General features: G+C 43.3%; 7 protein-coding genes and 1 gene segment (V, D, J or C); 2 read left to right on the forward strand and 6 right to left on the reverse strand.

The window, feature by feature from the left end:
- Positions 1-958: 958 nt before the first annotated feature.
- Positions 959-15,970, reverse strand: CLEC5A (C-type lectin domain containing 5A). Its single transcript, XM_081038041.1, has 6 exons — positions 15,817-15,970; positions 15,222-15,320; positions 12,425-12,484; positions 11,974-12,110; positions 8,603-8,709; positions 959-7,425 (listed from the first exon to the last, which is right to left on the reverse strand). The coding sequence occupies exons 2-6, from the start codon at positions 15,298-15,300 to the stop codon at positions 7,311-7,313; spliced, it is 498 nt and encodes a 165-aa protein (XP_080894167.1). The 5' UTR covers positions 15,301-15,320; positions 15,817-15,970; the 3' UTR covers positions 959-7,310.
- LOC308492962 (maltase-glucoamylase-like) lies at positions 12,442-184,676 on the forward strand. Its single transcript, XM_081038512.1, has 95 exons — positions 12,442-12,508; positions 32,213-32,345; positions 48,229-48,355; positions 50,614-50,702; positions 55,240-55,360; positions 56,384-56,493; positions 57,049-57,200; positions 57,713-57,884; positions 59,580-59,679; positions 61,870-61,982; positions 62,289-62,414; positions 63,584-63,715; positions 63,859-63,975; positions 64,826-64,939; positions 66,755-66,839; positions 68,252-68,369; positions 69,498-69,669; positions 70,960-71,076; positions 71,647-71,801; positions 72,763-72,847; positions 73,615-73,671; positions 74,225-74,349; positions 75,572-75,660; positions 76,349-76,398; positions 76,842-77,009; positions 79,625-79,777; positions 80,218-80,418; positions 82,660-82,811; positions 83,913-84,081; positions 84,348-84,444; positions 85,293-85,405; positions 86,194-86,319; positions 87,479-87,607; positions 87,864-87,974; positions 88,335-88,397; positions 91,579-91,713; positions 92,172-92,259; positions 93,051-93,189; positions 93,995-94,128; positions 94,260-94,294; positions 94,383-94,499; positions 95,372-95,520; positions 95,964-96,048; positions 96,891-96,947; positions 101,987-102,111; positions 103,269-103,357; positions 104,627-104,676; positions 105,258-105,428; positions 107,498-107,564; positions 117,431-117,510; positions 120,608-120,731; positions 120,856-120,965; positions 121,269-121,423; positions 122,249-122,420; positions 124,147-124,246; positions 124,986-125,098; positions 126,795-126,920; positions 129,111-129,242; positions 129,335-129,427; positions 131,725-131,844; positions 132,746-132,830; positions 135,053-135,170; positions 140,153-140,324; positions 140,864-140,980; positions 143,483-143,637; positions 143,782-143,866; positions 144,783-144,839; positions 145,313-145,437; positions 146,268-146,356; positions 147,141-147,190; positions 148,827-148,994; positions 150,188-150,343; positions 151,518-151,781; positions 153,355-153,509; positions 154,520-154,688; positions 155,308-155,404; positions 156,027-156,139; positions 156,612-156,737; positions 158,537-158,665; positions 159,983-160,090; positions 161,974-162,036; positions 162,837-162,971; positions 164,571-164,655; positions 165,851-165,989; positions 170,112-170,245; positions 170,509-170,543; positions 170,644-170,760; positions 171,322-171,470; positions 171,576-171,660; positions 172,034-172,090; positions 172,507-172,631; positions 174,089-174,177; positions 175,646-175,695; positions 177,207-177,374; positions 178,681-184,676. Exons 2-95 carry the CDS (start codon positions 32,271-32,273, stop codon positions 181,942-181,944), a joined length of 14,082 nt encoding a protein of 4,693 aa, XP_080894638.1. The 5' UTR covers positions 12,442-12,508; positions 32,213-32,270; the 3' UTR covers positions 181,945-184,676.
- TAS2R38 (taste 2 receptor member 38) lies at positions 27,234-28,232 on the reverse strand (the record flags this gene model as incomplete). Its single annotated transcript, XM_081038451.1, has 1 exon — positions 27,234-28,232. The coding sequence occupies one exon, from the start codon at positions 28,230-28,232 to the stop codon at positions 27,234-27,236; it is 999 nt and encodes a 332-aa protein (XP_080894577.1).
- Positions 184,677-186,436: 1,760 nt separating the features above from the next.
- On the reverse strand, positions 186,437-193,645 carry LOC308493060 (putative DBH-like monooxygenase protein 2; the record flags this gene model as incomplete). Its single annotated transcript, XM_081038722.1, has 13 exons — positions 186,437-186,679; positions 186,986-187,100; positions 187,662-187,792; positions 188,878-188,937; positions 189,077-189,173; positions 189,462-189,553; positions 189,886-190,052; positions 190,188-190,290; positions 190,431-190,598; positions 191,335-191,418; positions 191,649-191,810; positions 192,291-192,437; positions 193,337-193,645. 13 exons carry the CDS (start codon positions 193,643-193,645, stop codon positions 186,437-186,439), a joined length of 1,878 nt encoding a protein of 625 aa, XP_080894848.1.
- Positions 193,646-198,033: 4,388 nt separating this feature from the next.
- LOC308492963 (T-cell receptor beta chain V region E1-like) lies at positions 198,034-198,790 on the forward strand. The segment is given in 3 exons: positions 198,034-198,052; positions 198,331-198,624; positions 198,759-198,790.
- A 6,034-nt stretch (positions 198,791-204,824) lies between these two features.
- Positions 204,825-208,405, reverse strand: PRSS58 (serine protease 58; the record flags this gene model as incomplete). Its single annotated transcript, XM_081038115.1, has 5 exons — positions 204,825-204,974; positions 205,062-205,201; positions 206,057-206,313; positions 206,535-206,673; positions 208,366-208,405. 5 exons carry the CDS (start codon positions 208,403-208,405, stop codon positions 204,825-204,827), a joined length of 726 nt encoding a protein of 241 aa, XP_080894241.1.
- Positions 208,406-212,188: 3,783 nt separating this feature from the next.
- Positions 212,189-217,948, reverse strand: LOC308492806 (putative inactive serine protease 58; the record flags this gene model as incomplete). Its single annotated transcript, XM_081038255.1, has 5 exons — positions 212,189-212,338; positions 212,747-212,883; positions 215,336-215,586; positions 217,101-217,257; positions 217,909-217,948. 5 exons carry the CDS (start codon positions 217,946-217,948, stop codon positions 212,189-212,191), a joined length of 735 nt encoding a protein of 244 aa, XP_080894381.1.
- Positions 217,949-223,457: 5,509 nt separating this feature from the next.
- LOC308492822 (trypsin) lies at positions 223,458-227,485 on the reverse strand (the record flags this gene model as incomplete). The annotated part of the gene is made up of 5 exons (XM_081038293.1): positions 223,458-223,699; positions 224,248-224,384; positions 224,916-225,169; positions 225,876-226,035; positions 227,446-227,485. The coding sequence occupies 5 exons, from the start codon at positions 227,483-227,485 to the stop codon at positions 223,550-223,552; spliced, it is 741 nt and encodes a 246-aa protein (XP_080894419.1). The 3' UTR covers positions 223,458-223,549.
- Positions 227,486-288,358: the final 60,873 nt, after the last annotated feature.

The raw sequence follows: 288,358 nt of genomic DNA on the forward strand, positions 1-288,358 counted from the left end.
TGGGAAGATCTTCTTAACAACCTACCTACCTCCACGTCTGTCCTCGTACTTATAGATCTGTCTCCATTATACTGCAGTTGTTCTAGATGGCGTCAGGTGTAATTGCTGGGTTACCTGTTCTTCATTGATTGGGCATTTTTACTTCATATCTTCTGGACGTGAGTTTTCCTGTATGAATTCCCTTCTTTCCATTTCATCTGACTCCGCAATACAAAAAGCAAAGGGTGAATCAATCAATCTCAATCAATCAATCTCTCTCTCTCTCTCTCTCTCTCTCTCTCTCTCTCTCTCTCTCTCTCTCTCTCTCTCTCTCTCTCAAGACTGAGCCATTTATCACACTACTGATTTTTGGAGAGTGTGACTATTTTTCTAATTATCCTGTTCATTTCCCCTAAACTCTGATCCTGTAGATAATTAATTCCAAAGCCTTTTGTTTCCTAGCCCCCATCTTAATTCAGTGTACCAAGAACTTCAGGGAGCCTGTGCTCTGTTTCCTCTCACCATTGCATCCACCTTCATCCGTCTCCTGACAGGCCCGCCAAGCACGGTTTTGGTTCCTTCTTCTCTTGGGGCTAATGGGCTGGGGCTAATGTTCCATGCCCTTCCTTTTCTTTAACCTAAGTCCATTGCACTGAAATGGATCCCTGGTGCCAACCAACAGATTTCAATATGGTAAGTGGAGAACACAACAATCATGGGGACAGGAAGGCTTGCCCTGTTTGGTCAGGTGGATGTTTATCCTGTGCACTCTGGTTCTCATCGTGTCTCCAGCCTTCTGATTCAATCATGTTCTGACCTTCGGCTCAGGAAGAGAGAGATCACCTTTCCTGGATCTATAACTTAATTTATAGATTACTTCAAAGATCCCTTCTACACTCACATGTATCTGTTACATATTTGGCTTCTGTTGATCCCTAATTTTTTCTGTGTTTATTTATTTGTCTCAGACCCACTCCAGCTTCCAGGAGAGATCGTTCAGAAATCTGAGTATGTATCTTCATTTCTGTTGGTTCCCTGGGTAAATTGTTCTCATCTCACCATATTTTTTACACATGCTTGCCTATTATTTACATCCTTCTGACGTTACATCTTCTCTTCCCCAGCTCACTTCTTCTTTGGAAATATGAAGAGGATTGATATTCAGTGGACTGTGGTTCAATTCTTAGCCTAGAACTGACAAATGATATAAATTTGGAAAATCATTGAGTGTTGGGCTTTAAATATGTCTTATGTATGCACCAAAAGAGTTAGACCTGGTGCTCTCCATCGTGGACACTGTGATTGCCTTCCCAGCATCCATTCTACCCTTCCTCTGTTATGTCACAATCATCCTCTATGGGTGTGGCCTGCTTGACCTAAGCTTATTGGTGAAATCCCTGGTTCAGGGGTGGATATGCAACACAATTTGGCTTATTACACAGCCATCACTCTATTTGTGTTCCTTGTTGAGATGACACTGTAATGGGCTTTGAGACATTGTTCTGGGCAACGTGGCATGTGAATGGGATGTGAATGGGACGGCAGGACTGCTGCTATCATTTTGCCACCATCAGGGATGTGGTCTAAGGATGAAGTGCACCCATAAAAGGGGTCAAAACAAGAGGATGGCCCACAAAGGTAGCTGAAGTCATGATAAAGCCGTGCCAGAATTTAGGTCTTCTCTCTGGGTATTTTCAGTTATCATCTGCTAAGTTCCTTTCAGTGTGTGAGGCAGTTTGAGATGGGCTTTCTGTTTTTCTACAATTAAAAACATCTGAAATGATAGTTTCCAAAATCCCTTCTATCTCTGCCATCCCTCTAGACCAACGTGTGTTAGTTGCTTTGCATGTTCATTCATATTACTTTTCACGGAGTCTCTGTTATTTATATTTCAAACCTCCTGCTTCTCCTCAGATCTTCTCCGCTGCCTCTTTCTTTCCAAAGGCATTGCCTACCTCCTGGATCCAGCTGTACAGCTGCCCCCTTTCGTGGGCTCCGCACGCTGGCTGGAGGCCGAGTGGAAGCTCCGAGCCTGAGTAGCTCTCATGTCCATAAGCTGAACCTATCCATGCCACGTTGCCACACTACTTCAAACCTTGTACAACAAGGCAAGTTAGGCCTTCATCGGGGCTTCCTGGGTAACTGTCAAGGGGAAGATGGCACCATCGAGAATCCGGAGTAGTTACCTCCTTGACAAATGAGTAGTGAAACGGGGAGCCATACAGATAAACTCCCACTGTTGTCTCCCTGCCGTGGGCTGTTCTGAGGGGTGTTTTTGTCTTTTCCATCTTCCTGTAGCTTTGCTTCGAGTCTCTCCTTGCCTCGCTTCTTCACCCTTCCCTGTGTTTGTAACTCTTAAATAGCGTCAACTTTTTAATCCTTGCCTCTGCTTTCTGAAGGACCATCTGCATCCTAATAAGGCAACCAAAGTTCAGGGATTAGCTGTTTAAAATCCATCTATGGTAGCTCTTGGATTTGCATCTGGATCTCATGTCAAGCCAGATGGCCATAAATGTTTTTAAATAGTTACTTGTTGGTTTGAAATCTTCTCACAGAACCGTAGCCAACGGTTCAAGGACCAACGCTGGTCCACAAACGACACTTTATATCGTCCTGATAATAATAGTGCTACACAAAAGCCTCAGAGTCTCCAGTTATGTTCTTTTTGCCATCTCCACCCTCCACTTCCTTCCCACAGCACTCGTGGCTGGTGGACTTGAGTGGTTGGGAAGACGTCAAAGAGACTTCCATAATCCACCCATTCCTGCATCAAATAATTCACACTTCATCGCATTCCTTCTTTATTTGGAGATGGAATGAATGGTTTATGACCCTGGAACACCTGCCAAGACTTTGATATGGCATTGTATTTGATGGTGGAAAACCAAAATTTGTTTCTTAGGCATTTAGATTACTTATAGATAGCTATCATATCTATAGCTATCTGTAATGGATATAGATATTTCAGATTATCATTTCACCTAAGCTACATCTTGTCTTCCGGCATTGAGGCCCAAAGCTCTGCCACTCAAAATACTTTTAAGTTTATTAGACAGGAGAAGAGCTTCATTTGTAATGGGGGTAGTAGTTGTTAGGGGCTGATATGAAGGTATAGAATTAGATCTAGTTTCAAAATCCAGCCTCACTATTAATTAGCTGTGTGTCTGGGGGAAATTTAAACCCTCTGAACCTCAGTTGTTTCATCCCTAAAAAGGGATAATAAGAACTAGTGACTGACCTGGAAGTACACACTATTCCCTAATAAAGTCCTGTTCTCCTTCCCCAATAAAATCTTAAAAAAAACAACAACAACAACAAAAAGAACTAGTGACTGAAAGACCAGTCAGGAGCTGGCATTTCCATCCGGACTTTATTACTTACAACTTAAAACTTATGAGGACCCAAGGTATGTTTCCTAACCTCTGTTTCATTTTCCTTATCTATTAAAGGAGAGCTAATGCTCCTACTAACAGAATAATTGTGGATTGTAGCTTACCTAATATGTACCTAGTTCTTAGAAGACGGCATAGTACGTAGTAAGATCTCAATAGGTGTTAGCTACTACCTTCGTGATAGGCCTGTAGTGGTGGTTGAATGACATAACCTCAAGTTTTAAAGCATCTGACACATGCTAGGTACCCAATACCTTGAAACCACTCCTCTGTCCCAAGAAGGTGAAAATACAACCTACAGAATAAGATAAAATATTTGTAAATCATATATCTGATAAGGGTTTACTATCCAGAATACAGAAAGAATTCCTACAATTCAACAACAAAAAGACATACTCATAATTATTTCTATACATTTATCTTTTAAATTACATAGAAAATAAAGTGAAATTACAAAACCCCCAAAATGCAATAAAACTGGCTTTTATATTAACCCATGTACATTTAGCGGTGATTTTTACATCTTCATGTGGCTTTAAGTTACTATCTAGTGTTGTTTCATTTCAATCTGAAGGACTCCCTTTGGCATTTCATTTAGGACTAGCTACTAGTAACAAACTCCCTCAGCTTTTGTTTATCTAGGATTGTTTTAATTTCTCCCTCATTTTTGAGGGACAACATTGCTGGATCCAGAATTTTTGGTTAACAGTTTTTTTCTTTCAACACTTTCAATATGCTACCTCACTGCCCTCTGTCCTACATAATTTTTGATGAAAAATTGGCTGTTAACTTTATGAGGATTCTTTGTAAATGACAAAGTGCTTCTCTCTTGCTGAGTTCAGGATTCCCTCCTCATGGATGCTGGGGAAAGAGTATGGTACATTGTGATCAGAGTTCATTGGCCAAAGCAAGGGTCAAGGTCAAGCCAGTCCCCAGGATAGGAAAGGATTCTCCTCCTGCTGAGAGGGGCAGTGAATTAGGGAACAATAATACAATCTACCACAATGCCTAACTTCAATCCAGAAGTATAAGATTAAGTATGTCTCAAAAAATGTAACATTACATGTTGTGATTTGCTTTGATTGTTAGAGTCTGTTGCCTCCATAACCTAGATACATACTTATAATTAAAGAAGGAAAAAAATTAGATAGAACATTGTTTTCAACCCTAAGTGTTTAAAAACCCAGCACCTGGAGAAACTGGATAGCCACATGTGAAAGAATGAATTTGGGTCTTTATTTTACACCGTATACAAAAATTAACTCAAAATGGATTAAAGATCTAGACATAAGAACTAAAACTATAAAATTCTTAGAAGGATACATGGAGGAAAAGCTTCATGACATTGGATTTGGCAATGATTTAATGGATATGATACCACAAGCACAGATAACAAAAAGAAAAATAAATTTGACTTTATCAAAATGAAAATCTTGTGTGCCTCACAGGACATCATTGAGAGAGTGAAAAGGCAAATTGAAGGGCTACTTCTTAGATAAAGGTCAGGCTTTCGAATCTTCCACAAAGTACTTCCCCTACTGTTTACTACCATAGAGATGCGTAGTGAGGACCTTGTTCAATATATACAAGAATCTTCTCAGCAGGGATATTACTGCCCCATTTTATGAGAAAGGAATTAAGGCATAGAAAAGGCACAGAAAGGCAAATAAATCTGTACAGCTTCACATAGCATGTTGGAAGCAAAGTCACTACTCTAATCCAATCATTCATTAGATTTTCATTGCTTTTTAAAAAAACACACCGCTGCTTCCCGTTAAGGTCATATTTACCTACCCTTCTATGGACCCAGCAGCCCTCCTTCTCCTGTTTAAACGAAAGTCTGTATATTTCCTATGTACTCCCATTCCTACGTTCACTGGGCATCTTTTAGAACTTGCACAGAAGGACCTCTTTCTCTTGGAACATTTGAGCTGGCTGTCTACTAGGGAAATAACTAGATGTCTACATTTCCTGAGTACAGAAGTCTAATTTATTCTGTCATAAATGAGGAAGTGTGGCAACCACAGCTCTCCCTTCTCAACAGGAGGGTTGTGGTTTCCTTTTGTTGCCTGAATTCCGGGGCTTACCTTTGGTTAGAATTCTGTTTATTCTTTTCTTTGGAGGGAAGACCAGCCTCTTCCCTCCACAACTGCAGCACTTGCGTTTTGCTAACCCCCTCGGAGAACTTGTATCTCCACAGACAACTAATATAATTCTGACATCCACTCCATCCCAAACATGGATAATTTCTGGCACTATCCTTCAGGCAAGTTCTAATACCTAATGTATTGTCTCATTTTTAATCATTGTAACTAAGTGGCATGCTAATTACCCAACAAGTATGAAGCCTAGGAATATAGGGACAGAGCATAACGGTGTAATTTTTAAAAACTTGGCAATTTAGTTTGACATCCATCTAATGATATACAATTATTTGGCCTGTTGTAATTAGACATGTAATGTAAGCCGTTTACTTAGCTGACTATAATTTCCATTAGTTTTGTAGTTTCTCCTATGGTTTAATTCTTGTTACTGAAAACACATGGCATCTCTTTTTTCTGCGCACTGAGGAGAGTCTGTAGCTGATGTCGTCTTGTGAGTATGGAGAACAGACCGGATACCTCACAACTTGGCACAGAGACAGGCCTCTTTCTTGCCTTTCTGCCTTTTTCTTGCCTTTCTTCCAGTCTGGCCAAATGAACTGTTTCCTCCCACGTGATTTCCACTTGTCCCCGGTGCCCCCTTTCTACGACATGCCCACTCCTTGCCTCCAGGCCCACGTGTCCTTGAGCGTCCTTCCCTGTGTTCTACTTCTTGGTCTGCTGGGCTAGGCTGGGGTCGGTGTGATGCCAGCCAGTGCAAGGCGGTGGCGTCTTTGGGTCAGTACGCTATATACCTGGTAGCAGGATCTCTCTGGAACTAAAGACAGGAATTTGTTGTGACCACTGGGGCCCAAGAGGCTATCCCAGTTTTGAAACATACTCAGTAAACATGATCAGGTAATCAGAATCTGTTAAAATGTTGATTGAGGCCAAGACCAAGAACATTTTTAGCTTGAGACTCTCTTTAGGGATTTGCTGAAGAACCGAAATTCACTTTGCTTGATCATCTTGGTTATCGGGTGGTCTTCAAAGGGGTTTCCTAGCAGATTCCTGGCCTGCCCAGACTCCTCTTTAGTCTCATGAACAACGCTCTTTCTGCTCCAGGTTCAGCTCTAGAGCCCTTCCCCAAGCCTGACCTCTCTTCAGACTGAGGAGGGCCTGGGCTGTCCCACCCGGGCAGGCAGGGGCTGAGGGCATGTGGACAGGGGCCTCCTGGGAAAAGAGGGAAGTCACAGAAACTGAGTTTATCCCTTTTCTAGTCTTGCTTGCTCTAAATAGTGTTTACAACTGCTCAGTCTGCAGTTTCTCCCTGGTAGTTCGGTCATGTGCTCTGAGGATAAAACAGACCCTCGCAACAGGCTAAACCTTGTCATCAGTCAGAAATGCTCGGTTCTATAGAAACAGACATGACTCTACTCCAACTGAGTTCTCTACATAAAACTGCACCGGTCTCTGGAGATGGCTAGTCTCCAGTCCCCCAAAGCAGATTACAGAAGCTTATTTCCCCAAACAGGCAAGGACCTCTCCTAGTAGACAGATGGATGAAAGGATCATTCACTAGGTGACCTGTGCAGATCCAAAAAGAATCACAGGTGTGGCTCAAAGCAGGAGTTTGTTTCAGTTGTACATGCAAGTTGTACAATACACTTGCACATGCAAGTGTGTTTGTGGGAGGGGGGCTTGTGCATTAGCCCAAGGATGCTTAGGGAGCTCTGCTAGTAACCTGCGGAAGGCTGGCACAGTAGTTTGGTATTTGCTACGCTATTTCTTGAATTGGTCCCAATTGTCAATGTCCTCTTTTGCTGACATGTCCGTTGTTCTTGTCAGAGAGCCATGATCACTTGGCACGCTTTTCACAGATCCAGCGGTACTCGGTGTCACATAACGCAGCATCAAATGTCATTGTTAGGCCTATGGTCACACAGTTGAAATTCTGATGGTGGTTGGTAACACTAAATGGGAAAAGATGGCATGGTTAAGGCCCATCATTTCAGCCCTGCCTTTTTCTGATTCCAGACCCCCTCTCCAGCCCCAAATCCAGCTCTAAATTGGTCCTTTCCTGTCAACAGTCCTGTGAGCTTGTGTGGACTGACAGTCTTGGGCTAACTCAGTCTGTATCTGGTCAGAAACATCTCTTGGGTCATCTGCCCCATTTTCTCCTAGAAATAACGTTTTAGTACGGAGGATACTATGTTAACAGCAGGACGACCGAGAGCAGGATGGAAGAAACTTCTCTTCCTTTCCTAGGCACCAGCTGGCTTCAGGAAAAACTTTGTTAGCCTTCTCCCACCTTTTTCTATTATTCAGTCCCTTTTGGTTTACCTGGAAGGAGTGGTTTTATGGAACGGTCATGTTTTGGAGTTGAGTGGATGTGGGATCAAATTGTGGCTCTATCACTTCCGGTCATGGTGACATTTGACACATTTCTAAGTCTGAAATCCTGGATTCAACTATCTGTTAAATGAGAATCAATAAAAGCTTTTTCTGTAGCATCACGGTGAACACTGCAGGCAATGACACCTGAGTGCTTAGCAGACGCCTGGCATTTAGGAGACATTGAATATGAATTTCTTCTCCTCTGGGAAGCACGGTTCCAGGCTGGGGAGCCGACTTGCTTTCTGTCTGACTCAACCTCTTCATACACTGGCAATGCCATGTTCTTCACCACTGCTGTGTCCATAGAATTATACATAGGAGATAGCTCTTGGGAGTTAAAATTCAAAGCTTTAAGTTACAGATATGTTGCCTATCATAACCTTTCTTTAGATAAAGAAGCCACATCTGGGGAACTTGTAAGAACGTGGTTATAAAATGTGATCTATGGATTAAAAAGGACTTAATGAGATATAGCAAATGAATGATATGCATATGGATTTGTTTGGATCCTCATCTGAATAAATTAATTTGTTTTATACTCTTCTCTCTACTTAGAAATGTTTGGTATGTTCCATAATACAAGATTAACCAAAAATGTGTCTCTGGGAATAGATGGGTTGGAAGAAAGGAGAGGAATAGGAGGACAAAGAGCCAGGTTTCAGCCTTTGTGCTATTCCAGAACAAATCCACTGAGTCTCAGGTCTCATTCTCGGGGCAAACAGTTCCCTAGAAAAATGTGGGATGTTCACATACTTGCCATTGAAAATGGAGTTGTTGATCCAATACCACCTTTTCTGTGCATTCTGGTACATTAAGCCAATAAAATACTTCTCAGCAGCAGTTATGTCCTGGAGAAACTTCTAGAAATTAAAAAAAAATAAACAACTCAATAGAAACATAAGCACAGACAACAGTTTAGTGGTTAGCAGAGGGTAAGGAGGTTTTGAGCGGAGGCAGAGGAGGGCAAAGAAGGTCAAATATATGGTGACAGAAGGAGATGTGACTCTGGGCAGTGAACACACAAAGCAAAGTATAGGTGATATATTATAGACTTGTACTCTTGAAACCTATATAATTTTATTAACCATGTTACTCCCCCCAAATTTAATAAATAAATGAAACAGTTCAATAGAAAGTTCTGTGCCAGTGGGCCCATGATTATATCTGATTCCGGGAACAAGGAAGGCAGATGGGGGACTCGGGCTGGCTATCGCGGGCACCCACCGTAACCCCCAGAGAGGTCATTCTCAGTCTACACAGAGCATCAGAATCACCTGGAGATCTTGTTGAAATGCAGACTGTTGGGCCTATGGTTCAGTATTTCTGCTGGAGGGGAACAAGAATTTACATTCCCAACAAATCCCCAGGTGACGCTGACGCTGCTCTTCAGGGACCACACTTTGAAGGAGGGGAAGGATACCATGCTGTCTAACAGAGGGTAATTGCAATACATCTTTTTACTTTTATTCCCTCTGATAGGAGTGTTTCCCTTGCCAGAAATGTTACGTTCCAAATGGGGTTTGGTCAAGTGAATTCCTTGAGTACTTGGTGAGAGAAAACAGGGAGATTTAAAAGTGGATTGCTAAAGCAAATGATCCCGCAAGAATAATCAGTGTGTATTGAGTATTTGCTAACTTGACACTAATTCAAGACATCTCCGTGAACCACAAATCACTCCATCCAGAAGTCTGGGGGTTCTTGGGCTCTTCTGGGCTTTTCACCCACCTCCCATAATCAGTCGGTATCTGAGTCCACTTGGATATTTTCTCTATCCCCATGGTTTTTGCCTTTACTCCTCCTTTTCCAATGTTCTCCTTCCCTAAAATATCTAATTTGATTATTTTTAAAAATTAATTACCAAATGTAGTCATTTAACAAACATTTGAATGTGTCTTACAGGCCAGGCATTATGGAAGGCTGGGGATATGGAAAGAAATCATTTCTCCTAAATAAATTATTATGTAAAACAGGGATTGGCAAGCTACAACCAGAGGGCCAAACCCAGAGAGTAGCCCTTTTTTGTACATAAGGAGGTCTCTGAAGCTGTTAGAATTTTGTTCAAAATATTGTGCTTATGTAATGCTTCTGGGGAGAGGTGCATAGATTTCACCTCCATTTCTAAAACATCGGTCATCCCAACACGTTCAAGTTCCATAGGTCTAGTAAGAGGAGATAGACGAGTTGACCAGCATAGTGAGATGTTCCAGGTATAGTGTAAGGAAGTATGTGCTAAATCTGGCACAGGCAGAAAGAAGAAAGTGATCAATTCTACACGGATTTGAGATTTTCCAGAGAGACTATAGATGAGGCGATACTTGAGATGAATTTTGGGAAATAGCTGTTTGTCAGGCAAATGCTAGGCAAGGGTGTGGGTCAGGTTTGGACTTCTTGGAAGAGGGAGCATCAGCTCTCAGGCAGATTGCAGAGTAGTCTAGAGGATTGTACGAACTGCAAGATGTTCCATATGTTGGTTGCAGAAGTAGAAGGGAGGTGGGTTGGGAGACAAAACTTAAGAAGCTGAACTATAGGTCATGTTCGGGAAACTGGCCTTGAACCGACTTTAATTTAGAAAATGGCGTGGACAGTTTAGAGCCTTAGAGATTATCATAATCAGTTTTATGGAGGATATGTAAGAGGGGGCAAAGCTAGAGAGAAAGAGAAGAGTTAGAAGAATTCTGAAGAAATCCACGTGAAAGCCGAACTATTTGCTGTGTGAATAGATAGGAAAAGATTTGGTTAGTAACTACTTTAGGAGAGAAGAGAAAAGGTAAAGTTCCAGAAACCTGTCAGCACTTGATCGTGGGTGACATAATTACTCACCAGTATTTGGAACACAAGTGGAGCAGTTGCGGTAAAGTATATAATGGACTTAGTTTGAATATGTTGAGTTTGTGATGCTCTTGAAACATCAAAGGGGAATTTGATATACTGTCTGGTCTAGAGAAGCCTAGCTGGAGAGGCTGAGCTGGGGATACAGATCTGAGAATCATCAGCAAACCACTGGTGTGATGAGCTTTTTCTGGGGTTAACCTGGAGTATGAGACGTGGAGAACGCCGAGGATAGCACTTGAGATGCACCAGAACTTAAAAGGAAAAAGGCTATCAACTTCCTGTCCCATTCCCCTCTTCTTCTTTTTTCTTTTCTCCCCATTGTCTTGCTCCTGGTTTCCTACCTTAAAGTATTTTTCCTTCCCACTGGGCTTTAGAGGATCTGTAGCACCCCAATCCCTGCGTTTTGTTGGACATTTATTACCAAGATTCACAGAAGATCCTCTTACAAATTCTTCTCAATCACGGGAGGACTTTTTAGAAGAGGGGTGAAGGGGTAGAGGGGAGAGAAACAAGTTGACTGTATGTAGCATAATGTCTAGCACTCCGCAAATGCTTAGGATTTGAAGAAAAAGCAACTATTAACCCAAATAAATTATTGTCTAAAATTGATTAGCGTGTAGCTTTTGGAGTTAGAGAGATCTCAGTTCAAGTCCATGTGCTGTCACTTAGTAGGCATATGACTTTGGTCAGAGTACTTTACTGTGCCCTTGTTTCCTTGCACATAAAAAAATATGGATAATAACCTCCTCAGAATTGTTATGAGTGTAATAGGAGGTAATAAAATAAAGCTATTTGCATAGTGTTAACAATTTTTATTCTCATAACTGTACACTGCAATCCTAATTCTATGACTGGATCCTTCATTTTTTACATTCCTTATTTTGTTAATTTGCATCTTCCTTATTTACAAGGCAGACTAGGATGATGCTTTACTAGCTCACATCTATGTGAGAAGTTCTTACACACTTTTAAACATCAGCTTATTTGGTCATTCCCTGCACTTTAAATGTCCTGGCCCATACCTAGGCTGCTGGTCTACCACTGTGCCTCATGGGAGACACCAGAGTGTGGCTGTCACTGACTCATATGGACCTGAGGAACATACCCACTGCTAGGGAGAAGAGTCTCCCGTTTTCAAATTCAGAACAAAGAGCTTGGGCTCTCAGCCAGCCACCTCTCCACCCCTTACCCCCACCTCGCCCCTGCTTCACTAATCCAGCTGCCCCACCGTCTCCACCCACTGAGGCTGAGGTAGGATGGACTGCTTCACTATACCCTTCTAATGCTCTCACCAATTTCTCGGGCGTGTCGACAATGGCCAAAGTAGATTCTTCTGTTTTACAATAGTCCTTGCTTTTGTTCCAAGACATTTCAAAGGTGGACAAGAAAAAACATCTTCCTTGATGAAAATCCCACCTTCTGGGGCAGACTAAGGAAATCAAAAAAAAGAGTGTAAGATTGGTGGTTGTGAATGTGAACCCTGGAACTGAGACATAAGATAATGGGTCATGGGTTTCTTTATAACAGTTGTAGCGATACAAATCATCCTCAATCCGGAAAGAAATTTCACCCTAATTGTAGTCTCAGTTTCCCATCTGTAACATGAAGGGAATGAATTCGAAGGTCTATATGGTTCCTTTCAGCAAAGAAGTTTCATAAGAAAGGGGACAATGGGAAAAGCCTTTAAGAAATCGGTATATAAGAACCTGGGATTGGAGAAGAGGTTATAACCATGCACCTTACCTGTTCCAGAGCTCTCTGTGGGACTGAAGCTGGGATTATCGCTCCCGAAAATCTGTGGGACTGAAATGAAAAGAAAACCGGAAGGTAAGCATGTGGTGAATATAACACACAAACATCAGAGAAGCTGTAAAGTCCCTACGACTATGTGTCTCTGAACAGTGGTGGTGACAAAGGCCGCTTTTGGCCGCTCTGTGCTAGAATTTTTCAGATATTTTCTTTCTTTGAGACTCCCATCTAACTACTACCATTATTGGTCATGCCCCACAGCCCAAGCTCTAGTTCTAGTTTTATGGTTTTGTATCCCTCGGTGTGGCAGTAGGAGTGAAATGTTGAGAAAAAGAACAGGAGAAAGGAAGAGGAATGGATGATTTAGTACCTGAAGGGAAACCTCACTCTTTTCCCATAAACACCTCTGACAGTATTGTCCCCAAAGAGCTGTGGAGGGCACTTCCCCTCCAAGCTCCACACAGCATCTTTGCTGCCCTCCCAGTTCCAGCGTCTCAGACCCCATATGAGAACTCATGATCCTGGCAGGCTTTTCTTACCAGCACCTTTCAACTCTAAGGATTGTGACTAACTGCAACGAGTGTCAGGAACAGGGGCTATTGGCAGACAAAGAGGCGAATGAACCTTCCAGAGATTTCTTATGGGCGGAAGAGAGTCAAATATTTCTTTATAAATAGGGGAATTGATAGGCCTCCGAGAGACCTCACTTTCCCTGGGAGCGCTGACTGTCTGAGCAGCCAGCTGCACTGGTGTCAGAAGCAGTCAGACTTATCCTCAATGGCTCAATTATTTGGGCACCGTGGTTAAAGACCATTTTAGTGTACCCAGATACCAAATTAGCTGCTTCCAGTGACATTCATAAGACACACAAGTTAGCATTCACTTTTCATTTCAGTTTGCAGTTCAAAGGTTCTTTGTGATATGCAATAACCTGGTTTTTATCAAAAACTGTTTTGGGATTATAACTGAACTGAACTCCATAAATATTTCATGAGCATTTTCTCCATAGAGCTCGGTGTACCGGGTACCTCAGTTGATATAAAGATGAATAAGAAATTATCCTTCTCCTGAAGATGTACATAGTAATAGGTGTCTTAAGAGGAAGTGAAAGGGAGATCCTTGGAAAAGCTTGAAAAGGAGGTGGTTTTAGTAGGGAGATCCATGCCTCGCTCTTCTCTGTACCCCCATAGCTCTGGCATCATGCCTTGTGCTTTCTGGATTATAGTTGACTAACATTTCCTGTTTTCTTCTTGTACGGTTGGTCTGGCATAGTATTTGACACACAGAAAGGTGTTGCAGAAAGGTGGACAGTCTTTGTTTTTTGGGGGGAATGGACTTCTTTATAACAATTCCTTTAGGTGTACAGCATGTCAGAGTTTATAACAGACTTTCACATCACGTGACACTGATTCCGTACAAATCATCCTCCTACCCACGAGGAAGACGAAGGATCAGAAATTTTACTCAGTCTAGTCTTGGTTTCCTGTCTATAAGAGAAAGGGAACTAATTAGAAGATTTCTCTCTTTTTCTGGCTGTGCTACATTTACTTTATTTTTTCCAGCTTTATTGAGATATAATTGATGTATAACAATGTATAAGTTTACGGTGTACAATGTGATGATTTGGTATATATATATTGCAAGATTTACTACCACAATAAATGAATTAACACCTCCATCACCTCACATAATTACCACTGTTTTTGTGGTGTGAGAACATTTAAGATCTACTCTCTTAGCAACTTTCAAGTATATAATCTGTATTGTTAACTCTATAGTAACCGTGCTGTACATCAGATCCCCAGAACTTATATATCTTATAAATTAGCAGGTTCTAATTCATGGATCCTTCCAGCCAAAAAATGTCTTGGGAAAGAAGCCCTTCAGAAAGGGCTTTCAGAATTCAGCACATAAGAACCTGGAGGGTGGAGAACACATTATTGTCACACACGTTACCTGTTCCGTAGCTCCCTGTGGGACTGAAGCTGTCATTGCTTGGGCCAAAAATCTGTGGGACTGCAAAGAAAGTCAGCTGTTCGCTCATCTCTAACTGCAGGATGAATAGAACTCACATGCCCACAGTGGCTGCTAGGTCACCATGATTACTAATGGGAAATATTGAACTCTCTGACTCAGGTCGGCGAAGAGTAGATGTTTTGTGTGCATATATTCACGTATTTATATTTTCTTCCTGCTCTTTTATGTGATAGGAATTGCACCTTTGGATTGGGTCACAAGGAAGATACATACCTCTTACCCAACCGCTGCCTCCTACTCACATTTCCTTCCTCATTTATTTTCCCTACTGGCTTCTGGGGCTGGAGAAGATTCTACCTGCTGCAATTGCAGTAAACTTCTTTGATAGGAGACCTTTTTTACTTTCTAAGCATTTGGATGAATACGTTTCTATGTTCACAGAGGGAAATCTCTCCCTCTGTAAAATCCTATCATCTTATAATGCAGCTCTTACTACAGCTTATCATTAGGATGAACTGGAGCTGTCTTTTCAAATTTTAGCACCAATAACAAGCACTGCTGAGTATTTCAGCTCAGATAACCCAGCTAATCTTCTAGGGCAAAAGCTTTGTGTGGGGTTCTAAGCACACACTCCAAGGTAGACCAAGGGACCTGGCCTATTTTGTGTGTGTTGGGGAGAAAGAGGGGCATTGTCAATTGCCCTTGGGTGGAAAGACTTGGGCACTTAACCTGTACATTTAACCTCCCATTCTGAGAAAAGGGTTCAAGAACAAGACGATATGGGGTTGGGGCAAGAGGTTGCTCAAATACTCACAATAAAGCAGAAACAAGGTCGTTCCGACGATTTTCAGCACCACTACGATAAGCCCGGAGATTATCATGTGCCAGTTCATGATGAAGGAGATGGGGAGGCCTGTGGGGATGAGAGCATGGCACCGCCATCAGTGTCCGGGGCCAGACTTCTTCCCACGGGGGTACATGCCCACTTCCTTCTCCGAGCACCCGTGGGGGAAGGTAAGCATGCCATTGGCAGGTACAAGGAGAGGACTTGGCGCTGGCCCAGAGGATGGGTAGGATCTTGTGCTGGTTGGGAGCCTTTGAACTAGACATGCTGCCTCTTCTCCACCCATCCCTTAGCTCTGGGCCTCAGTCCTGGCCCCATTTGTGGCCTCCAAACCCCGTCTATTGAAATAAATGCTCTCCCTCACATTGAGAACTCTTAGCCTTGGAATGATTCTTGCTGCCTAGGTCCTTACTTTGTAGTCTGGGCCATACTGCCATGAACTCACAGCAGCCTCAGTCTTTCAAAGACTAGGTCAGGAAGTCTGACACACAGGACAGGTGTCCTAAGGTCTTCGCATTGGTGAAGAGCCAGTAATCTGTGCCGAGAGGACAGACACATGACTTACCTGCTCTCTCCCTGGGCGGCTGGGCTGGTTTGCAGGTGGCAATCTTCCCAGGGGTCTGATGCTTGTGAGCGGGGCAGAGACCCTTTCTCCTGAGAATATGCTCCTGCTAAGGTGACATCCTGCCTTCTTCACACAGTCTCTGTGTCTTGGTCGCGTCTGCCAGCGAACACTTCTTCCTGTTGAGTGTTCTTGGCAACGGGAGTGGGTGCGGTAAGGAGGGGAAGGGAGTCTACAGCCTTTGCAAGAGGAAGTTTCCTGTCAGAAGGGTTTCAGTACGGGGCAACATTATTAGGAGAATTTGGAAAACCAAACTCCGCTTTTCTCTGTGTCGGAATCTTCTTGAAATACAGTGGAAAGAAAATGTAGTAAAATCTTAGCATATAGGGACTCTGGATGAAGGGTGCCTGGAAATGATTTGTACTTTCCTTGCAACATTTCTGCAAATCTAAAATTATGTAAAAATAAATATTTTAAGTAAAGAAATCCATCTGAAGCCACTTATATTATTAGTCAGCAGGTGCTTAAGTGTCCCATTCGCTCCACTCACGGTCACACAGCTCTGCTCAGTTCCTTTGCATGGACTTCTTTCTGGCCCCAGCTACCCACCTTCCAGACCATGTGCCGTACGCGGATGGTGACTATTCAGTATTTTTTGAGCGTAGTTCTCTGCTGGATACAGGAGATGGAGTGAGGCTCAGCAATCTGCAAATCTTATTATCAAGGACTTTTTATTGCATATTAAATGTGAAGTTTTCCTTTTATTATATATATTTTTCTACTATAAAAGCTACATGTGTTCATTAGAAAATATTGGTAAGGAAAATTGAAAAATTACAAAAAATCCATGTAAGTTCAAACATTTAACTATAGTCGTTATTGACATTTCTGGGTAGGGTACGTATTCTTTCTAGATGAGTAGATAGGTAGAAAAGATAGATATTGATTCATTTAGAAAAATGGAATCATATTGTATAAATTGTTTTGTAGTCTATGCATTGTAGATTAAACTAACTATATCACAGGTATCTTTCTATGTCAAAATATAGGTTTTAATAGTGTATTATTTAATATATATGTATCATATTCAGGTGTAAAAGCATATGATTTTTTTTAAACAATTGCACAACAGTGATTCATTTTGTAGAGTGCAGTGGATCACAACAAAAGTTTTCAGGTAGTCCCGGGTTTGATTCCTGGCTCTGCCATTTATAGCTGGATGGATGTCCTTGACTAAATTAATCTCTTTAAGTTTCCTTTTCTTCATCTATAAATAAGAGCCATTATAGTAAATACCGCATTGTGAGAATTAGCAAGATAATGCTTTTAATTTTATTAGCACGCCACCTGGCACCCTGACCACAAATTCTGACTATTCTAGCTATTTTCTAACACACCTATTGTGCAGTGAACATCCCGGCACACGCATCTTTGTACACACCCTACATAATTTCCTTAGGTTGATTTCCTAAGGAAAACTTGATTTCCTAAGGAAAACTTGATTTCCTCTGGTCACAGCTTCACTGCTCGCGGACCCCTGGTTGCTGTCCAGGACTCCACGTACCTCTTGGGCTCACTATGGGCTCACCAGTTATGCTCACTATGTCACTATGTTAGGAACTATGGGGTTCAGAGCCTTGGTTAGGAGGTTTTGAGTAACAGAGGAGAGAAAATGGCAGCAATAGTTCCAACTCCGTGGACTGAGCAGACTTTGTGACAGGGGGAACTGTGCCTGACCTGTTTGGATGGATAAGTGATCGTGGGTGTCCTTGGAGAGGATCTGAGAAAGGAAACCTAGAAGAAGAAGGGGCATCTTATGATTTATTGATTAGAGTTTCAGGGTGGTATCAATATGAATATTTACAAAAATGACTTTATTTTGTACCTCAATTATACCAAGACTAATACCGTCTTTTGAGTCTTATTGCACACACGTGCACACATACACACACATTTAAGTGTATATATTTACTTAAATATATGTTATAGGATAATTCAGACCAGATGATTCAGACTCATCCTTCGGGTCTCAGCTTAAATGTCACTTCTTTCAAGAAAATTTTCCATCCTTGCCCTGAGGTGCCCCTCGTCTATTGTCTCGTTATGTCATGTCCTTTTTCCTTGAGGGCACTTACTGTGTGGTAATGCACTTGTTTGCTTCCCCTGCCAGCAGATGAAGTCCTGAGGGCAGGCAGAGTGTATTGTCACCACGCTGTAACCCCAGCACCTCTCTGGGTCTCTGGGCTCCGTCACTGCAGCCTGGAAGTAGGCTTCTAGGCTTGTGGGTTTTATCATTTATTTTTGAGAGGGTAGTAGGACCTACAAAATATTTCTAATCAATTAAAAGATTGATATTCTTTATATTAATTAACAAATTCATTGTCATCATTTTCTTTTTTCTCCTATTTACTTTTTTATTAATTAAAGTTTATTGGGGTGACAATTGTTAATCAAGTTACATAGGTTTCAGGTGTACAATACTATAATACATCATCTATATATCACATTGTGTGTTCACCACCCAGAGTCAGTTCTCCTTCCATCACCATATATTTGATCCCTTTTATGCTGTCATAGTTTTCAACAAGGATAATTTAAATGCTAGACTATCTATCTCTGAAGGTATTTATTCCTCATTAGAAAACTTCACATCTTACAGTAACCACAGTGGAGAATAGATTGTGATTATAGAACTTCAATGACAACTAACCACCCCTTAGTTTGTATTCATACACGTTACTATTACTGTGTTATTTTAAGGTAAATTGCCATTCAAACCATGTGACAGCCCAGAATTCATAAGAGTACACAGAATCAGCCTGCTTTGGGAGTCACTAAAGGACGCGCTAGTACAATTCTATGACCATAACCTAACCTGAAGAGTCAGGGTCTGAAGGTGAGAGGCAGCTGCAGCCTGGGGGGATGATTTATTTAGAGTGAGCCTGTGGGCGACTTTAGGTTCTGGGGCCTCCCAGGAGCAGAGACCACACGGAAACACTCACACTTGTCTTTCCCTTTGTTCAGCAACTTAGTGAAGCATTAGACATCATGCTTTACAGGACAGTCTATTCAACTAAATAATGAGAACATTACTCCATTTCCATCAAGGTGCCACAGCATCAGGCAAAAGAAACACTGTGCTTAGCAGTCAGACTTCTTGCTCAGATTGTCTCTAGCCTGGCAAAACTGAACCAGAGGGAAAAAACTTCTCCCATCATCCTTCATCAAGTCCTATAGGACTTGACCCTTCCAGTATCTATTCGGTCTCATCACAATGTTAAATTATTAAAATAGTACCCATGATATTTGCAACATCAAGAAATGACTTATGTCTGTGTGCTAAGGAAAATTTTGATATTTCACTGTAGGAAAGTCAAATTCATAAGCCTGACTGAATTCTGTGATCATATATGTTAAAATCAGACTTGTTACTAAACTCAAAACCACTGTGGCAACATTTCACAATGGCAAGGGACTGAAGTCTGTGTATTGCAACATTCATCAGGAAACACTCTGTGCGAAAATATCCATAGATGTGGCAATTAAAACTGTATAACAGACATGTTTGGAAGTCTGGAAACAAAGACAAGCCGGGGCTTTGCATGATGAATTGCATTTACAATGCCATAGTTTGTTGTACTCCATGCATTAGACATGAACAAAAGGAACGCATGTACAGCATCAGCCGTAAGTGTTCCAGCTTGAGACTGGTTATTGAAATGATTTAGCCTCCCTGAGTGAGGGAGTGCCTATAAGAGTGCCTATAAGGCTTGTGCACAGCTAAGGGAAGTGGTCATATCTTCTCTTGGGTTTTCTCACGGACGTACTGGTCCCATTTATGGATTTTGTACCACCCATTATATCATAGATGTTTTGGTTGCAAGTGTAAGGACTTCAGTTCAAACAAATATAGGCAAAAGTGGTATGAATTGGCTTATGGATTATGAGAGGGGTTTTACAATAAAACTAAAGCTGGACAAAAATGTAGCTGGACTTCTGAAACATCAGAAGCCAAAGACAACTAGGTTTTGGTGTAGATACACCACTTGGCTCTGCTCATTTCTGTGTGTAAGAGGAAATAGGACAGGAAACATAGTCACAAGAAACTTCTAGATTTTATATCATACACATTTTTTTTGGATTAACTTAGAAAAATCCCAAGGTAGATTTTGATGGGTTTGGAATGGACTCATCAAATATGGTCAAGGGCAATGTCATGGTAAACATTTCAGTTGGAACACAAAGAGAAGCAGTTACCTCTAGGAGGAATTGGTTGTTCTCAGAAGAAAGATGGTACTAGCAGGAAAAAGAAAATCTCGTCCGTTCTAGCCATCCTTACTACTTCCCTAGTTGCTCCTTCCAGAACTATGGCCTCCAGCCTTGTCAACATTTCCCTTTTACCTTTATAACCCAGTTCCACATTCACATTTTTTATTCTAGCTTCTCTTTTGATGATTCCAAGTCTATTTCTAGTTCTATCTTCTAATGTGAATTTTAGTTCTTCATTTTCAAGGATCGGTTGGTGTTTTCCAATTACATGATATGATGTCTACCCAGTTGCGTTAATTTCCAAACCACATTTACCATCTTCCCCAAACTCAATCCAACTTCCTTTCTCAACTTCTTTGTTTTTGTAGTGATTGGATCATATTACAGCACATTCACCCATTGAAAACCTCCTTGATTCTTCCATCTCTGTCAACCACCATATCAACACACTACTTGCTGTTTTTCAAAAGTTCACTTATACCTTCCCCATTCCCACTATCCCATCATAGTCCAATTCTTTCATTGTAGTTGGAGGGCAAATGGCTCAAACCCTTTGCCTCCTTCCTCCTCTTCAAATCAATATTAGACAACACCTCAGACAAATCTTTATAAAATCACTGCTATGATCATGTCACTTCCCTATTTAAGGTTCTGTTATAACCATTAATATGAACAAGTCTCAACTCGAGTTTGGGAGAAAATATTTATAAACTATGTATCTGATAAGGGGTTAATATCTAAAATGTATAAGTAACTCATACAACTCCACAGCAAAAACACAAACAACCTGATGAAAAAAATGGCAGAGGACTTGAATAAACTGGAGTTTTTTTTTCCCAAACAAGACATACAAATGGCCAAGAAATGCATGAAAAAGTTCTTAACAATTATCGAGACAATGCAAATCTAAACCACACTGAAACATCATCTGTTAGAATGTCTGTTATCAAAAAGACAAGAGATAACAAATGCTGGTGAAGATGTGGAACCTTTGTGCACTATTGGTAGGAATGTAAGTTGGTATAGATACTATGGAAAACAGTATGGAAGATTTTCAAAAAGTGAAAAATAGAACTACCATATGATCCAGCATCCCCTCTTCTAGGTACATATCTGAAGAAGATGAAACCATTATCTCGAGCTATCTGCTCTCTCTCTATGTTCATTGCTGCATTATTTACAATAGCCAAGACATGGAAAGTATGCATTGACAGATAAATGGGTAAAGAAAATGTGATATATATTATTTAGCCATAAAAAAAGGGAAACTTTGCCATTTGTGACAGTAGGGATGGACCTTGAGGGCATTATGCTAAGTGAAGTAAGAGAAAAAAAGACAAATACTGTATGATCTTACTTATATTTGAAATCTAAAATCATTGGACTCAGAAACAGAGAGTAGAATGGTGGTTGCCAGGGGTTGGGGGGCGGGTAGGAGGTGGGGGAAATGGGGAAATGCTGGTCAAAGGGTACAAGCTCTCAGTTATAATATGAATGAGTTCCGGGGATCTAATGTACAGCATGGTGACTGTAGTTAGCAATACTATATTGTACTTGAAAGTTGCCATCGAGTAGAGATTTAATATTCTCACCGTAACCACCACTACCAACAAAATGGTAATGATGGGAGGCAAAGGATGTGCTAACTGACCTACTGTGGTAAACATTTCACAATAGATATGTGTATCAAATCATACATTGCATACCTTAGTCTTACAAATATCATATGCCAATTATATCTCAAAAAAGGTGGGTAGGTGAGGAAATGCAGTATATTGATATCTGTGGGATATGGCAAAAACATGGTTAACAGGAAACATAAAGCTTAAAATGTTTACATTAGAACAGAAAGAAAGGATTTAAAATTAATGATCTAATTCTCTGCCTTAAGAAGCTAAATCAGGAAGAGAAATGAAGCCTAGGAAAGTAGAACGAAGGAAATAATAAACCAGAGAAAGTAAGTAGAAGAAAATAAAAGAAATTTGGAAATATCAATAAATTGATAAATCTCTAGCTAGAGAGATGAATTAAAAAGAGACAGCAAAAGTTATCAAAATTGGGAATTGAAGGGGCTAGCAAAACAAATATTACAAACATTAAAATGATAATAAAGGGGTATTATGTCCAATTTTATGGCAATAAATTTAAAAACTTAGATCAAATAGACAATTTCTTGAAAAATACAGCTTACTAAAATAGACACAAGAAGAAATAGAAAATCTTAATACTATGTCTATTAAACAAATTGTAATTATAATAATAAAAACCTTCCTAAATAGGAAATTTCAGGCCCAAATAATTTTTCTGATTAATGCTATCAAATGTTTGAGGGAATAATACCAATTTTACACAAAGTCTTAAAGATAATTAAGGAGATGGAACCATTTCCCAACTTGTGTTATGAGGCCAGAATAACCCTGATACCAAACTTAGCAGATATATTTAAAAAAATAGATGTTGATAGTCCTTATGAACATAGATGCAAAAATTTTTAACAATACATTAACAAGTCAAATAGAGCAACACATAAAAATAATAATACATTATGACTAAGTGGGGGCTTATCCCATGAATGCAAGATTGATTTAAGTTAAAAAAAATTATTTAATGTAAATCATTATGTAATGAAATAGAAGAGAGAAGACATACAATCATCTCAATAAATACAGAAAAAGGTTTTAATAAAATTCAACCCCCATTAATGATAAAACTTCTCAGCACATTAGGAATTAGAAAAAGTCTTAATTTGACAAAGGAGATCTACGTACAAGACACCTAATGTTATATTATATATATAATATATAAACATAGCTAACATTATACTTAATGATTAAATACTGAATTTTTTCCCCCTAAGATCAAGACCGAGGCAAGAATGTACACTCATATTACCTCTAATCAATATTGGACTGAAGATTACAGCCAATAAAATAAGTTAAATAAAGGGTATTAAAGTTTGGGAAGGAAGAAGTAAAATTTTCTTTATTTTCTGATGACATGATTGTTTAAGTAAAAAAAATTCAAAGAACCTACAAACAATTATTAGAACTAATAATTTAATAATTATTGACAACTGTCACAAGATACGTGGTTAATGTACTAAAATTAATTATATTTGTATATAATGGCAGCAAATAATTGAAAAATTAAAATTGAAAAAATTTCATATACAATAACATTATAAACTATTAAATATTTAGGACAATTTTATCAAGAGACATGTAAGACTGTTATACTAAAAGTTATAAAACATTGCTGAGAGAAATGAAAGATGTAAATAAATAAGTGAAGAGATATCATATTAGTAGGTTGTCAGACTGAATATTTTTAAGAAGTCCATTTTCCCAAAGTTGATGTCTACTTTCAATTAGCATTTTAACAGGCTTTAAAAAAAACCAAAACAGATTGTTCCAAAATGTGTGAATTCAAATAAGCCGAAAACAATTTTGGAAAAGAAAAGTAAATTTGGAAGACTCAAATATTTACCATTGATCTATAGTAATCAAAAAAGTGAGATTTTGGTGACAGGATAGACAAATTTATCAATGCGACACGATATGGAGACCAGAAAGAGATGCATGAACACAATTATCGTGTGATTATTGACAAACGTGTTAAGTCAATTCAATGAGGAAGGGAAATCCTCACAAAATGGTACTGGAATAACTGGATAGACATGGAAAAACTGAAGTTCAAACTTACTTAACGTTAGATATGAAGTAAAGGTAAAGGTGAAAAAATATTAAAATGCTAGAGGAAATCATAGAATATTATTTTTACATTTTAGAGGCAGGCAAATATTTTGAAGAGATGACACAAAAAGCACTAAGCATTAAAGGAAAAATATGTGAAAAGTTGGATTTTAAAAAAACTAAGATTTCTGCTCATCAAAAGACACCATTAAGAAAATGAAAAGGCAAACTGGATTGAAATATTCACGTTACGTGCATTAGAAAAGGGACTGGTATCCAAGATACATGAATTATGTATGTATGCGTTTGTGTGTGTATACACACACATACACACACACAAATTGTACAAGTAAAACTCCTACAAATAAATAATAAAAAGACAGTATGACAAGGGCAAATAAATCAAATGGTTACTTTAAAATAGAAGATATGCAAGTGACCAAGAAGCACGTGAAAAGTTGCTCCATATCATTAGTTATCAAGGAAACACGTATTAAAACCACAGTGGGAGGGTGAAGGGGATCCAATATACGGTGATGGAAAGAGAACTGACTCTGGGTGGTGAACACACAATGTGATCTATAGATGACATATTACAGAATTGTACCTGGAAAGCTGTAACTTTACTAACCATTGTCAACCCAATAAATTTTAATTTAAAAAAAATACTGACTATACCAAATGTTGACGAGAATGTGGAACAACTCCCCCATATTGTTAACAGAGACATAAAATGCTGGAATCGCTTTGGAAAACTCTTTAGCAGTTATTTGTAAAGGTAAATATGCATCAACTTTATGACCCAGTAATTCCACTCCTAGGTTATTTATGTAAGAGTAATCAAAACTATGGCCACAAAAAGATGGATTCGAGACTGTTTATAAAACCTTTGTTCATATCGTGTTTCCCTGAAAATAAGACCTAGCCAGACAATCAGCTCTAATGCTTATTTTGGAGCAAAAATTTATATAAGACCTCGTCTTATATTATGTTAATTTATGTTATGTTATGTTATATTACATAAGACCCGGTCTTATGGTAAAATAAGGCCGGGTCTTATATTAATTTTTTGCTCCAAAAGACGCATTACAGCTGATTGTCTGGCTAGGTCTTATTTTCGGGATAATAGCCCCAAACTGTAAACAATGCAAATGTTCATCATTAGTGAGTAGATAAACCAGTGGTGACCCCCACACTAGGAAGGATGAATCTCAGTAACATTATGTTGAGTGAAAGTAGCAACAATAAGCGTTTACTATATGATTCCATATGAGAATAGGCCAAACTCATCTATGGGAAGAAATTAGTACAGTGGTTTCCCATAGTGAGTGGGTGGTGATTGACTGGAGGGAGGAGAGTCCTGGAACTTTCTGTGCTGATGGAAATTTTGTGTATCTTAATAGGGGTATTGGTTACATGCATGAATATATTATCAAACCTCGCCAAGTTATACATTTCACATCTGTGCATTTTGCTCTATGTGAAGTTTACCTAAAAAGTGAAAAAATATTGAATTGTAGTTAGTCATTTTGCTTTTGGCATTATTATGGGATAGCAATTCTGAAACCACGTTTTCTGTTATAAGCAAATGAGTAAATATATTGAGCATAAATGGAAGAAGCTATTTCTCATGGTTAGAGCAGGAATTACGAATATGTAAAAAGGGAAGACTAAAGCAAACTGAATATATTAGGTCGGTACAAAAGCAATTGTGGTTTAAAAGATTAAAAATAATTTGCAAAAACCGCAGTTCCTTTTGCACCAATCTAGTAATTGGGTTGGAACTGGAGGTGTCAGTATGGGGTGGGGGTGGGGGTGGGGGGACAGAAAGAAGGGAGAAATGGAGCAAAATGTCACTAATGTGCACATGTGGGTAAAAGGTACACAGGAATTCTTGCAACTTTTCTATAAATTTGAAATTGTGTCAAACTAGAATTTTAAAAATAAAACCGTGGAGAGCAGTAAAAGGTAATGGAGACCTGTCCAGAAAGAACATACACAGAATGAGGGAAAACAAAATAAGAAGGATGTCCTCTAATTGTTTTCCTTTAGGATCATGTTCCCTCAACATGATGAAAACTCGAGGAGAAACTGGAATTAAAAGGTCACAATACAGTTCGGTAGGAGCGTCATATCATCCAGGTCAAGAAAAAGGGCATCGAGAACAGTGGTTTTCAAAATTGGCTGCACCCTGGAATCACCCCGGGAGCTTTCAGAAAATGATGCCTGGGTTTTCCCTCCAGAGATTCGATTTAAGTGACCTAGTATATCACCTGGGCATTGAGATTAAGTTTCCCTGGAGATTTTAATGTGCAGCCAAGGATGGGAACCACTGCCTTTGGGACTTAAGACAACTTTGGTGTCCACCAAGGAAAGGAAACCAGATGAAGGTATAACTTGTAGCCATTGGGAGTGATGAAAAGGTCCATTTGGGAAAACCGGGGGGAGGAATTAGATCTGTGTCGGCCAGGTGCCTGAGAGAAGGGAGCATTTTCTCAGTCGTTCACAGCTACAGAACTAGGAGCGTGTGTCAGTGACCTGCTGTGTCTTTGAAGTCTGTCAAGATCTATGTCTGGTACATAGAAAAGGTTCTCTGCCGAGCCTGTGAGGATCTGATGTGGGGAAAGCCTTCCTGGTCAGGTCCCCGTGCAGGCAGACAGAGAATGCTCACCTGCTACAAACATACCTTTTAGCTAGTCTGTTGGCAGGTTCCCCCACTAGCCTGACCAATGCTTAGCACCAGGCAAAGCTCTGTCCTCAAGGGCAAGTGCAGCAGAGCCAGAGGCACTTGTGGCGCTGGTGTCCAGGGTGCCTGCCCACTGAGCAAACGTCTATTTCTCTTTACCTCCACTCTGCAGCCGATTGAATGCACATTTCTGAGTTAGTGTCTTTTCAGACAAAATGATGCCTATCTGTTTCCTGTAGAAGCTTTAAATAACTACCTCTTACAGCTGCAGTGGTGACATAATTGTTCTTCCAAGTTTGTCTTTTTATATCTTGTTTCCATGAAAATGGTGGAGTCTGAGGAGGGTCCTGTAATTGCCACAGTGGTGAATATTTTCAAACGTTAGGCTAGCACCTGTTTTGAGAAATAGGCTTCACAGTCATGTGCCAAGCCACCCATGTTATCTTGGGATTTAGATATTATTTGGGAAGACCTGATTTCTCATGGATTGGCCCATAGCAAGCACTACTAAGCTATAGCACGCAAAGCATTTACACCGAGTACCTCGCCTCTTTATTTTGTTCATTTTTATCAACACAAACCTAGGGAAGCAATGGCATGCTAGTTGTCCTAGACTATGTGTGGAAATTTGTTATTTTATTCTTCTGTGAGCGAGTCCACTGATGTAGAGCAGAGAGACTCTGAGTGATGGTTTGCAGAAGAAATGGGAATCGGTGTCCGAAGGCGTTCTGAACAATCGGAGATGTACTCGTGAGAGCCCATTGCATGCATGCTCAGCATAGCTCTGATGTCCTGGCAGCTGCCTTGCGGTCTGCTCTGACCTTGAGGCTGCTTTGAGCCCAGCGCAGAATGGCGTTCACAGCTCTCCTCAGCTTGGCATTGCCTGAGATCAGGATGGCCGCGTGCCCCGAGGGACTAGCTGCCATTATCACCACACAGATCATGACCCCCAGCTTATTGTGCCACAGCATCAGCAAGGGCACCGAGAGGAGGGCAGCGCAGAGGGACACCATGTAGAGGCAGAGAAAGGAGACCAGAGACTTGAGCGCTCTGATGTGGGCCTCCAGGCTGGGGTCGCAAGTTTGGGCCCTCATTGTCCTCAGGTGCTGCCACAAGGAGACAATCAACACCCCAGAAGACACCAGAAAACACAAGAAAGGCGGGATGGACCCCACGCTGCAGAGGAGGAAGGAATGAATGAAATTGAGTTTTTCCATTCGCCAGTTGTGTTCTGTGTTGTTATTCATGAGTAGCTTAGGAGCGACTGTGAACCGAGACCTAGTGAAAACTTCCCAAGAGCAGAAGGCAGTGCAGATAGAGGTGAAAAACACGGTACTCAGGAGTATCCATGAGATCTTCCTGGAGACGCAGCTCGCCAGGCGGAGCAGGAAGGGGTGGGAAAAACGGACAATCTTGAAGCAGTAGAGGAGACTGAGACAGGTGGCGAGCCAGAGGCCAACTTGGTTTGTAATCATCCAGAGCATGATGATGGTTTTGTAACTGCTGTTCAGCGAGTCTTTCATCCGCTGGAAGTAGGTGAGCTGGATGGCATCCAGAAACAGCAGCCCGTGCAGGAAAAGCCGGCTGAGGCTGAGACTCAGCAGGACAACGTCACAGTTGCTCAGGGGCTGCCTCCTCACCACGTCCCGAAAATTCACCAAGAAAATGAAAGCATTGGCCAGAATCCCCACTGTGAACTCCAGGACCGAAAGGAACAGAAATGCCTTCTTGACTCCGTAGGGCACAGTGACGAAGGGAGTCAGAGTCCACATGATGGCGCTTTTCAGTGGACTAACTAACCTAAGACTCACAGGCCACCCGCTGGAGAAGAGGACTGAACATTCGGAGCCAGGACCTTCCCCTCGGCTCTGGCCCTAGATCTACGCGGCAGTGAGTGCAGAGAAAGTTCTGGCAGGAAACTCAGAAGGATGCTGTTACTTTAGATACACACAAAGGTTTGTCGTAAGAGTAGAGGAATGGCGGTTCTCTCTCTTGAGTGGTGCAGGAGCTTGTAAGAAACCCAGGGGTTTCTGCGCAGCTGCCTCCCCAGAGCACAGCCTCGCGGATGCAAACTAGACAGGGTCTCACTTACCCAAGCCCAGTTTTGCATGCCCATCTGGGCCTTCCTGGCTGAGAAGAGAGTGGGATTTGCGTATGGGTTCCCAGAGAATTGGCAGCAGTCAAGGCATACATTCTTGACGAACTCAATTTTGAAATGGTGCCTCTTTCCATTTGCATGCCATCTGTCGCCTCTGAGGCATGACTCTTACTATACACTTGGTTTTTGACATGGATGAGGGCATGGTTCCTTCCCAGGCGTCGGTCTGTGACTAGGATGACTGCCATCGCCAAAAATGTCCTTCGATTGTCATCATTATGCCAGGCACTGTGCACGGCGAGCCGAGTAATGCCATGGACAAAACAGGCACCTTTCCATGAAGGGGGAGGGCTCAGATGATTACAGGAGCCTTTTACTGCTCACTCTGCCTTCCAGTCCACTCCCCACCCCCACTTCCCACAGAGCAACAGTCGTGACCCTAAGTCACGTTGCTGTGTCCCAGCCTTTCAGGGCCTCCCGTCTCCCTCACCATAAAACCTGTAGGTCCCACACCCATCAGCAGGACCTCTGTCCCTTCTCAGGTCATCTGTGGTTTTGTTTCCTCCTCCTGTCTACCCCAGTCACATGGGCTGCTCTCTTCTTCTGTGAAATCACCAGGCACCCACCCACCTCCGACCATTGCACTCACCCTGCCCACTGTCTCAGTGCTTTTCCTCTATACACTCCAATGTCTCACTTTCTTCTCAAAATCCCTCCTCAAAAGTCCCCTTATCTGAGAGACCGTCCCTGGACGTCCGATGAGTGGTATTCCTTACCCGCATGTGGGGAGCTTCCTGTCACACTTAACCTGCGGTATTTTTCTGCTGGAGATACTCAATTATTTATAACCTGTACCCAGCCCCCACTAAAAATGTAAGCTTCGTGAAAGCGCAGAGCAGGTGCTCTAAGCACTTTTTAAGTGAATGAGTTTTCACAAATGAAGCATTTAGTATTCGATAACACCCTTATGGATTACAGCTAGGACTTTTTGAACGTTCTTAGGGATTGTGTTCTAACATCTGTGGCTGTACTTTCTGGTCTAGCTTTCTCCCCCTCTTTCCCGATACTTGGTAAGCTCTGGCTTTCCAGCATCTGTAATTCTCCTAGTTCTCTAAGGGAATCGGGACCTATTCCATGTTTATGTCTGTGAGTTCTGGGAAAAAAATCTGGTTAGTTATTCCACAGACGTTGGAGGACTGACCATTTAGAGACTGGATGTTGTTTTGTACCATCCCCGCTGGTCTGTGCTCCTTCTTCACTTTGACAAATGCCTTAACTTTTCCAGTCCTTTTATTATTGTCCTTCATTCACTCATGTATTCCGTGGAATGATGAGAGGAAAGGGGACGTTGAACGGCTGGTTTGCCATCTGTGGTGTGGTCACATGTTCTCTACGGGCCGGGGCCTTTCTCGGGGCTGTCCTTCGGCTTGCTTAGCCTCCTGCTTCTCCGGGCCTTTTAGCAGTCTTGCTCTGGGCAGTCTGCTCTCAGGTCCATGAAGTGCCCTAGTGGAGGGGTGCTCTGCTGTTGAGTGTGGGGTCTGGAACCAGGCTCTCATGGGTGAAGGCCTGGCTCTGTGTTTCCTCTCTGTGTGACCTTGGCAAATGACCGAACCCTCTTCATTCACCTCACGTGAAATGGAGGTGACACACCTCAGGGGTTGGGAGGGTCAGCTGAATTGACATACGTAACGTGCTTGGAATGGTGCTTGGCCCACGTTGTCCGATCCATAAATGTTATTTATAGCACTGCTATATGAACCAGCAAGCTCTCTTCTGGGTATATACCCAAAGGAAAGGAAGTCAGAACCTCAAAGATTTATCTGTGCTCCCTCGTTCATTGCAGCAATATTCACAATAGCCAAGATATGGAAAGAACCTACGTGTCCGTGAATGGATGAATGAATAAAGACATTGTGGTATATACATACAATGGAATATTATTCAGCCTCAGAAGAGGAGATCTTGCCATTTGCAATCACATGACTAAAACTGGAGGACAGTATGTTAGATGAAACAAGGCAGACACAGCCAGAAAAATACTGTGTGATCTCACTTATGCATGGAATCGAAAAAAGTCGAATTCATAGAAGCAGAAAGTGAAACAGTGGTTCCCAGGGGTAGGGAGGTGGGGGAAATGGAGAGATGCTTGTCAAAGTAAAACGTTGTAGTTATGTGAGACGAATAAGTTGTAGAGATCTAAAGGACTATAGTTAATGATGACTGTAGTTAATCCTGTATTAAATACTGGAAATTTGTAAAGAACAGGTCTCACTGGCTCTCACTACATGTGCGAAGCAAAGAGAACTGTGAGGAAATGGACATGTTGACTAGCGTGACCGTAGTAATCATTTCACTGTGCGTTTCAAAGCATCACGTACGTGTTAAATATGTGCAGTTTTGGTTACGGAAAACAAAAGAACCCAAAGTTACAGTCTATAATAAAACAAAACACATGTGACACTGAGGAATAAATCTAACAGAAAATCTATAAGAAATTACCGAGAAAATGATACAGTGTATTAATGGATATTGAAGAATACCTAAATAAATATAATTAGTGGGTGAAAAAACAATAAATGTTATTATTAGCATTGTTACCATGTTGGACTGTGACGCTCTTCACCCTGTCCTCTTTCTTGAGTATCCCTCTAAGATTTTCCTTAATCTGAGAGTTATTGGTGTTGCCCCACATGTTTCCATAGATACTCTGCCTTTTTCACGTTTTTTTTAAATTAAAGCTCCTTACTTGTATTTATAAGTAATATGACCTAAATCAGTGATTACTAAAAATGTTTGCTCCTGTTTTATTTTAAACTGTTTATATACAGATATTTAGATATTTCTTAATTGTCCATAATCACATAGCATTGATTTAATGTTCTATTTAATTCATTATATTTGTGACCACCTCATTTGGGTCATTCATTCTTTTAGAATTCCAAATACTGAGACAGAGTTCTGCACTTTCAACTGAAGCTAATTTTCCTTTTGTCTTCACTACACCAGGTGGCAGTATTGTGCTAAAGGTGCTTGGGAAAGGTGTTTGCTTTTCTAGAGTTTGGATGGAAAACTTGTTCCATTGCAGAAGCAGAGATATATAAATACAGACTTACAAGCACTTACAACAAGATTGTTATATTTTATATCAAGAAACAATAGAATAATTGATCTGTGTTGATTTTGGGGGGAGTATCAAATTCCACCGTAATCTTTCAATAATCACGAGCTCATTCAGAGACAAGTAGGAAAAACTCTTCTGGGTACCCTTCCCCACCCCATTCAACTTATGTAAACACAGTGTTTGGGATTATATAAGCAATCTCTTAAATGAATGAGTGCATACTCTTTAGCAACTGGCTGTTTTTGAAAACTGGTCCATTCAGGAAGCTCAGAACACCCAAATTAATTGCGGTACTAAGAGCAGTGGTGGGGTTAAAAACCTCATCACATGCAATAAAAAATTGTAGACTTGAATTTTGCAAATAAATAGATGTTAAAAATTATATAAAATATGTAAATGTGTCTTTGGACTTTTGCTGCCATTTACTTTTTCGGATATTGGAATTGAAATCTTTGTACTGATTTTTAAAATTGCTGCTGGTTAGCTTGACACAAAACCACGATTAGTAGTAATATCAAACCTTGTTCTTTTAGGATGCCTTGCTTAAATGTTTCCAACAGTTTGCTGAAATATATCCAATGGAGATAGTAAATGACACGTCTGAAGAGCAAAATATATTTCAGAGGTTGTGATGAGCATTGGAGACCCACTGATAAACAAAAGAGTGTAAGTGGAACTGAAAGGGCAGAAGTGCAGTGCATACCTCAGGTGGGGAAGAAAGGGAGCTGTCCAGAGACATCTCCTCACCCCCGAGAGAATGGCTGTTGTCAAAAAGACAAAAGAAAACAAGTGTTAGTGAGGATGTGGAGAAAAGGAACCCTGTGCGCTGTTGGTGGGATTGTAAATTGGTGCAGCCATTATGGAAAACAGTGTGGAGGTTCGTCAAAGAATTAAAACTAGAACTACCATATGAGCCAGCAGTTCTACTTCTGGGTATTTATCCAAAGGAAACGAAATCAGGATATAGAACAGAGATCTGCACTCCTATGTTCGCTGCAGCATTATTGACAATAGCCACGATATGGAAACAATCTCAGTGTCCATCAGTGGATGAATGGATAAAGAAGTGCCAGAGGGGAAACAAAAGGAAACTTGTCTCTGCTTCCTACATTTTTAAAGCATATTTTGTCCATTCGTAATCGTCAAAATGAGGGGGGCAGAGTGGTAGCGGTTGGGGCGATGAGGTTGAAGATTGTCTCACACAGTTCTTATTTCTGCTTCTCTATCTTTAGATGTGCTGTTGCTACTAATTGATCCTGCTAATTCATCAATTACTAATTGATCTCTTGTGTCTTACGTTCAGAAACAGCATGGGTCCCAGTTCTCATCCAGCAAGCTGCTTTGTAAGATGCAGGCCAGTTTAAGGGCTGGCTGTCTTTGGGTTAGGGGCCCATCTCCGGTCCAGTCAGCTTTGGTACCAACAGGAAATCTCACCATTAGGGACATACATAAGCTCACTTTCCTCATTAGAGACCGGTGGGTAGGGATTCCTTTAGAGGGAGCTCTCGGCCCCTTCTTAAGCTTCATTTTGTCCACTAAAAAGAGGTAAGGAAGAGCTGTAAGACATTGGATAATAACTAGTCCTGTTCTGTTGCTCTCTAACATAAAAAAAGAAGAGGACATTTTGCAGTACTGGCCCCTCGAGGGTGTACTGGCAGAGACAGGGGACATAGTGCAGACGTGATGATTCCCAGCGAGAGAACAGAGAGGGAGGGACGTAGGGAGAGAGGCTGAGGCAGAGCAGAGGGTAATGATGGTACACAGAGCGTGGCTGTCAGACATCACCAGTGCCTTTAACATATTTCCTATGGCATTGTTTTTACAGTTATTCCACTGGCATGGGAGTCTGGGGGGAAGTGTACTTACCAGGGGCTCATCACAGGGGAAAATGTCTGTACATTTTAGTTTCATGTTGAAAGAAAATCATGTAAGTTTACATGCTATGACATTATATTGCCACATTTCTCATAATTCAAAATGTTAATCTAAATTACTTATTCTTCTACAAGGATCTTGGATTAAAATTGAACATCCAAGATGTGTTCTGTAACTCCCAGCATGTCACCACGTATCCTTAGGTTACATGTGCCCTGACCTAAAAAGTATAATTCTAAGGGGATACCAAACAATTCGGTGAGACTTTAGGGGATTTGAAGGTCCCACAATTGCAAGTGATGGTAAAAGGCAGCAAAACAGATCACAGGAAGATGCTGCTTGCAGGTGCTGCTGGAGGGGTGAGAGATTTTTAGTGAAGATGCTTCCATTGGACAAAGGGAGACAGTGAGAGCCTATAAGAACAGGGCTAGCAGGGACTATGTGGTTGCCAGGCAGAGAAACTCACAGGAACCAGCTGATAGAAAGGATAATGGTGGTGGTGGTGGTGGTGGTGGTGGTGGTGGTGGTTAGTAGTTGTGGTCAGGGTCATAGTAATAGCAGAGGTAGTATTTTGGTCAAGAAGCGGGAGAATCACACAAAATTCAGTTGTACGTGAAGGTGGCCTTCACAGAAATAGGAAAAATACTGGCAGCTAGTCTCTCTGCTTTTCCTTCTTTGAGTTTGAACAATCTCTTATTTCTACATGCTGCTTTCTACATGTCTATTCCATTCTCTTTTGAGAAAACAACTATTTTCAGTAAAACTTGAATTTCTGCCTCTTGGTACCATGTCATGGTCCCACGGACTTAGTGCCCAATGCAACATGATTCAGATTCTGTGTCTCAAACCCTAATCTGGGAGGAAGAATCCACCTGGATCAGATTGGGTCAGCTGTCCAGTGCTGGTCCAGTCCGCTGTGGCCAGTAGGTAGGGTTGTGCTGGGCTCCCTTATGGGATGGGCAGGTGCTCTCTGAGCGTAGGGGAGGGGAACAACGGAGGAAATGATGGAAATCTCTGGCACAGATTTGGATTTAAGAGAAGTAGCCATCTATGAAGTGAAGATGGTAGAATTTGATAAATGATAGGATCTGGGAGTTTCCACTTTGGGAGACATGGTGGAGAGTGAACTGTGAATTGCTTTAGTGAATGAACAAGTGTTAAATCTGACTTCAGATTTCATGAAGTCACATTAGTAGATTGAAGTTAAATTAGTGTAAGTTCGACTCTGCCATTATTTGAGTGACCTTTAGCAAAGTCATGTTTTTAATTGGTTTTCTCATTTATATATGGGGGTTCAACGCACCTGCCCTGTTGCATAGGGTTGTTGTGATTAAAGAGGTAAAGGTGCACTATAGGTGTAATGTTTTATTGCTAACACGAGCATACTAGGTAATGACTCATCCCTCATTACCCTTTCCTTGGACTCACGCTTGTGGGTCCATGTGTTCCTTCTTGACTGTGGGGTAAGATAGGAAAGGACGGAGGGCTGCGTTTAACTGCTGACTACTAGGTATTTCACAAGAGGAGGAAATGCGGTAATGATCGGTATAAGCAGCTTCTGCTCTCACCTTCCTCTGGTCATTGCTGGGCTGAGAAATTTCTCCACCCCCAAACATCTCCAGTTCTCCCTTTGCAGGCAGCCTGTGAGGTGAAGGGTTTACATTTGGAACAAGAGAAGGAAAACCAACTCAGCCGCAATAAAGAGGTACAATGTAAAGTTTGTAGGCTCTGTGGAGACAATTAGAGATGAGTTGTGACAGGAAGGGGTGTAGATGACATGTGCTGTGATGTAGTGTGTGTGGGGGGAGGGGAGAAAGGAAGACGGAGAGAGGGAGAGGGCGTGAACAAGCCACATGGAACAAAGTCACGGGCTAGGTCTGGCTTTCCTCCATTGGCCTGTGGAATCAGTTCACTGTAGGGGACACTGATGCTTTCTGCTTATCTAGTAGTGGCCCATGGATGGAAGAGACCGCCTCCTCCACCCTGACTAGTGCGGCTGTTTATGGCGGTTGATGAACTTGAGGGAGAATGCTTACCAGAACTTACGCTAATGACACTGCCTGCTGGGTTTTGTTTGGCTTTACTTTGAAAAAAGACAAGTTGGGGAGGGACTGGAAAACTGACACTGGATGCCGGGTACTTATTATCTCAGGTTAGGCTCAAAATCACTCAAGGACCTGCATTATCATTCCTAATTTACAGAGAAGGCAACTAAGCTTCAGAAAATTGAAATGACTCCCTAAGGTCTGTAGCAGGTAACTAGAGACATTGATATCCAAGCCCAGGCTAGTTTGATTCCAAACCCCATGCTCTTTCTATGGCAGCACATGGGGGACTAGTAAACCACCATCTGGAGATTTAACAGGGAAACACTCTCCAAGAAATGATTTGTCTTGATTTCAATGTTACATCCAACAATTTCAGATTAATATACTTTTAGGGATACTTTCGGCGTCATCTCACCCCCACACTGTCTATTTCTGGTAAAATCCAGACAGATGAGTACCTTCTTTTTCTATAAGGTTGTTATTCCAAGAAGGGAGAATCTGCCACCTCACGCTCAGTGCTAGGAGGATGAGAACACACACTGGGCTCGGCTGTCCCTTCCTGGCTCACTAGTCAGAATAGGCTCCTCCAGTGGGTCTGGTTTTGGGGGACTCAGCTAGCAGGGACTTGATGAGCAGCTAGCACTCCTCTGAGCACTTTGGAGTATGTTCACAAAATAGGACAATATATTCTGGAATATCACTTCAGTAATTCGGAAAAGGGGAAACATCGGCACGAATTGAGTGTTTGGAGAAATTCCGTGACAAAATGAGTTTTAAACTTGGCTTAGCAATACAAAAGGGGTTTGCACAGGAAGACAGAGGACATGGCCATTTCTGGTGGGGGACTGCTGCATTTATGCAAATCTGCAGAAGCAGCTGTGAATCCAGTTACTGGCAAATAGTGAAAAAATATTGGAATAGTAAAGTCAAGAATGATGAAGGGGGCCATAAAGGGAGAAACCGGAGTTTGAAGTTTATCCTGAAGAACAGACAGACCATGGTTATTTTAGGTTGTAGGGCAGAAGCCGCAACAAAGTGTTGTGGGAAGGTTGGCACAGGGAGAGACAGGCAGGTGTTCTTGCTCGTTCACTGGATCTTCTGTCTTCAGGGAATGTCCATGGAGTGTCTCAGGGTAGCAGAGTCCCATACTTTTGTGTCACTCCCATGGATGCGCAGTTTGTCCAGCTTCCAGCATTCCCTACTGATACACACTGTTTGGAGGTGTGGGGGCAAGCAATACCCTGACTGAAGACTCAAAGACACATAAGCCAGCATTGAGTCCTCAACAGAGAGCTCATAAATCCATTTCGTGCTGATTGCAGCTCTTGGCGCTGTCTCATGTGTGATGGGTCCCTGTTGCTATGGATGGATATCTTCTTGCTAACGGGTAGACTCTCCACAAAGCCACTCCGCCCTACTGTTCCACCCTGACTTGCCCACAACTGTCTTCCCTGTCTGTATATTTTTGCTACAGGTACTAAAACAGGTCCTGTTCTTCTTTACCTCTGGGCTTTGCTTATGCTGATCCCCTGGCCCACAGTGTCTTTCCCTCCCTCCTTCCCTTTTCACTGCCATCTATCTGTGCCTTGGATTTCTTTCCCATCCCTTCTGTTTGTGTGTGTTCTTTCTGTCAGTGTGGGCTTCCCGTTGCATCACAGCCATTTGACTTCTTATGTTCTCTTGGCTGTGAGGTTATCCAGGTACCACTCACATTTGTGTTCACGTTTAGGCGTGACCAGACTATCTGGGTTCACCTCCTGGTTTCACCTCTGATTAATTACATAACCTCGGGCAAGTTACTTGGTGCACCTCAGACTTCCCAGTGTAAAACTGGGACAGTAACAATCACAGCGTCACACGGTGATTATGAGGAGGACATGAAATCACGCATGTGAATCATTTAACATACTGCATGGGCCATGGCAAGCATTTCAGAAATGTTGCTGTTACTGCTATGCTGATAGTGCCGTGTGTATAGTACACACATGACAACTATATGTCGAATCAACTTGTGTTTAGGAAATGGTTATGGTTGTGTTTTCAGGGGCTGGCAGCAGGGAGGCAGCCCAGGAGCTGAGGCATGGTCCAGACATGGGGTCACGAAGGGGAAGCGTAGTATCTGGGGAATGGTCTGGGCATCACATGACTCGTTCTCCCATTTGCCCGGCCTCTGTGGCTCCCGAGCAGACATGTCTTCCTGACAGCCTCAGGCCCAGGTAAGGCCGCGACACCAGGACAGCGCACTGCTCCAGGCATCACAATTCTTGCTCCTTGGTCTGGCCTGACTCTTCTCTTTTTTCAGACTTTAAAACTGCTACAATCAGGCAGTGTCCTAGAGGTCAGCATGCACTACATACAGGGTCTTGCACAGAGTAGGTGCTGGATAGGTTTTTAAAAAACCATTAATGAGTACCTACTACATGCAGAACCCTGAATTAGGAGAGGAGGAGATATTGGTGTTGTTGTTGAAGAGCTGGAAGTCCAGGCTCTGGGTTCCAGGCACGGCTGTGGCAGGTACATAATAATAATAATTAGTATAAGTGACACTTATTAAGTAGTTATGTGACACTAAGTCTTTTATGTACTTGCATTATTTTGTTTAATCTTTACAATTTGACTGGATAGGTTCCATTTTTATCTTCATTTAAGTTATCTCATTCATAGATTAACTGAGGCTTACTTGGCTCGGTTTCCCCAGCTGGTAAGCAGAACTGGCCTTTGAATGCAGGTCTGCCCAACTCCCGATTGGGACATTTTAGTCACCACACTCATGCAAACCTCAAAAAGTTCCTGGGTCCCAGCTTCCCCATCTGGAAAATGAGGGGCTAAACTCGGTGATCCTTTGGGGTAATACCAAGTGGTACAACCCACGTGGGCTGTGACGCAGAGTGGATGAGTGTTTGGATGGCAGTTCAGACCCGTGCTGCTCTAAGGCTATTACGTAAGTGCGATAACGTAGGCAAAACACTTCCTACCCAACAGGTCTCCATGCATGTTAGTTTTCCTTTCCTTCTTCTTTTAGCTCTAAATTCTTTGACTTCAAGATGTCAAAGAAATGCAGCAGATCAGTGGTTCCCAATATCTAGTATGTGGGCTTTGCTGCTTCCAGAGACATTTCTCTGGTGGTCAGTGATGAGGAAAATAAGGACAAGGAAGTGAACTTTCCAGAAAGCTAAATTGATTCCATGTCACTAGTCTATGTCCCGTCTGAAAGGACAATGACAAGATGGTGACTTCTGTTTATTTTTTCCATGTGGTATCCATAGATTATAAATTTAAGTCCCCTGGCCCAAGTTTTTCCTGAATTTTCCCTGGTCCATTAAAGCAAATGTCTGGGAATAGTAATAGTTGAACAGGTTTTTTAAACTGTCTGTGGTAAAGAGCAGGTTGTTGTTGTTGTTTAGTTTCCAATATATCACAGCCTAAGACTTTTAAATTTTAAAATAAAAAATAGTAGAAAAATAAAATAAGATATTTACAAATACAAAGTCCATTTTTAAATGATCTAGGATCACTGGACATAGAATTGGTCTGTTGAGTTGCAATGAAAGCTTCTACACAGTTATTTCCTTGGGGACTGGCAACTATAGGTTCATGATCACGTGGGTCACTCCGAGAGGCAGACAGCTGAGGATGCTGCCTGACTGGGAGAAGGGTCTGCCTAGCAATAGAGCAGAGCTCTCAACCTGAGATTCATGGATGTAATTAAAAGAACAGGTAGACTTATAAAAGGAAAATATTGATGTATTTTTCTTCTTTACTAAAATCTAAATGAAATCTAGCATGTCTCTTAACTAGTAAGTTAGGCCACAAACCATAGTGTTAGCAGTTGCCGAAGACTTGGGTTCCAAGGAGGTCACTGTTACTCTTATGTCATATGTGGAAGCTACTTTTGAGGTACTGTTTATACTGCGTTGAAATTGCAGTAGCTATTACACCTGCTGACTTGTTAAATACAACATTAAGGAAGCACATGCATTACTATATTGCAATTAAAAAATATTCTAGTAACTGTAATTCTATTAAATGTCAACAGGTTCCTGGGAGATTAGTGGTCACTGAGAGAGGGCTATTCTGGGACCCGGGGGTCATTTATTTTTTGCTCTTTGTCATCAATCTACACATTGAGTCAGTCCGTGTTCTTTTGCCAGAAACACTGAGTGTCCTCACTGCTAAATGTACACTCAGTGCCCAGAGGAGTTTGAGGGTGTCACGGTGGCCTCAGCTTGCTCCAAGCTCTTACAGATGTTCTCCTCAGGGGAAGATCATGGTTACTAATTAACTAGCAAATCTGATCCTGAGAATGAAAGCGGGGCGGTCATTTGCATGTGAGAGCCATTGACGTGAACACAGTGGCCAGTGGCCACAGCTGAGGTTGCTTTCTGTGGACTGTGCCCCATTGCCTTGATTGCCGGGTCATCCTTCCGAGAGAGCAGGCGCTGCAGTGGGAGGATGAGGTACGTGTGCAAATTCGTGCTCACCATGGCGGTAGATGTGTGTTTGCAAGTGTGTGTGGACTCGGGTTGATCTCTTTTAGTCAAAATGCCCTTGTTAATTTGTTGAACAGGAACAAAGATCAAGAACAAATCACAAAATTACACAAACACAAACACAACAAAATTCAACTCAATTTTTTTCGTGGTCTATGTGTGTGTGTGTGTGTGTGTTCTCTGGACCAAGGCTGGATTTAGAAGTCCTATTGCAGTTAAACCTCTGTGCTTGTGTGTGTCTCTGTGTGTGGTGTGATGAATGATTTAATATTCAGGATGAGGGAGCTGGCAGAAATGCTTTCTGACTCAGGAGACAAGGAATGGGAAGTGAGAGAAAGGAGTTTAAATGTGGGAGTTAGGTTAGAGCATTTGGGGACGTTCCTTCTACAAGAAGGAGTGCTAATTAGAGAATCTTTCATAGTCAGGAAATTGAGAAATCTGTTACTATCCCTGTGAGTTTTGTGCCTTTATTGATCAAATAAAGAATTCCTATAGGGAGTGTGAGTGAAGTATTGGGATGTGTGCATGTGTTGGCAGTGGGTGTGAGAGATTTCTTGTGGAGTCTGGAAGGAGGGTGTGAAGTGAAAGAGACAGTATCTGGACCGGCAGTCATGTGTGAAATAGAATGGCAGTGCCAAGGGGAAGAGGGCAAGGTGATGGATTGTTGCTGACCCCTCTCTGGTAAAACTTAATAAAAAAGGGTTGAGTCCTCACTAGTCTTTAGAGCTTTGCTAGACACATGGGGGCACTTCTGACAGGCCAATGAGATGGGAAGGAAGAGTTACTACTGGGGAAATAGAGGGAGGTTAAGATCAATGCCATGGGTCTCACTAGAATAGGCCTACCGGTGAGCTCCCGATACAGGGTCTGAACTAAAGGGACCTCTTGATGTCCGAACTGTCTATTGCTTTGGTGTCATGTGTCAGTGGGTGTATGTTTGGTGGGCAGAAGGGAGTGAGAGGGAGGGGGTCTTTGGTTTGTTGTGCTGGGTCGGGCCAAAGCGCTATCCAGGACTGAATGAAGTGGAAGGACATAATATCCCACACTCCACTTTTAAGATAGCTCATCATTATTCCACTCACACTTACACAAGAAGCCAACGATGTTTTATTGCTGTTCTCTCACACGTGAGTTTCGATGAGCTAATAAAGTTCCTTTATATACTGTTCCATAAGCACGGAATATTAATGAGCATATGGGCTTGGAAGAATAGAATTTTCATGTAAAATTGGTTCAGCAGGTAGCTGCTGCATGTGATGATGAAGATAAGCCTTTGCACGCCCCGGTGCTGGGGTCACGGTAGGTCATAACTGTCTTCTAGAGATGATTCTCTTTGTGGTTCAGATGGAGAAACTGAGACCCAGAGTGCTTAAGCAGTTTTTCCAAGGTCACACAGCTGAATAAGATCAGAGCTGGCTTTTAGATCTCTGCACTTGGGATGTGACCAGACTTGCAAAGAAGAGGCCATTCGCTTCTTTTTTCTCTTCCTATTCTCTAAGTAGCTAGGAGACAATGGGCCAACCCAATAAATTTTGTCCAGGATTTCTGAAGAATGTCCAGGACTTGCTGGGGTCTTCTTTGCAAGTTATTGTCAGTCTCTGTAAAACTGGCCCTCTTTTTTTCTACTAGATCTCTTGCCTTGTATTATCAAAGGATTTTTAAAAGAAAGGCTTAGCTCGCCATATGCAAATCAGACAGTGGCCGTAATTCAGAAAAGATGAGAGATGATTATCCAGTTTTACCAAATGAATTTAGATTTTCAAGAATTTGGGCTCCCATGTGGTTTATCTATCTACTACTTGCCTAAATAATTATACCAGTACCAGGAAAACTAGTCTTGGCAATGATTTATGTAAATATTTTAATTCAAGAGGGAAAAAAATCACTATTGGAGTCTACACAATTTATGTACAATAATAATTTGCACCTTTTTGGTGAGATTTTTTTTCTGACCAGCCTAATTGAAATTGCAACCCTCATCCACATATTCCTCACCCCACTCCCACTTTATTTTTCTCTGTAGCCCTTATCACAGTCTAATTTATTGTATATTTATTTTGTTTCTTGTCTCTTTTTTTCTACACACAAGAACATAAGTCCCACGAGGGCAAGAATTTTTATCTTTTTTGTTTGCTGTATAACTAGTTCCTGGAAGGATACTTGGCACATTGTAAGAGCTTAATAAATAATTGATGAGTGAACAAATAAACTGTCATCAGATCTCCCATTCATTCAAAGATATAATGTTAACTTGATGAATGAACGTGAGAAATGTGTAGTATCAGCACCTCATTCTCCTTGGTCTCACAGAGAATGTAAAACAGTGCTGGGGGCCATAAGCTTAAAGTGAATTGACTACTTATAGATGCTTGAGAATCTACTTTTAAATCCCCCACATACAGCAGATATTGAAATATTGCAGATTTTTTGTTTTCTTTCCACACTCCTTGTAACTCAACGATTGTCTTTGGAAGGACACAGGCACCTCCCTGTATGTTAATTAAACTTAATTATTCATGACTATATAAGTTTTCTGTCTCTGCATCATAGTGTGGAGGTTGGCTTTGGATTCATATTGCCTTGGCTGAAGCTGCCTTGGCTGAAGCCCGGCGCTGAGGTCTGGACGTTATCAATCTAGCCTCTCTCCTGCTCAATTAGCTTGTTTGTAAAGGGAGAGGAATAACAGTCCCCACCTATAAGCTGGTTGTGAGCACTAAAGGAAATAATGCATGTGAGTGCTTAGTCGCAGGCCAGGCTCAAAACTACATCTCACAAAAAGCCTAAATTGGTGTCCAGTTTGGGGCAGTATGGCATAGAACAAAGAGTAATGGTTGAAAGTTCTGGCTGGGAGTGTAAGGGCAGGTGTGCAAATTGTGACTTCATTCCTTGTCAGCTGGGTGACATTAGACAGGTTATTTGGCCTTGCTGAAGGTTAATTTCCTCATCTGAAAGCGGGGCTAGTAGCAGGAACTAACTTGGGGTTATTATGAGGGTTGCATGTGACCAGTTATATAACTTCTTAACACATCCACTCAATCATCACTAGCTATTTTTATCATTATCATTAAAACTGCACAATTTGTGTTTGTCCTATGAACTAGAATATTCAAAGATGGATTACAGATTGCCAAGTAGCAGTTTTTTAGAACATTTTTTTTCTTTTAAAACCAATTAAAGCTATTGTGGGGACAGAGCCAAGAATGCAGTTTCCAGGCTCTCGGCCTCACATGGAAAGGTGCTGGCTCAGGTAGTAAATAGCCATCAACTGTGATTGGATTGCCATCAGCTGTGGCTAGTTGGCCATCAGCTGTAACCAGTGAGCCATTGGCCACTGATATAACTGTCGTAGTTAAGCTAGCAAGTGTGGATTGTAGAGAGGTGTGGATTGCAGTTAGCAAGTGAGGTTGGTTGGCAGAGAAGCAGACGGAGGGTTACGTATCGTGTGGCTCCTGCTTCCTGTGTCTCCAACCCAGCCGCCAGCGAGACTATAGTGGTATGGCTCCCCTATCTATGGCTCTATGGGTGTTTCTTTTTGGCCTCACCATATTCTGTGTTCTTATGTGGGGAGCAAGACCAGAGACCCCACATGACACCCTGCATGACAGATATTTAAATTACTTCTGATTCTATTTGTCTTTTGCCACTTTTCTTGATCTTAATTTTGCCTAAATTGCATTCCTAATTGAGATTGTAGCTTTCACCGTGAAGATCCCTGTAATTCAGGAAGGTAGGTCAATCAGAAGATGCTGATGAGGGCTTTTTTTATTTCCTTAAGGCTTAAGGAAATGTTTCTCTTCCATAGCTAGAAAATAATTATTATTGTTCCTTAGAACAGGTAACCATATTTGAGTATATGATGAAAATGGACTTTTGATAAGAGGCAAACAGATACTTTTAAAATGCAAATGATATATTATTCAACAGTCATATTTACCCATGTGTATTAATTATCTGTTGCTGCATAACAAATTAACCCCAAAATTTAATACCTTGAAGCAATAAACATTTATTATCTCACAGTTTCTGTGGTTTAGGAACATGGGAGCAGCTCAACTGGGTGATTCTGTTTCAGGGTCTCTCATGAGGTTGCAGTCAAGAGGTTGCCCGGGCTGCTGTCATGTGAAGGCTTGACCGGGGCTGGCAGATCGCATCTGAGACACGTCACTCACATGGCTGTTGGTTAACGGCCTCAGTTTCTTGCTGTCTGTTGGACCTTTCTATAGGCCTGCTTGAGTGTCATTATGACAGGGCAGCTGGCTTCTCTAAGAAGTGACCCAAGAAAAGGAGCAAGGAAGTGATCCAAGAGAAAGAGGAAGGAAGAAGCTGTAATGCCTTTTATAACCTAGTCTTGGCAATCACACACCACCCCCTCTGCCATGTTCTGTTTGTTAGATGTAACTCCCTAAGTCTAGCCCACTCTCCAGGAGTGAGGGATGGCAAGAGTTAAAGGTAATGTGATTTACAAGGCATCCTGGCAGAGGATGAGTGGAGGGGTTGGTGCAGGAAGACCTTGAATCAGCAAGACTGCTGCTCATGGCTCCTCCTGTTTCTTCCTGGCTTTCTGCACCTGTATCTCAGATAACACATGAGTCACCTGCCACGTGGAGTCATAAAGCACGTAGCAGATAAGAGTACTGGAACAGGTTTATAAGTGCTATACTTGTGTCCACAGATAATGCATTCTCCCACAAAACATGAAAGATGTGCCCCTACCGAGGAGGCTGTGAGGTCATAAGGAGAATCCCTAAGGTAGAAGTCAGGACCACTGATTGTCCCAGTGACTTGTCCTGAGTTCTGGGCAGTGTCATTAGGGCCCATAGTACCTCGGTCCGCTCCTCTATACCATGGAAACATTAGCCTGGCTATTCTTCTATCTCAGTCTTGTTGAGAATATAGAATGCAATTAGTGTCGGGTATCACTAGCCTCTGTAAACAGGGAGTTTCCAGGGTTCTTAGATCATTGCTAAGCCAATGGCACAAGATGTCAAGTTATCCCTTGCAAAGGTAGTAAACGTTATCTTTAAAAAATGCTGTTGGAATTTGGCACAAGTGACCAAAGGATATGTCTTAGTTAATGTTTGAGAGAGCATACAGGACGTTGACTTGTAAAGGACAGTAGTGGAGTCAGAGGAAAGAGGGGCTAAAGGCAGTGATGTCTGGGGAAACCATGGGAAGGGCAAGATGTGAGTAATGGTACTTGCTACCGATGGAGGGTCGTGCCACCACTCAGTCCAGAATCAGAATTGTCCCTAACAAAAGACGAAGTCCTGAAATAAAGGCACTGAGGGAGTCTGGAAAGGACTGCATGTGAGGCACAGTCCTCACTTCAGTTTGTGCGTGGTGCTTAATGCAGTGTCAGGAACAAACCTTCAGTGTGGTCTGTGCTTTCCTGGCCAACGACTAAGGGAGTTGTACAGAGGCCTGCGTGACTGACAATCCCCATGGTCCCTGCGTTAATAGCTGTCAGTTCTTTCTCTCTTAGAGCCCGGTTTCTGTGTCTACCACAGGAGTCAGGAATACTTAAGAATGGGGCACTTTATTTCTTGACTTGGACCGTTGCTACATTTTTATGCTCCATATGGACACAAGTGGCATGAAAGTCCATCGCCCCGAGCAGTCTAGTCGACCTCAGCTTTCCCTGTGACTTCCATGCCATGGAGAGGTTGAGTGAGCTTGCATGACTTTGCCTAATCTTTCCTCACTGATGAGAAGACACTTTAGAGCCCAACTTATGGTGGATCTTTGAATATAATGTTTTGAGGTTTTGAACTTCATGAATCTTTCTTTAAGACCCACTCTTTGACTCAAAATGCTGTCTAAATTTAAATCCCAACCAGACGAGCTTCGTGTGTTCAATTTCCGTGTTCTGTGCTTCAAGAGCAGACAGGATTCCCAATGCAGTGCAGAGATTCTATAGTGTGTTTGGCAGGGAGCACAGGAGTGGGAATCCCAAGGTGTCCCATCAGGTTCTCTGGAGGGAGGACCCTACCTGGGTGGGAAGCGCTGTGGTAGGAGGTCCTGAAGGTTCGATGGACCCAGGAGGCACACATCCAATCCCAAGGCAGCTATGGGAGTCAGCTGGGATGTTCCAAGTCCTTCCTCATCAGGAACGCAGTACCTTGAATCAACTCTGATGGAGGAGGGAAGGAAAGAAACAACTTGTTAGAAGAATGAGAGCAGGTTGGAAGAAGGTGGCAGAAATAGGTTGAGGCAAGTTGTCGAAGACTGAAGCTGGGGTAGGCTCCAGAGCATTCCATGTATGTGGTGCCCACCCAGATCTCTAGTGCCGGGATAGATGTAGCAGCCAAAGAAAACCACATTCACCTGGATGGACAATTTGGTTGCTAGTCCCTGACTACGGCTAGACTTTGAGCAAGGCACCTCACCTATAAAATGAAGAGGCTAGGCTAACCACTGGTTCCACTTTTATTTTTTAACTTCATGGACACGACATCTTAATATTTTTGCTTAATAACACATGTTCATTATAACTTATAAGCCTATGATAGGTTTACCATTTCTGAGACATGGTTACATATCCGAATCATCCATGGAGCTTTAGAAAGAGATCAGATATCCAGGCCTCAACCGTAGAGATTTTGACTAAGTAGGTTGGGGAAAGGGGTACGTGCTGAACATCTAATTTAAACTTCTGACAGAATGTTATCATCCTTAGCCAGGATTCATGACAAGTCTAACAGAGGTGCATGTGTCATCTCTGTATGTCTGTGAAAGTGAAAATACTCAAGGACTCCTTGGGGACTCCAAAGGTAACCACTGGTCAATATAATCCATAAGGTCTCTTCAGTTCTAGAATTCTAGGTTAAATGTCACTGGCTCTCCTTCAAATTATGGTTTCTAAATACTCTTCCCACTAAAAGAACATCATCAGATGTGTGTGGCTGGTGACTGGGGCCAGGAAATATACATGGTGAGCCTCGGTTACTGTGTTATACCAGAAAGCAAGGAAACTGTCAAAGGCTACTGGGAACCAATTTAGAGAGACTCCCACGGGGTAGAGAAGAGACAACATGAGCATTAATAGTAAATAATTAATAATAATTATTATTATTATATCAAAGGATTAATGCAGATAACATGTTGAAATCTGTGTGTTTGTAAAGATCTTAGGCAAAAAACTATCTCAGTGGTCCCCCTTTGGAGCATGCTAAGGAAGAAGTCCTGATTTTGCAAACCAGTAAATAAAGAGAAACATTTATCCTGCCTTTCCTACATAAACTGTACCGTTGTGAACCAAATGCTAGATGAGGGCAATTTCTCTCTACAGGAATATTGTATCCAATAAATGAAGAATTATAGAATTACTGCATCGCTATGTCACAACTCCTAATGAAATAATGGATCTAAGAAATGCTTACCAATGGTTGCTGACATGAAAAGGGGAGAATCTGCTAGATTTCATGTCTCCTACTGGAAGATGCTAGATTCTATGCCATTTATGCACCATTCTTGAAAACAAACAAACAAACAAAAAAAAAACTGTACCTTGTCAAAACTCTAGATCTAATAATTTATAGGAAACACAAAGATAGAGAAACATGTTAGCATGCAGGGGATACAATGGATAAAATACAAATTGTGGGGAAATCTACAGACCAAACCGCACTGACTAAAAAAGACTTAGTGATATGCCAAATATAACATCTAAATCTTACTTGCATCCTTATGAGAGTTGAACAAATAAACTCTAAAACTATCAGACAATGATGGAAATTTCAACCTTGACTAGCGATATTTGATGAGTAAGGAATTGTTCTTAAAATATTTTAGGTGGGATGATATTATTTTGCTTGTCTTCTGTGAATTTTTTTTTTATTTTTCAATGAAATATACTTCAACATTTTCAGATTAAAAGATCTGAAATATGAGATTTGCTTCAAAATAATGCAAGATCAGGGAGAAAAGTGAGTAGGAATAACAACAAGAGGAGATTGGCCAGGAGTTGATAATTTTTATTCTAGATGACGGATATGTGGAATTTGCCATGTTATTTATTCTACTTGGTATACATTTGAGCTTTTCCATTAAAAAAATATACTAACTATATATTAAATACATGTAGAAGACTTAAAATCATTTTCAAATCTACAATTAATTGTTTCCTTTTTTTTATAGATGGCAAGAAGGAAGCTGAAAGATTTCACTAGTTTGGAGCTTATGCTCAGTGCTCTTCTGCTGGGTGTATTTATCATCACTATTCCTCTCTTTGTGCTTTCAGCCAAAGAGTCTTTGGAATCAAAAGGTAACAAGGACCTCTGGTATTCTCCCTCCATAGATTGCTCTTATCAGAGCAAAAACCTCATCATCCATGGCAGGGAGGTGATGCTTCCTATTCTTTGCTGTGCGTGTGTGTGCGTGTGTGTGTGTAGGTTTTATGTGTGTTGGATGCACCTAACTAAAACTGGCAGCTTGGTAGGTATTCATGGTAGGCCTAAATTCTGACACTTTGCATTTCCCAACTAGCGCAGTGCAGGGTTCCCCGATTTGCACACTATGGATTGGCCAAATTTTATCGTCTACTCCTAGTTTTGTTAACAATAATAATTTTGTTAACAATAATAATAATCCTTATACGAAAGGCAATCACATAAACATGTAATCAATTAAAGTATTTTAGGCCAAGGTTTGGCTCTTTAAAAACATAACAACTACCAGAGTTTTATTAAAAGTTCATCGAACTGTTTTATTCTAAAAGAGGGGCTGGATCGTGCTGAGGTATCCATGATTTCTTATCTGCTTTACCTCGAAACAGCTTCCTAGATGAACCAGACAATGAAGGTTCCTCTAGAGGAAACCTTCTTTGTCCTCATTCCCAGTTCCAGCAATTCTACTGTTGTGGGAAGTTAGATTAAATAACGTCCAAGTTTGTGCAAGTCTTATAATTCTATAATTCTGAAGATGGAACTGAAATCCTTGTGCAGAAACTGCTGCAAGTAGGGAGTTCTTTTAATCCACCACTTTTGAATTAGAAACTCTAAAAGCCTCACTGTTTTGTCTGAATGTTATTAATTTATTGCTGAGTACCTTAAAGAAATCTCACTTCCTTATATTAGGATGCAATAAACGTACCTTGTCAATTTTACTGATTTTTAAATCTGAATCAATGTCCTTGGGCACATTCTAGCTGCCAATTTCTAAGCTGGTGGTATTAATCTAAAAAAAAAAAAAAAAGGACCTTTCTAAGTGAGATTCCAAAAGTGTTTATTTCATGTCAATTAGAATAGCTATTCTGGAATCACTGATTCAAGTAGAAGTCCAATCATGTTTTGATTAGGAGACAAAGGCAATGGGTTTTTATGAGAAAGGGAAGGGGACCAATTACATTTATAGAAGGAAGGCATTTTTACTGATGCAGGTACCATAGCAATGTTAATTTTAAACAATGTTTTCCATTTTCAGTCATCAGTCCAGTAGTCATAATAACTGTTCTCTGTTACCTTTGGAAACATTCTCGGGGGACACGATGTTTCTTTAGACCCAGCCCAAAGGTTATTTTGTCCTGTTTTAACATTCCAAAGATCTGAGGCAGAAGGCGTGCAAGGCAGGTCCTCTGGCACGTCTGCTCGGGCTCCATTTTGTTATTATTGTTATTGACAGTGGGTCCCCTTTACATTTGTTTGTGATATGAGGCTTTCTATTTACAGAAGAATGTCGCCACTCAGAAGTGTTCCTTGTTGAGGGACTGCCGCTTGCCTGAGCAAGTGGAATTGAGGTTCCTATGATTAGCGGGGTGACATTCTAGACAACAGACTGTGCACACGTTCTGTGTGTAAACCTGTCATGAACCAGTTGCTGGGGTGGAAGGAAAGGCCCAGAGTGGAGTCTGCAGACTTTGCTGGAAAGGGGCAGACTCTTGATACTTCAGATTTTGTGGGTCATACGGTCTCCGTCATAAATTCCACCAGTGGAGCGCAAAAGCAGCTGTAGACAATACATGAAAAACTGGGTGAGGCTCTGTCCCACCAATACCGTATTTCTCCGAAAATAAGACCAGGTCTTCTATTAACATTTGCTCCAAAAGACACATTAGGGCTTAGGTTCAGGGAATGTCCTCCTGAAAGATCATGCTAGGGCATATTTTCCAGTTAGGTCTTATTTTCGGGGAAACACGGTACTTGATTTAAAAATCAGGCTGTGACCTGATTTGGTCCACAGGCCACAGTTTGCTGACCCCTAGACTAGAGAAGGTCGCCTCGGTTTCTGCCTTGGTGAGCTTCCATCTAATGGTGGGGTCACACTCCTTGTCTGCACTGTCTCAGAGGGCAGGGCCTTGGTGGCAGAAGGAGACGATGCAGGATATGTAGAGGTAAAGAAATACAGTCAGCGAGAACGACGTGAGGTTGATAAAGTGAGTGCATAGATTTCAGAGACATCAGAATGAAGCCTGGTCGGTCGTGGAGTTCATATGATCACAGGTGTGGAGACTATGGAGATTATTAAATGCCCGTGACGTGAAAAGTGTCTGATGGTCATTTTATGTTTGCTTTTGGGACAATCCAGATCTGGGGACCATTCCTGATTCCACTGAGTGCCCAGTGCTAAATGAATCGGAGCGGATAAACTGCATCCCTGACCAGCTGCCTACAAAGGTCGGAGTTATGGATCTTGCTTTTCATTGAAGAGTTTACGCTCTTGGATGGTGGTTCGTTTTTAGTTCTGTTTGAAACTCCTAGAGAGCTGTCATGGCAGCTATTGGAGGCTCTGGCAAAGTAATTCTGTACCCATGCTTGTATGACGGTACAGCTTTGCGAGAGAAAGGGCTGGAACATGCTTTCGCGTTGACAGATTTGGCAAATAAAAGCATGGGCTGCCCAGGTAAATCTGAGTTTCAGTTTTTAGTGTAAGTATGTCCCATGCAAGACTTGGGACTTAGACAAAAAATGGATTTGTCGTCTATCTGGCAACACGACTTGGTTACTAGTTCTCTGACTCTGTTATTACCTCTGTTTCTTGCCCTCTCTTCTGTCTCTCTCTGTCCTTTTACAATTCCAAAAGGTTATCTGGGATCGCAAATACATGCGTAAAACATTATTTAACATAAGGACAAAGTTTCAAGAGCCCTGCTTGGAAAGAAGAAGGTAATAAATATCAGATTAAAGATAGTGTAGGCATCTGGTATTTACTTTAGGGCACTGTTTCTTGCTCCTCAGCTGAAGTCCAGCTGAATGTTATGATTATAAAATACATTGCACTGACTGTATCAGTCACTTTCCACACTGAGAATGAATGAAAACAAAATGCCGCAGCCTGCTGAGTGAAGTGCACTGACAGGAATGGGAGATGTGAGTCTGACACACAAAGTATGCTTGCTGCAGCTGACACATGCGCACGTGACACTCTCACACTTCCTCTGTAGTCATCCTATCGTTACTAGGCTGGACTCACCTGTGATGTGCTTAAGCGTCGCTGTTTGGGTTTGTCTAAAGATCCTAATACCAAAAGACGTTTTCTTTTCTATTTTTTTCTCTCACACTTCTAGAGGCAAGAAGTCCGAAATCAAGGCATTGGAAGGGTTGGTTGTTTTTGAGGGCTCTGAGGAAGAATCTGTTCCAGGCCCCTCTCCTCGCTTCTGGGGACGGCTGTCAGTCCTCGATGTTCTTTGGCTTATGGTTGCAGCTCTCTAATCTCTGCCTCCATCTTCACGTGGCGTGCGCTCTCTCTCTCTCTCTCTCTCTCTCTCTCTCTCTCTCTCTCTCTCTCTCTCTCTCTCTCTCTCACTTCCCCATTTTTAAAGGATACCAGTCTTGTTGGATTAAGGGCCCATCCTGCTCCAGTATGATCTTAACTAATTACATTTGCAAGAATCCTGTTTCCAAATAAGCGATTTCAAGACAGAAGAGATAATGCAGACTAAATGACAGAAGAGGACCTTGTGGGGCACATACATGACATCGAATGGTCCCCAATGGCCAAGATCTAGGGTGGGTGCCAGAGAGAAGAAGGTAATGTGTAGGCCTGTAACGTAGATTGGAGCCTGATGATAGACAGCCATTAATATGCTGCTTTGTCAATCAATAGGAATGGGAAGTTGTGGTCTAACTATGTCGTACCCAAACAGGATGCTTGGCACACTGGGTTTGCAGCAAGCTGATCCCCACCCATTTACTGCCCCTGTCGTAGTGTGCTAGGAAACCAGTTGCTCAGAAGCCCACCTGGAGGACTAATGCATCCGAATCTGTTTCTTCTCTCTTTTATGTTAAGAAGCAGTGGGTTTGGAGGAGAATAGGACTTGGGTCGAGTGAGCTTTATTAGGTCTTAAACAATGTTCAGGATCTGGTTTCCATCTCTGAGTTCAGTCCAGTCCTTCTCTTTCTGTTGATGCCTGTATGTATCTATGATGTAGAAAGTAAAATATCTTTATTTCTTGTCTACTTTTTCTATCAATTACCAAGGGAGCGCTCTTTAAATATATGCCGTTAGGTCTGCCATCTTTTTCAATTTTACCTTTTGATTCTTTAAACATTTCTGTAACTATTGTGAGTCTTTATTATTAGTTGCATGTCAAGTTTGAGATGTCATATCTTCCTTATGAATTGAACCTTTTAGCATCATGTAGTGACTCGATGTCTCCTTAATAATGAATTTTTACTTAAGGTCTATTTATCTGATATTACTATAGATAGTTACACTACCCTTTGGTTAGCATTCTTCTCACATGTCTGTTTTACCCCCTTCTACTCTCAGTGCTTTTGTGAGCTTACATTTCAGGTGTGCCTCCAATAAGTAACTTTAGCTGAATTTATTTCTTTAAATGCCATCTATCTTTATCTTTTAAATTAGTAAGTAGAACATGGGCTGATTGACATGGAAGATTTTTTTCTACAGTCTCATTTTGTGTTTTCTGTTTGTTCTGTTTTTTTTATGTACTGCTTCCTACCCCCACCCTCATATATATGTTCTTTCGTAAGTTTTAAATTTTCTCTTAAATTTTAATTCTGATGTTCAACAAACAGGCATTTTTGTGTCTCGGGTTTACTTCTTTTTGTGTGCCTTCAATTTAGGTCATCATCATGTTTTATAGCTTTTTTCTACAGGTGTTTTCCTCGGCTTTACATACTGTTTCCGCTCTTGTTTACGTGTGCTGTGCTCTGCTCCTCTTCCCACTTCTCTTCATAACTGCTTAGCTACACGATGGGAACTGGTATATTCGAGTTGGTCAACACAGACTATTCTCTTTTCTCGCTGCTTTGGATACTCTTTGGTCTTTGCCCTTTCTAGTTCAGTGAAGAAGTTGCTAAGCTCTAATTATTTTGTTTAACACCCTTTTCATCACTTTTCTCTTTTCCTGTTACACTGAAGTTTTCATCTGAGTGGGTTTTGAAAGGAAACAACAAAAACTACTGATTGAAGTTGAGTTCACAGTAACACCTGATCCCACAGCAATAAAAACCACAGAGGGACATACTCGTAGTTTTTCCATCCTTAATATTGGCTGTTAACATAAAAATTACTATTTGAATAAATTTAATTGTTCCTATATCCAAGCCATAACCTCCTGAAAACGTGCTCAGCAGGTACTCAACCCAGACTCTAGAAAAAAGGCAATGGATAGCAAGAGAAGGACATTTGGGTCGCAGCCTTCTCGATAGCTAACTACGTAACCTCTGTGAACCTTTCCTCTGGGAGCCTCAGGTTCTTTACCTGTTAAATAATGTAGCGGGATATTCGTTATCTATTGTTATGTGACAAATTATCCCAAGACTCAATGGCTTACAACGCACATTATTTTCTCAGTGTTATGTTGGTCAGAAGTCTGGTCTTTGTTTAGCGGGGTGCTTTTGGCTCAGAGTCTTTCAAAAGACTGCAGTCATGGTGTCTGCTGGGATTGTGGGCTCATCCTGTTCAAGCTCATCCATGTGACTGTAGCCAGGATCTGGCTCCTCAGGCTTGTTGGAGTGAGCACCTCAGTTCCTTGCTTGCTGTTGGCCAGGGATGTCCCTCAATTCCTTTCCATGTGGGTCCACCCACAATGCGGCATCTCGCTTCTCCCACAGTGAGGCTGCCACAGAACCAGTGAAGGAGCCAGTGAGACCAAGACACCATGGTTCTGTGATCTAACACAATCCATTATTTTTGCCACAGTCTATTACTAGGTTGGTGCAAAAGTCATTGCGGTTTAAAAGGTTAAAAATAATTGCAAAGACCGCAATGATATTTGCACCAACCTAATAGTTACATATCAGCAGGTCCAGCCACCCTCAGGAGAGCTGGCTTTATACTTTTTTGTATTTAACCTGGTTGGTTCTCCCAAGTCAGTTAAGGTGAGAAAGGGATTGTGTTCATTTTAGTCTACACTTGCTTCTGTCAGTAATTGTGGTGTAAAGCAGGCACCTTCCTTAAATAACAATTAGAATCTATGTGGGTTTCAAGGAAGAATTTCTGCCTTGGGAGGAGTTGGGAGACATATATATATACAGAGGATGACAAAAAATGTATACACATTTTAAGAAAGGAAAACTATTAAAATTGTAATGCTCAATATATACCAATAACAAAAGATGAATAAAGTCACGTCTGACTTCTGCAATGACAAGAGGTGCTCAAAGTGGTTCCCATCAGCGTCCAGACACTTCTGATGACGGCCAACTGCTGCTTGAGCAACGCTGACCAAAGTGTCCACTTGTATGCATTTTTTTGGCACCCCCGGTATATGTCACATATACATAACACACACATGGGTAATATACACATTTAAAAGTCAAGGTAAAATTGATTTTGATGCCAAAGTTTCTGAATAAAGTTGATGGCAAAGTATCTTCTTTTCTTTTAAAGCCCAAACCAATATAAATGAAGCTCCATTTGTAATTTGGGGTTACCTGTGATATAACTATATTATAGTTTAGAATACTTAAATACATGTATCAGTTTTTCTGTGCTGACAGATGTGGACCTTATTGTGAGCCCTGTATTGTTATATAGTAACAACAACAGGGGAGGACATTGGCCACAACAATTAGTTTGGAGCAGAAATTCTGCATTGACTGGGACCTAGCACAGCTTCTCTAGGTGTCAGTGCACTTGTTTGTAAAATGTGGTGAAGAAGAGATACCACGGCCTCAACTTCTATTTATAAATGACAGTGTTCTACCATGAAATGGAGTTACCTTGGTGAATCTCTTACTTCAGGCCACATGTGATCAGCGTGGCTGCTGCTGGAAACCTCAGGGGACCATAAGCGTGCCCTGGTGCTACTATTCCAAGAGTCATGGCTATCAAGTGGAGACCGACCTCGTAAACACCAGGGCAGGTAAGCCAGACCGTGAGGCACGAGCTCCGGACCCGCTGTGGGTTGGCTCTGTTTGCTCTAGAGGCCAGTCTTCGTGGCATGCCGAGTTTGCTCTGCACGGCCATGCTCCTGCATGTGGTAGAGGGTGGCACCGCTCTTAACCATGGACTAGAATCTATTTTGCCATCAAGGGAAAAAAATGACTCTGTCCTGGGAGTTCAGAGACATGGTCTATTCCTGTCTCTACCTTTCTGTATCTTTGTAACATTGTGCAGACATCATGAGTTCTTTGGTCCCTAAGTTCTTAGCTTTTAAAGGGAGGGATTTGAATTCGGTAACCTCTGAGACTACTTACAACTCTAATATAATGTGATTTTAATGATATGGAAACAATTCCAATTTTTAAACATTTTGTGAAAGTTAGCGCGTCAATGTCAGTATGCATGGACTGAACATCCGTTCTGCTTCCCCCATCTTCCTTTCTCCCTAAAACGTAAAGCATAAAAATGAACACCCAGGGGGATAGCAGCAGAAAGTGGCTGTTCTGGGGAGGCTCTTAGCATAAAGGAAGACGCATGATCTCTGGAGGCTTTGGGCCTGATGGGCTTTTCTAAGGTCTCGACTCTCACCTGCCTTACCAACTAGGCAGAGGGCATGGGTGTATATGGTCACCTGTAATGTAACAAGAAAATAACCAGGAAGGAATAATGTACATATACAAACTGAGGGCCGAGAGTGTAAACGGTATGTAATTAGCACAGAATGACTGATGGGCCAGAGGAATGAGAGGCCTTTTGGAGGAAGTTTCCACTCAGATTTTGTAGAAGAAGGCATGGTTTTTGGATAAGATCAGGACGATGCCCGGCTTCAGATTCTGGCCCAAGATAATATGCATGCATGATGGGTATGTGTCTTACCTAGTCCCTTCTTTGGGGAAATAAAGGCTTTTCACCAGCTCCTTTAACCTAACGCGTAATTTTTATGTGGCTATTATTTGCAAATGCACACAGCTAGATATGTAAACTTTTCCCCTCTCTATGTTAGGATTCACAGCCCAGTTGAAAAGGTTGCCATCTCCATCCCTGTTTGGAAATGATGTGGAGAACGTCCTTCTCACAGCAGAATACCAGACATCTAATCGTTTCCACTTTAAGGTTGCAGTTCGTTTCTTCTTTTTTTAAAATCATTCTTAAGAGGTTCTTGTTCCCTACCTGATAACTGTGGTTACTACGAAATAGAACATTTTGCTAATGGAGGTATTAATATTTTTCTCGACTGCCATTATTCTCAGTTAGCACATGTATGTTGAAGGTACCTATAGCCTTCCTTCAGTGTGATAACTTCCTAAATAGATGTTATAGAGTTGACTGATGAGTTTTGACTTTCATTTGTAGGTCCTTAGCACCATGTGAAATGTAGTAGAGAGGGGGAACAAAGAATTATTACAGCTTTGAAAATTCTAGAGATAATCCATCACTGCAGACTTGGAGTGTATATTTCTACCTACAGTCTAACTTATGCCCAAGTGTTCAACCTCTGAATTTGGTAATCTAATGTGTACATACATGTACCTTAGACATAATGGATCAGCACACGAATTCCAGTACCACGAGCCACTGGGAAACACTGGTGGTGGTGGGAATGCTTCTATTGTGGAAAAACAGAGACACTGTCATGTCAGCTTTCTTTCCTTTCATCTCTCTGGACAGTTAACTGACCCAAACAAAGACAGGTACGAAGTGCCCCATGAGCATGTCCAATCCTTCAAAGGAAATGCTGCTTCTCCCTTGACCTATGAAGTCGAGGTTTCCCCACAGCCATTTAGCATCAAAGTGAAGAGAAGAAGCAACAATCGTGTCCTGTAAGTTTGAAAACCACTATCTGGGGATGAGAGGAGGAAGGGGAGGGAGGTTTGCAAGCGTGACAAAGGGTGTGTTTCAGCAATATTCCTGATGGTTGGTGACCAGACTCTCCACTTCCAAATGTATGCTTTTTTCCTGCCTTTCTGCCTTATTATTCCTCTTTTTTTTTCATTATTACTAATCATTTATTATAGACCAGACACTGGCTGTGGCTTTTTTCTCTTTTTCTCTTCTGTTTGATCATTTTCTCCGCTTTATTTTCCCCCTTCCTTCCTCCATTCATCTAACCACCGACCCACCAGTAACTATTTATGGAACATCTCCTATTAATGTACCCATCCTCAAGAACTCTTGATCCGTTGGTGTCCATGGAGAAATGTCCCAGGAGGGCAAACGGGGCCAATTAAATAGGGAATATCGAGTCCTAGACATTGAAAGGCCACTTTTCCATGCAGTTGTGTTCTACCACCCCCCTTGCCCACTTGTCCTTGTGTCTTCCACCTGTGTCTAGGTTGGATACAAGCATCGGACCCCTCCTGTTTGCTGATCAGTTCCTGCAGCTCTCCATCCGACTGCCGAGTGCTAACGTGTACGGTCTGGGAGAACACGTGCACCGCCAGTACCGCCATGATATGAACTGGAAGACCTGGCCCATATTTGCCAGGGACACAACCCCCAATGGGGTAAGTTTTCAGAAGGGCCCCTCTCCGCTGACTGTCATAGCCTCATTCTTGAAGGTCACTCTTGGCAGTACAGTATTATGGTTAAGAGTAAGATTCTGGGGCGGGGGTGTCTGCGCCTGATTTCTAGCACTGCTACTCATCAGTTACTGGGTTCTGGGCAGGGCACTTCTCTCTGTGTCTTCAGTTCCCCCTCTATACAGTGGGGGCAGAATACTCGCTTCATAGAGTCATGATGGGAATGAAATGAATCGATAATATATAGAGTCTCTAGAAGAATGTGTGACACATAGAAAGTGCTCAGTAAATGTCAATTACTTTTCATCATATCTTCCTTTTGAACTAGCTGGTTCTGGAGAAACCATTACTAATATTGACTCTACACAATATTTGTTATAATCTCCATCTTTTAGGTTGACCTGTATAAGTCACCAACTTATCAGATTTGTTAGCAACATAGGATAAAATATCAACTAAATTACTGTATTAATCATTCTTTGTGTGAAGAATTTGGGGACAGTGAAAGAATAGAGTTTTGTTGTTATTGTTTTCTTTCTTTGTTTTCTTTTGACCGCTAAAAGCCAAAGCAGAGGTATTTTCTAGGTTCAGCAATACATGTCTGGGTCAGCAACTTTTCCTGTCTATGCAGAGGTAGTAGCTGGATGAAAAAAGGTCATAGGAGTAATTTCTTGACGATTTTTGTACATTATCTCTATTTGCCAAAAGAACTCTGAAAAAAAATAAGGATAATTTATCCCACTTAACAGATGAGCAAACTGAGGCTCAGAAAAGCAAAACAAATCCCCAATTGGGGGGGGGAAGTTTGTAAGTAACAGAGATAAGATATAATCCCTGGCCTATCTAGAAAAACAGAAAAGACATTGAGTCAGCAGCTCATCTGGGAGTTTCTGGTGATGGTTGTTTAATAAGGAATCCCAGTTCCTTGATACTTGAATTGTGCGGTGTGGACACCACTGTGTAAGAAATGTGGTATCTTGGCTCTCTCTCCCATCACTAAATTTGAATCCACATTTAACTAAGATTCCCAGGTAATATATATGCAGACCAAATTTTGTGAAATGCTGTTCTAGAGCAGAGATTCTCAAACATGACTACATGTTGGAATCCCTTGGGCAAATTTAACAAACCATCAGTGCTTGCTTCCATCCCCAGGATGGGCTAGGATGCAGCCTGGGTTAAGAACTACTGTCTTGTTCTAAAGTCTGGAAGACCAGCTCAAGTTCGAAAGTCTACTATTGGGAAGATGAGAAGACCAGATATCTCAAGTAGAGCTCCATCTAGTTGCACATTAGGAAGATGCCTGACTCACAGGAAGGCTTGACAGAGCTTTTGCGAATGGGGTTAGGTCAGGTTAAGACAATCCACTCTGAGAGGAGAGCTTTTCTAAACTGTAATTTCAAAATTCATGTCTTCCCGCATCCCAACAGACGTCATAAGCTCTCACATTTCTAGATAAGTGGCCATAGCTGTCTCATTCAACAAGGGAACACTAATTCACTTGGTTAACATCAGCCAAATATAGACCCTATATTTTTAAAATGTATTTGTGTGTTCTTAACCTATGTGTTCCCTGTCAATCACTCACAACATCAATACTGATTTCCTAAGTCCTTTCTGCCCAAGCAGAGTGTAGATGATTCGAATGTAAATGTGTGATTCTTAACTGTCTTTCTGCAGGATGGAACTAACTTGTACGGCACACAGACATTCTTCCTGTGCCTTGAAGATGCTAGTGGATTGTCCTTTGGAGTGTTCCTGATGAACAGCAATGCCATGGGTAAAGGACTAAAGGAATATTCATGAAAAAACGCATCAGAGCAATTTTGAGTCCCTTTTGTACAGCACGATGATAAAAGGAATGGAGCCCTTTAGGAATGGCGGTTCCATAGCTTTCGGCCTCATGTGTTCTCTGACTGTTCCATCTCTCCTTTGTTACCTGTTGACCCATGGTAGCCATGAGTAGGGGTTTCTCTCCTAGCGTATGATTTTCCTGAATCTGATTGCCTCTATTGGGATATTTGCTATGATAGAGTGAAAACAGCTAACCCTTTTCTGTAATCTACTGAGGCGGTTTCTACCCATTTGTTTTTTTCCTTCCTTAGACTTTCATCCAGAAAAGGGGTAGGAAACAGCCAACTGCCCTGGGCCCAATGATGACAGTAGCTGGGCCTAACCAGGGAGCTATAACTGAGCAGTGAATGTTCCATTCAGACACTCCAAGCGTAGCGAGGTCAAGTGGGGTGGCAAGGGTCACGCAGAGTAAGAGCCAATTGGTTGAGACCCAGCAGTGTATCCTCATAGGATTCTATAAAGGAGCTAGCCTCCCCATCTTTGAAGGTTTTAGACTAGATCAATGATTCTCAACTGTTGTCTCCTTGCACCAGTCACCACAGATCCCAGGGGCAATGAATCAGTCACCACAGGGGAAGAGGAGATGTATCAGAATCTCCCAGGGTTGATGGTGGGCATAGGTACTGATCCCCACCCTCTTCTCAACTGAGAATCAAGAGGGTAGATCCATGCTACTCGGAGCACGGACCGTGGTTGGTTCATGAACTGTTGCAGGTCCAGAGTAAGAGAAGTATATAAATTGAGAGTAAGCATTACCATAGCATTCAAGTACGTGCAAGAACCCTTTTCTAGTAATTCATTTTCGTGTTGTTTTATAACAGTATCCGTTTGCAAAGAATTGGACATTTAAAAACTAAGCTGTGATCCTTCACCACAGATTGTTTGAGAATCACTCTAGGTGACCTAAGATGGCTCTTCGATACCTAGTAGAATCTTAAGCGTCTAAGAACAGACTGAGATAATACAAGGGTGGTACAGTTTCAGGAACCAGAAAAGAAGTCGAGTCAGGCTCGAAGGGCAAGGTCACGGGGTCCTAGATCCTCTGTGTGACCTGCACCTGTGACCAGAGACTGGTCACAGATTTCCATGTCAGGTAATCCCAAGGCCTTTTACCCCTAATTACAAACCAAGGCCCTAGGGAGGCTTCACCTCTGAGAACTGGGATTGGGGCGTAGAGGGATTTTGAATGTATAATCTAATCTTGGACATTTTTTAAGTGAGACTAGTACCGCAGTATGTCCAGTTGGGTTATATTTCTGTAATGATGGTGGGACGTAGGGTGGGAACATAGTCATGAATATCAAAGAAGAAAAATTCTTCCTCTACCCTCTGAGGTTCAGTGTTTGGGGGCCTGTGAATCAAACTGACCACGGACAGGTCAGCAGGAGGAAAGACAAAATGTATTTACACATGAGACATGCATACACACGAGGGCTCAGTGACGAGGAACTCAAAGGAATGGTTAGAATTTGGGGTTTATATGCCATCCTAATAGATAAATGGGAGGAGGAGAAAGGCACTTGTGATGAAACAAATTATTTCTTCGAGGAGGAAGGAGGGATTAAAGGCACATAGGGGAAAGCAAATGACTTTTTGGAAAGGTAAATGAGCTCTTAGGAGAATAGCTATGATATTCTTGGTACAATGTCTGTTCAGATGTGAGGCTAATGTATTGTCTCAGAGAAGATTAAAATGGGTCCAAGGAGGTGGTTTATGGTAACTGAGTTCCTTTGGGAGGCTCTGCTTTTAGGCTGATAAGGGATTTCAGAAACTCAAATATCCTCAGCTTAAAATAATTTCTATGCCACCTTGTCTGCTTCTGGAACCCCCTCATGAAACTGGTTGCTTTTTCTTGAGAGCCTGGGTCCTGACACAGGAATTAAGACACTCCAGTCACCAAGTATCAAAATCCGTCCCAGAACCAATGCTTTGACTCTCGTGGGCTGTGAGGGTGGACTTGGAGCTTCAGAGTTTGTCCCTTTGTATGAAAACTCTGAGGCGTTGGGATCACTTCAGTCATGTCCAGATGGCTATCATGCTCTGCTCTAAACCTTTGTGATTGTTCCTCTAGAATCGGTTCTCATTTTTCTTTCTTCATTTTTTTAAACCTTTCAAGACGTCGTCCTCCAGCCCACACCAGCTATCACTTACCGCACCACCGGGGGCATTCTTGACTTCTACGTGTTCTTGGGAAACACTCCAGAACAAGTGGTTCAAGAGTATCTAGAGGTAAACTTATGATTCATGACTTACAACTGCAGAAATCCTAAATAGCACTCAGAAAAGCAAGTTTAACATGCAGGTAGGACTCCTGAAAATCTGCTGTTAGAAGGAGCTGTTATAAATCTACAACTACTAATTGACCCAAACTTCAGGGATGTATAAAGAGCCTGGGAAAATAGATGAGCATTCTAACATTAGTAAAATATAGTGTGTTGGAGAATGGAGTATGTTTTGTGGCCCCAAACCCGTGCTTAGAAAAAGTTTATTAAAAATCAAGTATTTCTAACTTTTCCTCCATATTATTTCTTTCAGCTCATTGGACGGCCTGCTATGCCCGCATATTGGGCACTTGGATTTCATCTCAGTCGTTATGACTATGAATCCCTAGAAAAAATGAAACAGGTCGTGGAGAGAAACCGGGCCGCACAGCTCCCTTATGTAAGGAATTAAAAAAAAAAAATCTTCCAAAAACAAGATTTCCATTGGGAATAAGAATTACCATTTATACTTTCTCCCCACTGAGTTTTTTTTTTTCTAATATACAATAAGAAGATGTTTATATATTCAGAGCACTAGACTTTTTTGTTGGGACAGCCATTCCTTTAAGGAACTGTCTCTCTTTAGTAGGAAATCATACCTAGAGACCACAATGATGGGGTTAGGAGGCAATCTGTTTTTGTCTTTATTTTTTTCTTATCACGTATTTTATTAGTAAAATTTTATCATGCTCACTGCATTAACTAAATTTTACATTATGCATTTTTATTTGACTTCTCAAGGCTTTTCTTTCCCTACTTTAAGTGAGCAAAAGGATATGGTACATACCCGTAATAAAGTATTTTTTTATATTTTCATTGGCTAATTTTTTTTTTTAGAGGGCTAGTCAGGTCCATCATATGCACACTGACAGAAATGATAAAGAAAATTAACTGTTTGCTTACTTAGATCATTCTATCCTTAGTCTAAATTTGAATATGTATGTTGTATAATGGGGAGTGAGGTTTTCTAAGACATGCAAAGTGGAAAAAGCTCAACAGTCTCAGGAATTACCCTCTTCTCTCCCATCCCATTCTGTTGGAGGCAGATAACTAGGTCTTAGAGCAAGAGTCGTTTCCTTCTGGGCTCCATTATTTTCGTACAGGTAAAATTAGGAAAGATTGATCATCAAAGAAGACGTTAAGTAGAAGGGCAGCTACAAAACAAAATGTGGGGTAGTGAAATGAGGAGAAGTGGGGAAGACAGCCCCTTCCCCCTTTATCTTGTGGCAGGGGTAGGATTTAGGGGATGGACATATTTTAGACAGCCTTAATAGGTTGTTGGAATTGCTATGGTTCATTTATTAGACCGGTTTTTAGTGCCAGGGGACAGGCAGCAGGTAGGGTGCTGCCGTCCACCTGATTCCAGGGGTGGGGTCAGGCCTTAGGGAAACAGTGGGTCATTTGCTTTGAAATTACCCTTGGCAAAGAAGCCCTCTAACGCCAGGGACCATTAAGAACCCTGTTCAGAGCCCAGCACAGAGGCAGTGTGTATCGTGAGTAATAACGACTGCCTCATCTTACCAGGTAAATTCCTAGGTGCTGAATTGTGGACTTCGTGTATTCTTTTAGGACGTTCAGCATGCTGATATTGACTACATGGATAAGAGGAAGGACTTCACTTATGATCCAGTAAATTTTAAAGGCTTTCCTGAGTTTGCTGAGGAGTTACACAATAACGGACAGAAACTGGTCATCATTGTGGTATGTGCTTTCCCCCCAAAGTCAGGTACTTGCTCTGCCTTGTCATTATACCCCTCTCCCCATTTTTCGTCCCCCAGTTTCCAGTCTCCTTTCAGAGCCTGTAGCTGAAAGTGACGTCCTTCATTGTATTTTTCCCTTCTTAGGATCCAGCTATCTCCAACGTGTCTTCCCCAAGTGATCCCTATGGCCCGTATGACAGGGGTTCAGACATGAAGATATGGGTGAATGCTTCAGATGGAGTGACTCCACTCATTGGGCAGGTAAATTAATGGGGCGGGGGGTGGCGGAGGGGCTGTGGCAGCTTGGGTGTAATTGTTTTGTTTCACATTTTCAGATGCCTTATACAAGTATGTGCTGGGGATAAACTTGACCTGTTCTTTCATCCTCAAGTACTTAACCAGCCATCCTCGCTCTTACATTCCTTTCATAGTCAAGTCCCTTTAATCAGTAGCCTCCACACTGAATAAACACTTCCTTACCTCCCATCAGCTGACTGCAGTCTACTTTCCTCTCCCATCACTTCACTGACACTGCTCTGGTAAATGGTATTAGTCACTTCCTATGGAACTATTTCCAGTGGAACCGTTTCCTTCCTCTTCTCACTCAGTTTCTGTGTAGTAACTGACAAGTTCTCAAGCCTTTATCTGCCCTTGGTTTCCATGAAGGTGTTATCTGCTGGTTCACTTCTCATACCTCTGCTGATCTGAGCACGTAGTCTCTGGTGGGAAGTGAATAGGAAAGGAATAAAGAAGAGGAATTGGCCATCAGAACCCACAGCTTGCAATGGACCAGTTGAAATTTATACAGTACTCTCCATCATTTATCATTCCTCGAATTGGGAGTAGAGAAAGTGAGAGGGAAGGGAGAACCAGAACTGCTGATGAAAAGGACTTAACGAATTTTGTAAAATTAGCTTTTCCTCCAGTGATGTTTGACTCCTCCTGACACTAATTCTGAGTATTTGGAGTTCTGTACGCCCCTGACTGGAAAGGACCTGTGCCTGGCATCTCGGTGGCCATGATCATATTAGGCATTTCTTTGCAAAGTACTCTGTTTCACTCTGTATTCATTCAACTTACTGCAATCAGTGTTTTTCTTTTTCTCCTGCAGGTCTGGCCTGGAAACACTGTGTTTCCTGATTACACCAACCCCAGGTGTGCTGTTTGGTGGGCAGATGAATTTAAGCTTTTTCACAATCAAGTGAAGTTCGATGGAATCTGGATTGTGAGTTCTTAACATTTTGATTATTAGGTGACTCATACTTAGACTGTGTGTATCTATGTCATTGAATCATGGAGCACTGGGTGAAGAGGAGAAGAAGAAAGCTAGTATGGCGATAATGCTAAATATTCCCTGCGTTGTGTGTGTGTGTTCCATGTCGCTGAGTTGGCTCTGAGTCCCAGTGACCCTACGAATGAGGGACTTCCACAGTGTTCTGTCCTCACAGCCCTGCTCAGCTCCTGCAGACTCAGACCTGTGGCTTCTGTATGTGTCAGTCTATCTCATGTTCGGTCTTCCTCTTTCCTGCCGCCTTCTGTTTACCCAGCATCACTGTCGTTCCCTGAGCACCCTGCTTTCTCATGAGGTGCCCGAGGTACGACAGCTTCAGTTTGCTCAGTTTTACCTCCAGAAATGGTTCAGGCTTAATTTGCTCTAAGACCCACTCGTTTGTCTTCCTGGTGGTCCAAGGTCTCCGTGGAGCTCTCCTCCCACACCATACTTCAAATGAATCCATCATTTCCTATCAGCCTTCTTTACTGTCCGACTTTCTCATCCGTACATAGTAATTGGGAATAGGAGGGTGTGGATAATCTTACCCTTGGTCTCTAATGATACATCTGTGCTCTTAATGACCTTTCCTGATTCTTCCATTGTTGGCCTTTCCAAGAATCAGCTTTCTCTTGATTTCTTGGCTGCAGTCTCCATTTGAATTGATGACTGAGTCAAAGTAAGCAAAATCTTTAACAATTTGATTGTCTCCATTGCCTATGTTAAAGTTGTGTATTTCTTCCATAGTCATGATTTTTTTGTCTTCTTGATATTCAAATTCCCTATCTTACTATTCAGATACTCTTACCCAAACAAGTAGCGTAGAATTGTACTGTGGTTTCTCTTCAGATCGTATAAATCTTTCGCCTTTTACAAGTAGCATAGAATCAAAACCAGATCATTATAGTTGGAAGTAATCTGTTTTTTTTCCCCCAGTCCAGCACTCCTTTTACAAATGAGTAAGCTGAAGTAGAAATAGGTCATATACTCCTTACATTGTCACAAGGTACATGAATCGTCCAATTGCCAGTTTTGGCTCTTTCATGTGGACATGTCAGACACACTGATCAGAGCCAAAGTACCCAGGTGCTTTGGGAGCAAAACTATCACTGCAATAAGGACAAATGTCTCTGTATTGTCAAATGAAAACAAATGCAATGTAACAAATGTTTAGCAAAATTTAGGGGGCTCTAGAGTTGAACTGTTTTCTATTTATAAGAGAAATGTAGAAAATTCTAACAATACAGAGAGCTAAAACTAGGAAAGTAAAACCCTCTTAAATGATATCAACTAAAAACATCTATCATCAATACTTTTTTGCTAGGACGCCCCATTTAAAAGCTGTTGGCACATGCTTACTCTCTCCCTCTCTCTGCTTATATGTATGTTTTTATATGTATAAATATTTATGAGTGTGTATTCATGACTATATTTGGATATACAGAGAATGTATAAGTTGATATATATGGAATCAATATAAATTGGAAATGTTTTTTCATCTAATGTGTTTGGAAAATTTTCATTTTCAGTGATTACAGACATATACGATTTTGAAGGGATTTTAAGAATCTTCTTCATGAACGATTCTCAGTGCATAGAGGAGACAGGAACATCTATTTTCTGTCCTTGTACATAAGAACCTCTCTAAAAAAGAAGTATCTGGAATCATTTTTCTGACTCCTCAAAAAGGATAAGAAAAAAAGATACCACTAGTACAATGTAAGGGGACATGTTATGTTTTCTTAATAGTTTTTGCTGTTTATCTTGTAGGATATGAATGAAGTCTCCAACTTCGTTGATGGTTCACTTTCAGGATGTTCCACAAGCAGTCTAAATTATCCCCCATTCACTCCCAGTAAGTCATGCTGGTTCGTCTGATTAAAGTGGCATTGCATATTTGGTATTTTAAGTTCATAAGGATAGATATGAACACCCTGGCAAGGGAGTTTGTACCTACGTGTGCATAGGGAAAGGAGAATGTGGGTAATACATAAAGACAACCAGGAAAGAAAATCAAGACACTCCGTGCTTCCCTAAATGAGGCATAAATTCAAAAGGGGGCAATCTGGTTCTTTGACCTACAATATGAGCTGTTTCTAAGGGAAGGTCCTAGAAAGAGAAGATATGGTGCAGAAGCCAGAAGGTAGTAGTTAGTCTGTTTTGCTCTAGAGTGTACCCCCGAAGGTCAGAGTGGCCAGAGAAAGACCAGATTACCAGGCTTGGTCTTCAGATGAGCATCAAGTCTGACGATATCAAGATATGAAGAACAGACCTGAACCATAGGTTGGAAAGGAGCCAGAACCCATGGCTTGGGAGTTCAAAGTCAAAGTCAGTGAATGTGATACAAGTGAGCTCAGACTGAAATTTGACAAGAACTATTTCTCAGAGTGTGGCCCCGAAATCCCAGCGTTTGTTGTAGTCTGAAGAAAGTTATGGGCTCACAGACAAATTGTATTTTGATTAAGAAAGGAATGAGCTGCTGGAATTACAGCATCTTATGAAGATTTCCAATCTGGTGAGAAAACAGGAAATTGGGGCAGATGGGTCAAAATCAAATGTTGAGAGACGTGGATGGGAGGCCAAACAGTTCACACTTTACTCTTTTGGTGAGAGAAGCTATTTACGTTTATATCACTGTATAGATTGGAGGAAATCTTCATAAGATGTAAGAGGGAAATACGGTAGTCAGATGGTTTGGGAAATATTAATCTGGCATTAATGCACAGTATGAATTAGAAAATCAATAGATCAGGAGTTAATTAGTCATTAAGAAACTTTTGCAATAGTTAAAATCCAAAGATAATTAGGATCTGAGCTGGAGTGGTGCAGTGGAAGCAGAAAAGAGTCAATGAATGAAAGTGAGATTGGGCAATCATCCTTTATAGTACCAGGTCAATGGAGAGAAGGGGTGAGGAATTAATGTACACTTTCATCTACTATTTCTATTTTGAACCACTTAACCTAGCTCAGTTTGAAGAATTCAGATTGAATGTCAAGTCTAACTGGATCCTCTTGCTTCCAAATGTCTTCCTCTGGTCACCTGAGTGCCCAGGTGGGAGAAGGTGCATGAGTCCCACCATTTCTTTACATAGTGGAGAAACTACCCCAAGTGTATAGCCCTCTGATAGTGAGCAAGCTGTACGATCATTTACAGGAGGGCCACAATAAATGCTTGCCCAGGGAGCCACTGCTTCAGGTTCTCTGGTAGTCCAGGAGAGGGGAACGTGCCTCTTACGTGCACACTGCCTGATCCCTCTTTTGTCCCAGGAGTCCTGGATGGGTACCTGTTCTGCAAGACTCTCTGCATGGATGCCGTGCATCACTGGGGCAAGCAGTATGATGTCCACAATCTCTACGGCTACTCCATGGCTATTGCCACCGCAGAGTAAGGCCACAATTGCTAGGGCCTTAATATGTGTCAAATTATTGATCTTGCCAGATGCTAGGTGCCTGAACCCTGCAAGTTAAGTATGATGATTGTTGAATGAATGAACACACTACCTAGCACGTAGGGAAGAAGGAATCCAATAAATATTTGTGGCATGCACGAAATGGAAGAATGAATGAATAAATGGCTAAATGGAAGGTTGGAAGAAAGAAAGAAGTCACATGACCAAGGTCAAACAGCTAATGAATTGTAAAAGCAATATTTAAGCCCATTTATTCACGAGTCCTAGATGCATATATTTTTTTTTTCTCGGCCACACTGTATAGATTGGAGGAGGGAGGGTTAAGTGACTCAGGCCTCATGTGCTTTGGGGTTTTAGATGCTGGCTCAGCATCTTCCAACTGTGCTGTCCATGCCTTTGTGTATGGAAAAGGTTTAGTGAGGAAAAGCTATTGACCATGTACTCCGCTCACTGCACCTGTGACAGCAAGAAGCCAGACCCAAACCACAGTCTTTCATTAGCAAAGTCATGGTGTAATTTTTACCTTCTCGACAATTGTTGAAAAAATTATAGAGCAAACATTTTTGAGTAAATGAGAGACTTCTAATTTAAAAACATATAGGTGATGTATGTTTATGTTTACTTAAAAAGTACACGCATACATATATAATTTTAAAATGTCTCTTCTTATTACAAAATTGTGACCAAAGAGTTTCTCCTTTAAAAAAGAATTTAAGTTCCAAGAGGGGGTTCATAAGTTCATTTTTTGTGTACGTCTGAAATCCCATGATGTGAAAGATCGGTATATACAGACAGCTACGAGTATGTAAACTTCACCTTTGTTCCATAAAAATTGTATGCCTCTAGTTACTAAACTTGTCAAGGCTGCTTTGGAAATTCTTGGAAATTATGGGGCTCTTGATGTACATAAAACACCTTAAAACAAAACAAAACAAAACAAAACATAAATGTACTTAACGGTGCAGTCTGCTCCCGACAGCAATTCTAACCCTTCAAACTCTTTGGGAAGAGAGGAGAGAAGAACAGGGTAGTAACTTTTGAGGTCCCTGGCATGTGGCACATGAAGGTCACACATGGGCTCCTAAGTCTCTCTCTTTTTCTAGGGCCGTCAAGACCGTGTTCCCAGATAAGAGAAGCTTCATTATAACCCGTTCTACCTTCGCGGGATCGGGCAAGTTTGCAGCCCATTGGTTAGGAGACAATGCAGCCACCTGGGACGACCTTCGGTGGTCCATCCCCGGCATGCTTGAGTTCAACCTTTTTGGTATCCCAATGGTGAGTCCACATTCCACGCTCTCTGATGAATCGCAGCTCCCGGAAAGCCTCATGCTAGAAAGCTGGCAGTCCTAAAGCTTCCCTCTCCCACTCTCCATGGCCCAGGGATTTCATGTTTTCAGAACAAGTGCTTCATCTACATCAGCTCGGCTCTGGTCCCACAACGCTCTTTCCTGTACTGCCTTATAAAGACAGCAAGTGCAGCCTCGAAGTGATGTCTCTGGAAAATTGTTTTCCTAATAAAGTAAAACATACATGCAAAAAAGTACACATATCCTTAAGTAGACATACGTTGATGAGTTTCACAAACTGCACACATCCATGTATCTAGCACCTCGATGAGGAAAGATAAAGTTGCCAGCACCCAAGAGAGAGCTTAGTTAAATTCAACATATATATTTATTGAGCTTTTACTGTGTGCAAGGTACCGAGCTAGCTATGCATGGTGAGGGTGGAGAAAAGCATAAATATAGGAACAGAAACACCTCTCTCCCCAAAGAGTTTATAATTTAGTAAGAGGAGATATATATGAGTAAATAGTTATGACAAGCTGGGGTAAAAGTGCTAACAGGGACATACACATTCAGTGTTCAGGGAGAGCCTGAGAAAGGGACATATCAACGCTGACAAGATTACAAGGAACAAAAAATGTGAGGGGAGGGAATTAAAGAAACTTCATGGAGAAGACGGCTCCCGAGTTTAACCATGAAAGTGGGTATGTTTTAGCAGGCTAATGGGGAGAGGTCATTTTAAACTTAAGAAATACATTTGAGCACAAGCATACAAGCATACATTTGAGACTTTGCTGTGTCTATAAGGACTGGAATGGGAAGTGATGCTGGAAAGGTGGTGAGAACCAGGTTTTAAGGAACTCATAGGGTAAGCTGCAAGGAGACCCTGGAGGTTTTTGAATAAGTGAATGACAGTATCAAATTTAAGCTTTGGAAAAGTAATTCTGATAGTAGTGTGGTTAAAATAACATCCACTGTATTTCTAGTTAGTATTCATCAAAAAGCTGTTGTGTGTCAGGTGTTTAATTTACATTATCCTATTTATGAAAACCCTATTAGCTCATTAGTGCCCACTTTAACAAAATGAGGAAACTGAGGCACAGAAGGTCTAAGTAACTTACTCAAAGTCACCTGGCAGGAACGAACAGACACAGGGTATAATCCAATTGAGTTGCACTATGTTCATTAGCTTTCTCAGTAAGAGGTTAGCACAGTTCGCTGGGGAGGTCCCTGGTAGACAGCAAAGTGGGGGACACTCACGAGCGGCCTGTCCCTCCAGGTGGGTCCTGACATATGTGGCTACGCACTGGATGTCCCTGAGGAGCTCTGCAGACGGTGGATGCAGCTGGGAGCCTTCTATCCGTTTTCCAGGAATCACAATGGTCAAGGTTACAAGGTGAGTCTCCCAGCAGACAGGATCAAAATACATTTGGCGCACAGTAGGACTCCGTCTGTTTGCGTCCTCGCCAAGCAATCTGTTGAGCCAGCCTCCTCCCTGGTGCTTCCCTTGGGCAACGTTGTACCACCGTTCGCCATCAACAGGGACCTGTGATGTGCCATTTAAATGCCCTGTGCCATCGCCTCTGCTACTTCGAGTGCTGCAGTCAAGGGAAAGGCGACTCTGTTAAGGAATCCAACCTCTACGTGCTTTCTCTACGTTGCTCATTTTGTAATGAGAACCAATGAGGAAATACTGCAAAATTATTTAACTGGCCGTCTCCTGATTGAACACTCGTAAAGAGTGAATGAGGGAAGCTGAGGGGAAGAAGCAAGGGGAAGAGTAGCCACTTCCTTGGTGAAGTGATCTCCTTTGGCCCAACTGTACTGATGGGAGGCAAAGTTTCCACCTCGGCCTCAGGTCTTTCTGGAAGGAAACTCTTGGTTGTGATGAATGGGGTCTGGAATTCTCCAGGTGCTTCTGTTGTTTGTAGCCGGATCACAATTGCAACCTCTTGTCTCCTTCCAGGCCCAGGATCCTGCCTCCTTTGGAGCTGACTCTCTGCTGCTGAATTCCTCCAGGCACTACCTGACCATCCGCTATACTCTATTGCCCTATCTTTACACCCTCTTCTATCGCGCTCACAGATGGGGGGAGACAGTGGCCAGGCCTCTTCTGCATGAGTAAGTTCATTTCGCCCAAAGAACTTTGGGTAATGGATCTGGGTGTCATTGACTATACCATCAAATATAAGAGTGAAAATGGAAACAATGCATACAGTTACTCAGATACATATATTTGTGTATATGTATACATATATGTACATATGTATACGTGTGTGTGTAGTAAATTGGAATACCCAGTTAGTATTTACAAGGCTATTGCTATCTAAACACTATTCTAAGGGTATGTTTAAGTACTATGGACTGTTCCCTTTTGGGGAGAGAGCTAAACTAGATGTCATGGGACTTGAGATCTTTTCTTTGTTCTGCCATCAACTAACTCTTTATCTTGACAAATCATTTTAGTTCTTCTATCCTTTCTTTAGTCTTAAAGGATTAGATAGCTTGAACTTGATGGTCTCTTTTCTAATACACTACATTCAGGCTGTAGGACTTAAGAGGCCTGCCTTGTCAAAATACAGTTCATTTCCTTATGTGTCTGAACTTTTAGGCCCTCACGCACATATCTGCTCTATTATTATCTACCCATTTATTTTGGGTAAGGTTTTGCCACCTCCTGGAATCCCCTGTTAAAAAGCAGATATCCTAAAAGAGAAAAGAGTAAAATTTTATATTCTCTGCTATTTTTCGTGATCAAATCCAGTTCCTTCTTGATAGTCAGCTGCAGATTTAAAATGTATTGCTTACCTTACTTATTGTTTTCAAGGGGAGTTATGGCACATTGAATTACAGCCTGGAACCTGCCTAGCATAGACACTGGAATAGGTTGTCCAGCCTGGGGGAAGAACCAGAGGTTTACATGGGCTGGGGGGAAGTTAATTCCTCTTCAGGAGTGGAGAGGTGAGGGTTGAATAGGTGTCACGGAATAATTTTGGGGGTTACCCCAGGCAGGGAGGCTGTGTGGGCACAGCTTCCAGGAAGCCTTGGCCCAGATCTCAGTGACTGTCTCTCTGATCTCCAGATTTTATGGGGACAGCAGCACTTGGGACGTGCACCAGCAGTTTCTTTGGGGGCCCGGTCTCCTCATCACTCCAGTTCTGAATGAGGCAAGTATTCCCGCAGAGACGTCCCAGTGGTCTCTGCTTCTGTTCCCGCTACCCTGCAAGGGTAGCTTCTCTGCTCTTTGTTCCAGAACCATGGCCAACCCCTGTGGCTGACTCAGCCGTGAAGACAGTGGGCAGGGTTTGGGGGAGTTCTATATCTAATTTTTTCTCTCTACAAGTCTTTTGTCTTGACCAAGTTTCCCACCAGTATAGAAGCTTTTCCTGGTGAATCTGGGTTTAAGAATGGTCCTGTTTGTTGTCAGATTTTCATAGCGGGTCATTGCTTGATCTGTGATGTAGAGGCAGAATGGGGCAGTGACCCCGCACTCACTCTAAGGTCAGGCTGAGCAGGGTGTGATTGCTGCCTCTGCCATTTGGTCCTGGTGTGATTTGGTACAAGTTATTGGGCTCATTCCTCAGCTGTAAAGGTGAGATAATAATGGTGCCTATCAGTGGGGACTGTGGGAAGATTGAATGAGGTAATCAATATAAAGCTGGAATTTTTTCTACAGCACATTTTAAAATAATAATAATAATAATAATAATATTGTTATTGATGTGGTTCCACTGGATATTTTTCTTAAAATTCCAAGTTGTTGCCTGTATTATTCCTATTAGAAGAAAGGCACGATTTCCTAACAGAGAAAAGAAAGGCCATTTATGCACTCTCTGCATAGGATTGAGAAGGCCCCTATGGGAGTGCTAGGAAATTTGTTTTATCCCTTTCAGAGGCTGGGCCCATGAAGAACAATATTTTGTTTTAATTTCAGGGTGCAGAGAAAGTGATGGCATATATGCCTGATGCTGTCTGGTACAATTATGAGACTGTAAGTAGCTTTGACTTTTCTTAAACTCTTTGAGACCACAGCTGCAGCTGTGTAGACAAGATACCTCCTGGAGAGAGAAACTCCTGTGCATGCACTGAATGTTTCCGTAGTATTTTCTGTAATTTCATAGTAGAGTTGATGAAATGAGCCGACGTCACTTATCATCAGTGATGATGAAATCTGAAAAACATACTTCCGTATTTCAATCATCAGTAGGATAGAGATTCCAGTGGAATGTCTCATGGGCAAATGTTGGAGGGGGCCAATGGACAATTAGAACTTGGTCATGAGTTAGATTACTTGTTTAGAACTATAAGTTTGTATAATACATGTCAAATAGCCTCGGCATGGCATAAAAGTGCTCCCAAATCCCCAACTGATGGCAAAACCTGTTGTTCTGAATTTTTTTCCCCTTCTCTTGTTTCATTGCCTAAGTAGATAGTAATTGAGTGAGGTGGGAAATGGAGCGAGCCATAGAAAAGCCAGCTCGTGGGTGAGAGGTGGAGGTGCATGAGCTGTCATGCCAGTGTGCTGATTTGTCTGCATTCATCAGGGGGGCCGAGTGACATGGAGAAAGCAAAAAGTGGAGATGGAACTTCCTGGAGACAAAATTGGCCTTCACCTTCGAGGAGGCTACATCATCCCTATCCAACAGCCAGCCACAACCACTGTGGCCAGGTACAGTATGGCTGGTATTTCCTTTAAGGGAGAGGCTGACTAAGCCGGTCATTTCTGTACCCCAGGAGGGTCCAAATATGGGTCTCATTCCTCCAGAGATGATTTGCCTTCTCTTGGGTTACAAGCCAGGACTGCTGTCAACTTGGGATCACATTAGCTCCCTTCAAGCATCGTTTCAACTCATCTAGGATCACGTAGTATTTTAGTGGGTAGATCCTTCAGAATATCTAGTCCACCACACTCCTAGAAGTGTTATTCTGGACTCCTTTAAGTATTTTAACTTTTGTGTCACTCTTTGCTTTCTTCCTTGATTATTTGGCGAATATAGTTAATCTTTCTTACAAAATTTAAGGTCATCAATGGGATGTGCTCTATTTGTCTTAGACTTCTTAGCAAATGAAAGTTACTCGATACATGCATGTTAGATAAAAAGCAGGTGGTTTTGATGGTAACAGAACGTGACTCACATAGCGCAGAGTGGAAGCCTGACCTGTGAAAGAATGCAACGGGGACTGTGAGGTCAGTGAGGGATTCCGCAGGGGCAGAAAATTGGGAGGTAGTGCAGAGGAGTGGTGAGATAAAGAAAGATTCCGCATGTAACTGCTCTTTTTTTTCCTCTCTCTATGTTCACCTAGTTCACCTTCTTTTTGCATAGTGTTTTGTGGTTGTTACTCTAAATTGTAAAGCAGATAATTAGAATGTTTTATTTTTCTCTCAAAACAAACTAATAATAAAATTAGGAAAATTGCCGTTATAGAGAGATGGACCTTCTTGTATTGCTTTCTGAGTCAAAACTGTTCCTAGGCAGAGGGAAAATTTTATCACCCCAACCACCGTTAATATTTCTCCTGCACATCTCATCTCTAAAATGATTAGGCTGAACCAATCACTGTCTAGGATTTCTTTCTCTTCTGATAGTCTGTATTCTATATAATAGTTGCACCAGCAACTTTTGTTGTAGCTACTGCAGAGACTCTGGTGCTTAAATTCTTGCCTCCCACATAGATGTTTATTGCTAATGTTTGGGATATATTTTTTTTAATCTCCTATGACATTACTGATTCTAGAGAAAGATGTGCTTTGGTTTTGCCTCTGTGCCTGAAGAAAAGCAGAGCCATCTGCCGCTAGTAGATTCCCATTTGAAATTTGGCAGAATCATTCTCAGCTCCTCTGAAAAAATTCTTTAAGTCTTTGTATCTTACATAAATCTTGTCTCCCGCAGTCGACGGAACCCTCTTGGTCTTATCATTGCCCTAGATGACAACAAAGAAGCAAAAGGCGAACTTTTCTGGGATGACGGGGAAACGAAAGGTGAGCACTGTTGTGACCATCTTGCCATTTTTGAACCTGTACCTTTGAGTTATTCCTGCTGCTTATTCAGCTGTGGGAGCGATCCCACCAGGCACAGTAGCATTACTGGCTCTAGAGAAGAATCTTGGGTTTAGTTGCACTGCTCATAGGTACTGGCGGATGGACCATAGGTACTGATGGATGGAAAGCACATTCTACTTCTTAGAATTCTCCCACTGGCCAGCAATATTCATAGGCTCTCATTTGGTTGTCAATGGGAACCTGAAAGAGATGTTTTTAAGACTGTTCCTGCTATTCAATGTAGACATCGTCTCCCAAAATGTTAATGAACAGATGTCGATGATACAAAAAAAAAAAACACACACATGCCAGTGAGGCAGTGAGAGTACACTTTTCCAGTGAGTCTACATTGAGCTTCTTAGCACAGCTTTCTGTCTCCAACTTATTAACAACACTTGTGGCTCAAACTTAGGAAATAGATTCATTTAGACATACGCCCCGGAAGCACTTGGAAGGGAACTTTTTCAAGGGTAAGGTAGGAAGCAAAAGGGAAAACAGTGGCTTTGCTTGGAAGACTCCGTCTATAATCTGTCATTCTCAAGATATAGCTTCCAAGACAGCCAGAGTAAAACCTGTTCTGTGGTGGGCAGACCAGAGTCTGACTCGTGCGTCTTTCTTTCTCTTTCAGATACTGTGGCCAATAAAGTTTATCTCCTATGTGAGTTTTCCGTCACCCAAGTGAGTAGTAGACTTTTATGAATCTTAGATGTGAGCTTTTGTCTGACCATGAGCTCATGTGTGTTTGTGTCTGTGTGTAGTTATATTTGTAACTCCATATGCATTTATGACTAAGGGAGCACAGAGCATTTATGACTGTAAGGGAGTTACGAATTAACTCCCTATAATTGAATCATTCATGTTAGTAAAGAAGAGGTAATGATATGGATAAATCAAAGTAGTCAATTTTAAAAAAAATTCTGTGTGTGTGTTTTTCTATCCTCTACTGCCCACACTCACCTCTCTCTCTCTGTCTCACCTTGGGGGTCAAAATAAGTTTGTGCTGCTTAAGCATACATTAGTAGAGACAGCTAAGGGGCATTCAGAGCAGTTTGGGGTAGGATGGAATATTTGAGTGACTTGAGAATCTGTGTTGTAAGTAGACTTTTGTGCTTGTTTTGTAGAACCGCTTGGAGGTGAAGATTTTGCACTCAACCTACAAAGATCCCAATAATTTAGTATTTAAAGAGATTAAGATCCTCGGTACCCAGGAACCGAAGAACGTTGTAGTGAAACAGAACAATATCCCAAGTCAAGTTTCTCCTAATGTCACTTATGACACTAAACTACAGGTAAAACTCCATTTTGTTGAGATGGTGCGTCATGAATTCTTCATACCTGTGGGGTCTCTTCTTGCCAAGGCTGCATTAGTTCTGAAGGACCAGAGCCCATTCTGAGGCCTGGGGTGGCAAGTGAGACGGTTAGGAAAGAAAAAAATGAGAATTAGACCAGAGCTAGAATGAATGAAGGAGCCGTGAGAAACTGGGGAAAGGTAAAATGGTCTTTTCATCCTCATTCCCCTATTCGCACCTCGGTCTTCTGTTCTGTGTGACTGGGAGCAGAGTTAGGAGTATGGGAAACAGGATTAGAGGAAAGGTAGATCTGAAAGCTGCTAGAAAGGTAGAGGTGGGAGGTGGGATTCCCATTCATGAAACTTTTGGGATGCGTTTTTTGTTTGTTTGTTTTTACTGTATTGAGTTGTATAGATTCTCCAACACAAACATTTTCAGGAAATAGTTTAAGTCAAAGAATTTGGCAAGCCTAGCTAATGGCTACTTACTTGGTTAGGTGATAAGAATAAAATAACTTTTCATCAGTTGTAATGGGACCTGGCGTTCTTGAATGGGTTGTAATCAGTTTCTCTGACATCTTAGCATTAGGAGGAATTGTTTTCTCGAATACTCCTTACTAAAGGTACTCCAGATGATCCCTGATTGAAAGGAGCTGGGTCAGCATGGTTGGTGAGGGACCTCCCAAATTTGGAGAAAATAAGTAAATTTGGTCTTCTACTATAATGATATCGGTTATATTTGACATTTTGTCCTGACAACATACGTTGAGGATTCATACAGTAGAAAGTTAGAAATAAAGTGTTATATATTGGGTTATGCATGCAGTAAAGTGCAAGCCATTGGACAATGAAAACACACTCAGGCAATATATGTTAAATAAATAAATTCATATAAGACCAAAGGAACTCTTATAGTTTGAATTCAGGTGGTGGGGAGATACAATTTATACACATGAAACTGTTAGGAAGGGGACTGGCAACCCAGACCAACACATAGGAAGTGTTATTTATACAATTCCTAATTCATTGTTCAAAGCTTAATGAGGTATTGAACAAAGCCTGTGGATAAGGCGGGGCTAGAACTGGGTTTTGAAAGACAGTACATCAGGTAGAGATTTGTTGGGCTGCAAGTGACAGGAAACTCAGCAAAATTTTTTCTTTTGTGCAATAAGAAGTTTTACAGAGATCAGTTGACGGAATTGGTTCAGTCAGTGTCTCAAGGTTGTCAGGGTTGACTGGAGTTGGCTGCTTAATTCCAGTCACTGTGGCCTTGTTATAGGAAAAAAAAAAAAAAAGGAGCAGGAAGGAAGCAAGCAGGCTCTTACATCAAGAAAGAAACACTTGTCAAACAATTTCCAGTGGACTTATACTTAATGGTCACAGCTGTGTTACATGGGTTCACATTTCAGTTCTTCCTTGGGAACTTAAGTATCCTAACCTGAAATAGTAAGAAGAGAACTTTTATGTAGGGCAGGCAACTTGAAGTGTATTTCACAGACAGGCACCGTTTTCCTAGATAAAACATTCAAGGCTGAGATGTCAGAATGCGCCATTCTAAGGACCGACAAGAACCTTACATTATTGGTCTGTGAATACGTATAACTAGAATAGGTAGGGTTCACTTTTGGAAGGAGATCAGTTTGGACAGATAACTATGGTCAGATTTTGGAGGGTCTTAGTGCCAAAATGAGAAGGATCTGATCTAATTTTCAAAGGGTCTCGTTGATCCTTGAATCAAGGTTGTGCCATTGTGAGAATATTGTTTTACGATTGGGGGGTGGGTGTTGGAGAGGGATTTGTAGTACAAAGAAATGCAAAATGAATTTAGACTGGGAGGAGACTGGAAGAAGGATGATAATCCTTAGAATGTGATTTTATAACTCTAAACAAATGAGAACTTTCACTATGGAAATTTCTAATTAAAGAAGAAACAAACTTAAGAAAAATACTAAATATTTGAATTAATGAGTGAGATTCAAAGAATGTTTCAAGTTTTGAGGCTTTGGACTTGGAGAAATGAATGTTAGAAATAGAAGGAAATGTAATGATTTTGCCATGTCACCAATTTTACAATTGCTGAAATTGGGACCCAAAGAATTGAAATACTTTGTCTAAGTTTCCACAGCCGAATGGAGATGAGAACCCAGGATATTTGATTGTTATTTCTATGTTCTTGCCACCCATCCATACCAATGGGGGACACTGGTTTGGGGAATAGAAGGCAAGAAGAGAGCCTGGATTTGGGGTGACACTGTGTGTGTGTGTTTGTGTGTGTGTGTGTGTGTGATGTTATAAGGGAAAGTACAGAAGAGAGCCTTCCTGACAAAATAGGGAAGAGGAAGAGGAGTCGGGGAAGGAAGGCAAGGGGTGATTACAGCAAGTTATATTTCCAATTCTTTTCCAAATGTTGTCGACATGACTCACGGAGAGTTGTGACACTTGCCCTGTTGCCTTACCTCCCCGCCCCATATTGCTCACTTCATGTAAGCTGCAGTGCTATGTTTCTTGGATTGTTGGGTCTGGTCTGATTTCGATTTCCTTTCCTAAAAGAAATTTCAGATCTTGCAGGGCCTTCGTCCAGGGGTCCATTTCCTTGTCACTTCCCCATTCCTACAGGTTGCCGTTATCACAGGGCTGGACCTTGTCCTGGGAACAGCATACACAGTGGAGTGGGACGTGGCGACAAGGGACGCGGACAAAATAGACTGTTATCCTGATGAGCATGGTGCTTCTGCAGAAAACTGTGCTGCCCGGGGCTGTGCCTGGGAGGTAACCACGCTGACTGTGTTAACTTGTGTTAAAATTCTCTATACTTCACCTGCAATTTCATGAGCATAACAGCAGACCCATGTCACGACTTAAAATCTACAGAAAGAAAGGGCATCCAAAGGAACCCGAGTTTTTATCTATTAGGTTGGTGCAAACGTAATTGCGGTTTAACAGGTTAAAAATAATTGCAAAAACTGCAGTGACTTTTGCACCAACCTAATAGATATGAAGGGTAGGTTGGGAGAGGAGTGACACGGGGTGTTTTTTTTTTTCTTACAAATATTTTACATGGAGACCAGGAGTTTTAACTTTTGTCACTGCCAAATAGTATATAGGGAAATCACTGAGGGCTCTATTTCCCTAGAAGTTGCCTTTTCCAGCTTCTTTATATTGATAATCCTGCGATCACCTGCTGAGCTGACTTTGGTTTGACTTTTCAGGAATCCAGTTCTCCAGGAGTCCCTTTCTGCTACTTCATCAATGACCTATACTCTGTCAGTGACATTCAGTACCACTCACACGGGGCCACGGCGGTCATCTCCTTGAAGTCCTCTCTTTATGCCAACTCTTTTCCCTCAACACCCGTGAACACCCTCCATCTGAAGGTGACCTACCACACGGATAACATGCTGCAGTTTAAGGTCTGTGTTTACAGTCTGTGTTTCAACTACTGACTAGACACTTTGCAGTTCCATCATGTTTTGCTAGTCAAGGTGATAGAACCCTAAAATAGGTTTGCCTTTCTAAGTTAACCAGGCTCCCTTATACTCGATCATTAACCTGAGAGCAATAAGAAATCATTGAGGGAACAGGGAGGCCTATTCTAATTTGCATTTTGAAAATATTACTGTGTCTACTGTAAAGAAAATGCTTGAGAGGACAAGAGCGAAAAAGGAGACACAAGTTAGGAGGTTACCAGTTAGGTAATCCAGATGAGGGCTCACGGTTAGACTCAGTACAGAAAAGAGATGGAGAGCAGTGGACATCTTCGAGAGACTGAGAAGGTAGGATTGCAGGATCTGGTGATGGCAAGTAGGTGATGAGGGAGAGGAAGCATCGAGAATGGTTACCATGTTTCTGGCTTGTATCTCTGTATGGATGGTGGTGACATTTACCCCATGGGAACATTGAAAAGATTTGACCTTGGGCAAAATAAGATGATGAGGTCAGTTTTGAACACTGAATTTGGGATATGTGTGAAATAGCCATAAAAATGTAGTGAACTCTTTCTTTTCTATGATCTAATTACATCTAAGGCCTAGTGATGAAGGGCTGTTTTAATGTCTGTTTCTTTACCAAATTGTAAGTTTCTCAAAGACAGGAATTTGTTTTTTTATCTTCTTACATAGAGCCTTGTAGATAGTTAGCAACCAGATGTTCATTGAGAGATAAAGAAGGCCTGGTACATATACACACTGGAATATTACTCTGCCATAAGAAAAGATGAAACACTACCATTTGCGACACCATGCGTGGATCTAAAGATTATCATGCTAAGTGAAATAAGTCAGACAGAAAAAATTGAGAACCATATGACTTCACTCCTATGTGGGATATAAAACAGAAAGCAGCAAATGAACAAGACAAACATCCAAATAAAAAACTCAAAGACACAGACAGTAGTTTAGTGGTTACCAGATGGTAAGGAGGGAGGAGGGTGGTAGAAGAGGGTAAAGGGGGTCCAATATATGGTGATGGAGGGAGAACTGACTCTGGGTGGTGAACACACAGTAAAATATATAGATGATTTATTATGGAATTGTACACTTGAAACCTATATAATTTTAGTAACCAATGTCACCCCAATAAATTTAATAAAAAAGTTTTAGCATCAAAAAAGAGACTAAATGAAAGATATCAAGCATTGCCTGAAAGGTTCTTCACAGTCTAATACTGTCAGCCTGGACTATGAGTTCTTGTACGTCTTCTGATGTAGGGATGATGCTCTTTCATATTTCGTCCTCACCAAAGCACTGGTGGCATGTGGCAGGCACCTAATGCATTGGAAATAAATGAACTTGTGCAGGTTTCCACCTTTAACTCTTTGCTGCTCTACGTCCTGATCACACATCAACAGTCTCCAAAATAGTGGCCTTTCTTACCCTGTTTTTAGTACTTTGTGCCTTTGGGGCATTTATTTCTCTACCAGGAGTAATGACTTGATCTCCTTTATATGCTGGTTAATGGCTTCAAAACTTTTCAAGACTCAGTATTTTCCCCATGAAACTGTCGCAGTCTCCCAGAAAGAGTGTTAGGTATTTCCTTCCCTATAATGTCACAGCACTTTTAGCGAGCTGTACGTTAGCCTCTATCACCCAGTGTTGTGGGTACCACTTTTTCATCTCCCATTAGCATGTGAATTCCTTAAAAACAATAATGTGTCTTCTGAAGTTTAGTTATCTCTAGTGTCTGGTACATCATCAGCAGGAATATAATAGATACTCAGTAGATCAATTTAGGTCCCATTTTTAGCAAGGGCATCTATGATTATTTTAATCAAGTAGAGTTTATGTTTTGTTAGGGGGGAGGGGTTCAGTTCGAAAACGTTTTTAGGTAGTCACATATACCTACACCTAAAGTAATAAGTAATATATTCATAAATACCAAACTGAGTCCAGACTGATTTTCTAAAATAGCACCAATGTCAAAGTGAATGTGTTACTAGAGGCCTTAAAAATGACATGTGATAGACTCGCGTTAAACGTTAAATTTGACATTGTTCTTTGATAGGTTAATTAAATCTATGGTATTATGAACTTAACGAAGACAAGGAAATATACGAGTAGCATTCAGTCTCTTTGTCAAAAACATCAAGGTTCTGCTAAGAGTATAGGTTCTAAGAAGTACGATACTTACCTAATGTCTGTGTCCTCTGTCCCTAGATTTATGATCCCAACAACAGTCGGTATGAAGTTCCAGTCCCTCTCAACTTACCCGGGACTCCATCTGGAACTTTTGAGAGTCGACTCTATGATGTCCTCATTACAAATCCATTTGGCATTGAAGTTCGCCGGAAGAGTACAGGCACCGCAATGTAAATGGCTCCTAGTCTGCTTTGGAATTGATGGTTACTTGCACATTCATTGCTCTGTCCATGGTCCTTGGAGACACCCTGGCTCACTACCCATTTCCAGATTCATGAACAAGTTATTTCCGTTGGGTCTGTTCTTATGAGAAATCTTTAGCCCCCTGGGAATAATTGCTGAGGCAGTCGCATGTGCTTAGGGATTCAGTCAACACATGTTTATGGAGTGCCTTCTCGGTATTACATGGTTATAGAAGATGAGGTCTCTCTTCTCAGGGCACAAAAATAATCAGTTAATAACAAAGATAATTTGAGTTAAAATATAAATAAGGATGTTTAGATGGTGACAACTGCTGTGGAGGAAAAAGAGCAGGATGATTGAGAGTTATGAGAAGTTACTGCCTTGGGTTCTGTGGTCAGAGTGGGTCTCTCTGAGGAGCTCATATTAAACATAGGTCCATGCGGAGATCTGGGGAGTGGGGAAGAACATTTTATGTAGTTGGACTAGAGAGTGCACAGGCCAGGAAACAGGAGCCAAGTTGGCATATGGAGGGGGAAAAATAGTCCAATGTGGTTGGAGCGATATAATAAGTAGGGAAGTGAGTAATGGGAGATGAAGCAGGTGGTGAGTAATGGGAGATGAGGTGGGTTCCAGGTTAGGTATGGCCTTGAAAACTTCATAAGATATTTTAACGGAAATCACTGAAGAATTGTGAATAGGGAAGTGAGGTGATGTGAGATATTTTTTAAAAACTCTCACTCTGGCTGCTTTGTAGCAAATGGATTGTAGGGGAGTAAGAGTGGAAGGAAGCGAGGGCTGGTGTGCAGTGGTCGCAGCTGGGATGGTGAAAGTGATTAGATTGGGCATTCTGGAGGGAAAACCGAAAGGAGGTGGTAACAGAGGAAAATAGAAGAATGAAGCTGGCTCCTGGGCTTTTAGCAAAGGCATCTATGATTATTTTAATCAAATAGACTTTATGTTTTGCTTGGAAGATTCACAGCGTCCTGGGGGCGGGAGGGAATCAAGAGGTCAGTTGTCCTTGAAAAATCATCTGCTTGAAGCCAATAGAACAGCCTGGTTCTTTTCCAATTATACCCTTTGTGTTGCAGTTGGGACTCTCAGCTCCTTGGCTTCACCTTCAATGACATGTTCATTCGCATCTCCACTCGCCTTCCCTCCCAGTACGTCTATGGCTTTGGGGAAACTGAGCACACAGCCTATCGGAGAGACTTGAACTGGCACACGTGGGGGATGTTCTCCCGAGACCAACCCCCGGGGGTAAGGGCAGAGTGTTGGGCTCTGAGTCTCTGCCTCTCTCCACCTACACTGTGTACACTTGGTGCTTCACTTCCCAGACTCGGCTTGGGTGGTCACGTTCAGCTTTTCAACAAGTGGGCCAATTCTCAGGCTTGTTTTGTTTCCTATGCATTGCATTTATTTCACAGAGAAGACTAGACACACCTTATCAATCAATGTTTGTTGAGTTTCTTTCTCAGCCACGATGTCTTTTAACTTCCTACCACTTCTCCCCATGACTCTCCCAGTACAAGAAGAATTCTTATGGCGTCCACCCCTACTACATGGCACTGGAAGAAGATGGCAGCGCCCATGGGGTGCTCCTGCTAAACAGCAATGCCATGGGTAAGATGATGCAGGACCCCCCCACACACACAATTTTTGTGAACTAATCATTCTGGAGGAACTTTAGGGCAGCGTTTGACCTAGCTGCCCCCTGAAGTCAAAATCATTATCTTGTGGGAAGTTATGTTTTTCTTCTTATTTCTGTTTAGCCTTTCTGTTTATTTCAGTTCAGTAACATGTGTTAAAAAAATTAACTCTTATTTGGCAAAAATCAGGTAAGAAGGGATAGCCAGACCAAGCAAGTCCCAAATATTCTGGAGGTCAGCCAATGGGAGCCGTCTTTATAATTTGAACTAGTGATGAAACGATGGGTCAGAGCGCTCACTCTGGGGTATGAGGACAAGAAGAAAATTTGTATGGTATATTGGAAAGGGGGTGGAAAATCAGGAGATGGAGGAAAACGCATGCATGTGAAAAGTGGTGAAATCTGAATCAGGTCTATACTTGGGTTAATAGTACTATATCAGTGTCAGTTTCCTGGTTTTGACAATGTGCAGTGGTTATGTAAGATATTACCATTGGGGGAAACTGGGGGAAGTGTACAAGGGGACATTCAGTCCGATTTTTGCAACTTCTTTTAAGTTGTAAACTATTCTAAAATAAAAGTTACAATAATTAAATGAGCAGAATGACAAAACATAGAAGATAATAAAGCACACCAAAGGGGGAAACTGGCCAGAGATGGGACGCTGTACACTTTCACTTAACTTCTTCAATCCAGTGTAGGTAAAGTATAAAATACTTTTTCTTAGTACAGAGGTATAAGAAGAGGGAGAAGGTATGCATTTCAGGGGAAAATCCTTACATTGAAGGTTTCCAGGTTGATTGGTATTGTCCTCCGTTTTCAGATGTGACATTCCAGCCCATGCCTGCCTTGACGTACCGTACCACAGGAGGAATTCTGGACTTTTATTTGTTCCTGGGGCCAACTCCAGAGCTTGTCACTCAGCAGTACACGGAGGTAGGAGGGCATTCAATTGGTTTCCTAGTATTTATACATTATATTCTGTATATTCATTAGTATAGTTATCAGATGACAACTGGAATTGTTTGTTTTACTCAGGGACAGGTAGAACAAGGAACAATAAATACATCCCAACAACCATTAAATTCGTAGCCTCTCAAAGCATTTCAGAGGAGCAGAATTAATGGTGGTGCCAGTGGTGGTTGTGGAAGTGGCAATGGTGGTGGAGATGGTGGTGATGGTGGAGGGTGTGATGATGGTCATAGTGCTTATAACAGTATTTTTGAGAATAGCACCAAACACGTATATAAAACTCACTGTATGTCACTGATATATTACTTCATGTCAGAGCACTTTACTCATTCAGTCCTCACAAACTACTGTGAAGTAAATACTATTATTATCCCCAATTTACAAGTGAAGAAACTACGCACAAGAGGTTATTTAACTTTTGTCCAAGGTCAAAGCCAGCAGGGATTGGAGCCTGTTTGGTAACCGAGGCATTTTGCCTCTGGATTCTATGTTCTTAACCAGTAAGCTAGACAGCCTGTAGGGATCAGAGTAAAATCAGATTTTCCCAAATTCTTGGGAAGAGAGGTCAAGTCTAGCAGGAAGCTTTCTCCAAGGTATCCCAGTGGCTCTGTACCTTCTCAGTTTCTCTCTGCATTTTAATTTGTTGGTTGTCTAACTTAGGACACTGGGAAAGCATTCTTATTACTACTCTGTGTACAACTTCAATCCAGAGTCTCCTTATTAATGACTAATGGTTTCTGTTTATTTTCTAGATGATTGGTCGGCCAGTGATGGTTCCTTATTGGTCCTTGGGGTTTCAGCTGTGCCGCTATGGATACCGGAATGACACTGAGATTGCCAGCTTATATGATGAGATGGTGGCTGCTCAGATACCCTATGTATGTTCTCAGTCTGTGGCGTATTGGCCTTGGGACCTCATAGCCAACCCCAGTTGTCTCTGTATCTGGATTCATTTGTGTGATTTTTGTGGGGTTCTATAAAGTTATAAAGTGCTTTTGCATACAATATCACTGAGTCTCGCTCCAACCCAATAATACAGGTGGGGGTCATGGTCCTCTTAGAGTCACAGCGATTAGCCAAAGAAGAAGGACATAGGGCCAACTCCAGGGTGCTTTCTGCTAGATCATGCTCCCATTTCTTTTGCATGACTTCTCAACACTTAGTCAAAAACATCCACGGTTCTATAAGCATAAAAGTTTCCCCAAGCAGTAATATTGTTTAATGGAAAAAAAAAAACACATCAACCCGATTCCGTCAGACAGTTGTGTGTGTAGATATGACCCCAGTTCCAGCACTTTGCCGTTGCTGCAGTATAGTGGCCCCTCAGCATTGAGCTAACCCCGGGTTGCGTGTATGGATTTGGGGACTGGTTTCCAAAGGAAACAGATATAGAAGCGACCTTTGTCCTTCACTTGAGGAAGGAGGCGTCCAACAATCAGAGAACTGATCCCGGAAACCACTTACATATTGAATTTGATTGTTTATTTTTCTATTGTTTGCAATTGTTTTTGCTATGAGGAAGTATAGCAAGCAATATTTCATTCTTAGTAAGAAAGCTGTGTTTAACCACGCCCAGGATTGGATATTCCAAAGCAAGTACAGGTTTTGTTTAGTTTTTGGTAGATTTACCATCCATGTTGTATTAGTCCTGGGAAATTTACATTATGTTATTTTCTCTGAACACGAAACCACGGATAACAGAGTAGCCTCTTGGAGCAGGTAACCACAATCCCTGCTTATTTTGGCTGTCTACAAGGCACTTTCTCACCCACTGTTTTCCTTTCTCCTTACAACAGCCCTGCCAGGGGGGCATTAGCGTCCCATATTTTGCTAATTTCGTTTTTTTCTATTTTATGAAGGAAAATCTGGAAGTTAAGTAACTTCCTCAGAACCTAGTACCTAACAAATAACAGAGCTGGGATTTGAAAGAATTAAAAGAAATCGTCTGAAATTCACCATCGGTTGGGCAAGGGGAGGGTTGTTCTCATCTGGGCCTTTGCCGCAGTGGTCACTCGGTTCCCTCGTGTGCTCCCCCAGGACGTGCAGTACTCAGACATCGACTACATGGAGCGGCAGCTGGACTTCACCCTCAGCCCCAACTTCACTGGATTTCCAGCTCTGATCACTCGCATGAAGCAGGACGGGATGCGGGTCATCCTCATTCTGGTGAGTCCCTATGCGGTTGCGAAGAGTCTTTCAGAAAGTGAACAGACTTGGATGGAGAGAACTTTATATGCATTGTGTTTCCTTCCCTGTTATGGGTAGAGAAGTTGAACAAGAAAAGCATATTTCCCAGAGTTCACAGAAGCACTACAGTCCAGATGGAAGCTCATGGTTTCCCTTTTGAGGAGTGTTTGTTTTCTCGTATCCCAAGTCACTCTCTGGCTTTGCTTTTCTCACCTGACCTGTCCTTTGATTTTAGGACCCAGCCATTTCTGGAAATGAGACGAAGCCCTATCCTGCATTCTCGCGGGGTGTGAAGGATAATGTCTTTATCACAGATCCAACTAGTGGAGACATTATCTGGGGAAAGGTATGATCTGAGTAGTGACCCATTGATCCCCATCTGGGCATGGGGAGCTGTTAGTGTGTGTGTACGTGTTGTTTTTTGACTTTTCCCATTAGGGCTCTGAGATCAGACGTTCTCATTTTCTCCATCAAGATTTGTCAACATACTTAAGGAATGTTTGAGGAATGTATGTGCTTTGTAGGATCCATTTTTCTCTAGATCAATCCTACATGGAAATCAAGTATTATCCTCCATGCTTTACAGTTTCTTGGAGAAGAAAGCATGGAGGATAAGGCCATGCTTTACAGTTTCTTAAGAAATGCTATAATAATTTCTTAAGAAATTATCTAGTACATTGCTTTTGAACAATTTTTCTCCCCACAGGTTTGGCCTGATTTTCCAGATGTCGTTATAAACAGTTCTCTAGACTGGGACAGTCAAGTGGAGGTAAAGGGTCCTTTGTGGGTGTTGGGTGAAGTCGGGGTTGCAGCCATGCTCAGCATACTGGGCATCCCCATGCCATGGGCATGGAATGCACTGAGGGACCGTGCCCTGTGTGTTCGTCTCTGTGCTAGTTACTTTCCATGTCATATTTGACTCCCAGGTGGGAGGTAGGTATTATTATCCTCTGCATGAGTAAGACTCAGAGGTCTTAATTACTTGTCCACAGCTTTAGATAACAGAGTGGTGATTTCAAATCCAAGGCTGTCAGAGTCCAAAGACCCATGAAATTTCCATTGGATGATACCTCCAAGCACACTGTCTTTTCTCTGATTCAGTGCATTTGTTGTTCTTTTTGTTGTTGCCTTGAGTATCCCTTTTAAACAGTCTTCCATCCCTTTTTTTAGGGATTAGGTCTTTGTACGTCTTTTTTTCATGGACAGGCTTTTCCATCTTCACTCTTATTACCTCCCTTCCTTCCTTGGGTTTCTCAGCTTTGCTCTTCCCTCTCAGTCTCCAGCCTTATGTTCAAACTTGCTCTCTCCTAGGAAAAGGTTTTTGTTTGTAATGGCTCTCAGATAAGGATTCAAGGGAGGGTACCTAGGTTCCTATTCTCTCTGTTGCTTCTCACGGAAGGTTGCTTCAAGTTGGGTAGTCCACGTGCTTCAGGAATCTGCCAGGTCAGGCAAGTCAAGTTATGGGCTCCTTGGCATACATACATATATTTATTTAGTTATTTTAGTATCCCCACCCCCCAGCTTAATTGAAGTATATTTGACCAATAAAATTGTATATATTTAAAGTATACAATGTGATTATATATAGTGAAATGATTACCACAATTAGGTTGATACATCTCTCACCTCGTATCATATCACCTGTGCGTGCGTGTGTGTGTGTGTGCGTGTGTGTGTGTGGTGAGAATGCTTAAGAACTACTCTCTTAGCAACTTTTAAGTATACGATGCAGTATTGTTAGCTATAGTCACCATGCTTTACAGTGCATCCCAAGAACTTATTCATCTTACAGATGAAGGCTTGCACCCTTTGCCCAGCATCTCCCCATTTCCCCCACCCCCTAGCCACTGGTAACTGTCATTCTACCTACGGTCTGTTTCTATAGGTTCAAAAAATTTATTTTTAGACTCTACATATAAGTGAGATCATACGGTATTGGTCTTTCTCTCTCTGGCTTATTTCATTTGGCCCAATGCCCTCTAGGTTTATCCATGTTGTCACAAAGGGCAGGATTTCCTTCTTTCTCTTGGATGAATAATATTGCATAGGGTATATACATCGCAATTTCTTTATCAATTGACCCATTGATGGGCACTTAGGTTGTTTCCATGTCTTGGGTATTGTGAATAGTGCTGCAGTGAACCTGGGAATACAGATATCTCTTCAGCATCATTGATTTTATTTTCTACGGGTTATATACCCAGAAGTGGAATTGCTGGATTATATGGTAGCTCTCTATCTTTAAATTTTTTCAAGACTCTCCATCCTATTTTCCATAGTGACTGCACCAATTTACATTGTCACTAACAGTGTACAAGGTTTCCCTTTTCTCCACATTCTTGCTAACACTTGTTATCTCTTGTCTTTTTGATAAAAGCTATCCTAACAAGTGTGAGATGCTGTGTCATTCTGGTTTGGGTTGCATTTCCTTGATGATTAGTGACATAGAGTACCTTTTCATGTACCCGTTGGCCATTTGTATGTCTTCTTTGGAAATAGTCTCTTCAGATCCTTTGTCTGTCTTTTAATTGTTTTGTTTTTTTCATTGACTCAGACGTGGCTGGTATTAATCTGTTTATTCAAATTTTGACACTTCTATCTCTCTCGTCTACCCCATGTTTTCCTACCTGCCTGAGCTGGAGCTCTCTTTTTGGTGAAAGGTTCTCCTGGTTCCATGTTTCTACCTCTGTTTTCTAACAAAAAGGTGTTCCTCGCATGCCTTCCTCTCACGAGATTCTCGGTGAAGTGGCTCACTACCCTCTTACTTCTCTGCGAGCAGAAACCCTGTATACTTATCTGTTACTGTTTTCTTCTTTGTGTTCCTTTTTTTGGCCCTTTTTCTAAACATATGGGTTCCTACTTTTCTCCACATTTTTGCTAACACTGTTATCTCTTGTCTTTTTTGGTAAAAGCTATCCTAACAAATGTGAGGATATTCGTCCATTGTGTGTAAGAGCCGGAGGTTCTCGAGACCAAATCTTCTTTCTGTCGCTCCTCCTACCCTTGCCACCAGCAGTATTTAGCTTGTTAACTCCTAAAATGCACTGGGGAACATGGACAACCTATTTACTGAGACATACAAAGGACCACAAAATTCCATAACAAGCAACATGCCCATAGAGAAATTTATGAATATTTGCTGCTGCTATGATGTGTGAATTCACAATTATGCACTGAGCATTTATGTCAGATGCTAAGCTAAGCACTATGGGAAATACAAAGATCAATCAGAAGAATATTAAACAAAGTCAGTGTTCTCGAAAAGCTTACAATAGAAATGAGTTAAACCTTGGGTCTACTTTCCAGGTTAAAATAAAGACATGTATTTTATTATTTGAGAAAGCTAAAGAGAAGGGGAGGTTGAAACTTTCTCCTTAAGTCCTTCCAATGGATTTGACACAAAACTGCAGTTTTCAAGTGATTCTGAAACCATAGAAAACAGATGCCCAGTAGTTAGTCTACTACAATAAAATGCAAACTTACCTCTCACCCCTTTCTCTAGTGGGAATGAGACAGGAGAGGCTCACCGGGATGTTTCTTTCCAACCTGTTGACAAGGCATCTAACGTCTGCCCCTTTTGACTGCAGTCTTGGGTCTCATGCATGCTCTGTCTTTGAGGAGTGCTCAGGAAATTGCAGGACAGAAGTGAGAGCTGGGTGTCTAATACATGAGATAGTGAGTTTGGGGGTATCGATTGCTACTGTTTATGTAGATACGGAGAGGAAATGAGTCTATGGAGACTTTCCAAATGCTGAGAGGTGTCTAATTTGGGCTACCTTCTCTTCTCTGTACTCGTGTTTCAAATAAGCCGAGAACATTCCTTAGGCTGTGTTTGGATTTTTCTATCACCTAGTAGTACAAGGCGCTGCATGAGTTAAACTCTCAGTAAATGCCCATTTGCTGTTTAATATATTTGTTTGAGACAAATAAATTTTATTTGATTTTTACAGCAATACCGAGCTTATGTGGCCTTCCCAGACTTTTTCCGTAATTCAACTGCCACCTGGTGGAAGAGGGAGTTGCAAGAACTCTACACGAATCCCCGGGAGCCAGAGAAGAGTTTGAAGTTTGATGGCATGTGGATTGTGAGTGTGTGTTTGTGTATGTGTGGATAGGTGTGTCCATCTTTGTGTATCTAAGTGTATGTATCACTGACCTTTAATCAAGCGGGATAATAATTATCCTAGAAAGCCTTTGGATGTATCAGACTGCAGTTCCCCAATGGGGACTGGGTCATCCCTGATAGTCCTCAGACCTTGGACCTTGCTTCAAGTTCCTGCTGTAAAACTCCATGGTGATTACTAGGAATTTCTCGGAAATGAGCCTTGCTTCACACCTTGAGGGAGAATTCAAAAAAAAGAAAATCCTCTAGCCAGTCATCCCATAGGGCTTCACTGATCTTTCCACTCAGTTCTCAGCTGGATTTGATGGGTCTCCCTGGGATGACCGGGTGCTGAACGATGTGTACCTCACTTCCTTCTCTCTGAGTGACAGCATGTAATGACTTGTAAAAGTGAGCTTTGTGTGTGTTTGACATTTCTAGGATATGAATGAACCATCAAGCTTTGTGAACGGGGCAGTTCCTCCAGGCTGCAAAAATGCCACTCTGAACCACCCTCCGTATATGCCACGTAAGGACCCGGGGCCTCCTCTCCTAAAGGAGCCATAGCCACAAGGCGTGATCCCTGCAAGAGCCCAGAGGCCAGGGGCTTATCCCAACTGCTCAGGGCATTTCCTCAGTGGGGCTTTGGTTTCTGGGGGCCAAAGACAAACACACTTCAAGCACTTTACCCAGTTGGGTGTGTGCAAGTTACTGGCCCCATTGGGTGAATTTCTGAAATTTGTTCAAAAAACACTTAATTTCTCAAATGTGTCCCCAAAGGATTCTACAGCTACATTCCTTACTTTTTCTAGCTTATGTGAATTCCTCCACAGGAAGTTGTTGTGCCACCAGTGGGTGGAAAGTAGTGGCTGTCCCTTATCATGGAATTCTACTTGTGTTCATATCTTGGCTCCAGAAATTATTCTTTCTGTGAATTGTATGACCTTCAGCAGATTACTTGATGTTTCTAAATCTTTAAACTGTAAAAGGAGGATAATGGTATCTTCCTCATAGAATTACATGTAAAATGAACACATTGAAAGCCTCGGTCGGAACATGTCACACAGTGTTTGGTAACTCTGTGTTCTTTCCCATGCCCCTGGCTTTCTCCTGGAGAACCCTGCAGGGGGCTTGATGTTGAAACACCTGGGGATGCCAGAGCAGCTGCCAGAGCTGGGCACATTCCCATGCCCCTGGGAAGGAGAGCGATCCATGCAGGGGTCAAGCTGGTCGTAAGATCCCGAGGCCAAGCGCTTGAAGAAAGGTCAGGGACAAATAGCATGGGAAGGAGCTATCACATGACCAGATCTTTCTCCTCAGATCTGGAGTCCAGGGACAGAGGCCTGAGCAGCAAAACCCTGTGCATGGAGGGTGAGCAGATCCTGCCAGACGGCTCCCCAGTGCAACACTACAACGTGCACAACCTGTACGGGTGGTCCCAGACCAGACCCACCTACGAGTGAGTCGTCTTCCTTCTCCAGTCCCACAGCCTGCAGAAGCAGCCAGTGTCTGATGAAGCTGCACTGCTTTTCTTCTTCCTTCTTCCACGGGTTCAGAAGATTTTAATTCCAACTATGTAGTTATTCTCATGTAGTGAACAAACACTTATGAGCATGGAGCCAGGCCCTGTACTCACAGTTTGGAGGACAGATTCTAACAAGACCTGGTCCTTCCTGTGGGCGCCACAGACCATCATCACACAGAGCAATCGATGGGGAAGCACCTTGAGTTATAAGAGGCAAAGGGAAAGCAAAGGAGTGGGTAGCTCCTTTATTTCTAAAGTCACTCATCTCTTTTGGGATTTGGGTGGTGTTGTCATCCTTGTTGGATAGCCAAATGGCATTCCACTGAATTAGCACTGTCCCATTTTGTGAGCTCAGTCAGTGAATAAGAATTATCCCAAGGAAAGCTTTAGAAACAAAGTCACCTTCTTCCTCCCCAAATACGTAAAACTAAGTACCAAGTAAATAGTAGTAAGATTTAGTGATTACTTACTATTTTTAGGTGACCCAGTGAGTTTATTACATCGTGAAGTTCTTCGTAAAACATTGTAAACACTCTAAAGGTGTAACTAGTATTCTTCTCTCCATTATCTGGGGTCAGTCAGTGGGGGCCTCATTATAGCTCAGATTTCCATATTCCCTCCAGTACTGTAGAAAAGCATTTTGTCACATGCCCTAGTATCAGATGTTCCGGGAAGAGAAGCTCTGTGCCTTTCCTCCCCTGTTCTAATTTGCATCACCTCCTCGTTCCCCTCCAAACAGAGCTGTGCAGGAGGTGACAGGACAACGAGGGATCGTCATCACGCGCTCCACGTTCCCCTCTTCTGGCCGCTGGGGAGGCCACTGGCTGGGAGACAACACGGCCGCGTGGGACCAGCTGAGGAAGTCCATCATTGGTGTGTGGGCTCATTCTGGGGCCCTCTGCTGGTGGGGAGGGACGATGGCGCCCCCGAGAAAGTTTCTCTGAGGAGTGGGGAGGAAGCAGGTCACGAGTGGCTTGTCTGATGTGCTGTGGTTCTCCTTGTAGGCATGATGGAGTTCAGCCTCTTTGGCATATCCTATGTAAGTGGTCTTTGGATCATTCCTAAGCCCCACGCAGATGGTGCTATCTTTCAGAAATCACTAACAGACTTGTTCCATCTTGTTTCAGACAGGAGCAGATATTTGTGGGTTCTTTCAAGATGCTGAATATGAGATGTGTGTTCGTTGGATGCAACTGGGGGCCTTTTATCCCTTTTCCAGGAACCACAACACCATTGGGACAAGGGTAGGATGAGCTGTCACTGGGAACATGGCCTCCAATTTTGAGCTATAATTAATGCAGCACATACACTCCAGGCACCTCTTTCAAACCAGTTAGCCCTCGTGTTTCTTTCTTTCTTCATTTTTTCAAATACACTTATATATTGTAAAATGACTGCCATAATAGGATTAGTTAGCATCTCCATCACCTTACATAATTCCCATTTCTTTTTTGTGGTGAAGACATTTAATACCTACTCTCTTAGCAACTTTCAAATATACAATACAGTATTGTTAACTATTTTCACCATGCCGTACACATTGTATCCTCCAGAATGTATTGACCTTAAAACTGGACGTTGTATCCTTTGTCTGACGTTACCCTGTTGCCCTCAGTCCCTAGCCCCTGATAACCACCATTCTACTACTCTGTTTTTAAGAGTTGCTCTTTTTAAGATTCCTTTATCTATCTTAAATAAGTGTGACCATACAATAGTTGTCTTTCTCTGTCTCACTTATTTCACTTTCCATTTAAAAATGGGCAGTGGAACTGAATAGACATTTTTCCAAAGAAGACATACAAATGGGCAATAGGTATACCGAAAGACCCTTATGTTTCATCTTCTTCTGTGTTCTTTAGCTTATTCTTTTCATTTAGGCAGTATTGTATTAAATGTATCTGAAAAGAATGTCCTACGGGGAAATCTTGTCAGCTGTCCTGGGAGAGTTTTGGTGACCTCTTTCGGTCTATTTAAGCATATTCTCTGAGTCTCCTGTGTAATCATCTTTGATTTAGCTGTGTGTGATTTTCATTTGTAATAAATGTTTCATTGTAATAAATATTTGTCATAAATGTAACCTGGGGTAAACTCTGAAACTCTTCTTTTGCTCCTTTAGAGGCAAGACCCTGTGTCCTGGGATGATGCCTTTGTGAGTATCTCCAGAAGCGTCCTGCAGACCAGATACACCCTCCTGCCATATCTCTACACCCTAATGCACTTGGCCAACACGGAGGGCAGGACTGTGGTGCGGCCTCTTCTCCATGAGTGCGTATCTGGTTGGAACCCCAAGGGCGAAGGGATCATTTTATTCTATCTGGTGTCAGTTAGAGGAAACAATTCTTCCAAATTAAAGGCATGATTGCTTTTGCCATAAGCACTCTGGCATATCCCATGTTATAACTCCTTTTAGCTGTGTCAGCGATACTCTGGGTCTTTGATAAGAGGCTATGTAATTAATTATTTTTTTCAAAATAATACAATACAGCACAGAATAATTTCTAACTTGGGCACATGAAGACCTACCTATCTTTAACAGCAGCTCAGGTGAGAAGACATTCCAGGGGGAGATTGAAGGGGTGAAGGCCATCCTCACATTTAGGATGTGCCATGGGGAAGAAACGTGGAGTTTGAACTTGAGGAGTTTCTTCAAGTCCTTGGCCCGGGGCTCTGTTGGGTCCTGATTGTGGTACCTTGGTTTGCCTCTCCAGGTTTGTGTCAGACCAGGTGACCTGGGATATAGACCGTCAGTTCCTGCTGGGCCCCGCCTTCCTCGTCAGCCCTGTCCTGGAGCCCGTGAGTATGGAGGCCCCTGATGAGTAGACAATCCCACTTCCAAAGCCTGGTGAACGGGGCGAGGAGAAGAGGTCTGATCTGGGCGGGTACTGAGATGCGGTTTCTTATTTTACACCTGTCTCTTCCTCTCCCGCCGAGCTAAGTCCATCACTTAGATATTCTGGTTCTCACATCCATCATCTTTAAAATCATCATAACAGATTCTGATTCATAGGACCATGAGAAGGACAAGATCCTTAAGATACAATCATTTCCTCATTACCTGAAATAAGGAGGATGGGCCAGGTGGAGGCAGTACTCTGAAGAATTCATTACAGTCCTGTCACCATTAAAACAAAGCTTTTCAGGACCGTTAGTAACAACGAGTTGAATCTTATTGATGATGGCTAGCCTGACCCTTCCTTCTATAAGAGGTCCTCGGGCAACAAAAGCCTTTTGTTTTTTGCTATTTCTATTGACAATTAGACTTTTGATTACCAGTTAATTGCTTCCTCCCCAAAACTTACTGCACTCATCCTAGTCTCTGAAGTATTGGCATCATAAAACCTACAACATTTTTTGTCCCAGGCTAACCTCAGTTTGTCTCTTTCAAGAGGGTATGGTGTAAGTCTATAAACAAATGATGATTTGCCCTTCACATTTCTGGATCCCAGAGGGCTTTCCAGAAGCTGCCAGTTTGGGGCAGGCACATTTCCCTTGTTTGAGGAGTGGGGTGAGAAGGAAGGCTTTGCCAGTGGTACTGACCTCGAGAGATACGAAGCAGTGGGTTGTTCTGACCAAATTGGTTTCTCTGCCTTAGATAACAGAGCCCATGCCCATGACTTGTTTGTGTTTAATTTTAGAATGCCAGAAATGTCACTGCATATTTTCCTAGAGCCCGCTGGTATGATTACTACACGGTGAGTTTCTCTGATTGTTTATACAACACGGAAAAATGGGAATGTGCACGGCCTTTGGGGTCTGACAGAGGTCTGGCCACTTTCTGATTCTGGACCCTACTTGATGTGTGATCTTACACAAGTTACTTTTAACCTTGTAGTCTCCAGTTTGTCATCTTCACGTGGGGTGAGACCACTTCCCTCACAGAATTGTGGAATAACACAGAAAACATCTCAGTGCCTGGCTTTTGTGGGTGTTCTTTATGTGTTAGATTTTATCTTAATTTCACCACTATTCACAATGGTGGATAATGGCAACACTAGTGAACGCTTGACGTTGTGCTGTAAACTGTAGTTTTTGTTGAATTCTCCCCTGCTAGACTGTAAGTCCGTAAGTGCAGGGGCCTTTTCCTCTCTATCTTTTTATTCCATATCTCCTTCTACAGCATAGATGCTCAAAGAGGAGTTGTGAAATGGGATTTCCTAGGTAGGCAAGGTCTAAGGCAGTGTGTGAAATGCACACAAAGGGATGGGGCCCAATCCTTGTGCCCTGGAGCAATGCACGTGCATTTACAAATGCAGGCTGACCACATCCTTCTCTGTCACAGACCATTTCTGGGCAAGTCTGAGCCCCAGAGACTCATCTGGGAAAACAGAGTCTTCCAAAGCAGCTTCTGGGTGGTATCCTGGAGCAAGAACCAAAGGGAGTGCTTCCTCTTTCTCTAACCAGGCCTCCTCCTGATTCTGCCGAGGAGGACAAAGCAGAGGAGTGGAATAGAGCAAACAAGATGACCAGCAGGAAGACAGGGCCCAGACACTCTGGGTCCTTTCAGCCAAGGGATTTGCAGTGGGGTTAGCTGAAAATATTAGTATTACTTAATATTTTGTGCTCAATCCCACTGACAGTTTATAGAGGTACCAGTAAAAGATACTCTATGTAGTATTTTAAAAATGAAGCGGAGGGAAGTTTTATAGGTGTTAGCAAAACATGGGAAATGCTTGGACTTGGTAAATAAAATGGAGACTTAGGCGCTCCACCTGGAGCAAAGGGTCCCGTTTTTGAACTGGGTTTCTTTGTTGTCACACCGGTTACCATACGCTTCAGTGAGGCAGGAGGTTATGTATAATTTGTATAATTCCTGTTTCTAGAATTAGCCTAAATTTCCATGTTGTCTACTCAAGAGAGCGTATCCCAGCACGGGCTTCACTCCCACCTGTCACCCAGTAGTTACCTGAATTTCCAGCCAGAGACGATGCTTAATATAAGAATCCTTAATATTCGTTGGCAAAATTGCAGAAACAATTTCCATTTCCATCAGCACTTGGTGAGAGTGTTCATTTCTGTAAATCAGTTTTGATTATTAGTTTTTGTTGTGCTTTTTATGTTCATCTTTGTATGACTCTTAAAGACAGTGTGGTCCCTCGTTTTCATTATTGATTTGATTTGTGATTGTCTTTGACAGGCCACTATTCTTCCGGGAACTTTCTATTCTTTTGCTCATTTCTTATTAAGATATTTAGACTGTTCCTACTGATTTGTAAAGGGTTTATACATATTTAAATTAGTAACACTTTGCCATATTTCTTGGAATATTGTTTCACTTTGACAATTGCTTTTTGTTTACGTTCTTGATAGAGATCTTACCTTTATGTAGTCAAATTAATGTTTTAAGTCACTGGAATTTATTTGGTGAGCAGTTAGAGGTCAGGATACAACTTTTGTTTTTCCCCAAATTGCCAAATTTCCCAATATTTTTGCTTTGCTAAACTTTCATTATCATGTACTGTTTTTATATACATGCTAGAATTTGTCTGAAAGGATTCTCTCTTCATTTCTATTTTTGATTTATTAATTTATTGCTTATTCTGTCAGTATTGAATATTTTTAATGATTGTATATTTTTAGTACAATTGAATATGTGATAGACCAGTGTGCCCTCATCCTTTTCAGAAATGTTTTTGTCATTTTTATATAGTCTCTTAGATGACATTAAATCAATTTTGTCAATCCAAACGATAAAACAAACTTGCACTAGAATGTTTATTAATTGTGTTTAATATACATATAATACATCATATTATAGCATTACATACTATATTGCATATATATATGTATATGGGAAGAAATTATAAATGTTATATATTTGTTTCTAAGGTGTACATATTTTCACCAAAAGATGTGTCTGAGAATGTTTCATAGCAGCATTATTTGTAAAATTGCAAAAACCTGGAAACAAATCAAATGTCCATCAATAGTAAAATGGATAAATAAATTTATGTTCTATTTTTAAAACTGAATACTATAGAGCAATGAGAATAGTGAACTATTTAAAATACAAATAAAAATGGTGGACATTACAAATGTAACATTGAGCACAAATAGCCAAATGCAAGAGAACAAAGAATATATGATTGCATTTATTAACTATAAATTCAAAAACAGGCAAAAGTGATAGAAATTGGAAGAGTAGCTACCTTCAGTGTGCTGATTACTATGAGAGAACCTTCTGGAATGCTAGTAATACTCATTCTTGAGCTGGGTGGTGGTTTCATGGGTGTGATCACTTGGTAAAAGTTTATTGAGCTGAATGCTTAGGATTTATGTACTTTTCTGTACCTAAGCTATTGGAAAGTAAACTAGAAAATTTATCTCCTCAGAGAGATAAGAAGATAGTATACTTAAAATGCTCTAAACAGGCATACTCACTAAACAATCCTTGGAAAGTAAAGGCATGAGGCAGATATTTAAAACTGTGTTTAAAAAGAAATAATAAAATACAGCCCAGTACCTGACCCAGAAAGTAGAACAAAAAGGCATAGATGGAAAGCAGGAGAGAAAAAAATCAGAAAGCCCTACTCAGCTTTCTATCTCCCACTTTTGCACAATTTCTTTGCTGCTTCTCCAGTGGAATTTGGGGATTAGCCCATACCTTGAGTGAAGGATGGGGGAAGAATGCACGACTCCTATCTCAGTGGTTCCCGTTTCTCGGGCATCATGATTCTTCGTGTCACAGTTGCCTGGGGAGCTGTGACCTCCCATACCCCGCATTCCCCTCCTATGCTCATCTGACTGCCAGATGCAATAAGTCATCCCTTGCTGCTTGGCCTATACGGCACTTGTTTTCTGAAGCAGCAGGTGTCTTGATGCAGAACAGGTTGAAGTGCTTCGCTGAACTAGAGTGGGTCCTCTGGACTAAGGCTTGATCTCCATTGACTCTGACTCTCAGGTTCTCTAAACAAGCTGCAAAATCAGGAGGGTTTTTTTTTAGCTCTTTGTGGAGTTCTGTGACTCTCTCAGTCATGCCTGTGTGACTGAGCATGCCCTGAGGTGTTTTTCTATCCACTCTCTTCTCCTGTCTGTCATATTGGGCTAGAGTGTGTAGACTTTATTTGGGAGTGGGAGGCATGGAACTATTCTGACTTGTCTTATTGATTGCCTATTTTTATGAAGATTAAGAGCAGACAATGTGTATGAATCAAAGTTTTTACCTACTTGTGGCCATTTTTGTTTGTTTTTTATGGTGTAGAACATATGTTTGGTTGTCTAAAACAGTCTTCCTCAATTGTAATCAGTGAGAACACAGTCGATGATAACGTCCCTGAACCAAGGATGTGTTATGTTGTCTTTTCTTATTTTAATAGTGCTGCCTTGGGATTTTTATCTTATAGTCATATCTTTGTGGATATTTCAACAAGAGTTTGTTAGGCTAGCCTGGCCAGAAAGGATTTAAAGGGAAATGAGCGTGTGACTCATTAGCTATTGGACATAAAATCAGGAGACAATAAATATCATATCATATGTAGCCATAATGTGTAGTAGAATGGGAATACCATTGGAGAAAAGAGTTTAGTAAGAAGATGACTTTGTCAGTTTTACATGTATTGGGTTTCACTTGAAGGTAAGACAATCAATAGAGAAAATGTCCAGTATACATAAGATATCAGCATGAAATGCTGTTAGAGCTCATAGAATCCAATTTTCCCTTGATATCAGTGAGTACGCTGAAGAAGCCTGGCAACATGGGGCTGGAATTTGTATTCAGTCCTGTAGATTTTGGAGTTCTGAGGCAGACCCACAAAGCCATCTGCCCCAGGGATATGGGCACTGTACCTTCTTCTACCACCTGCCCCTACAGTTTTATACAGGTTGAATCTGTATAAAATGGGCATCAGGGATCCAAAGTGGAGTAGTGTTAAGGTAGCTTTCCTTCGTACTTCTCAACATGGGGAGATTTTGCCTACCAGGACATTTGGCCATGTCCAGAGATGTTTTTATCTGTCACAGTGTGTTGCGGGTGGGGGAGATACGACTGGCATCTAGTGGATAAATACTGGGAAACATCCAAAAAACACAGGACAGCCCCCACAACAAAGAACAATCTGGCCCTAAACATCCATAGTGCTGAAGTTGAGAAGCCCACTCTTCTAGTGGGAGAAAATGTGAAAGGATAGTTTCTTAGGAACTGAGGTTTATGGCTCGGGATGAGAGAACACTTCTCCCTGTCACACACGAGGCAAGATTAGGACGTTAAACATGAAGGAAAATATAGTGAGTTTAAGATAAGGATTTGTAACTAAGTCAGCTCACTTTAATCTTTTCTGTGACGTGTCAAAGGTGTTAGTGAAATTGGTGGGGGTGGGAGTGGGAGTATTGAAGGGAGATGGAGACAAAGAGAAAGAGACGGTCCAGAAGTGCCACGGGACTGTTTCAGGAGCCAACAAGAAATGAATGAAAGGATTGTTCAACCTCCTCTAGCAGGGCAGGGCTCTGTGACACAGAAATAAGATGTGGAGTGAAGGCTGGGGTGAGATCCATGCCACAATCTCATGTAACATGTACTGTGGAGACCCTACAAGGCCAGGGACCCTGATAAGACATTGTGGCAGCACTGCAAGATTCCACACAAAGGCTGGCTCGATGTAGGGAAGAGGGTAATGACGGGTGTGTGCGGAGGGATGATGAGCAGGCGGCGAGGTGGGAAGAGGGGACAAGGTGTCTGGTAAATACGTGGTTCGGAGGTGTGTCCTCGCCCTCACTAACTCTTACTTCCGGCCCACAGGGTGTGGACATCAAAGCAAGAGGGGAGTGGAAGTCCTTGCCAGCCCCCCTTGACCACATCAATCTTCATATCCGTGGGGGCTTCATCCTGCCCTGGCAAGAGCCTGCACAGAACACCCACCTCAGGTGAATGACGGGACCATGTTGCTCCTCTACAAGCCAGTTAGCTCAGGTCCTGGTGAAGCCCACCAATCTGTCAACGGTGCTCTCACGCCTCAAAGCAATTTTACGGCACATTTTTGTTGGTTGGTTTGTTTGCTTGTTTGTGTTTCACCTTTTTCAGCCTCTGCACTCTTTGAACAATTATTAACTATTTTCGATCAAGTGGGTGAGATGTTAGGTCTAATTATATTTGAAACAGAAGTCAAACAGGAGCAACCATGATTCATGGTAGTTTTAGAAGACTGGCTCTCAACTGAGCCTTTGCTAAGAAAGTTATTGCTGAAAACTTGTGTTAGCCATAATGCAACTGATACCTGAGGCTAAGATTCCTTATATGCAGACTTTAAAATTCTAGACCTAAGTCTAGAAGTCTATGTAATAATTAACTACGTCTATATAATAATTAACTACGTCTATATAATAATTAACTATAAATAACTAACACCAAATGAATGGTTGCTTTATGCCTTGAACTGAAATAATATGGAGATTTCTGTGTAGAGATTTTCTATTTTTTCTTAAGAAAAAGAAAAAATAAACCCTTTGGTGTCAGCACTGTTACGCTGTTATCCCCACTTTACATATGAGCAAAGAGAGGCCTCAAGAGGCAAAGTGATTAACTCAGAGTCACACAGATAGTAAATAGTTGAGCAGGGACTGACATCCATGTCTGTCTGATGTCAAACTAAAATTTGTAGAGCCCTACTCATGTGAGTCCAAAAATTCAGTTAAAAACTGAAGAACTTAGGACCTTTGTAAACAGAACTCACTGTACGTGTTTAGGAAGTTAGATCATGAAAGAAGAATCACAGCATCAGGACTTTCCTCACGAGATGGGAAAAGGAAAGAATCCACTGAGTTGGCTTGTAGTTTCTGGGGGACTTACAGAACCTTAAAGGAAAATTCCCTTTCATTCATTCATTCATTCATTCATTCATTCATTCATTCATTCCTGATGTGAAGTGAGATAGCCAGTGGAGACAGAACGAGATCACAAATCTCTTGAATCCTGGTATTCGGTCTTTCTAGCATGAAAGACTTCCTTTCAGTTTGTATGAAAACCCTTGGTCTGTGGCCGTGGCTTGGTTTTGAGCTGATGCCTCTCTCCCTTCTCCCTGCAGCCGCCAGAAATTCATAGGCCTCAAGGTCGCCTTGGATGACAACGGGACTGCGGAAGGTTGGCTCTTCTGGGATGATGGGCAAAGTATAGGTGAGTAAGGGCTGCCTCTGATCCACGTTCATGCCATTGACTAGGTTTCTGGATAGCTTTTAGTCCTGTTCTATGTTAAAGCAATTTCGCATTTTTTAACTATAGCCATTTGTTAATGTGAAGTGACTAAAACGTAGTGTACTTGATGTAAATGAAACTCTGTATCTCTCACTGTTATCCACTGTCCTAAGCCACTGTTTGCCACCGGGAAAGTTTCCTTGTAACCAACTGAAATGTGCTTTCCGCATGGTTTATGTTCAAGGGCACATTCACTAGTAACATGGTTTATTGTCCAAGAAAGGGAGACAACGCCTGTATCCGTTGTGCTATTTATTTGCGGGAATTTTCCATTAGGAGTTTTCAGGAATTGGTGAACTTGCAGGAGGATGGCTCACATGTTGTTAGCTATTTCTAGGCCAATGCTGTCCAGTAGAACAACCTGCAATTATGGAAATGTCCTGTATCTCTGTCATCCAATATGGTAGCCATTATGCATCTATGGCTATTGAGTACTTGAATGTGACAAGTACGTTCTGAAAAACTGAATTTTTCATTTTATTTAATTTTAATTAATTGAGATTTAAATAACTACATTTTGCTAGTGGCTATCTTGGACAGCACAGTTCTGGAAGATAGCCAATGCCCTCTGATCGAGTGAGTGGTAAGCAGATTGGAAAGACGTGAGCACACGGGGAAGAGTGAGAAAGCCACAACGGTGGGGTGAAGGTTGGGAATACCTGTGACAAGGCTCTGATAAGTTCACCTTTACTGGACATGCTGAGCTTCATATTCTCCCTGGACCTGTGGCACAAATTGAGGATAAAAGAACAAAGAAGGCTTTCATTGGTCTTTGTTCTCTGGAGACTGCCTGATATCTCACCAGCGTTTGTGTTTGTGATGTGTGCTCTCATGCATGTATGGGCACATGTGTGTGCCTCCAGCAGGGGGAATCTGGAACTTCTGAGGTGACCAGGAACATGTGGGAGCGATAGACCATGAGGAGGAGAAGTGGCTGAGGTGTTAGGAAAGTACCTTAAGTGAGGCAACTCGGTCAGACGGATATGTCTAGACGCACTTATCTCCAACGTCTCATGTAAACTGAGATTGGGGCAGCGTCTGACTGATCTCCATAAAGAAGGCTCGAGTCATCAAATGCAGATCTATGAAGGAAAAAGAATAATAATCCCTGGTTTCTCAACCAAGACAAGTAGGCCATTAGAATTCTAGCACATAACTCCAGATTGTATTTACCTTGTTGTTTGTTTGCAGATACCTATGAGAAAGGACTCTATTACCTGGCCCACTTTTCTGTCAGCCAGGTGAGTGTGACTGATACTGTGAAGGGAGACTAGAGTACTACTGGCTTCGTAGGATGCTGTGTGTCATAAGGGCACTAGAATTCCTTCACTGCTCACCTTGCTAATTTGCATCCTGCCCTTCCTCAAGACTTCAGATAGAGATTCAGTACGCTCCCAGGAAGATTTCTGTGGTTAAACACATTCAGGTATCATCAGTAACATTCCAGTTTACCAAAGCAGAGATGGAAAGACTTTTTCAACATTATGTCACCCTTGTTCCTATGTTGCCTTGGAATGGCCTGCACATTTTGTGACTTCTCCACAAGTGGAATGTAAGGCTCCTGGGAGCTGAGACTATTTGTCTCCGTAGAATTCATGGCAATTATATAGATTTTGCAGGTGCTTATTTCGCCAATGCACGATTGTCAATAGGAGATAGACAGCTGAAATCATGGTCTCCACTCTACAAGGACACTAGATGGTGACTCTGAAGTTGGCTTACTTCATGATCGATCTATAATTGTGCCTAAAAGAAGGGGGGGGGATTTGAACACATTTTGCCATTTTCTTCCCACTGGTTTCTTTTATCTCCAATTTGACAGAATAAAATGGAGAGTCACATAATTTTCAACAAATACATCACTGATACAAACCCTTTGAAACTTGGCTACATCGACATCTGGGGAGTGGACAGTCCCTCCATTTCCAATGTCAGCATCTCTGTGAGCGGCACGGTTGTCACACCCAACTTCGCCCACATCGCTACAATACAGGTTTGTGGCCAGTGAAAAGTCTGGATGCTGTTTCCCAACCCTGAGATGCATTGTGCAATGCCTGCCTGCTTCCCTTCCCAATGCTTCCCATCCCCGTCCTGCAAAGCCCTTCACGAATCCATTTTCAGTGTGTCAGCAGTGGACAGCAAGGTGATGAAGGGGAAATTCAGGCTATGTCATCATTTGGGATTGAGGGTCTGGATCCATACTTTCCATGCATGTATTCTTGTGTGCTGACTTCTGAAAACCTTGCCTTTACTCCCTCACCTGTGCCTCAGAGCTCTCCTTCCCAGATTGCGTGAACTACCATATTTCATCCACTGTAAGACACCACCAGTTAAAAATTGCTCTATCATTTCATGTGCCACAAAGAGAGAAAAAAGGATAATACAGTGCTTTCCTATCATGGAAAATTCTATTTTGAACTTATAGAAAGTTTTGTAAAACTGCTTTAGACATAGATTTTTATCATTTTAACATACTCGTATTAAGTGATAATACAGGGGAAAAGAGATACATGGGCACTAATGAGTCTATAGTTTGAAAAATATTTCAAAATAATTTAGAAGAGGTTGTACAGCATAGGGAATATAGTCAGTAATATTGTGAGAGCAGGGTATGGTGTCAGATGGCTGCTGGACTTACAGCGATCACTTCTGTTTTTCTTTTTTCTTTATTCGTTTCAGGGGTACAAAGCAACACAATAGTTAGATACTTACACCCCTCACAAAGTGCTAGCAATCACTTCTTTAGGTACAGAAGTGTTGAATAACTATCGTGTACACCTGCAACTAATATAATATTATATGTTGGCTACATTTTAATGAAAAATCTTTTTAAAAAGTAATTTAGAAGAGGTAAACCCTGAATGTGAAGAAATATTAGAAATACCTTACCCAGTTTGTATCACAGATTTCTTTTAGTATTTAAATAGCTTAATTATTTTACTATTTAAATCTTTTATTATTTTATTTGTTATTATTTAAAACGAAACTACATGATGCCAATGGGTTAAGGCATTTCAGATGTGCTACCCAAGGGGTTGGGGATACAGCATTTCAAAAAATTCTTCCACTGTTGTCTGTGAGATTTTCTCCCAAGCCACTTAAATGTATACATAAGTTTCCATCCTAGCACTTTTCCCGATCTGACTATCAGCCATGATTCACATTCCTTCATAAAATAATCCTTAAGTTCATCCATTCCTCACAGAAGTAATAGCAATGAAGTTCATGTTTGCACAGATCATAATTGCCATGAGTACTGCTGGACAATTCTAAGGCTTGATAGTAATTCTAAGGCTCTTGATTGCTTGCAAGGCACATTCTGATTTCGTGCGTGTTCAGTATGTGAAAACTCTGCACCTTGGGATCAACAGCTAGTGGTCCCAAAGTCTGTCTTCAAGGTGAATGAGATCTTTTCTTGTGTGCTTACTGTTTGCTATTTCCTGAGCTGTTTTTCGTAATCCTTCCTGATTACAAAAAGGCCTGAAACGAAAAGTGTTCCTTCAGTTTTTCTACTGTTTGATTTGTTTCCTCATATTTGTGGTTTTCTTGTCAACCAACTTCCCCAGCTTTCTTGAGAGCTCATAAAGGACTTTACCCAATTTTGTTGCTGATCAGCTCACAGACTGCACACGTGGTGAAATTTTATGGAAAGTATTTGCCTAGAAAAACACCTGGAACATTGGACTCGTACTGGCCACCATCATGGCCCTGTGGGGGAACAACAGAAGGAGGAAATCCAAGCGGGTCTCTGAGGGACATCAACACTCCACATGGATGCGAAGGAGGATATTCTCTCCACTTTTTCTGTGGAGTTGTGTCTCTGCAGTGGTTGCGTAGTGTGTTATTTGGGGGCTTCTTGTCTTTTCCTTATCTCTGAATGATCTTTGTACTCTAAGGAATTAAGAAACACTCACCTGACTATTTGAGAGCAGTCTGGAAGCGAGGCAATGAATTGTGAAAGTATCAGAGTGTTATAGAGGCCATTGGCTTGTATCGGATTTGTTTGAGTGCAGGAAATTTCAATCACCAGATATCCAATACTTTTCCTTTGGTTCCCAACAGGTGTTAAAAATTGAGATGACCAGCGAAAACATCAGCCTACATAATTTCATTTCATTGACATGGAGAAGTACTCAGTGAATTTTAAGAGCAAGATCCTACGAGTTACTTTGAAACAACTTCATGCTTATAAAATTTTTGTATGTTGCTAATGGGTTCATGCCCAGTATGGGTGAAATATTTTATCACCTTTGTATGTTTTTGTCTGTGTCTTAGCTCTGTGGGATAGGCAGTAGGGAGGTGTGGAAAATCTATGGGTCACCTTAATGTTTCTGTGTGATTCGTACGGTATCAATTGTTTATCATACATTTACTGCAGATGAACTGGGTCCGTGGTGGAGTGTGTGTGTGTGTGTGTGTGTGAAATCAGGGAATAGGTCCCGCTCTCTTCCAAAATACACAAGGAAAAGCTTGCCAGGACAGTTCCAGGTCCTGGAGCTAACACTCCAAGAAAGTTTCCAGAAAGAACATTTGCTAGTTGGTTATAGGGAGAGTGGAGCAATATGCTGAGAGCATGACATAAGGTGTAGAAAAAGCACACACACAGAAAGGTAAGCAAGAAAGATGAGAGGAAACAAGATGATGATAATAGTAATCATGGCAAATAAGAAGATAACGTAAAAATATTAGGAAGATTAGCCTCCTGGGGAGGAAAAAGGAAAAGCCCACTCACATGAGAACAAGAAGAGGGTTTAGACGAAATCTTTAGCATGTGGGAGTGGGAATAGGGGTGAGGACAAAATTTAAGCAGGCAAAGGTAAATGTAAAAACTAACTTATTTTTGCAGCAGTGTGCTTTGAAATGTATAGATCATATTTCTCTACTCTGTGCCTAATGCATACAACCACATTTCACACACACGCGTGCAACCTCCATGCCAGAGCAAAATAAAACAAGCAGATTTACAAGACACTTTGAATTTTGTGATATTTTGACCATGGGTAATCCCACTTTGGATCAAGGCTTCTTTTTGTTCAGCAAACCCTTGTAAATTGGTCTTGTTTTCTTTGGCATCAGAGTTCCTGCAGTCTAATCCACCAATGCAATGATCAGCTCTGTGATTATCCACTCTTCTCCTTCTATCTTTGGGGTTTTCAGAAGACTCGGGTTTGTGGAAGAGTGTACTTGGATTGTCGTTGTTCCAATCATCATAGCAGTTACTATATCTGGTAAAATATCCACCCTGGCAAAATAACGTTTGCAACACTATTGGTTAAAACACTAGATGGTTAAAATTTGTGATGAAGAAATTATATATGAATGTTCAACAGGGATTTTTACTTTTAGTATTACTTGGAAATGAGCGTGTTAGAGTGTGATACCTTGGAGGGTAGTGTGCTGAAATTTAAGCATCATACGTATTGTTGGTTTCCAAGTTGATGATTTCAACCATCTGCTTGCTTTGATCACATTATGAGTTCTTCCAAGCGCTAACTTCACCATACCTTCTTATTAATAAACAATTTGAAAGTACTGGGTCCGGTGCTTGTCTCTTCCCTTCAAAATATCTGTTACTTTTTCAGTGGTCAACACAAGCATAGGACCCAATATCTTCCAATTGCTTAGCAAGAAGGGATAGCAAAATTAGCTATTTTCCACACTTTGAGAATCAGGTTACAGCTGGAATTGTCGGTTAGCACTGTAACGTGAATGATGTCACAAATGAGCACAGGACTTGGGGAGTTAAGAATAATTGTGTCACACAAAGAACAGAAAGATCTTATGTAACAATAAATTTCCTTTTTCTGATTTTTTGCCGAGATATCATCCCAATTTGAAATGAGATTCAGGTACTAACAAAAGCTGTCTTATACTAGAGCAAAGATAAGGTGGATATGTCATTCCAGGAGTTCATAAAGGCAGAAGTCTCTCTTCTCTCTCCTCTCCTCTCCTCTCCTCTCCTCTCCTCTCCTCTCCTCTCTCCTCTCCTCTCCTCTCCTCTCCTCTCCTCTCCTCTCCTCTCCTCTCCTCTCCTTCTTCCTCTCTCTCCTCCTTCTTCCTCTCTCTCTCTCTCTCTCTCTCTCTCTCTCTCTCTCTCTCTCTCTCTCTCCACACACTGAGCATTAGAAGAAAACATGGAGTACTACGGGTGCTATATTACTTATGGATGTTAAATGCCATTGAAAGATGGCATGCCATATATATTGTTATGCTATGTAGAGAATATGCAATATCCTACATGTACTGTATACCCTCATATATTTCTGGTTTGAATGTAAAATGTTGCCACCATTTGGAAAACAGTTCTCCAGTTCTTCAAAAAGTTAATGAAGAGTTACCCATGACGCAGAAATTCCACTTCCAGGTATATCCCCAAGACAATTGAAAATATATGTCCACGAAAAAACCTGTACATGCGTGTTCATAGCAGCACTGTACATAACAGTCCCAAAGTAGAAACCACCCACATGTACATCAACTGATGAAGGGATAAACAAATGTGATATATAAATATACTGAATATCGTCCAATCATAAAAAGGAATAAAGTACTGATATCTGCAGGCGCCTGATACCCGCAACAACATGGAGGAGTTTCTGAATATTATGCTAAGTCAAAGAAGCCAGACACAAATGGACACATCATGATTCCATTTATGTGAAGTGTTCAGAATAGGCAAATCCATAAAGACACAAAGTAGATTGGTGGTTTCACGGATGAGGGAGAAGGCAATGGGAAATGACCACTACATGAATAGATTTTCTTTGGGGGATGGTGAAAATGTTCTGTAATTAGTGATGATGGTTTTACAACTTTGTGAAAATACTAAAAACCACTGAATTGTACACTTTAAAAGGATGAATGTCATGGTATGTGAATTATATTTTAATTTTTTAAAACACACTTTTTTCCTTTTAGCTAGCTTAAGAAGAAAATTTGTAAAGATATTAGTGACTCACTGAAACTCCAGGAGGGCTAGAATGTCAGGTTTGGACTAGGGACCAGGAACAACAGCTCAATTACCCTGAGGCAGGTTCCATTGCCACTGCCCTTAGCACATGTCTGGCAGCTGGCAGCCCCAATCCTGAGCATAGGTTGCCACTAGGTCCCCATCCCTGCTGCCTCTGAAATGATGTCTCTTCACCCTCTTGGGTTCCACATAGATCACAGGTGCATATCATCAGCTGAGCCCAGGCCACTTGCCTTGACCTTGGCTGAATGGGAGACTATGAAAGAGAATTTCTAGCCTTTTTCTTGAGGAGGCAGAATTCTCAAGGTGGGAAGTTTCTTAAGGATTAGACAGTTGTTTAAAAGGTGCTGGTCAAAGAGCATGACAAATTTCCAGTAGAAGTGTCTTCCCACTTTAAGATTGTGTAATTCCTATTTTAATGGTGCTTCTCTAACTTAGAATAATTGGTGGGGAGACTTGTTTGTATTAATGAAGAGGTGAGTTATACCAAGAGAATTTGGGGAGACAAAAATGGAGAAAGGAACAATGTGATGAACCAAGAGCCATTCATTCTTTCACTTATGCAGCAAATAGCTATATATTGAAAAACATCCATGGATGTTGGGCAGAATGCTAAGTGCAGGAGGTTCAACAGTGAGGAAGATGGGTAAGAAGAACTTGAGCTCTTTAGGCTACATGTACAGACAAGCAAGTATCATATTGTGTGACAAGCAGAGTAATTGGATATGAACAGGAATACAGAGGAAGCATAACTATTAGAATAAAGCTCCACCCTCCCCTTTTATTAACAAATGAAGCTTCCTCCATGTCACAGAGCCCTTTTATGGTCTATTGGAAAATGCACTCCTCTTGTCCAATGTCCATCAGCTTTGCAGTTCAATAAATCAATCCTGGCAGAAGCTGGTTACACCAGCCCAGTCACCTTTGCTCTTGCTCCTTCAGAATCACTGAGGGATAGACACAGAAAGTAAGAAGATACGGCTATGAGGTGAGTACTTGTCCCCATGCAGGTGGCGCTTTCAACAGAGAGTGTCCCTGTTTTTTTGTAAATGTCCTTGTCTCTTTCTCTGCCAAATGATCTGGCCAACCTATATTTTTCTTCTGGACCTGATATTTGTTTCCCTTTACATAGACTATGAGGAGTGGGGATGAGACGGTGCGTGGAATCCAGGCTGACTGGAGAGGAAAGGGGTGTGTGTGTGTGTCAGATGGGAAGAGTCTAATGTGTGATGTTCCTCTCTCACTGGGAGAAACCAAGGAATGAATAACCAGATGGGATCCTTCTGGTAGCTGGCTGAGAGTGGCATGGATTGGGAGGAAGATGAATGCGTCTTTTGAGGCAGAGAAGGAAATGGCTATACAATTATTAAGGTTTTTAATAATAACCTGGATTTTAATTCTAAAACGTTGTTTGATGCAGAAAAGTGGCTTTGGGCAGAGAGGGTTTCTGAGTGGGGAAGAATTTCTACCTTTAGGAATCCCCACTTCTGCCTCCTGCCTGGATGACGATAGTTCCTACGGCAGGAAAATGCCTGGGAGGGATTGTCCCCAGAGCGTCCTGGATTTCCTGAGCCTCAGGTGTTGAACCTGCTCCTGAATGAAGGTTAAGAAGCAGTGGAAAATATGCCTGCTACTGATTGGTAGAGGTTGGAAAGAAAAGTCTGCCCCTGGAGAGAAACGATACTTGGAGAAGGAGACTAATTGATGGACAATGTGCTGCCGTGGTTGTGAGACATGAGCTCTAGAAACCAAATTAACTATTGTGAGCATGTGAGGTGGGTCCCCCAGACTTCTTTCACTGTCTGAAATTCCACCATTGGAGACTGAGCCTCTAGATCTTTAAGCTCTGCAGTCTAGGAGATATTGTGGACAGACAACTCAAGTACTAGTTTAAGAAGCGGGGCTTCTCAGTTTTTTCCTTAGTTCCCCCACTAACCATGGTTAGACAAAATTTCTTAGCATTGACTTATAAAGGGAATCATCATGCCTATATTACTAAAAAATCAAAATGAGAAGGAACAAGCATTTATTTGAGATCACAGAATTGCAATCTGGGAACACAGATTCAGAGACCCAAATTGCATGGTGAAGGCAAGAGGCTTTTATAAGAAAAAGGGAAATAATTACATGAATAGAGAAAAGGAACTTCTATTGGTGTTAACAGCTGAGTTACATTTTTAGCCATATATGGCTGGTTACTAATTCTAAAGAATGTCCATTATAATCAGTCCTGTAGTCAGGATGTCTGCTTTCCTGTTAGCTTACAAATAGTTGTTTGTACAGCAGTGTTGCTATGGCCAAGTCCAGAGGTAACTTTTCCTAGTTCAAATATTCTAAAGATTCAAGGGACAAGATGCAGAAGGCAGTTCCTCTGGAATGGCTGCCCTGACTCCATTTTAAAATGGTGCCTCTTATGTGAACTTTTCACACCTGCCTGATCAACTTTGATGTAGGGAGTTTATGAGAATATAATAATATGACATATATCTTATGAGGATTGGAGTAAACCTTTGAATAATTTCAACTAGAGGAGAGATACCTAATAGATTTAGGCTAATAGGAAAGAATAGTTAATATACTGCAACTTCAATTCCAAACCCCAATTCTAACCCCTCCTCCCCCTCAGGCAAATTATGTGTAGATCTTGCTTCTCACCCATTTTACGATTAAGGTATTTCTTTGCATGGCTTATTACTCATTAACCTACAGGATGTCTCAGTTAAAAAGTGAAACCATACATATATGAAAATACTCGTAGAAACAGTCATTCCATTGGGCTGGGGTTGAGAAGAGCAGGGGTGCAGGGAAATGGAAAGTTAAAGGAGAGGGGAAATTTAAAAAGAGAGAAAATTTCTTTGTCCTCATGGATTTATAGACTGTCACTACATAAATGTTGGTTTGGTAAGGCTGGAACGTGGGCGAGAGAACAGGCTAGACAGCTGGAGGCATCATGAAGACCTTTGATTACAAAGCTAAAGAGTTTATATTTTGTCTGAAGAAACATTGAAGAGCTGAATGTGGGAGAACCAAATGACCCTGTTTGTGTTGTAGAAAGATCAGTTCAGCTGCAGTGTGTTTAATGGATTTCAGAAGCAGAAAGAACAGAAGCAGAGAGCCAGTGGGGAAGCTGTGATCACAGTTCAGGCCCGAACTGATGGCCTGACTAAAGCATCTCCAATATAGATGGAGAAGAGGGAACAGATTTGAAAGATATTGGGAAAGTATTCTGCCTGAAGTGGTAAATGGCCATGAGAGTAACAGAGAGAGGGGTCAAAAAAGTTACCTAGGTTTTCAAAGAAATTGTGAGTCTGTTCCTCAAGATATGAGTTATTTGAAGAGTTAGCCAATTTGGCAGAAATGGCAGAAGTTGGGACTAGGGGGTGGGGAGAGATGATTTCATGTTTCAACATGTTGAATTTGGTTAAGTCTGTGGGACATCACAGTGAGACACCCAATAAGCAACTGACTATATGAATCTAAATCTCTGAGCCAGAAATCCAGGTCAGATTGTCCTCAGTAGTTATATGGCGTCAAATGAGTGGTAGAGATTGCTCAAGGAGAGTAGGGAGTGAACCCATAAGAAACTGGAGGGACTATCAACATTTAATGAAATAGAGGACTACAAAGGAAATTGGAGAGGAGCCAGAGAAGTTGGTGCAAACCACCAATGTTGAATAATATCAAGGAATCCAAAGGTAGAGAACTTCAAAGAGGAGGGAGTGCTTGATATGCCAGGTGATTAAGACAGTGCCCATTGTGTTCACAGCTAAATTGCTGCTGACCTTGGCAAGAGCAGTTTCAGTGGAATGTAAGAAACAGAAACCATGCCAGTAATATATGAGAAAGGTAATTCAGGCAGTGTGGAATTCTCTTTATGGAGAGTTAGCTGTAAAAGAAAAAAGGAAGTCATGATGGTCCCTAAAGAAGGACAGAGTCATCAAGAGAATTTGGGGTGATGGAATATATTTATGAAGGAAAAGAGCAAATTCAGAGGGATGGTTTGGTAATGTAAGAAAGAGGAGGGATAATTGGTGGAACGAGATTTTGAGAAATTCAAAGGCTGTGAGTCCTAGAGAATAGTACAAGGATTGTGCATTGACAAGAGAGGGACAAAGATAAGAACTTACCCAGATATGGAAAATGTTTATAGAAAAGCTAGGGTTGAGAAGTAGGAATGAATTCATTTCTGCAAAATAGTTATTTTGTCTGTGATGTTAGAAAGGATATTGGCTGAAAGTAAGAGTGTAAGTGACAGAGGCTGAGGCTTGCAAAGAAAGATCATGTTTGAAATTTCTGCTGTGAAAATGGAGATGCTGGCAAGATGGTCAGTCAGTTTGCAGGCCCAGTGTATATGGGAGATTTCGAACCCAGTGGCATCTACATTGGGCTGAATGACTAAATCCAGAAGGCAAATGTTTGTATCAATGGTTTCAATGGATAGATTCAGGTAGCAGATAAGGGAGCAAGAAAGATGAGCGCAGTCATAGATTTGAGACGTACGTTAGTTCGGGAAAAGAGCCAAGAAAGGCTAAGAGATTAAAAGGAAAATGAAAAAGAACAGATGCCTCAATATGATCAAAGAGTAAGGAACAATGTAATGAGGGAGCAAACACACATGAGCCACTGGCCAGTGTCGACATAAGAAATGTCCAAACCTGTAGAGAATATGTTTAAGAGTTTATTTGAGCCAAACGGACAACTTATGCCGGGGAGCAAGATATTAAATGCTTGTAGAATAACAGCTTTGCAGCTTCTTTCATGCATTTGAAATTCAGGAGGGAATGTAAGGAAGATGACGTGGAAGGTGGGGACTGGATTGCAGGATGGTTAACAATATTGTGTGTCCTCTTGAGAGTGGTTATGGCTTACTTGAAAAGTATGGAAACCTAGAGGCACAGAAACGATGGACAGGGCTTGCTTAAGGGAAAAATAAACTTTTTGCTAAAAAGTTATATGTGGGACGTGACTCCCCACCATGAACTGCCCAGTTAGGAATTTATGATCAGATCCCCCTGTGAGGTAACTTTTCATAGAATGTTTTTTTTCATCCACACCAGTAAATAGCAAGTAGAGGTTAACAGTTCAGAAATAGAATAACTCTGGGGGATAATAAACTCTAGGGTATTGCCAACGTATGCGATGGTGGGAAGGAAGTGGTGATGTGAGTCACTGACAATGAAGGGTGTCATGGAACTGGGAGACATATATATATAATGTTAGAAGAATGAGTGTAGATGGAGAAACACACATCCAAGTAGCCCAAATACCCATCTGTGAAGATGAAATCTAGGACAAGAACTGAAGTACTTTGATTCTCAGTTCAGTACACCCGCCCATACATTGAGGCAAGGAAATTGGACGAAGACTTGGATTCAGGTTCTGCTACTTTCCCTTCCCTGAGTGTACCCTCCTCTCTACTACCCAGTGTGGCTGCGAAGATCAAAGTGGTATCCGAAAGGGCTTTCTGAACCATCTCACCCCCCTCATCTCTTTTCTCCTGTACTCCCTTGCTCTTCCCCCTCTCTCCTTCCAATTCTTTATTTTTTTCCCCTTGGATAATCTTCAATCCCTCTGCATAGAAAAAAGGCAAGAGGCCTAGAATGATTAGATGCACAGACTAGAGTTAATTGGAGATACTGATGGGTGGAAACCAATTCTCTGGATTGTATAAAGAGGAATGCTAATAATCAAGTCATCTTGCAAAGGAGTTCCCATTTTAATCGAGATGCCTGCATATTCTTTGGGATGGATGGGGCTTCGTGATTTGCTTTAATCCTGTTGTCTGAATCGTTCTAGATGGCGAGGAATCTCAGTGTATTGGAAGTCCTTCTGATCATCTTCTTGCTAATTGTCTTGGCCGTAGATGTCTTCTTGATGCTTCTGGTGTTTGAGAATACTTCAGGTAAGAGTGATGTTTGTGGCTGCTTGGTTGGAAAGACTGGTAAAGAAAGTCCCCCTTTGGATGCCAAAGAGATCGTTTTATTCCTTCACTCTTCACCAGTTTTTTTTTAATGAGCAAAGGTTTGGAACAGACATTTCTTCATAGAAGATTTACAAATGGCCAGTAAGCCACAAAAAGATATTCAATGTCATCCATTTTGGGGGGAAATGCGAGTCGAAATGAAATACTTTTCACACCCACTAATACATTTATAATAAAAACGGCAGACGATAACAAGTGTTGTTGACGATGTGGAGAAATTGGAACCCTATACATTGCTAGTGGGAATGTAAAATGGTGTAGCCACTTTGGAAAAGAATTTGACCATTCCTCAAAAAGTTAAAGTTAGAGTTAACCATATTAGCAATTCTACTTCCAGGTATATAACCAAGAGGATGTGTAACACAATGTTCACACAAAAATTTGTATGTGAATATTCATAGCAGAATTCTGTTTAATGGTTAAAAAATGGAAACATCCCAAATGCATGTCAATTGATGAATAGATTTTTTAAAAGTATTATATCCATACAATGGAATAGTATTCAGCCATAAAAAAGAAATGAAATACTGTCACATATTGTAACATGGATGACTTTGAAAACATGCCCAGAGAAAGAAGCCAGACTCCAAAGGTCACATATTTTATGATTTCATCCATATGAAATGTTTGGAATAGGCAAATCTATAGAGACGGAACATAGATTAGTATTTCCCAGGGACTGGGAGAAGAAGGAAAGGGAAGTGACCACTGATGGGTATGTGATTTCTTTTTGGGGTGATGAATATGTCTGGTGATTGGTTGCACAATTTTGTAAAATACTACAAAAACCCCATTAAATTTATACACTTTAAAAGGGTGAATTTTATGGTACGTGAATTATATCTCAATAAAAACCAACAAAACACAAAGCAAAAGTGCTTAATCCTCGGAGAAGTGTTAAACGTTGAATACAAATGCAGATAACAGCTACTAGTGATCATGGATTGGAGAAATGGCAGAAAGTCAGTCCCTTTGCCTGCCCCCTTCCTGGAACTGGGATTACACTGCAGATTTTTGACTTTGTTCTTTGATTCCTATGCAGGTGATCCGTTTATTCCCCAGTGCCCGGAGATCCCTGAATCAGAAAGGATAGACTGCGTGGCTGGCCAGGTGGTGACAGAGGTCAGAACATGGGCTCTCTGCCATTGGCCTGCTGGGTTTTTATTTAAAATAAGTGAGCGTGTGACGTGGAGAGACGATAGTGGTAGAGAGGATTATGGGCCTCTGATTTGTGTGGAATTCTTTCTTTCTTGCCTTATTGAATTAAACAACAACACTAAGGAAGTGAGGGAAGGAGGGAAAGGGAAAAGGAAGAAGAGGAGGAACTAACGAGAGCGTTGGCCCATGGGGCCTAAAGTCCAGAATGGAGGGGGAGTTCCAGTGTGGTTAAACATGTCATGTGTGTCATTCCAAGGGCAGCCAAGGCAAGGTTAGACGTTTGTGGGCCAGACTGTGTATTCCTTGAGAAGAGAACCCATCCAGCACGCAGGGGTGACTGAGGCTCTTAGTGAACTCAAGGGACTTGTTATAACAAGAGCTTTCTGGAATCATGTTCTTGGTAAGAGATCGCAATGAACATGAGCTATAGAACCTAGATTTTCTCCCTAAGCAGCTTCCACAAGAATATCGACTCTGAATGCTGCTTAGTATTGATTAACAACTTTATTAGAAAAGTTGTACATATTCAGATTCTACTCCTTTACCCTATATTTTATATTCTATACCCCATAAGATCCTATTGGGATATTAATAAGTATTACATTAAATTTTAGGTTAAATTTAGACAATATTGACATCTCAATAATTTTCAATCTTCCCATTTTAAAAACATAGGAAGACTCTCCATTTTAATTCTCTCTCTCTGTCTCTCTGTCTGTCTCTCTCTTTCTCTACTGAGTTTTGTTTTTCTTAATATACATTTTATTACATATGCATTATGGAGTTTTTTCCCCTAGATATTTTACATGTGTAGTTTCTATTGTAAATACAATCCATTAACTTTTTTAACTGGTGCTAGTTTATGTTATTGTGATAACACTGAAAATGGAAAAAGAAGGAAATACATAATGGCTTAAAACTGAAATAGGGATATCAGAGCAGAGTGCATGCAAAAATAATTGTGTTTGCTTTAGGAATAGAGACAGTGGAAATATAACGGCTGTATGCGATGTCAGAGGGGTAGTAGATGGGGGGAGAGGGGTTATCGCTTTGTGAGGGATATAAATGATAAAGGTCTAACTAGTACTTTGTTTTGTACACCTGAAACTAATAAAAAAATAATAATTGTGTTTCCCTGAATGTACTGGATTTCTTGTCTTATTGATTTTATAGAGGTCTGTGGCTTTGGAACAATTTATGGCCATGAAACTAACCTTTGGACTTGACAGACCTCAGTTTCAGAAGCAGCAGAGCTACTTCATTTCTTCCTCAGACTTAGGCAAATCATCCTTCCAGAGCTTATACAGAACCCCCCAACTCTTTTTCCTCTGATCCCTTCCAGCCTTTTTATTGTCTGAAGAGGATGAGGCAGGAATATCAATTACATGTATAGAGAATTAATACATTGAACAAGATTTTATAGTCATAATGCGCTTTATCATAGGTGTGAAACATCGATTTAAATTATATTCCTGTTGTGGTTTTTCAGAGCAATTGCACCAGATGTTAGCATCTGAAATACTTGTCAGTACTCTACTTTTTTCCAAATGTGTTGTGACATATTCTTTTGTGCTTTTTATATCACAAAATCTGTACTGGACATATTCCTTTAATAAGAAAGAGTCAGACATTACAGTTATGTACAGAATAAAATGGGAAAGCCATTATTCATAATGCTTCCTCTCTACCTACAACTCCAAGTCAATAGCTTGGTGTGTACCCTTCTCTTCATCTTTCTATGCGTTTGCATGTATTTATATATTTTGCACATATATTTATATTTTTGTTTTTTTAACACAAATTTAATGATGCTATGTATATTATTTTATAACTTACTTTTTGCTTCTGTTCAGGTGGTCATATGATTTTTGTTTTGTTTTTGCCACTGTTGTGAATTACATTAAAAGATTTCTTAATTTTGAACCATTCTAGCTTTCTCTTGATAACCCTTACATGGCTTTTATACATTAATTTTTTAATGCACTAATGAATTCAGATCTAATATTTAATTAAAATTTTACACATGATGTTGTTTAAAGTGAAATTGGTATAGTATATATTTTTGCTTAATTGTTTATCTGGACATTCCTTGTCTTGTTTGTTACCAGAATCATTTAACCATGTAAATTTAGATGGGTGAAGAGGTGGGTGCCTGTGTTTCTTTCAGCATTTTGATTCTATTTGCCATGTGTTTTATTCATTTTTTATAACAAAACAATTTTTATATAACTCAATCTGAAAGTGGTAGAACCTTTAAAATAGACATCTCACCAAATAATAATAATTTTTAAGATCCATAGTCAAACCACGCTGAGAAACCGTATGTGGCTGGTTTTTACTTTACGGCTATTCTGAATTTTTTCATGTCACCCTCTGTCCTACTTCTACCTTAAGTTTCTCTATTTCACTTACCTTTTAGAAATGCCTTTTTCATGCCCTGGTGTTAGTGATTTGCATGACTGACCCCCAGGAGGAAGTCCAGTGGGCCTGGTCCAGCTTCCAGCCCACTCTTGGTGTGGATGTTGCGTGCCTCCAGCCTCATTTCTCTCACTCAGCGTCCTTGGCAGAATGAACTTGTGGTTCTGTGAGTGTTGTGCACGGCCGCTTTCTCTGCTGGAATACTGTTCTACTGTTCACCTGTCTAACCCTTCCTTGCACGTCAGGACAGAACTTACTTTTCACCTACGTGGAAGCCCTCCCCACCCTACCAACAGCCTTCTGGGCTGAATACAATGGCTCGTGTGTGTTCCTTTAGTTTCCAGTAGAATCTGTTGGTGCGCTCATCATACTGTTATTATCTAGATTTATTATTAGACTGTATATTTGCAGAGGCAAGAACTGTGTCTTCTTTATCTGTATTCTTAGTTCCTTGTCTGGTAGCTAATATATACATATTGCATGGCTGGATAAATGTATGACTAAAAGAAGAATGAATAAGTGACTGCAGGTGATTATGACCCATCTTAAATTCTTCTTGGAAAAAAATGGTTATAAATAAATAGACAATATTTACTTTCCTTCCTTCCTTTCATATAATGCTAACACAGTGCCACTGTTACAGGAAGTCTGCACATGGCAATATAAGTGCTGCTGGAAGGCTGTACCAAATATTGACGTCCCTAGGTGCTTCTTCCCCAAGAACTGGGGCTATGAAGTCAGGAATGGCCTTAAAAATACAAGCACAGGTGAGCAATGCTCTAATGCTGCCCAAGGGAAAACTCTTTATGACCAGATAAGTTCACTGCCAAGTAAAACCTAAATGCTCTCTCTTTCTGCCCCCCTCCCCTCTGCCCCCTTCCTCACTCCTAGGGTTTACTGCCCAGTTGGAAAGGGTACCAACCCCATCTCTGTTTGGAAATGATGTCATTGACGCCCTCTTCACAGCTGAATATCAGACATCCAGTCGTTTTCGTTTTAAGGTTGGTTTAGTAGCTCCCACTGAGCCCATCTCTGCCCCAGGATCAGATCTTTCTCCTTATGCACTACACAGAGGTATGGGGGCAGCTCTGTTCCTTCTGCAGGGTTCCTTGGATGCCATGGGTAGGCCAATTTATATTCAACGGAGGACTCGTGATTGGGTGACTTCTTTTCACAAATCAGGAAGCAAAGGGTCAAGAATGAGAAGCTCTTCCCACTGGGGGCGATGTGGGAGTGAAAATATTTTGTGGTTCAACAAGGAAGAGGTCTTACCGGAACTGTCCCTTCTGTTTTTCTTCTGACAGATCACTGATTTCAATAACATACGCTATGAAGTCCCCCACGAAAATATTAATCTGTTTAATGGGACTGCTGATACCTCCAATTTGAGCTATCACATCAAGGTCACTGAGAAACCCTTCAGCATCAAAATAATAAGGACAAGCAACAAAAGAGTCTTGTGAGCTTTTCAACACTCTTTACCTATCCTTGAATCTACAGCCCCAATGTCATTCATTTGGACTTTCTGTGGGTGGGTGAGCAGATAAGTATGACTTGGGAAAATGAACCTCAGAAACATGTCAAACTTTTACGAGAAATCATTAACATTAGTCTGTCATGAATGCAGAGCATAGATTCCTAAAGTGGAATGTCCTGGTCTGCTAAGTTATGTAAATATACTTGTGGTTCTTGTATATTATGAAATAGGGAATTTTATTATTTTAGATTACCATTCATACTGGAACACAACGTCACTGTTTATCTTTCCAAATTATTATTTTCCTGAGAAACTTACCATTACCCCTAAAGACAGCCTAAGCTTAAATCATAAACTGTACTAGAGAAAACACAAGGGTTAATGTCAGTAAAACCTGTATTCAGATCCTGGTACTGGCAAGTCACCAGTCAGCTGTGTGACACGAGGCGAAGTACCTTCCTTGTCCATAGAAAGGGAATCCAAACGTCCACTGTTGCTATGTGTGCTGAAATAATGTCTCTAAGGCACCCAGAGTTGTGCACGACAAGAAGCAGGCGCACAGAAAATGGGAGGTTGCCTCTACTCTCTTCCCACAATCATCCCACTCGAGTTTCTGGCACCACATCTCCAGTGCTGTGCTCCTCTAGAATTAAAGAATCAGCCACACGTTAGAAAGGCCTTCGAAGGTAGAATGAAAGTGGGTGATAAACACCAGAAACAATGGTTCTCATGGAGTGTACCGGGAAAGGAGCAGTTTCCTGGCCGAGAGAGCTGCTTGGTGACTGTGGCTCTTGCCCTGTGGCCCAGGTTGGACACGAGCATCGGGCCCCTCCAGTTCGCCCACCAGTACCTGCAGCTGTCTTTCCGGCTGCCCAGCGCCAACGTGTACGGGCTGGGAGAACATGTGCACCAGCAGTACCGCCACAACCTGGCCTGGAAGACGTGGCCCATCTTCACCCGCAATGCCGCCCCCACCCAGGTAAGGTCCCCACCTCTGCTGATTGTTCACAGTAAGGAGTGCCTTCTGTCCTTTCCAGTAAGCTACCTGCAGAGTAAAGTCAACTCGAGAGTAGAGTAACCGACAAGTCACATCTATCTATTGTGTTGCCCAATTTAGATCTGTTTATGTTGGACAATACTTGTTCTGGAGGTTTATAAACTCACAATTGTAATAGATCAATTTTTAAAAACATGTCACTTTGTAAAAAATATAACGACTGTGTGATAGCCTAATGTACATCAGAAAATACTCCTGCAAACTAACTATGTCTGTCTTTAATAATTGAGCAGTACCTAGGGGAGAACTTCAGCAGGGGCCATTCTCAGTAGAACTTTGTAGACGAAAAAAATGCCTCTTTGGGCAGCTTTCATATTGTTCTAGGTCTCTGCTTGGTGACGTATGTTCCAGAAACAGCAGGGTTGGCTGTTTCATGGGAGGTATTAGAAATGAGGAATTTCAGGCCATGGCCCAGAGCTGCTGAATCAGAATCTGCATTTTAACCAGTAAATCCCATGCATATCACAGTGGGAGAAGAGCTGATCTGGAGCAGGGCTACTCACTCTACCTGTAGTGAAGGATTAGCCCCTTCCTCCCTCCATCCCTTCCTTCCTCCCTCCCATCCTCCCTCGTTTCCTTCCTTCCTTCCTTCCTTCCTTCCTTTTTTCTTCCTTCCTTCCTTCCTTCCTTCCTTCCTTCCTTCCTTCCTTCCTTCCTTCCTTCCTTCCTTCCTTTTTTTCCCTCCCACCTCTCTTTTCTTTTTAATATTTTTAACTTAGTCTGTGTTCTATCCAAATGCTGATGTCATGACTCTTCCTGGTTATAATTTTAAATCCAGCCTACTTTTGCATAGGCCTGCTAGTCTTCTCTATTTTGTATATCATGTGGATTCTTTTTCTCCTCCTCTCCTGGAATTTACCATAATCAATACTATTGCCCTATACCAAGGGCTAATTTTACGACACCACATAATGATTTTTGTCTATTATAATCTTAATATCTTCTATTCTTACATCATTTACAGTTGTACACATTATCTCTTTTTATATCAGTGCTCTCATCACAGCCCTGTGACAGGTTCAGTATCATTTTTTCATTCTCAATATCTTTTTTTTAATTTTAAACTTTATTATTACCTACTATATGTTAACTATAGAAAAATTGGAAAATACAGTTAGGTATAAAGAAGAAATTCAGAATTGCTCATAATATCATTTTCTGCTAACATTTTGTTGCAAATATTTTCCAATTTAAAAAAAAAACTTGATTGCAGTATAATTTATACACCATAAAATTCACCCGTTTTAAATGTACACTGCAGTGATTTTTCAGTACATTTATTGAGCTGTGTAACCTACATCATAATACAGTTTTAAAACATTAAGGACATTTCATGTAGTGGAATCATGCAATATATGGTCGTTTGTGTCTCTTTCTTTCACTTAGTATAGCATATATAAGATTTATTCACGTTGTACCATGTATTAGTATTTCTTATTATTACTTAGAGTATTCCATTGTATGGCTGTATCATATTTTGTTTATCCATTTGCCAGTTGATGTTACCATTCCAATCCCTTTTTGGTACAATACTAACCTACATCAAGTGTTAACCAAGTCCATGGTGTGTGTGTCTTTCTATTTTATTTTGGGGTGCGGAAATATATTGTAAACATATACTATTATTTCTCTTCACTTTTGCTAGCAGGGCATGATTAATCTGTACGGAGCTCACACATTCTTCCTGTGCCTTGAAGACACCAGTGGCTCGTCTTTTGGGGTTTTCCTGATGAACAGTAATGCTATGGGTAGGAAACGTCTTTTTATCTTGGAAAGGATTTGTTTTGGGGATGCTGCTTTAAGAAAAAATGACTTTCACGGTGAGATCACTGTTGACCAGAGGCATTTTGGATCTACTATGCTTCTGTAGACACTGGAAACTGAAAGTAGATGAACCTGTCTACAAAACCAGTTCATGCTGAAAGCTATTTTATTGAAAACTGCTTCAGGGTTCTCTTTTCATGTAATCTGTCCCATAATATTCTGTAGGTAATAGGATCATTGATGGACATCTTCCAAAGATACCTGTAGATTTGACCATGTAGACCACACTATCCGACTGTAGGTTGTTTTTCGTAGCCCAACCCTTCCCTACTCCAGAATCTTCCTCTTCCAGCTTCTGGAATAATGCTGCTCTAATAAGGGTTTATTTGTATTTTTAATTGTAGTTAAACTCATCTAATAAGGTTTTAAGAACTTCTCCTTTAGGTTAAGTCACTAGCAAATCCCAGACATTTGTATTATTATATAGCCAGCTTAAAATACAATTTGATCTTCTTTCTCTTAAAAAAATCACCAATGGGTGCTTTACTCATTTAATATTTTGATAAACTTTGGCAATCATCTAAAACAAAAAAGGAACATGTGTAATTTTCATCTCTTTCAAAATGAGCCTGAGACTGTTTGGGGAGCTCAGGTGTTTACGTTCCAGAGAAGAACATATTTTCAAGCATGCAATTTTAATAATGCTCCTTTTAATCCTTTCAGAGGTCACCCTTCAGCCTGCTCCTGCAATCACTTACCGCACTATCGGGGGCATTCTTGACTTTTATGTGTTCCTGGGAAATACTCCAGAGCAAGTGGTTCAGGAATACCTGGAGGTATGGCTTTGGATTTGGGTAGTCATCATTGATTTCTGTTATCACATGCACTAGTTGTAAATTAATGTGAGAAAATAACATTTATGAGAAAACTATGGATTATAAAGGCTGGGGTTCTGAGTCTTTCATTCCTTATGTGTTTATTCTGACACACATTTTTTTGAGCGGTACCGTGGAAGGCTTGAGCAATTGTAAAAATAAGTCACATGCTGCCCGGTGTTCAAGGAATCCATACTCCAACCATGTATGATCAAGCAAGCACTCCAAAGATCTGAGGTGACAAATCAGCAGAGTTTATTGCTTCATCCAACAAACAAAAATTTAGTGGAAAGAAACGATGTAAAAGGAATCGGACTATTTATTTTTTTACTCAAACTGTAAGACAGGACGGAACTTTAGACACCACTGGCCAAACGTCCTACTTTACAGACGAAAACACTCAGGTTTGGAAAGGCAAAGTGATTCGTTCAAGGTGACACATAAAGGCACATGAAATGTAGTCCCAGGAGCCAGCAGAGTTATAATCAAATAGAAAATGACACAGCCTGTAATAATTGGAAACACTTTTTAATAAATGCCATTAGTGAGCAAATAGACTGTATGGAAGGGAAATCAGGGACACGAAAGAAAGTACCCTGCTGAGGGGACTGTCACACGGGATCACAGGGGCCCCTCAGGGAACAATGTATTGGCCAGGACTCTATCTGACATCTTCTCACAATGTTGGTTTGAGTAACTTGTAGACTTGGATTTTAAACCTAGTCTGGTATTTCTTCACCCATCCCACTCTTAATCCTGTCACTCCTTATTCCTTCTCCTTAGCACATTACCACTATCTGAAATCCTATTAGACATTTATTTATATCCCTTAAGCTCTGTGAAAGCAGAACTGTGTTTGCCTTACTCCAAATCCCTACATCAGCCCTTGCCACGTCATAAACACTCAGAAAATACTTATTGTGTGAATGAATGGAATTTCATTTCCCCCAAGAAGACACTGTTAGTCAAGCATTTTCTGCAAATCCCATGATTTTCTGGTGGTGTAGTTTGTCAGGAACCCAGTTAAATACTTAAAAAGAAAGATGTGAGTTGTGGAATTTTGCCAATCACCCCAGCTGATTACTCTTGGCTCTGATATTTTAGATCTGGGGACTTTACAGAAAATGAAATGGTAGAAAATAGTCAGTAACCACAAGATGGACACGTGTTTTGAAAATTAATTTGTGGAATGTAATCAATAATGTTGTAAATATTTTGTAGAGTATCCGATGGACACTTGTTCCATTTGGAAGACCACCTCAGGGAAGATGTAGATGCCTGATCACTGCACTGTACACTTGAAGCGGAAGCTGAACAATAATGAATGCCAACTATAATTTTATGTATATATGTATATATATATGTATGTATATACTTACAAGAAGTGGAGTACAGCATTAGGAATAGAGACAGTAGAAATGTAATGGCTCTGTGCAATGTCAGAGGGATAGTGGATGGGGGAGGAGGGTTCACACAGTGTGAGGGATATAAATGATAAACGTCTAAGTATTACTTTGTCTTGTGCACCTGAAACTAATAAAAAAATAAAAAAATTTTTAAAAATTAAAAAAAAATGAAATGGTGACCAAGTTTTCTGTGTCAGACACGGTGCTAAAACAGTGTTTATTCTGAATGCTTATATATTTTATCTTTCTAGCTCATTGGACGACCATTCCTGCCTTCTTACTGGAATCTTGGATTCCAGCTTAGTCGCAGGGATTACGGTAACCTCGAGGGATTGAGAGAGGTTGTAAGCCGAACTCTTAAAGCGAGGATCCCATATGTAAGTTGCAACTTCTCTTATCATGCACCATTTTCTATTATTTTTTGCATCTAATTCAATTTATTAGGAACAAGTACAGATGGATAGATAGATAGACACATCTACGTTGTGTGCAAAATTATATCTATGTCATCATGGAAAGAGTGCAGTTTATGGAGTCAGATGGAAATAATTTTGAATTTTAGCTTTACCTCTTCCTAGCTGTATGCAATGTTGGGCTCATTAATTACTACCTCTGTGTCTCAGATTTGTCTTTTATAGAATGCAAATGTAACTCTTACTTTGGTGGGCTGGTAGTGAGGAATGCCTTATACTGTACATGTAAAGCATGTATCAGATTGATGCAAAAGTAATTGCAGTTTAAAAAATAATTGCAAAAACCTCAATTACTTTTGCACCAACCTAATAACACATAAGATAAACTCCATCCAAGTTAGCTACTGTTTTATAAGAGGAAGCAACATCGGGGGTAACATGGTTAATAAATGCTGATGATTATAATGATGAGTGATAGTCAGTGAGCTTCTCCTAGTGACCTTGTATAATCCTTCCGGATCAAGCAGACTAATTTTGAAAGCTCCGTGGTTGTGAAGTAGTATTTGTGATGTCCAATGTCCATTAGTAAGTAAAAAGACAATTATTAAGTGTATACTGTTTGGAAAGTCCCCCTCTGGAGATGCGTACCATGTGGTTAATGAAGTTTTCAAAACTATTTTGGGCTAGATCTTTGGCACTGTGATGTAAGCATCCATTTGGTTAATATCTGAAGAAAGATATTATGGGTGGAAATACCAGACGTCAGGATTTTTCAGTCTCAGAGTAGAAATGAGGCCAGGCAAGGAGATGCCTTTTTCTTGTGAGGAAACATGCCCATTGTGTATAGTTTGGGCGTTCTGAGGAAATAATTATGCATTTCTTTGACTTCTCCCATATCTACTATCTGCAAACATCCAATTCCAGGAGAAATCAGATCAAATCTTGCCACGTCTTTATTATTTTACAAAGTGCTTTCACATGGATGGTTAACGCTCATTTGCTGCTATTTTGAAAATGAGGAAATGAAGACACTGCTTGGTCAATTAACCTCTCTAAGGTCACCACAGCTAGCTGTTAGATTGGTACAAAAGTCATTGCGGTTTAAGAGCTTAAAACAATTGCCAAAACCGCAATGACTTTTGCACTGACCTAATAAATGACAGGCCCAGGATTCAAAAGTCCTTTTGACTAAATGTGATGTTGGTTTCAATCTACCCTCATGCCTCCAATGAGAAAGGCTTTTTTGAGGAGCTGCTGATTCAGAAACAAAGGAGCTTTTCGTCCACGGATCGTATCTTTCCCACCGTGTGGCTGTGGAGGACACCTGGATCCTAAGTGACTGCCCAGTATGAGAACAGATGGTGCTACCATGGCCACAGGCCACAGGCCACTCCTTCCTCCAGGCCTATAACCTAGAGCCTCTCATGCATGAGAGGAATACGTACCTAGAAGATCTTCATATATCTTGAACGTATGTGGCAGATTGGAACAGAAGAGCACCCGGAGTTGAAGGGTCTGTCACCAAAGCCTCAAGTGACCCCGGACCCGCTCATGCACATGACCTTGGGAAATGTCACTTAACCCCTCCACTTAACCCCTTCACATGTCAATCATCTCACTAAGAAGAACACCTGCTCCACGCAGGCTGGTATGAAAACACAAAAATAATGTATGCAGGAGAGTTTGGTGAATTCAAACTCCATCTTTTTGCCATTTGTCATGATTAATTATTACCCTAGCAGTTCTATAAGGCAAGAAGACTGTTTTCTCCTATTATGATATATTCTAGCTTGATATTTTGGGTCCAGGTTAGTACATCATTCTAACATTACTAGCGACATTTACAAACATTTACAGAGCACTTGTTCTATGTCAAGCATCCAAGCCGTCAAATTACAGGGATGAATAAGACACAGTCCCTACCCTCAGGTCCCTCCCAAATACGTACGACACGTATCTGTCAGAGCAAAGAGATAAAACTGCAATCTAAGGGCACCTGCATCTTTCAAAAAGGGTGTAATTACTCCTTGGAAATAGCCATGTCCCTGAAGTTCCAGAATCATTAAGAAATATGACTTCAGTTTTAATGATCAAGAACTAGTTATCTGCCCAGTGATGTTTCCTACGTTCTAATTGGCCTGCATTATCTTCCAGGATGTCCAGTACTCTGACATAGACTACATGGATGGAATGAAGGATTTCACTATTAACAAAAATGATTACGGAGATCTCCCAAATTTTACAAAGAGCTTACAGGAACATGGACTAAAATATGTCATTATTATGGTATGTTCAAACACTTATTCTGTTGCCTAGTATTCCCTTTAAAAATGTAAAAGAAATTTATAAAAGTGATATTTATTTTATTTCTTTATTAGCATCCTGGCATTTTAAGTGACAACAGAACCTATGTGAATGGAAATAAAAAGAGAGTATGGATCTTTGGGGACAACGGTTTTTTCATGGAGCAGGTAATTTCTCAAAAATATCAGAGTAAACTACAGTCATTTGGGGAAATTTGTACTTTTGGTATGAAGATGGGTGGAAGGTAAGTTATGGTATCATTACTGTTTTCATGGCTTTAGAGGTTTCTGTTATTATTTTTAAACCAGTAGATGTAATAGTAGAGTGATTAAAATTTAGAAGGATTTATTTATTTTTTAATTGAAATATATTTGACATATAACATTGTGTAAATTTGAGCTATGCACTGTGTCAATTTGATACATTTATATATTGCAATATGGTTGCCATTATAGTGATGGCATCTCTAACAGGTCACATAACTTTCATTTCTTTTTTGCAGTGGGAATAATTAAGATCTAGTCCCTAAAAAGGTACCTCCTAGCCCTCTAATAATGCTGATATATGAGAAGCAATATATTATTAAAAGAGAGTTCATTTATTCTTAAAGTCCTCCCAACTCACAATTTCTATCTCGTTCCCAAGACAATAAATTCAACTGTGAAAATATAGCAAGATGCTCATAGGTTATTGTGAATCCTATCTCAGCTAGTATATTTTTAATTTACAAGACGAATAGAGAGAGCCCAGCCTTTATTCTAAGGTAGCCATTTCTGGCATTGGCGTAGACTGCTTGGGAATTTGTTTTCAGGGCAGCTGGGCCTTTGAGAGTATTTTACATGAAATCATGTAGGCAATCTTGTCTTCCTAGGATGTGTATTGTCAGCCGTAAATGACTGGATTACAAGGAGATTTACTAAAACTGGTACTTCATCTAAAAGTTCATGTGGCTGCAATTCTTGTTGCTTCTGGGCAGTTAACTGCAAAACTTATCTCTTTAAGGTTATTGATACCTCCTTCCATACCCGCTCACTTAATTCCTATCATTGATTTTGTTTACAATACTTGATTGTATTTACTTTCTTTTTCATTGATTCTAACCCTTCGTAAAACCACAGAGACATTTCCTTCCTTTTCCAAACTAATTCTTTGTGTTTACTGTTCTGTTCGAAATGAATTTTTAAAATATCAGACAGACCAGTATTTATATGCACCTACAAACTCAGAGGCCATGGTCACATAAAAATTGTTTATCTAAAAAGTAGATTATCCAGACCTGTGAGTCATTGTCAGTAGTCCTGGAGTGGTATGTAATTAGGAATTGACATATAAGCACAGAAATTTAATTAGAGAATTATTAATAGCTTCATTGACCAGTAGCTAACATGAATCATTTGATCTTACGTGTTGGCAGAGGTAGTAGTAGAGATGTTGTGGGTGTTGGCAGAGGTAGTAGTAGAGATGTTGTGGGTGTTGGCAGAGGTAGTAGTAGAGATGTTGTGGGTGTTGGCAGAGGTAGTAGTAGAGATGTTGTGGGTGTTGGCAGAGGTAGTAGTAGATGTGGTGTAGGTTAATTAGAAAGGAATTTGGTTAGAATGAAGTTTCCTAGGCCTGCTCCAGGTAGAATGGTGGTGTAGGTGATTCCTTTGCCAAATCACTTGTTTCTGAGCTTGATTATTACCTCTGATTATTATTTGGTGCCCCATCACCTAAAACAAAAAACCAGGAGATGATAGATGGGTAACTAAATAAGATCAGATAACATAAGATATTCATTATATTCCCTGAGTGTAAAGTTGTCCCTAAATGACAACCTATAAGTTTTGGGGGAAAATAAGCAAGAATTTATGCACAAAAGCTTGTATCCTATCAATTCAGAATTTTCAGTAACTTGGCTATGGTTATATTTTTGTGTTATTTGTGGAAAATGTTAAAAGCTAATCTTCGGTAGGAATACATAGGAAGAGAAGGTAGACTAAGAAATATTTGATTTGAGTAAGTAGCACAAAATTCATTTAACCATTTAAAAAACATTTGTTCATATGCCAAAAAACAACATATTTATAAACAACATTATTCAAAGCGGGTTTTAGATGACCTTTAATTAACAACACATTAAACAAATTCAATCATCCCCTTCTAAACCTTATCTAGTTAGACTTTCCAGTATTTTAAACAGTTCTTTTCCCAATTGGCCTGACATACTGAAATTGTACTTTTCTTTTAATCATAGAAAAAAATGATGGCCTCTTAACTATAGAATCGGTTGTTTTTCATTTCTCTTTTCTCCCATTGGTTCTTTGCATCTATGATTTGGAGTTTTGGAGGAGTCACAGATTTTGATTCTAAAATGACAAGATACATGGGACTTCTAGTAGAAGAAATAGTAGCCAGCAATAAATGCATGAGTAAACCATTGAACAAAGTAACAATCACAGCCACCTTCTTTTTCTTTGCTTTTCAGGGGCCTCCCAACACATCCATCATCGTCTTTCCTGATTATACAAATCCAGTCTGTACTGAGTGGTGGACAGAAGAGTTCAAAATGTTTCATAAAACTCTGGAGTTTGATGGAGTGTGGATTGTAAGTTGTTATTCCAGGATCAAAGTTTTTTGGAGATGGATAGTGCAAGTTTTGAAATGAACTTTGATCCCAACCTGTAATAAAATAGTTTCACATAGCGGTATTTAAAATCCTTTTACATAATGCTGAACTTGTATGCAATAAATTAGACCCCTCAAAAACCTGGATTTTAATTCTCAATCTACCACCAACTGGTTATTTCTTTTTGAGAAAGTCTTTTGCTTTCTCTTAGTCTCAGCTTTTTCTTCCATTAACTGTCTTTCAGCTTAAAAATACTGTTTTATTAGAAACTACAGTTGCTATTATTTGTAACAATGATTCATTAAATTTAAACTTAATCATTAGAGAAGAATTTAATGAACCCCTTTTATTTTTTAGAGGATACAGATGGGAAAATTTCTTTGAAATTTGAAAATTTATTTGTTAGCAGGATCATGCATCAGCTATTTTTAACATATTTTAAGGACATGGATTTTATCTCAATTATATCTTCTTCTTGCCCCACATTGAGTATAATAAAAAAAAAATAGGACATTATAAAATAGAATATCATCCTATGTTAGGTTCTTTAAAACAATACTGAAACAATATCAGCAACAATAAAAGCATAACTTAATAAGGTAAGAATCAGCCATTAGAATGGTATTTCTTACTTAAATGATTGAGATCAATGTAGAAAACATGAAATGTGCCTAATATCATTTAGAGTTGGAAGGCACCTTAGATACAATTAAATCTAAAAGATGAAACAGAGGTCAAGAAAATTTAGGAAGATTACTTAATATCCCAAAATCAGTTAGTAAGAGACCCCAGATATCTGGCTTTTAGTTCAGTAAGCTTTCCTCAACAACTAACTGTATGTCAGTAACATTTTCCATTTGTATACTTTGTGTCTCTGAAGGACATGGATGAAATATCGAACTTTTACCCAAATTCTGATCATCAATGTGAAAAAAACAGTCTGAACTATCCTCCTTTCACTCCTCGTAAGTTTTCATCTGTTCGCAAATGATGGAGCCATGAGCCATGTTTAAAAGAACTCAGTGTGGCCAAAAGCAATTTCACTTCCCAGTTCAAAGGATGCCCCCACCCCAACCCTCTGACCACTTCTCTACTGGAGACCTTGCTGCTTTGTTTGGTCTCTGACCACCTTTTTGCTGTTACAATCCAAGGGCAAGTGTGTGGTGAAGGTCACACCTCCTTGGGATAGAGAGGTTGTGTCTCCTCTCTCGAGTACTACATTCTTCCATCCTGTTTGCTTCCTCCAAACCTCTTATGTGCATGGTTCAATTTTAAACTTTATGAGAATATCAGAATATCGGAAATACAAACTACTTCTGTTGGACTAAATCTGTAATTCTATTAACTTTTTTGGTGTATTTGTTTATCTCATTACTGATAATTTAAAGCATCAGTGGTTCCTGTTAGTTCTTCTTATTTATAAATCCCATTTCTAGTCAGTCAATTTTCCAGTCCCTGATTTTGAAAGAATGTGTGTGTGTTTGGGAAACAGTATAGTGTTTGTGGAAACAAATGAACACCAACGTCTCAGTGGATTAACACAATAAAAGTTTGTTTTTTGCTCATATAACATTCCAGTGTGAGGAGCCTGGCTCTCATCCAAGCAGTGACTCAGGAATCTAATTACTTCCATTGCCTGATTCTCTCATCTCGGAGTCCCTTGTTTCTAGTTTCCTAGGTGAAGGAGAGACAAGGTAGAGGGAGCTTTATGGACAGGACTGGAACTGGGTTGTTTTCAATTTGCCCACATTTCTTTGACCAGAGTCCAAATACACAGTCTTAGCTAAACTTCCAGGAAAAATGTGAAATATAATTTCATACTCTCAGGAAGAAGGCACAGGCTTGGTGAACATCTGTCTAGACTCAGCCAGTTTCTTCCGGTTTGTCCACTTCACTTGCTCCCTTGCGCCAAGCCTTAGCCATTTCTTTACGCCTTTTGGTTACTGAAGGAGTGGAAAACTTTTTAGAAGGAATTTTGACTTCAAACCGATTAACTTGCAAAATCTATGGTTTGCTTCCCCCAGTTATACTTCTCAGCTCAGATTATGTTCCCCCAACGTTTTTCACTGTGGATCAGTTTATCATGTTTCTCTTTTAATCTCTTAATCTTCTTCTTAGCCAAAACTAATCTTTTTTTCTACAGAACACTGTAATTTCCTCACTTTCTGCCTGTCTCTGACATACACCCCATTCCTTACCTCCCAGCAAACATTTTGTCTACCTGCATATGACCCGCTGCTTTGCCTCATAGCTGACCTGCTTTTCACCTTTTCAGGATTAGGTAGCACACATTAGCATGAGAAAGACTTAAATAAATTACCTTTGCCGGTGGAAAATCTTAGTGTCTGTTCCTTTCACTGAAGTGATTGTGAATCAAAGTTCACAAACTGAGCTGTACCAGAAATATTATTTTCTTTATGTTTTATAATTAAACATAACTTCTCATTGCAAACGCTTATTCTATTGGGCTGGTGGGAAAAACTCAACCTCAGTCTTCCGTGATTCTACCATTTTCTAGAATTGTGCCTCAGACTAAGTTTCTGTGAATAGGCAAGGCTTCATGAAGGAGGGCAGATATGGCCCCAATTATTGGTCTAGAAGGAGAAGAAGGGGAAGAACAAAATGGAAGGACACAAGACAGAAAATGTTGAGCATTTTAGGCATGAGAAAGGGGTAATACAGTAATAATGGTGATTTCTAGAGGCAGGAGCTGAGTTTTTATTCATGAAGCTACCTAAATATCATTTCTCATTTGAAAATTAAAAAAAGTATAACTGAGGTGTGAATGCTTGTGATCTGAGTGAATATGTTCCCTGTTCACTGTCCTCATATTTGTATACATTCAATTCTCCTTGATTAAATATATGTAGATATATGTGTGTACTTTGTTTATATTCCATCTCAGAGCAACTTCCCATTGTTCTGAGTTGTTTCTGGGTTACCTCCACTCAACACCATCCTTTGTGAGCTCAAGGGAATGCAAATTAATTTTAATGATTTATCTCAGTGAGGGGTCAGTGTAGGCCCCAGGGAGAAGGTGGCATTTAAGATAGAATTTAAAATCTGGAAAGGATTTTTGTCAAGTGGAGATTGGTGGGGAAGGTACAGGAACCGGGACACCAATGGTGGTTATTTTTGTTAGAATTGGTAGAGAGGACTTGCCTCACTGATGCTTATTTCCCCACAGGAATTCTGGACCGCATGCTTTTTGCGGGAACCCTCTGCATGGATGCCGAGTTTTATTGGAGCTTTCATTATGATGTCCACAGCTTGTATGGCTACTTGATGGCAAGAGCCACAGACTTGTAAGCACTTGGTTTTCTCCCTAATTCTAGATTTGGGGAGCTGGTAAATGGAAGGTTTCTCTTGTCATCTCTATGCATAGTTTTCAAATATGTTTTGTAATTATCGGGATCTAGAAACTCAGATCTTACAGGCTATGTAAGAGGTCTTCTCATCTGATCCCTTGGTCCTGTGCAGGATTATTTTTGACTGGCTTGTGACGAAGGAACCTATCCTAAACCTAATGGTTTTAAGGATACTAGCAGGCAAGAATGAGCAAGGGATTTAGACACCCCACTCCCCCAATTAGAAGTCAGCCCTTGCTTGGGTACTATTACTGAATGTGCTATGATTATCACACTAGGGTTGTCTGATTTAGCAAATAAAAATACAGGACACCCAGTTAAGTTTGCAATGGACATACTTATACTAAAAATTATCCATTATATTAAAAATGTATTTATCTGGCAATTTATACCACACCATCCTAGCTTTCCTCTTCATTGCCTGCCCCACTTTTCCTCTCAATTGTCCTCTGTATGTCTCCGCTGTGTGTCTCCCAAGACATACACCATCACCACCACCACCACCACCACCATCACTCATTATGAAAGTCTAACAAAGCAACAGATGTTTCCTGCAAAGTATTCAGTCCTTTTCATACTTTGTCACATGGATTTTTTTGCTGATAACTTTGTAAATTGAGGAGTATCTTCCTGCGAACTTCCCCCACCACGTTCCTTCCTTGGTAAAATATAATCATTATACCTAAAAGAGCAAGAAATTTGGGGCTAAGCTTAAGAAGATTTTAATTTTAAATTTGCAAAACAGACAGGGAAACTAAAGTACTGGAAGATTTGTTGGGGACCTTCCAGTGGCTTAGGAAAGAATGTCTTAGACTTTCTCTGCTTGTTTCCTTTTGTTCTGGTGTTTCTAGAACTCCATAGTGGGGATTAGGGGCAGCGAGACTTTGATGGGACTTTATGCGACTTTTCTCAGTCCTTCTTTTATTTGACTTCACTGACCACCTCTTTGTATTTGGCTCCTTTGGTTCTGAGACACCACCCTCTCCTGTCACTCCTGCTCTCTTCCCAGCTGTCCCTTCTCAACCTCTGTATCTGGATCTTTTTATTTTTATTTTTATTTTATTTTGTTTTATTTTATTTTATTTTATTTTTACATCCCTCACACCGTGAACCCCCCTCCCCCCATCCACCCCCACCCCGACCTCACACCGAGCCATCACATTATACACATAAAATTATAGTTGGCATTCATTAATGTCCAGCCTCTGGTGTACAATGCCATGACCAGGCATCCACAGCATCCCTGAGGTGGTCTCCCAAACAGGACACATGAATAAGTCTTAGGGGTCCCTCATCAGGCTTCTTTTTACATTTTCTGCCAACGTATAGGTAATTTATTCCTTTTCAGGTGTTTCTGTAATTTATTCTGATAATTTTAAAATCTGTATTTCTAGCGTAGATCTCTCCCTATTTTTCAGAGCCCAATATCCAAAACTACCCTCTGACCTTCTCTACTTGGATGTCTTATAGTACTTCTAATACCATGCACCTTACTCTGTGACGTGTTTTTGCCCAGCCTCCAGTCTGGCTAATCACGTTTGAAACTGTTACATTCCCCATCTTGATTGGTAGGGACACCATCCTTCTCTCCTAGACTCCCAAGGGAGAAACTTGGTATCATCCTTGAGTTCTTTTTTTCCATCACATCCTCACTTATAATCAGTCTTCGATCCTTTTGATTCTAAAGCACTTCTATAACTGTTGCCTTTTGTCCCCACTTCTTAGCTAAGGTCATCATCATCGTTCATGCAAAGCTTACACTAGTCCCGTGTATAGTCTCCCTTCCCTGACTTTAGCTTTATATCCCATTAATCTATCCTCTACTCTTGCTACTCAGTGTGGTCCAAGGACCAGCAACACTAGCTTCATCTGGAAACATACTAGAAATGTAGCATCTTGGGGCCTCACGCGAGACCTTGGAAATCAGAATGTGCATTTTAACAAGATCCCTGGGTATATTGAATGCATGTTATTGTTTCAAAAGCGCTACTCTGTACTGCTGTCAAAGTGATCTTTCTGAATCATACATCTGCTCATTTCTATCCCCAGTGAAAAATCATCTGTGGCTTGCTATTTTCTATACAATAAAATCCAGTCACCCTCACAAAATTGTAAGGTATTTCATAACTAAACCCTTTCTTAGTATTTTTCTTTCATCGTTGCTGCTCCTCATATTTTATAACTGCTGTTGTGCCCACATTGAAATGCTGTTTCATTCTCCCACGTCTTTGCACGTGTTGTCCTCTCTGTATGGCATGCCAACCCCCACCCTGTCCATTTTGCAAACATGCATTTACCTTGAAAACCTCACCTCAGATGTTAATTCTGGAAAACCTCCTGATGGTCCTGGGAAAAGATGATCTCCCCCTTTATTTGCACTACCTTTATTGATATTGCAGTATGCTTATTATGCAAACACCTTGCATGATAATTTTTAAATATTTGCTTTTTTGTCTTGCTGGATTGTAAGTTCCCTGAGGACACAGTAACCCCTGTATACTTAGCCTGAGGAATAGCGTGTGTACTAAACGCTGTTTTTTGAGCAAATGCCTGGACTGAGAAAAACGAGAAGGGCAAAGTAGACCCACAGGGGATCTGATGAATGAGAGGCAGAGACTGTGCTTATTTTGTTTTCCAGCACCATTTTGCCGTCATGACTTAATAGTGTGCTGGACGTCCAGGTGAGAGAGTCCTTGTCCCGTCAACGCAAGTTTTTTTATTTCATTAAAAGAAGAGCTTCAACATGTCTCATTTTGTTATCTTCTCTTTTCTGACTTCTTTCTATCTCATTCTATTTTTCCTGGGAAATTCACACGATGAATAAGACTCACTTCCATCATCTTTGAAATGAGAGACTTGGATTGATGTTTCCCACATTCGTTTCTTGTTCTGATCTATTGTGACTCTTAGATGCTTCTATCTAAGAATGGACGGTGGGGGTGGGGGAGAGAGTGAATAAGTGACCAGGGTGAAAAAGAAGGAGCAGGTCGGGCAGGAGGAGGGAAAGAGAGTTTCAAATTGCTCGCTCGCTAGTGTCTCTATATGATAAAACTGCTGTAAAATCATGATGGGGTTGGTTAATATGTTCTTATAGCTATGGTTAATAGTTAAAAGGTCTGAGTTCCCAGAGAACAGTGGAGATATGTGGAACTTGGCCCTTGGGTATCAGGCAGAGTTGGTTAAAAAAACAGATAAAATATTCATCCAATAGGAACTGGCCATCAGGAGAATTGAAGTCATAGATCTGATGAATATCTGGCTCAGCCTTAGCTGGAAATATGATTTGGGGACAGGGGTTACTGGTCTACCCAGAGAATGACATTCACTTCTCTCTGGAGTGAAAGCAGGAAGAGAACAGATCCTCTCAGAGATCAAGACCATAAATAGGCCAAACCTGAGAGATGCAAAATGGAGACTTAAGGACCTCTGAATATTATTTTTCCTCTAAGCTGTAAAAAAACCCAGACTGTTATCTGAGCCATGTTACCATATGGCCTGACTCTAAACGGTAAACTCAGATAAGTTCATCCCTGTTTCGCTTTCACTTTATATAACCTGCGTGTGTTTCTTGCACGACTGATGATTGCGGTAAACTCTCCAGCCAGTGGGAATAAAAGAAACCATCTGCTAGTCCATATCAGGGAGAAATAAGGAGAGGAGTTGGAGAACGAGTCCTCTCCTCCATTCAACCCTCTGTTTCTGGCCATTCAGTTGTCAGAATGGAGCACTTCACTTCCTCAAACCCGTCTTCTACTTCAGAATTTTCTCCCTTCTGTCAATTTGAGTCACTTTGCATTGAATTTACACACTGCCCATAACACCCTGAGGCAATACGAAGAGGGGAAGTACTGGGGGCAGTGGTAGTGAGGAATTGTCCAGGGCCTGGTGGTACGCTTGTCCAAGACCATGTACTGGAAGGAAAGATAGAAGAGCTTGCCTGCAACGACCTAGAAGCAATTGTGGCTCAGGTATTACCATCCTGTTGTTGCATTATTGTTCAGTTTGAGAACATTAAAGGAAGGCGTGAACTGTTGAGCGTGGAAGAAGGCAAGGAGAGGTATTTCGGTGAAGTTCCTATGCAAAAAGAATGTTCTAAATAACAGCTAGAAAAATAGCCTACATCTAATTGTCTGTTATCCCACCCCACCTCCACCCCCATCCTTTCTGAATTCCTTCCCTTTCCTTTCCATATAGCTTTTTTGATATGTACTCTTTTATATATAATACAATGAAAATAATATTTTCTATTTTAATTGCCTTTTAACTTCATAAAGAGTATCATGTGTCATCTTTGGAGACTGATTTATTTCAATTAAGATGGGTTTGCCTAGATGAAGATTTGCTAACACTGGGAATTGCTGACAATAAGTTCTGAAACTTCAGAGGAACCCAGCTACCCAGAGCCCCCGCTGGTATACAAACTCTCCTCTAAGGCAAGCAGCAGGTACAGGGTTCCCACCTGAGCAAGTATTGTGCTAAACAGGATTGTGAGTGGGCAGCAAGGCATGTAGCCAAGGGACGTTGGAAACACATTTTCTAGAGGAAGGTGATCAAGCCAAGATCCCATGGTTCCAATGTATTGTCAACCAAAGGGCCAGAGCACAACCAGATCCAACAAGATGGAGGAAACATAATCAGGAGAACAGGAGCCTAGAGAAATTCCTTGGGGAGCTGGACTGGAGAGGTTTGCACTCTTATAGGAGGTCTGAAACCTTACCCAGACGTGAGAAAGAAGCTCTTGAAAATACTAATCTAGTTTTCTCATTAGTAATCTAGATTACTAATCTAGTAATCTAGTTTTCTGGATGATGACACCTGATGTTTTCTTCTGGTTGGAAAGCCCATTGCTGCTCTTGGTATAGGGAAGTCCTAGACATCCCCAGCTCACTTTATGTTCAATTGACTGTGTCCCTTTTCAGGGCCTTGAAGCAGATCTTCCACAATAAGAGGAACTTCATCTTATCCCGTTCTACTTTTGCTGGATCTGGCAAATTTGCTGCTCATTGGTTGGGGGACAACGCGGCCACATGGGATGATCTCCGATGGTCCATCCCTAGTATCCTTGAGTTCAATCTGTTTGGCATCCCCATGGTGAGTTTCACTGTCAACCAAGGAGCTTTAAAGCTTTGCCCTTTGACATTCTTTCCATGGTCAATCTTTGAGGTGTCTGAAAACCCAGGAGCATATGTTTCCCTGTGATATGTATTGGAAAAATCCATTTTTATGTGTGGTGTGAGCTGCCTTCTGAAGATAGGATGGTAACATTTCATCATTGGGTTGCCATCCAGGAGATCTCTGAAGTTAGGAAAGAGAACCGTAAGTAAAATATATTAGAATCACAGAAAAATTCCATCAGCAGAGCACCAGTGAGTAGCAAAGTATGAAATTGGGAACCTAATAGTGAGGGTGAGCCATTGATATAACAATCAGTCTTCCTCTCACCTATCCATGATGCACACTTGCTTCTGTCTCCCCCTTGGCTGGGACTTTTCCCTGAAAGCCTAGGGCCTCTGTAGTCATGGAATGATGGAAATAAGAGAGATTCTCTTTTGCCTTGTCACATCAGTATACAGTCAACACGTTCTCCTCCCTCCCTGATCACTGTGCTCATATGTGCGCTCATTCTCCAGGTTGGTGCCAACATCTGCGGTTATACACTAAATGTCACAGAGGAACTCTGCACAAGATGGATGCAACTTGGAGCATTTTATCCGCTTTCAAGGAACCACAATGGGCCCGGCTTCAGGGTAAGGTCCCCAGGAGAAGTGCTGAGAACTTCTTGGATTATCTGATCTATTGTTCTCCAAGAGGGGTTGAAGAAACTCCTACAGGTTGGCCCCAAGTGCAGGAGCAGAATAGATACATTTTGGGTGATAGACCTAAAAAGCAGGATACTGGGGTAAGGGTGTGTGGGAAAGGGTAGATAGATAGATAGATAGATAGATAGATAGATAGATAGATAGATAGATAGATAGATAGATAGATGATATAGATACAGATACAGATATAGATAGATATAGATGATATAATGGTTTTATTGTTGGAAACTCAACAGTGAAGGTGAGAAGGGTTGTTAAAGTTTCTATGGTGCTGCTATCACTTCTGTTACCACCTTATCTAAGATGGGACAATTGGGGTCCACTGGTACCTTACTTTGGTTAATGTGAAGGAAACCACTCCTAGATATGGGAGGGGCAGGCCAGGGACCTGAAAATAATTTTCACCTTGTTACTACATTCTGTCTTTCTTTAAGTGGTTTGGGAGGCCACTCCCCACTACTTCTCATAACTCATCCCATCTCTCTCCTCTTCTATGCAAAATCACATTTTTGATGGGTGAGTATATAAAATGGGTTGAAAGTCCCTCAGGGAGATGCTTAGTGATGGCAGGAGCAAGTAAAGTGGAATGCCCTTTCTTTTCATGAAGTAATCTGCAACTTGTTTCAGATTGAGTGGTTTGCCTCTTAATGGGTTCATTAGAGTACCTTACTGATAATCATTTTCTCTCTAGTTCTTGACGTTGTCCAATTATCAATGTCTCTAACCTGGGAAAGATTCGCAGTCGGATCCTCAAAGTGTTTGATCCCTGGGCTCTCCCAGCCATTTGTGACCTAGATAAAGCAGCGTTTCTGCGTTCTAAGCAGGTGGCTGGGAGCAGGGAGGCCGGGTGCTCTTCCTGAAGAAATGGCCTGGAAGGACTCACACAGATAAGAGTTCTCAGATCACTGGGGCTGCTAGGTTATGGTGCTTGGTTCTCTCCTCTCAACTCCTGCGGACCAACAGAATAATGAGAGCCACACGAGGGTGCTTAACTGTACATTTAAAAAGTGAAAAGAAACAGGAGCAATTCTTTTTAATATATTTTAGGTAACTCAATATACCTTCAACATTATGAATTCAACCTGTATTTAATGCAAAAATATTAATAATGAACTATTTTATATTCTTTTGTTTATACTAAGTCTTCAAAATTCAGGGTGCATTTTACGCTTACAGTACATCTTCATTTGGAAGCTAAATTTTCAGCAGTTGGAGTGAAATGTAATCCTACCAAACAATAAAATTATGTTTAATATAAAAACTATTTTACATCAGTTCAGTGTTTAGGTTTCTATTTGAATTAACCACCATTAAATGTAATGACAAGTTCCGTTCCTCAGTCTTACTGACCACATTTTAAGTGTTTACTAGCCCCATCTGGCACGTGACCACTAGAGTAGATTGTGCTACTCTAGATTTTTTAAGTTGGAGATCAGAGTGATGGAGACTGTTGAGTGGTATTTTCTTTGGTGTTTGGCCTCAGGGTTTTCATTGAACCCTGCATTGGAGGCATAGATTGGTCTCACAGTGTCGTTCTATTTGAAATGGAAAAATGGGCTACTTAGGGAACAAAAGGAAAGAATACGTTCAGATCATTTTTTCTAAAATTAATCCCAGTGATACAATATACAGTACAGGATGACAAGTCTAAATATGATGTACATATACGTCGCATCTTTCCAAGTACAAGGAAAAGGAACAAAATGAGTGTCCATCATTGAATGAAAATTTTGGTTCCTGGGTCCTAAGAAAATTAGATTACCCTTCTAAAGGGCTGTTTCTTTGCTCTTGGATGAAATCTACTAACCACTGTCTTTGTGATTTCTTTTCACTTTGGGTATTGAGGAACAAATAGAGGTCACTGTCTTTGGGATAGAGAAAATAAAACAAATTTGATGGTGGAAATATTACAAACTAGACAGAAGTCATAAAAGTGCATGGAAAGGAAAAGATGGATTATAGATCATGATGGATTATAGCAATGTGTGGGTATGGATTTCAAATTCTTTTTTTGTAGTAGTACAACTTTATTACTTGCCAAATGAAGTATTATGAGAAACCTCAATGTATAAAATAAATTGGAGCAGCTCTGGGGGGAGCAGGGCCCCCTGTAGTCACTTTGTCTCCTTGGTGATCTCTGTGGGTTCCTTTATCACCCCGAGGCTGCCATGGATCTGTATTGGAAGACGTGTCCAATTTTAACTCTGCCCCTTGCTTGCAGTTTTACATTGGGAAAGTCACGTAATGTTTGACCTGGATTTCTCATCTATAAACTTAAGGAGTTAGGCCCAAGATCCTTTCCGTTCTGGAAATGCTTTGACATCTTCAAGGTGGAGAACATAGCAGCTTTCATTCGAGAAAACTTCTTGTCAGAAGGGAGCTTTTCAAACACGACGGAAATATTTAGTAATTGCTTCTGTTCCTGTGTAGGACCAGGACCCTGCTGCGTTTGGTGAAAACTCTCAGCTGCTGATTTCTTCCAGACATTATCTGAACATCCGCTACACCCTGCTGCCCTACCTCTACACCCTTTTCTACCGCGCCCATACCTATGGCGAGACTGTAGCGAGGCCGCTGGTCCATGAGTAAGTTTCCTGACCTGCAAAGCCTCCCCTTCACATCATAATTTCACTGTCCTTGTTCGTAGGAACAAGGTTCATTAGGACCTTGCTGCCATACAATGTACTGCTCTCCCTTATGGAGCCTTCACCTGCCTCTTTGTTTTCCAGGTTCTACCAGGACCCAGCTACCTGGGAGGTGCACGAGCAGTTCTTATGGGGGCCTGGACTCCTCATCACGCCTGTTCTTTATGAAGTGTGTTTATAATCTAAACCATGGGGTGGGATATCACCCTTGTTCTCCTGGCTCTACACCCTGAGGCCTGGGTCTCTTGGGCTGCATTTAAATATAAACATGAATATAAATGAGGGAGAGATCATGAAAGTTTAGAAATTAGAAAACTCATGATTCTTGGACCCTCTGCCTCCCCTGGCAGAGGGCAACTGCCCTCTGGAAACTGGGCAGTTGATGGAAATGGAAATGGAAACTGAAACAGTTTCCATTTGGCAAGATTACATCAAAGCCTTCGCCTTGAAGCGTATGAACATGGACAGGGCTCCAGAGGCCTTGGGCTGGCCATCTGTGCATGTTTCCCTTTGAACGAACAGGATATGCTCTTGGAGTTAGACAGAGAGAAGAGGTAGGGAGCAGAGCAGGGAGGGAGAGAGGAGTGCTGGGTAAGGGCGTCCATGGATCAGGGACTGCAGCACCCTCCCTGAGTGTGATTTGGGGCAGGGATGAGGGGAGGCGTGTGGGGGAGGGGTCTGTTTTATGGCAATTAGTGTAGAAACATGCAAATTTGCCAACATACTCGTGTTGCTGGTGTTTACACCACACCAGCTCATGGCAAGTCCTGCTCACTAGCAAGGGGTCGTGCTGGAAGGCTCTCCTGGGGGCCTGGCTGTTTCAGTCTCTGCCCACCTGTCAGATTACACAGGTAACTCAGTGCATGCCCATCGTCTCTGCTTCTCTTAGAAAGGTCTGGAGCCTCGAAGCAAAACAAACTTGGGAAACGGCCCGACCCGTCTGAGTATCTGCGTTCCTGTTTGTAGGAGGGGAGGCCCCCAGCCTCCTCAGGACTGTTGAGATCTGCACAGGCAGCCACGTGTGGAGTTCCTGTGTAAACGGGAAAGGGCTGTGTTGATGTTGTTGCTCATTGTTGTTTCCCTAGGGTGTGGACCGAGTGAAGGCATACATACCAGACGCCATCTGGTACGACTATGAGACAGTAAGTGAGGCAGCCGCGTGGCCCACACACCGGCCTCTGGCAGAGGGAGGCTCCGAGGCTGCAGTGCGGGGAGCTTGGGATCGTACGAGCTCTCACATTCAGTCGATTGTGGGTACTTTTCTGTGAGGAAGGCCTTCCCAAATGTACAGTGAAATCATTGGAAGAACTGGCCTAGGCTGATGGGAATTTTCATTATGTCCACCTATCTGTTACGCAGCTGTCAGGACTAGTAATAGGACTTCGGCGGTGAAAACTGAGAGAATTAAAGCCCAGTTGTGGGTTCACAGCATGGGAATAGGGTAGGTTGGAGACCCAGCTCTGCTATCTACTACCTGTATGCCTTGGGCAGGTCACTTCATATTGGGCTCTCTGTTTTCCTCTTCTTTACAATGAGGCCGCTGAACCACAAGGGCTCTGAGGTTCCACATAGCCCAAAGGGCCTATTGTCTAATCTGTTTTCCTTTGTTTGTTAGCAAGTAGCCATCCAATGGAGGAAACAATTGGTGGAGATGCTACTGCCCCCTGATAAGATAGGACTTCACCTTCGAGGGGGCTACATATTTCCCACCCAGCAGCCAAACACAACCACAGAGACAAGGTAAGTTCCTCACTCTTCTAAGGGGTGACGGCTTTTCTGCTCCAAAGGGCTACAATAGGGATGAAAAGTAGATAAACCAAGGGAAGACATATCCAGTCAGTAATCTTCCTCCCCATCTTTCAAGGTAAGGTTGGCCCCAAATTGGCATCTTGGTCTTTATTTAGCAGGGAGTAAGTGTAGCCTTAGTTCCTTTACATTTCACTTCTGGATTGAATCAGATTATAAGAACAGTCAAAACAATCACCCATGAGGATTTCCTTATGGTCAGAAATTGTCCTCAAGTAGATTTCCTTAGGCGTGAGAGAACGCAAGTTAAATAGGAGACGAAAGTTATCATATGAAAGTCAACATAGCTTCAAGGTCAAGAGCCAGAAAGTTTGGGTTCTAGCCCCAGCTATACGATATACCAGATGTGTTACTGTGTCCTCTCTGTGTTTTTATTTATCATTTGTAAACCAGGGATGATGATAGCTTGACTTTTTAGAGTTATTATGAGGCTTGATTGAAACAATGTAACTGATTTTATATACATAGGACACTTAGAATTGTTCCTGGTACATAGTATGTATCCAGTAATGCTAACTGTTGGTATTATCACAAACCTAGTTTTCAGTAGGAACCCTCACCTTCAACTGTTCTCCCTGGGTTCATTCACTACTAACCTCTGCTGTCTACTCACTCCCAGCTTCCATGTTTCCATACAAGGTCAATATATACTCAGCTTCTAGAGTAGACACTGAGATTCTATGTCCATGGGGCATGCAGGGAGCTGGTTTAATATAGTTCTATCTCTTCTTCATTCTCTGAATCTGAGAATTGCTCTTTTGCAGTCGGAAGAATTCCCTGGGACTCATTATTGCCTTGGACTATAAGAGAGAAGCAAAGGGCGAGCTGTACTGGGATGACGGTGTGTCTGCAAGTATGTGTCCTTATGGTCCCATCACTGCAGTGCCCAGTGAAACTAGTCACCGCGGGCTGGCGCAAACCCTATTGTCATCGATGCCGATTTCTGTAGCTTAGAATCAATTTCTTCGGAAGTGTGGTTAGCCAATTATCATACATTAAAATAGACTTCAAATGAGCAGCTGCTGTATTCTCGACTCTACCAAAGCAACAGACATGATTGGATTTAGTTTAATTATTCTCTCCTCTGGGTATCGTTATTAATACCAAATAACACATTTTGCGGGTAGACTTGTAAAATAACTGCTTTGGTTACTGTTGAGTAGGAAGTATCTCATTTGCGTAGTGTGTTTCTCCACTGTAGGATTTCCATATAAGTACCTCCCATAAGCTTATGCTCTGTGATTATATAAAAACCCTGCCCTGCCTGTGCTCCAGGATTTATTAATATTGATTGGTCCTTCTTACTGCACTGTGTGCAAGGGACATGAAGATGAGTAAGATACAGAGTTTGCCCTCGAGGAACTCCTGGTCCAGCAGGATATGTGCATTGTTAATCTGGGCAATTACAGTGTGAATCAAAATGTTTTAAACGCCAGCAAAATAGTCCTTCAAAGTGCCCTGGGAGTTCAGAGGAGGGAGCCCTTCCCGTGGGTTTCACATGTGCAGAAAAGCTTTGTGGCTGTTTGACAGAAACGGGTAGAATGTGGGTAAGCAGAGCTGGATGGCAAAAGGGAAGAGCGTGACCGCACAGCTTCTGTGTCCCGTGTAACAGGGACCCCTCAACCTTTGTCTTTCAGATGCTGTAACTGAAGAGAACTATATTCTGTATAATTTTTCTGTCACCTCTGTAAGTACTGGTTTTTGAAGAACACACAGTGTGCTTTCTTTTCTGTGATTGCTTGTTGAGTTTTGGATTTGCCCGAGGGGCTTAGTTGTGTGGAATAGGAACACTGCCTGACTCCCATGGCCCCGGAAAAGATTAAAGTTAACATGAAAGTTTTTAATGTCTGTTAGATGTATAAGCCCAGTAAAAATTCAGTCTGAGTTCAGTGAAGAACTCATATTTTTTCTGGGAAAAATAATCATTGACTCTGAGTTTTCTATGGATGAGTCCTGGCCTCAAAGATGGGCCCTTATTTGAGAGAGTGCAAGTGTGTGTGGTATGTGGAGATGTGTGTGTGTCGGGGAGGCAGGGGGTGAGTACCTTTTGGAAGTTCTTGGCTAGCAGTTTTCCTTTTCAGCCCCTAAATATTGGCCTTGGGCACAGTCATGAAGTGACAGTTTTGAGAGGTTGGAAGACATAATGTCACTGGCCTTGTCTCTATTTCCCAAGGGAACCAAGAGAAAGAAAGGCAATGAGGCTGGCAGACGATGGGAGAATTCTAATGTGGTTTTGTCAGAAGCCTGATTGTACATGGGCAGAGATTTATTTGTGGAGCACTCTTTCCCTGATGTCTCCTTTCTTTTAAATTCATATTGTTTTCTCAGTGATACTGTTTATTTTGAGATAATTATAGAGTGCCGTGTAGTTGTAAGAAATAATACAGAGAGCTCCCTTTTACTCTCTACCCAGTTACATCTCATGAAGCTATAGGATAATGTGACAATAAGGATATTGGCATTGATACCAGGCTAGAGAATATTGCCATCACCACAAGAAGCCCCCATGTTGCTTTTATAGCTGCACCTACTTGCCTCTCTCCACTCCCCTTTCTTAGCCCCTGGCAACCACCAATCTGTTCTCCGTTTCTGTAATTTTGTCCTTTCAAGAATGTTACAAGAATGGACTCATACAACATATAAGCTTGGGGATTGGCTCCTTTTCCATCTAATTCCCCTTTAGCTTTAGTCTTCAGCTCCACCTTCTTTGTTATAGCTCAACTTTGTAACTTTTGGATGGTGGTTTCCTGAATAAGTTATCTAATACCTCTGGGCTTCAGTCTCCTGATCTGAAGAATGGGGAACATTATAGATTCAATCCCATAGTTTACTGTGAGAATTGATTGAGATAATACAAGTAAAATGCTTAGTCCAGTGCCTGGCACATAGTAAGTATTTATATACATCTTAGCTCTTATCAGCATTATCATTGAAATGAAAAGAAACAATTGGGGGGGGGGACATTATTTTGTGCGTATGTCTATTCCTTTGTGAGCCAATGAGTCCCTTGTGTGCTTGTGTCTTTTTGTTTGGTTTGTGATACCATCTTGTCCACTTGAAAATTCCATGATGACAGGAACATTTTCTGAGTAACAAAATCAATAAATAACCAGTGAACCAAAGCAAGCATGACATATTACTGAAAGATTTAGGACTGTTAAGAGTGTGGGTTAACAAATTCTCTGGGGACAATCCTCTGGCACTATTGAGAACCTCAGAGATAAAGAACATAACAGATCTCAGAAAGAAAGAAGTTGAGTGGTATTTGGGCATAGTTAGAGTGTGATGTACTTGGTCTCTAACCTGACTTTTTCCCCCCCTAGAACCATCTACAGGCAAAAACTATACGTAATAATTATACGGACCCTGACAACCTCATGTTTACAGATATCATAATCTTGGGAATGGACAAGCAACCTACCAACTTTAGAGTCGTAGTTGAGGATGTTAACACCACCATTTCAAACGTTTACTACAATGCTTCATCGAAGGTGGGAGATGGTTCCGTTTTGTCATCCTGTAGAGTCCTTGCCAAAAGCCCTGGCCTGAGATTCTGACAACTAGCTCTCCCTTGCTTTTCTGAGTTTGGATAGTAACCGAGACCAGTGGCATGCTGGGAAATCTACCATATCATAGGCAGGATGCAGAAGGAGAAACGTGTGTGTGCGTCACACGGACCCCTACACTTTGCTTCGTTAACGCTATGAAGAGGACAGTTCTTTCAGTGAAACACTGAAGGAAGACAGTTCTTCTCTAGGCAAATTTAAAACTAGACATGCTGCTTCCGGGTGTGATGTAGTTTGATACATTATTCGAACTATGTTATTCGATACATTCTGGAGAGTATTTACACATTTACCCTGTCTTTGAAGTTAAAGACTCCCTTTGAGACATGGCTGATATTTTACCTTAGTGTTTTAAGCTTTTTAGCAAATATATCATTATAGAGAATGACAGTTCAATAAAACACAAGGAGTCATCCAGTTTTATTCTTATTGGATGATTCCCTTACATGATAATCTCAGACAAAAGATTCCAATTGTTGGTTGAATATTCCAAGTGCTAACAAGTCCACTACTTCTGAGGGCAGCCCCCTTCCATTTTGTCAACACAGAGAGCAAAGGATAGGAGCTTGTGTTCTAGAGTTAGGCAGAATGGGATTCCAATCCTAGCTCTACCATCTTGGGCAAAACATTAAACCTCTATGAACCTCAGTTTTCTGGTTTGCAGAATGGACATGGTCCTATTTTTCACAGCATAGGATCGCTTTATAGGATGAATAGAGATAATGCATATGAAGTGGTCGTCAGAGCCCCTGGCCCACATGCGTGCTCAGTAAAGGTTAGCCATTGTTATGATTATCGTATTATTAAAATGTATGAGCATCACTCCCAGAAGGGAATGGTCTAACAATGACAACCACGCCTCTGACCTGTAGCCCTTCCCATTCAGTATTCCACGGTCACCCGAGGAGGTGAGAAAGTTCAGGAATAAACCAAGTGCCTTTCCTGACAGGGAGATCGAAAGCCCCAGAGGAAAAACAATAATTTTCCACCTACTCCATGGCTAAGTGGTACTGGATGCAGAGATTAGCTCTCCCAGTCCTGACTTTCAGACCATCAGAGAAGCCTATTGTCCAGGTATGTCCTCATTTGTCACCTTGGCCTCTTTTCTCTTTCCTCAGGTGGTGATAATCACTGATCTCAAGCAACTGGCCCTGGGAAAAAATTTCTCCATTGCGTGGCATCTTCCGGTCAGTGACCTGGAAAAGTTCAACTGCTACCCTGAGGAGCCCACTGCCTCTGAGAAGATTTGCAGCCAGCGGGGATGCCTGTGGGAGGTACGTGTGAGGAGTGGGTTGCCACGGTGAGCCGGAAACTGTGAAAACTGTCCCACGAGAAGCACCTAGAAAACACTTCCTGAGTGCTGCTGGTTTGAATGGACTCATTCTTTAGGAGGAAAATGACCCTCTGTCCAAGGATGCATTATTTCGCCAACTCTGAGTGACAGGTGATCCGTGTTTTCCTCCGAGATCCTGAATCAGAAGAGACTCATTGCTGCTGTGGCTCTCTCTTTCCTCCAACCACATTACTTTAAATGCCACTTTCATTTTTAACATAGCAATAATACATTGTGCATTGAATATTTTAAGTGGTTTTTTTCCCCATCTATTCGAGAGTCCAAGCAGGAAGATGAGGTACAACTCTTTCTCTCCATTTGAAAAACAGAGAGAAAGAAAGCCGGAGAAAAGAAGTGATTTCCTCAAGATCACAATGGGGCATTGGGGACCCGGGGAGCAGAACCCTGCCTTAGGATTCCAGTCTCCAGATCTGGCTTCCTGCTGACCCTCACTACTGACCTATAATAGGAGGCGTGCGCAAATGTGTGTGTGTGTATGAGAGAGAGAGAGAGAGAGAGAGAGAGAGAGAGAGAGAGAGAGAGAGAGAGAGAGGGAGAGAAACGAATGTATTCATTTGCTGGGGTTTCCATAATGAAGTACCACAAACTGGGTGACTGAAAATAAGAGAAATTTGTTATCTCAGTGTTTTGGGAGCTTGAAGTTCAAGGTCAAGGAGTTGGCAAGACTGTTTCCTTCTGAAGGCCATGAGGGAGAACCTGTTCCATGTCTCTCTCCTAGCTTCTGGTGGTTTGTTGGCCATCTTTGGGGTTCCTTGGTTTATGGAAACATCACCCCAATCTCTGCCTTCATCTTCACAGGGTGTCATCTCCCTGGGTACATGTCTGTTTCTGTGTCCAATTTCCCCTTTAATTAGGACACCGGACGTATTAGATTAGGCCTACCTGGATGACCTCATTGAACTAGATCACCTGCAAAGATCTTATATCCAAATAAGGTCACCTTCACAGGTACCAAGGGTCAGGACTAAACATCTTTGGGGTGAATGTAACTCAACCCCTAATAATGGACCTGGTGTCAGAGACTTAGTCTGTGCTAACCAACTTCTTTATTAATCAGAGCCTCGGCTGACCGAGAATTCCTCCTCTTGTTCCAGCACACAACCGTTCCTGGCGTGCCCACCTGTTTCTATGACACCGTCCCTCAGTATGCTGCCAGCAACATTCAGTATTTGCCCACTGGCATCACCACAGACCTTACCCACCTGACGGCCTCTGAGTCAATGCGAGCCAGGTCAGCACCACGGGACACGCAACCCCCCTCCGCAGCAAAGGCGGCTGCCTCCGATCCTCTCTCTGCTGAAACGAGCTTCCTTAACCTCAGGGTGATCTACCACACAGAAAACATGCTGCAGTTCAAGGTAATCCCCGTGGGGCCGGTTCTGGTCCTCAGCGTGGTCTGAACGTGCAGCTCCGTGTGGATGGAAGTCATGCAAGCGTCTTTTACACATGAAGGTGTGGAGGCCCAGAGAGATGAAAGTCAGAAAGTTAGGCAACAGGAGAGCCAGGAGGTGACCTTTGATCTAACGATGGGTGCTCTAAGTCACAAACATCTTTCTTAGCCCTGAGAAAAATGTATCTTCTCTGTCGTAAACCCATGAGTGGCATTAGCTCACTTCCAACGTTAGAGTTACGTCTCTGGGAGAGGTTCTGCAGTGTTGGCAGGCATCGAAATTACCTGCAGATCTTATGAAAACTCAGAAGGCTGGGCCTCACCCCCAGGGTTTCCAGCCCAAGAATTTGCATTTCTAGAAAGTTCCCCAGGAATGCTGATGCTCTAAGAGGCCACACTCTGAGACCCACCGAGCTGCTCAGATAGAAGGCAATGTGAGCCACATGTGTATTCTAATAACCGTAGTTTTAAAAATATATTTGTAAAAAAGTCAAGGGAAATTGATTTTAATAGCATTTTACTTAACCAGTGTGCTAAAATATTATCATTTCACCGTGTAATGCAAATGGGCTTGTTGCGATACTACTGTAGAATCTTCAAATCTGGTGTGTATTTTGCACTTATAGTAAATCTCAGTTCAGACTAGCAATTTCAAGTGCTTAATGGTCATATGTGGCCAGTGGCTACCGCCTTGGACAGCTTAGCTCTAGACATTGCTTTTCACATTTTCATGTTGGATGAATCACCCCTGGGGATCTTGTGAAAATGAAGATTCAGATTCAGAAGGGGTGGGGTGGGGCCTGCAATTCTGCATTCCTAACGGGCTCCCAGGGAATATTGCTGCTTTGGGTCTGAGAAACAGAGTGATGAGAAGTAAGACTTTGGACAAGACTTGTCCTAAGCATAATATATAGGTGAACACTGTGACGAGAAAAAGGACAACTGCCCCGAATGGTGGTATTGCCTGATCTTGCGTAACACCATGCCTTTCTCTCATTTCTCCCACACAACAATCCTGTTAGGTAGGTGGGAACAAATGGTGGGTACGGAAGAACAATCTTAGGAATGGAAAAGGTGAGCAACATCTGGCAGCTTCACTAGTAAGAAGATCTCCAAGTCTGTATGAAAACCCAGTGCTCTAATGTCTAACATATACACATGTGTTCACACAGAATCTTACAGTTACGTGCACATGCCACACACTCATACTCTCTCTCTCTCTCTCTCTATATATATATATATATGTACGTATATACGTACGTATATACGTACATATATACATATACATATACATATACATATACATATACATATACGAGTCTACACCCTTAAATCACACATTCTTCAGTGGGGTGCCCTCCCTGCCTTCCGATGGGTATTACTGAGGCAGTTTTGCAGTTCAGGATCTGTGTCCGGTATAGCAGATGGGTAAACCTCACATCGATTGGTGCCTCCTGATGGGAACTGAATTTTACGAGTTGCCATGAGGGGTTTTTAGGTTTGGGATTCCATCAGAAAGTCTCTTTCTGTCTCCTTGTCAGATCTATGATCCCACTAATAAAAGGTATGAGGTCCCAGTGCCTCTGAACACCCCTCGCTCTCCTGTTGGCTCCCCTGCAAACCGTCTGTATGACGTCAGGATTCAGACCAATCCTTTCGGGATCCAGATTCGACGAAAAAGCTCCGACACTGTGATGTAAGCACTATTTATTTGGTTCTAATTAGAGTGGTTCTAAATCTAATTACAGTGGTTCTATTCTAATTAATGCAAGTGAAATATTAAAGTTGGAGACTCTAAGTGGGTGTTTGTTTTTTAAAGTGAGGATATCTGTTACACCCAAATTCAGTGGGGATAGTCTTTTCAATGAGTCATTCACTCAACAAGAAAAATTAATCAAGGGTTTAAAAATACTAAGTGTTGCTTGATTTCAGAAAAAGAAAAATACACGTGCTACTCCCTGTTCTTGTTGAGTACAACAGATAACGTAAAATAGAAATCCATTCTGTATATGCCTCATCTAGAAAGAGTCAGGAGAGAGGAGCAAAGGTTACTAAGGAAAGTGAAATGGCATCTGATAGTCTTGGCTTCTACTTACTCTATAGATGTAAAGCTTTTTCACAGTGTTCAGATGAAAGCAATGATCACATCTCATTCCTATCCTGCTGCTGAATGGAATGAACTGAAGGTCTGGATTTGGCCTGGGGCTGACATTGCCCATCTTCACAGGAACTGTCACCTGTATGTGGGCATGTGGACATACAGGCTCCCTTTGACGACATGTCTGACTGTCGGTTGACTACTTTGATAAGAAGTTCTTGGGCCAATCTGGAAAAGTCAGTCTAACAGTTTCACACTTTTCTGCTGGAAAATTTGCTTAAACCTTATGCATTTAGTCATACATTTATTCAAGCGGATCTGCCAGGCAATGAGAACGAGAAATACAGAAATGAGTGAGGCTCTCAAGGGGCCCAAAACCAAGAGAAGGAGTTCTCAGTCTTGCAAACTACAGAACAAAATTGCAAGCAGAGTACCGTGGTAGTGGGTCCCGTCCATTCTTATGACCTGGGTCATCTCACAGCGTTTGAAGCTGGATCCAGATGTCCAACGACTGAGGAGACTTCTGCGTCAGCCAGACATCCTACATGTCTCCTCTGCTCACGCTGGCCTGTGAGCAGCTCAGCATGACGTCTTCCTCTGTGTTGCAGTTGGGACTCGCAGCTCCCCGGCTTCACCTTCCACGACACGTTCCTTTCCATTTCTACTCGTCTCCCCTCTCAGAACATCTACGGCTTTGGGGAAACTGAGCACACGACTTTCAGAAGAAACATTAGCTGGAACACGTGGGGAATGTTTGCTCGAGATGAGCCACCAGGGGTAAGCACAGAGGAATGAGGTTTTCCATCCGTTTCTCTTGGGTGAATTTATTTTAACCGATATGCCCATATATGGTACCCTCTTCATCAGCTTTACCTTATATTCATAAATTCTGTTCTTAGATGAAAGAGGCCATATGTTATGACCTCTGTCCCTAAAAAACATTAGATAGATAGATAGATAATCTTTTAGTCTTTTAGAATATATATATATATATATATATATTATATATACACACACATATATATATTCCCTGTGGACTATGAATTTTATTTCATAAACTTTTTATTACTCTGTCACGCACACATAGAAGAAGACACTCTCTTTGTTCTGGAGAGGCTGATAGGCTAGGAAGAGACTTGCAGAAATAATGGTAACAGGGTGACCAGTGCTATAAGAGAATTACGTAACAATCAGCTAGGAAGACATGGAGGGGGTGGCACTTAGCTTTTTACTTGGGGTGGCAGGGAGAGTCAAGCAAGGCTTTACAAAGGCTGTAACATCGTGCTTGAATTTTCAGTGTGGAGGGTGAGTTCGCTGTTTGGTTATGAGGGGGAAACAATTTCTTAGATTTTTCTCTTTTTGATTACCTACCTGCTCTCCCCCATGACTCTCCCAGTACAAGAAGAATTCCTATGGCGTCCACCCCTACTACATGGCACTGGAGGAAGATGGCAGCGCCCATGGGGTGCTCCTGCTAAACAGCAATGCCATGGGTAAGACAGGCATCTTTCCCGTGGACCACCGTAAACAGCTGTGACCCCTTTATTGAGATCTGGAATATCACTCGAAATAGGGAAATTCAAGGGCAAGGGAAATAGGACAAATAAACTGCCCTTTCATTTATTTGTTTATTCAAGATATATGAGGAACTCTAGGCCCGGTATTAGGAGTAAAATTTTCTCTAAACATGGTCCCTACTTTTACATGACATTATTTTACTGTGACCTTTTAACTCTCTTTCACAGAGTGATATAAAATGCTGAGACTGAGATAATCTTTGGGGTACCCGACAATCCATCTCTGATTCCACTGTATGAGAGAAGACTTTTTAGAGGACGTGGGCACTAAAGAAAGAGTGAAAAGAGCCTTTTTTAGGGTAGATTTTCTATGTGGGTGATACAGGTTCAAGGACGCACCTCATCTTTTTTCTTTCTTTCTTTCTTTCTTTCTTTCTTTCTTTCTTTCTTTCTTTCTTTCTTTCTTTCTTTCTTTCTTTCTTTCTTTCTTTCTTTCTTTCTCTCTCTCTCTCTCTCTCTCTCTCTCTCTCTCTCTCTCTCTCTCTCTCTCTCTCTCTCTCTCTCTCTCTCTCTCTCTCTCTCTTTCTTTTTTTCACAGATGTGACATTCCAGCCCACACCTGCCCTCACGTACCGCACCACAGGAGGGATTTTGGACTTTTATATGGTTTTGGGGCCAACCCCCGAGCTTGTAACTCAGCAATACACTGAGGTCAGAAGTCATTCTATTTGTTGATAAAGCATCCAGTGATTACTGGGTATTACCACACTCTTAGCTCTGAGAAAGGCCAGTTACTTTCTAATGGTCCTTGGGTCTCTTTATTGCATTATCATTGTCTTTGCTGAAAAAGTCAGGTTTTACTGTTAAGGGGCGATAAAGGCAAATCTGTAATCCCGTATGTCTCTTAATTATTTGATAAATAGCTTTTTTAAGAATCTCTACTCAGTAATAACTACTGAGCTCTCAGGTTTCCTAGAGTGGAAGCTCTAGAATATAGGGAGACTATCTATCATTCTGCATTCCATGGTTGTTTCACGTTTATTTGCCTTTCTTCTTTTTCTCGAGTGAGGTCTCTTAGATCAGACAGTACTCAGTAAATCTGTTCAAGTTGCTTCAAACATGAGCCAACTATATTTTCTCCCCTAAGAAATCTACTTGGATCCATTTTTCTTTTTTATTCTAGTTGATTGGTCGGCCAGCAATGATTCCATACTGGGCCTTGGGATTCCAGCTGAGTCGCTATGGATACCAGAATGATACTGAAATCTCCAATTTGTACGATGACATGATGGCAGCCCAGATTCCCTATGTATGAAACCCTCACTCAGCCTGTGGTTTAATTAGTTATGGGGATTTGTGGCTAATTATAGATTTAAAATATCTTCACAGAGATAACTGATGACTACTTCAGTGCAAAGAAAATGCAGCTGTGGAGATAGTCCTGTGTGGAAACAATTGCTTTTTAAATTTATTTTGTGCTGCACTTTTAAATCAAGGGTTCAAAACTGAAGGACATGTATCTTTCAGAAGTTAGCAGAGGGTATTGTTATTCCCTGTCTGTTGCCAGGAATATCCTACAGTATCTGTAACGGGGCTTAAGCCATGACTTTGGGGATTTCTAAATGGGAATCATGTCAAGATTACGACAATTTTAGGAGATTATACTGTGACTGTCCTTGGAGAGGATGGATATAAAGTGACGACATGAAAGAAAGTAGTTAAAACCAAGCCTTCATGTTCTCTGAAACACGAATATGCATGTGTGCAGATCCTACAACCACCACCTAGCCTCTAGTTAAGCCCTTAGAAGTGTAGTCAATTGCTGTCAGTAAGCAGAATTCCACAAATTACATGTTCTTTCTTCTCTTATAAAGACCAAATTCTCATCACTCATTCTCTTTCTATGCTTTTAATTCACCTCCTGAGATTGTGGAGGGCAAACCATGTTTGGAAGATGAGAATAAAATAAAGTCTTATGATGTTCTCATCAAAGGTAAATTGAAACATCCATCAAGGCTTAATTTTTTTGTTTTCACATACTACTATACTAGATACTTCCTGAATGTAAATTAGAAAAGATAGGAAAATTAAAAGATTTAAAAAAAAATCCATAGATCTACCTCACCAAGTCAACCAACATTAATAATATGTTGGTTCAATCCTTTCCCAGCTTTGGCTCATGTATATGTCTCTAGTCCCTCAAACAAGTTTTACCTAGAGTATTAAGGCAATACAGGTGATTATCACCATCAGGCTAAAAAAGAAGCATCTCTTTTTTAAAATGAATAGTAACCACTTCAGCCATCCTTCAACAATCACTGACTAAGTGCATTTCATGTGCGGATACCTGCGTTGGTACTGTATAGAGAAAAGGGAAGACAAGGTTCTCACCCCAAGGACCCTCCAGACAAACGGGGATGGTGGAAATAGTATATACAGTTTAGAATGCTATAAAATAATGTAGCTGTAAATGTGAATAAATTCAGTCAGGTTTACCGAAAAAAGAAAAGGAAAACAGATATGCAATCTTTTCTGTTTTTCTGGGGAGTCCTGCTTTCTACCCTTGAATATTTAAGTAGCACTGTTTCTTTTTTCATAGCTCATCGAATTTGAGATTTGTAGAGTGGATAAGATATGAATTGAGGGAAGGAAAGGGGAGAGAGCTCCAGTTGGGGGAACAAAAGAAGAAGAAATGGGGATAGGTGATCTGTATGCATGAATCAGAAAGCAATTTAAAAAAAATTTTTATGAAATTTATTGGGGTGACATCGGCTAGTAAAATCATCAGTTTCAAGTGTTCAATTCTGTAATACATCATCTGTATATTGCATTGTGTGCTCACCATGCAGAGTCAGTTCTCCTTCCATCACCATATATTTGGCCCCCTTTACCCTCTTCTACCACCCACCTGCCCCTTTCCCCTCTGGTAACCACTAGAAAGCAATTTTAATCAGCAGATGGAGAAGCCCCCCTAGGGGAATAATGAGATACATTCGAAGGGACCTGGGCTGGGCTTAGCTAGCAGCAGGACCTGCCTGGCAGAGGAGTGTGGGTGCCCTGAGGATTACTCTGCGGGATCCCAAACACCCCGCTTCCTCCTTCCTGTAGGATGTGCAGCACGTAGACATAGATTACATGGACCGGAAGCTGGACTTCACCCTCAGCACCCACTTTCAAAACCTCGGTCTCCTGATTGAGCGAATGAAGAAAAATGGCACGAGATTTATCCTCATTCTGGTAGGTCTTTGGAAAGCTTAAATCCCATTTTCTGTTTCTATGTTCGTGGTTCAAAAATAGTACCATTAAGGGGAACTAGAAGAGGGGTACACGGGAACTCCCTGCACATTTTTGCAACTTACTGTGGATCTATAGTGGTTTTTTTTAAGTTTTGAAAAGCAAATCAACAAAAGAGGACAGAACAAATGAAAACAAGGGCTTTTAAAAGACAATACTTTGCAATGTTGATTTTTCCTGACTGTCATTGAGATGTGATTTATTGCTACATTACTATGTTCTCTTGAAGAATAAGAACTGTGGGCTAAAATACTGAATATAACAGCAAAGAACGTTTTATTGTTTCAGGCCATGCCTCAAAATAGCTGTATTTTAGTCTCACCTTTACCGTAGGGGTTGCAAAAACCTCTGAAATTATGTTATCACCTAGCAGTGGTGAGGCTCAGGGGACTTATTTCTTCTTCATTAAACTCACCAATAATGGAGGGAAGATACAGAATACCAATTTATTACTTTACATTGGAAGTTATATCTCAGTTAAACATAGAAGTAGTTACCTGCAAATGATCCTCCTTTCTAGCTTCCCAAAATTAGGGCATTTGCTGACTTTTTTTTTTGTTAGTTCATTCATTCATTCATTCATTCATTCATTCATGTATTCATCAAGCACCGGGTCTTTGAAAAGCACTATTCTAAAAAATGTGTGCGTGTGTGTGTATGTGTGTGTGTGTGTGTGTGTGTGTGTGCAATCTAAATTACTAAATAAAACAATGTCCTTTTTCTTATAGGGATTATATCCTATTGAAGGCATACAGCCAATAAATAAACATTCAAAATATAATTTTGGATGGTGGTAATTTATACGGCAGTTGTGGAATAGGATACTGTTATAGAGAATAATTGGGGCAGGAAAGGGATGGGGTAGATGGGACGGCCACTTTAAATGGACAGGCTGGGTCACAGAATAGAAGAAAGAAGTTTCCTAGTCATAAAGAATATTGCTATTACACTGCGGAAACACAATAAATTGGCTTTCTCCAGTTGAGAGTCATGTCTTGTTCATCTAGTTTATCTCCAGGAATTGTTTTCAAACATTAGCATGCTTTTTTTCCCCCTCAAGAATTTTATAGAGAAATACCAGTATATTATTTTACTTCTCAGCTACCCAGGAGGCAAATTGTCCATGAGTTGTGTTTTTGTTTGTTTGTTTATATTGAAGTTCATCATTTCTTTCTGCACTGCGAATGGTTAAAATTTTGGAGGGGCTTTTTCTTGGAAATGCTTTTCTCATGTTTCCTGTTTTAAACCCTCTTATTGTAGGATCCAGCCATTTCTGGAAACGAGACCCAGTACCTCCCTTTTACCAGAGGGCAGGAGAATAACGTGTTCATCACATGGCCCAACACCAGTGATATTGTCTGGGGAAAGGTAAAGATTGGGAGAAGGTACCTGGACTTAATCAGCACTACAATGTCTTGATTGAAAGAGGCTTTTAATAAATCTTGGCAAGATACATTGGGTAATTTATAAATAATGAATGAGTAGAAATCTGTCTGATACTGATTAGCTCAATAAACATTAATAAGACCAAGGTCACAGGTCTTATCCTCTAAAATATCAATGAGCTTTGTTTTATTGTATGGAAATATTGTTTTTTAAAAAAATTATTGGGGTGACAATTCTTAGTGAAATTACATAGATTTCAAATGTACAATTCTGTATTACATCGTCTATAAATCCCATTGTGTGTTCACCACCCAGAGTCAGTTCTCCTTCCATCACCATATAGTTGATCCCCCCATAAACAACAAAAGAACAAGACAAACAAATGAGAATCAAGAACTCATAGACACAGACAATAGTTTAGTGGTTACCTGAGGGTAAGGGGGGTGGGGGGAGGGAGATGATGGTCTGGAAATATTCTTATGTTCCACCCCTTATATATGCCGGCTGGACGTTTAACACTCATAAATAATCCCTGTAAGAATGGCTATGAAGTCTGTGTCGAGCAGTCATCCACACTCAAAACTTGGACTCATCTTTGGCCTATGATGTTTAATCAGCCTCCACACTGAATAAATCACTAACTCCGATAGATTATCCTCCTTCTCCTGTCCGCTTCAATTCCTTTTGAGGGGTCCAATCCTCATCCTTATTGTTTGATTTAGACCAGGGGTGTCCAAACTTTTTTCAACATTTTTCACCAAAGGCCATATGCAGTCAAATACACAAACAGCCGGGCCACTCACTCGAGGTGAAGTACATATTGCCTCACCTGGTTTATTTAAGTAAACTAAATATATTTTTGGAATGTGTTGTGGGCCAATTAAAAATGGATTGCAGGCCGCAGTTGGCCCACGGGCCGCAGTTTGGACACCCCTGATTTAGAGCAACAGAATTTTAGGTGAACCTCCTGACTCCAGATGACAGTAGCTCTTAGCCAGGATTTAAACGCTGCTGTGTAATTACTCTACGCAATCTCCTCTTGTCTGGGTACGTGCCATGTTCACTGTGCCTTTGAATGTTGCTTTCTCAGGTTACCCACATAATACCTGCACTTCAACACCAACTCAAACATTCCCTCTTAGGAGCCATTCAATGACTAGTTTAGTTCTCTCTATTCCTCCCTTTTCTATATTGTTGCCTTCAGAGAGTACAACATACAACTTAGCATTCAGGTTCTGTCTTTGAACTCTTAGAAAACAAGGACTGTTTCTTATTTAAATCTCAGTAGACACAGATGATAGAAGACTGCAGGACCTATAATAAATGCTCAAGCAGTGTTTCCTGAATTAATTCATTAATGTAAATAGTTAATGCCCTTCTAATTATAGTTGAAATTGGTGGATACTTTGGATTTTTTAATGCTTTATATACTTGGGGTTCCCAAAAAGTCATGATGCTGCTTAAAAGTATTGAGGCTAAGTTTATGGGTTGTGAATGGAAATCAATCTTATTTCTTTAGAGTCATACTTCTAATTTGTTATCGATGAAGGGAATTTTGTTGTAGGTCCATGACAGGCGTATCAGAGAGCTGAGTAGTCATTTGAAAGGTGATTGTTCAGAGAATATATTTAAAGTGGTTGATCGCTAAGTTCAAAAATGAAATTTTAATAACTTATGGAATGAATCAAGAGACCCAGCCTATTTTCACCCAACAGAATTTCATATATTTAGACTTTACAATTTATTTAATGGCAGAGAGCCTCAAGAATTGTATTGAAGATGCCTAGCATTAGATTCTAGCATGTGAAATGTCTCAACGTCTGTATGTAATACTTTCAAAAGTTTTATTTTTTCTTTTTCTCTAGGTTTGGCCAGATCTACCCAACGTGAATGTGGATGGATCCCTTGACCATGAAACTCAGGTTAAGGTATTTTTACACAAATTTTTTTGTCTCCATTGCCCTAAATATCTGTATACTTATGAGTTTTATCCTGAAGTTTGGTTGAGTGTGCTTGTCAAATGGTAATTGGCAAAAAAAAAAAAAGTCTCAAATGCAAAATTGAATAAGCAACTCAACTGGAAGTGTGTGGAAGGAAATCATAAATGAAAAACCTTCACCTGTATGCCTTTAATGGGTTGTGTTTTGTTGGAATCTAATGTTGCTTGAAAAATATTGAACCAAAATCTAGACTATTTCACTGGAGACATTCTGAGCAGACTGAGTTTGAATGAATGGTCTTCAGATAAAAAAGAACGTAAGTCAGATCAAAGGAACAATGTCTGATGTCAGCCCTTGATGCCTCATCAACTTGGACATCTGGCTTCCCACCCACTCTGCAGCTCACTTTTTTCTGGATGACTGCGCTCCTTCATTTGGCCAGTGTAGAAAAAGCATTTGTATCTCTACAAGTTTGATAGTTGAGACACTGACGGTGAATTTTCCAATGCATACGTTTAAATGTCCAGTCATAAAATGAATCCCACATTTCAAAGGGACTTAAGATTATCTAACCTCCTAGGAGAATAAAGATGCAATCAGCCTTTCGTGATCTCTTTGTGTGCACAGTAAACCCTGTGTAGCAGCAGCAGCAACAGACGTAGGTTAGGTCACACACACAGGGGGGCACTGCCTTGCACAAGCACCTGCTCATTGGCCCCTTCTGGTCCCCGCATCCCCCTCCAGGGACAGGCTGAGACTCAGGGTGAGAGTGTGTGTTACTCTTACAGCTCTACAGAGCCCACGTTGCTTTCCCTGACTTCTTGCGTAATAGCACAGCTGCATGGTGGAAGAAGGAAATCAAAGAGCTCTACGTAAACCCTCGAGAGCCAGCGAAGAGCTTGAAGTTTGATGGATTGTGGATCGTAAGTACATCCGTAGGGGGGTTTCTTTGGAAATACTAGCCGTCCAAACACAGGGAGGCATTGCAGAGACAAGCAAAGCAGGGAGCTAGGGCTGGAGGAAGGAAAGAGAGGGATACTGTTACAAAATTGAGGTGCTGGGAATTTCAGGAGGAGCAGAGGCAATTGCAGGTCTGCTCAGGGACATGCTGTCAGTGGAAATTGGAGACAATGCAGGAGACATGCCACCACTGGAGGTGAAGCCAGAGAAGGAGTCAGCAAATACCCTGGGTTCTCTTATCTCCCACCCTCCAATCTGTGCCCAGAGCCTCCCACTGGCCAAATGTACCCAGAAGCCAACACTAAGGGAGCCCGAGAGCCCATCCTGTGATACAGGGCAGAACTGGGGACGGGCAAGGCCTGAATCCGGGAGGAAATCGATATTCACCATGGTGCTGGTGGAGACTCCTCTGAGGGAATGGCTTCGAAGGCCTGTTCAGATGCTTGGTACACATGTCAGCTGGGCTGAAGAGCAAGACTTCCTGAGACGTCTTTGGGACATGTGTCCAAAGGCTCTTCTGGTTGTGTTCTTCTAGGGATGGGAAGCAAACCAGTGTCCCAGTTTCCTTCCCCACTGCCCGGTGGCCTGAAATCCTGAGCATACTGTACTCTAAGCAGCTCTGAAGAGCTCAGGGCTGGGCCAGGCTGAAAGAAGCCTGAGACTCACCCAGAGACAAGTTTCTAAGGCCACTGGCAGTGCTGGGGTGTCCCCGGCCTCTGACCTTAGGACACGTAGGCACAGAGCAGACACGTGTAAGAACGCAGATTAGCCCAAGCAGGCAAAGCACACAGTGAAGACACGTGTGCAGTTCTGAGGAATACAGATACCGATGTCGTTGGCAGTTTTGTTCCGCGGGACGGAAAGCTGGAGCTGAAGAACTCGAAATAGTCAATAGTTTCCAAAATGCTCGCCTTTTTCTTTTTGTACGTCCTATTTAAGATTATCCAGTGTTCAGAATTTTAACTTTTCCGTTAATAAAGTAGGCAGAGAACATGCACCTCGGGAATCGTTCTTTCTTGCATGTAAGTGATAACCCCCCGCAAAGTCGTGTCGCTTTTGCAGGTTGGTGTCTGAGTTACCTGCAGCTTTTCAGGCCTGCAGAAAGTGACACCCTCCCCTTTGTTTGGGGACTGTGCTGGTGTCTGGATTGGTCCAAGCTATTGGACTAAGGAGGAGATGAGGAAGCTAATAGTAACCACTGGCCACAGATTAAAAGTGAATAAAACAGTGAGATAAGGCTGGGGGATTTGAATCAAGAGGAGATTTCCTTAGGTAACAGACCTAAGCATAGTCTCAATACTTTTGCTGCTCTGAAACAGTCCTCGCAAGTTGCACAGTGCCAAGTAAACTACGAGTTTAATACTCTCCTTAAACCAATATGAATTCGTCGAGTCCGTGTGCGCCGATGCCTGTAAACAGTAGTGACACCACCAGCTGACATGAGGCTTGAATAAGACGCGTCCGTCTCTCTGAGCTCAGTGTTCTCTACAAGAAAACTGCAAGAGAACATAAGAAGTCGCTGCCTCTGACATCACGGAACCTTTTTTGCTAACTCATTTCAGGATATGAATGAGCCATCAAACTTTGTGGATGGATCTGTCAGGGGCTGCCGTGATGAAACTCTTAATAAGCCACTCTATATGCCACGTATGTAAAATGATTACTTCGTCAAATTACTTCCCTGCTCAAAAACCATGAAAGTTTTCCCCTTATCGTCAAGGTGAAGCTTAGTGTGGGAGAGAAAAAGCACTCGTAAGCACGACGTAAAGATCCCGAATGAAATAACCTTGAATCAGTACAAATAAATAAAGAAACCACTAATCAAGCATAGAAGTAAAGACTTGGAAGGTACGAAAGAAACCGAATAGTGCAGGGGGCCTCTGATTACACTGATGACTATCAGTTGATTGCTAAGACTGTAAATAACCCCCCACACACCACAGACAGCCCCTCACCGCACGCACGCGCGCGTGCTCACACACACACACAAACACACACACACGCTCTTTAAGTAGAGAATGAAAATCTGGTCCCTGCACTCTTCCTGCCATGTTCAGAGCTACTCCATGAAGGACACACCCTGGTTGACCTGTAGTAAAAACAGAAATAGAGACAGGACTTGGGGATTAAAAGGCACCTCAGAAAGTTGAACTCTTACCTTACAGAAACCTAAGGAAGGAAGTGACTCACCTTCCTAAAAGCACTATAGAAGCAATTTGTGGGATGGAATCTGGGGTCCAAGTTTCTGATGGCTAGGTCACTGCTATGCTTCCTGTTGCTCGCTAACTTCATTCCTTCCTTCTCATCCTTCCTTCCTCCCCTTTCCTGCTTCTCCTCCCTCCCTCTATCCCTCCCTCCCTTGCTCCTTCCCTCCCTTCCTTCCCTTCCTTTCCTCCCTCTTTCCCACCCACATTCCTTCCGTATTTTAACTCCTTCCTCCCTTAATATTTGTGTATCAAGCAAGTGCTGACACCTCAGAATGATTCAGCAACATTAATAATACACAGTTGATTGAAATAAGAGCTATTCCCTTGAGAATATTACCATCTAGTGGAAGACCCCGTCATAACAACAAAGGAGCAAACTAGCTAGGATGGCACTCTCTAAATGTTAGAGTTGGAGCAAAAAGAAGGGTGCCTCTACCAGCTCTACACACTGTCCTTACCCTTCGTTAGTTACAGGTCACAAAACATTGATTCTGTAGACAAATAATGTTCTGGACATTGGAGCTGTTATTGGTAACAAAGTCGTTGATTGAAATAGAGAAATGCCAAGATGATGGGCTTTTCTAGCGAGCATGCAGATCAAGTTACTCAGGAAATAATTCAGCATTTCCTCCCAGATCTGGAGTCCAGAGCCAAGGGCCTGAGCAGCAAAACCCTGTGCATGGAGAGTGAGCAGATCCTGCCAGACGGCACCCCAGTGCAACACTACAATGTGCACAGCCTGTACGGGTGGTCCCAGACCGGACCCACCTACGAGTGAGTATGTTTTTGTCTTTACAGCAAGGATCATATATATATATATACATATATATATATATGTATATATATATATATACATATATATATATATATATATATATATCTTGTATCTACATGATGCAAGTTAACTTGGTGAATGTCAAAATATCAGGCCTGGTTTCCCAAGCAACCACACCATTTCTGAGTTGTATTAACCAAGTAGGTTGCTACATGCACCTTTTTAAAATAAGCAGCTACTAGTTATGGCTACAATGGCAATCCTGCTACAGTACATAAATATCTCCAATGAGCATGCTATGCACCTGAAATTTACACAGTGTGATACGTCAAATATACTTCACTAAAAAAAGTAAGGTGAGCAGTGAGGTCGTGTTGAGTATATTCACAGAGTAGTTAGAATACGGCAAGACCTACAATTAAGTGTTAGAACAAGTTCATCATCCCAAAAGGAAACCCTGTACCTATTAGCAGTCATTCCTCGCCCTTATCCCCACCTCCTGGGCCCCAGCAAACACTGATGTACTTTCTGTCTATATGGATTACCTAATCTGGACACTTCATGTAAATGGAATCATATAATATGTGGCCTTTGGTGTTCTTCTTTTTCAAGATTGTTTTGGCTATTCTGCATCCCTTGTATTTGATACGAGGTTTAGGATCAGCTTGTCAGTTTCTGCAAAATAGTAACAAAGATTTTAATAGGAATTGCATTGCATCTGTAGAGCAGTTTGGAGAGTATTTCTATCTTTACTAATTCTTTTTCTTAATTTATTGGGGTGACAATTATTAGTGAAATTACATAGATTTCAGGTGTACAATTCTGTATTACATCATCTATAAATCCCATTGTGTGCTCACCACCCAGAGTCAGTTCTCCTTCCGTCACCACATATTTGATCCCCCTTACCCTCATCTCCCTCCCCCTATTAAGTCGTCTGATCCATGAACATGGACTGCCTTTCCATTTCTTTCAATCCCCTTTAATTTCTTCCTACAACGTTTTATAGTTTTCAATGTATAAATTTCTGGCCATTAGTTTTTCAAATATTTTTCTACCCCTTTCTCTTCTTTCTTCCTTCTAAGATTCCAATTATATATATGTTGGTGCTTTCAATGGTGTCCCACAGGTCTCTGGGGTCTTGTCTACTTTTCTTCTTTCTGCTCTTTAGCCTGGGTCATAGCTATTGACCTATCTTCTAGTTTGCTCATTCTTTTTTCTGTTAGCTCCCATCTGTTGAGCTCAGGCCCTCTAGCACATTTTTAATTTTAGTTATTGTCTTTTTCAACTTCATAATTTCTGTTTGGTTCCTTTTTTCAAAGAACCAGCTCTTTGCCACATTAATTTTTTCTATTATCTCTTTCTTCTCTATTTCATTTAAGTTTGGTTCCTTTTTAAATAAGTTCTGTCTCCTTATTCACATCCTCTGTTTAGTGAGACATCATTGTCATACTTTCTGTTAATTATTTACATATGCTTTCCTTTAGCTCTTTGATCATATTTGTAATAGCTGACTTAAGGTCTTTGCCTACTATGCCTCTCAGCAACATTTTCTGTTGGCTGCTTTTTTTCCTGTGTATGCAGCATACTTTTGTAGTTGTTTGCATGACTTAATTTTCTTTGTTGAAAACGAGACATTTTAGACAATAAAGTGAACAGCTTTGGCATCAAACCCCTCACACACATACATACATACATACATACATACATACATACATACATGCATGCAGGTTTTTTTGCTGTTGTTTTTGTTGTTTTACTTATTGCTTATTTGTTTAGGAACTTTCCCATCTAATTCTGTAGCTTCTGTAATCCCCTGTAGTTTGTGGACACTGAATTCTCTGCTACCCCCTTTTTTAAAGTTCTTTTTTTGTTTTTTAAGCTTGGCTTCCTTGAATACCCCTGGATCAGTATAATTTAGTTGTCAGATAGTGGTCAGTAGGAAGATTTTCTTTGTCAAAGCAAAACTTTCACTGGATAAAGTGAAACAGGCCAGGAAGGCTTTATTCAAGGCTATTACAATAAGAGAGAGAGACCAGAGTTCAGTCTGAGCTCAACTTCATTGAAATAGAGATTTTGAGATCTGGAGTGGGGAGTTCTTAGGCCACCTGTGTTTGCTAATTGACATCACTCAAAGGAAAAGTAAATTTTCTCCTTTCTTCAGGACAAGAGGTAGTTTTACAACTTGGAGGGAGGAGATCCTGCTGAAGTACGCTCCTGGACTCCTACAGAGACTGGGGATAAGGACACAGCTTCCTTGTTAATTACATTTCAAAGGGAGGTCTCCCAAGTTCCTGAGAAAGACGTACTGAGGTTGTAAAACTAGCAAGAGAGCTTTAAAAAGATATACATCTCAAAGGGTCAGAGAAAGAATTTACAACTGAAATTTTTCTAAAGTAAATGCTCTAAAAGGGAGATCAGGCTCCTAGAATCAGGAAGAAGCCTGCCTAAAGTTTAGTCAAGCTGAGGGAACATTAAAGCCATCTTAGTCACTTTAAATGCCTTACCTCTATGTCTTTTACCCTTTGCCAAGGGGATAAGTATGAGAAGGCACACTTTCAAACTTCAGACAGTTTGTAAGACAGCCTTACCTTTCACTTCCTGCTTGCTCAGGGCTGCGAACGGCCAGAAGTGAATCATTGGAACCTTTTCCTTTCATGCTTCTTTCTTGGACATACATAAAGCCTTGTGCATATGCAGTCTTTTAGATCCCCAGGAATGTTAGGAACTCTACAAAGTTCTCTATGGCTCCAATTCTCTAGGATTTACTTTTTAATTCCTAACCTAGCTTTGGTTTTCCCCAACTGAAACCACAGCCTGAGCACCTATGATGTTGCCAGAAAATTGTTGTTTTATGAATTCCCTGGGAGTGGGAATGTTTTCTCCCTGCTGAATTGAGCTCTGAGTTAAATCAAACGGCCGCAACTCCCTGGGAATAGAGACTTTTTATGGGACTGGAAGTTAGAAGAAAAATTATCGTGCTCTGGGAATGGTGCCTTTAAGACTGCTGCTGGCTTTTGGTGCCAATGAGCTAGGGAAGGGACAGGCTGGAAATTGTCCCAAGTGAAAAAAAATCTCACGTGACTCACTGTCTTACCAAGATTTAATAGTTTCTCTTGGATAGACGACTTTCATTTCTTCCTATGGCTGATTAATTTCTAGAGTTCTGAAATGGTCAGTAACAAAGTTCTCTGCGTTGCTCACATCCACCCTTACTCTATATCCTGCCTTATTTCAGGCCTTCATTATCTCTCACTCAGATGTGCGAGTGTGGACACATGACCATCCATTTTGGGGTTTATTTTGGTGTGAAATATTGGAAGTGACCTAAATGGGTTAGGTTTCCACTACAGTAGCTAGCTTCCTTTCCTGACATCATTTATTGAATAATTCATCTGTGTCTATTGATTTTGATGCTTTATTTAGCAAATATTTGAATTGCATTATATACAAGCATCTATAATAGACTTTCACTTATGTTCCATTGATTTTTCTCTCACATGGTTGTTTTTGTTTTCCGGCTCAGGCTGCAGGCAGCCGATCTACCTTCAGTCCAGAAATACTTAAACATCTTTTATGTATATTTGCCTCAGTGCGCACAGTTTACTCTGGTTTTTGAGGAGTTGTGTAGGAGAGAGAATATGACCAAAAAGGCCGTCGTCATATCTACTTTTATTTGGATCCCAGACCTTCCTCCTCGCTCTTTAAGTGACCTTTGGCAAATTATCTCACTTCTCTGAGCCTCAGTTTCCCAATAGTGAGAAGAGGTGAGGTTGTCTCAACAATGCACACGGAAGAGACCAGTAGAATACCAGGAATAGAGCAGTCGGTCCTTAAATACATCTGTCCTACACCTAATTTCACCCCCTCTTCCTACCCCTATGTAGACAGCCAGTTAATTTAATTTTTTTAAAGGAAAGGAAATCCACATTTTCGGTGATGCCTCATCTCTAGTTGTCCTGCTGTGAAGTTCCCTGGGACCCTTAGTGTCACTTCTAAAAAACAGATGCTTTCAGGGAAGCTCTGGCTAAAATGGAGCGCTGTGCTCTCTGTAATGAAATTCCATGGCTACCCACCCTCAAGTTCGCCCTCATTTCACCTCCTCCTTCACCTCCAAACAGAGCTGTGCAGGAGGTGACGGGACAACGAGGGATCGTCATCACCCGCTCCACGTTCCCCTCTTCTGGCCGCTGGGGAGGCCACTGGCTGGGAGACAACACGGCCGCGTGGGACCAGCTGAGGAAGTCCATCATTGGTGTGTGGGCTCATTCTGCTGGTGGGGAGGGGCCTGGAGTGTGTGCTCTTTACCTGAACTGATTGTGTCTAAACACCGTCTGTGTGGGCAGTGACAGCCACAGAGCTGAGTTCTCTACAGGCGTGAGTTTTCATCTATCCTTATCTTTTGATATTTTCATCATGCATCGCCCAGGACTTTCAAATGGGGTACAGAAGAGACAGGGCCAAGCTAGCCTCCCAAAGGGCAGCTTTGTCCAACACAGCTGTGTCTTCTCATTGCAGGCATGATGGAGTTCAGTCTCTTTGGAATATCTTATGTAAGTCATATGGGGGCCGTTACTGATGACCCAGTCAGGTTTCAGTGTGTCTGCAACCTACAATAGTCCCACCTCTTGCTCTGATTTTGCATCTTCTCAGACAGGAGCAGATATTTGTGGGTTCTTTGGCGACGCTGAATATGAGATGTGTGTTCGCTGGATGCAGCTGGGGGCCTTTTACCCATTTTCCAGGAACCACAACAACATCGGGACACGGGTGAGGTGGCAGTTTATACTGCTTGTGTTTCATGTCCTCAAATCACAGCTTCCTTTTAACCCTCAAAAGTATCATCATTATTTGTTGAGAAAACTCATAAAAATCACCAGAACCTCCATTTCTCGGACAACTCACAGAGTTTAAAACCCCAGAATTACCAGTGATTTTTGAGAGTACACTTTTTCTCCTCTCTTGGCGGCTTAGTGCCTATGAGGAGAGAAACATCGAGGGCTCCCTAGGGGACTGAAATGAAAGAAGCTTCCTTTGCCTTTAAGGATAGTGAGTCTGGATTTTGCTCGAAGCCATCCAAGATATGTTAGTGTGTCCTAGAAAGCCATCTCTACACACCTGCCAGGGCTAAGGCCAAACCTGAGCAGGAGACTTGGGGTCCGTAAGGAGGAAGAAACAAGAAGCTCTAGGTTAATAAGATGGCAGGAGTGGAGGAAAAGGGTAGGCTAGAAATAAAGGGAGACGTGGTGTGTAGCCTGCCTATGGGATATGTGCCAGCTGGTCCTTACGGGACACTACGAGGATGGAGTAAATGCTCCTTTATCCTTTTAGAGACAAGACCCTGTGGCCTGGAACTCGACCTTTGAGAAGTACTCGAGAGACGTCCTGCAGACCAGATACACCCTGCTGCCATACCTCTACACGCTAATGCACAGAGCTCATGCCGAGGGCAGCACTGTCGTCCGACCCCTTTTCCATGAGTGAGTGTCACCTGTGCCCCAGCAGCAGGTCTGGGCCTGCCTTATGAATAACTCTCGGCAGCAGTCGTAACAGTGTCAGTAACATTTTTATACTTATTTTTGTAGGTTTAGTGATGACAACACCACGTGGGATATAGACGATCAGTTCATGCTGGGCTCTGCCATCTTGATCAGCCCGGTGCTGCAAAGGGTGAGTTTCCCATCGCATATCTCAAACCCTCCAATCACATAAGCTAAAAACAGAAAGGGTATTCGAAAGATCATCTTGTCCGGCTCGCTGGTCTTTGTCTTTTTTTCAAGGTCTCCATTAAGGAAAACTTAACCTCAATGGATTTCTCATTTTAATGTCTTGTCATCATGTATCTTCATAAAGTGGACCTTTTGAAAAATTTTATTGTTCTGGGTATATGAAGAAGTGTCCAGTATTGTTCTCGATAAAACCTCCAGACTCTTATAATCATGAATAACATTCCCATTTTTATCTTAATTCTACAGAAAGAATTTTAAAAACTAAAGTTCAATGATTGGACTATTCATAACGACATGTGGATTTTGTGTTTCAGAACATTTTTGAGATCCTCGCTTATTTTCCCAGAGCCCTTTGGTATGACTATAGCACGGTAAGAACTAACGTATTTTGTGGAGCACCAAATTGTTCCATACAGGCGGGGGGGAGGGGCTAGAGTTTTTGTCTGACTTCCAGGCACGTATTTTCTAAGGTAATAATTTTCACCTTTTCAGCCACACAAGGTCTGTTGAATACAAGTATCCATGAAAGCATAACTAGGTAAAATCTGACACCCGTATCACATGGACACTCCCCCCCCCCCCGCCCTCACCTTTTCTGGAGCATAAAGAGAAATACCTAGATTTCCAGTTTTTAGCAAAGCTGCAAATCAGAGATTTTCTCCTTAGATTAGTAGTGTTGTGCTGACTTTCCAACACACCTCCTTTGGAAGGAAGGACTGGTGACAAAGCATGCGTTCACTTCCTCTGTTTCTCTGTCATCAGCCCTGGTGTGTACCCTTCCTTCCAGGAATTGGGCAATGTGTCGACAGGCGAGTGGAGACGCCTGGAAGCCCCCCTTGACCGCATCAACCTCCACATCAGAGGAGGTTACATCCTGCCTTGGCAGGAGCCGGCCATGAACACTCAGTCCAGGTGAGGAGGGGAGGTGGTACCCGATGGCCGCACTGGTCCATAACGAGGCAGCCTCTCAGGAGCTGCACACTGCAACCCGGCTCTGTGCGTAAATAAACCAAGTCACAGACAGCATCCCTGACGTGCTTCTGGGAGTGCCTTTTGTATGGCACCTGGAGGAGGATGAGTCCATGAAGTCGGTCTTGGGGACATCTTCTATCTGTAGCTTTGTGTCAAAGGTCTTGAGGGCAAGCATGTACCTTTTTCCACACTATTCACAAAAACAGGGATCTTAATGAGTGCTTTGATGTGTGATGGCTATCCAGGGGTTTTGTGCTCATTCCCAGGTCAACTCTGGTTAACTCAAGGAGAAATTGTGTATATGCATGCATGTATGTAATATGTAATATGGATACATACATGCATCCATATCACACTAAGGAGAACCCATTGTATCAAGAGAGACACACACAGAAAGACACTAACTCAGAAGCAGAGAAGTTAACTGTCAGCCTTGCTGTGTAAAGCATGGTTTCAATATGCAAGAGGGCTTTGCAATGACTCTTGAATAATAAACAGGGTTTAGATGTTTGAAAATAAGGGAAAGAGATATTCTGGGAGGATTGAAGAACTTCACAGACTGTGTAGATGCCTGACCACTGCGCTATACCCCTGAAGCTGAAGTAGAATAATATTGAACGTCAACTATAATTATATATACATATTATATATACATAATGTATATATAATATATATATATATATATATCTAGTCACGGGATGTAACGTACAGCATAGGGAATGTAGTCAATGGAATTTTAACAACTATATACAATGTCAGACAAGTACAGACAAGTAGTAGATTGGGAGACGGGTATCACTTTGTGAGGGGTGTAATGACTATTACATTGCTTTGTACACCTCAAACTAATAAAAAAATATATAGCATTTTACTTGGAAAAAAAACTAAAGGTATAAAGTGAGTTGGATTTGGGGAATAGTAAACCATTGAGTATAACTGGAATGTTATACTCAGAGAGAGAAAATAAATAAAATCCAAGCAGGCTAGGATCAGGTCATGGAGAGTTATGAACGCCAGGATAAATATGCTACATTTTATTTTGTTCCGTAGCAATCTGGAAGCTACTGAAGGGTGGTTTTTTTTTGGGGGGGGGGTGTCTTCTTTTTTGAGAAGAACTAGCTTCTTATCATATTACTTAGACTATGTATATAAGTAAAGTATGTGTATTTGATTTTTGAAAGTTGAAGTTTTACCAAATGTTCCATTAAATTTTCAATGTTTGTATCGATTAGCTTTTAAGTGTCTTGTATTTTATCTCATTTTACCTATGTTTGGAGTTTTATGTGCATTTTTAATCCATTACCTTTCCTTGTTCTGGATGCATAATATTTTCAACAGAAGCTATCCTTCATTCTTATAACCTATAATCTCGAGAGAAATAACTCTTTTTTTCATAGTCGACAAAAATTTATGGGATTAATTGTTGCTTTGGATGACAATGGAAAAGCTGAAGGCCAGATGTTCTGGGATGATGGAGAAAGCATCGGTGAGTATGAGCTTTCCCCGGTCCTCCAAACAGCGCTCAGAAAAACCACACCCTAGAGGCTCAGGATATAATTGGCACAAGCTGAAAACCTCTCATTTCTGCTACTGTTCACAAGGTAATGGCTGGAGGAACATTTTTGCAACTTTGGGCTGCTCAATATTATAGAAGAGTATGTAGTACCCAGCTTTGTAGGTCCAGCAACTGATGTTATGGATTCAGTGAGGGCACAACAAGCTCTGTGTAACTGTCTTACTCTGATCAAAGAGTGTGGATGTAAATATCAGGCTGACAGTTCATTCTCAGTGGTTCCCAACCCTGGCTGTATTATTTGGGCCAGCCATCTATTACCAGGCACCCTTTTCCTCCTAAGTAGGCCCACTCGGGAGACAAATTAGAGCTTCAACAATTCCTTAGTGTCTCAGACACAGGGAATTAAGTGTTGTGAAAAGCATATTTCTATCAAGGAAATATTACTATGCACGTGTTCTTTCCCCAATCTAGGGACATGATAGTTCTACCTTAGATCATTGGTTTTTGTCACTATAATCAGAACATCCTCTTCCTCAGATATTTCTACAGAAATATTGATACACTGTTACCAACCAACGCCATTTTCCAAGACTTATTACTGTAGACCAGAACATTCTAATCTTGAACCTGTCACAGTTTCCAAAATTATAGCTCATTTTTCACTAGTAATATTTCTAAAGGTTTCCTCCTTTAAGTTTTCTTCATTATTAAGGTAACATTCTCATTAAAGAAACACATCTTAAAATTAGAAAATTAGGGAAACCATCACCACTTTTAACATTTTTGCTCTATTGCTTTTTCTTTCATATTCCTTAAGACAATTCTTCATTTTTTATATTGCTGGAAACATACTGCCTATTTAATTTATGAATCCCATTTCTTTGCACTTATCATATGAGCATGACAGAAATATGGAGCCGTACCATGAGTGAGGTACTGTTACTCTCTCCGTTTGACGGATGATAAAATGTTAAGTCACTTGCCTGAGTTTGTACAACTACTAAGTACAAGAGCGGAGATTTTAATCCACATCCATCTGACTGGAGAACTTGATCCTGTCCACTCTCCTTTGCTCTGAGCCTTTATCATCGTAGCCACGGGAACTCTCACGGCTATGTGCTCTCCGGGTTGGCACAGAAAAAACCAACCAATAGGCTTCACACTTCTTTGCCTATGGTAGAAGACCTTGATTCAACCCAGGTTCTCTGGTTTTTGTCACCTCCTGACCCTCACTTCTAAACACCCTCTTCCACGTGCATGTCTCCACATTAAACTGGGGTGAATTATTCCCTCAGCTACTACCTTGGATGCTGCACAGAAAAGTCATGTTATCCTGGTCAGTAACTGTGATCCCACCGGGACGTTTTCTGACTGCATTAAGATTATATGCTGTAGTTGCACTAACGAGTGGCTACTTATTCTTTTTTCTTGCTTGCAGATACCTATGAAAATGGCAACTATTTCTTGGCAAAATTTACAGCAGCTCAGGTAAGACATTTTTACTGAAATTTATAAATCCTCTTTCAGTTAGCTGCAGATTAAACATTATCAGTTACCTGTATAAATACCGGGGGTGCCAAAAAAATGTATACACGTGACTTGTATTCATCCTTTGTGATCAGTATATAATGAGTGTTACAATTTTAATACAGTTTTTTCCTTTCTTAAAATGTGTATACATTTTTGGGGGCACCCTCTGTATAATATCCCACATCTTAATAGGAGGACCTTCCTGCCTTTATAACTCAGGTCTGTTGACATCGAAATAAGTAAGAAACAGTCCTTATTTTGAAAATTATCTAGTGTACCATTATTCTATAAAATGAAACTTGTAATTCGTATAATGCTGGGGGGAAAAATGAGTCCTTCAATGTATAACATTCCAGGGATGAGAAAGCATCTTTCTGGCTGGTACAATTTGGAAGGATAAATGCTAGATCAACTGTCTTTTGCATAACAGTAGTGCCTACCAAATAACCACAAACTTTCAGTGGCACGTAACAAGAAATACGTATTTACCTCACCAGTGTGCGGTATTCAGATGATATGGGCTGGTCTTTGCTGATCTTGGCTGGCTCACAGACGTCTGCAATCATGGGTCTCTTAGTCTGATCCTGTCTGTACTCATTCACATACCTGAGGGCTCAACTGGCTGTTAGATGGTCTAACGTGGCTTTATGGGCAGCTCTGGGCGTGACTTTTTCATGAGTATGGAAATGGGGAAAAAATACAAGTGGAAATGTCTGAGTACTTTTTAAAATCTCCATTTGCATCGTATCCCATTAGCAAGGCAAAGTCACATGGCCAAGCCCAGACCCAAAGGTGGGATAAGATGTCCCATCTAGAGAGGGAAGGCCTTGAGAAATGACTTGAAAGGGGGTATGGATATGGAGGGTTGAGTAATTGGAGACAGTGATGTAATCAATCCACCATGCACGTTTAGTGATCCCATGGAGAACCTATATAATTCTAATTAGAGTGGGAGGATTGTTCTATGTCAAACTTTGAATCTGCTTCTCTATAATTTTTCCTGTTGATGTGAACTAAGGATTAGTATAACACAAGTCTATTCATCTTTTATACGTAACAGTGCTTCGAGTGTTTGAAGATGTCTATCATATAGCCCTCCTATTTTCCCTTCTTGGAATTATACACCTCCGGGCTAACCTCACACTTCCTCTATTATGTGCTTATACTGGTTTCCAGATCTGATGATTCTGGTTAATGTATAATTAGTGTAGATTTCTCTTAAAATATGGTGCGCAGGATAGAGAGAATATTTTAGAGCTGCACTATCCAGTATGATAGCCACATCAATATTGGATATCATCAAATTTATTGTAGCAGGTACTCGGAAAGTATGTCTTCACGATGTGTTTAATTAAGAATAAAACAGCAAACCAGTACAATTGTAATTTGAGGTTTCATAACACTTTAAGGTAGAATGTAGTTTATCAACAGATGTTATGTATTTTTTTCTCCTTATACATCCTTTATAGAACACACTGCTAATCCAGACCATACACAATAAGTATTTGAGTGACTCGAATCCACTGAAAGTTGGGTATATTAAAATCTGGGGACTACTCTCTTATGTGACACAAGTCACTGGTACCTATGACAACATGCAAATCACGATGTATTTCAAAAATGACCTCATCAAACAGGTATGTCTCAGGAGAATGTTATTATATCATAAGTTAATTTTATTGTCCTGCAAAGTTATCACCACTGCTACTATCATTGTTATATTTACTTGTATTTGAAAGGCTATAGATATGTGCAATAGTTATGCTCCTGAAAAGCTGCGAGTGTTGAATCGTATTGTAAAAAGCACAACATCAGTGGCCCTGCCAGGGCAGCCCAGGGATTAGTGATCAGTGTTCTGATGAAATTTTTTCCAGGTATTTCCCAAAAGAAATTGTGCTTTGTCTTAGGGTTGTCTAGGTTGTCCCAGCCTAGCATAACAACTCTTATTTACATCTAGGGCAGAAGCTCACATGACAAAGGAAAGCGTGATCCCATAAACCTGTTGTTGGAGTTTTCCCCCTACTTCCTGAAATTACTCAAATCCCTGGTCAAATAGACACATCTATTTAGGTTGGTGAAAATTGGCAGTAAACTGTGGTCATCATCAAAATGAATGTGTCCCACCTGTGATGCGAGAGAAACTGTTTTGGTTAACCAAACAGTGACACAAACAGGAGAGTCTCCTGGACTCTATAGTAGAGTCTGCATTAGTTGCCAAAGCCAACTAATCTGAAGATGTATCGCCAGTAGCTTAAGTCAGGTACTTGCATTATTACATATATATATATATATATATATAAAACACATATACATGCATTATTACATATATATATATGTATATATATATATATATAAAACATATATACATGTAACAATGCAAGTACCTGACTTAAGCTTTGATTGCCCGAGGTGTCTATTGCAAAGAGGCATCCATTTCAAGCCCATTGAGGCTCCTTGTTTTAGAGATCTTAGATGATATATAGATATAGATATAGATATAGATATAGATATAGATATAGATATAGATATAGATATAGATATAGATATAGATATAGATATCAGGGCTTACACTACATTACTACGTGCCTGACAAGGTATTGGGGATGGTGAAAACAGGAAACCAGCCTGCCCTCAGAAAGGCTAAAATCTAGTGGCAGAGCAAAGAGATGTTTATGAACACTAGTTTTAATCAAAGCTGCAAATCCTTGCAAGCAGGGTGGTTCTGACTAAATGAAGTAGAAGAATCATTTCCAGCACAGGGATTATGCACACAGCACATCTCTTTATATCTGACCGGAATCAACGTGACCTGTAAAGGAATTTTTACATCCTTTTATTACTCACTGGGAAAAGAATAAATGCATCATATTTTTGTTAAATGTGAGGTACATGTGATGTTTAAGAAGTTCTAAAATACCAACTTTATCTCTTCTTTTATGGCAGACGCTAACTATACAATTGACTGACAAGATTATCAGCCTGGAAAAGTTAACTGAGGTTACTTGGATTTACCGTGATCCTACAGTTTCTACTACACTTATGCCGAGTTCGCTACCTCCTTCTACATTTACTACTGAGGCTACCACTTCTGAGATTATTACCACTAGTTCTGCTACTATAAGTCCTACCACTGCTACCGCTACTACTGCCTTTCCATTCACAACCACTCCATTCTCACCAAGTGCTACAGGACTTACATTTAGTGCGACTGTTTCTGAGATCACTACCCCTTTCCCTACAAGTACTACGAATGTTAACACTAATACTGCCTTTCCTATCACAAATACTCCTTTCCCAACAAGCACTATAGAACCAGATATCCCTACTACTTTCCCTACAAGTACTACCACTGCTAGCACTACTACTGCCTTTCCTACGACACCCATTCCTTTCCCAACAAGTGCTATAGGAGTTACAACTGGTCCTACTGTTTCTGATTTCACTACTCCTTTCCCTACAGGAACTGCTAGCACTACTACTGCCTTTCCTATGACAACCATTCCTTTCCCAACAAGTACTATAGGAGTTACAACTGGTCCTACTGTTTCTGATTTCACTACTCCTTTCCCTACAGGAACTGCTAGCACTACTACTGCCTTTCCTACGACAACCATTCCTTTCCCAACAAGTGCTATAGGAGTTACAACTGGTCCTACTGTTTCTGATTTCACTACTCCTTTCCCTACAGGAACTGCTAGCACTACTACTGCCTTTCCTACGACAACCATTCCTTTCCCAACAAGTGCTATAGGAGTTACAACTGGTCCTACTGTTTCTGATTTCACTACTCCTTTCCCTACAGGAACTGCTAGCACTACTACTGCCTTTCCTACGACAACCATTCCTTTCCCAACAAGTGCTATAGGAGTTACAACTGGTCCTACTGTTTCTGATTTCACTACTCCTTTCCCTACAGGAACTGCTAGCACTACTACTGCCTTTCCTACGACAACCATTCCTTTCCCAACAAGTGCTATAGGAGTTACAACTGGTCCTACTGTTTCTGATTTCACTACTCCTTTCCCTACAGGAACTGCTAGCACTACTACTGCCTTTCCTACGACAACCATTCCTTTCCCAACAAGTGCTATAGGAGTTACAACTGGTCCTACTGTTTCTGATTTCACTACTCCTTTCCCTACAGGAACTGCTAGCACTACTACTGCCTTTCCTATGACAACTATTCCTTTTCCAACAAGTACTATAGGAGTTACAACTGGTCCTACTGTTTCTGATTTCACTATTCCTTTCCCTACAGGAACTCCTAGCACTACTACTGCCTTTCCTACGACAACCCTTCCTTTCCCAACAAGTGCTATAGGAGTTACAACTGGTCCTACTGTTTCTGATTTCACTACTCCTTTCCCTACAGGAACTGCTAGCACTACTACTGCCTTTCCTATGACAACTATTCCTTTTCCAACAAGTGCTATAGGAGTTACAACTGGTCCTACTGTTTCTGAGTTCACTACTCCTTTCCCTACAGGAACTCCTAGCACTACTACTGCCTTTCCTATGACAACCATTCCTTTCCCAACAAGTGCTATAGGAGTTACAACTGGTACTACTGTTTCTGAGTTCACTACTCCTTTCCCTACAGGAACTGCTAGCACTACTACTGCCTTTCCTACGACACCCATTCCTTTCCCAACAAGTGCTATAGGAGTTACAACTGGTACTACTGTTTCTGATTTCACTACTCCTTTCCCTACAAGAACTGCTAGCACTACTACTGCCTTTCCTACGACACCCATTCCTTTCCCAACAAGTGCTATAGGAGTTACAACTACTATTACTGTTCCTAATATTACTACTCCTTCCCATACAAATTCTACTTCTCATAGCACTTATGCTACTCTTCCTATCACAACCTCTCTTGCCCCAACAACTGTTACTGGCACTAGTACTGATGCTCCTGTTATTACAACCACTACTCTTTTCCCAATAGAAGGTGATACTACTAGCACTATTAATACTGTTCCAAGTACAACTCCCTCTCTTACAAACAGCCTGACTACCAGAAGTACAACAACTGCTACCGTTAACTCCACATATACTACATTTGCTGTAATAGGTGGTACAGTCTCTACTACCCAAGGCCTTATGTCATTTCCCAGGACTACCACAGACACCACACAGCTGACTACTACCCATTCTGCTACTACTGCAACACAGGCCCTAAGCCACACAACAGTAATTTCCGCTAATTTTCCTAACTCAGGCACCATCAGCACTACTTTTGCAAGCACTGCATCCACTAGCATGGATCCAGTTACTACAAATATTTTAAATATTACCACTGTGGGAAACACAAAAACAACTACAGGCATCACTGCAGTTTCTATGATTACAAATGCTACTTCTGTGCAAATGACTACTCAGGTCATTTCAACTCTAAGTCCTATAGGGACTTATGGTAACACCACCACAGCTAATGTATCTCCAATGGCACCTACTGGAATCATTACCACTACGTATCCTCCAGATATCCCTATTCATGCTTTAAATACCACATCCATGAGCACTGAAAGCACCACGAATGCAAACATTACTAATATGGTAACTGGTGTTACTAACATAAGTACTCCCACTAGACACAGTCCAACAACTGTTGATGTTAACCTTACAACTATTCCTGTTGTGAATACTTTTTCTACTACTCCAGACACAATAATTTCCAGTACTGAAGACTTTGCCACTCTCTCACATATAAAAAGTACAGAAATTGAACCTACTCCTGAAGTGACTAGAAATGCCACTACTGCATACACCACCACCAATATGACTACAAGTATTTTCAGCAAAAAAACTACAAATCCCTTGACTACTTCTGACACAGTCCTTCCAGACACTTACATGCCTAGTACCACAGCGAATCGCACCACCAATACTACAGGGCATGTTGTAACTATTACTGATGTGGATGGCACCAGCACTGTTCCAGGTGAAACGACACGTACTTCTCTTCCAAATACCACAACAGAATCAAACACATTAACGTCTGCTCTTCTAGCTACCGCAACTGACCATATGGTAACAACAAATTCTACAGCCAGTTATGTACCTATGATTGCAACGAATGCTACCACAGATAGTACGAGTATTACCTTGTATGCTTTAAATACTACCACTCCTGACAGAACAACAATAGACGCTTCTGCTACTGTGTCTACTGCTATTGCAAATACCACAAGTACTGCTCCCTGATTACTACTCAAGGCAGGATAATTACTACAGACGTCTCTTGGAAACCACATTACAGATACAGAAAATCAACGAACAGGCACATGATCTTATGCTACACAAGTTTTCACAAATATTATATTAGTCCTAGCTTTTACAGATATGGCTACTCCAAGCACTGTGGACGTAGAAGATATAGCTAGACATGTATCTATTACTAAGTTTGTGGATACTTCTTTTGGAACCAAAAGATATACTACTATTTTTTTAATTATAACTCTTCAGCCCCATCATTAAGCTTTAGATATTTTATACATCCTAGCTACAGACTTCACAAATGATTTGGTATCTCCGATAATAATACCACATTAGGATCTGTGCCTACTATTGCTTTAGACGTAGTCACTGAAATAACCCAACCTGTTCTTGAGTCACAGAACATAATAAAATTAACTGAGAGTACTGGTGGTACCCAGCACTCCTATAACTGCTGTAGCAATCGTCAGTAATATTACAGTACATTAGTTCATTGCTAATGCTAAAAATCACCCTTAATTTTCCTATGGACTTTTCCAAATGCTATGACTACCAATATAGTAACTTGCTATTATACATACTAAAAGTATTATTGCTTATTTCTAAAGAGATCCTATCTGTAGCTATAGATGTGAAAAATGCTACCATTGTAAATCTCCTATACAGTTTGACTCCAGGAATTGAAATAATTAGATTAGGAATATAATAGGTTTCTTTTACTATCATAGAAAATAAAAACATGATAGTAGATGTTAAAAACATAACTTTCCAAACTTTGCAACCTTTACTTTACAACCAAACTTTGTAATATTACTGCCATAGGTACTACTGATACTCTTTCTACAGATTTGATGAGTACATCTATTTATAGACATTAAAAGCACTTCCAGGAAATTACAATTAATCTTACTTATGAGATAGTCATAGGCCCTTGCTGTTAGCACTAATGGCTGAATTCACCTACAAGATTTTGTTTCTTCTACAGACCACAAATCACCCAGACAGAGATAAGTACGTAAAGATGTAGTGTAGGGGACAGTCTTTTCCCTGAAATCAGAGTTATAACCTGATTTGCTTTTCCTTTTATCTACCAGTTTTTCCTTTAATATTTTACTGTCCAGTATCTCCTTCAGTGTGTTAGGACTTCCGGCGTGTTCTTGATCTTTCACATCCAAATTCACCATTTATCTTTAATCTGACTTTCTTAGATCCCTCGGACCCCCATGAATAGGCTTCCGATCATAACCAAATATCGGCAGTTGAGTGCTCGGGAAGGCTCAACTCTAGGACAGTATTCTCCAAATGGAGTTTGGGAACCCATGGGAGGGCCCCAAACTCTTTCTGGGCTCCACAGGGTCAAATCTGTTTTCATAATACTATGTTGCTATTTTCCCTTTTCACTCTCTTTCTCTGCTTACTATGCAGTGGCATTTTCTAGAGTCTCTATGCTGTGTGGTTTCACCATAGATGAATGTAAAGACAAAGACAAGAATCTGTCTTCTATTAAGCCACACATTAAACAGATTTATAAAATATAAAATAACGTCAATCTTTTCACTAATTCTTTTGCTTTGGAAAATAATAGCTTTTCATAAAAATATATTATTTTTGTTAACATGTAGTTGATATAGTGTTATTTTTAATGAATGAAACAATAAACGTTTTACAAACTAGTTTACAAATGAGTCAACTTTAATTTCTCACGCACTAAATATGAGTAGGCATAACCTACCTAAACCCATGGAGTCTTCACTAAACTTGAATGTAAAGGGGTCCTGAAACCAAAAGGTTTGGGGATCTCTTCCCCAGGTAAATATACTGTGAACTTTCCCAGCATGTGGCTACTCCAGCATCTGTGGCTTATGGTTGTGACTACACATGAATGTCTGCCACCCACTGTGAACACACTTGCACAGCCTTCTGATCTACTTCCACAGCTGTGCTGTCACTGGAGGGCTTGGTGACGTTCTACGTGAGGGGAACAGATCATCAGGTAGCTGTGTTTGCCGTTTGCAATCTGCCCACAAGTAGCAATCCTCTGAACAAAGCTGATAGACCTTACACCAAAGTATACCTTACACCACAGTACTCTTGACCTTCCAACAAAACTCCTAATTCTACACTGTACCATGGACTTGATCGTAGATTCCCTCACTTGTGTCTTTACTGAGAGAGTTTCAGGACACTTGTCTTGCTGACACCACAAATCCTGACATGGTACGAAGTGCTCTGGGTCCGAAGGCACATGGAATGCTTCTGCCAGCCCCTCACAGGAGCAGACTAGTGGACCAAAGGTTTCATGGGAAACACTTGCTGTTTGGAAAGCTGAGGATGTGTTCGAGCAACCATAGTTCTGTAGTTACTGAAATTCAATCCTTTGTGTATATAAGTCAAAGGTAATTTAAGTGTGGGATTCCATACTCCTGAAAAAACAACAACAACAAAAACAACAACAACACAACAGGAAAAAAAGAAAAAGAAAGAAAACCTGGACTTAACTTCAGACATTTGAGGAAATTTCAGAATTGAAACTCAAAAGTCTAAGCACAAGATACGGTCCTGGAACCAGGCAGAAAACCTGGAGACGGAAGAGGGTGAAGCAAATATCACGGTGCTGTTTCTGAGTCATAAGTTCAGCTGGTTCCTGTGCTGCCATCAGACCCTAATACATGCAGGTGACTCCATGGGACCAGTTGTGAGAGCCCCACCTGCTACCAGGTTGGTGCAGGAGCTACAGCTTCAGATGGTCATTCCTCTCCTTGCCTTGCCTCAGTTTCCTCATCCGTAACATGGAGTAAACATCGGAACTGCAATGTACGTGGAAATGCACTTTTTAGTCTGTGCAATAATAAAGATTTATTATTACTATTATTATTACGTAATTCTCTGAGTGTCCTTATGTCTATTTAAACTTCCTCCTTCTTCTTCCCCTTGGGTTTCCTGATAGCAGAGCAGATTTTCCTTAGTGCTGGTGCTTTACAATAAGGCTGCTCTGAGTCTCTTTTCTTCACACTGAATTTTGTAAAGGAAAGCTATTCTTTAGAATGTCACTAGTGTGTCTCAAACGATGCTTCTGGGGAAAAGGTTGGTTTTTGTTTTGTTGGTTTTGCTTAGTTTTGTTTTTAGATTCCACATATAAGTGAAATACTATGGTGTTTGTCTTTCTCTGCCTGACTTATTTCACTGAGCGTAATTCCCTCTAGATCTACCCATGTTCTTGCAAATGGCAAAAATGTCTTCCTTTTTATTGGTGCATAACATTCCATATATATACCAGCGGTGCCAAAAAATGTACACATTCTAAGAGATGTTATCTATGTGTTACTTTTTGAAGTTGAATTACGGTGGCAATGTGTAGTATGGTGTTCGCTCAAAAATTGGTGTTAATCAAATGAATGCTCGCGTCATTCATTGTATTATCATTTTAATACAGTTTTTTCCTTTCTTAAAATGTATGTACACTTTTTTTTGGCACCCTCTGAATGTATGTGTGTGTGTGTGTGTATAATATATATATATATAGCTCACATCTTTATCCGTCATCTATAAATGGACACCTAGGTTACTTCCATATCTTGGCTATTGTAGGTAATGCTGCAAAGGTTATTTTTTAGATGTCTTTTTTATTTAAAATATTCCTTCCATTTTTCATACTGTCTCTGTAAGAGCCTGTGTTATGGTTTTCAAATTAACACGTTTATTTTGAAATAAGCTTGGAGAAAAGTTGCAAGGATACTACAAAAAATTCCAGTATACTCATCCCCCAGATTTTCCAAATACAATCCATAAACTGTAACTCATTCACCATATTCACTTTCTCTATCGCTCTATTTCTTTCCCTCTCTCACACACGTAATTTAAGAGTCTGTAGACATCAAGATCACAAAATGCTTTAGTGTATAGTTCCTAAAATACAAGACGATATGTTCACATAACCACAATATAACCAGCCAAAGAAGGAAATTAACGTTCGTACAATCCCACCATCTCATGCACAGACACCAGAGTTCACCCGTCATCCCAACTGTATTCTTTACAGAAAGCATAAAGGACAACAGCAACAAGAAAGAATTCGACCCACGAGCACACATTGCATGTTGCATTTCATTGTTTAATTAGACTTTTGTTTGTTCTTTTAGTCTACTCTGGGACTATTCTTCCGCCCCTCTTTTTCTTTCATGATTTTGACATTTTGAAGATGGCAAGCCAGCTATTTGTAGACGATCCCTCATTTTGGATCCAGATTTTGTCAGAAAACACGTGGTCCCATCAATGCTTCTAAAGCTTTAAGGCGTGAATGGAATAGCTGGTCTTAGAAGAGCTTGTATAAGAGTATGTGCAATGCCCAGACCTGCAGCGTCATGGCCTGGGTCATGGGAAGGAGCATCAATGGGGGCCTTTTGGGGACCCAAAACAGAGGGGAGTTTCTGTGTTTGATGATGAAGGGAGGGGCCTTGGGATGTGACATGAGGAGACAGTATCAGACTCCAGCCTGCAGGGTGGCAAGGAGCCAAGAGAGGGCCCCCTGCCCGAACAAGAGGGCAGTCAGGGAGAGACACCTCAAGGTAGCCGTGCCAGAGCCCGAGAGGGCCGCTGGTGCAGCTCTGGAACCTGCAGGGGTTTTGTCCTGGGGTTCCACTTTGCCTCCGGAGGACTCTAAGCAGGGCCCCCGAGGAGGAGGGATGATTTCCGGAATCCAGCCTGTTGTGTTTTCCACTGTCTCCTGCAGGAGAAGGAAAACAGTGGGCGAATGGTAGAAGCCTCTCCACTTTGTTTCTGTTCCTCAGGCCCTAGTTGGTTATCCCCAGTCCTTGTAGCCTCACAGACTAATGGGAGACCCCAATCACTGCCCCCAAACCCAAAGCTGCATCAGCCCAACTTTCTGCTTCCCCAGCCGCCCTTCCCTGACCCAGTGTTCCTCCTATTGTCATTCACCTCCCTCATTCTTCTCTGTTCCTGCCTCCACCCAACACCATCTCATACCCAACCATCCCAACACCGTGAGGCTGGTGTCTCCTGGGACACTCACATCAATGGTCTTTATTATCACCGTCTGCTGGGCCTCCTTGCAGGCTTTCTCTGCCTTCTTAATGCTCTCTGGGGTCCACTCAACATTGTTCATGGCCATCACACCCTCCATGGGACTGCTGTGGGTGGGTGGGGGGCAACAGACAGTAGTTTAGGGTCGCCTGAAACCTTTGACGAAACATGTATAAAATACCCTCACTTTTGCTAGCATCAGTTCTACGTTGCCATAAACCACTAAGGAAAATCTTACAATGCAGTGAGACCATCATGAGTTTGGCAGGAGGAGAAATACCATAAGAACCCAAAGATGAGAATTTTTAAAGTGAGAAAGAGAATCTTCTGACTCTTTAAGAAGTGGTTTTTAACTTGGGGGGGCCATGAAGTCCCAAGATGTTGAGAGAGTGACTTCAGGGAACCTGTAAGTGCCCTGAAATTGTATGTGGAATGGGTGTGTCTGCACAGATGTGCATTTCTCTTGGAAAGGAGTTTCAGAGCTTTCATCAGAGTCTCAGAGGGACCCTTACCCCCACATAATGAAGGGTCACTACTTGAAAGAAAACACTTTCTTTGATTGAGTCAGGTAGTGCAGGAGAAAAAGACAGACAAAGAATTTATCCATAAGTGACCTAACTTGTAGAGGTCACACTTGACGGTCTTATTATCCAAGGATGACTCACTCTGATGCCTCCTCCCCCAGCTCATGGGCCACGTAGATGATGTCTGGGTACCCCATGCAGCTGGAGATGTTGTTTCGAGGATAGTAGAAGAGGAAGATGAGGCACATCTCATTCATGGTGCTGGGACCCCCCTGAAGGAGAAGAAGAAGAGAGAGAGAGATGGAGAGACAACGGTACAAAGGCTTGCAGAGAGCAGAAACAGTGCAGGTGGTCATTGATGCTCTTCTCCTTTTCCTGTAACCTACAGCCAGCTCACTGATTGTTACTCACCACTCTTTACCACACCTCTTCCTTCTCCTCCTCTATTTCCAATTAGTGGTCAACTCTGGATATTATTTGTAAAGAAAACAATCCCACATATCTGCCCTGTCCTCTACATTTCCACTGCTACTGTCCTGGTTTGAGAAGATGCGACAAGATACTGAGTTTCCTAAAATAAAGCCACTCCCTCTTGAGCTTCTCCAGAATTCCCCATCTCTACGTGTCTAAAGCAGGACCCACGCAAATACGTCACATCTTCTCTCCGCGGTAATACGACCTTATGGCTTTCCCCTGTGAATTCCCCTAGTGCATGATCCCCATTCTTCTTTGGTGGTATATGTCACTTTCTACCTTGTGTGTTAATCATTTGCATGGCTGTATTTTCTTTCTCAGTAGCAAGCAACCCATTTTGAATCCTGCAAACACAGAACCAGACACACAAAATGGGTGGCGTTCTTTGTGACCATAGCAACAATAGCTACCTTGGGGCATCTATTATACTACAAGTCAGGCGGTGATGTAGGGTTGTACATGTATTAATCAACTCTCACAACAATCTCATGCTATAGAGAGTATCATTGATTATTTTATGAATGAGGAAACTGAGACAAAGAGGTTGAATAACTTGTCTAAGGCTAGAAAGCAAGCAATGATTGTGTTGGCATGGAAACCCAAGCAGTGAGGCCCAGAGTCCATGCTCCTAGTCACAATAACATGCTATCTTTTCATGGTCTTAGCAGGTCATTGACAGAGGAAATAGGGACTCCTGTATTCATCTTATTATCACTGGGGTGTGAGAACAGGGAAAGCCCATGTGAAAGGGCAACACCATTGGAAAATGGAGGAAGGATGCTTCAGCTAGAATAATCGGAGTCACTTGATAGCCAACGCCAGGGATGGGGCTCTATTCTAAGGCTATTGCCATGGTGACCGTGGTGAGGAGAGAGGTACTTACAAAAGTCAAGGAGTCACGGTCTAGTGTCTGGTAGTGACACTCTATCAGCAGCTCATCTCCCTATTCAGAGTGAAACACGAAGGCTGAGAGTAAGACACGGAGGGCCTGGACCAATCTTAGAAGTCTTCTGGCTAATACGAATGAACTCGGAGCCTGCCAGGACCCGACTCCAGCCATGCCTCCCCCCCCAGGCTCCCACCGGCTTGATCTCCACTCGATGGGGTAAATCTCGAGTTTCCTGCAGATTGAAATCGTAGGAATCATCTTTACAAATTGTTCGGAGTTGTGTTCCATTTCTAGAGGGAGAGAAAGGGAGGGGACGGGAATAAGAAGAGGATGAAATGGGGAGGGCGTCTATCGATAAGATAGCTGGGGGGGGGTCATTTTGTGGGTACAGATTGTCCATACAACAGTAAAGCTCCTCCTTCCATAGTCTTCCTCCCATCATCTCTACTCTATGAATGTTCCAGCTCCTTCTTACTCCCAACCAAGTATAACCTTATGCTGCAGAATAAATAACTACTTCTAACTTTTCTTCCCACGTGCACAAGGGAAAGCTTCAAAGCCATGTCTCCTTCCCTTACCTGTACTGCACAGCCTGCAGAGCCCGCCCTGCCAGGTGGGTGTGGAGCAGGTAGCCATATACCTGTAGGTCAGGCACCGGGGTCCCATTCATCTATGACAGGAAGGAGGTGCATGTGGTTTGTTAAGACTCTCATCTTGCCCCGCTCCTTGGTTTTCCTCCCTTAATATTTGACCCTTCTTCTTACGACTAACACAGACCCCTTTAGTTCTTGCTGAACCCTCCTGGCCCGTCTTCCTGCCCCACTTCACTCGGCCCCAACGCCCTGACTCCTTCTCTCCGTTGCATGATCCAGGGTAGTGATTTCTCTGAACACCAAGCTGTGGTCATTGTCCAAGCCTGGGGCTCAGGCCGTGTGTGCTTGTGGAGCCAGCTCTGCGATGGGGAACCGGGACCCTCAGGCACGGCGTGTCCCCCAGCTTCACCTCTTCAAATTTGTCCGTCTTACACAACCCATAGGACAGGAATGACTCGGCGCCCGGGGGGATGAAGTGGATGGGGAACGTGAAGAAGCCCAGCTGCAGGACCCCCATATCGTATTTGCGTAGCTGTGCAGTGTAGTACACGCGGATCCCCGAGGAGTCGTACACACCTGGTGCACAAAGGTGGGTGAGCAGGCTAGTGAGGTGGGAAAGAGGCCCAGGAAGGCTGGGGCAGGATGTGAGCAGAAGTGGTCGGCATGCGTCCCACAGTACCTTCCCAGGACATCAGTGCCCTAGGTGCTTACCGGGTAGGTTGTGAAAATTGCTGTAATGAACTTCCAGACGGATCCACTGGGGGTCCAGGGGCGTCCCAATAGAGATGCCCACATCATCTGGAAACTGGTAACTCTGTTGGATGGAGGGGATTTGGCAGCAAGAAGAGCTGGGAACTAGGTACAGAGACTCATCCCGGCTCTCCAGCAGGCCAGCAATCCCACTTCCCGACATGCGCCACCTTAGACACCCATTTCCCTCATCACGGGACTCACTGTGCCCCCGACAGCCCAGCCCACGAGGATCTGTGAGCAGAGGGAGAAGGCGGGGTCAGCCCCATAGCAGTCGCTGATGCCGGTGGGGAGGACACTGGCGTTGCCACAAGCGTACAAGATCATGTGATGTACCATGGTCTCGTTGCGGGTGATCAACTTGGGCTCAAACTGGGAGGGGGGAGGAGGGCGGAGCACAACTGAGATCTCTGTCAAGTCCGGATCCCCCATTCCATTCCCCAGTTCTCTCTGTTTCTCTTCCGTTTTCTCCATTTTTCTTCCCCAACCTATCATCCCCTCCCCTCGCCGGCTCTGTCTGACTCCTCTCTCAGCCCCCCCTTTAAGCCCCTCCCCTCAGAACACACACTAAATCCCGAGGTTTCTGCCTTTCCCTTAATAACCTCATCCATCCATGACACCTGAGCATGTAGCCACTCCTTACTGGATTCTCTCTAAAGAAAACAATGGCTTCCACACATGTGCCACGTATTGTAAGATCACCATTTTATTTATGATACCAAAATGGAAATCACTCAAATGTGCACTCAGGTGACCAAGTCAGTTCCCTCTAGCCAGACAGTCCGTGGCAAACGTCTGTCCCAGCCTGCACCTCCTCCTGAGCTAAGAGCGCAATTCTGGGGCCAGGGTGGGCCTCCTACTGTGTTCTCTGCAAAAACTTATCAGTTCATAACTCTTCTTGTGAGGCTCGAATAAAACAGGGCTGGGAGCAATAGTTCTGGGCTCAGGAAATCATGAAACTACCCCTGCAAACCTGGCCTGGCCCCCACGTTGGCCCTGCTTCTTCCCTCCCGGCAGTGGTCTGATTGGCACCATTTCCTCAGAGCCCATCATGCCCACTGCGCTGCTCAGGCACCTTCACAATGAACCACCTGCAGATGCACCTTACCTTGTAGATGTGATGCTTCTTGCTAACGATGGGGAGAGGGAGGAAGGTGCAGGCGTATGTGGTATCATCCTCTGGAATGAGAAACTAGAGAAGGACACACAGAGGCCGAGCTGGGGTGGGAGTGAGACTCCCAGAGAAGCAAGGGGTGGGCCAGATGGGGGCACGGCGCTCATATGAAGGCCACGTTGGCCATTCTCAGGGGACTGAGGGAAGTCAGAGAAGCCTCGGTCCAAGGAGCGTACTGAATATCAGGGGCAAGAGGAGAGTCTGGATTGAGTGGGAAGATGGGGAGGGGTGGTATGGAGGGGTCTTACATCAGTGATCTCCAAGTCATGGGTGATAGTGTCCTCAGGGACATCAAGGTCATCCGGGTGGACTACTTGTAGCAGGAAGATGGACTTGACAAATGTCCGCTCCCGATCCAGCCTCAGTGTGTCATTCAGGCCGTAGGCAGCCCGTACGCTCATGGTGTCGCTCTAGGGGTGTTGTGGGCACTGAGGTGCCGCTGCTGTGGGCAGCCCTTTGCACACACCCACACCCAGGGACCCACACAGCCACCTGCCCACATCTACGCAGTGGAATGGATAGAGCTGCAGACCGGGGGCAGAATTGGTTGGGTTCCAGTTCAGCCTCAGAGACCAACTTGCTGGAAATGTTGAGGCAGTCCCACCCCCTTCGCATATACCCTCTCTATGCCCATGTCCACGGGAGGGGAGCCTTGGGGAGGGTGGGGTGGGCACTGAGTCAGTGGGAAGCCACCCTGGAGAGGGCTTATGGATTTCAAGAAGGGCCCCAATGAGGCCAGGCTGGGGAGCTCCGAGGAGGCTCCCCAGAAATCCTGGGAACTGTGACTGGCTGCCCGAGATGCATGGTCACTCCAGCGTGGGGGTGACTCCTCCTTCCCAGGAGGAAAAGCTGCTTATGGTCGAATGCTTCTTCTCCCCTCCCCAATTTACCGTGATGTCTTGGTCATGAGGGTCGCAGGAGCGGAAGGGCCTGGAGAAGCGCATGGTGGTGTAGACAGCGTCTTCCGTTAGCTCCAGGAGCTCAGCATCTTGACTCCCATCCTCCTCCAGGGTGTCTTCATCCACCAGGTGCTGATCCTGGGTCCAGTGAAGGACCAGGCATAAGTCCCAGGAGCCCCACGTAGTCATGACTTAGGAGGAACCCGTGCCCTTTAGCTCCCTCAGGTACTAGGTTAGCAGAACCCAGGTCTCTTTATTATACAGTTGGCTCCTAGGACAGTGTGGTGTCATGGGTGGATGCTTGGGGCAGAGGGACGGACCGTGTCTGATGGAGTTGCACCACCTGACCTTGCTTTAGTTCTCCCGTTTCAAATCTCCTCTCTGTAAATCCTAATATTCCTGTATCCCTAACCCTTGGAAACTTGCTTAGTCTCTGAACTCTCTATGCTATTCATCCTGTCGTGTGGCTCTTCACATTGACAGTTCCCTATTTAAATGCAGTGCAGATGGATGAGCTCGGGAGATGGGTGAGCTGTGTTTTCATCTCTACGGGAGGGCAATAATCATCCACCTCACAGTGATGCCGTGAAGTTTAACACGCAAAGAATTTGGAACAATACCCAGGTAATCAAAAGTACATAACAATTATAAGCTATTATGAATGCGTTTGCTGCCGTTGTTATTAGGCTGCTTTACGTTGGGGTCTACCTGACTGAGCGTCAAGGAAATTGAGGATGGGGACTATATTTCGCACAGCTGTGACCTGCATTTAGTGAGCTTTTGGCAAGTACGTGGTGCGGGACTCTCCCTCCATCAGTTAGTGGTTGCTTTCCTTAGCACCTTAGGGACGTACGGTCTGAAAGACCTTGACTGAAACTCTCCCATGGACCATTTGTGCGGGAGAGGTCAGCAGCCAGCAGGTGTTCTGGGCGTGTGCCTGGATGTTTGGGAAAACGTGGATCCTTCCTAGCCTCACAGCCACCCTGAACCCCAGCCAGAGACCCGCATCCTTGGAAGAGAGTTGCCCTCAGACTTACCGAGAAGTAGACATTGCCGTCAGGCAAGACGCCTCCCACAACCAGGTCACTTCCCACGCTGGTGTAGCGATTTGTGATCCCTAAGCCCACCCAGCCAGCTGTCCGGACCTGCAGCTCAAAAGTGATGATCTCAGCCTCAAGGTCAAAGTCCCAGCGCAGGAAAATGACATTGGAAGGATCTAGGAACCTGGAATAACGCAGGCGAGCTGTGGGGCCGAGGCGCTTGCCTTGGGAGGGGACCGCCAGGGCCATCAGTAGGAAAAGGCCGAGGAAAATGGCACAGGCCATGGCTCCCTGGGTCTGGAGCATGTCTCCTGCAGGTGAACACTCAAGAAGTATGGACTTATATGTGCCTCTCCTTGTGCCAGGCACTGTGCCAGGGGGAGGAACAGACTGGGACTCTTCTGATCTGATTATCCCCTGGGTTCAGAGTGGTGCCACTTACATAACCCTGGAGGTATGAGGTGTCCAGAGAGGGTGTAGAGCAGGTTGCGCTTGCCCTGGAATGGGGACCTGGCATGGAATCAGCAGGAATAAATTGATCAGACTCTTAAACCCCAACCCCATGCCAGGGTCTTGCCAGTGGGGACCCCACAGAATCAAGGGGGTTTAGTTTCCCCCTCTCCTCTCCTCCCTTTCCTCTCCCCTCCCCTCTTCTCCTTTCCCCTCTCCTCTCCTCTCTTCTCCCTCAAGCCCTCCCTCTCTCATTCGCCCTCCCGTCTCCCTTCCCCCCATCACTGTATCCTTGGGTGTTCTTACTGAGCACTCTGCCCTCTGGCACATGTCTCCCTCCCCACTTTTTATGGGAATTTTCTACTTTGTCTATATATAGACTGGGGCACTAGCAGGGGGTATGGTAGGACCAGATGTGAACCTGCCTTTCAGCCTCCCAGTCCAGCAGGAAGCAGAGAAGTTGTTGGGAGGGGCTTAGGGGAAGGCCATGATTTCCATCTCCTGGAGGAGTCTGTGTGACTAATCCCGGAAAGGACAGGTAGAGGTGAAGGAGCCATAATCAGCTTCCAGATGGGCAAGTCTGGGTAGCATTGAGTTTCTGCACATTCCTGGGGAGGAGCACGAAGAAGGAGCAGGTGAGGGGAAGAAGAGGGAGAGAATGGGGAATAAACGTGAATTTGCCTCTGGGAGGTTTTGTGTTTTATCCTTTTTCCCACAAATGGCCTTTCAGCGAAGTTAGTTTTAGGGACGGCCACTGGAGGCTTGGGCCCAGGTCCCCACAATCCAGCCCCTTGGTATCGTGCAAATAATGAAAGGGAAGAAGGGATGTGAGAATATTAGAACACAAGAGTAAAAAGGAATTTTAGAGCCACTTCATTTTCTAAAAGTTCCAATCCACTTAAGTTTTACATGAGGAAACAGAAGCACCAAGGGGGTAGCATGAGTCGTACCTGATCACCATCCAGTCAGAGGCAAAGCTGACACAGGACACAGGACCCCGCCTTGAGGCCGGTGCACTGTCCATCACTCCATTAGGTCACACCCACAGGGCACAAGCCCCCGCCATGCATTCCCACCATGGCTTGTCCTGCAGGAGTTGGTGTCATGGGTGACTGCTTCTTGGGGAAGAGACCAAAGTCTCAGCCTAACTCGAGTTCTTTCCTCCCAGGGCTGGGTACAGCCAGTCCAGAGCTGGAAATTACATCATGGACCCCCCAGTGTCCTTCCTCCATTAGACAATAGAGAGGCTCAGAAAAATTAACAAGAACACATGCCCGAGAGCCTCTCCCGGCACAGAAACTGGACCACACATCTCTACCCAGGAATTCAGCTCAAACGGGGATGGACAGGAGCTGGAGCGTCTGTTTATGCCTCCATCCAGGGCATGCACGTTCTTCTTATTTCCTACAGAGTTCTTCAAGTTGTAAGGGCCCAGCTAAGGTTGTTTGCAGCTGCTGTGAGCCCCTGCGTAGTAACTGGGGTGCAGTGAGGGAGAAAACACATTTCCCAAGGGGCAACCATAGCGCCAAACTCTGGGCACAGGGGAGGTAGGGAGCTAGGCAGCCACCCGGAAGGAAGAGGCTTACCTTGGCCCAGGAGAGGAGCCAGGCCAACACCAGAGGAGGAGCCTGGCAAGGCAGTGACCTTGAGGGGCAGGAATTCAGGAGGAGATAACAGGCATGTCACAGACACTCTGATCCCAATCTCCTCTTGGGGATTAAGGCTAAGGGACAGGATGGCAGGGTGACAGGACAGGCAGCCCTGAAAACCGAGATGGGCCCAGGATCCCTTATCCTTCAATCTATCCCACAGGCCAGAGCCTGGCCTCATGGAGAGGCGGCAAAGCTGGGGCAGCGACTGCAGCTCAGGGAATCTGCCCCTGGGCCCGTCTGGCTTCCCACAGGGGCTTTTCCTCCTTTCTTCCCCAGCTACAGTTTTCTCCCCTCTCCCAGGCCCCTGTCCTTCTACCATCTAATCCCAGAGTAGCTCTCTCCACAGCAAAACTCAATTCAACACACATGGCTTGCTAGGGTGAGGACACACCTGTCTCGGCGTGTACATTTTTCTGGAATTCAAGATGTGTGGTTCTGGCAATGCTTCCCAAAGCCACATCCCTCTCCCTTTCTGAAGTGACGAGCTTGGGAATCAGTACGGGAGCAAAAGGCAAAAGTGAATCAGCACGTGTTACTTACAAGGTAATGCAAGGAACATTTTGTGCAGTTAGAGTATGCAATTTTGAAACAGTGTGATAGAGAAAATAATGAAGTCACTTTATACACAAAATTGTACATAATGAAAATCTGTATTTTTTTTAAATCAAGAAACACATCATGTCAAAGTTAGCAAGCCAAGTAAATTATAAACTGTATAATGCTGCCTGCAAATGGCATCAATGACTGTTATCATTTATCCAAATCATGGGAACCATATTGTTGTATGTAGTAAAACTTCAGAAGATTTTTTAAAAATGGTAAATCTGGGGGGCACAAACCCCCAGAATGCCGATGTGGGGCCTGTCCTGGGAGATATGTCTGCAGTCCTGCCCTGCCCCCATTCCCTTCTTCTTTTATCGAGTGTGTGGGATAGGCAGACACCCACATGGAACACCGACTCATATAGTGCAGTTTCAGGTCCTGAAAGAGTCAAGCTCAATCACTGAGCACCCCCGGTGTCTCCATACTATTGTCTGTAAAATGCAGAGGTTGGAGAAACGGTAGATATGGGCCTTATTGTAAATCTAATTTCCCAAATCACAGGTTTCCAACCTTTCTGAAAAACAAGGCCTCTTAATGTTAAAAAGTTTTGAGAACTTGTGATTTTAATCTCAGTTGATTACTAAGTAATAGGCGATTGGAGAAACATAAAAACTATTAATTCTATCATTTGAATTGAATTTGGAATTTGCCATTAATAATAGAAGTCCACTTTACTAAGTACTTCGTCTGTGCCAAGCTTCCTTCTAAGAATTTTTCATGTATTAATCCATTTATTCCTATGAAATACCTTTCATTATTATATCCATCTTACAGATGAAGAAACTGAGGCCCAAGGTCACAAAAAGGTCACACCATTAGGTAATGGCAGCACTATGAATTACTGGGGGGTGGGGGGAAATAACTGAAAACAAAATCGTCTCCTAACTCGGAAAAATCTCTCCACAAAGATAGAAGACAAGGAAAGCAGTTTTATTTTTGAGTAAGCATTAAATCAGAATGACATATATCAAAGGCATTCTGTTAAGAGATTGCCGAGACAGGAAGAAATCTGCCTTTTATATAGGCCAGCAGACACAACCATTACACACATGTTCTCAAGATGAGCAATGACTGGTCCTCATCTTGACAGGACCCTTTGTTAATCCATAGTTCATCCTAGAGTCGTTGGGTAATTGGAGTGTCCCTCTGTGTTTTTTAACTGGCTTTAGCCAAGGGCAAAATAAACTTGACATCTTTATGACAGGAAGTCAGGCTGCAACTTGGTGAGAGATGTCCATTCTAAGTCAAGTTCGGCTCATGTTTCTTGATGTTTATTGTTCCAAGAGATGGTTGCAGGTCCTTCAGAGAGACATTCCTGGGTCTTAACCCTGTTTAGCTTTTAAAACTACTTATACACATTTCGGAAAGATGGAAAAAGAACTTAACAAGTTTTCTAAAGTAAAAGCTCTAAGAAAATGAATTAAGCCTCTTATGTTGATTTTGTACCTCCCTTACAGATGAGTGACCATGTCTACTACCCAGGGTAGCTTTCCAGCAGCCTCTGCCCATATGGAAAGCATATGGGGGAGAGAAGTCTTTGCTTAATCGACAAATGTCCCGTTGGTTACACTGAGATAGTTGAATCCCTTGGGAAGATTTGAGACACAATTCAGAGCCAATGTCTTAGGAATCCCTGGGACACAGCTGAGACAGTGCAGGCCCAAGTACCTTCACCAAGGCACTCGAACCTGTGGAGTGTGCTCATGTGTGTGTGAATGTTGGTGTGCAGGAAACAGGAAACACTCACCAGTTTGAAGTTGGAGCCTCAGTGAGAAGATGAGACAGGATATTGAGTTTCCTGGAAAAGCCACTCCCTTCTGACTTTCAGGCGCAGAGAGTGGCAGCCACTAACTGCCACCTTACAGTCCAGGATCCTGCTCTCCTGCCTGGCTGGCCCTGACCCAAGGCCCTCTGTCCCACTGCCCTGCTAGAGAGGGCGTGTGGGACCAGGGGATGGTCCCGCTTCCCATTGTGTGGGGCTGGATGCTCATGGCTGCCGTGAGTCCAGGTCAGGTCCACGCAGAGAAAGCCACTCAGTGGGTTGAGGGAAGGAAGGAGGGGCTAGGTCACTTGGGCACCAGGAGGCACAGAAAGTTTTGCTCCCTCTTCCCAGCCTTGCCCAGATCCTCCCAGGTATCTCCCCTTACCCTGAGAAGGTATCCTTTCTCTCCCCAGCCGTCTCCTAGCGGCATTACTCATGGGACCCCTCTTTACAATTTGCACTGGTAATTTCTGGGGGTGACCCCCCCCCAAGTACCTTCAGCCTGGCCTGCCTGTGTGTTTCAGATGCCACTGCAAGCTTTGTGGAGCAGCGGCCCAGATGGGCCTTGGTACGTCGTGGACAGGCTAAAACCCTGCGCTGCCTCCTGAAGGATTCCCAGTACCCCTGGATGGGCTGGTACCAACAGGATCTCCAGGGGCAACTCGAGATGCTGACCACTCTGCGAAGTTCTGGGGACAAGGAAGTCATAGCCCGTCCTGGAGCAGATTATCAGGCCACGCGGGTCAATAACACGGAGCTGAGGCTGCATGTGGCCAATGTGACCCAGGGCAGAACGCTGTACTGTAGCTGCAGCAAAGGTGACACAGTGGGAAACCCTCCCAGGACAGATGAATAAAAACCAGCCCTGGTTCCCACCCACCCACCTGCAGACCCGGGCTCCTCCTCTGCCCTGACAGTACTCCAACCCCCGCCTGCTTCCTCCTTGCCCCAGATCCCCCCTTCTGGCCACTCTACTGCAAGTAGACTCTGCCTGTGGCTTCCCCATTGCCCTCAGGGAAACAGTTGGCCTGCAGAGCACAGCCATGAGCCCCAGCCTCTGGCGGACTCGGGGGCGGACCTTGGCTGTGCCACCCGCCAGCTGTGGGGAAGAATTAACATCCCTGATACTTAGTTTCTATGTCTGCAAAGTACAGACAGTAACTCTACCCAGCTCAGAGGGCACTGCGAGCATTAAACATCACAGTTCAGGTGAAGCCTTTAGTAGAAGACGGGATACACAGAAAGCACTTAATTGGCATTAGCTATTGTCTCCACAGTGTGCATACAGAAAAAGCATGTCGCGATTTAATACTAACCAACGCCCAGAGGGGTGCTGGAAAGGCACCCGGAAAAGTTCTGGGAGCTCAGAAAGGGGGAGAGGGAATATCGCAATATGTGCCCCCCACCCCACTCACACCCCTGGAATAAACACCCACTTTTGTAATTAGATTCCCATTCTCAGTGCTCACCACCACCTCAACTTTTCACACCTCAATCTCAGAGAAGGCCTGACCTAGAAAGGACCAGGGTCTGGAATCCACAGGGGAGGGCTTACCAAATATTCACCTAAAAAGCCACGGCTCAGAGCCTGGTCTGCCTGCACCTGAGTAAGGGGAGGGCAGGGCAAGGAGGTCAAAGCCCAGCACACATTCCAGAACCACCTGCTGAGAGGTGCATTGTGGGAGAGGCGCAAACCCTGCGACTGCAGAGATGGGAGTCGAAAGGGCTGCGTCCAGCTCCCAGCTTCTCCTTCTCAGAGCTTCTCGATCTTGGAGTTTCTCTGTCTCAGAGAAATTTGGTCTACCAAGGGAGCAGGTAACGGGGTGCAAGGTGGGAGCGAGTGAAGAGAAGGCATTTGCAAGGTTCCTCAGCCTCTAACGGTGTTGTGGGTGGGTGTGGTGTAGAGGGGCTGGCAAGTGCTCTTTCCTCGGCCCTTGTGTAGAGGGAGGAGGTTTTTTTTCCACCAGGGGGTGCCATCTGCCCACAGTTCTCCGTGATCTTGTCCAGAGGGCCAGCTATCAGTTACAGGTGTGGGTCTGTGCTCAGCCCCCTCTCAGGGGTTGTGAACACCTGCCCAACTCTAGAGGAAAAGACAGCGTGGGGAGGGGTGATGTATTGATACCTGTGTTCTCTCCTTCCTCCAGGAAGGGTACTGCTGTTGGAGAGCACCGTCCCTGAGAGACAGACGAGATGGGGGGGCGCAGCCCACCTGACCACCTGCTCTTAAAGGTAAGCGGAGGCCCTCTTCGGGCAGCTCTTGAAACAACTTACAGCCAAGTGTCTGGCTGCAGCGGTGGAAGGCACCTTAGCTCTGATGAGTTCCCTTTTTACCTCAGTCCCGGAGAGCTACCTGGAGACTTCCCAGATGTGGCTCTGCTCACCTGTATCATGAACCGTGCCCTGGTACCATTGTCTAGGGACCTTGATGCCATGGTGATTAAACTAGCCCCCCTAGACTGGCGGATTACAGAGGTTCAAGCAGTGCTTTGTTGTTGTTGTTACTGATATATTAATCCGTTGTTGTAGTTTTGTTTTGTGATCCACTCTGAGAATGTTTTGCTTATTTTTTAAAATCTTTCTATTACAGTTGGCATTTAGTATTATATTAACAAACAGTGCTTTGATTGAATGGATTAGGTTATCGCCTCGTTATTCTGATAGGAAATATTGATATAAGTGATGGGAGCCCGCTGTCTTCAGGCTGCTAAGAGTTGGTTTGCTCATGTCATTACAAAGTATATTCCACTTCGTTTTCTCATTCCATATTTTCAGATACCTGGGATTCAGCAGGACTGGTTGGAAATAGAATTATACTAACTGAATGTAATCATTTGGAGGGGAAAGTAATATGTTTTCTGATTGTGTAAATCTGATTCTGCTCCATAATTATCTCCATAGTTTGAATCAGTCTTAAGATTGTGGAATTCTGAGACTGGCAACCTAAGACAGCTGTCTATTCATTCTCCTTTGTCTCGGTTGTCCTCTAAATACATTTAAATGTATTTAAATGTGTTAATTCGATACATTTAATTAATCAGTAAATGTATGTAGAATGTCTATGCAGTTTTCAGTGTTTACTAGATATGGTGTGACTTTCAAGAACTGAGACATGTTTCTTCCCCTTTACTTCCTCAAAATTTTACCCCTCTTCTTTCCTTCCTTATTCTTTCACTTAGAAGTTCCCCAAAGAGCAAAAAGCACAAGTTCAAAATTTCACTTGCAGTTCTATGAGGCAGAGAAGGAGGATGTACATCTTTCTTACAATTCAGGTTCTTGAGCCCTGAGCAGAAACCCATACGCCATCATTTCAGGGTTCCTGAGCAGGAGAGCAAGAGTGAGTCTAAAGTGAAAGTAAGGGCTTAGATACAGGCGGGTCCAGGAAGAGGGGCGTTGATACTGGGTTAATAATTATTAGGGCTTCAGGCTGCACCAGGCCTCTTGATCTTACGTACACATCCATAGGGCCATGGTGGGGGCTTGTCAAGTCTAAACTGCGATACACTAATGAGGTTTCAGGATCCTCGGTTTTCAGCCTTGCGACTGGTGATTCTAGGGGGTATGCCCTCACTCAGGGGGACAACATGCTCTCCAAATCCAAATGTAATGTTGTTGGGATTTGAGGAGGCTAATGAATGATGCCTCGATTTTCTCACATAAATTCTGGGGAGAAAAATGAGAGCTCAAGGAGTAAGGCAAGTGGCGAGGGAAATTTCTAGACATGTTGTTTAAAGAGGTGATAGAGAATATGGCTTCCATATGTGACATCAGCGTCACCAACGCTAAAACTTAGAATGAGAATTGCACCCCCCATTCAGGACAGTGAATGGTGGAGTCCATCACATTTATACAACCAACCAACCAAACAAACAAACAACAACAACAACAAAACTGATAGATTTGGTAATAGTGGATTGATGTGGGTCAACAAACCTCAGTTATATTGACTGATTCAATGCCCCTTGAATAAAGGGGGAGCCTGGACCCTATTCTAACACTGAGAGTCTTCCTTCTAGCCTATACAAAAGTGACCTGAGTCTTTTTAACTGGTGACTTGTGCTCTAGGGACAAGAACATAGCTAAAATGTTTGCGAGATCCTGGATCAGAATTAGTACTAATTTGGGGCGGGGGTGGGGGGTGAAGACTTATTATCTGTGCTATCCTCTGATCAGACTGGGGCTTATGGAAATTGAGGAATAAATGAATTTTTAACCTAAATCTTCCCTAGAGTAATTCAATAGAGGCTCTACAACTATCTATAATTTATTTTCCTGTTTCCTATGTACACTGCATGGGGGTGGGGGAAGGCGTGTAATTTTTTTCTACAACTGGTTGAATCTCTACAACCATTCGTATTACAATCTCTCCCTGGCCTGTGAAGTGAGCGCTTTTGTTGTAAGAAGGGTTAAGAGACAATTGGTGGAATTTCCCTTTAGTAAATCTAACACATGAGCACATTGCGAAAATCAGTCTCCCAACACAGACTTTAAATAGGCTGTTGGCTGATAATTTCTATTATAATCCCATTCAGTTCTTCAGCTTGGCCAAGGCACAAGAGTAATGGGGAATGGTAGTGTTTGTTTATTGTGTAATCAGGTGGTAACACCAACTACAGTTGCTGCTTCATATCCAGCCTCCTAAGTAGAGCAGATACAATCCTTCACATTTGGTATGCAGCTATTCATCTGGCAAGTGCGTTTTTGTGCATTGTCTTTAAGAAGCTCAGACTTAACTAGCTTTCATTTGGGAGGGCCAGCAGTGCCCTTTTGTCTCCATGCTCAGGCAATCATCATTGCGCTGGCCCTGAACTTGACAATCTCAAAGGGTACCATACTGGTCTGGGATACTAATGATATCATGTTGATAGGACTAGATAACTGGAAGTAGCAAGTTTCCTGGATGTCTTGGAAAGACAGATACATGGCAGTGGGTAGGTGATACAACCAGAGGCCCTACTGTTGCCTGCTTCTGCAATGAAATTTGTGGGTGAAACTATGTTGGGTTCCGCCACTGAAATGAACACATTGGTGTATCTTGTGCTCTCTACTGTTAAGAATGATGTCTGAAGGCCTCTAAATTGTATAAGCAACATGTATGTGTCTCATTAGGGTATCATCCTTGGAGCCATTTAATGAGCGATCTACAGTTGTTAATTTAGGGTAAGACTAAGTCAGAAATACAGCCAGCACCAGTTGAAATACAATTGGCTCTGTTTCTTGGGTTTAAACTCTATAGGTCCAATGGTGCTAAAAGTGTCTTTAGCACACTAACTGAAGCTTTTGGCAAAGCCTAATAAGAAAATCAAAAGAGATCCCTACACATGGGAGTAAAGCCATGCTCTGTTTTTCTCTTTGGGAAATAGCTTCTGGTTTGCTACTATGGTCTGATGGAGACGAAATGCCTGACTCAGCGTCACCTGTTGACTCAACATCTAGGTGAGGTTCTCTGATTCTCTTTGTCATTAACTTGGATATGCTCAGCAGCATTCCATCTTCAACTAGGAGCCTAAATGGAACAGAGATAAATTAGGCCCTGAATGCCCAAGTAAGCTGCATAAGCCATTGCGCTGGGCAATCCTTCCTCAACCCACACTTATGACCTCAATGAGATTTCTCCGTGAATAGTTCACTGGGGGGAAAAGATGTCACCTCATTTATGCATGGCTTTGTTTAATATATTGACTCTGAAGTCCTTTCTCATTTTTACAACTGTTTTTATTTGTTTGTTTTGTTTTTAATGGATTCATAAACAAAGAGAACAGTGGGATCAAATGGAACATATGCAGGGAATGATTGCAAGTCCCACCTGGTTATCACCACTGCTGAAGCCCTGATTCACCAGTGTCAGTGACCAACCTCAGCCCTGATACAGTACTGATCTCGTACTGTACCCCAGGTATCCCACCAGCTAGGTGGTGGTTGGTGGGCCCCTTCCATTGTGGAGGGAGTAGCTCTTGGTCCTCACTGAAAATGTGCCAGATTTGGATTTTCTTTCCCCTGCCATCATTACTCCCGGCCCCACCATCTTTAAATTAACTGAATGACTTATGTGTTCCACAGAAAAGGAATGTATTTTCCAAACAAGGAAGTCACCTTACAGTGATAATGGTCAGAAAACAAGCTGATGCCCATGGAATCTAGTGCCCTTAACATATGCTTCGTCCCCTAGAATCATCTGGCCTTAGAAGGCACCATTGGGACCTGTTGAAATCTTAGCACCATTTCAAGCTGCAGAGCATCTCCAGAGACTGAGATACTCACCTGCAGAAATCATGTTTCTCCCATAGCTAAAATTTCAGTTAATAACTTACATGAAGGTGAAGCTCTCACAATTGCACTTAATAATCCACACACCACACATTGCTCTTCCACATTGTGAGCTAGGCTTTATTGATTTAGGGGTTTCAGAATCCTAAAGAGGACAAGATTTACTGCTGGAACTTCTTATTTATAAGCCCAGTGAACTTTTGTATTAACCTCTCATGGCTCAAATCCCTACCCAGAATGCTGCAAAATGAATGACCAGAATCTGTGCCTGGTCTTGAGAGCTACACTGGCAAGGAGAAACTCAGTGGAATCTCTCCCACAGTCTCCTTAAATCCTTTCCCCTCACCCATCCTTCTATTTAGCTTGCTTCTCCTCAAAACTTCCTTTTTCCCATTAGCATGTGTAACTTGCACATGTTACCTAATTCAGTGCAACTAGTAGGGGTTTTGTCACCCAAAATGGCTATCGAGTGGCCTTTTGTTTCAGTTAAGTCAATGATCAATCAATTTGTTAGCGCACAATCCCCATTTCATAAACTTCAACTGCCTAAGTAAGGGGTATTGAGTTTGCCATCTTCGTTATAGGAGATTGCCATGCATAATCCCAGTATAGGTATGTACAAGTCACCCACTCTGTCAGGCGGAAGTGAGACAGGTGTGCCTGCTGCAACCCAAGGAATCTATTTAGGTTTGATCATGAGGCTGGACATGGGTACAGGCTGTGTCACGTGGTCCAGAATTCCTGCCATGGAAGTTCAGTTGTTTTGGATTGTGTTTTCAATCCAGGGCATGTAGCTAAAGATTTTGGTATAGATGCCAACATCAGCTCTCAAAACACATCCATCTGCAAAAGTCAGGATTCCTTGAAGTATCCCATTGCAGACTGCCGGGGCAGCTGCAACTTCCTGCCAGGGAAAAGGAAACCGGCTTATCTTTCTGGCAAGAGACACAAAGAATACAATGAGAAAATGAAGGTATTGAGAGTACATTACCTTGCAGGGCTGCCTTCTTCCTGGCACAATGCCCAAGCACAGCATAGTTTTTTTGATATTGTGGGTTTTATAGCCATCGCGGCACCGTGTCTCGGAGATGACGGAGATGTTTACATTTTGCAGGGAGTCAGGGTCTTTGTCTAAAGGAAAGACGAGTAAAACTTCCTTAAGAATTGTGAGATACCAAACCTTCTTTTCTCCTTTCCTTCTTATTCAACCTATTCCTTCTTCTCCCAGCAGAAAGGAAAAGAGATTAAATACTGAGAGAAATCAGAACGATGCAGCTAGGATAACAGGAAATTGTCAGATTAACAATTGCTCATGACACAAGTGTCTACCTCCTTACGAAACAGAGAAATTCTTGCAAGTTACATGTAAATATAAGAGAGCTCTGCAATGAAATAAAACAAATTACCTTAAAAATGTCTGGAAATCGAAGTATTATAGAGTGTCCTTTGAGATGGAATTTTTATTTATTTATTAATTTTGAGCTTTTTGTGTTTATTATTTGTCTCATACTTTAAATTCATCACTGACTCTTTAATTTATTTGTTGGAATGTATTTGACATGCAACACTATAAATGTAAGGTGTACAACATGTTGATTTGATACTTTTCTATAGTTTGGTATGATTACCATTTTAGCAATAACACCTCGATCACGTCATGTAATTATCATTTCCTTTTTTGTGGTGGAAATAATTAAGATCTAGTCTCTTAGAAACTATGCTTATAACAGTATTTGTTTATATTCACTCTATGTCTTTCCACTAACACCATTTCTATCATATATGAAAGCAAAGATGATAGAAAGATACAGTGGGGGTGGGGAAGTTTGCAGGACCCCCTCCGTGAGGTACAGGGAGGGCAAAAGGAAGTGGAAAGGTTGAATAAAGCCGTCAGAAGACATGACTGGGGAGAATTGCAGAAGGCAAGAGGAGAGAAGGGACGAAGCATGTCCAGTTCTGAGAAAATACTATCTTGAAGGCACTCACAGATATCACATAGGTTGTAGGCCCAGGTGGAGACAGTGCATGCGGTGTCTTCCGGGGCCGATCCATTGGGCAGGCCAACCAGTCTCACGTAGTCATTGAGCTCCACGTATCTGTTCAGCTTGATAAGCATGAGGTTATTCTCAATAGAAGTAATTGAGAAGTAGGGATGATGAATCTTCTTCTCACAGCCGACCACTTGTACATTTTTTTCAGTGAGGTTTGATGGGTTTGTAACCCCCAATATCACGTGAAGGCTCCTGGAACAATGTGGGTGCTCTTGAGAGGCCTTAGCAGATATGGGTGCTCCACCCTTCTGGGCCGTTATTTTTAGCTCCTCCCCACATGCTTATTTCTCTACTACTGAACATCCCCAGAAGGCCTCCCCAGTCCCATGGAGTTGGGCAGTGGTCGTAGGCAGGGGTCTTGGTCTGTGCTGAGAACCCCAAGGGTAGGCGGGCATTGGGGGCTTAGTACTCACGGTAAGTTGCAGCTCGCAGCTGTAATCACCCAAAGAGGGTGAACCAGGACTCCAGTGCAGGGCAAGTAGTAAGATTTCAGGTAGGCCAAGTAGGGGGGAGTAATGCCATTTGTGTAATCTGGATCAAAGGCCAAAGAGACTATAAAGAAAAACAGACAAGAAGTTCTGGGTGTTTTTTTCAGGGGTCACTGGAAAAAACAAAGGAAAATTACTTAATAGCCTCTAGTTCCCCCTACCCTTCTTTCCAGTACCTTTAACGGCAAGCTGAATTTGTAAACTGGCTTACTTTGTTCTAAAATATGAGGAAAATGATAGAAACATATTTATTTCAAAAGATAAAATGTGTTTTTTCTTTTAGTTGTCCACAAACACCCTACAATTAAAACACAAACTTCCTTAAATACCTTCCACAACTCAGGGGATATCTGTTAAATCAACTCATGGAGAACTTAACTATTTTTGTCACTTTTCAAATGGTTTGACCAATCTTATCCCATTCTCCCAACAACAATGCAAGGCAGAATGATATAAGTTCCATTTAAAGAGCAGACCAAATGCTAACAGTCTGAGGAGGGGATAATCATCCATTCATTCAACAAGTAAATATTGAGCACCTAGTGTGTGCCAGGCTCTGGGCTATCTAGTGAACAAAACAGAGAACCGTCCCTGCTTACATTCTGATGAGTGGAGACATTCAATAATAATAAATAATGCATAAGTAAAGGAGACAGTATGTTAAGTGGTGATTAGTGCTATGGAAAAAGTAGAACAAGGAAAGAGGAAAGTAGTAGCAGGTGTGTGTGTGTATGTGTGTGTGTGTGTGTGTGTGTGTTGGGGGGCATTGTGCAATATTAATTACATCGGTAGTCAGGATAGACCTCTTGGGCAATGTGAGAGATGAAAATGAAAGGAAGCTAGGAGTTAGATAATCAGATATCTGGGGAATGGGATTCCAGGCAGAGGAAACAGCTGGCGTAAGAGTGCAAGTCCTGTTTAAGTAGCATCACAGAGGCTGACATGGCTGGCATGCTGAGTGAGGGGGAGAAGAGTAGGAAAGCAAGGGGGCCAGCAAAGTGATGCAGAGCTTTGTAGAGTGTCATAGGACATGGATTTGTCTTCTGAGTGAAATATGGAACCACTGCAGGGTTTTGTGTGATGTATGATAACGGAGTAATGATAATTTCCTTATGGAGAGAGATGTTTTGAGTATAGGAGTATAATGCAGAGAGGCCTGTTAGGAGATTAATTTGATAATCCAGGCAACAGATGGCAGCTTGGACCATAGTGAGCCATGGAGGGGGTGAGATGTGATTGGATTTGGGATATGTTTCAAAGATGGAGGCAACAAAATTTTCCAAACAGATTGAATATGGAGGATGAGAAAAAAGATTTATGAATACCTCCAAGGTTTTTGCCTGCATAATTGGAATCATGCCTGGAAAAGACCCAAACCTGGAGTGCTCCAGTGTGTCCATTAGTTGGACCTCTGCTTTCAACCTCTGCTTCCACTTCTTACTATCTCCTGCCAGGATCAATCCTGTTCTAGGCAGGACCAGAGTCAAGCCACAGTCTTCCACAAGAGCAGGTCTGGTATTGGGGTTTCGATGCCCATGCTTCCCCAGAAAGCATACAACAATCAGCCTGAGGTGAGGTGGGCAGGCTGTGTGACGGGAGGAAGCCTGGTGGGGATGGCAGCATTGGTGAGGGGTAGAGAGTCAGTCCTACAATTGTAGTCTGAAACGCTGTTCCTCTCTTTATCCTGATTCATAATTTCATGATTCCACCAGCATTTCTCTTTGGCAAGTAAAGGGAAAAATGTACAGACACTCACAAGACAGGTTCGAGAGTACCCAGAAGAGGACAAACTTCATAATGATGTCAAAAGCCTTTTCACAGGATACGGTTCAGCTCAGGATCTCTGGAAAGGATGGAGAGGAGAGAAAGAGTAAAGGACTAAGTAAGATAAGGCAAGAGGAGTTCTAGGGTGGAAAACTATCATCTGAATTCTTTCAGTGGCAGGATTCAGTTCCAGAAGAGGTGTCCATCGGTCAGAGCAGGGGGTATTATCAAGTGTCAGAGGCACAGGAACAGAGAGATCAGGTGACTTAGTCCCTGACGCAGTAGAGAATGGATCAGCGTTTTGCTCTCCTTCAGGGAAGAAAGGACTTCATCTGAGAGAGGTTGAAACTCAAGGTGTTTCTATAGCCTCCTCCTCTCTGCTCCCCCTCTTTGTCCAACTCTGAAATCATGTCTCTCTCTGAACCACATGCAGGATACTGGCCCCACCCATCTATGTGATGCTAGCCCCCATCTGTATGCCACTGACATTCACCTCCAGTGGCCTAACCCAGCCCTCTTGTGCTGACCTTGACCTGTCTGCCTGACACTGAACTTCTCCTTGGGCTCTGTCAGCCGCTTCTTTTCATGTCACTTCTCTTCCATTTATTTACTCAACCAGCCAGCTCATAATTCATGTGTGTGACTTGTGCTGGGCTCTGTGTCGCTGTTGAGGATGCCCGAATGTGAAGACACCGTGCCTGCCTTCAAAGAGCTTATAGCCCAGTGGGACGATGAGGACATAAACAGGCAATTACAAAACAAGGCATTCAGACCTAGGTATACCACCGTCTCCTGGAGATATTTGCAAGACACATACCTGTGAGATCATTTGTGTCCAAAATATATAAGGGAATCTTAAAACTCAACAATAAGAAAACAAACAACCCAATGAAAAAGTGGGCCAAAGATCCGAGCAGACACCTTAACAAATGTCTGCTCCGGCTGCCATAACAAAATACCATAGACCGGATGGCTTACACAACAGGCATTTATTTTCTTACTGTTCTGGACACTGGAAGTCCAGGAGCAAGGTGCCAGCAAATTCAGCTTCTGGGGAGGGCTCTCTTCCTGGCTTGTGGACAGTAGCCTTCTCACTGTGTCCTCACATGGCCTTTCCTCTGTGTGTATGCACAGAGGGAAAAAGAGCCAGCTCCCTAGTGTTTCTTTTTATAAGGACACCAATCCTAGTAAATCAGTGCCCCATCCACACTGATGACCTCATTTGACCTTCGTTACTTCCTTGTGGCCTGTCTCTAAATATAGTCACACTGGAGTCTAGGGCTTCAGCATATGAATTTTGGGAAGATGCAATTCAGTCCATCACAATAAAAGATGAGAGCGATGTCTTCATAGATCTAAAGACTAATGGGGAGACGAGTGTAATAAGACTCGCCATCATGAATGTCACAATGTGGGAAGAAAAAGGGAGGTAGAGAAACACCTCCATGTAAGGGTGAAAAGAAGACCTCCTTGGGAAAGTGATGTTTGAGGCTTGAAGGATGAGTAGAAGTTAACTAAATGAAGACACGGTGGAAGAAATCTCTGGAAATACGAACCAGGACTCAAAAGAGAGTGCACATACAAGAGTGTAAAGAGAGATAGAGAAGAACCCTACAGAACAGACCTTTCTGGAGTTATCAAATAAGAGCTGCCTTCAAAGAAGATAGAGGAAGCAGCCAGACTGGGGATCAAGGGAGCATGTCCGTGCTCTGTCATTTCGGTGGGAGAGGCTTTCTTTTGCTTAAATGGTGACAGGAAGAAGCCAGTCGATAGGGGAAGTTGAAAACAACAGAATAGCAGAGATAATAAAGCAAGTCCATGAGGAGGTGGAGGAGATGAGATCCATATCACAGGTGGAGATAGAAGCTGTTAGAAGATAATAGGGCCTTGCTTCCAGGAAGCATGGGGAAAAAATGAATAAGAAAAAAAAACACTGTTTGCAGGTTGGGGGTGGGAAGTTGAATGAGGTATCTTCTGATGGTTTCAGCATCCCTCTACTCTCAAACCAGAGGTCATCTGCTGAAATTTGGAGGAGAGAAGAGGATGTTTGACACAGACATTATGGAGAATGACACAAACAATGGACGTGGAAAACAGGATTGTCAATAAGCGTCGAAGACATAATTTCCGAGTTACAAAAAGTGACCAGATCAGGGAGCATTGGGCAGTGAATCAGGCAGGAAGCAGGGAGAAACTAGGAGTGAGGCTGCTTGGAAGACAGGCAAACAGAGGGGCTTGTGGTCTGGATGGGCCCAAGGCAACAAGGACGGAAGCATAGTTGAATGACGTGTCCAACTCTGAGAGGTGATTTGTGTGTATGTGTGAGGATAAAGCTGTGTATCTTAGTCATAACCGAGATTTTTTTTTTTTTTGTATTGGTAGGGAAGAAAAAGCATCCAGGCTCAGAGTTTCTCAGTGCTGAAAAGCCACCCCACCTCTGCAATCTCTACAGACACACCGATTCACCCCTCCCTCGTGGGGTGGAACTCCAAACCCCTTCGCTCTTTGCAGAGTCTCTTTCTCCTATGGCATGATTCTCTGTCTTCCCATCTCACCCACTCTCTCTGCCCTCTGCCTTTTTAACAGATGACTCCCATGTCACATTGCCCCTCCCCTACATGTAAGTCCGCGGCCTCTCGTATATCACTCTGGACCCCAACTTTTGTGTTACTTGGGATCCTCTCAATACAGTATTTTTAGGTGTCTTGGTCCATGGGTCTGGGATGCTGTGCATCTGAGAGAAAGGCGGAGTGCCCATCAGAGCTTTTCCCAGTAGCGTGGAGCTCCACCAAAGGCTGAGCTGCTGCCCATACATACAGAAATCCCTAGTGTTTCATGTCATCAGAGATCCCGAGCTCTGCCTCCAGCCGTCCACTAGCAATGACCACCTCCATGTCCTTCAAGGATATCAGATCTAACGTGCCCCACCTCTCCTCATTCGTGACTGTGCTCCTGATCCTTTACACATGAAAACATCGCTTCTGTTCATATTATCTTTGAGAACCACCATCTATCCAGTTGCCCAAGTCAGAACCTTGGATGTCATGCCAGATCCTTTCCCTTTTTTTCTACTTGTAGTCAGTACACTTACATTGTACAGATGCTGCCTCCTGAATATCTCCCAATTCAGAAATTTGACTATGTTCTCTCTACCATGGAGGCATTAATGGTCCCTCCTCTGATGCCTACAAGATAAAAATCTAAATTCCTCACTGAACAGGCCAGGCCGTTTGCTATCTAACACTTGCTCACCTACAAGTAATAATCTTCCATCACGTTGACTCTCCTCTGTAGACAATTTATTTTCTACCCTCCAGTATTACTTATTTAAATACATTTTCCAAAACACGCCACGTTTTTAATGCTTTTCTGACTTCTGTGTAACTATATCCTCAGTTTTATAATATTCTCCCCTAGTTTGTCTGCCACCAGAATGTCTTTTTCTGTGCTCTCAAGGAACTTATTGCTCATCTCCATGATAGCAATTGTCACTAGGTATCATAATTGGCTAATTGATAAGGGAATCAGATTCACTCATATCCCCAGCAGGTTCAGTGCCCACTAGAGAGCTGATGATTCCATAATTTTTGAATGAACAAATGGTGGGGATGTTGCTAAATTTCTCATTGTTCTCACAGTTTATATGATGAAGTGGTCAGGGGTCACCGTGTGAGTTGTTAGTGTCATCTTTTTTCTTTTTATTGGATGTGTTTTATTTGGATTCTGCTCAAGAACAAGGAAGATCAAGAGAGTTGTGGATCCAGTGTAGAAATCAGGAAGATACCGCACTGACAGGATGGGGAAGCAGAGGAGCCTCAGTAGGTCTGAATGGTTTTCATGATCCATCTTGCATAGGGATGAACTTTGGTGAAGAATCCTTCACTTCCCAGGGTGATGCTTCCTTTTGCCCAGGATAAAATTCCATGTACCCTCCCATTGCAGATGGCTGGAACAGCTGACACTTCCTGCCAGGGAGAGGAAGCAAGGAGAGGTCAATATTGCTTTGTCCTCATGGAACAAGAATAAATTCCAAGAAGTGGCACATTATAGCAGCAGAGGCATTCAAAGGACTGGACTCATTTTTCTTGACAGATGACAACCCTCTCTTCACATCCACGTAGGTCTCACCTCTCTTGGGTCAAGCTTGACCCAACCTGAGAGCAAGTAAGTGGAGACAGGACAAATGGTTCTGCTCAGAATCTCTCCCACTCTAAAAGAGGGGCAAGGGAATTAATAATGATAAACCCAGAGACGGGGGTGGGGAGGAGAAGCCCCCTTCAGGCCTTTTGGGTGAGAATTATTTGATTTCCCACTATGACCTCTCCTCTTCGTGGACCCCTTGTTACCTTCCTGTCTGGGGAAAGGAAAGATACCTTAATTTCTGTAAAGGTGTTTAGAGGTTGTCCCACACACATGATGTTGACAGTCATTCTTTGGTCTAGCATATTCTGGCACTCCATGGAGGGAAGCAAATGTTGGTTTGTCCAAGTCAGGATGTCGGGGTCACTGACTGTGGGAAGGAGAAGGGAAATGAAATCCAGGGTTACTCTTCTTATCATATATACCCCTGTGATCAGCCCCTATCATGTAAACGCGTTAATCCCTGAGAATATCATGGCCAGTAGCAAACGTCCCATCCTTCTTGGGGTTCCTTGCTCAGTACCTCTTTGTTGGAGCCGTGGATTCAGAGCGTTAAGTCTTGCTTGTATCAGACATCAGCTCTGTAGTTCTCTCTCTCTGTAAATTTAGAAACCTTTGAAACCTCATGAGAAAATTAGGACTGACAGTGAGAAAAGACAGGCACAAAGCCTTTGATTCCAAGGAATCTTTATGTTTGGCACCTACTTGCTCTTCTTTACATTTAAGCATAAAGGGAGAAAACTGATTTTAATGTGTCTAAAACTGCTTTTTAACGAGGTAGGTTATTTATAAATGGGTGGTTTATTAGTGTATGTATAGATATCTTTTCTCCTAAGAAGCCACATTGCTTTATGTCCATCATAGCAATTGTTACTATACTGTTAACTTCAGGATTCAAGGATTCTGACCAAGGTACTAGATAATTTTTACCTCTGGTAGAGAGTAGCAAGGAGAAAACAAAAAAATTGACCAGAGATTGCTCAAGCTAAGCCTCGTGTTACTTATAGAGCAGGATTTTTCTCATGGAGTGTGTCTAGTCCAACAAAGCAGATTGGGCCAGAAAGTGTCAGGTCAGAAAAAAGGAGTTAACATTTGATTTTAAATTTTTATGGGAATTGAATTGAAATACATAGGACAAGCTAGGTGAAAGTAACCTAATGACTTGAAATCATGAATTCCTAGTAACTATTGGGAGCCTTGCACCAGAGAATTTACAGAATTAGTTTGTCACTATGATTCTGACATGCAGAGCCTATGTGATAAAACCTTTCTATAGTTTTATTTTGTTTTCAAATGGTAGGTAATAAATTACTTTTGGAAAATGTGATGCAATTACTTTCAATAAGACTTATAAAGTCATGGATAAAAATCATAAATTTGTGATCTCTTCAGAAAATATATTCCCAGGAATGTTGCTTCTAAATTGAAAATGAAGTTGCCAAATACTGAGAATGTAAAAGTTCCTGCTTTGTATTTATTTTTGCAAAACAGACTGATTTTTAAGTTCCCATTTTTTATTTGTTTTTACAGACCAGTTGGATTGCTCTGTAGCCACAGTGGGGTTTAAACCTGATCAATATCCATGGCCCTTTGCCTCAGTGAACCCAGCTTTGGCAAGCCAATCAATCAATGTCACTTTTTCAAGTCAGCCAATCAGACCTCCCTCCAGTAAACATGCCTCAAAGTGCCAACCAATCAACAACAATCTCACCCAAGTAACCATGCCTTTACAAATGATGTCAACTCTCTTAAGCCTATGAGGGTCCTCCAGTGGCTGTCCAGAAAGCTTCCCCAAACCCATGTAAGCCCAGTGCTCTGCTCTGCTCAGCGAGGCCGTACCGGCTCGAAATGCTCTTTCTTACTGTAATAAGCCATAAATTTAGCTGCATCATTTTATTTCAGATATCTACCAAGTGGTGGTTCCATCATTCTTTGACAATACCTAAAGAGAACCTGAGGTTATCAGCAGCCACATAAAGTAAAGGCCACCAGGGACCCACAAATGTGTAAGAAAGCAACTGTCTTCATAAAATGCCCTTATTAAGACGTGATCCTGTGGACCAGACCTTCTGAGCTCACACAAATTAGAGGTCAGAGGGTAGAGGGAGATGTGCCTGCAACGTGGATTGCAGCAGTGTTTCCCAGAGGCATGTGAGGCCACAGAGACACCAAGAGTGGGTCATAATAGCGCCCCTGTGAACCCCCAAGGTCTCCGTCCCTAAGTGGGGACCGTTGGTGGAACGATAGGTCTAAGAGTAGCACTCTGCGTGGAAACAGCTCTGGTGGCAGGAGAGGTGGCTCCCTCAAGCACCCTCTTAGCTCTTAGGGTCCACTTGAATGAATGACCTTCAACATGGCTTGGGCTGTCTGTGGTTCGGGGTGGGAAGTATCCTTTCTTGCCTCCTTAGATCACGCGTTTTGGTTTTGTTTTCCCACTGCTGTTTCATGAATTGCTTGGACTTTCAGCAGCTATCCTCGAGACAGCAAAGCCACCCTCCCACAAGATGCCTTGAGATTGTCTTTAGCATAAGATACTTTCCCTGCCTTTATTTCAGTGTAGTTCCCTAGACTCTGATCTTGAATGTTCTAAAGATGTAACAACAATGGTCTGCTCCTTTTGTTGTCTGATTGGCGGCCCTGTATCAGTCTCTTTGAATTTTATCTTTTGATCTTTAATCTTGGTCATATTAGATCCTGGAAGTACTGGCTCGAGGGTCAAGAACCTTCCCTTAATAGTAGCTATTTCCTTCAGGTAGATCCCTCCCCATTTTCCCCAGCTCCAAAACCTTCTCAGGATGAAGAACACAGAGTCAAACACTTACTGTTTTTATATTCATTCCACCTCCAGATCGGGATAAAGCAGGAATCGTTAAATGCTAGAGGCTCCAATGCTATGGCTATGGTTCCCACGCGTGTGTTCAGCGCCGCAGCCTTCGACAGTTTTACCAGCATCAGGTCGTTTTCCAGAGTGTGCGCATTGAACTCAGGGTAGGGCACGGTCAATGAGGAATTCCGTGTCTGCTCTTTCTTATGTGTGATGCTGGGTTGATACACTCCCAATCGGACTTTCATGCTTTGGAAGAAAGAGGGCAGGGAGATGGGAAAGAGCAAGGTCACAGAACGTCAGAACTGCAAGAAACGTCAGAGGTGACTTTCTCCAGTCATCTTAATTTTATCTCTTAGACCTAAGAACTGAAGTGGCCTGCCTTGGTCTGTAAAATAGTGGTAACAATAGTTTACAGTATTAGTCTCAAAGTACATATAAGACCTGATATGGTATCTGCCACCTAGAACACACACTGTAGTCTAGTTGTTATGATGATGATGGTGGTGGTGGTGATGATTTGGATAATCTGAATGAGCAGGTAATAGAGATGGCACCACTTCAGCAAGCATATTGTATCCTTTGTTTCTAGATATTCTTAGGCCCCCGTAGGAGCTCCTCTCAGGCCCATATCATTATATTCACCATGTACCATCTACACTGATCTTAGATTCACAAGACTCTTACTAGTCTATTGGGATTCCCATTGGCCAGTTTCTGTTATATTTCCCGGACAAATTCAAACCCACTCACTTCCATCTCCAGGAGTCGAGTCCTATAACAGATATAAGAGCCATTCCCTACAAAGAATGGTTCATGCGTTTGGTCTGGCTGGGAAAAGACAGACTCAGAGTTCCCAACTCCAGTTCTTGGAGGGGATGAACTATCTTTATTCCCTTTGTGTTTCTCATGATGTTTCTCACTAGGACCAGTGTGTGTTCTAGTAAACTGTCTTGAACAACCCGGTGGCTGCGAGTTCTGAGTTTGAAATGACCCTTGTGTACTCTGAATAGGTCCCAGTCACACAATGCATTCTGACCCGGTCACAGAAGAGACACTGAGCTTTGCAATGGGTAGCGTTCATTTGTGCAGTGTGTCCTTGCCTCTGTTCCGTATCACGTGGCCTCTGCCTAACTCTTCAGCCTCACCCGTGAACATCCCCACTCATTATACTCAGCAAACACTGGTCTCGCAGATGTCTTTACTGCTTCAGGGACTCTGTGTACTGATCCCTCTGCCTGGGAGTCCCCAGGCTTTTTGTACTTGGTTGCCTCCTCCTCTTTCTGTGGGTGTTTCCTCCTCAAAGGGCCTGACAGGATCACCCTAACTAAAGCAGATCTCTTGTTTCATTCCTGTATATTGCAGCTTGCCACTCTTTATGGTTTATTTTTGGCCATTTATTTGTTTTATTTCCTCTACCAGAACGTAAGCTCCATGAAGGAACAATTATGTTCCATCTTGTTCCTTTGCTGTTCTCTCAGAGCATTAAGCAATCCCTGGCATATAGTAAATGTTCAATAAATATGTTGAATGAAGGAATATTATTTACTCTCCACGGGGCAGAGTCTTCTGACACCTCTCTATTGATTGCCTCTTAAACTGACCAAATGCGAATGATTTTCCCCATCGGGAAGAAGATCCTGTCTCTTCCTAGGTCTTCTAATTCCCTTAGGATGCCATTAGAACTTGCTGGAATGCCTTACCAGACCTGCTATTGTTTAAACGGATTCCCTCGCAGCTCCCAAGAGCAAAGGGACACTTACGGTAAGGGGCAGTGAGCAGCCGTCAGCACCCACTGGGGGTGAATGAGAGACCCTACACAGGGCTCTGGGCTGGACTGCAGATACACCATGTAAGGAACAGTAAAATCTTCTTGCAAGTTCAGCTTATCCTTTTCCACATCTTTGGCCAGAACAACTCCTGAAGAATTGATGGGGTCATAGGTGGAAAGCAAGACCAAGAGGTTAACGGTGAGGGTTGGCTAGGATAGTTTTTCCCAACTAAGGGTTTTCAAAGATAATGTCAAGCTCTCCAAATTATTTTTTTTAAAAGTAGCTATATGTGTGTGTGTGTGTGTGTGTGTGTGTGTGTGTGTGTGTGTGTGTATAATTATCAGGAGGAATCATGCATGTCCAAGCTATACACATTAAGGAAACTGACACGTCTTTGCCAGGCATGGAAGTAAAAATTAAATATTCCCCAAGTTTGGAAGTGAAAGCAATGGAAAAGCTTGGGGTAGGGACATGAGGCTTCCAGAGTCCCTTTCCTGTTCTTACTCCTCTAAAGTCCTTCCCAGAGAAAGGGAAGACGTACATTTCCTGTGACTGTCCAGGAAACGTGGCAAGTTAGGAAATCATACAATCAGTAATCCCAGAACAGAGTAGGGCACTTACTAGTGACATATCCTAACAGGGTGTGCATGGGGAATGGTTCCTTTTGTTTCCTTCAGCAGCTGGTTGAAGGAAATGCCCACTGCTCCTGTCTCTGCAGCTGTGACTAGCTACTCCCTTTTCCGACCCTTCCCTGTACCACCCGGTCTCTCCCTCAGTGGCCACAACGGCCCAGACTCACCAGCTGCACTCATGAAAGCAAGGATGAGACAGCACTGCATGGTAGGCTGAGATCTTGCCAGGGGCACACGGGCTGGATCAAATTGGAAATGGTCCCAATCTTTAGTCCAAGTGCAAGAACCGTGGTAGGAAAAACATTAAATGGACCTTATGGGGGTGAAGCAATCTTCAGACTCGTCCTTATCAAAACCCACTCACATAAGCAAAGCTGGGAGCTGCCTCTCTGGGGGAGAGAGGAAGGAAGGAACCAAGTCAGGCCCCCAGTGCCTCCTCTCTGATCCTAAAAATCTCAGGAGTCATGATGTGGCTGTTGACATCTCCCCTCCTCTCTCTGTGACACGGCCTTTCCTTGTTGTCCCCTCCTCTCTCTGTGACTGTGGCCTCTCTCCGTGCTCTCACTTGCCATCTCCCTTTGCCCAAAGAGCGGGGCCCCTGCCATTCTCAGAGACTTATCAAATGTCGGGGTAGGAGACAGATTTAATAAATCATTTCTGCCCCTCCTGTTAGTGACAAGGAAGGTGTGGTCCTCGGGGAAGTCCGTGGCAAAGTTAGGACATGGAACTGAATCTGCAGATTTCCTGTGACAGGCTGAACTTCACCTGAGCCCTGTGCTCTCGGAAAACAGTGGTGGGTTAAAAAACAACAACAACAAAATCCCGTGGGAATTTTGTATTCTTCTAAACAGCTTACCACGAAGAATTACCCTTCCCCACATGAGTTGGAAGAGACTCTTTCTCATGGCTTCCGTAAGACTTCGATGCCTCCCTTATTTACCTGTGACAAGCTCAAACACAGACCTTTCCCCTTAGCCTGAACCCGCTGACATGGCCAGACACAGACCCTCCAACTCCCCAATCTTTGTCTCATGAATGATCAGCTGAGCTTAGAACTGTTTTTTTCCCTGAAACTAGTGAAACGTAGATGTAAACAGCTAACTGAGAAGTCCCCTGGCTGCAAAACAACCTCAACCATAAGTCCCCCCACCTGTCTGTTTCACCCTATGAACATCTAAGGCAAAACCATCCTGCTAGACACGGATTTGTAACTCTGCAGTGCTCTTACTGCAGTCATCTGCATAAAATCAATCTCCTTACCTGTTCAGTGTTTGGCTTTGACACATGCACCACCTTCCTTCTTCTTATAAATTAGCCTTACATGAGAACTATCCAGCTGCCACCCAGAAATAGGTAATAATAGTGAGTTCAATTGGGCTACTACTGGTCTCTAGTTTTCCTGTTGTGTCCGTCTCTGGCTCTAGTGTTGGTAGAACGAGTTTGGAAGTGTTCCCTCTGCTTCAATTATTTTTTTCTTTTTTGAAAAGTTGAAGAACTGGCATTAATTCTTCAAATGTATGGTAGAATTCTCCAGTGAAGCTGCCTGGTTCTGGGTTTTTCTGTGTTGGGAGTTTTTTGATTACTGTTTATCTCTTTCCTGGTTATTGGTCTGTTCAGATTTTCCATTTATAAAGTGCTTAGAACAGTGACTCCTAGTGGCAAATAGTAAATACTTGATAAATAAAATTACTAGCCTTAGGATCTCCATACTCGTATATTCCAGGCTTCTGAGGATGCCTTTTTATCTTCATGACCAGTTTGTTGTAAAGTCCTCACATCTTTGTAACATTTTCATGTTTAGTAACATAGTAGACTGAGTCAAGCTTCTACGGTTCAGTTCCTGCCTTTAGGACTTACTAGCTGCCTTATCCTGCAGAAAACATTTAACGTCTTTAAGCCTCAGTATTCTAAACTATACAATGAGAGGAATATTAGTACACCTCATCGGATAGTTGGGGGGATTAAATATTAAATAGTATTTAATAAAAGCACCTAAGCATAGTGTGTGGCATATAAAAATACTTAATAATTGCTTGTTATGTTGACGACATGTTTGCACCTTTGCAAAAATGAGAAATGAGTCCTGAGTACGCAGAAGGAGCAAACCCCCATGAAGTTCCTGGCCCACAGAATTGTGTATTTCAGGCCCAGCACTTCCTGGAACATGGCTCCTCCTGAAGTCAAGGGTTCAGAAATGTGTGCGTGCAAGGTTCCCCAGTCCAGTCCAGTCCAGCTTTCTCCACTGAGAAACTAGATTACGGAGTGTACTAATCTGAAGTCAAGTTACTTCTACCCAGCTTAGATATCCTGTGTGAAAAAAATATTTACAGCTGAGCTTCTAAGTGCAGGTACTCCGTTATTTTATATGGCTACAAAAGGTCATAAGGAACCATGACGTTGAAAGTTGAGAACCCTTTTCTCAATAGTTTTCAGGAGCAAGGGATAAATTACCTGTTACTCTAATTAGACACAGCAAGCAAAAAAAAAAAAAAAAAAAAAATCCTTTGTCTCTACGCATGGTTCCTAATCTCAGATTGTTATCTCTTTCCATTTCCTTAAGTTTTACTCCAAAGATACCATGTCTTCCTGGATCTTATTAAATCATGAATTAGGTATTTATTGTCGTAAAGATATTTTGGTGCGCGATATGGCTTCTAACTCTACAAAGTGGCTTTTTATTTTAAATTGTAGTATGTTTTCATAGGTCTTCTGATGTTTTCCTTTGATTGTAGTTTACAAGCAGATCTCTGCTTTCCTGTTATCCACCCCTTTCTCTAGTTTGCTTTTCCTGTGGCATTTGTGTTGTTTGGCAATATATCCTGTAGTCTCTATTTGTGTTCTGCTGACCCAGTTAGCGTGTATATGCCACAAAGACGGGGGTTTGACCGTGTTCTTCCCTTCAGGATCTTTAGTGCAGAGAACATGGTCAGGCACAGAATAAGCCCTCAATAAGTGTTTGTAGAGTAAGGGTTGGATAAACGAGTAGAATAGTTACACTGTCTCCACTGCGGGACTTACCAGGTATAGTTAATCCATCCTCTTTTAATGGATATTTGAGTTGTTTCTGGATTTTCAGGGTTAGGGAGACAATGCATTACTAAGCGTCCTTGGTTCGTCTAGTTAAGGCGATGTCTGCCTTCTTAACATCTACTCCTCCTCCTGCTCTTGGAAGGCCAAGTGTATTGCAGATGAAAAGTCCACCCTGGTCCGCTCTGATGGTATGGCACATGGCTTAATTATAAACTAATCAGCATAATCCCATTCAATGACTGGCGCAGGGATGTGCAAAGGACCAAATTCAGTTAAGGAGACACCATTCGACGTGTCTGCTGGAGGCTTCCGGGAAAGAAGTTTCCTAGACCTTCTGAGGGAGGGCACCTTTTTATCTCTCTCCCCAGACGACGATAAGGGAGAGTATTGCTCTGACTGCATTCTGATCACAAGAGCTTTATCCTTAAGGATGCAGCTCACAGTAAAGCAGAGGACAGAGACAGAAATAAATTGGGTCCTTGGCAACGTTGTTGAACTGCTAAATCAAACTGCCCTTGAAGTTCTCCCTCTGTGTAAGCTTTCATTAGTGCGTTTTTTTAAGACTGTGAGTTGGATATTCTTTTCCTTACAACTGGATTGACTTCTAAATGATAACGCGCGCGTGTGTGTGTGTGTGTGTGTGTGTGTGTGTGTAGTTTTTGTATGCATATTTTAATGGGATAGATTTGTAGAAGTTAAGTTGCTAGGCCAAAGAGCATATAGACTTTGCATTTTAATAGAAATTCACAAATTGTGAATAGCTTTTAAACAAAATAAGAGATAGAAGGTGACAAGATATGCTGTAAAGGGACTTGTGGATGGCCTCAAGGAAAACGATTTGTTTGCCCTTTTCATACGTTTTGTCCTGATCGCTCATCCTTTATGTGACACCTGACACCTTGTCAGGGCTCTGAATCTCCTCCTACCTGAGGTGGTTAGGTAAGTAGGTGTATATTGCTGATGGTGATGGGGTGGGATAGAAAAAGATTTCAGAGGGAGCAGGAGAATCTTTAAACTCATTTGTTTCCGGAGAGAAGCCTGAGATTTTTAGTTAAGGTACATCTAAGGCTACTTATTTTAACAAAGAGGAGTTATATATCAATTTAATTTCAGCCATATGCAAACATAAAAGTAACTCAATGAGAACTAAGGAAATAAAGCAGGACCCTTGATTATGACCAAATATTTAAGAGCCTTGAATCCAAAGCTCCGGAATTTGTGCTGCATCCTAGGGGCGGTGATAAGGTGATAGTACCACCTTATATGTAGGACTGCTGTGTACACATGTGTCCTCCTGGCTTACAAAGGGATAGAAAGTTGGTAATGGCAAATGCACCTTCCTATACTCTCCTCTTCCAAGGAACCTACTATGGACTGCGTGTTTGTGTTCCCCCAAAATTCATATGTTCAGACCCTACCCCCTAAATGGATGGGATTAGGAGTTGGGGCTTTGGGGAGGTAATGAGGTTTAGGTGAGGTCTTGAGGATGGAGATTGTAAGAGGAAGAGATCACAACTAGCCATGTGAGGATAAGTGAGAAGGCAGTTGTCTATACGCCAAGAAGTGGGCCCCTACCACTTCCTGCCACCACTTGATCTTGGACTTCCAGCCCCCAGAACTGTGAGAAACGAATGTTGGCTGTTTCGGCCACCCAGTCTATGCTTTTTTAGTTATAGTGACCCAAACCAACTAAGACATACCTGTCTTTCCCTTCATCCCTACATTTCCTCTTTCAGACCTCCTCCACCTTCTCCAGCATTTCCATGCTCAGACCACACGGGTCTTTTCCCTTCACCCATACAGATATACGAGTACATGGAAATCATGTGTTGCATCTTGTACTCCAAACCATCCTCTGGATGATCCACAGAACAACCTAGAGCTGCGGGGAGGATGTTGAAGGGCTAAAGCGGGGGGGGGGGGGCTTTTGCTGCCTCTCCAGAGCTGATGGGAACAAACAACACCTCAGTAGCCGAAAGATCTCAGGGTAATACAACTATTTTCTGCAAACTTATCTGCATTTGCCCCCCCCCTTTTTTTTTTTTGCTTATCGTTCAAAATAGTACATAATTTGAGCTGGGATTGAGGGGGACTAGTGATGGGGAAGGGCACAGATTTCCTGGAGACATCATGCCTGCTATCGCAATAAAATCCCAGCGGGAAAATAAGAAAGATCTTAGAGAACTGGCATGCATAGGTAGGTGAAACCTTGGATAATGCAGCAAATCTGTGTTTTCTAAAACTTTCTCCTTTTAGAGGTTTCCCTTATTTAGCCTCACAGAGTTTCAGAGGTATTAGAGGGAAAAGGGAGAGCATGGTGTCACAGCCCCGCTGCACGGAATAAGACAGCTCGGGGCTTCACCCCAGCTTTCCTGTGAACTAGTGTAATTACATTGGGATGTCGATTTTAACTCCCTGCATTTTAGTGTCACTGTCTGTTTAAAAATGTGATGGTAACAGTCAGTAATCCTAACCTTATCCATCTTTATACCCTCCGTGTCCCACAGAGTCTGCCATAGAGGAGGTGATCACTGAATTTATTTTGGTTAGGTTGAATAACTAAATAAGCTTTCAAATTCCATCCTCCTCTAATAGTTCAACTCTGTGTCCACCCTCTTCCTCAGCAGCCAGTTTCAAGAGCAAGTTTATAAATACCGAGTAAGGACAGTTCTTGGATATATTTGGTGCAGGACAAATGTTTTTATTTAGATACTGTTTTCAGGCACAGGAAGACCGTGAAGTTGTCTCCCGCGGTGGGTCAGGAAGACATAAACGTGCTTAGTTGGCAGCGATGGTCTCCTTAATCCAGTCCACGTAGTTGCAGACCTTGGTGTAGACACCAGGCTTGCCACTTAGGGCGCAGCCGTAGCCCCAGGAGACGATGCCCTGAAGCTCTCCATTGCAGACCACGGGGCCGCCAGAGTCACCCTGAGCAAGAGAGAAAAGCCAGTTAGAACTCCCAGCTATGCCCAGAGGGGAGAAAGGCTCACAGATGTTCTTCCAGCATCCTCGAGCCACCTGCCCAGGCTCCTGATCCCCCATAAGCACCTTCTCTTCCCCCTGGAAACACACCCTCAGTCTCCATACCCCAGCCTTTTCTTCTTCCTCCCTCCTTCTAGCTCCTCCTCTTCCCTTAGTTGCAGGCCTGAAGGGCCAAGAAGAGGTGGAGGGCGGGGGGAATGTCAAGCTGCCCTGCTAGCCCTGCTTCTTTCAAAGAGTCCTTCTACACGCTTTTTCCTCGGAAGGGCGCCTGGAGGTACTATTTGCACACCATCTTCTGTGTATCTTTTCCCCCTTAATCCTAACCATTAATATGGCAAAAAGAAAAGTTATCGTTGATCCCCCGTCTCTCCCTCACCCCCCCATAATCAGTCCCAGAGCCAGCCTTTCAATCTTCCATGTTGCAGGGAAGGGGAGATGTGGTGGAGGAGTTGCATGAGCCTGAGCTGAAGGAGAAGGACGGCAAAGACACAGACCTGGCAGGAGTCCTTCCCGCCCTCCAGGAAGCCCAGGCACATCATGTTGCTGGTGATCTGGCCGGGGTAGGCGTTGCGGCAAGTGCTGTCAGACAGGATGGGGGCGTCCAGGCACTGCAGGAGCTCGGGGTAGTCGTCTGGGGGAGCAAGGGCGGACATGGAGCATCACCCACAGTCCTAGAAATTTCTCTTCCACTACCTCTCCCCTCCCTCTCAGTGCTCCCACGCTTCCTCTCAGCTTGCCACTTCTAGTGTGGAAGAACTTTTATCCGGAAGGTCTTCCAAGCACTTTTAATCAAGTTGTTTTCTGTGTGACAATAGCATCCGGGAGCTCAGATCTCAGACCTGGAGACTGACTTCTCTGGCAGGTTTCTACCCAGGCTGTGCCCCGTCCCTTTGTCTCCTGTCTGTTTCCCTCTCAGTTTCTAGTTCTCTGCAAATCATGGGTCACTTCAGCTGAATACCTGAATCATAGCTCATTTTGTTGTGTTTTTCAGCAAAGGACCCTTCCTCATTTCAATTAATGTATTCCAAGGTTCCACATACCCATGAGCTGTCCCCTAGGAATTTGGCCTTGAGTGACAGTTTGGACTAACTGCCCCTCAACCTGCCTTTCACCTCCCTCTAGGATTCTCAGATTCAGTGCTTCTGGTCCAGGTGACACTTACAGCCACTGCTCTGGGTGTTGCCCCAGCCAGAGATGAGACACTGGGTCCCAACAGCTGCACAAGATCTTGGCAGAGAGACCGTGGACACACGAGAGCTGATGGTGGCAGGGGAGCTCAGTTTAATCAGCATGATGTCGTTATCAATGGTTCTGCCATTGTACTTGGGGTGGCGGATGACCTTGACCGAGTTAATAAATTGCTCGTTGCCTTCGACGACTTCAATGTTGTGTTCTCCCAGACGCACCTGGATTCGGCTGGATTGAAGGATGAAAAGATCCCTGAGTATCCAACCTGAGCCCTTCCTCCCATCAGTACACCCCAGTCCTGAGCATAAACACAGAGCCCTCCCCTTCAAGCTTTCGCAGCATGGTGATTTTCCCCCTAAGGTGGCCCTCCCAGACACCGTGCAGGCAACACTGTCCTTAGGCAGGTGTCACCGCAGGCGCAGCTTCAGCCCACAGCCTTGTTAGGGTAGCCAGGAGAGGAATGGGGACCACAGGACATGTACAACAATGGGAGTTGGTGGCAGAGAATCAGCATTTCTCCTCTGGTTGGGATTTCCAAGCATTGGTGTGGCAGGAATTAGAGATGGGAAGGCTACTAAAGGTGGGCAGAACGGGCCATGCTTATTTTCAGTGTGCTGGAAATCTCATGTATTGGTTTCCTCCACGTAGCTTTTTTTTCTGATTGAGGTGTAATGGTTAGGACTAGTGACTGATGAATGCTCTTAAGCTAAGTCCAAGCACCCTCCATCAATCAGTATTTCCCTGCTTGTGTCTTTATGTGGAAGGACATCAGGACCTCTCAGGGGGCCATGTGAAAGCCCCTCAATATATCCCGCGATGCCTGGGGAACAGTGAGGCTCTCGGACTCTGAATGCTCACCCCTCAGTCCTAGCTCAGCAGGGTGCCTGCTTGTACTCGGTCTCAAGGAACAGGGATGTGAGTACAGGACACTTACGACTTGTAGCAGTGAGCCGCTGACACCACCCACTGGTCATTGATGAGGGAGCCACCACAGAAGTGGTAGCCAGCGTTCAGGGACACCTGGTAGGGGACGGAGTTCCTCTGGCAGGTGTAGCCCCCGACGATCTTGTCATCGTCATCAGCGGGGAAAGCAGCTGGCAGAGAAAAGTGGGAAACTGTCTGTGAAACAGATCCATCTTCTACTCACCACCAAGTTTTGGCAGATGAACCAGAAAAGCTCAGGTCTTGTTTTCTTGCCACACATAATCAGGAGATGGTGATTTTAATGTCATTTTTTCCCCCAAACCTTATTTTTCTGTACCTTTCACACATACTCTACTTACACCATAAGTACCTATTTTTTAATTTATGCTTTACAGTTGATAAATATACTGGTGTGTTTTTTTTATATGCAATCCCACCCCCCACACACAGATCAGAGACTCTACATAATGCCCTGAACACCACCACCTAGAGATAAAAAGAATACTTTTTATGTAAAGTTCTGCTAAGCAGCCATGCAAATAGGTGTTCAATAAAGCTTTGCAATGACCAGGGTTATGTTTATTTGTGGTGGTTGGCATAGGATAGATATCCATCCCCATGAAGTAACAGAAAGGGAGCTTTTAGAAGCCTCCCAAGAACGTCCTGGCCTGGAAAAAAATGGGAATTTTGTACTTTTGTCCCCCCATTTTCTCTTCTTGGTCCTCATCTAAATTTTTCACAAACTAATTTCACAGAACAGTATAAGATTTTCATCTCCAACCTGTCCCCGTATCCCAATTATCTTTCTAACAGTTTAAAATTTATTCAGCATTGTGAAGTTTGACATAGTGATATACTACGATTTCTTACAGCTCCAAAAGTCTGTGAATAAATTATGTGCGTCCTGTTGTACAAGTATTTTAAAGTGATTTTGAGAAAGACATTTCCAGGTGTATAGATAGGTATATTAAATTTATACTTGCCCAATTTGAAAAAATTAGTATGTTTTAGTAGTATGAACTTTAGTAGTAAAAAAACAGAAATAATCACATCTCTGTTTCTCTTGATGTTTGCATGACATATTATTGTACACCGGAGACATTTCATTAGCAAAGATGTTGTGAAAACCAGGCCATAGCTTTTATTAATGAGAAATAAAAAGATCTTTGCCTGTTAAGATGCCCTTTAGTATAGAGGAGCCTGAGACTCTCACCCTCACAGCCTCTGCAAGGAGCACATGATTAGTCATTAGTCCCAATCATTAACTCCAAATCCTTAGAAAAGTCACATTTCCTTCATGTTGACCATCCATCCTTTCCCCTCTTCCTTCATAGATTTTACCTTGAAGTTCAGGCAAGTTCTGCCTCTTTATACTTTGCACACTGATCACGTCTGCTCCCTGGGATCTTTCCCCACCAAGTGAGAGTCATTCATCTACCCACATATGGACTCCAGTGTGGTCTCAACAGTTTAAGCTTCTTGAATACAGAGATTACATTCAACGTTCATTGTTGTCTCTCAGACTATAGACTCACATGCATGACAGACACCTACTGATTCATTTATTGAGAGAGACTCACCAGCAGCTCCCAGGAGAGCAAGGAAGATGAAGGTCTTCATGGTTGCTCGCTGGATCTTGTCCGGGGATTAGGTGGAAGGTTTTCATCCTCTGCTATTTATACGTCCAGGTTCCTCGTTGACACCCATGGCCACAGGCTCCAGGAAAGTGATTTCATTGGAAATTCACAAATCCAAATTTAGAATTCAGTTCTGTGCCAAATTAAACGTAATTCAGCATCAGATTTAAACATGAACTTTCGTCTACTTTTTTAGAAGGTTATGGGAATGAAAGTAATGAACCCACCTGCTGGGAACGGTTCCCCAGAATAGAAAAGGAAGTTGGAGTGAGGTCACAGAACAGGGCTACAGGTGTCCTGATTCCCAGACAAAAATCTTAGGTACTTGAATATCTCAACTGTGAACTTTTATCCTAAAGGCTTTCTTGAATGCTACACCTTTGATGTTTAATTGACAATGGCTCTCTCACAATTGTATAATTTTTCTTGTGGTCTGGTCTTGAATATCCATGTTAACTTTTCGTTACTCAGAGGAAAAAGAAAAATTATTCTGATTTGAGACTATAATAGATCTAAAAAAGAGAGTGAAAGAATGGTGATAACTTACATTTATTCAGAACTTGTGTGTATCAGGGTTTTTCTAAATACTTTGCCTGTATTAATTTAGTAATCCGCGTAACAACCCTTTAAAATACCTATTATCGTCCCAACTTTACAGATGGGAAAACTGAGGCACACAAAAGAATAGTGGGTTTGACTGAAATCACACAGCAAGTACAAGGTAGGATCAGGATTCCAACCCAGGAAATACAGCTTCAGAGTTTGTGCTCTTAACCACTCTGCAACACTTTCCCAGTAAGTTCGCGGGAATCTGGAGACCAAGGTAAAACAGAATTCATGGCCAATTGAAATTTACGGAGTGCTTACTATGTGTCAGGCACTGTGAATGGCATTTACATACTCGTACATCAGCTCATTCAATCCTCACCAACAGCTTTATAAGTATTGTTATAATGTTTACCATTTTATAAAGGAGGAGAAGGAGGCTTAGAAAGTTTTTCTTTTTTGCTCAAAGTTTTAGAGCTTCCAAGTGGTCAACACAGGGTTCAGAGGCAAGTAGCCTCATTTCGGGGTCCATGCCCTCCACTGTGATGCCACGAACATACCCAAGGGGGATGATCTGAACTCGCCCGAGTTAAAGGAGCGTATAGAATTCTGACAAATCTAAGAAATGGGCTCCCGGAGCAGGCGCTGTAATGATGATGGGGCACACGGAAATATCCAGAATCAGTGAATGTCGGTGACAGCTAACCTTCCGCTACACCCACATAATACGTCTGCGTGGCCTAGGGTGCTGTTTCTGCTTTAGCAGACCATCCCTCCTGAAACAGTCTCTGTGTGTTGCACATTTGAAATATTTTGCTGATACAAAGATGATTTGAGGCGGTGTGGAGCAGGGTAGACCTGAAGCAAAAGCGATTGCTCTGCTAAGTGAAAGTGACCAGGCCATTGCTCCCTGTGAAAGAGGCCAGGCAAGTACGGGATCAGCGCGAGGGGTCTCTGTATAAACGTACGCAGCTTTCTCATGCACGCAGAGTGGGTGAACTCCGAAGATGTCCTTGCATGAATGTGTGGGAGCTTGGACCTACAACATAACTGTGCTGAGGTCCTGTGAATCGTTCTGTGAAACAGGACCTGGAGAATTGGGCTGAATGCTCCCAGACTCAGTAAGTATTCTTGCCTGCACATTATGTGTGCAAAACGTGTGTTCTCAGTAACATCAGTGAGTTCTCATTGACTCTCCGCACTGTGTGTGGGGTCCCCTTCCTCGGCCTGCTGGCGCACACACAGCCATCAGCTGTGCACGCGGAGGGACCATGGTCCCTCGGCAGTGTGTTGCTACCTACACTTCTCTTCCTAACCTCAGACACATGGTGGCCCAGAGGCATATGTGTGTTTAATGAATCTGTATTTGTCACCTCTCTTTCCCATGCACATCGCGGAGTGGCCTTGGAGAACTATTCCAACTTGTGCCTGACTTGCAGGCTGCTTGGGCTCCAACAAATATGTTGACATTTGTCTTGGCAGGAGCAATAGTCACCCGCTTCTAAAGGCGACTTCATGCTCCTTTACTCAAGGGCATCTGTTTGTCTCTTTCCTTAGCTTCTCCAGCCACTTTCCTACATTCCCTGCCACCATGCTGATCTCTTTACCACTTCAGTGTGCAGGGAAATTTTAAAATAAGAATTCCTCTCTTTGACGAAAGACTTACAAAGAAACTTACTAAAACTCTGAAGTCAGGGCAGCAAAATGACAAGAAGGAGCAAGGTATACGGTATGTGCATGTGTGTCGTCACCTTGGTGCCAACCCGAGAGTCTGCTAAGCGGAACTGGTAACCTTTGCTGTATGTAGGAAATCAGTGTTAGTGAATAGTGTTCTTTCCAGGTTTGCTTGAGGACCCTGCTCAAGGATGGCATTAGGTTAGGGGGGGACATTTCTGTTCTAGCTACATGTGATTCTCGTCATAAAATTATTCGCAGGGGCCAGCAAACTTTTTCTGGTTTAGGCTTTGAAAGCATATAGTCTCTGTCACAACTGCTCTGCTGTTGTAGCATGAAAGCCGCCGTAAACAGTATGTAAATGACTGAGTGCAGCCAATGCAACTTTATCTCCTGAAACAGACTGTAGGCCACATTGTCCCCAGGCCACAGTGTGTCAGCCCTGCTCTCGGGAAGAAACCATTGAGATGCCCCATATCCAGACGTGAAATCGAATCGTGGTTCGGTTTCAATAACCAATTCAATAATTCAATTTTATTTCAATGGCTAGAAATAAAATTTGTAATCTTAAAACAAATTTCTCAGTGTTGCCTTTACTTCAAATAATGTTTTAGGGCAAAAGGAAGAAGAGAGGGATTGAGGGTTTAGGGCATGAACATTGGAGTAACAGAACAGGGCAGGGGAAAGAAGGGACTGACAGACAGAAAATTGTGTCAGTGTATGAGGAGCAGTAGCAGTGAAGTATAAACAGCATGTGGGACACAGTTATGTGCATCGGTAGAAGCGGAGTGCTAAGAAATCACTGTAGCTCCTGTTGGTCTCCAGGGAGCCTCATCCTGATTGAGGAGTCATTCTGAGATGGGGGGTCAGGGGCTAATCACCGCCCTCTGACTGTGTGTCTCCATCTCTAAGACGCGACTGCCTTCCTGTCTCCACAGCACGACTGAGGCCCTTTGGCCACCAGGAGGAACTGTGCCTGTACTGAGGTTCAGGGAGCCCTGAGGGAGGCTTGAGAGAACTCCCTGGATGGGAGCGGGTTAAGTGAAAGTCTGGTCTTGTTCACAACACAGGAGAATGTGGTTTGCAGAGGCCTCAGTGCTGACATGTGAGGGTTTAAATACAGAGTGTTCGCTTTGTGCTCATCTGCAGGTGTTTTTGTCCCAGCAAAGAGCCTGGACTGCCAGACGGGTTGCATGTGAGCCTGCATGGGATTGGAAGGGACAGGGTTTTGAGGTGGGGAGAGTGGGAGCCCACAGGCGGTGGGCCCATTGCTGAGAGGGATAGAAGAGGCCGGGGGCTGAGCTCTGCCTGCTGGGCTGGGAGCCCTTGGGGCTCAGGCTGGGAGTCCAACAGGCCAGAGGTTCTTGCAAATCTTACAGAGATAGCAATAACCTAGGGACAGCTATTTGCAAGGCCAAAAGAGCCCGAGAGTCCCACTTCCCTCACTCCAGAGTAGCAGCGAGTTAAGCGACAAAGGGTTTTATTCTTGTCCCTCTTCTGGGTGGTTCTCTGTACTCTTGGAGGAAGAAAGTTCTGAGCAACGATAGGAAGCCCTCTTCTGGGTTTGATAAAAATGGTCCTATCAAAATATCAGCAACAGACTTTTTTTTCTGGACTCTATCTCCAACTTCTCTCTCTGTCTACCATGACCCCGGAAGCCAGAATTGTCCAGACATGAAAACACTTGATACCAAAACACCTACAGATAGAAAAGACCTCCAAAATACAGGTCTGAGACAGAACTTCTTACTTTGTTTTCACTCAAGTCTCCTGGTTTGTTGCTGTTGTTTTCCGACCTTTGGAATTTCCCTTGCTTCTTAGAAATCCAAGAAGGCATCAAGGTACATTTTCTGTGAACTCTAGCTGTATGTAGCAGGACGAAGCTTCAGAACCTGTGTACATGCCACGTGCTGCCTGAAGGAAAAGTCTGGCTAGTTGGCCACACAGTTTAACAGGAAAACTGTTAGCCCTTCTGTGAAGCTTAATTTTGCAGTTCTTCTTAGAATGGCACAGAGGAATCTACCTAAGACAGCCCACTCATTTGCCTACGCTTGAATCTGAATTTCTTAACTTTCTGTATTATGAGCCACTTTCAAAATCTGTTAAAAGCTATAAACATTAGAATATGCAGGAACACACACCTCTAAGCTCAGTATTGAGTATTCTATGTGACTCACTTTAACTTAAGGCTTGAGAATTTGGGGATTCCCCCCCCCGGACCTTCCTCACTCCCATCTTCCACAAAATAACAAAAGTCAGGTAACATAGAATAATCACGTTTGAAAGTTAAATAATGCCTGTACGTCGTGGTATTGCATTTAATTATTGTTAATTGTTGCTCATGGTACTTTCAAATGACTTAAAGATTAGTTATGACCTATGTAGTAATAGAAATAGTAAAGGCAAATGTTCTAAGAGTATGTGCTGCCGAAGAGAGCACGTAAATGTTCTGAGTGGATAAAGGAGATTTCAGTAGCTGACTGGGCAAATAGCATAAACCGATGGTTTCTGAAGGTGAATGACTTGTCCCAGCCTGTCCTATCTAGTTTTGATCTGGATTTTCACTTGGAAAACCAATGGCCGTCGGGTCTCCTGCAGGCATATGCTCTCAAGAATTGATGTGTCTGTTGACTTTCATATTTTTATGAGAAAGAAAAATGATTTCTTTTCAAGGTCAGAGCCACCAGTAACTAGCAGCCAGCTGAGCAGAATAGAAGGGAAATCATGGTCTTTACCCCCTTGCAGACTGTAAAAAATCAGTTTGGAGCACCAGTGAAGAGACAGACAGAATCTGATGCAACTGAAATCTTCATGGGACTCTGTGCCCTGGTAACTAAATTTGACAGAATTGAGCACAAGACATTCTCCTTCTACCCCCTTCTGCCAGAGCACACAGCCTGGTCTTCCCCCTGAGCTCTCAGGCAGCTGGTGGAAGGCGACAGCTCTGCCAGGTGGAGATGTGTCCCTGTTGAAGTCACAAAAGGCAGAGGCAGTGATGCAAGTGTTGTTTCCAGAATAGGAGGAAGATTTCACCTTTCTAGCATGCCAACACACATGTCTTTTCCCCAAACTGGGGGGAATTGTCCAAATATAAGCAGGAGTTTAAATATTGACGGGGAACAATAGGACCAGTGTCCAAAATGTGCCTGCTGGTATCATCCAGCCCACTCCCCTTTGTTCCAGGTCTTCTCCAGCCGTGCGCCCCTTCCCACCGGTCCTGGGACTCCCCATCTCTTTGTGGATGACGTTATCTTCAAGCTCAAATGATTGCATTTTCTGCCCTCCTTCACTTTCTTGCTGAAATTGAGCCCTGGCACTTCCAGGCACACAGCACCAGCCCTCTGTTCCTTCTGTAGGCTGCCCCTTCTCCAGGTCAGCCAGACCTATCAGCCAAGAAGGGGCAGAGGATCCATTGCTTTGTTCCCTTCCATCCTTTGGACAATTCTTGATAGACAACAAAAAAGCTTTGCTTTCCAAGTCTGCTATAAGAAACATAAAACAACTAGAACTAACCTCATGTCACACAGGGCAAGTTTCTGTATATCAGTTTCATTCAGCTTCTCTTTGAATGGTATGCACCTGATTTTAAAGAGCGTGTGCATAAAACACTATAGTAAATAATTCATCTGAAATCTACTCTTTAGGAATGGCCACTTCTTCATTTGTTCAGAATCATTGTTAAATGTAGCCTCTCGTTCGTTTTGTTTTTACTATTTTCTTCCTTCCTCCCCCACTTACCTCCCTTTCTTTCTTTGAAAATCTTCACGTATAAACTGTGTGGCACAATGACGTAGGTACTTGGGATACTGGATGAATAAGACCCGCTAGCCCAGGAAATATCTAGGGGTGCCCTCGGTTAAGATCATACAATTTTAACACTGGACAGAGATATGGAAATTGAATATGTCAACCCACTGTTTAATAGATGTGGAAATGGGATGCCACAAAAAGGACAGTATTTAACTGTGTTAATACTGAGTATACTCCTAACCTCCACGCGGCATCTATTTTATAGTTCCAGCTTTGGGTAAGCTGTGAATTTCTTTTTGCTTCTGTAAGAATATAAGCATTATGTGAGGGAGAATATTGTCTTATTCATGCTTTACACTAAGTAGCCATTCAGTGACCGGCCTGGCCCAAGAGGGCACAGATCTGAGCACTGCACCTTGCTGACCATGAGGTGGCGCTGTGGCCCTACCAAAACCCCTGAGGCTGATGGAGGAGGGGAAGGACTGTTGGAAGGAATAGAGGGGACCGTGGTTCTCCTGGAGGCCATGTCTGGAGACATTTTTGGTTATTAGAGTTGGGGGGTAGGGAGTGCTGCTAGCAGGTAGTGGGTAGAGACCAGGGAGGCTGCTAAATATCCTGTAGGGCGCAGGAAGCCCCCCCACCAAGAATTATCTGGTGCAGTATGTCAGTGGTTCCGAGTCTGAGACTCCCTACGCTAGGAATTAAGTGTAAACTCTGTACCAAAAGGGAAGGCCGCCTGTGGACAATGCAAGGACAGCAAATCCTCCGCTTAGATTTGCCCCAACTTCCACGCCGTTACTCAGCTCTGTAACCTCTTTGTTCCTGTCACCTGTGACTTCTAAAACCCTGGCGGCCTCAGATTCCCAGCAGGGCTCTGGCCGTCAGACAGGTGAGGCCAGCACAGGAGCCGGGCTGCACGTGTCCTCCTCAAGGACTCATGCACAGCGCTTGCCCCCAACTGGCATGAATGCATGCACTTTCAATGGTCTGCCCTGGTCCTCGGGGGAGTCCTCACAACTGAAATACATCAGACATTCACGGGAGCCAAGATGTGAGTGGGACCATCCATCCCGCGTTATTGTGAAGAAGACGCAGAAGACCCAGAGAAGGAAAACCAGGCTGATTCTGAGATGGAGATGGAGACAGGGAAGGGGAGGGCGCCCCATCCTGGGGCAAGGACAGCGGAGGGAGGCAGCTGCTGGCACAAGAATGACGTCAGGGAAACATCCTTAAGGCAACGAGCCCACCCCACTCAAACTACCCTACAAGTTCCAAACTCCTTTAGAAGGAGGAGGAGTTAAAATTCCTTGAAAAGTAGCAAGTGCAGGACATGAAAAAGGAAGACAAGTCGTTAGAGGAGAGCCTGAGGATGAGAAAGTCATTTGAGGTTGTGATGTCACCACAGAAAGCACCTGTGGGCTTGGAGCTCTGCGGCCTGGTGTCTTACCACTGAAGACCCGAATCCTGGGTAGGGCTCGCCTGTCTGCCCCACTCCACCATGGGCTCCAGGCTCCTCTGCTGTGTGGGCCTCTGCCTCCTGGGAGCAGGTGAGTGAGGGGCCTGGCTGGCCCGATCCACTCTGAGTCTCCAAGCCTGTTCATCACACCTCCAGTGACAGGCGCCCCTCTGGGGCTTATCTGAATTCTCCTTCTTTCCTCCTCAGGCCTCTTGGACACAGCAGTTTTCCAGACTCCGAAATACCTCGTCACGCAGGTGGGAAATGAGAAGTCCCTAAAATGTGAACAAAAGCTGGGCCATGATACTATGTACTGGTATAAGCAGGACTCCAAGCAATTGCTGAAGATTATGTTTACGTATAATAATAAGGAACTCATTCTAAACGAGACAGTTCCAAGTCGTTTCTCACCTGACTCTCCTGACAAAGCTCATTTGAACCTTCGTATCAACTCCTTGGAGCCAGGCGACTCTGCTGTGTATCTCTGTGCCAGCAGCCAGTACACAGCCCTGCAATGTCACTGCTTCCCTGTGCACAAACCCCAGGCCCAGCCAGGAAGCTGTGGGGACAACATACTCACCCATCCCTGAGGCTCCGTTCAGCCCCCTTGAGACCTCTGACTGGAGTTTCAGTCTGTAGTTCAGCCTGCAGTACACCTGATGGGGAGTTCTACATTTTATGCACCCTGCAGTCTTACAGAATTCTACTTATCAGCTAGAGCAGGGCCGTCCAAAAAATTCACCTAAGGACTCGGGACTCCACACACAAGAGAGGACCCTGTCCCATGCACTAAAGCCCTTAACTAATGAAGACACCATTCATTGTGTTTCTCTGCTGTACACATTGGTTCATGTCACACACAACAATATTACTGAAAATGCTCTATTTGCTAAAACGCTTTGAGGAGCAAAATCCTAAAGGAGAGGGGAAGGTAAAGTTTCTGAGACCAAAAGGAAATTCGGATTATCAGTGAGTTCTCTGTTTAATAGGAAAATATTTGGAGGAGCATGAAAGTCCATGGCAGTACATAAACTAGAAAGAAAGGGTGGGAGATAAACAGCAATCGAGGTAGGTGTGTGCATTGCAGACGCTCCTTCCTAGGAGGATGACCAGTGATTCTTCGCTGTTCGGACTGAGCGTCACCTTGGAAGCCTCCTCTAGGGCAGGTGATAGCCAGATGATGGAGGACAGTATGAGGCATAAAAAAAAAGACTGGGCACCAATCTCTGGCAGTAGCTCGTTGTTGGTCCTACCTTAAGTGACATAACATGATCCAATTTGTATTTTGATACAATAACACCGGTGTCAGTATGGATCAGAGGGAGATAGATTTCGAATGGAATGTACAATTAAAAGACTACTAAAATTTTCTACTTGAACGATTATAAAGGGGTTTTGTGGGGGCATTGTGGGTAATACAGCATAGGGGCTCTAGATTATGTTATTTTCTTTGAAAGAATGTTAAGTTTTTTTCTGCAGGGTTGACCTCTAGGGTTTGCTAGGATTTATTTCGGTGTTGCCGTCCCTGTTCAGGAGCCCTAACATGTCATGATTGCTAGTGTGTGGCCCTTCTGGGGTCTCAGTGGCACTCCCAGCTCACTCACCAATGTGAGTGTCTTCCGAAATCTCTGTGCAGCTCTCTGTTCTCTGCTCAGCCTTCTAGACTCCAGCCTGTGCCTACACATTAGAAATTGGCCAAGAACAAAAGGGGGTTTCCTGATGCATGTTCTTGGGGCTCCTTTTCACTACTCTATACCCCAAATCCCCCAGCTGTCTTGGAATCTGTTATGTCTCTCCTATGTATCTTCAAGCAGATATGCTATTGTTGTTTTATATAGACAGTGTTTATTTGAATTTATTTACGGGTTACCATTCCACTACTTCACTATTCCTTCTTGCAATTCAAACTGTTCTTAGAGTACTTTCCTTCTTCAGGCACATACCTAATTCAGATATTAAACTCATCTTTCACAACCCCTCTTCCTCTGGGACATGCTTATGTTAGCTATTGTTTCAGGGCAACCAAGCCTTTCACTTTCACTCATTGTTCCAGGCTTCAGTTTCATTTCTATTGTTTTTTTGTAATCCTAACTTATTGGTAGTGAAACAATGCAGGGAAATTTTATTTATTCAGACTTTCGCTGTTTCATGGAGAGGGGCCAATCAGAGTGTGTTCTTATTCCAGTGGATGTCCATTATAATAATTTTAATAGTAGTAATCCTAGTCTCCTAACTAGGGTTAATTTTAGGTTCTTATCTAAGAATGGAATATCTCCAGCTGTAGTGGATTGGAAGTCTGTCATATGTGTAACCTGTTCAGGGGGGAGAACATCCAGCCCCCTTTGCTTAAATTCTAACCCATATGCCTTTACATTTTCTGTTTTATGGGACATATTAAAAATCTGACAAAATTTATTACATTCGAAAAATGCTAATATGTTCCTCGTGACCCAGCACTTCCCTGGTTCAAAGAAATGTAATTACCAACTCGACTTAAAGCATGGACAACGACCCTCCCCTACCTCCAACTTAGATTTATATAGATTTTCATTACTCCAATTTGGTAATAAAAATTTAACATAATAAATGGTAAAAATTATTTAGCAATTATGGATCATTCCATTTTTGTGTTGATTCATGTATTTAAACTTTCTAGAATGAAAACTCAATACTGGTATAAAACAGTACATTTTAAGAAATAGGTGATATTCCAATAACTAAATGGACAAAAGCATAAACAGGTAGTTTACATCGTGAGGTAGAAGTGGCTCGGTAGGTCATCCTAGCTCGTCCCAAATTGGAAAGCCATCTGTAGAGCTAATGGGCCTGGTTTGGTGTCTGACAATTTAGAAATGGATGGGGCTTGGAGATCACTTCTTTGCAGTGGCCCTCGTGCAGCAGTTGAGTAAACACAATGTCACATATAGGAAGTGATTCAGTCACTGAAATACTGACTGCATTTCTTAAACGTGACACGATACATTTTATTCCCTGGTCGTTATCTGTGACTGTGTGGAATGACCCCACGACAGTAGAATTCTGTGGGTGAACGTGACATTTCATGTTTGCTCATAGCTGTTGCTCAGGGAATGCTGGTTGGACAAATCAAGCTGGCCTATTAGCCCCCACCCCACCCCCAGGAGCTGGCATATCTGCAGGGCTGTGTTTTGTTCATTACTAAGAATCCAGACGTGGCCGATCTCTGATGACTAAAACTTGAGTGTCCTAGGTATGTGGATGAGCGGTATTGTTGCCAGCTGTTTTTGTTGTTTTGGATGCGTCTTTTCTGTTCCCCCGTCAAGGTCTTCGTACCATCACAGCTGCACCCTATCTGAGGGACAGATGGGTCTGGATTGCTGACCTGGGCTGGTGGTAAGGGGTCAGCGAACTGGGAAATGTACTGCTTTGACCACAAGGAGGAGCTGTGGCTCTGTTGAAACCTCAGAGGCTGGGGTGATGGGAGGGGGTTGGGAGTGAGTGGAGGGTTGGGGGCAGGGGGGAAGCTAGGGCCTTGGGGCTCTGTCCTTATGTCTGTCGGGAACATCAGTTGTAGACATCCCAAAGACACTCAACTGAAATCATTTTCAAGTTGATTTCCCTTTGTCTTGCCCTAATGCCTTGTGTTCTTTTGCTCTAAGCCCAGCCAAGCCCTGTATCCTCAGTACAGAGGCAGAGGGTGGTCGCCTCTGGACCCTTCTCATGGTCTGGCTCCCAACTGGCATCCGAGTTGTGCGTGTTAAGTGATAGGCACCGGTCCGTCCCATCGTCCTCCTTCCACGCAGTTGGGCGAAGGGGCTCCAAGGAGCTTAGACACTGTGGGAAACGATGTTTTGAGTGATGTCCTGTCCTGCATGACTGAGCAGGGGAGGAAGGGGGTCCCTTGAAGGGGAAACGGTCTCTCGCCAAGAGGAGGTCCTGGAAGGGAGGCGGCTAGAGAGTCTATATAATGAGGAGGGCAGCTAACCGCAAAAGAGCAGGTGTCAGAGGAATAACCCACCCCACTCAAATCAAATCCACCTTCCATCAGAACCTATATGAGGTGTGAAAGGAGGTAGAAGAAATAGCCCCTGGGGCTGGCAAAGTGTCAGGGACAGTGACATCAGAGACAAAACCACCAACCAAGGCCAACGAGGCCAGAGCCCAGCCCCCCTGCCGGGTCGTCCTAGTGAAACAGTCGAAGCCGCCTTGGCCTGTCTGTACCATGGGCTGCATGTTGTTCTGCTGTGTGGCCCTCTGTCTCCTGGGAGCAGGTGAGTCTTGGGTTCAAACGGGCTGCCCTTAGACTCCAAGCCATTCCCCTGTGGCTGAAGCAGCATCCTGTCCCGTGGGCACTGTCTGAATTTTGTCCCTTTCCCCCAACAGCCCTCATGGACACTGGAATTACTCAGACACCAAAGTACCTGGTCATGGGAATGAGCAGTAAGAGGTCTTTGCAATGCGAACAGCATCTGGGACACAATGCTATGTACTGGTATATACAGAGTGCCCAGAAGCCCCCGCAGCTCATGTTTATCTACAACTATATGGAGCTCAATGAAAACATGACTGTCCCGAGTCGCTTCTCACCTACATGCCCAAACAGCTCCCACTTATACCTTCACGTGGACACCCTGGAGCCAGAAGACTCCGCCCTGTATCTCTGTGCCAGCAGCCAAGACACAGCCTTGCAAAGTCGCCTTCTCCCTGTGCAGAAACCTCCTGGGTCCCGCCAGGAAGCTGGGGGCGGGGGGGGGGGGGGCGCGGGGGGGGGAGGAGGGGACAGCCAACGCTCGGTTCAGCATTTCCCATGAGACCCTAGACGTAACTCTCAGCCCAGAATAGCCCCTGCCAGGTCACTGGACATGACAATGCTGAATTCCATGTGTGACACCAACAGCCTGCAGCCTGGCTTTGTCTTGAACAAGACTGTGCCCACGCTTGACTGTAGGATGGAAACATTCGAGGTTAAGTTCTTCCAGGACCCATCAGCTTGTGCCCCTGGGGAATCTTTCCTGAGACACTTTACACTCTGGTCTCAGCAGCCCTACCAAGCCTCCTTCTCACGTGTGCCTTCCCTGACCTTTCTTTCCATCCGGGTCAGACGCTAGATCTCAGCCCTGGTCTCAGCTCCAAATACACCCAGACCCTCTCCGAACACCTCATTCCCTCACTGTGGGGCTTTGTCCTTTCCCACCACTGAGGACAATAGTTCCCTCATCTGGTTTGGTTATCCCCCCCCACCAGGTCTCTTTCTCAGAACGATGAGTCACGGAGTCCATGCCTCCAGATTGAGGCTCTGAATTAACTGTCAGAGAGAGAGTGGGTCCCACCCGTGTGTTCGGGACGTCACAGCTGGCCTCGCTGTCCAGAGCCCACATTCTCCAAGGGCCCCTCTGCACCCCAGGGTTTCACCCAGGCCCGCGGGCCTGCTCCAGGTCACGTGTCTACAGGCACTAAGGCTCAGTGCGCAAGCTCTTACCTGGGAATACCACAGCACTGAGCTGGAATACTCCCCACTCCCTGACCTGCCATGAGTACCAGCCTCTCTGTTTTGTGGCCTTTAGTCTCTTGGGAGCAGGTGAGTCCAGGTGACAGAAGGAAACTTTAGATGTGGGCTTTTCAATTCCAGGTCCTCAGTATTTCCTTCATTTGGACTTGCATCATGACAAAGGTAAAATCTTGGTTACCGCCCAGAATACGCCACACAGGGACACTGTGGAACTGCTGAGCTCCAGACATTTCTGCCGCGGAGCAAGCCGACCAGGAGGGTGAAAAGAAGAGCCTTGTTTGGTGCTTTTGTCTGACCCAGGGCTTAATAGCATAAACGCTCCATTGCAGGTACTGTTCCAGCCGGGAACTGTGAGCTTCAGCTGTGCAGTGGGTGGGGAGGTTCTCGGAGCTTACACGGGAAAGGTGCAGAGCTGGGACAGACTGCAGGCCCTGGGAGTAGGGACAGGTAGAGGAACAACGGCCTCAAAGGAAAGGCAGAGGAGCTATAGGGGTGAGCACGCTGCCTAAACCCAGCCCAGCACTGACCAGCCTCAGATGTCATGTAAGAGGCTTTGCAGGACGGAAGAGTGCCTGGATCAACTGAGCCCAGGACCTGGCAAGGGAGGCCAAGTTCATGGGAACCGGCAGAGAGAATGATGCCAGAGCAGTGACATCACTGCATATCCTCCAATCAGAGAAGGATGCCCAGAACATCAGCCTGAGAAGACCAGAACTCTGAGCAGGGGGACGCCACCCAGTGCTGCCCCGCCCCTGCCATGGGCTGCAGGCTCCTCTGCTGTGTGGCCCTTTGTCTCCTGGGAGCAGGTATGTCCTTGGTACAGGTGGGACATCTCTGTTCTAAGCCTGACAGCACCTGAATCCAAGGCGCAATCAGGTTCCCTCCATGTTCTTTCTCTTGCCCCTGTCTCCTTCCCTCCCAGGTCCAGTGGATTCTGGAGTCAGCCAATCACCAAGATACCTGGTGAAAGCAAAAGGACAGGCAGTGACACTGAAGTGTTCGCCTGTCCCTGAGCACCTCTCCATATACTGGTACCAACAGGCCCTCGGCGAGGGCCCCCAGTTCCTCATTCAGTATTACGACGGGCAAGAGAGAAACAGAGGAAACCTCCCGGATCGATTCTCAGTGCAACAGTTCTCTGACAAAAGCTCTGAGCTGAACATGAGCTCGCTGGAGCTGAGCGACGCAGCCCTGTATCTGTGTGCCAGCAGCCCTGACACAGCCCTGCACAATCGGCAGCCTACTGTACAAAAACAACCATGCCCCAGCTCAGGAAGTGACCGCGAGGGTGGCAGCTGCCAGCCCCACAGGCTCAGGCTGGCCGCGTAAAGCAGACTGCCTTTCCCAAACATTCTTTCTGCTGCTTAGAGGTGTGATATGTTTTCATGCTCACAGAAATCATGCACTGTACGTATTATGTTACCCATTTATGGACCTGAGGGAAAGTACCTTTCCTGGGTCTCATATTTCACAACTGGCAGAGCAAGCACTCAAACTCGAGTCTGTTCCTTAATACCTGTGCTTGTGCCCCCACCCCCAGCACTATCCCCACATGTTGCTTCCCTTTTCCAGGCTCAGATTAGCAGGCCTTGGAGGGTCACGCAGCATCTGAGACTCTCATCCCCTGACAACTTCAAGGAACATTTGACTTCAAGGCAACGAATATCCGTTGATCCTTTATGGTGACAAGAAAGGCACGATTTTCTGCGCTGTAGCCCTCGCATGGACCAAAGCCTTTCACGGAGGCTGTATGAGTAGGGAAGTTTCTAGATGTGATTTCCCAGATGCAGAGCAAAGGGAACGGAATATTTGCAAGGAAGAGGGCAGTCTTCCTGCACATAATACAACTGCCAAGGGAAAGGAACAAGAGTAACTGTTATTCTTTCCTTTGTTTCTTTTGTTCAATGAACTATTTCTGTTACCATACAAGGTATTGGATCCCATGAAATAGAAAATAAAGTGTTTTGTTTCGTGTTTTTATTTGTTTGTTTGTTTGTTTTGTCTCTGAGAGTTTTAAGGTCTGAGGTCTTTCAGGTTGTTTTTTTTTTTTTAAGATTTTTATTTGGGAAGGGGAACAGGACTTAATTAGAGAACACTGTGTATTTCCAAGACTTTTTATTGGGGAACAGTGTGTTTTTCCCAGGACCCATCAGCTCCATCCAAGTCAAGTTGTCCTTTCAGTCTTAGTTGTGGAGGGCGCAGCTCAGCTCCAGGTCTAGTTGCCGTTGCTAGTTGCAGGGGGCGCAGCCCACCATCCCTTGCAGGAGTCGAACCGGCAACCTTGTGGTTGAGAGGATGTGCTCCAACCAACTGAGCCATCCAGCCGCCCCTACTAAACTGTTTAGTTCTGATTGTTTCTGTGAATTCCCTTTGATTTTCTATGTGGACTATCCTTTTATTTGCCAATAATACAATTTTGTTCCTTCCTTCCTAATCCTTATACTTTATTTATCGTTCTGATATCACTGTGCTGACAGCACCTCCAAAACAATGTTTAATAACTGTTGATGTGGGGCATCCTTAACTTGTACCTAACTTTAAAAAAAATTCTAGCTGTTTGCCATTAGGTATTTTGTTTACTAACAATATTGATAGAGGCACTTTGTCAAGTTTGCTAAATTTTTTGATGAATGAATACTAAATTGCATCAAATGTTCTTTCTGCATCTATTGAAGTCTCATGTGTTTTTGTTCCTTAATCTATTAAGGTAGCAAGTTACTTAATAGATTTTGTCATGTTAAAGTATTCTTGTATTTCCGAGATCAACTTTATTTGATCATGTTGCGTTTGATATGTTTGCATTGCTTTTCAATACCAGATTGTTTGTAAATACTATAGTTAGTGTTTTTGTGTTTGTAAGTGAAAAATGGCATATAATTTCTCTTTCTTATAGAATCCTTATCTGATTTGGGCATCAAGGTTATACCAGTCTCATAAAATATGTTGGATATTATTACCTTTTCTTCTGTTTTCTGGAATAGCTTGTTTAAGATTGATATTAACCGCTGTTCATCTCTTTGTTCGTACGTCCAAATTGACACTGCAAGTCACCACTAACACCAGCTTCCGGTGACACACAGTTTTGTCTTCCTGGAAGTGTGTAAACAGAGAACCTTCTGTATTTAAAGCTGGGCCTCTACTCCAACCTTTTGCACTGGTCCTCACAGCTTCCTTTTGTTTGCCCAGTTTGGTAGGAGGGAGTTCAGAGAAGGCCAAGATAGAGCATGAGAAAGAACTACAGCTCACTCCAGGCCAAAGTAGCTTGTTCATATTTTATCCGAGTGGCAGAAATCCAGGCCAGTCTCCCAGCGCTCCTCCTCTGTGGGCTAAAACCTAAAGAATCACATATACCTTAAAGGGTACTTTTAAAACTATTTTTGTGTTTGCACATTTAACCTTAGTAACCCCAGAACCACCTCTGAAATAAATAATAATTAGCACTTCTTATCAGCTAAAACAGACATTCTTCATTGTTCAGTTGGGTGGAAACCAATAGGGTCAGTGTTTCTGAATGTGTTATCAGTCCTTTAATCATAGCAGGGAAGAGCTTTTACCTGTTGCTGACTTGAAAAACAGTCTCTAGGATGCTGTAAATTTCCTAACCTAAAGCTGTAACTGGGAAAGTGAACAAAAAATATATATATATATACAGGATTTTAATTACTACAGTGTTTATAACAAGGAACTTCTGGGAGCACGTTGAATATTTGTCAGCAGGAGATTTGTTAAATTGATATGTGCATGAAATGGAACCCCATGTAGCAATTAAGAAGCACATGGGAGACCAGTGTGTCTTCACACGCAATGATTTCTAAGCTCTACTAAGTAAGAAATTCCTAACCTATCCAGTGTCATGTTGTGTCTTTTGTTTGTTGCTTGCTTTCTTTTTCTCCCTGCTTGTCACGTAACCCATGCCAATATGTCAGCTTGGTATGACGGAGCTCTCTCCTAGAAATTTTTAAATGGTCCCTTCAAAGGACAAAAATAAGCTAACCTATAGAAACTAGTATGGTAGCTATTTAAAAAAATAGCAATCACTAAACATTTAAACAGATGCCTTCATTTTTCTCTGGATAAGTTTCTAGGTTTTAAATTTCTATTATTTACGTTAAATATATCCAAAACGTTGGCATCATTCTTTTTAGCTAAATATTTAAACCTTTTCATGTATTTTATTAGTGAAAGTTTAGACACGGAGTCTTTTGAATCCATTGCTCCCGTTAGTTTTGTTTGCTTTGCCCTTCCTCTCCACACCTCCCAGCAGTGTCTTGTGTCCCTCAGAGGGGAACAGTCTCTCTGGGGCATCCTAAGGATGTGTGCCTGGAAGGAGAAGGTGTCATCACACCCTCTTGTTTCAGTGACATGAAATGGCCTTTGTGGATCGCCTTAGAGTAATGCTGTTTTGATACTGCCTGAAAGCTGCTGTCACCTCTTTCCTCCCAAGCCCAAAGCCAGAGCTAGCATCTTGACCACCATTAGAAATCGTGAAGGAGTCGGGAAAGGTGAGACATGGGAAGTACAGTTCTTGGATGAGATGGTATTGAATTTCTCTCACTCTTCACATGGCAGGATTCATAACCCACTTTGATGAGCAAGGCTGGAACAGACTCACAGTCCCCCAAGATGTAGAGATGTCTGTTTGCCAGCTCCTTGTAGACCCCATTCTTCTGTGAAGACATTTTTTACATTCTTGTAGCCAATCAGCTCATCACCTGAACCCCATTAAATATTTCCCTGAAGGACAAACTGTTGGCCACCATCTCGGTCCTCTGGCTCTGTCGTGCCCAGTGAAGTGGGCCGTCTCAGAACACTGGTCTGACCCAGGGCTGATGCTGGCATCCTTGTGGCTCACGTGGGCCAGGTAAGAGCCTCCACATTGTTGACAAGTCCTTCCCTGTTGCCTGCTCGCCATGCAGTTAGCTTTTTGAGGCTCATTGCCAGTGCATTTCAAGATCAGTATAATTCTAGTGAATGATGTATTTGCCTATTTTTAAGACCAAGGCCTTAGGCAAACAGCCTGAAGACCAGAATGTTCTCCCTGTTGGGTAGTGCAACCAAGCGTACTTTTCTTTAATAATGCCAGTGGAGATATTTTAACTGCTGGAGTGGTGAAAACATAATGCCAAAATTGTAACAATAACAAATATATAATGTTTTATGGTAAACAATGATATCGTCTTACCAGTAAAACTTATGATTACCAGCCTCCCAAAAGGAACAAGTAACATATCTGACACCAACTAAATAGAAAATTAAATAAATTCACGTTTATGGAATTATTTTCATCTTACTGCCATCCCTGTAGCTAGAAGGTGGAAGAGTCTCTAAGGACATATCAGGTTGGCTTTGGTCTCACTGTATAGATACGACCCAGTCAGCAAGGGTCGATGGGAAGGGAAAAGGTCAGGTGTTTTTCCCTAAAGTTACTGGAAATTACGTTGACTTATTTGATGAGGAATCTTGAGTTGATCAAAATCAAGATTAAAGGGTCCCTTTTTAAGCACACCTTTTCCTCGTCCACTTTTCCCAGTTATTCATTACAATTGAAAGAGACTTGTAAGCTTCCTATGAGGCTCAGGTGTCAAAATCGAGGCAAAAATTTTTTTTTAATTATACACGCACAGATACTTGTATGGTCATGTCCTTTTCCCAGAGGAGGAAGGAGGAAAAGCTAAACTTTCACCAACGTTAGATCTTTGAGATCTAGACACTCTTAAGAAATGAGAGCTTTAATTTATTAAATGATAAACCAGCCATTAGCAAGGAAATGAAAGCTTTATGTGGTCAATACCATTTCTTCCACCAAATAAGACCTAAGGGCGTTTGGGAGGATGACCAGACGGATCTCAGGAAATCAGGCCTCGACCCTGGAGATGAGGCTGCTTTGGGGCAGTCACACTTAAATCCCGGGCATTCACATCTACCCCCACAAGACCAGCCCATCTTGCGCACAACTCTTCCCCTTCGTAGAGCCCTGGCTGTTCTCTTTGTCCTGCTTGGAGCTGGCACCCGGCACCACGCCAGAGCCCTGAGAAGGCCAGGCTGCTGTCCCATCTGTGTAGGGACTACCTGAAAGAAAGCCCTCTAGAGGCAGCCACTTACCTGGTTACAGGTGAAGCCTGAGTGCCCTGACCCTCTAACTTCTTTATGGAGATTTGGCAAAGCTGGGGTTTCTAGACAGGCTCCTTAGAGGGCGCTGCTGGGCTGACCTTCCTCTGTGTGTCTGTGTGACTTTGTTGTTACAGAAACGTCTTCACCTGTGAGGTGTCCTCCTCTCAGGCCATCAGCTCCCCTCAGCGGTCCAAGCGTGTCAAGGAGAACACACCACCCCGCTGTGCCCTGGTGCACAGCAGCCCGGCCTGCAGTTTGATTTTGTTTCTGAGTTCATTAAACTGCCATTCTGTGTTTTCTTGCATCTCGTTGAGTTTTTTCAGAACTGCAATCTTGAATTCTCTGTAATTTAAGTCACATATTTCCATAACCTGTCTGCTTCACATGTCTCTCCCTTCAGCCTCAGGAAGAAGGGCCTTGCGCCTACCTCTTGTCCCTCACTCTCCAGGGCTCTTTCTTGTCAAGCTTTCCCACCCTATTTTGGACCTTTGTGCTTTCTCACACCTGTGCCCTTCAGGAACCAGCTGGAGTCATCTCTCCGGGAGGCTTGCCCTCACGCTCCTGATGAGTCATCTCTCCGGGAGGCTTGCCCTCACGCTCCTGATGAGGTAGGGGTCCCCGTCTAGGTTCCCAACCCCTCATGTGTAATTCTCATTATGCCACAGTGTCAGCGTTTTTTTCCTGATCTTTGTTCCCCACAAAACTACAAAATCCTCGCAGGTAAGCATTTATCTCTCATCTCTTTCTAGGGCATCTGTTACAATGCCAGGCACAGAGTTGGTGGTCAACAAATATTTGAATATGTGCGTGGCCCATTTTCATCGCCCAATCAACCCACCTTTCCACTCTCCAAATTCTGTGTCTCCCAGAATTCAGGTAATAATACCAATAAAACCCTAAGTGCAGGCAACTCTTGAACTTGGGATTAATTCAACTCAGCCAAAATTCAAGTTACTAAAATCCATGCAAAAGATTGGGACAAAGCTCTTCCGTCATACCTTTTTTTTTTTAAATTAGAAATGCACCGCTGGGGATCACAACCTGTGGAAATGGAGAGGAAAGCAGACCCCATACACCAGTGGGATAAGAGCACGTCTATAGAAACACAATGCAGCTGTGTATAAGGGTCTCGCCACCAGTATCTCTGGAAAGTTATTTAAATCTAAAGTGAAAAGACATATTCCTGACAATATGTTCCTTCAAGTATACCCGATACTGTGGTCAGAACTAATTTTAAATTGCCTTAGTTGCTCACTCAAACTGACCATGAGCCCCGCAACAGGTACTACGGGTATGTCCCACTGAGCCAAGGAACCCCTACAAGAGGACTGAACCAATCATTAGATGGCGCTGTCACCCAGCGGCCAGCTCAGGACTCTGCCCACGGGTGGGTGGGTCGGGCAGGGAGTGTTGGGGGGCATGTGACTGGGTGGTGGAGGTCATTCCCAGGAGCCAATTCCAAACAGCCAGGTGTACATTTTTTGTGAGAGCCTGACTTGCATGTTTTCTAGCTCTTCCCTAGAAGCTAAGCGTAAGCAAACAGTAACTGAGTATAAAAGCGAACAGCTACCAGGCCGGCCCGGTGGCTCAGGTGGTTGGTGCACCGTTCTCCTAATGCCCAGGTCCTGGGATCGGTTCCTGCCTGGGCCAGGCAAACAGCCAGGTGTACATTTTTCGTGAGAGCCTGACTTACATGTTTTCTAACTCTTCCCTAGAATCCCTTAGCTTGAGGAAACACTGAGTATAAAAGCAGAGAACCCCTGGATTTATGTGTTTTCTAACTCTTCCCTAGACTCCCTACGCTTAAGCAAACACTAAGGGAGTATAAAAGCAGAGAACCCCTGGATTTATGTGTTTTCTAACTCTTCCCTAGACTCCCTAAGCTTAAGCAAACACTAAGGGAGTATAAAAGCAGAGCCCCGCCAGGCCGGCCCGGTGGCTCAGGTGGTTGGTGCGCTGTGCTCCTAAGGCCGAAGGCCGAGGTCTCAGGTTCGATTCACAGCCCGGTATATGTTTTCGTGAGAGCCTGACTTACATGTTTTCTAACTCTTCCCTAGAATCCCTAAGCTTAAGCAAACACTAAGGGAGTATAAAAGCAGAGAACCCCTGGATTTACGTGTTTTCTAACTCTTCCCTGGAATCCCTAAGCTTAAGGAAACACTCACTGAGTATAAAAGCAAAGAACCCCTGGATTTATGTGTTTTCTAACTCTTCCCTGGAATCCCTAAGCTTAAGCAAACACTAAGGGAGTATAAAAGCAGAGCCTCACCAGGCCGGCCCGGTGGCTCAGGTGGTTGGTGCGCTGTGCTCCTAAGGCCGAGGTCTCGGGTTCGGTTCCCACACAGGCCAAACATGCATGTGTATGTTTTTCCTGAGAGCCTGATTTACATGTTTTCTAACTCTTCCCTACAATCCCTAAACTTAAGCAAACACTAAGTGAGTATAAAAGCAGAGAACCCCAAGATTTACGTGTTTTCTAACTCTTCCCTGGAATCTCTAAGCTTAAGCAAACACTAAGTGAGTATAAAAGCAGAGAACCCCAAGATTTACGTGTTTTCTAATTCTTCCCTGGAATCTCTAAGCTTAAGCAAACACTAAGTGAGTATAAAAGCAGAGAACCCCAAGATTTACGTGTTTTCTAACTCTTCCCTAGAATCCCTAAGCTTAAGCAAACACTGAGTATAAAAGCAGAAACCCGCCGGGCACAAACACTAAGTGAATATAAGGCGCAAACACTAAGTCAGTATAAGTGAGTATAAAAGCAGGCACCCGCCAGGGCCGGCCCTGTGGCTCAGGTGGTTAGAGCACCATGCTCCGAGATCCGAGGTCTCGGGTTCGATCCACCGCATGGGCCCAGTGAGCCGTGCCCTCTACAGCTAAGGCTGTGAACAACAGCTCCCCAGCCAGCCGGGGGCCAAGTGAGTGGCCGGCAGTCAGCGGCCTAAGTGCCGCCGTGTTGTGTGTGTGGCTGCCTTGTGCTACCGCTGTGTGCTGCCCGTGCTGTGCTGTGCTGTTTGTTCTCATGTGCTTGCTGTTCTGGGCGGCCGGTGGCCGCGTTGGCCACTGGGGCTGCCTCCTCCCCCTTCCTCCTCCCCCTTCCTCCTCCCCCTTCCCTCCCCTTCCCTCCCCTTCCTCCTTGGATTGAAACCATCTGCTGCTGGCGCTGGATTGAAACCATCTGCTGGCAATGGCTTTCTTTGGATTTTTAGTATATTACCACAGGGGGGAGCTAGGATGGCTAAGAGAGGCAAGAAGGAAATGGTCAGGCAGAAGGCAGGAGGGAAAATGACCCCTGAAGGCAAAGAAGGCAAGAGGGAAAATGGCCCGAGGCAGAAGGCAAAGAAGGCAAGAGGCAGAAGGCAAAGAAGGCAAGAGGCAGAAGGCAAAGAAGGCAAGAGGGAAAATGGCCCGAGACAGAAGGCAAAGAAGGCAGGAGGGAAAATGGCCCGAGGCAGAAGGCAAAGAAGGCAAGAGGGAAAATGGCCCGAGGCAGATGGCAAAGAAGGCAAGAGGCAGAAGGCAAAGAAGGCAGGAGGGAAAATGGCTCGAGGCAGAAGGCAGGAGGGAAAATGACCCCTGGCAGAAGGCAAAGAAGGCAGGAGGGAAAATGGCCCGAGGCAGAAGGCAAAGAAGGCAGGAGGGAAAATGACCCGAGGCAGAAGGCAGGAGGGAAAATGACCCCTGGCAGAAGGCAAAGAAGGCAAGAGGGAAAATGGCCCGAGACAGAAGGCAAAGAAGGCAGGAGGGAAAATGACCCCTGAAGGCAAAGAAGGCAGGAGGGAAAATGGCCCGAGGCAAGAGACAAAGAAGGCAGGAGGGAAAATGGCCCGAGGCAAGAGGCAAAGAAGGCAGGAGGGAAAATGGCCCGAGGCAGAAGGCAAAGAAGGCAGGAGGGAAAATGGCCCGAGGCAAGAGGCAAAGAAGGCAGGAGGGAAAATGGCCCGAGACAGAAGGCAAAGAAGGCAGGAGGGAAAATGGCCCGAGACAGAAGGCAAAGAACGCAGGAGGGAAAATGGCCCGAGGCAAGAGGCAGAAGGCAAAGAAGGCAGGAGGGAAAATGGCCCGAGGCAGAAGGCAAAGAAGGCAGGAGGGAAAATGGCCCGAGGCAAGAGGCAAAGAAGGCAGGAGGGAAAATGGCCCGAGGCAAGAGGCAGAAGGCAAAGAAGGCAGGAGGGAAAATGGCCCGAGGCAGAAGGCAAAGAACGCAGGAGGGAAAATGGCCCGAGGCAAGAGGCAAAGAAGGCAGGAGGGAAAATGGCCCGAGACAGAAGGCAAAGAACGCAGGAGGGAAAATGGCCCGAGGCAGAAGGCAAAGAAGGCAGGAGGGAAAATGGCCCGAGGCAAGAGGCAAAGAAGGCAGGAGGGAAAATGGCCCGAGACAGAAGGCAAAGAAGGCAGGAGGGAAAATGGCCCGAGGCAAGAGGCAAAGAAGGCAGGAGGGAAAATGGCCCGAGGCAAGAGGCAGAAGGCAAAGAAGGCAGGAGGGAAAATGGCCCGAGGCAGAAGGCAAGAGGGGAAAATGGCCTGAGGCAGAAGGCAAAGAAGGCAGGAGGGAAAATGGCCCGAGACAGAAGGCAAAGAAGGCAGGAGGGAAAATGGCCCGAGGCAAGAGGCAAAGAAGGCAGGAGGGAAAATGGCCCGAGACAGAAGGCAAAGAAGGCAGGAGGGAAAATGGCCCGAGGCAAGAGGCAAAGAAGGCAGGAGGGAAAATGGCCCGAGGCAAGAGGCAGAAGGCAAAGAAGGCAGGAGGGAAAATGGCCCGAGGCAGAAGGCAAGAGGGGAAAATGGCCCAAGGCAGAAGGCAAGAGGGGAAATTGGCCCGAGGCAGAAGGCAAAGAAGGCAAGAGGGGAAAATGGCCCGAGGCAGAAGGCAAAGAAGGCAAGAGGGGAAAATGGCCCGAGGCAGAAGGCAAAGAACGCAGGAGGGGAAAATGGCCCGAGGCAGAAGGCAAAGAAGGCAGGAGGGAAAATGGCCCGAGGCAGAAGGCAAAGAAGGCAGGAGGGAAAATGGCCTGAGGCAGAAGGCAAGAGGGGAAAATGGCCTGAGGCAGAAGGCAAAGAAGGCAAGAGGGGAAAATGGCCCGAGGCAGAAGGCAAAGAAGGCAAGAGGGGAAAATGGCCCGAGGCAGAAGGCAAAGAACGCAGGAGGGGAAAATGGCCCGAGGCAGAAGGCAAGAGGGGAAAATGGCCTGAGGCAGAAGGCAAGAGGGGAAAATGGCCCGAGGCAGAAGGCAAAGAAGGCAAGAGGGGAAAATGGCCCGAGGCAGAAGGCAAAGAAGGCAAGAGGGGAAAATGGCCCGAGGCAGAAGGCAAAGAAGGCAGGAGGGGAAATGGCCCGAGGCAGAAGGCAAAGAAGGCAGGAGGGAAAATGGCCCGAGGCAGAAGGCAAAGAAGGCAAGAGGGGAAAATGGCCCGAGGCAGAAGGCAAAGAAGGCAAAGAGGGAAAATGGCCCGAGGCAGAAGGCAAGAGGGGAAAATGGCCCAAGGCAGAAGGCAAGAGGGGAAATTGGCCCGAGGCAGAAGGCAAGAGGGGAAAATGGCCTGAGGCAGAAGGCATAGGGGGGTGCTGGGAGGAAGTCTTCCTGAGGCAAGGGCTAGGGAGGTATTACGGGGGAAGACAGTATTGGTGGCAGGGTAATTCCAAGCATGGCTTTGAAGTCAGCTGTAAAGCTGAGATACCACTTACCCTCACCTCTCAAGTTTAAGTTTTCTCAGCAGTAAAATGGGGATAATACTACCCGTGGCAAAGACTGGCTTGATATTCCCAAGACATTTCTAGATTATATTTCCTAGTTTTCTTTGCAGATAAATATGGCCGAGATGGACCCTAAGAAAACTCTCACACATTTATCCACACTCTCTTCCCTGGATATCTGGCCAGACTTGCAAAATCTGATGACAGGACTCTGAGGGCCTAGAGAATGGTGGGGTCACCAGAAGCCCAGGTCACTGAATGGCTTCCTGGTCTCCTAATAAAACCGCACTGGACAAAAACCACAAAAGAGTAAGAAATAAGTCTATTATATTTGAGCCACTGAAATTTTAGGTTTGTTTTATTATACCAGTTAACCTATCTTATTATCTTCTTTAACTATAATGTAGGCTGAGTAGGGTATTAGATTACGCTAACTTCTGGAACAAAGCCCACATTTCAGAGGTTTAACAAAGTAAGGATCTCTTCCTGGTCACACCACAGACTAATGGTCAGTGACGGTGCACGGCTCTGCTCCATCCAGGGATCTGAATGGAGAGGTTCACATAGGACGTGTTCCAGGGAATGTGGTGGAGCAGGCCTGTCACACACCAAGAGTTTTTCAGTTTCCTTCCCGCACATGGAAGGATTGTATTTCCTGGTTCATCTGAAGTGAGCTGTCTTGCTTTAAACCAAGGAAAAGTGACACGAGTCTTTTCCAGGTAGAAGCATGTATGAACCGGTGCACATTTCTCCATATCTGCCCTCCCCCCAGTCATGATTGGTCAAGTTGGAGATTTCATAAGACGGAAACATTTTGAAACACTAAGTCAAGATGTGGCAGACAGCTTTACTTGAGTGTTGTCTGAATCAGCAGTGCACTATGTGAGAAATGAAGACTCTGAGAAGATAAACTTTTATTAAGCACCTACTATGGGCCCGGCTAAGTAAGAAATGCTTAACACAGTGGCCCTGATAAGCTCTCAATCAGTAGTGTTAATTGTTATTGTCATTCCAATTCTGTCGTAGACGTACGTGTCTGTATTTGCTCACATGGATCCTGTGCTCTAGATTACAGGACACTCATGGACGTTGCAGGGCAGCCGAACATCTTTCTTCTCTCTTCCTCTAAAACGTCTGAACATTTTCATAGGTGGTGGGCAGCTGAACTGGAAGTGCAGAGTTCCCGGATCAAAGACAGTGTGGTGTAGAGGCAAGAGCACTTGAACTAGGAGTCAAGATCAAATAAGTTCAACACACATTTATTGAGCACCTTGTGTATTTACCAGGCGCTAGAGAAACAAAAAAGTGTGAGTGAATCCCTACCCTCTAGGAGCTTACATTTCTGCATGGATGGCAAACAAGTAAACAAATTAACAAAGCATGATCCATGCAATAATAAGAATATAAACAGGAAATAAGAGCCACGAGACCTGACTAGTTCTGCCACGTGCTGTGTGACCTTGGACATGTTACTTACCCTCTCTGGGCCTCGCGGATAGTGAGAATGGGGTGGATCATTTCTGAAATTCTAACACCTACAGTTCTCAAAACCCTGTGAGGTCGGCAGGGCAGGCGTGATTTCTACTTTATAGACGTGGGGTCAGAGAGCCTGGGGTCAGACAGGTTTAGCACAGTGGCCTGAGCTACACAACTGCTTGTTGATACAGCTAGAGCCCAACTAGTCTTCCGAGCCAGGCCTCGTGTATCCACTCCAGGCTGCCTTGGCAGAGAGGTGGGCATGGCAAGAGGCTTCCTGGATGCCCCCGCTCCCAGTCTGGAGCTGGCTACAGACCAAGAGGAGGAAAGAGGCAATTACCTCCCCCACCTCCATCCCTCCTGCTGTAAGTACTCGGCAAATAGTGGGCATTTTTGAAAACCAGGTCTTGTCCTTCGAGGAACAGCACAGTGATATTAGCATGACATCCTGGGGATCCCAGGAACCTTCAGCAGCCAGCCCCATCACCCTCCCTGAGCCTGGTTCCCACTCACAGCCATCTCCTCACCCACTGGGATCTACGTACCCTGCAAAGGACATTTTATCTTATCTTCTTTAACTATAATGTAGGCTGAGTAGGGTATTAGATTAGATTAGATTAGATTAGATTAGATTAGATGAGGGGTGCTCTCCCTCACCCCCACCCCACCCCATACTTCCAGACCACCCTTACTGAGCCCACCCAGGACGTATGTGCATGCTTTAGGGCATGCTGTGAGCTCACTTAATTGAAGCAAAACAAATTATAGAGTTCATCTTTGTGTGCCTCTGAAATCATGCCATGCCCACCGAAGCCAGAAAGACAAATCTGACTATGGCGGCCACTGCTGTCGCCCACCATTAACTGGCAGACAGTGAGGGACGCTGTGGGCTACCTTACGTCGGGTACCACAGCCAGCACATGCTGTGTGTGCCACACCGAGACCAACAACACACAGTACTTGCTCTCCAGGGGTTTGTCATCTGATGACAGGAGCAGTCGGACACATGAAGAGACAAGTCATCAATGGCGAGGCGACAGATGGGCCGTGGGAGAGGCTCAGTCTTAAGTGCTGGAGGTGCTGGGGAAAGGGAGTGGCACTGAGGGCTGCTGCTGTCCTGGAAGGTGTCCCAGGGAGGCTCCAGCTGGGCCCTGGAGGGAGAGAAGGACAGAAGTCATTGTTTGCATTACCCACTCTCTCACGGCAATTCATACGGAAATCATACCAAGAAGATAAAAGTGTCCAGAAAAAGAAGCGCCTGCAGGCACGTGGACGTCCTTCCCAGGGTGGCCCCTTCTCCATCACCGGCACCCCCCCTCCGAGCTGGCCTTAGAGCTGGGGGGCTGGGTGGGGGACACGCCGGCCACACACTGGCTTCCCAAAAGCCCTGTGGGTGTGGGTCTGCGTTCAAATACTGCCTCCCCCACCTCCGAGCTGGGTCATATGGAGCAAGTCCCTTAACTTCTCTGAGCCTGTTTCCTCCTCTGTAAAGACAAACAGATGAGAAATACACGGTGATGGAAGAAATGACTCTGGGTGGTGAGCACACAATGTGATTTACAGATGATATGGTATGGAAATGTACACTTGAAACCTTGTAATTTCACTAACCATTGTCATCCCAATAAATTTAATAAAAAGTGAAATCCTTTGGGGGAAAAAAAACAAGCCAATTCACTAAGCAAACACTAGTTAACCCTAGCACCGCCGCGGAACAGCTACCACCCTAGTGAGTCTTCCTGAAAAAGTCCTGCCTGTCACCCTCCATCTTCACAAAAGACATCTGAAGGTGGCCGGGGGTGCGAGCCCCAGCCTTCCCTGCCCCCTGCCCGCTCCAGAGGTCGGACGAGGACGGCGCTGGAGTTTGGGTTCAAACGCGCCCAGGGAGCAGCAGCCCTCGCTCGAGCTCCGCGTGCTCAGTGCTTCCCCCGTGTGGCCGCCGGAGAGCACAGCACCGGGCTCCGCAGCCCTGCAAACACCGCAAACCTGGGGAGCTCTGTCCACGTGGGAGGGCGGGGGCGCTCGGCTGCTTTATAACCGTGGGAAGGATTTTCTGTATTTCCCAAGACTGGCGTGCCAGCGTGTCATGCGGGGTGTCATGCGGGGCGGCCTGCGGGGTCTCAGCTCCCGCTCCCCACATAAGAACGAGGACATGGCTAGGCCAAAAAGGAACACCCACGGGAGCCATAGGTAGGGAAGTCACACCACTATGGTCTCACTGGAGGCTGAGTTTACACCACGAGCGACATGCTGTCCGCTTTGCTGCCAACCGACCAACTCTCCTCGACTCTCCTTACTCTCCTTCAGTCTCCTCCTTCACTCTCCTCGGCTCCCCTCCATAGCCGCGGCAGTTATATCAGTGACCAATGGCTTAATGGCTACAGCTGATGGCCAACCAGCCACAGCTGACGGCCATCCACTATCCCAGCCAGCACCTCTCCACAAGCTGAGAGCCTGGAAACTGCTTTCTGGGGCTCTGTCCCCATTCTCCACCCCTACAAGTTCTCGCCTCATAATCTACACAACAAGCGTCTTCCGTGAGGGTCCCTGTGCCATATTAGACTATTGACACCTATGGACGAAAAGAAGCGATAGTCTTAGGAACCAACAATGGCAAATCCCTTCCATCTGGGAGGATACACGCTAGCTTTTTGTCCTGGGAAAGGAGGGTCGCTGCCACTGGCACCTTTCCCGGTTTGTGGTACCAGACCTTTATGGCAGTGCTTGGGGTCCCCTGCATAGTTTCAACATGTAACAGAACAGGGGACTCCATAATAGGCCATAGTGAGAGCACATAGGTTCCCTGCAAAATCATCCCGGTATCGGGACCTCCGTATACTACAGTCACTTGAAGTGGCCACTCAGCCACCACCCCTGGCGTCACTTGCAAATCATGAGTCAAACCGGCCCCTCATGGGGCTATCAGGCCCAACCATCGACAGTGGGGGCCTTTGACCTGCCAGGGCCAAGTCCATTGCTGCCGTTCCCCTGCTTTCAAGCATGTGGGTGCTGGCAGCAAAATGTTTCCATTTCTGCCGTAGCCTGGCTTTTACAGGGTCTCACTGGTGGTAACCTGTAACTGAATGGGAGCGGCCGTTCCATGTAGCAGAGCTTCTACTGGTGCGGGCCCTCCCTTCCGTGGTCTCTCATTCAGGACTCTCAGGACATCCCATAGACACGAGGCCTAGTCACGCATCGCGGGAGGGTGTTTTGACACCAGGAGACCTTGCTTCAAAAGGCCATTATAACGTTCAATCATGCCAGCTGCTTGTGGGTTATACGGAGCATGAAACAACCATTGCACATCCATCCTGGCAGCCCAGCGCTGCACCTCTTGCCCCGTAAAATGGGTACCCCTGTCATTTTCAATGACTTGGGGTAGCCCATAAAGGGCGCACAACCGTGTAAGAGCGACGACTGTATGCCGCTGATCTGCAGCCGGACACGGCCAAGCAAACATCAACCCCGTAGCAGTGTCCACTGCTGTGAACGCGTATATCGCATTGCGGGCCTTAGGCAGGGGTCCAATGTAATCCACTTGCCAGCGAGTGAGGGGCACCCTCCCACACGTAATCTGCTGTGTCTCCTAGGGGAGCCTTCGCCTTTGGGGACTGTCCTGGGCACAGACGGCACAGTCATAGCAGGCATCTGCTATCTCCTGCCATTTCAAAGGCAGACTCCAGCGTCTGCTCACCTGCCACATGGTTTGGCTTCCAGCGTGCTGCAATTTCCTGTGCAGCCAATGGGCCACATCAGTGGCAGGAGCCCGTTCTAACCATCGGACCCGTGCTAGGGCATCTGCTTCATCATTACCTGGGGACACTAAAGGGGAGTGACCTGTGACATGCATTAGGGTCACCTCCTTTCTCTGCCCTAGGTCCCAGAGGTCCTGCCACATGGCTTGACCCCACAGTGGACGGTGTCCTACCAACCAGTTTTGGTGTTTCCATGTAGGGAGCCACAACGTTAGGCCCCAGAACACCGCCCAGCTGTCAGTACAAATAACTAGGGGCCCAGGCTCATGGTTGATTACCATCCACACAGCCCGTAGCTCAGCCCATTGGCTACTCTGTCCCGTCCCAGTATCAAACCACATGGTGTCTGTTTTGGGCTGCACACCAATAGCCGTCCAAACGGCTACAGCCCCTCGGCTAGAACCATCAGTAAACCAGGCATCCTCAGGTACTGGGGACTGTCCTTCTTTGTAGGGCGAGGGCTCCAAGTCCTCCCCTCTAGGCAGAGCGCTTGGCTCAGCCTGGGCTACAAGCTCTACAGGCCCCAAGACCTGTTGTAGCTCTGTGCTCAAAGGGCTTGAGCTAAGGGTGCTACGTTGCTCCAAGTAGGCACCCCACTTGGCGAGGGTCGTGGTCTGTGCCACCCCCGTTTTTGGTCCCTGGGTCCACGTACGCACCCACCCCTGGACAGGATAGGTTGTTCGAACCAACACCTGTGCCTTTCCTGTGATGGCTTCTGTGGCCACTAGGGCTGCGTACACAGCGGCCAGCTGTTTCTCTATCAGAGAGTAGCGGACCTCCGCTCCTTTCCATAATTGGGACCAAAATCCCACTGGCAATCGGAGACGCTCCTGCCGTTGCCAGAGGCCCCATCCGTACCCCTCTTGGGTTACGTGAACATCAAGTTCAAATGGGCGGCCGGGGTCCACTACTTGCAGAGCCTGTGCCTGCTGCACTGCCCGTTTCGTGGCAATGAAGGCTTGCTCTATAGCCTTTGTCCAATCCCATGAGGCCCCCTTTTTTATCATATTGTACAAAGGCCTTGCCATTTGTGCCATGTGGGGTACAAACGCCCGCCAATATCCTAGCAGACCCAAATATGTCTGCAGTTGGGAGACCTTGGTCAGCCAGGGAAAGGCTTGTATCTTATCAATAATCGCCTTGGGTATAACCTTTGTCTTACCCGACCACACAACACCCAAAAACTTGACGGATAAGCCAGGGCCTTGGACCTTTTCCTCATTCACCGCCCAGCCGCGTGACTTCAGGTGGCGGAGAAGAGAGGGAGCTGCTTTCTCTAAATCAGAAAGAGAATCTGATGTTAATAGAATATCATCGACATAATGAAACAAGGCCACAGAGGACGGGTGATCCCACTGTGCCAAATCCTGGGCCACGAGCCCGTGGCAGGTAGTGGGGCTGTGCAAGTATCCTTGCGGAAGAACTTGAAAAGTCCACTGCCACCCATCCCAAGTAAAAGCAAACTGCTCTTGACACTCGGGTGCAATGTCAATGGAAAAAAAAGCATTGGCCAAGTCCACTACATAGTGATATGTCCCCAGGCTGACAGTCAGACGATCCATTAAATCATGTACTGAAGGCACTGCAGCGTGCAAAGGTGGTGTCACCTTATTTAACTCCCTATAGTCCACAGTCATTCGCCAGGTCCCGTCTGGCTTCTTGACTGGCCATACCGGGGAGTTAAACAGACTGTGCATTGGCCTCACAATATGTGCCTTCTCCAACTCCAATATTGTGCGACCAATCTCCTCCTGCCCTCCTGGCAGGCGGTACTGTCGCATTGTAACCACGCGCCAGGGCTGTGGCAACACTTGAGGAGGGTGGTGAGCATGCCCGCGTGTCACTGCTTTCACCACCCGGATCCGGAGACGGAACTCTCCTACTGACATCTGTAAGCTGAGGCCATGTAGCACGTCCACCCCTAGAATATACTCCGGAACGGGGGAGACATAAACCTTGTAGGTACACGGGGGAAGCCTTCCTATACCCAGTGGCAAGGAAACGGCTTTCACAGTCACAGTCTTTCCCCCGTAGCCATCAATGCAGATTGCTGGTCCAGGGAACAGTTCTGGGTTCCCATAGACAAGACTGTAGTCTGCGCCAGTGTCAACCAGGGCCAAAACCCTCTGCACATTAGAAGGGGACCAATGTATGGACAGTTCCACATGGGGCCTCCAGTCCCTGCTAGTCCCCTCAGACCGGGCACCTTGGCCCCGCCCCTAATCAAGCTGAATGGAGTCGTCCTCAAGCGGCGGCATAAAGTCCTGGAGGGACACGGGTCTTGCTTTCCCAGACTTCTCCTTTTGGCTTTGGAATTGCTGTTCCGGATGCAGCTGTTTCCAAAGTTCCAGCAGGAGTGCATTGGGGTGTTGGTCTATTTTCTCCCAATCAACCCCTGCTGCCACGAGATCACGCCACATCTGTGCGCGTGTTACTCTCTGAGGCTGCGACCTTGCCCCTTTACCTTTGGTTTGGGCTTCCAGGTCTCAACTGTGTGGACCTCCTGTCTTAACTTTCTTCGCCTCTGGCTTTCAACATCCCCTAGGGTGGCCATGGCAGTTGTAACTTCATGGATCCGTCGCCCTACATAAGGTGTTAGAATAGCAACCAAGGATCCAAAAGCACTCTCAGGTGCAGTATCCAAAACCAGATGTCTCATGCTGGCTGTAAAAAGCTCGTCATCTGGCCCCTGCATGTTAAGGTTAAAAATAGCATTTCTCATACCCATTTCACGGATAATTTGCATGAGATCTGTATATGAATGCCATTGACTCACAGCGCCTGGCAGTTCACTAGCCTGTCCCCATACCATGCATACCGCAGCAGTGAGCCACTCCATTAGAGAGTGGTTGCCCTGGTCGTGGGCCAACCTATGGCAGTTCTGTAACCTCTGTCGCAGGGATGGATGCACTGTCACAAAGGCTAGCTTTTCCATCTCGCCTGGGGAGCAGAGAATGTTGTCTGCTCCCTCATCCCATAAACGTAGTAGCCAAGCCGAGACTGGCTCTCCAGGGCGCAGTCGGCACCGCCCCCGCAAGCTCCTGCAACTCAGCGGGAGTGTAAAGGGTGTAGGTTGTGAACTCAGTCACAGCTGGGTTGCCGGCAGCAATGCCCCCGGGGCCCAAAGGTTGCTCACGTTTTACCCTTTGCTTCAAGATTGGCCGGGCTTGGGGGTTGGGAGCTACATTGTCTCCACTGTGGGGCCCCTCTTCTAACAGGCGGAGGCACTTCCAGCGCCTCCAACTGGGACACCTGGTCCGGCACCTGGGCCATTTCATTAAGCGCATTTTCCTTGTTAAGACTCAAGGCCCTGAGGAACATCCAGCCCACGCAGCCGGCTATAGCCCTCCGGCAACTGCTCAGTTAGAGCTTGCAGGCCGGAGAGCCGTCCATGTCCTCCCACCCCTCGTTGGGGGTCCAACTCCTGAGAACAGTGGCCACCGAACACCACATACTGTGCGGGGGCCACACGTCCTCCTGCCCAGAGTCAGACTCCATTCCTACCTGGTCGGAGTCTTGCTCATTGTGCCAGGTGTCTGAGTGGGTGGAGGCCTCCGTGGAAGATATCCACAAGCCTCGGAGCCTAAGGCCGCAGCAGATCACCAAAATAAGGGCAACGCCGTCCATGGCCAAGAAGGTGGTGTGCCAGCTGGAGGCTTGGGTCTCCCAGGCAGACCGCGCCTCCCGTTCCCGGTGTTGCTTCTCATGGGCCTCCCGAAGCTGGGCTCTCACATGCACAAACCGCTCCACCATGCTTTGGTAGGTTTTGGCCAGCACCGTAGGCTGCTTACGAAACTGAGCTTTTATACGTGTAAACTGCTCCAGTATATTCCTTAGAGTTTCAGCCGACACCATATCCTGCCGACTACGCCATGTGTCGTGCGGGGTGTCCAGCGGGGCGGCCTGCGGGGTCTCTGCTCCCACTCCCCACATAAGAACGCAGGACATGGTGAGGCCAAAAAGGAACACCCACGGAGCCATAGGTAGGGAAGTCACACCACTATGGTCTCACTGGAGGCTGGGTTTACACGACGAGCGACCTGCTGTCCGCTTTGCTGCCAACCGACCAACTCTCCTCGACTCTCCTTACTCTCTTTCAGTCTCCTCCTTCACTCTCCTCGGCTCCCCTTTATAGCTGCGGTAGTTATATCAGCGACCAATGGCTTAATGGCTACAGCTGATGGCCAACCAGCCACAGCTGACGGCCATCCACTATCTGAGCCAGCACCTCTCCACATGAGGCCGAGAGCCTGGAAACTGCTTTCTGGGGCTCTGTCCCCACACAGCGTTTTGTTTTAGTTTTGTGCTTCTTTCCTTGGTAAGAACCAGATGGGAAAACTCTTAAAACATTGGTGACCCTGAGTCAGGTTTCCTCTCGCTTTACTAAACTGATTAGAATTGTCTTGTGGTCCCAGGACAAACCCAAGGTTAGGAGAGCTTACTTGCCAATGGGCCTTAAAAGCTTCAGGCAACACGCTTTGGAGAATCGAATGAGAAATAAGACCCAAATGGCACGGGTTCTCGACGCCCTGTCCTTTCACACGGCTCCTTCCCAGCCCACCTTGTCGCTGGTCCCTTCCCTCTGAACCCCCAGAGCACAGTTCAATTGCTTCTCCTTGCCTTTGTCCCCTGTGGAGCATTACCTGCCTTGGGGCACTTCTGTTAGAATTAAATGAGGTGACACGACCCCCAAGTAGCAGCAGCAGCTAACCACTTCCTTAACACTCAGCCCCTCAACATACATCCAGCAGGCGCTGGGAGGGTGGTGGGCTTCCTGCCACCGCCACAGGCCCACCACCACCACACTGAGTTCCCTTAACTTATTGTCCACCCGGGTTCCCCACTCGCTTCCCAATAAAAACAAAATACGAAACCACAAAGTACCCATCTTTTGCTAAAAATCTGGAAAGCATGCGAAAAGGTCAACCAAACCAAGTTGATGGCTTTGTCTGAAAACTGACAAAAGATCTGAGCAGAGCAGAGCTGGACCTGCTTTCCCTGAGCTATTTTCTGAAAATGGGCCAAGACCCAAATTCACACAGGCAGCTACCAGTCAGGCCACCCACATCTCACCCGGCCAGGGGCACCAAGAAGAGGTTGGGGAGGCCTGGGTCCCCCCCACCCCCCAGCAGCTTGCTCTGGGGCTCCAAGTGTGTGTGTGTGTTGGAGGAGGGGGCATGCGGAGCCTCCCCAGGCCCAGGGGAACTGCCAGTCCCCCTTTCCTCCCCAGGCAGACCACGGGGGACAGGAAGGGGGACCCAGGTAAGAGGAAGCCTGCCCTCCCTGCCTCCCCAGGAACCAGGAGTGAAATGGCTTGGAGGCTGTAGGGAGGTGCTGTGTGTGTGTGGACAGTGACGCACTGTCAGTACCAGGGGAATGCGCTCTTGCGTGTGTGTGTGTGTGTGTGTGTGTGTGTGTGTGTGTGTGTGTGTTGGGGCCAGGTGCCTACACTACTAAGCATGGGGCATTGCTGAGCCACACCACCTGCCTGGGGAATAGCAATTTCACGGAGAGATCATTTTACATCAGGAAAAATGTTCCCTTCACCTTGGCCCCAAGTGTCCAAGCCGTAAAACCCAAGCCTTTGGGTGGAAAATCCCCTTCTGTTCCAGCCTTGCCTGGGTACCCGTGTCCCCTGCTGAGTATCCCCTGCTGGCCTCCTAGATCACAGAAGTCCTGGGCACAGACGTGGAACTCACTTGTGGGCTGGCCAGGTCCCAGCTCAAGGCGTGTCCCAGTGGTTCCCACATGAGGCTCCTCCTGTGGTTCCGATTGTAGATTCTGCAACCTTCTCTTGCAGGCCCAGAGATGCCAAGTCACCCAGCCCCCAAACAGGAGTCTGTGCTGAAGAGGAACCAGCACATCGGGAGGGGACCACAGACGTGAAACAGGAAATCGTATTCTTGAGACCGACTCCAAAATTTGCAGCATTTGTGGTTCAAACATTAAGAACATAAGCATTGTGACAGCAGAGCACGGAAGCAAATATGAGGTCCTTCCAAGCGTGGGATTGTGTGCACATTAGATATAGGTTTTTAAAGTGCCATTATATTTCGTATTTAATTAATGTCAGTGATTCTTCCCAAGGAGATAGGCCCCTGTGGAACAGATGTCTCAAAAAAGAGCATTTTTCACTCACGCTGGACTCAGCCACTTCTCCTCAAATCCCTCTAGTGCTTGTTGCCAGCAGGGCACCTACAGCGCCAAGCAGCCGTCATCTCGCCTCCAGGGCGTGAGGCAATCTGCTTGCTGCTCTCTCACCCCAAACATGGGACGTGAGTCCTGGGGAATTCGAAGGGGCTCTGGCAGGTGTCCTATCTGTCTGTGAATTGACGAGAAACAGCAGAAGTAATTCCTCACATGGTGACGAGCCTGCCCCTGAGGTGTGGCAACCAGAGACCAGGGGGCTCACTGTGGACGGAAGGATGTTTGCAGGGTGGCAGCCGTTAAGCAAAGCAATAAAGGATCCTTGAAGGGCTATTTGGGACCATGAGCCACACAAGGCACCAGAAAGCCGTCAGGATTTTCCCTAAGACACAGAAGTACAGAAATACAAAGATACACAAAATCAGGATACTAATGAAGATTTATATCACAGAGGTAAAATATACCCAACGTTACACACTCTTTACAACAAGGTGAAGAATGACCTGTAAGACTTGTGTCAAAGCCAGACAAAAGCTTCCTTCCCATTCTGAGCTGTTCATTTGTTCATTTATTTTTGATTCGGCCTTCTGCGGGAAGGGGCGTGGTCCCTTGTGACAGGCTGGCTCTGGGGTCCAGGCAGTGAGAGTGACATCACAGGATCACTCCCTGGGGAGCTACGTCCCCCATTCATCAACACACAGACCTAGAAGACCCCTCTGTCTGCCCTGCCCCTGCCATGAGTGTGGGCCTCCTGTGCTGTGTGGCTTTTTGTCTTCTGCAGGCAGGTGAGTCCTGGGCAGTGTCCCTTCCAGGGGTGAAAATTGGAAGGTCCCAGCCTAAGCCTTTCTGTGGTGGCTGCTGTATCAGCTTCTTGTCCTTCTCCACAGGTCTGGTGGATGCTGGTATCACTCAGAACCCAAAATTCCAGATCCTGAAAACAGGACAGACGGTGACACTGACCTGTGCCCAGAGTATGAGCCACAACTACATGTGCTGGTATCGACAAGACCCGGGCCACGGGCTGAGGCTGATCCATTATTCAATCAGTACTAGGACCACCGATGAAGGAGATATCCCCGAGGGGTACAATGTCTCCAGATCAAACATAGAGAACTTCCCCCTCACGCTGAAGTCGGCTTCCCCCTCCCAGACGTCTGTGTACTTCTGTGCCAGCAGTTACTCCACAGCGCTGCACAGCTGCCTCCTCTCTGCACAAAAAGGCAGGGGGAGGCCCTGCGTCTTGGACTCAGTGAAACCTGTGCAGCTTGAACTCCCACCCTGGGAGCCTCGGAGCCCTGAGCGGCCTGTCATGCAGAGTGAAACTCAGTGTGTGCTGGGGTCCGTCTCCAGGGCACTGTCTGCCAGGCCTGCACTGCGCCCAGGGCCTCGGGCAGACACGTCTCCACCAATGCTGTCTGTCTGTCTTCTACAGCTGCCCATTAGCCGGGAAGGGGCTTCGCCAGCTCCAACTTTTCTAGTCATTAGTCTGAGTCTGACTGATACAGGAGAGTTAGCATGTCCCTAGGTGGACAGGGAGGTCCCTAGTAGAATAAACAAAGATAGTCATATCCTAAAATTCCAGGTTTTGAAATCACTCCTTCGCTCCAGGACAAAATGTAACAAGGCCTTGAGGTTAATCATAAAAGTCCCTTTGGCCTGACAAATGCAGCAGATCTGATCGATAAGAGTGAGTTACTTTGCTAATTCCTTTAGGATGGGCAAGCAGAACAAACCTGGCAGACGAATTCATTAGAAGGCACCAGTTCCCTTCTTCAAACAGTTCCCTTCAAACAGCTCCCCTTCCCCAAACAGGCAAGGGAAGGTATAAACGTAAGAGCTTTTGCCTCACTCACGGGACACCCCCATTCGGGACCCCCTCCCGCTCGGAGCTCTGACCCTTTGCTTTCAATAAACTATCCTCTTTTTAAAACTCTTTGCCTCTCCTGGGTCCGTGTTTCCATTCTTTGGTCTCACGAGACACGATCCTGGCCTACATCTAGAAACTGCCGGCAGATCCAACATCATCTACATAATTTGCGGACTCACAGGAAGAATATTCCTCCATCATGATGCCTCCAGGATGGAAAGTCATTGGTAACTCAGATTCTTCTAGACCCCCTTGTCTCTCCCTGGGCACCTCCTTTCTGTCTCTCTCTAAGGGCCTCCGTGAGCGCTCACTCTCATTGGTCTCTGCTCCTGTCCGTCTTCCCTGTCCAGCCAGGGTAGTCAGTCCACAGGCGCTGCTGGGTCTTCTCTGCCCACCTCCCTGGCCCCTGCTTGCACAGCTCACCCTGCCCTCTCCTACTCCGGTCACGCACACTGCTGGTCCCTCCGCTGTGTCACGTCCCTTCCCATCTCAGAGGCATCGAAGGCTAGCTCTTCTCCATGGGACATAAATATGGGTGTATAAAAAATATTGCTTCAGCTAAAAAAAATGACAATATTAAAATGAGAAATTGACAAATGTACCATTGGGGTAGAAGATTTTAACAAGAGTCCCTTTGTAAGTACTAGATCAATAGACAACACGTTAGTAAAGGTACATAACATTTGAATAATACGTTTAATTATTATTATTGACCAATTAATTATTAGAGACCAATGTAAGGAAAAAATATTAAATTTTGCACACCCAAGTTAGAAAAAATATCCTCAATTAGACATTGAACATTTATGCAAAATGAGTACTAATTTGCATAGGAAGGAGGTCTCAGTTTTAAAGTACTGGTATCATACAGAAAACCTTTTCTGACTAATACATTAAAGATTAAATGAAACAACAAAGGATAACTTTTTTAAAAACTTTATAGACATAGAAACATAATTCCAAATAAATCCTGAATTTCACCAGAAATCTGAATAGAAATTTTAAAATGCTTAGAAATAAAAGATAGTAAGAATATACATATCAATAAATAAGTGTTCGATTAAAGCTGTACTTTGATGGAAATTCATAGATGTAAAGGACTAGTGAGTTTAGAAAAATAACAATCTAAGTATCAAGCTTAGGATGTAGAAAAAAGTACAGAATAATCTCCCCTCCCCAAATCTGAAATAAATAAAAACAGGGACATAAAGAACAAAAATAGATGAAACAGAAAGCAAACTATATTAATGAGACTCACCAATGACAATTATTGTTTCGGAAACTAATAAAATACACACTGTAAGCAGGACTGGTGAAGAAAAGCAGGTGGTAAATAAATAACATCAGGAATTAAAAAAGAAGGGCTAACTGAAAATAGAACAGAACTCAAAGTGTAAGAGAATACTATGACAATTGTCATTAAATTAGAAAGAAATGAGAATATGTGAAATAGGAACATAACCGAATCAATAATTGATGTCTACCTACTTCCCAGAACTATAGGCGCAGACAGTCACTCTGCCGCGGGTTCCGTAATTCCATTGGAAATAGAATTCCTGGTGAAAACGTCCAGCTCACAGAGGAGTGATTCGTGAATGAGAAGATGAACTTGGAAATGCAGTGGGAGACCTCTGCATCAGGACAGCATTGGAGCCGGAAGTGGCAGCCCAGGCATTGATTTTGTTGAAAGAGGAGCTTATCAATCTTTACATTTAGTCATCAAAGTGTGTTATGATATAATTTCTGCATCCCTGAGGTTGAGGGGATTGATAGTGGAAGTGACGTCACTGTGGGAACTGCTTTGGGTGGGCGGGGGTGGACAAGGGACCTCCCTCGTCTTCTGCTCATGCTCACAAGGCGCCTGCCCTGGTGAACCTCCCATTCCAGCCCTGATCCTGCCATGGGCACCTGGCTCCTCTGCTGGGTGACCCTCTGTCTCCTGGGGACAGGTGAGTCCTCAGAAGACCAAGCGGTTTCAGTGTGTGTGTGTGTGTGTGTGTGTGTGTGTGTGTGTGTGTAAGAGAGAGAAAGAGAGAGAGAGAGAGAGAAACAGAGACAGAGAGAGAAATGATGATGACTACAATTGTTTTCCTCATTCCATTCCCACCTTCTGTCTTCACAGGTGACACAGGTGCTGGAGTCTCCCAGTCCCCCAGGCACAGCGTCACAGAGAAGGGCCAGGATGTTACTCTCATGTGTGATCCAATTTCCGGTCATGTTGGCCTTTACTGGTACCGACAGACCCTGGGGCAGGGCCTGGAGTTTTTGATGTACTTTCAAGGCAAGGAAGCCGTGGACACATCAGGGATGCCTAAAGATCGGTTCTCTGCTGAGAGGTCACAGGGCTCGAACTCCACTCTACAGATCCAGCGTGCAGAGCAGAGGGACTCGGCCGTGTATCTCTGTGCCAGCAGCTTAGCCACAGCGTGGCACTGTCACCTCCTTCCTGCTCACAAACCTCATGCTTCTCTCACCTTGCAGCTCCTAAAGACCCTAAATGGGTCATTCATTGCTCTACACTCTCCAATGAAAAGAAGTAGATTTGGACATCCACTGTCCTTTAGGTAGAAAGAGGCCATCAATTAACTGCTGAAATGCTGTGGCTGTCAACCTTGGTGGATGGAAATAACTATGGCTCGTTGGTTTCTTGGAGTTCCAGAGCCAGCTCAGAGCTCCAAGGCAAGAACTGAGCGAGCGTCCTGGACACAAACAGCCTCCTGCGGGACCCCAGGGCTGCTGCCTCCTTACACAGCTTTGGTTCTGTGTCGTGGATGGTTCCGCCTCCTCTGTATTTGCTGTCGGGCGTCTGGAGAGTTTGTGATTGCCTCCTCCGGGTCTTCTTTCTCTAAAGCCTCTTCTGTCCCTGTCCCCGGAAGCTCTCTGCAGTATGTTATCAAGCCTGGTTTCCTGTTTGAAGTAATGTCCTCACTGCTTTTGTGCCTATTAACTGGTAAACACAATAGTGATAACAAGACTTCCTTTCCTCTGCCTAGTTGAAGCAACCCGTTTGCTTTGCTTTGTTTTCATTTTCCCACTGCCCCTGTCCTGAGGGTTAGACTGAAGCATAGTTTCACAAGTTCTCCAGTTTCATCTTGATTCCATGAATAAATCTGATTTCTAGAGACTGAGTGTTTTATTTGGTGTCCTAGCCTTTTGATTTGAAATAATTTTCCTGAATTCTTTGACTCAAGAAGATGGGGTATTTTCTTGATAATAACGTGCCTATTCCTTTGTATTTGTTCACTGTGTTAAATGTTGTTCTATAGTATTTGTTTATATTATACAATATTATAATTGTTTATATAAACATAGACAATCATATTAGAAATAACATCTTTTACCTGTCTGTGGGTGCAGCCACAGTTCGTATCTGTTAAATCTAAAGCACTGGTCACAGGGGACAGGTTTGGGGATCATGGTTTCTGGGAGTCCTAAGAAATCATCCGCTGCTCCAAGATGGGGGATGGAGGTCACAGACTCAGCCATGATACAGGTGCCCTGAGCCTTCCACATCGGGAAGGGGAGTGACAGTCCCTCCAAATTCACTTACCAAAAATTGTGGCAGCTCAGGACACCAGATTCTTTCTCCAGAGAATAAGTGCCCCTGGCAGAGAGTTTTCCTGGTCTTATTTCAAGTGTGGCATCAGCAAAGCAGTCCTGCTCTGTTCCCCTGTGTCTCCTGGGAGTGCAGAAGGCTAGGGCACATATGGGCATTTCCTGTCCTTGGAATGCCGTTCCAGACACTTTCTTTCTGTGTTTGCCACCTCCCTCCACATGATGCTGGCAGAGTCAGCTTCCTTATAATACTATTTTGCACCAGTGTTTTCTTACCTCAACTCCTCTTCTTTTTCCAGAATCATCTCTTACCTCACTACTGCTCAAATCAGCAGATGTACACTGTACGATTTAATTCATTTAGTGTAGACTGCCTTCTTTCCATCCGTCCTTGTTTTCCCCAGATATAATAGATATTACTAATATTTCCTCCAGGATTGCTTATTGCTGTATAAGATATCCTATATTTTTCTTATGTTCCAATTATATTTTTTATTCATACACATTTGACCCCATCTTGGTGGTAATCTCATTTGCTGCCCAGTCCTTTGCTTATCCATATTTTGATTTTCTTTTTTGGGGGCGGGGGGCGGCAGGGGACATTTTTGCTTTTTTTAAGTAATGGAGATCAAAGAAAGTCATTACACTAAAGTTGGGTGTTTTTCTTCCTATTTTAGGCTAAATAGTATTTACTTCCATCCCCCACCCCCTTCTCTCTCTCCTCCTTTCAGAAGATAGTTTTAAGGAAGCAGATCTCAGACTCTTGCTGCCAGATAATGTGATAGTAATTAAGTAGGACGAGGGTGGGTATTAAGCACGGTAGCTCAAAGGAGTAGAGTCAAGGTTAGAATCAGTGTTGGGATTAGGGTTTAAGGAAATTGAGCATACAGCTTGCAGGATACTGCTTCTGGAATATTCTCCCTGCTGACCAGGCAGACACTTCCCAGCATCCCTTGAACCACTGCAGAAGAAATGATGATGAAACTTCAGTTATTGACCACTAGATGGCACTGTGATGCCACTGAGACGGAAGGGGTTCTGGGGAGTGTCTGGGAGAGCAGACTGGGAGGGAAAGGGTTAAAAACTTAGGCATGGATCCAATATTAAGCAGCTGTTGAAGAAAATTTCAGTTATTGCTCGGCTACCTCCAGCTATGGAAGAGGTGGAAGGTTTCTCTGAACTTGAATGAGGTCCACAGTTGAAGGATTTGGGCAAAGCAGCCTTGATGTCAGAGGCAGGTGCAGACAGGAGCAACTGTCCCAGAGGAAGGTGGGAAACCAAGAGGGTGGGGTGCACCCTAAGCTCAGTGCATCGCAGCCACACCCCATGTCCCCTGCCGGCCATGCTTAGCTACGTCTCGTCTCGGGAGGTGTTGCTGATTCAGCCTGAGCAAAGTCAGAAGGGACCCTGGGCCAGGGAGCATCTGCAGGGGTGGGGGCAGTGACATCCCAGACAGACCTGTCTGTCTACTGGAGGAGGGCCTCTGAGCTCCCTCTCTCGGTCCTGTGGATAAGAGCATTTAGCTGGCAAAGCCTCCTGTCGCCCTGACCCAGTCATGAGCCCCAGCCTCTTGTGCGTGACTCTTTGTCTCCTTGTGGCAGGTGAGTTCTAGATTCAGTCGGAAACCTCCACCATGGGTCTGCAAAGTCCCAGCTCCAAGCTTTTTCCTTTCCTTTGCAGACCCAGGTTACTCCTTCAGCCTTGTCTTTACCTTATGTCTGCTTCTGCAACAGGCCCCGTGAATGCTGCGATCACCCAGACACCAAGATACCATATTATGCAAACAGGAAAGAAGATGATCCTGGAATGTTCTCAGCATATGAACCATTTTGCAATGTTCTGGTATCGACAAGACCCTGGACAGGGGCCAAGGCTGATCTATTATTCGGGAAGTGTCAGCAGCATCAGCAAAGGAGATGTCACAGAAGGTTATAGCGTCTCCCGAGACGAGAATGAGCATTTCCCCTTGACCCTGAAGTCAGCCAGCACCAACCAGACCTCTCTGTACCTCTGTGCCAGCAGTGAATACACAGCACTGCATAGTCAGCTGCTCTCTGCACAAAAAGGACAGCCACACGCATGAGGGATGCCTCCTTCCTGAGGTCCCTGTCTCACCAGGAGGAAAAACTGCCTCTATTGAAGCTTCACCAGACTTCCCAGCAATGGTCTCTCAGTCCCAGGGACCTCGGTCAGCACAGACCTCCGTGTAAGCTGAGGTCCATCATCACAGTGTGTGTGTGTGTCTAAGTGCAAACAGCACGCAATGTTATTCCCTGGACTCGAAATAGTCTGGTAATTGAGTAATGCAGAGGAAAAGTAGCATCCAAGATGAAATTTATATTTCATTTGCTTTTCAGTGGAGAAGAACAAAGCTGAAAGTAGCTTTAAACTCCCTGAGTGATCCGGGATTCTCTGAGTCTAAAACTATTACATAAAGCAGCCTTGGGCTTCAAAGCCATTGAATACCAAGCCAGAATTCTCTGGAGGGAAAAAACAAATTCTCAGTAACAAGTTATAAAACATACAAGTAAACAAGCCACTGAGGGGAATTGTTAGTTGGTACATCAAACAGCAGCTTTAGACCCAAAGATGATCGACTAATAGAATTTTCAAAAACAAGACAGCAAATTAAGTCCCTTTCTGGGTTATAGAGCGGTGTTTTGAGTCTTCTGAGGTTATGGAGAAAATTAGGAAAAAACCTAATTCTTACTATTCTTTTGGGCTAGATTAAAATCTGTGAGCACCTCATTTTTTTTTTTTCTTGTAAAATACAGTGATACCTCGGTTTTCAAACATAATCCGTTCCGGAAGACTGTTCGAGTTCTGAAACATTCAAAAACCGAGGCGCGATTTCCCCATGGAAAGTAACGCAAAATGGATTAATCCGTTCCAGACCTGTAAAATCAACCCCTAAAACAGCAATTCAGTGTGAATTTTACTGTCTAATGATACCATAGATCTATAAAATTTACGGTGTTCGTAAACCGAAATGTTCGTCAACAGAGACGTTCGAAACTGAGGTATTACTGTATTACAAAATGACATTGGGCAATAATTTTATGCTCCCCAAGCCCGTATTCCTCCTTGGCTCCGTACAGGTGAAAGTCTGCACCCAAAAGCAAGGTTTCTTAGCTTGGGATCGATTAATTCTGAGGCCAGGAAGTGTATAGTTGGGCTTCCCAGGAAGTACATGCCCCATGAGCCCCCGCTGTGCCCCTATGCACCCCTGCAGGCCTGCAAGGCCGGTGCTGGCTCACCCAGGACCTGCTCCAGAGAGGCGGGCACGCTGCTTACTTGGCAAAATCTCCATTCACCAACTGGCCAATCTGTTGAAAGTCTACATGAAAGATGAAGTGGTGAAAATGATGGATGACCCATTTGCCAAAATTATGGCGTTTACAGCGGTGCAGAATTCATGGAATGATTTTAACAGCCTTTGAGAACTTTTCCTTTTTCTGTTTTTTTGTATTTTTTTTTTAAGTTTTTGCTTGGCTATGCTTTCTCACAGCCGGTCCTCAGCTGTTTCTTGGCAAACTTGTCAGTTTAGCTAATTCTACTGCCAAATTTGAATGTTGTATATTTCAGTCACTGAGAACGTCTCACATTCTCAATATTTTATACGTGTGAATGTTCCTGTCTTCTCTTATTTGCGTGGGATTCGTTTCTAAATTGGACTATAATAAAAGCATAAAATTGTAAATGACTCCCATTTTTTATGCAATTCACTTAGACATGTTTTAGTAATACTTCTGGTATAATTAATAGTGACATGCTCAAATTAATACAGGGATAGCTCGGTAAAGTTTGACAAATGCATACACCAGTGCAACCATGACCGACATCAAGATAAAGAACATTTCCATCACCCAAGGAAATTTCCTCGTACTCTTTTCCAATCAGTTTATTCCCCAGGGCTAACTGCTTTTCTGATTTTTATCACCATCATTTTGTCTATTCTTGAACTTCATATAAATGGGACCCGATAGCAAATACTCTTACTCGATTGACTTCTTTTTCTCAAAAATTAATATGTTTGAAATGCACACATGTTGCATATGTCAGTGGCTTATTCTTCACATAACAGAGTAGTATTCCATTCTATATCACAATTTGTTTATTCAGGCTCCTGTGGGTGGATAATTGGGGGGGTTCCAGTCTTCAACGATTGTGACTAGACTGAGCCCCTAATGTATGCTAGATTTAGTATAGATTTTGTTTTAAAGCTTTGCAACAATCACGCAGGTCAAATACTCTGATACCCACTTTGTAGAGGAAACATGAAGTCATTTCCCCCAGGTCTTGTGGTTTAGAAGAAGCAGAATTGGGAAACGAATTTGTCCATATTATAAAGTCTGTACGTCTTCCAAGTGCCCAGCTGCTCCATCATTAACCTCATCTGGGCCATTCAGAACGGAGGCCCAGCCGCATCTTCACACGTCCTACAGGCAGCAGTGGAAAGCTCATACGTCGCTGGGGTCATGGCTGCCGCCTCTTCCATGGCAACTTTGAGAATCACACACGTTCACACTGATTCACTCTCATTTGTGTGCAGTCCTCATGCCTTTTCCGAGTCTGTAGCTTATGCGTTCATTTTTTAATGGTGTGTTTCAATGTGCAAGCGTTTAATTCAGTAGCAGCTTTTCTCTGTCTCTTGATGAAATAAATTCTCCCTCACAGAAATGCCTGAAACTATTTTCCTTCATTTCTCCTAGTAAAATTTAAGATTTACTTTTCACGGGTGAGAATAAGTGCCTGAAAGACATTTTCACGTAAGGAATGAAGCAGAGATCTAGGAATATGAGAGAGAGAGAGACACAGGTTCTGTGCAGAAGAAGTAGCCTGTAAAGAAGACCCTGAGGCAGAAAGAAGAACATGGCACATACAAGGAAGGACTGAATGTAGATGAGGGAGGGCAGAGAGAGCAGACGGAGACTTGTGCAAAATGGAGGTGGGGAGATGGGTGAAGGGCAAACACAATGGGACCTTGCAGAGGTATTGCCCCATGGAAGAAAGGCAGCAGGGCAGAGACCATGTGAGTGAAGGATCATGTCTGTATGTTGAAGGGTGTTAGAGGATAGAGGGAGGGGCAGAGGTAGATGAAGGAGTCACTGGCTTGCAGGGATAGTGACATCACTGATTAGCTCTGCTGACAGCCAAGTCTTATTTCCTCATCACACACACTGGAGAAACACCCCCTCCATGTCCCCCACATTCTGCCCTGACTCCGCCATGGCGTCCTGGCTCCTGTGTTATGTGGCCCTTTGTCTCCTGGGTCAGGTCACTTCTCTACAGCCCTTTCCTGGGCTCAGTAAGCCCTACTGTAAGCCGTTACTTTGTGTCTGCAGGATTGGGGTCCCTGGCACTACATCCAGTTTCAGCTTCCCTCTGTCACAGGCTCCACGGATAAGGCTGATACACGACCACACGCACAAAGGAGAAATCCCGGAGGGGTGTGTGACTTTCTGTCATCACCAAAAACACCATCCTCGTGTATGACAGTCTCTCCCTGACCTCTGTGTCCTCTTGTTCCAGCAGTCACCCCACAGCCACCTCCCTCGGCACAGACAGGCCAACAGAACATATGGCGGTTTGTCTTTATGGGGCCCTGACCCAATCGGGAAGACCCTGTCCCATGGGAGACTCCCCGGGGTGCCCCAGCATGGCGACCCTCCCAGCTCTGCGGGAGCGCTGCCTGGTGCTGAGAGAGTCCTCGCAGGTCGGTCTCAGCCGGGCGAGCACCACGAGGCCTCTGGACCCCTCAGCTATACTGTCTGCATCAGCACAGCCCCTTTTCATGTTCTCCTTGTTTCACAGCTCACCACCTCCCTGGGAAGCATGCCTTCCCCATGTTACTAGGTCCAATCCCCTTATTATAAGGACTCATAGCTATTTAGTAGCATTTAGCACAGTTGTCATTTTACATGAACTTGGGTGACTATTCCGTGGAAACCCCCGTTACTTTCTAGACTGGTAACCTCAGCATTGTGGGGCCTGTGGACATCCTTATCCTGTGTCCTTGCCAATCCCCACGGCAGCTCCGGCACCAGTGGACAGTCTTTAGGGAACGACTAAATCACGAAGACCACCCAGGTTCCCCCTCAGGCCATCCCACACGCTGTCCACATCAACTGGGAACTCCCACCCCTTTGTGTCCTGGAATCAGGTGAATCCCGAGAGGGCCCTCTCATGGACCGTGTAACTGCATCCCAAGCCTTTTTGCCGGGCTACGGCTTCTGATCTTCCAGCAGCTTCCTCACCTCGTCTCTCCTTCAGTCTCTTCGCCTCCCAGTCTCCTGGATTCTGGAGGCACTGAACAAATAGATGATCAGAAACAGAACGTCAAGGATTGGGATTCAAAGGTGATGGAGAAAGAAACTACACGTTTTCTCTATTATGTTGGTGGATTGTCGCAGGGGTCAGGGGGTTCCCAGGGCACAAATATCTCGTGGCTGAGTGAGAGGCCTCGGGGCCTGCCCTAGACCGTATCCTAGATGGCCACATGCCAGAGTGCAGAGCTGAAGGTCACCTCCACTTGGACCCACACCCTGGCTGTGGTTCAGGACGCTATGCTCGGTGCTTTTCTGGCCCTCCCTCCTTTGCCAGATAAGAAAGGCTGTTCGTGACAGCAGAACATTTACGGACAGAGGCCATGCATCAGGCCTTGAAGAATTGTGAGTCTTTTCTGGGCACAAGTAATCAAATCATCCAAGAATAGACCAAAGCCCCAGTTTTGCCTGAAGGATTCAGATCAATGCTTTAAAGACGAATGTAGTTTCATCTCCTTAGGTGGCGCAGACCAAAAATAGACTCCTGATTTCAAAGAGTCCAACCCTAAAAGGACTGGACTTAAAACGCCTTCCCTGGCACAGCATTTCTTCCCACTCATTTGTGAAAACCACATGTGAGAAAACTGTGACCTGTTGTTCATAAACCCAGGAAGGCCATCACAATCAACATTGTGACAATACTGCCACTTGAATTGGAAACAAAAGATGTGTAAATATATAACTTCTTTCTATTGAGTTGGGAAATGCAGGCGGTAGAGAGGGTGCTCATTTACATTTGCTTATTTTTAAAGTGACTTAGAAACACAGGAGCATCGTGATAAGGACTTGAGGACGAAAATCAGTATGGAGATTAATGAATTAATAGAGGGAATTGTTTTTTGTTTTTTGCTTTACTTCCCAACTTAGACCAGTACCCACCAGAGCCACGCTTTCAACCCTGCAACTTCGAATTCAAACCCCTTTCAGGACAAAGAAGTTGCAGTTCTCCCATCCTCCATGCCCACATCGTCCACTCCTGCCCAATCCATGGATAGGACCAGGCGAATCCAGGAACGAGATCGGAGGTAGGAGAGCTCAGAAGGAAGATGACAAAGTCAGCACTTCATACCTCAGCTTTGTTGAAGAGCTGTTGAAACCAGGTGGAGATGTCCAGATGACAACTTGAGAAGGAGAGAAACGAGGAGATTGGCCAGAGAGGGGGTGTGGAGTCTGGGCAACAGAACACGGGAGCTCTGAGAGGTGACAGCCAAAGAATCTGACAGAATCAGTGTATATTTGAGTCTACTTTGGAATTACTATTTTTCATTAATTCTATGCTTCACAATGTTTCACCTTTTAACATTTCTGATTATGAGTGACAATACTTTTTGTCAGTGATGTCATTGTGGGAACTGCCTTGTGGGGACAAGGGACGTCCCTCATCCTCAGCTCATGCTCAGAAGGCCCCTAACCTGGTGAACCTCCCATTCCTGCCCTGACCCTGCCATGGGCACCTGGCTCCTCTGCTGGGTGACCCTCTGTCTCCTGGGGACAGGTGAGTCCTCAGAAGACCAAGCAGTTTCAGTGTGTGTGTGTGTGTGTGTGTGTGTGTGTGTGTGATGACTACAGTTGTTTTCCCCCTTACTGTTTCCAATTTCTGTTTTCACAGGTGACGCAGGTACTGGAGTCTCCCAGTCCCCCAGGCACAGCGTCACAGAGAAGGGCCAGAATGTAACTCTCGAGTGTGATCCAATTTCTGGTCATACTGTGCTTTACTGGTACCGACAGACCCTGGGGCAGGGCCCGGAGTTTTTGATGTACTTTCAAGGCAAGGAAGCCGTGGACACATCAGGGATGCCTAAAGATCGGTTCTCTGCTAAGAGGTCACAGGGCTCAAACTCCACTCTACAGATCCAACGTGCAGAGCAGAGGGACTCGGCCGTGTATCTCTGTGCCAGCAGCTTAGCCACAGCGTGGCACTGTCACCTCCTTCCTGCTCACAAACTCTCCTGTGCTCACCTCTCCTCCTAGTTCTCAGAATCCCCAAAGGAGTTGCCTTGTTCTTCCTGCATTGAGGGGAGTAAGAGCACTTGTGACTTCCACTGTTCTTCTGAGTGGAGCTCAGGAAAGAACCTTTGAAATACCAGAACAGGTAATGTTGGATAGGAATAATTTGGGCTTGTGGATTCCTGGGATTCCTTGATACAACTCAAGATTCTACCGTTGAGATTGAATATCAGAGCTTAGTCTCAGATGTAGTGAAATATTCTCTCATAAAATTAGAACGTTTCAGAATATTTATAAGAAACTCCTAGAACGGAGTGTCACCAGCTCAAACCATACTGCACCCAGGTGTGGGCCAGCAAACACAGAACACTGTTAGGCCATATGCAGCCACCAGCCTTAAAAATAAATAGAATCCTTAGTAAGGATTGTCACTGACATTAATTACCCAGAAGCAACTGTCACCCACAATAACGCACGTTAACGTATGTCCACATATTGCTTTATTATTTCTCTTGACAATCCTGCAGTCACGCTGTGTTTAATTTCCTCATTCTCTAGTCTATTTTTAATAGAGTTTTAAATTCATCTCAATTTAATAAAATCTAACCCTACTTGAGAAGGGGTTAAAGGGAAGTGATCCAAAGAAGACCTGAATAAGTTATCCTTGGGAATATGCAAGACCCCCAGTGGGAGTTTGAGACCATGGGTAGGTAGTACCGAACCCTATATAACCTGTTTTTTCCTTTCACTTAAAGGAAGCACTTTACAGCTTCTCCGTGGCATATCCAAATTGCCAGCATCCCTACTCTTGTGCGTTGGGGCCATTATTAATTAAAATAAGAGTTACTTGAACACAAGCACTGCCATTCCATGACAGTTGATCTGATAACTGAGACGGCTACTAAGTGACCACCAGGCTGGTTGTGTACACAGCATGGAGACACTGGACACAGGGATGGTTCAGGTCCCGGGGGGACGAAGCAGGAGGGTGGAAAATGTCATCATGCCGCTTTCTACTCAGAATGGTGTGCAATTTAAAACTTACTGTTTAATAATTTTCCTTTTCAGACTATGGTTGACTTCAGGTAACAAACCTCAGAAAGCAAAACAGCAGATAAAGGGAGACTACTGTGTGTAAAAGTAAAATGTAAGCGAGGGAGCAGGTAAATGGATACATATCTTACCATTGTAAGACTTTCCTAATCTGTGTGAAGCAATATAATATCACTTAGAGGTAGACTCTGTTAAAGCAGAGATATAAAATATAAACCCTAAAGCCACCACTACAATAGCAAATAACTAATAAGCCAACAAAAGAGAGAAAATGGAATGATTATGAAAATACTCAATTATATACAAGAAGACATAGAAAGAATGAAAAGGGGACAAAGAAGAGAATAAACTAATAGAACAAATAGCAATATGATTGATGCTAACTAACCAGATCAATAATTATCTCAAATCTAAGTAGTCTAAATGCCCCAATTAAAAAGCATAGATTGTGATAGTAAATAAATTAAAAAACAAAAAAAACAAAAAAAAAAACCTGTATGCTACCTACCAGAAATGCACTATAAAGACTCAGAACGTAAAAAATAAAATGATGGAAAAGATGTATCATGCTAACACTAATCAAAAGAAAACTGGGTGTTAATATCAGACAAAGGAAATTTCAGAGCAGAGAATATTAATATCTGGGATAAAGAAGTTCATAGGTTAATGGTAAAACGGCCAATCTACCAAGAAGGCATAGCAATCGTAAACATTTTTGCACCTCAAAACAGAGCTTCAAAATAGTGAAGCAAAAAGGGGGAGACGGCAAGGAGAAGTAGACAAATTTACAATTGTAGTCAGACACATTTTAACACCTCTCAGTGATTGAAAAACTTGACCCCAAAATAATCATAATAATCAGTAAGGATATAGACGATATGAATAACCTTGCTAACCACTCTTATTCTAACTGACATTTAATAGAAAACTTCACTCAACAGCAGCAGAATACACATTCTTTTCTAGTGTATATTGACCATGTAACACAATGGACTACAGACTCCAGGCATAAAATAAGTATCAATGCATTGAAAACAATTCAAGTCACACAAAGCATGTTCTCTGACCACAAAGGAACTAAATTAGAAATCAATAACATAAAGAGCTCTGGAAAAATCCCAAATACTTGGATGAATAACAATCTTCTAAATAACCCATGAGACAAAGAACAAGCCAAAATGGAAATTACAAGTACTAAAGGGATTTTAATGGAATGAAAATGAAAGTATAACCTATCAGATGCCACTAAAGGAGTACTTAGGGGGAAAACTGAAAAACAGGGAATAATTCCCTACGCAGTCTGAGGCCAGAGCTATTATGATACCCAAATCAAACAAAGATTTATCTAAAAAACCCGATAGGCCAATATTTCTCATGAACATGATTAATAATATTTCTCATGATAGGCCAATATTTCTCATGAACATGATTAATAATCCTTTCGGAATTCCAGTATATCAAATACAATAACATCTAAAAAGAATAATACATTGTGACCAAGTGGGATTTATCTTAGTAATGTGCAGTAATTAACATTTTAAAAATCATCAATGTAATTTACCATCTCAAATACTAAAAAAAGAAAAATCAGGTGATTCTCTCTATACATGCACAAAAAACATTTGCTACAACCCAACATCCATTCCTGGTAAAAACTCTTAGCAAATTGGTAGTGATTGGAAACTTCCTTCCCCTAATGAAGGGCATTTAAAGAAAATCTACGGTTAACAGATATTTTTGCAGGTAGACTATGGTAAATTCAGGATGCATATGTAATTTCTAGAGCAAACATTAACAGTAGCAGACAGAGAGGAAAAATAGTCGTTTCACCAAATGGTGCTGGAAAAATCTGTATCCATATGGCAAAACAATGAATCTCAATCATTATCTCACACCATAAACCAGAAGTGGCTGGACCAAATCTGGCCTCTGCCTGTTCTTATATGGTTTAGAAGCTAACAATGGTTGTAACCTATGAAAATTATACAAAATTCAGATTTTGGAATACACACACAGTTTTATTGGAACACAGCCACGCTCATTCATTTATATAGTGTTTCTGGCTGCATTGGCACTGCCGGAGAAGAGTTGGGCAGAAAACAGAAAATATTTACTATCTGACCCTTTACAGAAAAAGTTTGCTGACTCTTGCCATAAACAAAAATGAATATGAGATGGCTCAACATTCTCATGGATTTATAACACTTCTGAACCATCAAACCTCTGAAAGAAAACAGCAAAATTTCTTCATAAGCTTGGAGTAAGCAAAGATTTTTTTTTAAAGGATGAAAAATATTCTAATCTTTGAAAGTACATTTTTTCTTATCAAAATTTTTAAAATTCTGTTCATCCAAAGATATTAAGACTATCTATAGATACCTGAGAAAGGGTGTGTATTGACACAATTCCTACAAATCAATAATAAAAAGACAATTCAATTTTTTAAAAGAGCAAAATAATTGCACAGAGTATTAAAATAAGAGAGATATGAGTGGACAGGTCCCTTTTCATGGAATTGGAGGGTTTATTTCCAGCTGCTTACGAGATTTGTCGGCTGATAGAACACCACTGTCAGGCGTCCCCCTGGAATCACCTTTGGTTAAAGAGAGGATTTTGCCCAAAGTCCCACCCCCTTCCCAGGGCAGCTGCATCTAATGAATGGCTGGCATTGTCTTCCCTGGAACACTAATTGATGAGATTTAAAATTTTGATTCCCGTTTTGGAAAAATGTCTCATGCCTCTTTCACTACCACTTGCAAAGGGTGAGCCTGAGACAGGCAGACATCCAATCAGCAGGAGCTGTGCTGTTTCCTGGCAGGCCCTGACACCTGGTTCAGACAGTACCGGGCCAGCTTGGGGAATGTCAGCAGAGCAACTGCACAACTGGCCGCCTGAGGGCGCTGTGGACCCACGGAGAGAGGGCGGATGGCGCGGTGCGGGAGAGGGAGGGTTAAGGGAGCGAGTCTTGGCTTGGTCTGTGATCAGGAGGATTCTCTGATGAATCAGAATTAGTACTGATCATACGGTAGTCTTCTCACATCCACTGATCTGCAGGTGCGTTTGTCACAGCGTGGAACCGTGAACCTCACCTCACATGGGGTTACGGCCTCCTCTGGAGCCTACGTTTCATGGAGAGGGTGATGGGCTTTCCTAGGGCAGCCTGGATAATCCAAGCCGGGTGTAGAGCAAGAGGCAGCTGCTCAGAGAGAAAGAGAAGCTGTGGGGAAGAAGCCACCTGCCCCAAACCTTGCCAGCTCTGCACAGCCAGCTACACCTGTCCATAGCAAGATGGACAGAATGGGGGTGGCCTGGACCAGCGGAGCCTGTCCAGGGGGTGCAGGGTGCCTGTGCGTGCCTACAAGGATGCTGACATCACAACAGTGACATCACAAGCAAGCCCTCCAAACAGAGCAAAGAGAGGAGCAAAACTGCTTTCTCACTGGAAAGACCAGAGCCCTGAGTAAGGAGATGGCCAGCCTTACCCTGCCTCAATCTTCCAGGGGCACCTGGCTCCTCTGCTGTATGGCCCTCTGTCTCCTGGGGGCAGGTGAGTCCTGAGTTCAGGTGGGACCTCCTCTGAACCCAAACCTTTTGACTCTTGCTGGAGGATCCATCTCCTTCCTGTGCTAGTCTCCAACTTCTGTGTCCTTCCTCCATAGGTTCAGTGGATGTTGGAGTCACCCAGTCCCCAAGACACGTAATCAAAGGCCGTGGAGGGGAGGCTGCTCTGAAATGCCATCCCATCTCCGGACACAAAAGTCTGCTCTGGTACCAGCAGACTCAGGGGCAGGGCCCCCAGTTCCTCATTGAGTATTATAATAAGGAGGAGAGAGACAAAGGAAAAATCTCTGATCACTTCTCATTTCAAGTATTCGATAACTACAGCTCCGAGCTGGCCATCAGCAGCTTGCAACTGGCAGACTCGGCCGTGTATCTCTGTGCCAGCAGCTTAGACACAGCCCTGCAGGGGGAATGGTTTTCTGTACTTAAACCTTCCTGTCTCAGCTGAGGATGTCAGAGGGAGAGGGCGGGGCCTTAGCCAATCTCTAGGGACACTTCTACCTCTTTTCTAACCCTCTCTCTGCCCAGCCAAGCTCAGCCAGAGCATCCCTGAAAGTTCTCACAGCTCTGCCAGCACTTTCCAGTTCCCAGCATGTGGCAGGAGCACCGGACCTGTGCTAGAGGGCAGGTGCACATTGTGTGTCTTAATGCAAGGTTGACATTAAGCGTGTCCGCATTGCAGGTGAGGGAGAGTCGGTACCATATGAGAGATAGGAAGCTGTAGCTCGTGGAACTTCCAAATATTTCATATTGAAAGGGTCCAAGGCAGGAGTCAAACCCATATCTCCACGCTTCCGAAGTCAACATTCCCCTAAAATTCCATGGTGCTTCCTGAGATAATAGAGCACTGTCTCTTTATTTCAAGACCAGCTGCGCTTGCATGGGGGATGGGGGGTTTGGGGGAGTCACACCTCATGGTGTGTGGTCATGACAGCTGATTGCCTACCACTTCTAGGACACAGAACTTCAAGCCAGAGAACTTGACAGGACAAACTGTGTTTGTCCTGTCACAGATCATAGAGCAGGGCCATGATATCCCCCCTAATACAGGAGCTACGTGACTAGGGGCATTTCCAGACTATGAGAGGATTCAGCCAAGGAAAGAGCCCTCTAGGAATTTCAAGCGGAACTCTGGGAGTTAATACAGGGAAATCGTGCTTCTAAGCTACTGGAAGGTGTGGAAGAGGGAGTGTCTCTGAAGGGTACAGCTTGCCCTCAGGTCCACCACTTTCAATCAGAAAATCTGAAATTGCTACTTCTGCCCGGGCCAGGAACTGCAGAAAACAGCCGAGCGTCACAGTCGTTAAATGTATGGTGTAGCCATTTACACACAGCAGGCACAAGTTTTCTCATGAACGCAGACCGCTTTAATTCTACCCCTTTTGTGCACTTAATTCTGTGCCCTGGTTTACTGCTCAGTTACTCCGTGAGGTAGCACGACTTTCCCACAGTCTAGGCGAAAGCACTGATTGTTAGAGAGTTTAGATAACATAAAGAGGAACAGCTAGCAAATATCGGAACTGGGACGCAGACACAGGCCATACCGACATCCATCCCTGCTTTAAACCACTCCGCCCTTCCACATTTTGGTAGAAGGAGACATCTTCAAAATTGGAACACTGACCCAAATGTCCCTTTCAGAAATGCTGGCTCTGACACCAATCAAGATGTGCCTTGCAGAGATTTTACACAAGCCAATGAAACGAATTGCCTCCTACCAAGTATAGGCTCAAGAAATCTTAGTTCCCTGTGAACTCTGACTCATCTCTCGTCTAGCACAATTATGTACTACGTGCAAGTCTGGGATCAAAGAGAGGCACGGATTATTTTTGCCTCACTCACCTGTGTTCCAGACACAAAGTCATCTGAAATGCAAATCCTGCCATCTGGTCATTTATTAGATGAAATTCACTACAAAGAGTCACCTGTGAAGGGAAAATGAAAATGGGACCCACGACAGCACTTCCCGTTTGATAGTAAGTCTGACATGCAAGAAGGTGTGGGGCTTCCAGAAAGTTGTGGCTTCAAAGTGACTGGTGATCACACAAAATAGCGGATAGAAGAAGGGTCGGTTTCAGTTGAGGAGAGATCACCATAGTGGAGCCTCTAGTTCCTTCCATCCCATGTTCAGCCCATCTCTGATTTTAGTCTCAGCTGCAGTGAGCAGCAAGGTGAAGTCTGCGTCTATTCCCCTAGTACTAACAAAGGCCCTGTCCCATGCATGCCGGGCGTCCCTCTGCTTTCCGCCCTAGGCCTTCTCTATGTCATGGAAGCCCTCAGGACTTGAACACAGGGACAGTAAGAGCTGCAGGGGTGCTAATCCTCCTAGTGGGAGCCTAAACCATCACAGTGATGGGATGATGTGACCAGCAGAAGACCCTTCCCATTGGAAGGGACCGCCATTTTTCTTTCATTCCTTCTGCCATCCATTCATTCAAAAAGTCTTAGAATGACATGTATGAACAGATATTTTTCCGGTTCATTTTGGTTTATTTTGAATTCCCAGCAGACTCACATGGGTCTCTGCTCCTGTTAAACTCTGAATGTTATTTGTAACTGAGTAAACTTGGTTATGTTTACAGAGGTAGAGTCTGCCTGGACTCAGATTCATTCATTCCCTTCATCCTTTCATTCAGCAAACACTAACTGAATGCAAGTGCAGAGTGGATCCAGGTTTTGTGGGGCCAAAAGCTTATAAAATTTTAGGGGGCACTTTGAAAAAGAGAATAGAAAAAAAGTTTAGAAGTCTTGGAAAGATTCTGTGCAAGTGAGAAGGCCTGACATTATTCTTCATCGCCTGCGTGGCCAATCCACCCTTCACCATTGACCATGTGTGGGTACTATTCCAGGTGCTTGCGAAACAACAGTGCAAAGAAACAAAAACAAACAAAAAACCTTTGAGATGAAGGGCCTGTCTTCAGCCACAACAAAATTTGTGACGCGATAATTAATTAATTTAAAAATAAATTAAAAAGGAAATATTCCTGGTAAAGCTTTCCCTTCCTAAAGAAATCAAGAGTGTTATTGAGAATATTAATATTCTGGGTAGATCATACTTTATTATGAGAACAAGCCTCAGATCTCTGGGATGCCACATGCCCTACCCCAAATAATGTGAGTCCTAGCAGAAAAACTCCCCCCCTTTTTTTTTGCACTAACCCAGCCATGGGCAGTAGGCAACTTTGCTATGTGGCTCTTGGTCTCCTGGGACCCAAGTCCTAGATATACTGGGGGTGCCAAAAAAAATGTATACACATGACTTGGATTCATCTTTTGTTATCGGTATATGTTGCGTATTACAATTTTAATACAGTTTTTACTTTCTTAAAAGGTGTGTACATTTTTGGGGCACCCTCGGTAGATGTGAAGGCCCTTCCTGGGTTTGCCAGGCCCCAGCCGTGAGCCTTTCCATGTGATACTACATCAGTTTCCTCCTCACCGCTGATTTCTGACTCCATGACCTTCCTCACTGTTGTGTGATCATAGTTGCACACTGAGACATGCGTTCACACAAGTAGAGAAGTCTCACACCGACGTATGACTTGTACAAGAAACAGCAGCACGTACTGATACTGACTAGCTGTAAGCTTCGCTCTAAGTGTAACACCTGTATGACTCAATCAGTAGTTTCCTATTCGGTGGGCGCAAGACCTTCTGAGTGCAGACAGAACATTTTCCTGTGATCCTGGAGGCCTCAGACCTGGGTACCTCATGGCAGAGATCTCATCTGTTTCACAGAAATCTCAGTCACGGGGACTCAGGTGGTGCAGTCCTCCGTGGCCTCTCCTGAAACAAAGGGAGGACTCTTCCCCCAGGGGCACACACACACCTGAGCACAGATGGCAGGGCTCGCATCAGTTAGTGAATTGTGACACAATATAAAACAATTTGTCAAATTCCAATGAGCCTGACCTTGAGACTAAAAACGCGCTGGACGTCAGGTGGTTCTTTTAACCAAGAGGATCGTTATAGGCGGACATCCAAATTATCCAGAGTTTAGGCAAAGAGAAAAATGAGTAAAACGTGTTTGGAGGTAAATATTGAGCACAGAAGTTACAAAAGTACCAGGACTGCCATGAGAATGTTTCTTAGTCTACAGAAAAATTATGAAAAATTAGAACAGCATACAATAAGGAATTGTATCATTATGTACAGAGGAACAAATTTCCTTACTAAAAGGCAGGGGAAACGCATATATATTTATAAGATTTCTTTAAAAAACAGACCTCCAAATTCTCTCCATTCTGAGCTGTTCAACTTTATATTATTGCTTTGTTCCTGTGGGGAAGGGGTGTGGCCGGTTAGCTCTGCAGCTCAAGCACTTGTCAAAGACAGTGACATCACTGAGTCACGGAGAGCCCAAGTTCTAGTTCCTCAAAACGGAACTGGAAGACATGAGATTCTATCCCAGACCTGAAATGGTCACCAGGTTTTTCTTCTGTGTGGTTCTTTGTCTCCTGTGGGCAGGTGAGTCCAGGTGGGCTTCCTACCCCGGAATTCCCAGACCTCAATACAAACCTTCCCTTTAGGATGACAACATCAGGCTCTGTCACTGTCTATTACAGGACACATGGATGCCGGAATCACCCAGAGCCCAAGGTACAAGGTCACGGGGACAGAAAAGATGGTAACTTTGACATGTCACCAGGCTGAGAATCATGACTACATGTGCTGGTATCGACAAGACCCGGGCCACGGGCTGAGGCTGATCCATTACTCAGTCGCTGCTGGGACCACCAACAAAGGAGATGTCCCTGAGGGGTACAATGTCTCCAGATCAAACACAGAGAACTTCCCCCTCACGCTGATGTCGGCTACCCCCTCCCAGACATCTGTGTATTTCTGTGCCAGCAGTTACTCCACAGCGCTGCACGGCCACCTCCTCTCTGCACAAAAAAGAGTCGTTAGAAAGGCTGAGCTGGCACCACAGTCACGAGGCCTGGTGCAGACCCCAGGAAGCCCTGCCAGCGTGGGGCCTTACAGCACTGGGCAATATGACCCTCAGGGCTGAAGTCACTCCCTATGCCAGTCTCAGCCTGACTGGAAGTCATCCCAACACCCTGAGCTGGCTGGTTGTCTCTTCTGCAGCTCTCGCTTTCTGCTCACAGAGAGGAAAATGGCTCTGCAGTTGAGACAGACAAAGATTCCTTTGATAATCTCGAAGCCCCTACATTCTTCTCCTCTAGGGGATTCAGTGACTCATTCATCTACCTCTGACCCTCCTTCTACCCTCTATCACCCTTCAACGTACAGACATGAACCTTCACTCAGATGGTCTCTGCCCTGCTGCCTTTCTTCTATGGAGCAATAGCTCTGCAAGGTCCTATCATGTTTGCCCTTCACCCATCTCCCCACCGCCATCTTGCACAAGTCTCCCTCTATTCTCTCTGCCCAGCCTCATCTCCATTCAGTCCTTCCTTGTATGTGCCATGTTCTTCTCTGCCTCAGGGGGTCTTTTTTATGGGCTATTCTGCATGGAAACTAAGTGTGTCCCTCATATTGCTGGATCTCTGCTTCATTCCTTACGTGAAAATATATTTCAGGCACACTGACTCTTAATCATGAAAAGTAAAGCTTAAATTTTCTTTTTCTATTTTCAAATTCTATCTCTCCCCGTCCCCTGCACAGAACTCACAGAAGGTGGAGTCGCCCAGTCCCCCAGACATAAGATCACAGGAAAAGGACAGGCTGTGACTTTCTGGTGTGATCCTATTCCTAACCACCAAACCCTTTACTGGTACCGGCTGACCCTGGAACAGGGACTGGGGCTTCTGATTCGCTTTGAGAATGAAGCTGCAGTAGATGATTCACAGTTGCCTAAGAATCGATTCTCTGCTGAGAGGTCCAAAGGAACAGACTCCACTTTCAAGATCCAGCGTGCAGAGCTGGGGGACTCGGCCGTGTATTTCTGTGCCAGCAGCTTAGCCACAGCGTCACAGAGACACTTCCTTCCTGTGCACAAAGCCTTAGGATTCTCCTCTCTATTCAGCTCACAGCTGCCCTAAACACAGGCCTGGCCTTATTTCTCATGCCAGGGGAAGACGTGGGTCTGCAGAGATAAGCTACGATTCCTATGAAGGGAGGACAAGACTTATTTCCTGAAACACCAGGGCTGAAAATGTTTGAAAATAATTGTGACTCGGGGATCTGAGCACTTCTTGGTGACAACTCAAGGAGGCAAAACTGAAAGCGACTTTTCACAGATTCAGCCCTCAGGAGCTAGTAATGGTTGTTCTTCTATAAAAAAAAATGTGCAATCAGGAAACATGTACAATAAACTTTAATAATAATACAGATGGTGATTCTATTAGAGTGGCAAACAACGGGCTCTCCATCTGTGCTTGTTTTGTGTGTGTTTTTACCGTCTAAGCGATTTTAATTAATATCCTTTGCTCTCTGGCTTCCTCTCTGCCTCTCATAGCAAACTTTTTGCATCAAAGTCTCAACAC

This window comes from Rhinolophus hipposideros, assembly GCF_964194185.1.
Source record: "Rhinolophus hipposideros genome assembly, chromosome: 25".
NCBI lineage: Eukaryota > Metazoa > Chordata > Mammalia > Chiroptera > Rhinolophidae > Rhinolophus > Rhinolophus hipposideros.

Bases quoted from the DNA above. Each gene is read 5' to 3' on its own strand.
- CLEC5A (XM_081038041.1), bottom strand. From the start codon at position 15,300: ATGAACTGGCACATGATAATCTCCGGGCTTATCGTAGTGGTGCTGAAA. The intron at 12,485-15,221 runs GTGAGTATTTGA...TTTTCATTTCAG, and splicing joins GACCTTGTTTCTGCTTTATT to TCCCACAGATTTTCGGGAGC. The intron at 8,710-11,973 runs GTGAGAGCATTA...TTTAATTTCTAG, and splicing joins TCGACACGCCCGAGAAATTG to AAGTTTCTCCAGGACATAAC.
- LOC308492962 (XM_081038512.1), top strand. From the start codon at position 32,271: ATGACACGTCTGAAGAGCAAAATATATTTCAGAGGTTGTGATGAGCAT. The intron at 80,419-82,659 runs GTCTGTGTTTAC...CTCTGTCCCTAG, and splicing joins ATAACATGCTGCAGTTTAAG to ATTTATGATCCCAACAACAG. The intron at 102,112-103,268 runs GTGAATGACGGG...TTCTCCCTGCAG, and splicing joins GCACAGAACACCCACCTCAG to CCGCCAGAAATTCATAGGCC.